Source organism: Scyliorhinus canicula, chromosome 2 (genome assembly GCF_902713615.1).
Source record: "Scyliorhinus canicula chromosome 2, sScyCan1.1, whole genome shotgun sequence".
NCBI lineage: Eukaryota > Metazoa > Chordata > Chondrichthyes > Carcharhiniformes > Scyliorhinidae > Scyliorhinus > Scyliorhinus canicula.
Window position 1 is genome coordinate 51,682,278 of NC_052147.1, and position 235,335 is coordinate 51,917,612.

Below are 235,335 nucleotides of genomic sequence, written 5' to 3' on the forward strand. Positions count from 1 at the left end.
GTGGAGATTGCACATTCTCCCCATGTTTGCATTGGTCTCACCCCCACAACCCAAAAAGATGTGCAGGGTAGGTGGATTGGCCATGCTAAATTGCTCCTTAATTGGAAAAAAAAGAATTGGTGACTCTAAATTTAAGAAAAAGAAAAAAAGTGGAAATTAATATTACTCAAAAATAGTGCTGGAGAAATTAATGAGACAAAGTCAATAAATCTGATAGGGCCTGATGATCTACATCCCATGTGATAGTAATTGGCTGGCTAGCCAATTGATGGATCTCTGTGTCTATTCGGAACCCTGGATATGCGAAAGTTATTTGAAACTTTATTGGTCAGCTTTTTTGTGTCAACTGGTGGCTCAATTTCAGTACAAAATTAAGAGAAAGTTCCAACTAGCCCTGCAGCAAGCTAATCAGATCAATTGTCTTTCGCAAATACAGTATTGAATTCAAAATATAATTTTATTTCTTGGTAATTTCTTCGAATCAAGGTGCACAGTACAAATGATTTAAAACAAAAGAAAATGGCAATTTTGCAAAGTAAGCAGAATAGGTTTCAGAAAATAGGTTAAAGTGATTCCGGAATGGATTTCCCATCCCGACAACGGATCTTTTAAGGAGATTACTATCTTAAAGTTTTGTCGTCCGCTTTACAACTGTGATTGATTTTAACTAATTTATAATTCATTCAATTCGGCCAAACTGTCTGTCTGTCAACTTGAGAGATAAAGGATTTGATATAATTTTCCATAACATTGTTTGAGCGAATCACATTTCCCACCACGACTTGGCACTATGGGCTGGCTTGTCGTTACCATGGAAACTGAACTGGGATCTCAGCCCAGCTCTTTAACACAAAGGGTCTTTCTTCTATTTGACCTTGTAGACTCTAGCAGTTTGCTCAACTTGCAAAATCTGAAAATTATGTCTTATCTGATCAATTCCCAGCCACTCAGCTTTTCTCACTTTCATGGTTAATATATTGATTTACTTAATTACTCTTCAGGATTTAAGGATTTTTCCAACCAGGATTTCTTTATTCAACCTTATAGCTAACTCAAAAGTTGATTTCTATCTCCAGTAATAAAGGAGGTGGCCATGGAAAAAGACATGCATTGGTTGTCATCTTCCTAAATTCTATAGGTTCTCAAACAGTCGCAGCAGATTGGAAGGTGGCAAAAGAGGGAGGGAGGAAACAGAATTACAAACCAGTTAGCCTAGCAGCAGTAGTAGGAAAAATGTTTGAGTCTATTATAAAGATATGATGGCAGGACACTTGGAAAATATCAATGGGATTAGACAAAGTCAACATAATATATGAGAAACCTATTGGAGGTTTCTGAGGACATAACTAATAGAATAATTTTAGTGAGGGGAAACAAAAGGAGCCCACACCAAGTTGTAGAGAAAAGCAAAACTTATTTAATACGATAACTATTATGTACAGTTCCGATAGTTCCCTACTGGGTCATCTTTAGTCAGTGCCTGACTGGCCAACACATGAACTGTGTTAAAGGTCCCCCACCCACTTATCAGGGGAGCTCATATTCTGCATGCTCCACGGGGTAGTGATCATCCCTACCCCATGAGACTGTCCAGGTTATAACAAATAGATAGTGGATGTTATGTATTAGGATTTTCAGAAAGCTTTTAACAAAATCCCACTTAAGAGGTTAAAATACAAGCGCACGGGATTGGGGGTAATATATTGACATGGATTGAGAATCGGTTAGGAGGCACGAAACAGAGTAGGAATAAATGGATAGTTTTCAAAGCGATAGGCAGTGACTAGTGGGGTGTGCTTGGGCCCCAGCTATTCACAATAAAAATCAATGATTTGGATGAGGGAGCCAAAAGTAATATTGCCAGGTTTGTCGATGACACAAAACTTGGTCAGAATGTGAGTGGCGACAAGGGGAATATTAAGAGAATTCAAAGTGTTTTAGACAAGTTGAGTGAGTGGACAAACACAAGGAAGATGGATAAATGTGAAGCTGTACACTTCAGATGGAGAAACAGAATGGGATAAATGTGAAGCTATACACTTCAGATGGAGAAACAGAATGGGATAAATGTGAAGCTGTACACTTCAGATGGAGAAACAGAATGGCAAAGTATTATTTAAATAGCGGTAGATTGGGAAATGTTGACGTAAAAGGGAATCTGGGTACACCAATCACTGAAAGGAAGCATGTAGTTACAGCAAGAAGTTAGGAAGGCAAATGGTATGTTTGCCCTCATTGCAAGAGGACTTGAGTACAGGAGCAAGGGTGTCTTACTGCAGCTGTAAAGGGCCTTGATGAGACCACATTTGGAGTATTGTGTGCGGTTTTGGTCTCCTTATCGAAGAAAGGATATACATACCATAGAGGTAGTCCAGCAAAGGTTCACCAGACCAATTCCTGTGAAGCCAGGAGTGTAGTATGAAGAGAGATTGACTCGACTGGGCCTGTATTAACTGGAATTTAGAAGATTGAGAGGGGATCTAATTAAAATGTATAAAATTCCACCTATCGGGTCACAGTTTTTCTGTGGCGTCGGTTTTTCAGTTTTTTCAGCTTCAGTGGAATCCCCGATACTCACCACTCCAATGCTCCATCATCCGAATCTGCTCCCCAGAGTCAAGGCCGCGAATCCCCGAGGTAAGTTACGTTATTTACTCACCGTTCCGATGCTCCACCATCTGAATCTGCTCCCCAGAGACAGAGCCGGGAATCCCCGAAGTAAGTTACATTTACTCACCACTCCGATGCTCCACCTTCCTAGACTGCTCCCTGGGGACTCGGCCGCAAATCCCTGAGGCAAGTTATTTATTTACTCACTGCTCCGGCCTTCGAGACTGCTCCCTGGAATCTACTTCTCACTACTGCCCTCTGTTCGATGCTATATGACACTCTCAGTTGACCTGCGATTACCTCCTCAGTTGTGGAGAGCGAGCAAACTTCTCCCAGAATCCTCAGTTACGTCTCACTGTATGGCCCTCATACCTTCCTTGGCAACCCATGACCCCACCTCATCCCCTTGGCCCTTTATAGCTGCCAATTTAGTGCCAATCCATGTACCTCAATCACAACCCTTTGCCTTTACACTCCATGCTAACTCACCCAGTATTCAACACGGACAGACCTCAGGAGCCATGGTGAGATTGATTAAAATGTCTATTGCAGGCCACTAAATTTTTAAAATCTTATTGATAACAGTTAAATCCCTTCAAGTACTTCATCCCCATAAAAACAAATTTCATTCTCTTATAAAACAAACCTTTCCTTTAAGTACTCAATCCTTTATGAAAACATGCATTTGTAATCATAACCCACATCAAAGACAGCTAATTTCTTTCTAACCACTTGAAGCTGTCAATCAAACTGTGAATTTACAGCCCCTCGCCTCCTTAATATGATAATGGTAGGCTGTGGAAACAGTCAAGCAGCACTAATCCTTCTGTCAACGAACAGTGAACTAGCAAGCACCATCTTTTTTCAATTGCATACAAGCTGGAATTTTTTAAATCTAAAGAACTTGGGGATTTAAATGACTTGACAACTTGACAGTCCCACAGAGCGTATCCACTTTTTGCACACATTTTGTCTACCCTTAACAATCCCAAAGGGGCTACCTGACGTCTCCCAATGGACACTTTACCACTCCAAATAACTCTGGCAGCTTTATACCATTTCCTCAAATGTGTAAAGAGCACAAGCTGTGCTTTTGAAATCCCAGTAACGAAAATTGGATCTGTTTGAAGGCAGCTGCAATTTAACATGTGCAGTTGCCGTGATGAACCATGGATGTGGAAAGTACAACCTGCCAATTCCCCCCCCCCCCCACAACACCCCCCCCACCCCCTCGGCTCCCACACCTGGTGAAAATGGATGCAAAGTTCAGGGGTGTGACTTCTGGAATTGGGGCTTTCGTTCTATTTTGGCTGCAGCGTGGAGCCCTTCTCTGACAAACTTCAGGCCAATGTGTCGGCATTAGATCAGTGCCAGAGAAGAGAAGGAAATTTTTGCAACATTTTAGCCAACATTAATCCCACTCAAAAGGAGGGATTTTTCACACAACCCACCATGTGTTTCACAAAGACAACCTGCCATTTGCCGGTGGTGGGATCTCCTGCTCCTGCCGTTGTCACTGGGGTTTCCCCCTAAAACTCCGAGGAGTCCCCGTGGTCCTCGTGACTCACTGGTCTCCTTCGTTTCTGTGCCGGGTAAGGATCCTCCACTGGCCTTCGGCGTATAACGGCTCGGCGCCTGTCTTTTCCAATGTAAACGCCTGAGGGGAGGTTCGCCCCTTTCCATCGGCGGCAGGGGTGCAGCTGCGGCATCATCCATTGTGTCCATGTCCGAGTCCGATATCCTCACCAGTGGTGTCAGGGGGGCGTGAATAGTTTGTTGTGGAGGACTCATATGACGCAGGTCATGTCCTGGCCTTGACTGTTCCTGCTACCCATGTGGGGCCATTGGCATAATTTCTGACCCATACCTTTTCTCCTGTGTTGAACTGCCTTTCTCTGAGAGTATTGTCGTGGCCCCTGCATTGGGCCTTTTGGTATTGCTCTACTCTTCTGCCTAGATTTGGGTATAGTAGACTCAATCTGGTTCGGAGTTGTCTGCCCATGAGTAGCTCCACCGGTGCTATTCCCGTTTTGGTGTGTGGGGTTGTCCTGTCGTAAAATAGCCAGCACGACTGTTTGGTGTCTAATGATGCTGCTGACTGTTTTTTCAACCAGACGTTTAGGGTCTGGACGGCTCTCTCCGCCAACCCATTTGATGCCGCGTGGCATGGTGCCGTCCTGATGTGCCGAATGCCATTTGACTTCATGAATTTTGTGAAGTCCTGAAAACCGATCCATTATCTGAAACTAATACCTTCGGGATACATACCATGTTTTGCAAACGAGGTGTGAAGTTTTTCTATGGTAGCTGTTGAATTTGCAGAGTTCATTTTGGAGACATCCAGCCATTTGGAATGGGTGTCTACTATTACAAAAAACATTGAACCCATAAACGGGCCTGCAAAATCGACATCAAGTTGCGATCATGGTCTTTTAAAAAATGATCTTTTATCTCAATTCTGTGTGTGGAAACTTCCAGTGTACAAATTTGCGAGACCACTTTTGGACAGTAAACAGTGACTAAAACTCATAAATAATCTATTTCCTGTGAAGTGTTTTGAGATGTCCCGTGATTGTGAAAAAGCACAATATTAAGAATAAAATAATTCTATTTAAACTAAAATACTTATACTATTTTCTGCAAAATGTTGCTTGGATATGGAGGTGATGGAAGTCTTGACAATTTAACTTCAATTTTTATCCTTTCTCTTGACTTCTGGGTAGACTCTGCTTCGATTTGGTGCCACACTGTTAGCACCCTCCCGTCTTCATCCAAGTGATCATTCTACATATATCAGCAATGATAATGACTATTTGTAGATATGCATCGACAATCGGGTTCTCACCCTACATCCAAATATGCAGTATGATTAGCTTTAGTACTTCTACTGCTGCCCAAGCTGAGCTCTGGTAAAGTGGCAATATCAATGATTGATCCTGGCCATTACTTCAATCAACAAGGACTCAGCTACTCACACAAGTGTTAGAACAAGTGTTAGCCCCAAAATTCCTAGGTCTTACTCTTCCAGCATAACTCTAATGGAATGGGATTCACAGACTATCAGTAGAAGGAAGGGACCATCCTGTTGTGATATATCTTTAAAAATATGTATCTACGTACATCATTAGAAGGGAAATTATACATGTGATTCAGTCCCCCTCTCTGGGTGGGATTTTCCAGCCATTCCAGTCAATGGGATCTTCCGGTCCCGCCGATGGTGGGTTTCCCAGCGGTGAAGGGTGTGAACAATAGGAAACCCCGTTGACAGCAATAGGATGGGAAGATCCCACCGTTTACCAATGGCGGGCCTTCTCTGCTGCCGCAGCATAGGCTGGGAAGATGTTGAAAATCTCACCCTCTGTATGCAGTGAGCAGACAGCAGCTCAGACATGTATCCAAGTTCTAATAATGAAAGATGGCTATCATCTATCACGGACCCTTAATAAATGAACCTATGAATAATGAATTAACCAATCCTCGATGAGTGGTTGTTGCCTTGATGTTTGTGTAGCAAATTATTTTGTACGAACATGACAGATCTCATCAAAGTTTTCCACATCGGGATATTTACATAAAGTAAAGGGATGGATGCCTTGGGAATGCAAATGCAATATTAAAAAGCTGCATGGGGCTGAAGTCAGCAGTACTAGCTTACAAATCAATTAACAAGTAACAATTGACCTTTATGAGATGATCAATATCATTGTGCTACCTGTAGTGTTGTGGAGTTGGTCATGGTCTGGAATAGTCTTGTGAGACTAAACTTTATGCCATCCCTTTGATCCAGTTAACATCATCCTGCCAACATCCTGGTCATTTAGAGCTGGGACCAACAGGAAATTAATGGGCAAAAGTGCTCCATTCTCACAGGTTTTCAGTGAGCAGATGGAATGTCTGCCAGCCCAATGGAAACTTCTTGAGTTTCATTTTGCTCACAGATATTCCAGTTTGGGTTTTGCCAGGACTACTGGGCTCCAGACCCCATTACGACTTTGGTCTAAACGTGGACAAAATAATTGAATTCTGGATGTCAGGAAAAGAGTGACTGCCCATGATGTCAGTGCAGTATTTGATCGAGTGTGGCATCAAGGAGCCCATATACATGAAGTCAACAGGGAATAAGGGGAAAAACTCTCCACTGGTTGAAGTGGTATGTGGCACAAAAGAAAATGCTTGTGATTTATTGAAGAACAATCATTTAATCTCAGGGCATCACTACAAGAGTTCTTCAAGGTTTCCTAGACCCAATCATCTTCAACTGTTTCATCAATGACCTTCTCTTCATCATAAGGTTAGAATCGGGATGTTCACTGAACATTATATAGCCTTCATCTCCATTCATAGTTCCTCAGATACTGAAGCAGTCTATGCCTGCATGTAACAACATCTGGACAACATCCAGGCTTGGGTTGATTTGTGACAAGTGATATTCATGCCACTAAGGTGCGAGGCACTGACCTAGTCAACAAGAGAACATCTAACCTCCTCTGCTTGGCATCCAATGGCAATATCATCACCATGTTCCTCTCCATTACTATCCTAGACCAGATCATCGAATGGAAACTCTATTTATATTTAAATAGAGTTTAAATAAATAAACATTAAAAAAATAAAACAACCACTCACTAAATGTTGGAAAGACCAATGAACTGATCATTGCTTTAAGGAAGCGTAGTATGACATATCTCTCCCACCCACCCCCCCCCCCCCCCACCCCCCAGTCTACATCAATAGCTCCAAAGTGGAGATGGTAGATAGCTTTAAGTTCCTGGGGGCCACCATCACCAACAGTCTGTCCACTTACGTTGATGCAACTGTCAAGAAATCCCAACAACGCCTCTACTTCCTATGGTAGCTAAAGAAATTCGACATGTCTGCATCGACTCTCACAAACTTCTATAGATGTGCCATAGAGAGCATCCTATCTGGCTGCATTAGTTTGTATGGCAACTGTTCGGCCCAAGATCGCAAGAAACTGCAGTGTGCTGAACTCAGCCCAACGCATCACACAAGCTTGCCACCCCCACATTGATTCTGTCTACACCTCCCACTGCCTCAGGAAGGCAGACAGCATTGTCACACCCAGGCTTTGCCCTCTTCCAGACCCTTCCATCAGGCAGAAGATACAGAAGTCTGATGATCCACACATCCGACTTAGGAACAGCTTCTTCCCCACAGCTCCTAGACTCCTCAACGACTCTCCCTTGGACTGATCTATTCCCTATAAGAACACTATTCACAATGTCTGTGCTGCTCTTGTTTGGCCCTTGTTCCACACTGTAACCAATCACTATTTGTTGATGAACCATTTGTCCATGTACTCTGTCGATTATTCTTTTGTCTACCATGTACGTATTGTGTACGTTCCCTTGGCTGCAGAAAAATACTTTTCACTGTACTTCAGTACATGTGACAATAAATATCAATCATCATCAACTGAACGTAACCAGCAACATAAATACTGTACAAGAGTGTCCCTCTTCAATGAAGTGCAGGATCCTCCAGACCTCGCTTGCAGCTACTTATCTGAGAGCGTGGACCATCACTTTAGGTCCCCAGAGGTATCACACGCTGCCCAGTATCTGCTCCCGCCCATCGGGTCAGTTGTTTTCTGCTGAGTTTTTAATCAGGTGACTGGTAAAATTTACCATTCCCCACACTTCAGAAGGTCAGACACTGTCTGCCTGTAATGGTTCCAACTGTTTCTATCACATGGAAAGGTAGAGAAAATGGGAAGTTCTTTCACCTACCTGCGCACAATCTTGCCTCTACAAAGCCCCATGGTGTCTAGTGGCGGCACAATTGTAGACTGGAAGAGATAAGGTTTTGATCAAACAATCAATTTTACATCAGCTGTTGAAATAATATCTCAAACATTTATTGCATTATATTTGAGTACTTCCCAAAGAATCCAAACCTCTTATTGTTATTTATCCTGTTCGTCGCTATCCAGCTAATTATTAATCCATTTTCATTTTTGTGTTCTCTGCCCCAAGAACAAAGAGATTGAGAGTATGCGAAATGCACACTGGTTTGAAAGTTCTTTTAAAAAATTAACTGGACAAGAATTGCAGGAATATATTGTCATACATTATGTTTCATTTGGTAAGACTTTTACTAACCCTTATGTTAAAGGAGTTTGAGTTTTAACAGTCAATAGCAGTATCAGCTTTGTCACCTATCAAAGGCAACATAGAAATAACCCAGGTGCTAAGCCAGTCTGAATTTTGTATTATGTATCTAGGATACGTGCAATCAGCTATGAAATGTCTAAAAGGACAACAAATAGCAACGCATCGCACAATATAGAAAGGTAGTATTATCCAAACAATGGGCTGGAGGGACCAGTTAAGTCGAAAGGGAAAGTGAGGAGTATGGAGTGCTCATAATCTTTTACCAGCAGTCGGGAATGCAGAGGATGTCCCACCCCTGCCGCCCAGAAGCTGCTTGGGCCACGTAAGTGGCCTTTGCATAGTCTCCTCCCACTTCAGTTTACCAGTGGCCTGGGGTCTCTGCTGTGTGTGGAGAATGCCTGATAAATCCTGGTGTCCTTCCTATGAGCTCATGGTGGGGGGTGGGGGGGGGGTGGGGGGGGGGGGGGGTGGGGGGGAGCAATCATTGGGCTCTCTGTGGCCTGCAGAGGAGTCCAACAGTGGCAACATCTGTCCTCATGGCTAACTCCTCCCCAAACCCTCCCCCCACCACAACCACCCCCTCCCCCTGCTCTCACCAACCCCTAACTAATTAAGCCCTAAATCCTGCAACTAACTTGCCACATACTGAAGTGTGCCTGCGATAGGGGAGAACACACAAAGAGCCGAGGTGGGATTGCCCCCAGTTTTTAGTCCTATCATCGTGGCCTTTGCTGCACAGACTAAATTTCAGCCAGTACATACACCTAATTTAACCTACAGCCTTTAAACTGCTCGCATGAATTGGAGTTTATCCTAGATCTCGGCCCAGCCATATTGGTGCACCTTAGAACAGCATAGATTGGAAAATTCTACATGATTCCTTTACAGCCAAGAACTCTGAATTGCCCATTTCCCCATGAATCACTGTGGCTAGGCATACAGAGTATTGGGGCACAGGAAAATTCACCCTTCTTGAGTAATACATAGACTCGGAGATATCACAAGATGAAGTACAGAGCAAGAAGAGTGGGAGGGCAAGAAGTGATGAACTATCATCTCTTCATGAAATCTACCTTGGGTTTGGAACCCAGCAACGCAGATTTCAGACAACCCGTCTTAAGAACTATAGACATTCCTCATTTCATAGATTATCATAGATCATAGAATTTACAGTGCAGAAGGAGGCCATTCAGCCCATCGAGTCTGCACCGGCTCTTGGATAGAGCACCCTACCCAAGGTCAACACCTCCACCCTATCCCCATATCCCAGTAACCCCATCCAACACGAAGGGCAATTTTGGACACTAAGGGCAATTTATCATGGCCAATCCACCTGACCTGCACATTTTTGGACTGTGGGAGGAAACCGGAGCACCCGGAGGAAACCCACGCACACACGGGGAGGATGTGCAGACTCCGCACAGACAGTGACCCAAGCCTGAATCGAACCTGGGACCCTGGAGCTGTGAAGCATTTGTGTTATCCACAATGCTACCGTGCTGCCCATTCCAATTTAATTGGGTTCTCCAACCCATCCGCTTTAACCTACAGAAATCCTGGGAAAACAACTAAAGTTAGGGTGCACAAGCATTGACACACTTCCCTCTCTCATGAAGATGGGAGACAATTCACGGCAGTAGGTACTAACCAGAGGACACCAGGCCCAATGGAATCAATTGAAAATTAGAGTTAAAAGTCATATTGTCAGTGGGTGACCATTATCACCAAGTAACCATTTTTTGTTCTGCATGGTGGCTAAAATTCAGAAAACAACAGAACTGAGGCATAGTGACTGTCTCCAGGTTACGGGCATTTGCCTGCATCAAATACTGCCAACTGACAGTACCAACAAGGTGCTGAGGGCATGGAATCGCTCTCATTGCTGGTACATGGTTGGGTTGACATGTGGCACCCCAAAGCAATGGGAATGCAATCAACCTTGCAGCATGAGGAATCTTACAAACCTTGCAAAATCGACTGCTCGCTCCACCTGATACTCTCCGGCAAACACAATGAAATGAAGTAATCCCTTAGAGAGCCTCAGTAACCTCCTTCATGCAACAGTGGATTGCAAACTATGAAATGTTCCATATGTCTCCAGCACGAGCTCATAAGGAATCTGACACTTAGACATTTCTAGCCACTGTCACCTTTGCAGTAACAGGCAATGCACTTCACAGCAAGCCCTGGAATTAGAGTTGCGGCTGAAACCGTTGGTAGATCTGTGAGGACCTCCTTCGGTGAAGCGCTGACATCTCATATATTGTTCATTGCTGAGGTTCAGGTGAGGGAATTGTTCCCTGAACACACAGGATGGCTGTGACCTTGTGCTGAGCCAATTTCCCCTCCCTCTTCCAACAGCTTATCCTGCTCTGTGACTTGGATCATTGTAGCAGTTATACGCAGTTCGAAGAGGAAGGCCTACTTGTACACCCTTGGAAGCAACTGATCTGTGGAGAAGCCTTGATGTCAGCAAAAAGAACTTCAGTACCTGTCACATCAAACATTTGAAACAATGAAAAGTACTAAAAACATGTTGAATTGTCGCAACAGCCAGACAAAATCAAACCAGAACGAATCGGTAAATGGCTGATGATCCCATTAAATCATTCTGGTTAGGGAGGCCCTTCCGGCTGACGAACATAGCCAGCTGTGCAAGCTTAAGAGAGAGGGAATTGGCTGGAGCATCTTCACAATGCCAGAGCTGGTGTCAAATCAATGTTGCACCATGATTGACGTTAATCTGCCTGCTCTGGGTACTTCCAGTGCATGCTAACTCCATGCCCTTAAAGCCTTTACTACAAAAGTCTCTGGCCTGCTTTACTTCAGAAGTATGTGCTCACACTCAAAAAACTGTTGCCACTGAGCCCATTGAGCTCAGTGTTGCTTATTTTATAATGCAAGTACACGATTAACTAAACATTGAGGAACCTGAGCACAACTAAGACTTCTATTTTGCCGTGTCCCAGGAGAATCTGAGGCGGAATTATCCGACCCCCCGCAGGATCAGAGAATCGCCCGGGACCGGCGTTAATCCCGCCCCGCTGTGTCCCGAATTCTCCGCCACCCGGGAATCGGCGGGGGCGGGAATCATGCCGCGCTGGTCAGCGGGGCCCCCTGCAGCGATTTTCCGGCCCGCAATGGGCCGAAGTCCCGCCGCTGCCAGGCCTTTCCCGCCAGTGGGAATCAAAGCATGTCTGGTACCAGCGGGATTGGCGGTGCGGGCGGGCCTGTGCCGTGGGGGCACTCTTTTTCTTCCGCCCTTCCATGGCCTTCACCATGGCGGGGGTGGAAGAAACCCCCTCCCTGCGCATGCACCGGTATGACATCAGCAGCCGCTGACACACCGGCGCATGCGCGGACCTCCGACGGCCGGCGAAGGCCTTTCGGCCACGGCTGGTGGGGCTCTAAAGGCCGTTCCCGCCGGCTGGCGAAGCGGGAGCCACTCCGGCGCGGGCCTAGCCCCTAAAGGTGCGGAGAAGTCCGTACCTTTGTGGAGGCCCGACGCCGAAGTGGTTCTCGCCACTCCACAATGCCGGGACCCCCCGTCCTGCCGGGTAGGGGAGAATCCCGGCCCTGTTTTCCAATTAAATAAGTAAATATTGATTAATTGGAACTGATGGTTGACAGAGAAACAACTTTTTTTATCTTGGATGATCGCAATCTAAAAATCAGGAAAGAGATGAATAAATGAACTTTGTGTATGACAGAATTAAATCCTTGTCCAGGATCGCAAGATGCGTATATAGCACAAAGATGATAAAACAAAAGTATCCAGTCGTTGAGGTGCCTGTTAGGTGTAAGATTATCTGTGTGAAGTATATGCTGCAAAAACTCTAATAAAGCTATTCGTCAGCCTTCAAGATTCCCAGTGAGCACAACTTTACCCTGATGCTTGTGAAAGTTCTGTGTTCTCAAGGCAAAAATAAGTGTTTAATATTGCATTATTACTCAATTCACTGGTATTTTTCATTGTTACTGCATTTTCAACATGTTAATGAAGCTGATCTTCTACTTGTCATGATATGCAAACATGCAACCAATGAACACTCAGAATAGGACACAACCAATGGGCAGTCAGGACACTCAGAGGTGACATCACCACAATGGGGCATGGCACAAACGCTATAAAAGGGATGAGGCATTCACACCCTGTCTCTTTCCACAGACAGACATCTAGAGAGTTAGACAGGGTTGATCAGCAGCATCACACCCCAGCATGTGGCTTAGAGCAAGCTGGTACAGTTAGACTGAGTTACTACAGTTAGATTAGCAGAGAGTCGAACTCATAGTTCAATAAACACGTTAAACTCATTTCAGAGTCTGGAGCTTTCTTTAGTTAAGACTGCATCAAGTAGCAGCCTGTGTTATCCGAAGCAGCATAACACACTACTTACTGTGAGTCCATGCTGACACCCGATACACCCTGCTTTTTCTTGTTGCCGTTCTTCTTCCGTTTTCCAATTAAAGGATATACCCTGAGATGTTTGTTAAAAAAGAAAATTATCCGGCAGTTTATGGTTTGTCGGATCAATATTTCTTATTAGGCCAACTCTTCTACTCAAAACATAATAATAATAATCTTTATTGTCATGAGTAGGCTTACATTCACACTGCAATGAAGTTACTGTGAAAAAGCCCCTAGTCGTCACACTTCGGCGCCTGTTCGGGTACACAGAGGGAGAATTCAGAATGTCCAATTCACCTAACAAGCACGTCTTTTGAGACTTGTGGGAAGAAACCGGAGCACCCGGAGGAAACCCGCGCAGACACCGGGAGAACGTGCAGACTCTGCACAGACAGTGACCCAAGCAGGAGTCGAACTTGGGACCCGGCGTTGTGAAGCAACAGTGTTAACCACTGTGCTACCGTGATAGCATAACCAATGGGGCGTTCCAATAATACCGCACACAGGCATTTTAAATATAAATATATTTAATATGATTTAATATAAATTATTATAAGAAACATCAAACATCATTAACATTTCCAAATTCTTCCAAGAGAAAATGGTCAAAAGAATGTTAGTCTGATATGGATTTTGATAAAGTCCCTCGTGACACTTTTATCTAAAGTTGAAGCTTATGGAATTGAATACAAATTATTGACCTAGTTGGGTAACGGGGCGGAGACAAGAGAGTAGGGATATTGGGCAGGTAGCCCAATTGGCAGGATGAGACAAGTGGTTTTCTGCAAGGATATGTAGTGGGCCTCAAAGGTTCCCGCATTTATTAACAACTTAGGTGGTAGGATAGACTGCCACATGCCCAAATTTGACAATGACATAAAAATAGGTGGCATTGATAGAAACTAAAATGGAAAGAGTATGCTCTAAATGATGAAACGACAGAAATAGTGGAGGTCCAAAGAGAGTGAGATGTAGATCAAGCGTGAAGTCAGGGATTTGGCTCACATGGGAATTTCTGGTAAGTTTATCTTGAGTTTAAATTTAGATTAAGAGTCAGCCTCCAACATAGGACTTTCACACTTCAAGCCATTTAAGTAGCCTTCTTAAACACTAGTTTCTTGATAGTGACGGTTGTCTAGCAATTAGTTGAATGCGATTGCCTGAATAGCTGTTAATTATTGTAGCAGGAAGCTGAGCTAACATTGCAACTTGGGTGTGAGTCATCAGTTCACTATAAAAGCAGACATGCTTGCAAACCGAACTGAGCAAGAGATGCAACGTATACCAACTGAAAAATCAGGAAGTTAGTGCGGGGCTAAAGAGGTTTTCCTTTTCTCATATTCCAATAGCTCGTGAAGACTTCTTCCTTTTTCTCCCTGCTAGAAGAGTGTAACTTTCTATAACTTTAGCTGTTAAAATTAATAACAAATTGACTGATTAAATAAGGTTAGACAGACATTGCAGGGATGGTGTTAAGCTATGACTGTAACGTGTGGGAATCTGTGGAATACACTCGATCCATACAACCATGTCTCCAGTAATTGTCTGAAGCGTACACAACTTTAGCTCAGCGTTCCAGGAGTCTGAGTTTCAGATATCGTAGGATATCAGGGAGGGGGAGGGCCACAGCCCTTAGATTTAGAAGAACTTTAGAGTTAGTCAATAGTCAGGGATAGGAGGGTGTGAGTACGAGCCAGGCAGGTTTGGGGAACCTGCATGTAGTGATGAAGGAGCCTCAGCCCCTGACTCTGTCCAACAGGTATGAAGTGCTTGCTATGTGTTAGATGAAGAAACTGACCAGGCTACCATGGTGCAAGAAGATGCCACTCAAATGGGGAGACCAGTGTCCACGCAAATTATGTAACTAGCATTGCGGACAGGGCTTTAAACTAATATTATGGGGAGGGTGGGTGAAGGGAATAGTGGGAGGACAGGAAGGGACAGAGAGTTTAACATTAATTGTGCATCACCACATAAGGCAACAAATAGCAATAAAATGAAATGAAAGATTCTTTATCAGAATGCAGAAGGCATCTGCAATCTTTTTTCATATGGCTGTAGGAGCAGAGACTCATCACAGTTTTAATGTTAAGGCGGAGCTAATGTTAGCGTTGTCGGTTGGAAATTCTTCTTTAGTTGATATATGTGTTGGTCTTATTTGGCCCTGTGAATTTGTGATATAAAATGCTAAAAAGCTCGATAAAAATATTTTCAAAACAAATTATGAGGGTAACATCCTGGAGTTAGTTACACTTGATCTCCAGTCCTAACTGGACTGGTTAGGGAAGTTAACTTTAAAGCTGTGATGATAGTTTCTGCTCCAAATGCCACATGAAAAAAGAAAGATTTGCAAATGCCTTGTGCATTCAGATGAAGAATCTTTCATTTAATTTTATTGTTATTAGTTGCCTTATGTGCTGGTGCACGATTAATGTTAGAGTCTCTGTCCCTTCCTGTCTTACCATTTTTCCCTTTATCCACCCTGTGGTGAAGACAGTTGGGCTGGAGTGAGTGATATGGGTGTGCTGGGCCGGTATTTAAACATAGCGCCAGGATCTTTGAAACCGTCAGCTGAGATTGGACGGAACAATCAGCTGCCAACCCACCAGGAGAGTCAGAGGGGAACTTCTCTGAGCATAATTAATGTGATTCCAAGCATAGAATCTGGTATGGGATCCTGTCATTCTGTCAGTGGCACAGGCGCCGCTAGAGAATACGATCCGAACTATTCTCCAGGTTTCATCAGTATTATGGAGTTAGAAATCTTCAATTAGTGTCCATATGGGGTTTAGTAGAGTCGTGTGGTGAGTTAGGAGGTCTTGAAGGTCTCTATGGATGAGGAGGTCTCAATTGCTGCTGATCCGAGTTATTTCTCTTTGTATTGCTGCATCCCACCAACTGGAGCGAAAGGCGATATTTGAGAGGGGCTGGTGACCACTGAAGTAGATTTACATAGAACATAGAACAGTACAGCACAGAACAGGCCCTTCGGCCCTCGATGTTGTGCCGAGCCATGATCACCCTACTCAAACCCACATATCCACCCTATACCCGTAACCCAATAACCCCCCTCAACCTTACTTTTTAGGACACTACGGGCAATTTAGCATGGCCAATCCACCTAACCCGCACATCTTTGGACTGTGGGAGGAAACCGGAGCACCCGGAGGAAACCCACGCAGGCACGGGGAGGACGTGCAGACTCCACACAGACAGTGACCCAGCCGGGAATCGAACCTGGGACCCTGGAGCTGTGAAGCATTTATGCTAACCACCATGCTACCATGCTCTAACCACCATGCTACCATGCTTGGTATGATCTCAACATTCCAGAGATTATCCTTATTAATAAGTGAAGCTGTGTGTCAATGTGTTTAGTGTGACAACTTGAGACCCATGTGGCTGCACAGTACTCAGCTGTAGAGAAGACCAGAGCTACGGCAGAAATAAGAAGGATGGTGGTTTTTTTCACCACAGATTGTGCCAACGAGCTTGTGGATAGTTAACTTATGTTTTAGTCCTTTTAGCAGCCTTTTGAGATGGTGATGGTAAGTTAAGGAGCGGTCAAGTGTCATTCCAAGAGAGGTGGCAGTTGGGAGATGCTACATTTTCTTTCTCCACAGAAGGTAACATTTTGGGTACTGCGTTTGATTTTCAGTGAACTTCATATGTGAATGCAGAGACAGTGGACTTGGTTGGGGTTGGATGCAGTTTCCACTTGTAGAAATATTCAGTCAGTTTTGACAGGTCAGAGTTTAGAGTGGCTTGCACCTGCTGGAAAGGTTTTGCCTGAGTTGTCAAGGCAACATCATCGGTGTAAATACATTCTCGTAATGATATACTGGGCATGTGACTTATATAGATGTTAAAGAGTATTGGTTCCAGGCCTCTGTTTTTCAGTGTTCCTGGGGTGCTGACCTTGTCTCGTAGGCACACCTTCCTCCTTCTGTTACTCAGAAATGTCCACAGTGGCCAGAATAATATGGTACATGGCATCAACAGCATCAGTCCATGTCTCCACACAACATCCTAACGGAATGCTAGCCCTTATACCTAGAGGACCAGAATACAAGTGGGTAGAAGTGTAGTAGCAGCTATGTAAACCCTGGTTAGATCACAGCTGGTGTCCTGAACACTCTGGGCACCATACTTTCTGAAGGATATATTGGCATTGGAGAGAGTGAGTGCAGATTTACCAGATGATACCTGGTCTCCAAGATGAAAATACATGGAGTGATTACACAAAATGGTCTTCTATTTTCTGGAATTTAGAAGGTTAAAGGTGTTTTGATCCCTGAGCTTTCAAGATATTAAGAGGAACAGATGGAGCGGATAAAGACAAGTTATTTCATTGGTTGTGGAATCCAGGATTAAGAGGCAAAGGCTAAAATACTTTGCCAGGCATTTCAGGAGTAAAATTAGAAACATTTCCACATTCAAAGGATGATAGAAGTTTGGAACTCTCTTCTGCAAACGACAATTGATTGTTTATTTTAAATCTGCAACAAATATAGATTTTTTTTGGTAAGACAAGGTGTTAAGGAATATGGGGGTAGGTTAGTATATGGAGTCAGGTTATGATCTAATTGAATGGTGAAACAAGCTTGAGTAGCTAAATGGCCTACTCTTGTTCCCGCATTACTATATTGCCAAGCAGTGCAGAGTGTCCTACAGAAGTAAGAAAAGGAGAAGGCCTTTATCCTTTATCCCCCCCACCCTTCAAGTTCCTATAAGTTCCTTTATCCCCCCCACCCTTCAAGAAAAATGCATAGCTGCTCACACATCTTGGACTTTCAATGTATCATGTTTCACTTATTTCTATAAAAAGAAAATTTCAACTTACATCCCTTGGATCGTGATATGTGTTGTAGGCATCATGGTAAGTTGTCCTCCAACGATCAATATTATTTCTCCCATACACATCCAATGGAACCAACTTTTGTGGTCCAATCGGCGGTGGGATACAGCATAAATTGGACTGAGCATTCATGTACGCTTGAGCATGATTTGATTCTTGTGCAGTTCTCAAATTTGGTTCTCTGCAATGTTTGTTAAACAGTCAGTTTTTGTTGCGCTAGCTTTTGCAGTTTCTTAGCATCTCGTATTCTGCAGAGTGCAGACTTTCCTTTTAAAACTTCTCAAATACATGTTCGAAAGACATCATATCAAATGATACATGCTTTAATATTCATTTTGTGAAATTCAAGCTGCTGGAGAATATTTCTTCATACAATTCAAAGTAGACTTTAAAACAATAACCTGGAAATCAATTCATTTATCTTCTCATGTGAACCTGTAGATTCTGATTTTGCATCAATATAATTTTGCATTCAGAATTTTCAAAAAAAGACATGTTCATAGAATAAAAATGAAGATGGGTGTTAATGGTTATCTCTATAGAACTAATTCACTTTATTGGTTTCTCATTCCCTACAGTCCTCATTGTGGCGTATTCTAATTACTTTTCTAGTAAACCTTGGTGTTAATTCACCACTGGAGGATTGGGGTCGGAAAAGGGTCTAATTTGCTCTTTTTGTTGCCAAAAGCAGTGATGTGGAATATCCCCCCCAACCCCCCCCCCCCCCCCCACCCCAACATATTTTGTGCAAATATTGCGATGGAGTTCTGTGCCACTTTGTCATGGAGAGCAACCAGCAGATCTCTGCACAAAAACATTAAGGAAGTTGTCAGACAATTCTCTGATCAGACCACCTTTTTTTCTGCATGAACGTTGCACTCATCATTAAGCACTGGAGAACAGAACATTTCACAGCACCATTATCAAACACTCCAATGTTACTTATCCTCTGGCTAGATCCTCAGTTGTGCTACAACAAAGGACTGATTCTCCTCTACTTGATGAGGCATTAGCCGGATCGGGCTTTTGTCCACCACTGTGATGATGCTGTAATCCTGGTCCAGTTACTATGCAAGGCTGCCCTATATCACCACAGAGATGGTTAGAGACTGAAAGGGGGTGAGAGAATGAAACTCAGGCCCAATAAGGAAGGTTTGTAGAGGCAGAGAGGCTACTACTATGCCACTTCCTCAATTGATTGCAACTTGCTACTACTAACACAGGAACAATTGCCACTTCCTCCTTCCAGTCACTAAGGTTGTCACATACACAGCTGGTAGGCAGGGAAATGGGGCAAATAGCTAAGTCCTTTCTCCCCAACAACATTTACATCTGGTAGACAGTGAGGTAGATGCTTGGCAGGTGGAGGATAATTGAATTTGGGACAGGAGCACAGAACTGACCTCATGGAACAATTTTGTCCTTTGTTTCCGTCCTGCCCAAGATGTCTTCAATCCAAACATAAGGACATAAGAACTAGGACCAGGATTAGGCAACTCAGCCCATTGAGCCTGCTCCATCATTCAGTACAATAATGGTTGATCTCATCTCGGCCTCAACTCCACTTTCCTGCCCGTTTTCAATAGCCCTTCGACCCATTAATCAGCATATAAGGGGCAGCACGGTAGCATTGTGGATAGCACAATTGCTTCACAGCTCCAGGGTCCCAGGTTTGATTCCAGCTTGGGTCACTGTCTGTGCGGAGTCTGCACATCCTCCCCGTGTGTGCGTGGGTTTCCTCCGGGTGCTCCGATTTCCTCCCACAGTCCAAAGATGTGCAGGTTAGGTAGATTGGCCATGATAAATTGCCCTTAGTGTCCAAAATTGCCGTTAGTGTTGGGTGGGGTTACTGGGTTATGGGGATAGGATGGAGGTGTTGATCTTGGGTAGGGTGCTCTTTCCAAGAGCCGGTGCAGACTCGATGGGCCGAATGGCCTCCTTCTGCACTGTAAATTCTATGAAATTCTATGATCTATGATATCTCCTCCTTAAATTTACTCAATGTCCCAGCATCTACTGCGCTCTGGAATCAACCTAGTGAACCTCCTCTGAGCTGCCCTTAATACAATTACAACCCTCCTCAAATAAGGGGACCAAAACTGGAATACGTAATACTCCAGGTGTGATCTCACCAATACCTTGTATAGTTGCCAACTTGTATTTCTGTAGTCATAAATACCAAAATTCCATTTGCCTTCCTTATTACCTGCTGAACATGCATATTAGTTTTCTGCGATTCATGCATGAGGGCACTCAGATCCCTCTGCACTGAAGCACTCTGAAGCTTCTCTCCATTTACATAATGAGTTGTCTTTTATTTTTCTGACCAGAATGGATAAACTCACACTTATCAATGTTAAACTCCATCTGCCAAATTTTGCCCCACTCAACTAACCTATCCATATCCATTTGTAAATGTATTATTTCCTCATTGCAACTTACTATCCCATCTATTTTAGTGTCATCTCAATGGTTAGCACTGCTGCCTCACAGCGCCAGGGACCCGTGTTCATTTCCGACCATGGGTGACTGTGGGGTTTGTACATTCTCTCCGTGTCTGCGTAGGTTTCCTCCAGGTGCTCTGGTTCTCTCCCACAGTCCAAAGACTGGTTAGGTGAATCGGCCATGCTAAAATTGTCCTTTAGCATTCAAAAGGTTAAGTGGGGTTACCTGGGTTACGGGGATAGGGTGGGGGCAAGGCTTAGGTGAGGCGCACTTTTGGCGGGTTGGTGCAGGCCCGATGGGCCAAACAGCCTCCTTCTGCACTGTAGTGATTCTAGTAATTCTACGATCTGCAAATTTGGCTATAGTATCTTCTATCCCTGTATCCAAGTCATTAATATAGATTGTAAATAGCTGGGCCCGAAGACCAAACCCTGTGCCACCACACTAGTTATATCTTGCCAACCAGAAAAGACCCATTTATCCCACTCTCTGCCTTCTGTCATTTACCCAGTCCTCTATCCAAGCTAATAAATTACCCCTAACTCCATGTGATCTTACCTTGTGTATTAACTTTCGTGCGGCACCTTATCAAATACCTTCTGGAGGTCGAGATATACTACATCTACAGGATCCCCATTATCCACTTGGCTTGTTACATCTTAAAAGAACTATAGCAAATTGGTCAAACATGATATACCCTTCATAAAGTCATGCTGATTCTGATGCATTGCATTTTGACTTTCCAAATGTCTTCTTATTACTTCCTTAATAATGGGTTCCAACAATTTCCCAAAGACAGATGTTAAACTAACTGGTCTATAGTTTCCTACTTTCTACCTCCCTCCCTTTTCGAATACAGATGTTACATATACATTTTTCCAATCCACTGGAACCTTTCCCACAGTCAGGGAGTTTTGGAACATTATAACCATTGGATCTACTATCTCCATTCTTTTAAGACTCTAGGATGTAGACCATCAAGCCCTGGCCCTCTGCCTTCAATCCCAATTGATTGTTCAGTACTTTTTACCTATTGATGATGATTGTGCTAAGTTCCTCCCTTTCTATTACCTCTGCATTTCCTGTAACTTTTGGAATGGTACTGGTGACCTCCACTGTGAAAACTGGGTCAAAATATTGATTTAGGACTTCTGGTGGTGGCCATGAGCTGAGCAGCTGCTCTCTCTTGGGAATTTCTTACCATGTCCTTTTAACACAAAAATACCACCAAATCCTCCCAGCCTCACCCCTAATTAATACGCAACTGACCAAAATGCCGTCGAACCAGCAAAACAGCAGGAGTCGAGAAACAAAGAGCCCAAACTCAGAACAAGGCGAAACAGAATCTGGCCCTATCGCTGATGGAACAACTGATGGAGTTTCTATCCACAGAGCTCCAGAAACACAGAGATTCAATAAAAGAGGACCTTAGGTTGGCCGCACTGGCCCCCATAAAGGAAGCAATAGACAGCAAAGCGGAAACTGGAGACCCAGGAAGCGATGGTTCGAGGCCTGGAGAAATTGGTCACTGACCAGGTTGAGCAGACTGCCTCACTCAAAGCCAAGGTAGCAAGGTTGGCAATGACCCAGAAAGCGTTTAAGAGGAAAGTTGACGACCAGGAGAACAGGTCCCCTGGACAGAACCTGAGAATTGTCGGGCTACCAGAAGGCACAGGGGGCAGGGACCTGACGGAATATGTCTCAAGGATGCTCGGGAAACTGGTCGGAGAGGAAAGCTTTGCCAAACCCCCAGAGGTGGACCAGGCCCCACAGGTTGCTCCAACAAAACCCAAGTCAGGAGATCCACCATGGACGATAATCCAGACACAGAGAGAAAGGGGGCGGCGTGTGGCACAGTGGTTAGTACTGGGGCTACGGCGCTGAGGGCCTGGGTTCAAATCCCAGCCCTGGATCACTGTCCGTGTGTAGTTTGCACATTCCCCCCGTGTCTGCGTGGGTTTTGCCCCACAACACAAAGATATGCAGGTTAGGTTGATTGGCCAAACTAAATTGCCCCTTAATTGGAAACAAAAAAATAATTGGGTACTCTAAATTTATTTCAAAAAAAGACATGGGGAGAATGTGCAAACTCCACATGGTAGAGACCTGGGTCCAGGATTAAACCTGGTTCTTCAGCACCGTGAGGCAGCAGTGCTAACCACTGCATCATCTTCCGCCAAGTTAGCAGTTACTAACCAGCCAATTAACTTACGGTTTTCATTTGATGTTATTCTTTGCTTTTCCCACTCTGTTTGTGATGAGCTCCTCCCCCGCACTCCCTTCCCTTCTCCTGTTGTTTAAACACTCCGGGTCTGCTTCTCTCCACTCTGTTTCTCACTCTGAAGCTGCTCTCCCCCCCCCCCCGTTGTTTTAACTGGCCGGATCCACCTCTCTCCGTGCTGTTTCTCACTCTGCGTCTGCTCTTCCTTCCCCTGCTGTTTTAACCCGCTGGGTCTGCCTCTCTCCATGCTGTCTCTCGCCCGCAGTAAAATCTACTGCACCAATTTTCCATTTCCATGCGACCATCTTGGGCCTTGCTGGATGATGAGGTGATAAAATCATGTTATAGGTCGGCATTGTAGAAGACCTGGTCCATGGTTAATGTAGTGATATCACGATTGTATTGTAATACACTAACTGACCACTAGGAGTATCATTAGTATATAAGTGAATGTTAGAGTCAGGTGACCTCAGACTGACTAGAGAGCTGGGAGAGAGTGATAGTGGTTTCTGCATATTCATACTGTTGATCATCTGTTGTTATGTATATATTTGAACCACAGTTAATGTTAATAAATCGTTTATAGTGTTAGCTACAATGTTCTTGTAATAAATCAGGCCATCCGACAAGAACATTACAGATCCCTAAACCTCTCTAAATTTGCATTTTAGAGGTTATCAGACCATCAATCCAAGTTCCAAAAGTGGTACTGATCTAACACCTTCTGTCATTTTCAAAAGTCAAATGCAACCAAACAGACTTTTACATACTTTGGACAATGCAGATTTTTTTCAGGAATCTGGAAATCTACCAAAATAACATGAAACACTCACCCTGGAGGACACCCATTTACAATTGGGGGTCTGCAAATTTCCATATCTTCTTTTTTCATATTAACAGACTAAATGGAAATTTAGAAAATATGTTTTTACAAAGAAATGCTATATGAAGGACAGTTTCTGTATCTATCACAATTATTAATTCCTTTTTAAAATTTCTAAATATCAAAGCGTTTTTGTATGGTCTCCGGCTGATTTATCCCTGGTACATGCTATCCAATTCTATAGTAGGGATAGGAATAATCACCGATTATTCCAGCAAGTCTCTCCTGTTTCGGGATATGGCATATCAAGGTTCTCTTGTGCTTTTCCACACGATCCTCTGGATCAGCCTTCACACAGGAATACTGATTGCATAGAAACTGCAAAAGACACTTCATAGATTACGCAAGTCTTTCCTCCCAAACCGATAAACCCTGGAATTTTAATGTTAGGGCAACAGGTAATGGCGTTGTGATACATGCTTTGGCTCAACTCAACTGACAATTCTGTGTTGAATAATATCTTGAGAAATACCACTATTCAATGAAGGATTGGATCTCCCCAAGCAAAGCTTCCCCCCCCCCCCCCCCCCACCTCCATCCGTGGCACTACCTCCCTGGCACTGGCCAGTGACACTGCACCTTGGCATGGACAGGAAACCAGAAGGCAGTGCCAGGAGGCAGTGCCTCTCCCCTTGGAGGATATACTCACCTGTGTGCCACCAGCAGGTTCACTTTGCCTGGTTCATATTTTTTTTTAAAAACAGTTGTACACCTCACCAACATCATCTGGGCAAGGGGAGAATCATTAATGTTGTGGGACAATATGGCGGGAAAGCCCGCTAATGATATGTTAATGTCTCAAAATGTTGTTCCCGCGGAAAAATCGGAAAATTAGATCTTGCCAGTGAGATTCCCATTTTCCAGCTGTTGCCGGATTTTGCGCTCACGTCACCATATGCGCTCGTGGTCAACATGGGCACCAAATCCCCCCGCACCATCTTTCTTTTACAATAATTTGTTACGAATCATCGATGATAAATTCACAGGATTAACATGGGGAGAGTTGGGAGCAGCGACTAGAAACAGTAAGCGATTGCTGAACCAGTCACACCTGATATTTGTCAACTGAATGAAGTTTCAGCACAGAAGTCTTCCCTTTCTTAAGTTGTTTGTTTCCTCTTCTGATGTAGCGTGGCCCCTTTAAGGGGTGAATCTTTGTGGCGGGCTATGGGGAGGCAGTGGCATTCTGGTATTATCACTGGACTAGTAATCCAGAGACCCAGGGTAATGCTCTGGGGACACGGGTTTGAAACCCACCAGGGCAGATGGTAGAATTTGAATTTTAAAAAATCTGGAATTAAATGTCTAAGGATGACCATGAAACCATTGTTGATTGTTGTAAAAATCCATTTGTTCACTAATGTCCTTTAGGGAAGGAAATCTGTCATCCTTACATAGTCTAGCCTACATGACTCCAGACCCACAACAATGTGGTTGACTCTTAAATGCCCTCAGGGATGGGCAATAAATGCTGGCCCGGCCAGCAACGCCAAGAACGAATAAAGAGACCAGCTCGGTGCCAATCGCACAGGGGCGTGCGAACCGCGACCAATGGAGAGAAACACGGTGACCTTGGAGAGGGTCAAGGGCAGTTTGGACCCCAGAGCCACAGAGTTAATGCGTCATTGCTCTGTGCCTATTGTTAAGAAGTCCCTTTGCTGTTACTGGGAGTCTCCAGCGTATCGTCTCGAGACACCACATCTTCATAAAGTTCTTATAATATGATTGTTACTTTGTGCTTATAACATAGCGTGCTGATTACTAAAATATCAAAATTAATTAATAACAAAAAATTGGTCCACCCATTTCCACCATTTTTTAAGAACAGCTGCCAAGTCCAAAGATCCTAAAGTCAATTAAATCAGGTGCACTCAATATTGAGCCCTAACATGATTTGAGTTACTTATAAATTGATCTTTACTGCATAAAATAATGAAATATCATACCTCAACTGAATATTGCAATTTCTGGCTTGTTGGAGGATAACCCTCAATTTATCTAGTTTAGCTTGATTGAGGTGATATAATAATCCTATTGTGATGTCAGACAGACATAAATTATAATTGGTGGCATGACTGGGGAGTTACATTTAAAAATGTAATTGCAAGTTTTTTATATTGAATGCGAAAGTCTTCACATCAATGCCATCTTTATGAAAAGCTTATTTTTAAGGAAAGAAGATCAAAAGTATTGTTTCACGATGCCATGAGATAAAGTTGGCAGAACAACACATAAAAAGCTGGGCCAGAAACATAGAATTTACAGTGCAGAATGAGGCCATTCGGCCCATCGAGCCTGGACAGGCCCTTGGAAAGATCACCCTACTTAATGCCTCGCATCCACCCTAACCCCATAACCCAGTAACCCCATCTGACCTTTTTGGACACTAAGGGCAATTTAGCATGGGCAATCCACCTAACTCGCACATCTTTGAGAAAACCGGAGCACCCGGAGGAAACTCAGGCAGACATGGGGAGAGTGTGGAGACTCCCCACAGACAGTGACCCAAGCGGGAATCGAACCTGGGACCCTGGAGCTGTGAAGCAACAGTGCTAACCACTGTGCTACCATGCCGCCACCTTTCAGCCATTCACACATGTGGGATCTTCTGATTCTGACGACGGCGAACTCCCCACCGCAGGTTTCCTGCCGATGGGGGGGCAGGGCCGGCTCAAGGTACCGGCAACTCGGGCTGTCGCCCGGGGCGCCATGTGCTAGGGGGCGCCACCAAGGAGTGATGCCTTTGGTTGGAAGGTAGCGAGGGAGCTTAAATATTCATGATTTTTTTTCTCTCTCTCCCTTATGCAGCTACTGGGTTTGTCTCTGAATTGATGTTGAAATGTGGAGGAATTGCGTTAATGAATGCATGCCTGCACACGTGGAAACAGAGACCGGGTAAAGAAATAACTCTTAAGCTTTGTTTCTTTAAAATCTACCACTCAACTAACTGTTCCCATGGAAAACAGCACAGGAATATATTATGTTTTTAGCAATTGCCAGATTTAATTCTAGACTCCCATCAATACAAAATGCAACCTGTGATCTCCGTCGCCCCCTCCCACCCAAAGAGAAACTCTCAGTGAGGCTTGTCTCCCGGTGGTAAACATTTTATTTAACTGGTGTTTTTTAAATTTAAAAAGTAATTGAGCACCAAAGTAAAATAGAAATGTTTTAGGCGGTGACCAGTCAAGTGTCCATGTTTTCGTGTTATCATGTCATAAAGTTTGACCATCCCAAATCATTCTGGGAGGGGTTAATGACTGAACTACGGAAATTATAATCGAACAGTTTGTCAATGTGTTTTTTTTTAACCAGTTCTCCTTTGACAGCCTGGTGCTGACTAAAAGCAATGTCTTTCGAAGTTCAAAGCATGTTTAGAAGTGAGGGAATACAGGAATGGGTTGAATTAAAATTGTGCGTTTTAAATTTGCAACGAATCGTTTTCTTCCTTTGTTTTAACACAAGTCAGTGACATGTCACTACACCTTGTATCATCACAGTTCCATCTCAACATTAATATAGACACAGATGTTTGGAACTTCTTTGTGCAAAGCACCAGTTTGGTTGATGAATTGACATCGTGCTGAGAGGAAAGAAGAGGACACGTTTGCTTCGGCGTCAGGGTGTTGGAATGTTGTCCATTTAGCACTTGAGGGAAACGTGTTTTCTCTCTCCCCAGGCGATCGGTAAAAATACTTCTGTACCACGACAAAAACAGGCACTATGACTAAATGTTCAAGCGGGGACTGACCAGAGTGGATTAAATTCGTAATCATATTTTTTCTCTCATGTATTATTTGACATTCCACATCTGTCCACACCTTCCCACATTATCTGCCTCTGTCTTTTATAGACAGCGAGGCTAGCTTTAATTGGGATATATGTGCATTTATAACAAAATACGTTTTTAGTGTATTTTCAAAGTTAGTGTGTTTGCCAAAGTTGGCTGTCCATCATGAAACCTCGATAGAACAATTTTATCATTACAATCCATTTTCAGGCTTTTAGAAATAAACGTGTTACTGATCCGTACAATTCTGTATCCAAAATCATTACATCACGTTTCATAGCTTACTTTTCTGCTGCATATGTTGAGGTAACTTGCACTGCGTTGTTAAACATTTTCAGATCTTGTTTGAACAAAAAGCCCAAACTTTTAAAAATTACTGCACGGCTCAAATGGCGAATATGGCAATTTGCTGAATTGCGTTGGCAAATTCGGATATAGAAGCAATTAAAACAACAAGAATCTTGTCCTTGAGCGGTAAGTTATTTGCTATGATCACTGATTTATCATCGTGATTATACTTGTAAGGGCGCCGAAGTTCAGCTTACCCGGGGCGCCAGCAACCCTAGGGCCGGCGCTGATGGGGGGTTGGGGTGGGGGGGGTCGATTCAATGGGAAATCCCATTGATAGTGGCGGGACCAGAAAGTCCCGCTGTCGGCCAACAGCGGCGTCTCCCATCGGTGAGAAAAATTCCGCGGGGAATGAGGAAAATCTCCCCCCACCCACATTTGCGTTACTGTGTTGCATATTTGTAACTAAAATTAGAAATGGTTTGAGAGCATATTTTTCAGAAATAATGGGCGGGATTCTCCCATACCCGGCGGGGCGGGGAGTCCCGGCAGGACGGAATGGCGTGTACCGCTCCGGCATCGGCCCGCCCCAAAGGTGCGGAATCCTCTGCACCTTCAGGGGCTAGGCCGGCGCAGGAGTGGTTTGAGCCACGCTGGCCGGCGTGGAAGGCCTTTGGTGCCACGCCAACCAGGGTCGAAGGGACTCTGCTGGCCGGCGCGGGTCTGCGCATGCTCGGGAGCGTCAGCGGCTGCTGACGTCATCCCCGTGCATGCGCAGGGGGGGGTTCACCTACACGTCGGCCATCGTGGAGGCTGACACGGCCGGCGCGTAGGAAACGAGTGAGAATTGAGCTGGGTGGGAGATTTCTGACAAAGATACAAGATGCTGCTTTGTCCATTGTAACTCAGTGTTGAAGGTCACAGCTATAGTGTAAACATGTTAGTATAATTACTGCAATTATGTGTATGAATATTGATTGGGTAACTGTATTAAAGTTGCAAATCATGTTAATTTGTGATTGGTAAATGCAATTGAACTATTATCTGTATAACAGTTTAGGAATTATGTATTGTAGTTGATCGGTGAGCTTGTACGCCATCTTGTATGGGTCTAACTCCCCTGTATATGCTTGAATAAAGGGGTGAACAAAGAAGCCTGTGTCTTGTCTGGCTTCTATGGCATTGAAGGGTACTGGATCAACTCCCTTTCAGTGTGGCACTGTGAGCAAGATTAACCCTTACTTTCCCCTTTCAGTAACTCATGACTATTTGTGGTTTGTCCAGCCTCCTCCTTCGTCCATTGTTCTTGACTCTATTTTTTAACCCCTTCACTTTGTATTCAGGCAACAGCCTAGTCAATTTGTGTCACTTTTTCCTGTAACGCCTCAATATCCTTTCTATAGTGTGGATCCCAGTAGAGAGCATGGTACTCTAACAGACTATTCTATACATCTCAACTTTTATATTGTAGATCTTGTGATAAGACCTAAAATTTAATTAGCTTTTCTTTAACGAGGCTTCCTAACCTGAGGTGCTACCTTTAAAGCTCTGTGAATTTGTGCCCCTAATTCTATCAGTTCTTCCACAGACACTGGGCCTATTTTTAAAGTATTATTACCCTTATTTAATTAGGCTCCGCCCTTGAGTGGTCCAATCCTCTCTTTAGCTAATCTTATACTTTGAGAATGCTGATGAATGGGCAGCGCGGTGGCGCAGTGGTTAGCACTGCTGCTTCACAGCGCTAAGTTCCCAGGTTTGACCCCAGCTCTGGGTCACTGTCCCTGTGGAGTTTGCACATTCTCCCCGTGTTTGCGTGGGTTTCACCCCCACAACCCAAAGATGTGCAGGATAGGTTGATTGGCCACGCTAAATTGCCCCTTAATTTGAAAAATGAATTGGGCACTCTAGATTTATAAACAAAAAAAGAAAATGCTGATGAAATCCATAACATTTTGCTCTTAAATTACTGCAATGCTGTTTGCTATGAAAAAATATCAATAAGTAAGGGCAGCACGGTAGCATGGTGGTTAGCATAAATGCTTCACAGCTCCAGGGACCCAGGTTCGATTCCCGGCTGGGTCACTGTCTGTGCGGAGTCTGCACGTCCTCCCCGTGTGTGCGTGGGTTTCCTCCGGGTGCTCCGGTTTCCTCCCACAGTCCAAAGATGTGCGGGTTAGGTGGATTGGCCATGCTAAATTGCCCGTAGTGTCCTAATAAAGTAAGGTTACGGGAGGGTTGTTGGGTTACGGGTATAGGGTGGCTACGTGGGTTTGAGTAGGGTGATCATGGCTCGGCACAACATCGAGGGCCGAAGGGCCTGTTCTGTGCTGTACTGTTCTATGTTCTATGTTCTAATATGAAGAAATATATGAAAAATTGAGGACTTGATTTCAGTTGCCCATGGGAGTGAGGCCAGGTGTGAGCACACCTCGAAAGTCAGTTCCCGTCTCTTGGCAGTGCCCCTCACTACTAACCCGGTGCCAAGCTTGCTGTTGGCCAATTAGGGTAACTGCATTTAAAGGTAGCTCCACATCAGTGATGTGAACACAGCACAGGGTCAGGACCCTGTAATAACCTAGATGTTGGATTCCCAACCCCAGATTGAAAATCAGGGATCTAACCCTTGGAGACCTTGGACAAGAGCCGTTCAGTGCTGGTCTCCACAAACGGGGACCAGACAGAATGGCACTCATGGGGATCTCCTAGCGGATCGGAGGGTGCTTGCTCTCTGGGCAGGGTGGCACTGTTGGTGCCAACCTGGCACCATGGCTGCGCCACTTATGTGAAAGCCAGACACTGCCAAGGTGCCCAGGTGGCAGTGCCAGGCTGGCATTGCCAAGCTGGTAGTCTTCACGTGAAGGGGATTGGGCCTGGGGGTGACCCTCATGGGTGCAGGGGGCCATGGATCCCCTTATAGGTGGGTTGGGGTTTGGGACAGGGTTCAGGGATCGCGTTGGTACCCTGATCTCTTCCTGCACTGAGGAATTCCAGCGAGCAGCGCTCATCAGTGCAGAACACGGGACTAAGTGCGACCTTGGCCACGCGTTCCCCGCTGAGGCCCCTGATGTACAAGAATGGCCGTTCGATAGCGTGGTGTTTCTCTGTGCTCCGAGCGCCGGGAAACACCCAGCTAATTTCATGCACAATGGAACTCTGTTCCCATTCGGGTAGATCGTGCCCAGAAAGTGGAATTAGGCTGGAAACCTTTCCCTTTCTAGGTGGCACTGACACAATGGGCTGAATGGTTTCCTCTGAGTTATACACTCTCGATGTTTCTATTTCTCCATGGAGCACCGACTTTTATGTATCTCTTTTTCACATTACAAGAATATATTAATTCTCCATTATGAATTTCAGATTTGAAGATTTCGTACTGCCGATTATTGACTGACTTACTGACTTATGGGATTTGAAAAAAAAGGGATGCCCTCCTATTATCATGAACGGGAAGGGTCCAAATAGTAAAAATGAATGCCCCTCCAAGATTCTTGTTTGTATTTCAAAGTCTTCCAATTTTTCTACCAAAGTCATTTTTTGGTAGGATTGATAAGCTGGTCTCGACCTTTGCTGGGGCAGGTAAGACCTGTAGCCACCGAAGTTGGCCATTCCCTCAATACAAAATGGAGGAACGCAGAGCTTGCAGGTTAAAATGGACAAAGTTTGCAGCACGAGCAGGCTGCACCAAGCCAATGTGTATTCTGTCTGCTAAGAGAGCAGACAGCACCGAAACAAACATTCTGCATACTGAAAGAGACAATCTCCGGGATAGTTAACATAGTAATGGAACGATCCCAGGGACAATGGACACAAATAGGGAAGTGATTGCAACAGTGTATGGGAAACCAGACACTCCAGCACAGGCGGGGTTCGAAAACAAAGCACCTGAAGGCCCGCCCAGTAACCGAGGGACAGCCTCAGTATTGGGGGGATTCAAACAAATCGATTGGGAAGAGACCCAATCGATTCCCAGGAGGTAAAGGGGTCCGCCCAAAAGGGCGCGAAGCCCTAGGACCTATAAAAGACAAGTCCCAAACTTAGTTTGTTCTTCTTGACCAGCCCTCCGCTCTTGACCAGCCCTCTCGACCAGCCTTTTACCGAAGAAGACCTTGACCGAGAGAGAGGAGAGGTTTGGGACAGCAGCCGCCAGCAAGTAAGTGTCTCACAACGATCGCTACCAGAGATAGACATTCCTGACCCCTTTTTAACCCGTACCAACCTGAAGTCTGCGGACCAGTGCAGAGCAAGAGGCCTTGTCCCCTGATCCGGCAGTTCCCTTTAAGATAAGTATTGGTTTATTTAGTGGTAGGAATAGTTTAATCATCTTAGCGTGTGCATGGGTAGTATTATAATTGTATTATAATAAACTCATTTGTTTGAACTTACTAATTGGTGTATGGTTTATTGCTTTGAACTTGACCTTGAAACTTGTGGCGGTATCTTAACGATACCTGGCGACTCCAGAGCTAAGTAACGAAACAGAGCCAAATCGAGTGTTAAGCACACTCACCCAGAATGAGCAACAGACCCTTTGGGTTCGGAGGGCGTTTCGACAGAGAGATAAACAGTCCTGGGAGTTGGCCTTCCCTAATCTGATGAATCACTACTGGTTGGCGAATATTCGGACTAGGGTCGTGGACGATGGGTCGGTTTGGGGGCAGATGGAGTAGGCTTCCTGTATAGGTTCTGGTTTGAGAGCACTTGGGACTGCTCCTCTTCCGTTTATGCCAGCCAAGTCCTTCACAAGCCCAGTGGTTACAGCTTCTCTGAGAGTATGGAACCAATTTAGACAGCATTTTAAGCTGGAATTTATGACACTAATGATGCCGATCTGTGAGGACGATAGATTTATACTGATGGGAATTGACTCTTCATGGAGGGTCTGGAAACAGGAGGAAGTATAGAGGTTTAGGGATTTATTCATGTAGGGTTGGTTTTCGGGGCTGGAGGAACTGATGGAGAAGTTCCAGCTTCCGGAGGGAACGAGTTCAGATATCTACAGGTACGGAACTTTGTTCAGAAGGAACTCTCCACATTTCCTTGGTTGCTGCCCCTCTCTCTGCTGGATAAGACAGTGCCTTTGGATGAGATGGGGAAGGGAGGATTTCTGATATTTATGGGCAGTTGATGGAGAGGGCGAGGACTTCGCCGGAGGAGATCAAGGAAAATGCAAGGAAGAGTTGGATTGCGCATTTGAGAGAGGGAGATGTGAAGTGAGGCTTGACACAGGGTAAGTTCTACCTCTTTGTGTGCAAGACTGAGTTGATTCAGTTTGATGCACTTGAGTGGGTTCTTTCTAGGGGTGGAAGATAGATGCAAGCGTTGTTCAATTAGGCTGGGAAATGACTTGCATATGTTGTGGTCCTGCCCAAAGTTGATGAAAATCTGGGCTTCCCTTTTTGAAACTTTGTTGGAGATTTTGGAGTAACGGTGGTGTCATGCCCTTGCGTGGTGATATATGGGGTAACAATGAGCTGGAGCTGCAGGAGGGGAAGAAGGCTGACGTCTTGGCCTTTGCCTCTCTGATAGTCCAGAGAGTGTTCTGCTTGGGTAATGGGCTCGCCGAAGGCAACAACTTATTTGGGGGACATACCAGTGTTTTTGCAATTGGAAAAAAAATCAAGTAGGGTCAGAGGAGGGGTTCTATTTGAGGGAGGTTGTTTATTTCCTTCTTTAAGAATTGTTGGTTGTCAGAAAGTGGGGGTGGGGTGGATGGGGGAAGGCGGGTGTTGAATAAAAGAGGGAAATATGAGATTGATTGGTGGGGATATTTTTGTAAAAATTGTATAAAGTTGATTGTCTTTTGTATGTTGTTAAATGAAAACTTTCTTGAATGAAAACATTTTTCAAAACAACACCCATTAATCATACTGTGGGCGGCACGGTAGCACAGTGGCTAGCATTGTTGCTTTACAGTACCAGGGTTCAGTTTCGATTCCCGGCTTGGGTCACTGTCTGTGCAGAATCTGCATGTTTTCTCCATGTCTGCATGGGTTTCCTCCGGGTGATCCAGCTTCTCCCCACAAGTCCCAAAAGATGTGCTTGTTAGGTGAATTGGGCATTCTGAATTCTCCCTCAGAGTACCCAAACAGGTGCCGGAGTGTGTGGCATCTGGGGGATTTTCACAATAACTTAACTGCAGTGTTAATGTAAACCTACTTCTGACACAAATAGAGATTGTAATATAATGTGGTCACAGGAAATTAGCAATAGGCAATTCACCATCTGAACTCTACTATCTGGCTGATTAGTGCTGGTTTATTGCCTGGTTATTGTTTTATGCTATCGTTTGTAATATAGTTTGTCTCCCTTGTAAAGGTGTAAAGTTGGTAACTTACTTGTGTTGTTGCCTCTTTCTTGTTCTGTGTAATCACTCTTGCTTTGTCTTTTTGTACAAAGGAACTGTTATGAAACTAAAATATACGGCTGATTAGAGTTCAACTCTCAATGATATCTTGGTGGATCTGGTATGTCGGTTGTGAAAGTCCATTGTAAATAGATAAAAGCAAATTACTGAGGATGCTGGAATCTCAAACAAAAACAGACAATACTGGACAATCTCAGCAGGCCTGACAGCATAAAAGCAAATTGCTGCGGATGCTGGAATCTGAAATGAAAGAGAAAATGCTGGAAACTCTCACCAGGTCTGGCAGCATCTGTAAGGAGAGAAAAGAGCTAACATTTTGAGTCCGATAACTCTTTGTCAAAGCTAACAGACAGAGAAAGTGGGACATATTTATACTGTGGAGTGAGAATGAAAGGTGAGTCATAGCCACAGAAACCCAGGGAAACCGGGTACTAATGGCCACGGAAACCAAGGGGAAAGAATACTAATGGCAGTCCCCAGAGAGAACAAAAGATGTGAAAGGTCAACCAGCAGAGAAACTAACATCAGAGGATGAACTGTAGATGTGGGGGGAGGGGAACATTACATTAGAGCATTACATTACAGCGCAGTACAGGCTCTTCAGCCCTCGAAGTTGCACCAACCTGTGAAACAATCTAAAGCCCATCTACACTATTCCCTTATCATCCATATGTTTATCCAATAAACATTTAAATGCCTTAATGTTGGCAAGTCCACTACTGTTGCAGGCAGGGTATTCCACGCCCTTATTACTCTCTGAGTAAGGAACCTACCTCTGACATCTGTCCTATATCTATCTCCCCTCAATTTAAAGCTATGTCCCCTCATGCTGGACATCACCATCCGAGGAAAAAGGCTCTCACTGTCCACCCTATCTAATCTTCTGATCATCTTGTATGCCTCAATTAAGTCACCTCTTAACTTTCTTCTCTCTAATGAAAACAGCCTCAAGTCCCTCAGCCTTTCCTCATAAGATCTTCCCTCCATACCAGGCAACATCCTGGTAAATTTCCTCTGCACCCTTTCCAATGCTTCCACATCCTTCCTATAATGTGGCAACCAGAACTGCATGCAATACTCCAAATGCGGCCACACCAGAGTTTTGTACAGCTGCAACACGACCTCATGGCTCCGAAACTCAATCTCTCTACCAATAAAAGCAAACACACTGTACGCCTTCTTAACAACCCTATCAACCTGGGTGGCAACTTTCAGGGATCCATGTACATGGACACCGAGATCTCTCTGCTCATCCACACCACCGAGAATCGTACCATTAGCCCAGTACGCTGTATTCCTGTTACTTCTTCCAAAATGAATCACCTCACACTTTTCTGCATTAAACTCCATTTGCCACCTCTCAGCCCAGCTCTGCACCTTATCTATGTCCCTCTGTAACCTGCAACATCCTTCCGCATGTCCACAACTCCACCGACTTTAGTGTCATCTGCAAATTTACTCATCCATCCTTCTCTGCCTTCCTCCAGGTCATTTATAAAAATGACAATCAGCAGTGGCCCCAAAACAGATCCTTGTGGTACACCGCTAGTAACTGAACTCCAGACTGAACATGTCCCATCAACCACCACCCTCTGTCTTCTTACAGTTAGCCAATTCCTGATCCAAACCGCTAAATCACCGTCAATCCCATGCCTCCATATTTTCTGTAAAAGCCTACTATGGGGAAACTTATCAAACGCTTTACTGAAATCCATACACACCACATCACCTGCTTGACCCTTGTCCACATGTTTGGTCACCTTTTCAAAGAACTCAATAAGGTTTGTGAGGCATGACCTACCCTTCAGAAAACCGTGTTGACTATCCCTAATCAAATTATTCCTTTCTAGATGATTATAAATCCTATCTCTTATAATCCTTTCCAAGGCTTTGCCCACAACTGAAGTAACGCTCACAGGTCTATAGTTATCGGGGTTGTCTCTACTCCCCTTCTTGAACAAGGGGACAACATTTGCTATCCTCCAGTCTTCTGGCACTATTCCTGTAGACAATGCCAACATAAAGATCAAAGCCAAAGGATCTGCAATCTCCTCCCTAGCTTCCCAGAGAATGCTAGGATAAATCCAATCTAGCCCAGGGGACTTATCTATTTTCACACATTCCAGAATTGCTAACACCTCCTCCTTATGAACCTCAATCCCTAGTCTCGTCTAGTAGCCTGTAACTCAGTATTCTCCTCGACAACATTGTATTTTTCCTGTGTGAATACTGACGAAAAATATTCATTTAGCACCTCTCCTATCTCCCCGGACTCCACGCACAACTCACTACTACTGTCCTTGACTGGCCCTACTCTTACCCTAGTCATTCTTTTATTCCTGACATACCTACTGAAAGCTTTAGGGTTTTCCTTGATCCTACCTGCCATGTCCCCTCCTGGCTCTTCTTAGTTTTCTCTTTAGGTCCTTCCTGGCTAACTTGTAACTCTCAAGCGCCTAACTGAACCTTCACGTCTCATCTTTACATAAGCCTCCTTCTTCCTCTTGACAAGTGATTCAACTACTTTAGTAAACCACGGTTCCCTCGCTCGACCACTTCCTCCCTGCCTGACAGGTACATACTTATCAAGGACAAGCAGTAGCTGTTCCTTGAACAAACTCCACATTTCAATTGTGCCCATCCCCTGCAGTTTCCTTCCCCACCGTATGCATCCTAAGTCTTGCCTTATCGCATCATAATTGCCTTTCCCCCAGCTGTAACTCTTGCCCTGCGGTATATACCTATCCCTTTCCATCGCTAAAGTAAACGTAACCGAATCGTGGTCACTATCACCAAAGTGCTCACCTACCTCCAAATCTAACACCTGGCCTGGTTCATTACCCAGTAACAAATCCAATGTGGCCTCACCTCTTGTTGGCCTATCTACATACTGTGTCAGGAAACCCTCTTGCACACATTGGACAAAAACAGACCCATCTAAAGTACTATAGCTTTTCCAGTCAATATTTGGAAAGTTAAAGTCCCCCATAACAACTACCCTGTTACTTTCGCTCCTAACCAGAATCATCTTTGCAATCCTTTCCTCTACATCTCTGGAACTTTTCGGAGGCCTATAGAAAACTCCCAACAGGGTGACCTCTCCTATCCTGTTTCTAACCTCAGCCCATACTACCTCAGTAGACGAGTCCTCATCAAACATCCTTTCTGCCACCATAATACTGTTATTGACTAACAATGCCACACTTCACCCTCTTTTACCACCTTCCCTGAGCTTACTGAAACATCTGAACCCCGGAACCTGCAACAACCATTCCTGTCCCTGCTCTATCCATGTCTCCAAAATGGCCACAACATCGAAGTCCCAGGTACCAACCCATGCTGCAAGTTCACACACCTTATTCCGGATGCTCCTGGCGTTGAAGTAGGCACACTTCAAACCACCTTCCTGCCTGCGAGGGGTACACTCTCGCGACCTTGAAACCTTACTCATGACCTCACTACTCTCAACCTCCTGTACACTGGAGCTACAATTCAGGTTCCCATCCCCAAGCTGAATTAGTTTAAACTCTCCCCAGGATATTGGTACCCCTCTGGTTCAGGTGTAGACCACCCCGTTTGTAGAGGTCCCACCTACCCCAGAATGCGCCCCAATTATCCAGGTATCTGAATCCCTCCCTCCTGCACCACCCCTGTAGCCACGTGTTCAACTGCTCTCTCTCCCTATTCCTCGCCTTGCTAGAACGTGGCACGGGTACCAACCCAGAGATAATAACTCTGTTTGTTCTAGCTCTAAGATTCCACCCTAGCTCCCTGAATACCTGCCTTACATCCCCATCCCTTTTCCTACCTATGTCGTTAGGGGGAAGCAAAGAGGAGAAAGGTTAAGGAAAGGTGGATAAGATTGGGGGGGTGGGGGTTAAATATATATTAAGAAAGAAAGAAATGGTAAAAAAACAGTTTAAATGAAATGGGATGAAAACAAATGGGTCTAGGTGGGGAAGAGCTAATCATCTAAAGTTGTTGAATTCGATGTTCAGGCTGGAAGGCTGTAGCGTTCCTAACCGGAAGATGAGATGCTGTTCCTCCAGTTTGCATTGACCTTCACTGGAACATTGCAGCAGGCCAAGAAGAGACATGTGGGCATGGGAGCAGGGTCTTTTGTTAAAATGGCAAGCAAAAGGAAGGTCAGGGTCCTGAATGCGCACAGACTGAAGATGCTCAGGAAAGCGATCACCCAGTCTGCGTTTGGTCTCTTCGATATTGAGGATACCACATTGGGAGCAGCGAATGCGGTCAACAAAATTGGAAGAGATGCAAGTGAAAAGCGGCTTAACCTGGAATGAGAAGAATGAAGAGGCAAAGGGGTAGGTTACACCTTCTGTGATTGTATGGGAAGGTGCCATGGGTGATGGGAGAGGTACTGGGTATGGTGGAGGAGTGGACTAGATTGTTTCGGAAGGAACGGTCTCTGCGGAATGCTGACAGAGGGAGTGAAGGGAAGATGTGTTTGGTGGTGGCATCACACTGGAGTTGGTGAAAATGGCGGAGGATTATGCTTTGCATACAGAAGCTGGTGGGATGAAATGTGAGAACAAGAGGGACTCTATCCTTGTTCTGGGAGTGGAGGAGGCGAGGGTAGTGGCGGAGGAGATGGACCGCACACTGTTGAGAGCCCTGTCCACAACTGGACAGCATCTGTGGAGAGAAGGGAGCTACTCCAAACGTCAGCTTCCTCCTCTCTCCACAGATGCTGTCAGATCTGCTGAGATTGCCCAGTATTTATTGTCCGTTGTAAATAGTTTGTTTTTCAGAGTTAAGCTTTTCCATTAATGTTTCTAAAGATTTGGTACCAGTGGATCCTGATTTATAACTTCCGTGCAATCCCTGTGCTTGAACTGCACATAACAGATTAATGTTAAATGGGCGGTGTAATAGAGTACAGCTTGCTGCTGTAGCTATGATGCACAGTATGAAAGGCGGTAAGAGTCCACAACAACAGCGTGGTCATGTGTATTCTCATGTTATATTTTAGGTAGGCGGGGCCGGCTGGAGAGGCGGAGCCGGCCTGAGGGGTGGGGCCGAGCGGTGGGGGCGGTGCCGGACTGACGGGCGGGGGCGGGGGCGGGGGCGGGGCCGGTCGGAGGGGGCGGGCGCAATAACGTCACGCTTCGACATCACGTGGGTCCATTCAGTAAATAACGTGCGCGCGTCACCGGGTCAGAGTTTGCGCGGGAAGTTGTTTTCCTCCCACGGGTCTGCTCCGTGATCGGGATGACTAAGAGAGCCAGTCCTTTTGGTGACACGGCGCCGCTGCAGTGGAAAATCCATGTTACCCAGAAAGAGCTGAACGAGGGAGTCTTTGGGGAGAAATACAAGCGGGAGGTGTATGGTGAGTGACTGAGCGGCCTGGGACCAGGCCCCGGAGCCTGGGGGTCGGGCTGGCCTGTGCCAGGGTCCTGGGACCGCGGGCCGGAGGGGTGCGGGGCCGGCCAGGGGATGACCTGGTCGAGCTGCAGCCGCAATCCCCCTACCCCTCTCCCTGCCGCCAAAACCTGGTTCTGCGTCACGTACAATGCAGAATCGAGTTGAGGAGCTTTTGGTCAGCGTTGACCTGAAGGAGAGGCCTCTTGTCGCTGAGGAACCACAGAATCCCTACAGTGCATGAGGAGGCCATTCGGCCCATTGAGTCTGCACCGACCCTCAAACTGCATTCTGGCACCTGTTCGGGTACACTGAGGGAGCATTCAGAATGTCCATTTCACCTAACAGCACGTCTTTTGGGACTTGTGGGAGGAAACCAGAGCACCTGGAGGGAACCCACGCAGAATGTGTGGACTCCACACAGTGACCCATGCTGAAATCGAACCTAGGATCCTGGAGCTGTGAAGCAACAGTGCTAACCACTGCTACTTATTGTCCATGGCATATTTCACAGCAATTCCAGTTGCCCTATCGCTCCTGAGCTCCTTGACTTGCACTGACCAAGCAACATTTCAAGTTTAAAATTCTCATCCTATGTTTTAACTACTCCCTGGCCTCCTTCCTGATGTAATCCTGACCTCTTGTATTATAATTATATCCCTTTATATTGTATCCCTGTTATAATTGCTCCATCCTGGTGACTGTGTTGTCAGTTTCCTCAGTCCCCTGGCACTGAATTCCCTCCCTAAACCTCTCCGTCTTCACCTCACTTTCCTCCTTTAAGACTCCATTTAAAAGTCACACTTATTCCAGGGGTTTGGTTATCTGTGCCTAGGTTCTTGCTTTGACCTGTAAAGTGTGCTGGGATGATTTATACTAAAGTTGTTATACAAATGGAAGTTGTTGACTCTAACCCTGACCTGTTTTACAACAACCCATTGATTTCACAACACGTTCTGCCAGTTTTTGCAGCCTCTAGAAAGACGGTAGCCCTTAACCGTGGCCTATTACCGGGAGCAACCCGCACCTGTCCCCCTGTTGTATCCAAACCTGGGACCGGAAACCCCTTATTGGACTCGGGGCCTCCACCGGGTTTCCATGAAACCTCCTGCCTGAGTCCAACATTGGCACTGCGCACGCTCCAGCTCACACTGCCTCTCTGAATCCCAATGAGATGGGAATGAGTTAGTGAAGTGGGTGGATGGATGGTTGAGAGTTTTGGCAGCCCTTGCTGTCGTTAACTGGCCACTAAAGTGGGGTAACAACTTTCCTATGTGCCTGTCTATAGGCAGCTGATCTAGCTGGTATTAAACTAATTTTCTTACTGGAGGTGATGTGTTTGAAACACAAACGGCATTTTGTAGTGGACAGGGAATTTGCACAGGAGCTTGACATTCTGAAGGAGGGTATTTTTGTTGGTGCAGCAGGATGTAGGACCTGTGAACCAAGTAAGAAAGAGTCATTCAGCATGAAGAGACCCTGCTGAGCTGTGCATGTCTGTTTAATTTGATGTCAAATCATCTACACAAAGTGAGAAGTGAAATTAAGAAAGATAAATAGCAGTAAGGGGGAGAGCCTTCACACTGAAGTTGTTTGGCATCAATTTAAGACTTGTGCTGTTAAAGTTTCTTCTAGAACCTAACCTTTTCTGATGTATTTTGATGCTAAGTCTTTTGGTGAGATAACATTTGTGTGCAGCTCGTGGAGGAGTAGGTAGGGCATCTCTGCAGTCACTCCTGATTTGTGTTTTAATTGCATGTGTGGCTGCTAATTGGTTTATGCTTGGTGCTGTTGGCTTTGTTTTAACTACAAGATCTGGGCCATATAATTGGTTGTGAAAATAATGGTGAGGCTGATGATGCTCACTTGTGTTCTGTGCTCCACCAACTCGTGTGATAACAGTTGGGAGATTAAATGGAGATTTGTAAACTGACGTTAGATGGGCTGTTGATCAGCTCTATTTCGGCAACATGCCCCACAATGTTTTTAAACTTCTGTTTTCCTTGCCCATTTAGCAAATGTGCTAAAATAAATTCTGGGCCTTTTTTTGAGAAGCATGTGAATCAGTTAACTTATTGAACTGCAGTTTCCTGATGAAATTTGTTCTCCCTAGATACGGTACATATTTGAACCCAGGGTTTATTACGAAAACAAAATATATAACCATTTCCTATATCACACACTGGTAATTGAACATTTTGTTGGACTATTATATTAAAGGTCTATTGAGGGAGATGACCTCAGCTTGAGCCAGCTTGTGCTGTTTAGGCTGTACTGTGTCGATAGTGTCATTATGGCTGATAAGGAAGCCTATGGGGCCAATCACGTCCCTGTTCGTTGTGAAGCAACTTAGTCACTTAATTTCTCTGTAACCTTCCAATAAGTTAATTTCTGAAGTGCCCATCCTGTTTCCTTCTGAATTCACCATTGGCATCTGTTTCCAACGCACTCTGAAGAGGCCCTGGGTTCAAGTCATTACCACCTGCTGCATTTCTTCACCCCTGTCCGCATCTCTTGCCCAAAATCTTAATTAGTGTCCCCCAGTCTTTGTACTATCTGCTAATGGAAACAGTTTTTCTTACTACATCAAATCTTGTGTACCTACCTGATCTCTCCTCAATCACCTTTCTCTTGAGGAAAAACTCCAGCTTCTCCATATTAACCTTGTAGCTACATTCCCTGGCATCATTCTGGCAAGTTTCCTCTGCATTTCTCCAGGACCAACCTACCCATTGTGTTAATCAGAGGATGGTATCCAGTTTTGATTTTGACCTAACCAGAGTTTTGTATACATTCAGCATAATTTCCTTGCTTTCATACTCTTTAACGTGAGCAGGGATAATCTTTTTCTTTGGGGCTCCTTTTTATTTTAAATTTTCTTGAGGGCTAGGTTTGATTTTTCAAGGACTACTTGCAGGGGGAGCCTCCGCCTGAAGGATATTGAAGAACTTGGTGCTGTACAGGCCACAAAGAATCCAACAACAATTAAACTGTTTTCCTTCATATGTACCCCAGCCTGGAAGGATGGGCTCCTCTGGATCAACTGGATTCTCTGTTGTTCTACATCTTTTTAAAACGTGAACACATAACCGTTTTTAAAAAAAAACAATGCTTCTACATGGATAGAGATTGTGTACAGCAGAACCATAAAGAAAATCTTTATTTCCCCACTATTTTTCTCTCTTGCTTTTAAACTTTTTATTGGACACGAGAAGAAAATTGTTACAAGGATTAAAATTTTGTTTTGTTGCAGTGGCAGTTTATAAACCTGAAAACCAGGTTCAGACAGATTTTGGGTGTTGGCAAATCAGATGGGCAGCATAAATAAAACAAGCCGGAAGTGTGAAAAAGTGTTGCCTGTTGCCCATACCTGCCAATGTCCGTCTTCTCCCTTCCGCCTATGTTTCTTTTTTCTGAGATAGCTGCTGCCACTTAGGTGAGCTGGATCCATTGCCATCCTGGCCTCTGCTTGAGGTCAAGCTCCCAAGTCATTTTTTGTCTTGAAACAGGAGGTTCTTCTAACTGGAGAGGAGTGTGGAGAAAATGGGTTATTTATAAAAAAAAATTTAATGACTTGCATCCTCTGGGAGCTGCCAGAAACAGTCCCCTCCCCTTTTCCCCGCATCCCAACTTAAAACAAATACACCCAGTCACTTTCCTCTGGAGCAGCAGCATGGGGAGGAGCAAATCTTTGATTGGAGGAGCGGTCCCTCACATTGTCTGACTGTTTAACAAAATATTCTCTCCCACTCTTTCTTTCTTGGTCTCATACCTGCATTGTGTTCAGCCCTATTACCATGGACTCGTAATGTCAACTAGTGTTGTATGGGGGTGACCTTTCTTGATGATTTTTTTTTTTTTTGCCCCATCCTTTTCACAGGCTACTGTGACATTCTGAGGGAGAATTTGCTTGTCTGCCTGCTGCTCTTGTGTACTTTTGAAACATTGCCTCTATTTATGAAGCCCAAGATCTCGTATGCTTGGCTAGCTACTGTCCTGCGACCTTCAAAGATCAGTACCTGAGCCCCATGAAGGTCTCTGTCCCTGAACACTGACACTTCCACCATCTGTCAAAATACATCATCTTTTGCTTCTCTGCAAACATGTCCTGTCAGTCAGCTGGTATTGTCCTAAGATTTGATGGATTGACAAATTTGATGGATTGACGTTTTACTGTATTTCAGTATCCCTTTTAAAAAGTGGTCCAGCAGTGATGCTTGATCTACCATACTCCAGTATTTACCAGAATGTGCTGCTATCTATCAGAATGCAAGAAGTTGGCCATTTGGCCCCTCAGGCCTGCCATACCAGTCAGTAAGATCCTTGCTGATTTGATGTGACTTTCACTTCCTATCCCGATAATCCTTCACTCGTGTCAATCTGTCTAACTAGGTCTTGAAAATAGTCAATGGCCCAGCCTTCACTTTTGCTGGGGAAAGAGAATTCCAAAGACCAACAGCCCTCAACAAAATTCCTCCTTATTTCCATTATGAATAGGAGGTCCCTTAACTTTTGAACTGTGTGATATAGATATAGATATAGATATAGAACAGTACAGCACAGAACAGGCCCTTTGGCCCTCGATGTTGTGCTGAGCAATGATCACCCTACTCAAACCCACGTATCCACCCTATACCTGTAACCCAACAACCCCCCCCCCAGCCTTACTTTTTAGGACACTACGGGCAATTTTAGCATGGCCAATCCACGTAACCCGCACATCTTTGGACTGTGGGAGGAAACCGGAGCACCCGGAGGAAACCCACGCACACGGGGAGGACGTGCAGACTCCTATCTGGTGCCACATTCCTCCCAAGGGGGAAACCAGTTCTACCCTGTTTGTGCCCTTAGAATCTTGTGACTCCTGGCTAGTATTGGGCCAACCTGCTTGATCTTTCCTCCTAAGACTGTCTTCATCTCCAGAATCAGCCTAGTGAATTCTCAGAACAGCTTCAGACCATGCGCACTATTCTAGGTATGGTCTCACTAATGCCCTGTACAATTGTAGACTGACTTCCATTCCATTTGCAATCCTCTTGCCATGTTTGGTCTGATTCTAGCTTAATAAGAATCTTTATTGTCACAAGTAGGCCTACATTAACACTGCAATGAAGTTACTGTGAAAAGCCCCATGTCGCACATTCCAGTGCCTGTTCGAGTACACTGAGGGAGAATTCAGAATGTCCAATTCACCTAACAGTGTGTTTTCTGGGACTTGTAAGAGGAAAGCGGAGCAACCGGATGAAACCCGTGCAAACTCTATACAAACAGTGGCCCAAGCCAGGAATTGAACCTGGGACCCTGGTGCTGTGAATCAGCAGTGCTAACCACTGTTAGCATGCCACTTAAAACTCTTTTGACATGTATTGATACTGGTTTCATTGTCTATTGCCCTCTTCTGTGAAACGGTTCACCTACCCTTTTCAGCCTTTTTGGGGTGATGTACTCAGCCAACAACTGAAAACTCCCTCCCTCAAAAGACCATCCATTGTCATTTTCCTGTTGCATTCTATCCCTCCCTCATCCCATTGTGGTTGACCCTCTTTTTCAGGGGTCCTAATCTAGATGCTAATGGTGAAATGCAATGAGCTAATGTAAACCTTGTAGTAATATGATCTCTTTACTCAAGTGTTTCCCATCGATACAAAGTCCACTTCATTCCCAGCACCAGATCCAGCAGTGCCTCCTTCCCAGTTGCACTGAACTTGCTGGTCAAGGACATTCTCCTGAACACATTGAGATTCCTCTCCTGCCTTCTCTAACATTATCGGATAAAATAATTTATTTCTCTGCAGATTTGCTCCTCAACCTCTGTTTAACTATTTGGATGCCTGTAGGGTACTCCTGGAAACACTTCTCCACCTGGAAACACTTCTCCACTCTTTAACCAGATGGGCTTTGTCCTTGCCCACTTGAGTAAATCCTCTTTCTAATCCTACAATGCCTTTTTTAAAGAATCTGCATGGTAGAGGTTGCAGGCTTGAAGGTGCTGCTTGAAAGGACTGCAGTGCATCTTGTAGATGACACACAATGCTGCCACAGTTCACTGGACGAAGGGAGTGAATAACTAAGATGGTAGGTGGGCTGCTTTGTCCCAGATGCTATTGAGCTTCAATTGAAGTGTATTTCATCACACTTGAGTCATGCCATTGAAGATGATGAACAGGCTTTGGGGAATCAAGAGGTGCAGAATTCATGCCTCCTGAACTGCTTTAGTATCTCTGCACTTTGTGGCTGGTCCAGTTCAGTTTCTGGTCAGTGGTGACCTCTGGATGCATTGAGATTATTTATATTCCTCATTAGTCTGTGCCTATCGAACACTTATTCCTTCCCCAAATACTAACTAGCATTCACTCCTTTATGCACCTTGATCCTCTTTTCAACACCTCCCCAATCAGTAGTGAACCTCCGTAGGACACGGGTTGCACCTCAACGGGATTGGGACCAGTCTCTTTTGAAATGGGTGCCTTCTGCTTCTGATCGAGTGTGGGTGCAGTCTACAGACCTGCTAATAGTGGAAGGGAGGTGGGAGGAAGAAATATGCAGGCAAATTGGGAATGGAGTTTAAAAAAAGACATGGAGAGCAATGTCTCTGCTATGAAAATTCAAGCTGGACTAGATTACTACAGTTGGTAATGAATGTACTACTTTTGAATCATTCTAAACTGGTTTTCTCATACATAATCAACATTATTTTTTCAGAAAAAACTAAAAGCTTGCTGTTTAATGGTGCACAAGCTTTTATGGGATACATGTGGACTGGCAATTCCGAAGAGAATTGTACACCGGTTCCCATGTCCAAACCTATTGAAGATAACTGCCTAAAAGTACCAGAAGATCTTTGTAATGGATGTGAAGGACGTGTGTTACTCCATGGGCAAACCTTTCTTGGACATAATGGACAACTTGTGAAGGGCTCACTAGCTTCATACAGATGTAAGCTTATTGACTTTAAATTTAACCTATATTTAGTTTAAAGTTTGTTTGCAGTCTATTCATTTATTATTAAACAAATATATGAAATGATAAATATCACAGAGATGTGGGAGTGACTGTTTTTGACCAAGTGTGGCATCAATGAGCCCTCTAGACTGGAGTCAATGGGAATCTGCAGGGGGATGACTGCACTGGCTCGAGTCATACCTTGCTCAAAGGAAGATAGTTGTGGTTGTTGGAAGCCACTCCTAGAGCAGTTCCTTGGTCTTGTCCAAGGCCCAGCCATCTTCAGATGCTTCATCACTGACCTTCCCTCCATCATAAAGTCAGAAGTAGGGATGTTCAAATGTTCAGTACTTTTCATGACTCTCCTGCAGTCTGACCACATGCAGCAAGACCTAGACAATGTTCAGGCTTTAGTGCAAGAGTGTCAAAATTACATCGGCGCCTAGTGCTAGGCAATAACATTTCCAAGAAGAATCTAACCGTCTCCTATTCAATGATTACCATCACTGAATCCACCAGTCAACATCCTCAATGTTATCATTGACCAGTAACTGAACTCTGCCAGTCATATAAATACAGTGGGCCATTCTTATAGCCTAAAGCTTGGAATTCAGAGGCGAGTAACTTGCCGCTGAATCCCCAATGCCTGTCTACCATCTACAAGGCACAGACAGGATTGTGATGGAATACTCTTCAATTGCCTGGGTGAGTGCAGCTCCAACAACATTCAAAACGTTTGACACCATTCCAGGAGAAAGCAGTCCACCTGATTGGCATCCCATCCTCAACCTTCAATATTTATTCCTTCCATCACTGAAGCATAGTGGCAATAGTCTACATCTACAAGATGTGCTACAACAGATCACCAAGCTTCCTTCAACAGCATCATCCAAACTGGTGTCCCCTGCCACCTAAAGGAACAGGGTAGCAGGTGATGGGAAGTCCACCATCTGCAAGCCATGTACCATTTTGAACTGGAACTGTTATCGCCATTCCTTTACTGTCACTGGGTCAAAATCCTGAAACTCCCTAACACCAACTAGTGTACCTCGGACTGAATTGGTTCAATAAATGGGGGTTCGCCATCTTGGGCTGAGTTCAAGTTCTTTTAAAAAATAATTTTTAAAGTTTCATTGAGGTTTCTAGCTAGTAAATTAAAATATCATAATTTTGCCTAAAGCTCATTTTCATGACTGGATGCATTCAATGACCATGTCCACTCGTGTGAGCTCCTTAAACTTTTAGCACTGTATCCAGATCCTTGGGGCTAGTCAGCTGGCAATGACGGTTATGGTTCTTTGACCCAAATGCCTTTATGGGATCTGTAAGTTGGACTACTCCTGACCCCTAGAGGAAAAAGGACTTTTTTATTGCTGTCAACTTCCTTGCCAAAACCACCACCTCCTTCAAGGGCACCTGGGATGGACATTAAATGCTGACTGATCCAGCAAAAGAATTTGGAGGTCTAATTTATATACAAGAGTTTGTAGAAGGTTGTTGTAAGGCGCGGAGTAGTTGCCTAGTAGGTTTTACTCCGGCTTGTTGGGATTCATGAGCTCAATCTAATTGGATGAAACTCATTCTTTTTCCATGGTGATCGTAACATTTTTAACCATTTAGCTGCCAGAATGGCACACATGATTTAAAATTTACCTTTTTCCATATTGGTAAAAATGACACATAACTTTCCTTAAATGTAACTTGACAAATTCAACACCTCTAGAAATGTTACAGTATTTCATTTCATTTTAAATACCTAATTTCAAAGCAGACAATTTGGAAATTACACAATTGCAGTTAACATTACTGTCACTAGATAATATCTACTGTCCAGTTCTCTCTCTCTTCCGCCGTGCCCCTTCTCCAATTTTGAGGTGTATAAAATTGAGGGATGTAGATCAATGGCTGGGAACAGGAAATTTGAGAGAAAGCTTTTTCACCCAAAGGGTGGTTGGAATCTAGAACTTAAGGGTGGTAGAGGCAGGAACCCTCAACATTTAAGAAGCATTTAGATGAGCACTTGAAATGCTATAGCATACAAGGCTACAGACTGGACCAAGCGCTGGAAAATGGGGTGAGAATAGATAGGTGTTTGATGTCCCGCACAGACACTATGGGCTGAAGAGCCTTTTTGCTGTGCTGTAAAAATGTGACTTTAAATTTGAGTAAAAGCGGGCTGCTACATAACAATCATGCAAATATCAGATGTTACTATTTCAGACTTTCTGTACCTGAATATTGGAGTAGAGTAATAATGTGAAATGGATAATTCCTCTTCATTATGCTCAACAAACCAACTTTTTTTCCTATGCTACAAATAGTGATTAATTGATATGTTGCTGGAACTACAAATTGATTTACCGTAAGGCACCTTTAGCAATAATGGCTACATTTCATAGCAATGTGTAAATCTCCACGAAGAACATTTTTTTGTGAAGTGGGCAAAGCAGTAATGCAGCTTGGACCCAATCAAAAGTATTTGCCCCTGAGATTTCTTCCCCCAAAGGAGTAACTACAAAGCAGTTCTTGTACACTGGCTTTAAATTGAAATTTAATGTAATGACTCTGTATTGGCATAGATGTGATGTTTGTTTTGGGTTGGATACTGTCACCAAGAGACTGTTTGATTCTGGTTTGTGCTCCTGAAAGAGCTGACCACTGGGTGGAGTTTGTGAGGATTGATTTTGCTGATGGGTTTTTTATACAGTAGCCTAGTAAGCCTGCTACTAAATGGGGACATGACAAAGCTTCCCATGTATGTTGCATCTGATGCTCTGTTTCTGCCAACATGCAAGCCATGCCATAGTAAAAGTTAAAATCCACCTTGGTTGAGCTTTCATTTGAATCTGTTGTAGCTTGGTCTAACATGCTCATTTCTATTTGCCACAGCACCAATCAAGCCAGCAACTATGAACTGTTTTATCTGTTTGAAACCGTCAAATTTCAAGAAACCTTGCTCACTATGTGATCACTTAATATGCCAACATTGCAGCAAAGTGTGTGATCGCTGTGCAAGGGTTTGCTGTTCACTGTGCTCATTTGATGAGTAAGTAATCTGATGCTTTGATCACTTTACTTTTGTGGTTTGCATTCTTTCAACTTAAAGCTCTTGATGTGAAACCAGCAATTTTGACATTTCTCTTGTTGAACCATGTAGATTTCTAAATGTTCTTTTAACCTCTAAGTGCTGATGACAAGGTATCCTGCTTCCACTTGCAATAATGCATGTGACGTAGCTGTTACTGACCTCCACTTGTACTGGGGAAGTTTTTATTTGTTACTTGCATAACGGTCAAGATTAGGAAGGTGTGAAAGCACTGAATTCCAACCAGCAACCAAACTTCTCAGTTCTACTAGGACAGCTATAATGGTCACCATTGTATTAGAATTGGTTCTCGCCTAACTGTTGGAGCGTGCCTCCTTGAAGTTTGAATCTGGCGAAGGACAGGAGGTAAAGCCAAAATGCATTGTTGAATCATCCCATATGGATATGCCCTTCTCCTGATTTTTAAACTAGAACGTCTACCACAAATGGGCCATTTGTCCCAAAGCCCTTGCAGTTGCTGGGTTTCTGAACCATTTATTCTAATCACTTGTTTTCCCCATACTCACCAATCCCATATTCAAACAACTTTAATGCCCCTCTGCATCAGTTACTTAATTTTGAAATGTCGATCTTTCATTTGGAGTAAGAGAACTGCTTCAGAATTTTGCATTGATCACCAAATACTGTATATTCTGCTTTTGCCTTTCTCAACTAGTGCATATACTGTCTTGTGGGTAAATGTTACAGCTTATTGCTCTTTGTATACACTGCATCCTTATTGAGTGGTGGTGATTTAGTTGGATTGCTCTCACAATCAGACATTGCAAGTATCGAATAACAATTTGGGCTGCCTGTAATTTGTTTCTTATACTTTTTTTTCAGTTATAATGAAGCCTATGATCAGGTGTTCTGCTTTGGCTGCTTCCCATGAAAAGGATATTGAAGTTTGAACTGTCTCGAACTTGTATTAAATTGATCACTTTCATATACACAGTGATGCATTGTAATATACTGTTTTTTAATTGTGTATTTGTATAAATAAAACTTTTTGTATAACTTTTTGTAATACTGTATTACACTTGAAAATGCACATGCATTATCCTCGCGTAGACTAAATTTGCAACACACAGTCTGACCCATTCTATAATTTGTTGACAGTCTGCTCAAGTTCTTCAGTGCCCTAAAAATGTACTATGTCAATCTAACCAGAACCACTCGTACCTGACCAGGAACCCAGCTACTGATCATATCAAATCTCGTGACAGTGCTGGACCTCCATACCAGGAGGGCCACATGTGCTAGGTTGCCAAATGGTGATTTGCTGTATTCCATGGGAGCTATAATTCTATTAAACATCTGAGAACCTGTTTGGCCTCTGCTCTTGCACCAATGGCATGTAGTGATTGGGAATTCTTTGCAAGCCCCCAACCCACCATGCCTGGGTCCTGGCCTGAATTCTTGCTTTTGCAGTTATTGGGTGGGGATAATTTCTGGGACCATATTGCATTTTGGACAGCTTGAGCAAATTCTGTATCTGGCTCACATTACTTTCTTTGGGAGTAACTGGAGAAGGAATAAATCAAAAAATGCAGATGTCAATTATGTGAAAAATGGAAAAGCTTTTTATTGTGCCTTATGTTCTGACTATACTACAAAAATCATGGATTCTGAAGCATTATTGTAGTTGTAAAGGAAATTGTTGGAAGTTGGTTATAGTTGGCAAGATCCCACAACAAACGTCTTGAGGAATAATAGACACTAGGAGAAATCCTTTCCTCTAGCTAGCATCATGGGATCTTTATGTTCAGCTGAACAGATGGGTTAAAAGTTTGAAACCTTGTCTGGAAGATGATGATTGCTTGTTGTATATTCTAATGTGCTTGAGACCTAAAGAATGTGCTTGAGCCCCTATACTGACTGACTAGGATGCTACTAGCTGAAAGAAACCACCACTTGGAAGACTGCTTGCTGTAAATTGGTTTTGCTATTGACTGATGCTTATTACACTGGTAATTATTTTCTTTGCACTTGGAACCTCTGCCTTTCCTACTGCCACAACTGATGAGTACATTTTGTCATAGCAGTCATGAGCAAACTGATTCCTGTTTATGCCTACCCTCCTAACTCTGCATACTAATTTTTTCCTCCATCTTTAACTAGCTTTCTCATAAATGCATTGTTGCTTCCTCTTTGGACTATACACCTGTCCTGCCACTAGAGTGTACTGCTGAGCTGTACAGCAAGCACTTGGCCATTTCACCATGGAAACGTTTTTAATATGGGTTTTTTTTCCTTTATGTAGGTGTTGCTGAGTAGGCTGACAGTTATTGCCCATGTCAATTGCCCTTGAGGTGGTGGTGAGTTGTTGCTTTGAACCACCAAGTCCATTTGAGTTTGCTCACATCTAATAAGTCAAAAATGCTTACATAATTCCTTCATAATTGGGGCTGCCCCAAACTATTTCATAGTGCTCCAATTTACTAAGATTTTAGATACTTGGAGTTTCTGCATACTAGGTGGGTTAATTAGATTCCATGTATAACAACTCTTTTTGTAAGGTTAGGGATACTTGCATCCATTTACCAAATCTTAATGCAGTTTTGTCATCCGTATTTAAATATCCAAGGGTGTGGATTCCAAAGCAAGTCTAGAATCTTGTAATGGTTACGGATATTTAGGATAAAACCTGCACAAATTGGCCAAAGCTCAAGAATAACCACCATCTTGGCCATTTACTGTTGTATGGGGAGGGGGAAAGAATAATCTGAAGTTTAATTTCTTTAATGAGACTAACCAGAACACTAGACTAACCAGGGCAGTAGTACTCTGGTCCTTTTTTATGTTCTTTTGATTTGATCATTCTGTATTCCTATCCAACATTACTACTTGTGCCTTCAGCTGTCAAAAAGCTTAGTTCAAATTTAATCTTAACCATCAACCTATAATAAATCTCTGGGATTGTTCACCCAATAGTTCAAAGTCCATATTGGTAATATTTTTAAACTTAACCCCATTTCTGGTAAACTGTTGCTTAATACCCTGTTGGACTTTGGGTAGATCTGCAACTTTGTCCCAAATACGCACTGCAATTTGGCCGTATCCACATTCGTGCTCCCAAACCAAATTGCAACAACATTCCTCCCAGGTATCTCCATACTTCCTATTCTAGCCCCTCCATGGCGCATCTATGTTCACTCACAGACGATGCCTGTTTGCTGCTTTTCTCCTAAGTTTTCTTGTTGCTGTAGTTGATGGAAATCCATGAAGCTATTATTCTCTCTCTTCTCCACTAATTTCAAATGCGTTTAGGAAATAGTCTGTCTCAAACTGGTTTTCCTTTCATTATCTTGCAAGAGCAAAATAGTCATCCTCCAGCTGCAGCCACTTGATTTGAAGGGCTAAAAACAATTCCTTTTTGCAGAACGAATTTCAATAAAAGCTTTCATTATTTAATCTTAACCCCTTTAAATGCCCTACACACCAGAAAGCAATTTAAACTCCTAAAATTAGATCTCCAGTCTTGAAAGGGTAAAATCACCTAGTTTTGATTCAGCACAAAGGAGCATACTGTTTCTCAATATTTTGAATCCGTAATTGGACGTCCCCATAATTTTAGTTTTTTTTTTAATTACCAAAGGTCCAATGTCGATTTATGAACCACACCATTTTGATGTCAATAAGGGAATATTTTTTGAAGGGATCAGAAGCGCATACACAACTCTGCAGAAAAAGTTAATTGTCGTATGCTGTTTCGCACGGTGGCACTGGTTAACACTGCTGCCTCACAGCTCCAGGGGCCAGGGTTCTATTCCAGCTTCAGGTGACTGTGTGGAGTTTGCACTGTCTCCCTGTGTGTGAGTTTCCTCGGTGGCGCAGGGATCAGCGCTGCTGCCTCGTGGCGCCACGGTCCCATGTTCGATTCCGGCTCTGGGTCACTGTGGAATTTGCACATCCCCATATTTGCGTGGGTTTTGCCTCCACAACCCAAAGATGTGTAGGGTAGGTTTATTGCCCCTTAATTGGAAAAAATGAATTGGGAACTCTAAATTTTATTTTTTTTAAATCCAAATAACATCCTTGCTGTTCTTTTTAAAATGGTTTTCATCATACAGTAGATGCTCTGGATAACCTAGAGGGGGAATTATTTTATTCCAGCTTTGTTTTTAAAGTTTTTTAAAAATCAGAAGTTATAACTGTTTCATGTAATCGGGGCTGTTGTTCAGATTCCTAGACATGCACACAAAAAAACATTTCCCTAGCACTGTCCGGCCATTGTGTGAAGCAGGACCAAAGCGTCTGATCATCTCCATCACCTATCCCAACATATTTCAAAATTGTGTAGAATGATCTTCCTGCAAAGTACAGTGGTGCATCTTTTATTTTGTTCAAGGCAAGATAGAAATACAAGTTGTTGACCTGAATAAAGGTTTTGAAATTTGTCCTCCAGCTTAGCTATTTTAACATGGGAGTCTCAAGGGGAAATGTTTACACAGAAGTATTCATTTGGAGTATGTAGCCCATGTCAATTTTTTAACTTTCTAGGCAGGGTCTTAATTATTGTTCAGAAAGAAAGCTTTTTGATTTGCATTACCAGCAGGAATATCCTTTCAGCATGTATCTGATGTAACACTAATACTGTTGCCAAAGTGTTCAATACAAAAGATTTCTGGTCACTTCTGCATTCCAGTTCTTTTGCCATCCTTGACTGCGTGAAGGTTGAACACTTATCCAAATGAATCCTATGGATGCATCTTTTTAACTTAAATACATCTTTTATATTTTGGCATGTTTTCACAATCTCCTTTCTAAAAGCTGTTCTGCTATGTATCATGGCTGTCTGAGATAGTGGGCAAAGCTTCCCTTCCCTGCACATAGGCCACATAGAAATTCATAATGGACCCAAATTCCTGATCAAGATAGGAATACTGTTACATTGCAAGGCTCTGTAGAGAGTTCAGAACATTGCTCTCCAATGAAACCTTTGGACATGATGCAATGAATCAATTGCTAAAAGTGCTGGAAGATTTGTTTTCAACTATTGATGTGTAATGACTTTAAGGCAATAAATCCTTTGAACCTGAAAAATAAGTAACAGCTGCAATAGACCTAGTAATTTCTTGTCACAACAATAAACTAAAATTGCAAGAAGATATTTACATCAAGCTGAACATCGTTTCAACTTTCAAAATAAAACAAGGCCCCCTTTATAAGGATATTCTGCTTTAAATGGGTTTGATTTTGAAACAACAAGAGTTCAGTATACTGTTCTAAAGAAAGGTATGTATTTTAAACCTGAACTGGATTTATCAGCTAATTGGCTACATTCAATGAATTATAGTTCTGTTATTATTGACATATTTTCTTTCAAATGTTTGTGGTATAAAGTAGGTGGCTGACACTTTCCTTTATATCTGGCCTTAAAATGCAAAACAATACTTCTATAAACTTCTGTTCCCCTATAAATCTGTCACTATGAAGCAGGCTATTGTGTTGATACAGATGTAAACCTTTTGGTGAACAATTCACATGACAGTTCAATAATTGCTCTTTGCAGTTTAGCTTCAAGTTTGCTGGAGTTATAAGAGAAAAGGACGTTTGTTCCTTTTTAAAAAACACACCCTTTATAAAAGTCACGGATTTTTCAAATTAGGATTTGCAATCTGTTGCTTCAGGGTTCAGGCTGTCCACATCTACCCAGGGCAGATGCAGTGACAGCTGACACATGTTCCCACTTCTGCAGAACAAAGAATAATTCAATCTGTCAGTCATTCACAACTGCTTCTATGCAAGTCTGCACCCATGAAATATTTGTCTCTGGCTGGGAAGGAAAACATGGCTGGTCCTCGCTATTGTCCCTGCGGCAGTTTTGTTCCAGTATAAACTTAGCATGTGGTAGGTACAAGGGCCCTGACCCTTTGGCCAAAGTGGGCCTGTGCATCACTCAATTACAGAAGGGTACTGAAGAGTTTCAGATTAGCCAGTTGGAACCACTGCTCTCCCATGCCTGATAACTGCATCCCATCAATAAAGACAGTGTTACAGTCCCAGTTGATATAACAGGGACAGGAAGATCCCAGAATGGAACCCTGGTTCAAAAGACTAACTACTTTTTTTCATTAAATGTGGAGGAACAGAGACACAGGACCGCTAATTAAAACATTTATTAAACAAAAAGTTGGATTATGATACAACTCCTTTATTTGCTCCTTTAGTTTAACAATTACACGCAGGTTTTAAAATGAACACTGATTACAAAGTACAATTTAGACTACAATAGTCTCATGAACAAACAAGATAACTGGTCAAACACACGCACTCTGCTCTGAACCCAAGTTAGTGTCGTGGCTTTCTCCTCGGTATAACCTTCCCCCCATCCCTGAAGATTATTGTCACTTTTGTTTCCAAATTCCACTCCCAAAAACATGCTTTAAAATCTCATAATAATGCTTCCTCTTAGAGGTTTGCATTCCAAACCCCAGTCCAGGATTTCCAAATGATATTTTAAACAAAATGTTTACTCCATTTTAAAAATGAGTCCGGTCCAGAATTTTAGGATTTCTTTGTCTTGACTACTGTACCAACTGTTCACAATTGCTTTAACTCTCAATTCCCAGGCTATATTGAAATGACATCAAACATTTAACTTACCTCTGAAGCCTGCTGACCCACTTTAAATCAATCCAGTTACTTCAACTGTCTCTTTAACTCTGAACACTTTGTTTACTCTTTTTTGAATTCTTCTGAACAATACTTTGGTCTCAGTTCTCTTACATTCAGTCGTCTTAAACATTCTTTCTGTTCCAATTCCCAGGTTATCTGGACTGAATCTTTTTCCTCAGGAAGCCTACATCTTTGCAACTCCCTGGTCCTGTCCAGCTCCTCCTGGCAAAGGTGAGAGATGTTCACTCCCCAGTGTCCTGTCTCCAACTGCAATATATCCAGCTGAAACTAAAACTTTTTTTTTTAAATTTAGAGTACCCAATTCGTTTTTTTTCCAATTAAGGGGCAATCCATCCAGCCTGCACATCTTTGGGTTGTGGGGGCGAAACCCACACAAACACGGGGAGAATGTGCAAACTCCACACCGACAGTGATCCAGAGCCGGGATTGAATCTGAGACCTCAGTGCCATGAGGCAGCAGTGCTAAGCACTGCACCACCATGATGCCCTAGCTAACATTTTTAACCTTACAGGGGTGCCAGTAAGCCATGCCCACATACCTCTGCTGGTCTTATTTATTCTTCACACCACAGCCCTCTCTAAGCACATTAGAAACACAGTTGAAACTTAACCAACCCCCACACATACAAACACCTTTGTCCAGCACAAATCTAACTATATGGTTTACCTTCCCAGGCACAGTAACATTAAATTAAACCCACTTAAACCAATAACTTATTTCTGATGTTTACCAATACAAATATAAATTCCTTAAGACTGTCTTTGTTTTCCTAACAACTGGTATTTTATGTACAGCTATATATGCAATTGGCTCATGAAAAGAGACTGCCTATCATGCACCACAGAATATTTTCAGCTAAAATAGAATATGGAGGTTAATTAATTGTTGCCTACAAAATGGTTGCACATCTGATTCTCAATTAGATTATGTAAGCTTGATAAGCTTCAAAACATTTGTTTGGAGAAAAGTAAGACAATTAATTCCAAAAATAGACGGAGTTTGTTTGTGGTTCAACATTATTAAATTATTAACGTGAGCACAGGTGGCTTTGTGGCTATGTTGTGGGTATTATTCCTACTATTGAGTTCCAGGTTTGAATTATAGTGGGAAATGAATATAGATCCTTATGTGAGATGAATTCTCAAACTTCTAAACCTGCTGTTCGATGCCAATTGCAGACTGGAGGGCTGTATGTGACCAGATGGTGAAATGCTGTTGTGGGCACAGCTCTCCAGATTCAGATTTAGGGTTTCTTTATGTCCAAGTTCCAAAGCTATCATGGGGATGGTGTAATGCTTTCCCACCTCCCTTCCCAAAAAAAATGAAGACACGCTGTAAATATACAACTGAAATGTGGTTCTATAATAACATGCAATTGAATACTGGCTTTAGAATTTATGCATTTTGAATGTGATTGCAACCATTAGCAATGATTAATGTGTAAGATCTCATATACTATTAGTCAGCAGGATTTAATGTGTAGTTTTCAGTTTACTGTGACAAATGTACAGAAACATGACCCAAGAACCTTTGGCATTGGTACAGTTTGAAACAGGTGCAAAATGGACTCAAATGGAAATGTGTTGTTTACACCCAGTTTTGCACTTTGTCGGGAGCATAGAATTCCTGGAAATCATAAAGAGTAGGGAGAACCATAGCAAAGTGTTAGAGTACAGATAAAAGTTGTTACAGCCGTAGGTAGGTGCACAAGGCATTTAGTTGATTGGTAGCATTTGGAAGCATGAATGGGGGAAAAGAACTTAAAATGTTACAGGCACAATAAAGGCATCGGAAATCCAAGTCAGTAGTCTGAATCTTCAGTCAAGTATTGGATTAGCCAGTCCCCAATCCTATTTAATGACAGCTGAAATGGAGATGGTGCTGAATGAGGTGTTTGCAATAAGGGTTTACCCTCGTGTTTGCGTCATAGCGACATCTGTAAAAATCTGCATGATAGTGTGCCTGTAAAAGTGCAACTTTCCATTATAGTCACTGGATGTGGCAGCCTTTTGCTGCACGTCTGCTCCAGGTATCATACAAACATGCACCACAAAAGGAGTTTAATTGATCTATCGTACCTGGTTCGACTATCCAATTAGTCTCATTCCTCTGCTCTTTCCTTCTAGACCTACAATTTTCTCCCCTTCAATCATTTATCCAATACCTTTTTCAAAGTAACCTTTCAGTCCATCTTCGCTGCCTTTTATGCAGCGCTTTCCGGGTCACAACCTGTTGCACAAAACAATATCTCTTCATCTCACAACATCTCACTCTTTTGTTAACTAAATCAAATCGGTCTTAAATTGTACATTGACTGATGTGTAGGCACTGACGGGTTGGGATGGTGGGGAAGAGACGCAAAATGCTGCTTGTGCAGCCCAGCCTAAAATTAAAAGTGGTTAAAATACACTTACCTTGCATTGCTGTGTCCTTCTCACAAACTTTGATGCCATTCTGAGTAATTGCACATGGCCATTTCATAGGCATGTTCCACATGTCAGAAAAGAACATGTAGTTAAAAAACTAACATGCAAATGTATTCCGCAAGGTTTCCCTGCATTAATAAAGTAGGTTCTACATCAGCCTCTCGTGCCTCAGCTAAGAGATTATTTGTAAGCCTTCTTCACAAGGCTGTTCAGTCAGAAAGAACATCCCAGTTAGGCCCAGTCCAATCCTTGGCCAAGCAAGGAGCATTAAAAATGAAATGTGGGAAGTACTAGGGCCAACTGCAATGTCCCTACTGTTGTGTTATTTACTCTGGGATAACACAGGCTGCAACTCGATGCAGCTTTGACCAAAAGATACTCCAGACTTTGAAGTAAGTTCAATGTGATTTATTGAACCATTAGCACAGTTCTCTATGAGTTCGTCTCTCCTGCTAATTTTGCTATAACTTAGTCTAACAAACTAGTCTGCTCTAAGCCACGAGGTGGGTGTGATGCTTCTGATCTGCCCCATCCTACTCTCTAAGTGAAAGAGCATGTGTGCCCTGTCCTTTTATATGGGTTGTGTAATGCCCCCTTGTGGTACTGTCACCTCTGGGTGTCTTGACTGCCCATTGGTCGTGTCCTATTCTATGCATTCATTACCTGTATGTCTGCATGTCATGACGTCTCTGGTGCTCCCTCTAGTGTTTACTTAGTCGTAGTGTATTTACATTAACCCCTTGTGTATTTACAGTGATGCATATCACCACACCTACTATTCAAAATGTTATGAATTAACTCAGTAGAGATCAGAGTTTGAGCCTGGCATTTCCCTTGCCTACATAGCTTAATACAGTAGATACAAGAGCTATCAGGATATATCTTACATAAGAGTTAATAGAGAAGCCTTCTAAAAGTATGTAGCATCATAGGTCTATTAGAGTCAGATATGGTTGTTGGTATGTAACATTGTTTCTCAGACCAACCAGATGATGACTTTATAACTATGCCATCTAAGCAGAAAATGGCATACAGCAGTAGCACAAGGCTTATCCTAGCCAACGATTGGGTCTGGTGCAGGGAAGGAAAAATGGGACGAAATTAGAGGGGCAATTTAATGGTAGAAATACATGTTAGACATAGAGTATTATTGGGCTTATGAATTTGACCCCTGAAATGATGGAAATGTGTATATATATATATATATATGTGTATACATATGTGTATGTGTGTGTATGTGTATAAATATATACATGTATGTGTTTGCTCTATTTAAATGCAAATTTGTTTTACTGTAAGGGAAATATGGGTAAACACAAAAAAAGAGAGTGCAATACTTTTACTATAAAGAAAGCACACTAATGAAATATATGGTCAAGTGCTTAAAAGGAATACAGTACAAAGGAGTGATGTATGGTTGCTTGAGTTGAATCCTTCCACATACTCAGGGTCAGCATAAAATGATTTGAACTTCACTACAAATAACATCTGGCTGCTGAACAGATGTCACCTCCTCGTAGCTCAAGAGAATATGGTCTGTCTGTCATACCACCTGGACTTGAATTAAGAGCCAAACGGTGATGGCTAAACTGCCACATGGTACAGGTTAATCTGTTACTTACAAAAGTAAGTTTCATGCATTTATTTACAGCAAAGAAAAATGACAAAAAAGATTCAATTAATGAAAGCTCGAATGAAGAAAAAGGTATTTAACCCATGCAAGAATTTAACACACGGGGGCTTTCAAAGAATCAGTTTTGTATGAAAATGTACACAAAAGATCACTGTACCTTGGCATTTAAGTATTATATAATATTGCACAGGATATATGGCACAGAAACAGGCCATTCGGCACAAGTCCTTGCTGACATTTATACTTCATTTGAATCTATTGTAGTAGCTCTCTATTCACTTGGCCTTCATTTGCCTTGTCTAGCTTCCCCCTAAGTGCATCTGTACTATTTACGTCAGTGAGTTCCATCTCCCACCAATCTTTGGGTAAAGAAGTTTCTCCTGAATTTCTTATTGGATTTCTTGGTGACCATCTCAGATTGACGGCCCCTAGTTCTGCTTTTCTCCTCCAGTGAAAACATTCTCTCTGTATCAACTCAAATCAAAACTGATTAACCACTCGTTTTTTTTAAAAGAGACCCAGCCTGTCGCTGCTTTCCTGATATGTACATCCAGGCATTTCTGATATCATCTTTCTCCATTTTCTCTGCAGCCTCTCCAGTGCCTCTATATGCTTTTTATATTATGGTGACCTGCATGCAGTAAAAGTAAGTAAAGTTGCCAGAGTCCCAGATGACCATAGGTTGCTTTCTCGGGGGAGCTGGCTGGTGGTGATTTAACCTAAGGATCACCACACCTTAGGCAAGGAGCAAGGTCGAGAAGATGGGCCTTCATAAATAACTTCAGCCAGGAGTCTTCCGGTGGAGGCCATGGAGTGAGTGGTCGCATACAGGGCAGCTCCTGCTTGACGGCATAGAAGAGGGGTTTGGTGCAGGGGCGGAGAATCCAATTTCACGCCGAAATCAGGCCCAGCGCCAGTCCGGTGATTCTCCGGGACCAGAGAATCAGCATGTTTGCGGAGTAGTCTGAGGCAGCTGGGAGGCCATTGCCAGAGGCTCGCCCAGTGATCCTCCGCTCCGGACCGGCCAAGTTCCCCATGGCATGGTTCTAACCATCTATCGCCAATCGGGAAGCTCAGACCACGGCCTGGTGGGGGATCAGACACCAGGGTGGGGGAGGGGGGCCTTATGGGTGGCCAGGGGACAGATCGGGGCATTCGGATCTTCAGGCGCACATTCTTCATCTGCCTCCGCAGTCCAAGTCCACTTTGGCGTTCGGCGTGGCCGCTGGAGGCCGCCACCGTGCGCATGCACGGACTCAAAATTGGAAGTCGGCATGGGGACATAGTCCCATTTTGGGAGAATCCAGCCCGAGCCTTTTACCTGAAATTGGGTGTAATTTCATCTTTGTCGATTTTGCCTAAGGAAAAGTGTAGCTGATGGGCAGAGAAGTTCCCCAGGGAGTGGATGTCTGCTGGTTACCAAACCGGCAGGAGGTCAAAGACCTGGCCAAGGAGTGGGAAGAGACCTGTGGCATAGCAGTCAGTGGAAGGGTGGCAGTGGGGGAAGGGCCAGTGCAAGTAGCAAAGCCCCAGATGGAACAGTTGATGGCCTTCATCAAGGAAGAGTTCTGCCAGCAGAGGAAGGAGATGCAGGAGGATCGATCGAAGGGGCTAAGGCACCTCCGAAGGGATCGATGGAGAGGGTGGAGAAATGCTTGGAGGCATAAGGATCGCAGATCCGAGAGATGGAGAGGGTGATCTCAGAACACAGCGACTGGGTGGTGACATTAGCTTAGGAGACCTTTGTAAGACATTGAGAGCAAAGGTGTAGGAACATGAATACAGGTCGAGGAGGCGGAATCTGTGAATAGTTGAGCTGGCTGAAGGAGTAGAAGGTACGAGTGCCATAAGGTACATTTTGAGGTTTGCTGGTGGCGGTGGGGCTGCTGGACAAGGCCCCTGAGGTGGCTAGAGCACACGGGTCTCTGAGGCAGAAGCCAAGAACTGAGGAACCGCCACAGGTGGTGATCATGAACTCCACAAGTTTGTGAAGACGAGAAGATCTTGCAGTGGGCCAGGGAGAAGCGGAACTGCGAATGGGAGTGGAACACGGTCCGAAAATACCGGGACATTGGAGTGAACTGGCAAAACACAGAGCCAAGGCGGTGTAGAAGACAGCAGACCGGGTTTGGGGTGTTCTACCCGGCAAAACTATGGGTGGCTTATGAAGGCCGGGAATATTATTTTGATACCCAGAAGCAGCCAATGACGTTATCAAAGAGCACAAACTGGGGGAGAACTGAATAATTTTGGGTGACGAAGGTGCTGGCACTCTGGAGTAATGCTGGTGAATGGCAGTGAGGTGGGGGAGAAAGCTGAGAGAGGTGGCCGTAGGGGGCGGGTGGGGAAGGGAGTACAATGCGATGCGGCAAGGTTGGAGAAGAAACATTATCGGGGCGGAGAAAACAGCCATCTTGGATGGGCCAGGTACAGGGCGAGATTAACAGGGGTGGCGCTGAATGGGGAGGATGGCAGATGTTAAAGGGGAATGGAGGCATAAGCCTCCAGTAAGGCTGATAACATAGACAAGTTCAACTCCCCATTGCTAAAATAATTTCTGCTTGTGGGCTAGATCAGGGAAAAACACCCAGGCCCCCAAAAACGACTATTTCATTCAAAAAGTCTGTGGGAAAAACCCCACCAAACTTGCCCAAAATGACACTTAAATTTTTGGGGGTGAATCACGCCCTTGATCTTCAAGTTTGGAATCCCTTGTGAGGGAGACAGAGTTTTAATGACATCTGGGTGAGTTTATGAGAAAACCATGGGATCAGTATTGGCCACATGTTCCATTTATTGTATAGTTTGGTGTGTTTGCCTGTTAATTCACATGTACTTCATGTTAATTCTGTACGTTAAGAGTAAAAGATAATATTGTAAATTGTTTTACTTTTCTGACTTTTGTTCACAAACCTTGAAATCTTGTGGTTTTATTCACTTTAATAAATATCTGGGATTTCAAACTTTGTCTACGTTGAACAAAATGCTACTGCTCTCAAACCACATCATACCAAACATGGAGTCAGGTGCAGCGTCATACCACCTATCTATTTTGTCCAGACCCTTCACGATTCTGAATAAAGTCTCCTCTCAACCTGGTCTTCTCCAAGGAAAACAGTCCCAACTTCTCCAATCTATCATCATTTTTATTTATTCAATTAAAGGGGCAATTTAGCATGAACCAATCCATCTACCCTGCACATCTTTGGCTTGTGGGGGTGAGACCCATGTAGACACGGGGAGAATGTGAAAACTCCACATAGATAGTGACCCGGGGCCCGTATCGCACCGGGTCCTCAGCGCCGTGAGGAAGCAGTGCTAACCACTGCTTCACCGTGCCACCCCCAATCTATCTTTATAACTTAAGTTCCTCATGACTAGAATTTGTCTCATGAATGTTTCTGCACACTCTCCAATGCCTTCACATCTTTTCTAAAGTGCAACACCCTGAACGAGAACAATACTCCAGCTGAGGCTGGACTATAAATTCAACGTGATCTCCTTACTCTTGTACTCAATGCCCCTATTAATAAAGCCTACTACTGCATGCTTTATTAACTGCTCTTCCAACCTGTCCTGCAACCTTCAATTGCTTATCCACATATACACTCAGGCCCTTCCTGCACGCTCTTTAGATGTTTATTTTGTAGTATCTCCCCATGTTCTTCCTACCAAAATTAATCACTTCACATTTCTCCGCATTGAACTTCATCTGCCGCTTGTCTGCCCATTCCACCAACTAGTCCATGTCCTTTTGAAGCTCTACATTACCCTCCTCACAGTTCACAATGCTTTCAAGCTTCATATCATCCACTTTTAAAGTCACAGTATTCATGGGGCTGGTCCGGTTAATGGTAACTCCCAGGATATTGATGGTGGGGCATGCAGTCATGGCAATGCCTTTGAATGTCACAGGAAGATGTTTAGATTCTCTCTTGTTGGAGATGGTCACTGCCTGCCACTTCTGCAGTGTGGATGTTATTTGCCAGTTTAAAGCCTAAGCCGGACCATTGGCCAGATCTTGCTATACGTGGATACAGCCGACTTCAGCACCTGAGAGTTATGAGTTGTGCAGAACACTGTGCAATCAATAGACAATATCTCCACTTCCAACGTTATGATGGAAGGTCATTAATGGAGATGATTGGGCCTAGGACTCTACACTGCAGCAAGGTCCTTGGGTTGAGATGTTTAGCCCCCAACAATCACCTTCCTTCATGCTAGGCAGCACGACTAAATTGCGGGTTTTTTCTCTCTCCCCCCCCCCCCCCCCCCCCAACACCTCCCCCACCAGCGATTCCCATTGATTTTCATTTTACTTGAGCACATTGATGCCCCACCTGGTCAAACGCTGCCTTCTTGTCAAAGGCATCCACTCTTATTTCACCTCTGGATTCAGCCAATTTGTGCATGTTTGACCAAGACTGTAATCAGGTCTGAACATCTGTGAACAGGTTATTGCTGCACAAGTGCCGCTTGATAACAACACCTTCTAACACTTTTATGATGATTGAGAGTAGCCTGATGGGATGGTAATTGGCTGGATTGTTGAGTGGGTGCCAGCATAGCTGCTGTACTGCAACAGCTCAGCTGGAGGCACAGCTACTTCTGGAGCACAAATCTTTATTACTGCTGCCAATATGTTGGCCCAAAGCCTTTGCTATATCCAGTGCCTTCAGCCATTTCCTGATATTACATGAAGTGAATTGAATTGGATGGTCTGGTATCTGATGCTGGGGACACTTAAGAGGAGACCAAGGTCGACCATCCGCTTGGCACTTTTGGCCGAAGATGTTTGCAAATGCTTCAGCCTCGACTTTTGCACTGTTACACTTGGCTCCCCTATCACTGAGGATGGACTGTTTGTGGATTCTCTTCCTCTAGTTGATTTAATTGTCCATCACCAGTCATTTGGATGTGACAGGACTACAGAGTTTTGATCCATTGGTTGTGTGATTGCCAAGATGTCCAGTGTGAGTTGCTGGATCTGTTTGAAATCTATTGTGGTGCCAAACAACACAACGGAGGGCATCAGTGTCAAGAAGAGACTTTGTCACCACAAAGATTGTGTGGTGGTCACTCCGACCAATACTACCTTGGACAGGTGCACCTGACAGGTAGACTGATGAGGGGAAGGTTAAGAAGGTTCTTCCCTCACTCCTGCTGCAGGCCCAGTATGGCAGATATGTCCTTCAGAATAGGGCCTGCTTCACATCAGCAGCGGTGCTACCCAGCCACTTTTGGTGATGGGCATTCTGTTCATTTGCTGCCCTCAGTGCTTCTTTGAAGAGATCTTCAACCCTCAGCTGGTTGTTGGAAATCAGCACAGGGTTTCCTTGTCCACATTTTACCTGATGCCATGAGTCTTCATAGGATCCTGAATCAATGTTGAGAACTACCAGGGAAACTTCCTCTTTTACTACATGCTACTGTGTTGGCATTTATGGTGGGTCAGTCATGCCGGCGAGACATATCATCCAGGACTGGTGATGCTAGAGCCTGGGACAGTGTCTGTAAGGTATGACTTGATGGGCATGCCTATGTCAGGCTGTTGTTTGACCCATTTGTGGGACAGCTCCCAATTTTGGCACAGGTTCCCAGATGTTAATGAGGAGGCTTTTGCAGCGTTGACAGGGCAGGATGCGCCTTTGTTGTTTCCAATGCCTGGGTCGATGTAGGGAGATTATCCGATTTTTTTCCTTCTTTCTTTCCTATCATTTGAAATTTTGAACACAGCACCAAGACCCTTTGCAATTCATATTGGTGATTTTCTCCAATTGGGCCAAACCAGGCAGGTCGTTACAATTAAAACGTATATTATGGATTTTACCTGGAAATAGAATGGTCAGTGTGCAATCAAACAGCACAAAGCTCTATCAAGTACTACAAAGTGCTTAATCTGTTCCTCCCTGTTACATCATTAGCCAATTTGTTTGTTCCTTAATTCAGATACCATTTAGCAACTTTAGCCATCATGGCGCTCTAATTTTCAAGGTCTTTAATAACCAATATTTTAGATAGACACTCAGTAAAGGAAGTAGGTCATTTGGCCCTTCGACCCTGCTCCACCATTCAATATGGTCATCGCTGATCCTCTATCTCAACCCAACACTCGCCCACTCTGTCCCCATATCCCTCGATGCCTTTAGTCCTAAAATCTATTTCCTTCTTAAATATATTCAGTGACTTGACCTCCATGGCCTTCTGCGGTAGAGAAGTCCACAGGTTCACCACTCTTAAATGAAGAAATTGCTCCTAATTTCAGTCCGAAAAGGCCTACCCCATATCCGGAGACTGTGACCCCTTGTCCTAGACCTCACATTATCACTGCATCCAGTCTGTGCCAGCCCTGTCAGAATTTTATACGTTTCAATGAGATCCCTTCTCATTCTTCTAAACACCAGTAAATACAGGCCCAGACAGCCTAATCTCTCCTCATACAACTGTCCTGTCATCCCAGCCATCTTGGCATTGTTCTCAAATCTTGTCAGTCAGCTTCTTAAGCAGTGTATTTTCTCCTTTGTTTCCCTCTTGCTGTACTGCCCTCAATCTTTAGCAGTCATTACCGGGTGTTCCAGTTTCTCGCTCCCAAATGCGGGCCCACGGAATTTTAGTTTTCGTTTGGTGATATTTGTAAAATGGGTAGTACCCCAGAGATTATTTACATTTTTTTGCTGACAGAAACATTGCAGTATTCTTAAAAATAACTACATTAAATGTTCTGAGAGATCTTAGTGGATAATTAGCTGGACAGTGATCCTGAGCGTATTTGACCTGCACAAATAACTAATTTTAAAATAGAAAGGAATAATCAATGTATAACACCCAATGAAAACAGACGTCAGATGTTATATATATTTTATTTGTTCATTTTTGAAGGAAAATGGTACAACATACAGGTAAAAATACTACAGTACAGTGTACGAAATTGTGGTAACTGCTTTTCTTTATCAACAAGTAGTTACCTTGGACCCAAATGTCAAGATGAAAACAGGAAATACTGAGTGTTTTTAATCGAACATTCATTCCACAAGTACAATACGGACTGCTAGCTCAATCCTCCAGATTCCACATCGCTATGTCAACGGAGCTAGAGTGGAGGCAAGCAGCCTTGAGGGAACGTGACTGATGACTGAACAGTCTTTACAGTTTGAACACAGTAAGACAAGACAGTTTTCTGCTCCATTTAGGGCAAAATATAGTAACAAACTAAAAAGGGAAACAATATTCCTCACATTCAATGACAAACATTAATTTACTAAATGCGGCATTGGCAGAATTGATTTAATTAAAAACACTGATAAATAACACTCGCAAAATGTAACATCCAGAGATGCCCAGCAAGTGACAAAGAAATGGCAGGACATAAGAACAAAACAATATGTGAAGTAAATTTCAGTCAATACAGTGTTTTAAAAAAAAAACAAGTTGCATCCGTCTGTAGCAGACTTCAAGAGATGGATCGTGTTCTAGGTTCCAAATTTTTTCCCTCACAAACTACAGAAAAGTTCCTGCTGATGTTGTGCCCCACTGAGGCCGCTTGATGTTTACACATTGTAGAGGTAAACAAATTGTAAGAGAAGTTCTGTTTCGACTCCAGTCCACTTTTCACCATTATAGGACATTGGACCATCCATTATACTTACTGAATTTGCTGTAACTCAAGAGGTTGGCTTATTGCACTAGCTATTAGATTAGTCAGGTCTCACGTACATCTTACCAGCAGAACCAGGCAGGATCATTAACTGAATTTATACAGGCAAGAAAATATCTTCCAAGGAATCAATTAGAGTGGGCATCTTACTGAAACAGAATTTCAAATCTACTTGGAAAGTTGGGTAACTTCAATGCAGGCCATAAATATATAGAGATAATAACGGCGAGTTCAGTTCAAAGTATCAATCTCCACTCTCCTGTCAATCAAAACGATGCCAATGTATCGCAAACGCATGCTCTCATGATTGGCTATTTCAAAACTAGGTCAATGCATAGGAATCGCTATTTCAGTTTTTAAAAGTAGCTAATTTTCCATCATTATATTACAAATGAAGGAAAGATTGTGTTGAAAAAGGAAATGTTTCTTTCCAAATTACTTACAAATCAACCAGTTAATGCTGATAAACTCTCATACACGTACACATTTCCGATTGGAAGTCCTTCAAATCCAATCTGATTTTTAAAAATCATTTCTTTTTTAAGGCAGTCGTCTTCAGTCCCTCCCACTGGCTGAGTAAGAAAACTGGGGAAAATGTGGTCTTCTTTCATTGTCTATGGATTCCATACTGCCATCTGTTCAAAACAAGAGCCTCGTCAGTACTGCAAGCAAGTGTTACATTTTTAAAAGTCTTAAACGCATCTGAAATAATTTAATCAGAATGATCAGCAGATAACCTTGGAGATTAGAGCAACCCAAGGAAATAATCACATTGCATCTATTTCCATATTGTAATCGATCGGTACAATTATTAAACGAAAGTTGAAAAACATTCTAATAATAATAATCTTAATCTTTATGGTCACAAGTAGGCTTACATTAACACTGCAATGAAGTTACTGTGAAAAGTCCCTAATCGCCACATTCCGGCGCTTGTTCAGAAGGAGAATTCAGAATGTCCAATTCACCTAACATCACGTCTTTTGTGGGAGGAAACCGGAGCACCCGGAGGAAACCCATGCATCACAGCGAGAACGGGCAGCCTCTACATGGACAATGGCCGAAGCCGGAATCGAACCAAGGATCCTGGAGCGATGAAGCAACAGGGCTAACCATTGTGCTACCGTGCCGCTCTACTTTGTCCTTTCATCCTCTCAAGCTCAAAATTGTACCAAAAACTGCAATGTGGATACCTCGATCAGGTGGAGTGATTGTTATTATTTGTGCTGTAAATTCTTCATCAAAATATCTTGTGTCCATTTCGGATGTTACCTGAGGCTTAAATGGTGGAGTAAGCTGTTGAATATACAAAACAGAACTATTTTACTGTGCTCACATCATTTTTTAAAAAGCAAGCCAATACACAAACGTCAGTTAATAGTGGAATAAAAAGTGTCAATTTGGTTATGCACCAGAGCCTCAGAACGTGGGGTTATTAAACCCAAAATTGATTACCTGTCTTTAATGCTTTCCAAAGCAAGGGATGTTAGTGCTCAGGAATGGAACGCCTTCCACTTCAAAAGCTAGCACCAGCACTGAGTATTCCTTGCTCAAGCATCGCACATCTATATCTGCAGTAAAATGCCTTTCACTTTACACCAATGTATCTCAGCCCTCACCCTAGTGCTCTGCTGCGTCAATGTGATTTAGAGCGGTATTCTAGCCCTGCTTGCTGTTTTAGTTTTATAGCACCGTTACAAAGTACCTGCTCACCTGCCCAGCCTCCCAAATCAAATCTTTCCTGAACAACACAAAGCAGAAAGAAGTGGCAAATAACAAGAAGAAACATCCCAAAGGAGGACAGAAAAACAATAGAATTAAACAGAATTGTGTTGTAGGGCATTGGTAGGATAATGGTCTACATCTGTCATTTCTACATATAAACCAGGCTCAAATTCTGAATGTGCTGTTGAGGGATCTGTCAACTGCAAATTAAGCCCCTCCTCAAATGGATTTTGTTCATTAAATCATGCACCTTTTTCCTATAGGATAAAGTGAATTCCTAAGTTATTTGAAAGATGTTTTCATCACCTTTTTCTGATAGACATCTTGCCACTCGATTCCAGCAAAGAATTTGTCTTGCATGATTTCCTTTGCATCATCATAGCCACCACCCAACCTAGTGAGGAATATAACAACAACTTGCAATCACATAGCACCTTTAACATAGAAAGATGTCACAATGCACTACATAGTGGCTCAAGGAAACAAAATTACTCCGAGCCAAACAGTCTCTCATTAAGAATTTGCATGCCCACATGCATGAAATCAGAGCTGATGTTAGACAAAAACATTATTTAGCCTGATGTAAACTGAACTCATTCAGTTGGAAATTTGATCTAGCAGGCTAAAGTATCATGGATTCAACTTTGACATCATCCAACACATTGGTGAAACCATAATTACATTGATATGTTCAGATCACATCACTTCCTGAAATAGAATTACTTCTTTTGAAATGCAATAACTGTGGACAAACATATTAGCAATATTGCCCTGCACCAGCATAGAGATAATTGACTAATTAATCTTCTTTTTGTATCAAATAATTGCAGAAGGATCATCCAATTGCAAATCTTTAAAAGGTGCCATTGATGCCATGAGGACAAAAGAGTGCAAGAAAGAGGGAGACCGAGGGTGGAGCCCGAAGGATAAAAGAGCGTGAGAAAGAGCGAAACCGAGAGTGGAGCTGGAAGATAAAAAGGAACAGCGAGGAACAGCGAGACTGAGAGTGGAGTTTGGAGTTCCGGAGGTGACGTCAGGTTTCAAAAGTGACGTGGGGAAAATGGAAGCAGCTGATTGAGTATAGTAAGAAGTCTTACAACACCAGGTTAAAGTCCAACAGGTTTATTTGGAATCACAAGCTTTCGGAGCGTAGCTCCTTCATCAGGTGATGGTTGGCTAAGTATTTACTACTTTTATCGCTTATAATCATAGATATCATAGAATTTACAGTGCAGAAGGAGGCCATTCGGCCCATCGAGTCTGCACCGGCTCTTGGAAAGAGCACTCTACCCAGGTCCACACCTCCACTAAGGTCCACCTAACACTAAGGACAATTTTGGACACTAAGGGCAATTTATCATGGCCAATCCACCTAACATGCACATCTTTTGGATTGTGGGAGGAAACCGGAGCACCCGGAGGAAACCCACGCACACACGGGGAGGATGTGCAGACTCCACACTGACAGTGACCCAAGCCGGGAATCGAACCTGGGACCCTGGAGCTGTGAAGCAATTGTGCTAACCACAATGCTACCGTACTGCCCATAGTTTGTATGGTCTACATGTTGTGGTCTATAGTTTGTAAGAGCTATATTCTGTAGTAACAAGGACAAGTGAAGAAGGGCCCTGGAGGAATTTATATTATTTGATTTTAAGTATCTTCCAAAAGATTGAATTTAAAGGGGTAAGTCATGGCAGGAGAGCACAAAGCCGTGGTGTGCTCTTCCTGTGGGAAGTCGGGAACATTTCCAGTGCCTGGGGATGGCCAGCATGTGTGTCGGAAGTGTCTCAAACTGGAAGCCTAGGTTTCGGAGCTGGAGCGTTGGCTGGTGACACGGTGGACCACCCACAAGGTCTACATGTGGATAGCACATATAGAGAGGCAGTCACACTACAGTCTAAGACTCCACAGGCAAGAGGAGAATGGGTGACCACAAGGCAGAGTAAGAGGATTAGGCAGACAATGTAGGAATCTCCTGTTGCTATTCTGCTGCAAAACCGATGTACCGCTTTGCATACTTTCAGGGGAATGGCCTCTGAGGAAAACAGCAGCAGCCAAATTTATTGCACCCTGGTTGGCTCGTCTGCACGGAAATGGAGGAAAATGTGTGGGAATGAAATAGTTATTGGAGATTCAATTGCAAGGGGAATAAAAAGATAGGCGTTTCTGTGACTGCAAATGAGACTTCAGGATATTATGTTGCCTCCCTGGTGTTGGGGCCAAGGATGTCTCAGAGCTGCTACAGGATATTCTGGAGCAGGAGTGTGAACAGCCAATGGTCACAGTACACATTGATACCAATGGCATAGGTCAAGTCAAAAAAGAATGAGGGCCTAAAAGCGGAATATAGGGTAGTGGGAAGTAAGTTGAAAAGTAGGACCTCAAAAGATAGTTTTCTCAGGATTACTAACAGTGCCACGTGCTAGTCAGAGCAGGTATAACGGGATACATCAGTTGAATATATGGCTGAAGAGATGGTGCAAGGGGGAAGGTTTCAGGCATAAATTTACGTGGGAGTGTGAACTGGGAGGAGAATGCAGCGATGCTGCAGTGCAATTTGGACAAATTGAGTGAGTGGACAATGCATGGCAGATGCAGGATGTGGATAAATGTGTGGTTGTCCACTTTGGTAGCACAAAGAGGAAGGCAGATTATATGGATAGCTATAGATTGAGAGAGGGGAATGTGCAACAGGACCTCAGTGTCCTTGTGCATCTGTCACTTAAAGTAAGCATGCAGGTGCAGCAAACAGTGAAGTTGGGAAATGGTATGTTGGCCTTCATAGCGAGCCGATTTGAGTACAGGAGCAGGGATGTCCTGCTGCATTTATACAGGGCCTTGGTGAGGCCACACCTGGAATATTGTGCGCAGTTTTGATCTTCTTATCTGAGGAAGGATGTTCTTGCTCGAGAGAGAATGCAGCGAAGGTTGACCAGACTCATTCCTGGGAAGGCAGAACTGACGTACAAAGAGTGATTGAGTCAGTTATGATTATATTCTCTGGCGTTTAGAAGAATGAGGGAAGATCTCATGGAAACCTGATGTTACACCCTACCCAGATCCTATTGACTGGGGACAACTGGTTACCCCATGACTCCTGCTGAATATGAACTCCCCTGATGAGGGGGGGGGGGGGGGGGGGGGGGGGGGTAGAAACGGGACAATCACTAGTAGTTGCAGCTGTATAAATAGAGCTGGCCAGTGTGGTACCGGCTAGAGAAGGATGTAGTGGTGAGCTACTGCTGCTGTGTACATACTGTTGTAAATAAAGTTATTTTCTGTTTGACTCTACAAATTCGTGCTGGATTCTTCGCAAACCTCACAAAACCTATCAAATTTTAACAGGACTAGACAGCATTGATGCAGGAAGGATGTTGGTGTATCCAGAACCAGGGGTCACAATCCAAGGAAACGGGGTAAACCATTTAGGACTGAGATGAGGAGAACTTTCTTCACCCAGAGTGGTGAGCCTGTGGAATTCGCTACCATAGAAAGCAATTGAGGCTAATACATTGTATGTTTTCAAGAAGATTAGCTACAGCTCTTGGGGCTAAAGGAATCAAGAGGATATGGAAGGAAAGTGGGTACAAGTTACTGAGTTGGATGAACAGCCATGATCATACTGAATGGCGGAGCAGGCTCAAAAGGCCTCCCCCGTGCCAATTTTCTCTGTTTCTATGACGATCCATCTGAACAGACATACTGGATTTCAGTTTAACAGCCCATGTCTCAAGCACAGCACTTCTCAGAACATAGCACCCTTCAGTACAATGGAGTGCTCAGGTCTTGGTGTACAGGTTGACCTCGCAATCTGCTGACCCAAAGGGGAAGTACTGCCAAGCAAGCCAAGTGGACACAGGTATTTTAACTAATTTTCTGAGGTGGTTTTGCTATATATCCACAAGAGCAGAGAAAACTATTCAATAATTTCCAAAACCAATCCAAACTTGACATCACCGGGTGAATCACTCGACCATGTAGAACGCTCGAGATAACACAACCAGGGAATGTGTGTGTACAACAGTAACAAGATGCTACTGTGGGTGAATTAAAGCCACCAGCCAAGATTCACCAATCTTCTTGGCCGTGGAGCGGTGGAAATCATGGAGGAACCAAGAACAAAAAGAATGCTGAAATACGTTGATATTTTAAAATATTTATCAAACTGTACTAGTTTGTCATATTTTTACCTCAGCCTGATTAACCACTTAGTCCATATGTGTACCTACATGAAGTACGTTCTTACTGAAAGATATTTAGTTTGTGAAAGGCATGTGTAAAGCAGAATACTGGACTGATCAATAACAGCACAAATAATTCACAACATTTAACAGTTGCTTAGTGTTACATATTTAAGTGAAGACCGATCTGGAATTCTTTGCAAAGGAAATGAAAGAGAAATAATTTGAATCATCCTAATTTTACACTCAAAATATTTAGCTGGTGACACGGTTTAATTCCCACCAAATTTCAGAGGTAAATCAATGAAGAGTCTTCAGATGAAAAGTATTAGTATATATTTTTCAGAAGAACTTGCAATTTTTTTTAGCACCACCACAATCTTTAAGATGTCCCAAGGAATTCAAGTGTACTCACTTGCAACATAGGAAAACACGGCAGTCAATTAAGCATTCCAGGTCCGACAAACAGCAATGACATAATTGACCAGATCATCTGTTTTGATTGCATTCACAGAATCCCTGCACCGCAGAAGGAGGCCATTCGGCCCATCGAGTCTGCACCTACCCTCCAAATGCGCATCTTACCTAGGCCTACTACCCCGCCCTATCCAACAAGCCCACACATTGATCAAGGCCAATCCACCTAAACTGCACATCTTTGGACTATGGGAGGAAACTTGAGCACCCGGAGGAAACCCACACAGACACGGGGTGTAAGTGCAAACTCCACACAGTCAGTCAGCCAAGGCCGGAATTGAACACGGGTGCCTAGCGCTGCGAGGCAGCAGTGCTAACCACTATGCCACCGTGCCGTCAATTGTTTGAAGAATAAAAATATGGCCAGAATGCCAGAACAGCCATGCACTTATTTGAGTAGTGCAATGGGATTCTTTATGTCCACCTAAGCTGTAAATGAAACCTCAGTTTAATTAGTATTTTTCTTCTCCGGAAAAGCCTAGTTACATGTTAAAATGGCAAAGAGAATATTCGTATCTGGTAGAGGAAGTTTGTACAAATATAAATCAGCGGTGACAGTTTGAAAGTGTGTGCCCGACAAATTTCTTGACTGAAATAAAAAACTTGACTGCATCAGGTTTCCGCCTCTGACAGCGTATAGGTATTGTTCAGACTTGCAGGCATTGCTGGTGGGATTGCATCTAATTACATGCCTGTCACAGAAAACCAACACACACCTTTGTTTCGGATCTTTCTTCAACAGCCCAGAAAGAAGAGATTTGGCTTCTGGTGACAAAGTGCGGGGAAATCGGATCTCCTCCATGAGAATGAGCTCAAACAACTTTTCATGGTCCTGATTGTAGAATGGAAGACGGCCACACATCATTTCATACATCACAACTCCAAGACCCCACCAGTCCACAGCTCGCCCATAGTCATTATCCTCCAAAACCTGGAACAGAAGGACATGGAGGCGTGGTATAAATTATAGAGCTAAATGTGATTAGTTGTAAGATTATCTGAAAGATTGAACATTGCTGTAAGTGTGCAATCCTATATGATTTTCAGCTCTCATAAGGATTACCCACCTTCAGGCACAATCCTTATGACCAGGAAGGAAGAACAATCCAGTGAACAGTTAGGTATTTCACCAGCTACAAGTGCATTTGTTGTTGGTAACTAGACAAACAATCTGCAGTGGTTCTGCAATCACTGGCAAGCTTTATACCATGACTTATAAACAAATAAATATGCAATACCTTCATTCGTGTCCAGAAAACCTATTTGATCAAAAATTATGATCCATGATTGTTATCCCCAAAAATGTGATTATTCATTTAACACATTCAAATTAAGTAAATTACACCCTCTCATGTTACAAATCCCCCCCCCCCCAATTCTTTTCAAGACCGAGGCAAGAAGTGGAAAGGAAATAGCGAGAATGGACCAAGGATGTGGAGGTCAAAGCTAAGCTTAGGACTTTCGAAGGTAGGAATAAAAGCAATGGCAGTGTGGAGGGACATATTGTCCAAAGGATCTGCTGCCGGATGAGGAAGGTTGGCCAGAATCAGAGATGTGAGCTGAGAAAAAAAAACTGGAGAACATAAAGGCCCTATAGTGTAGGAAGAATATCAAACGCAATTGAAAAAGTCACAGCTTGAATGTTAACAGTGGCGCAGAATCACACTTCTGAAGAGTGATTTAAGAAATTAGGAGTTATGTCACCAAACCTGAAAAGACTAAACATAACCATTACAGCTTAGTGTCAATCTAATATTTGGAGTAATTGCAATATTAAATTATCAAAACCAGAACTTCCAATTATTCATTCAGCTGTGGGTGGTGTTGTATTACTTTTTTTTAAACTCCTGGAACATCTTGATAGGGGTAGGTGTTCATGAGGTACATTTCATCTTGATGGGGTAGGTGTTCATGAGGTACATTTCATCTTGATGGGGTAGGTGTTCATGAGGTACATTTCATCTTGATAGGGTAGGTGTTCACGTGGTACATTTAATGATAATATTTATTAGTGTCACAAGTAGGCTTACATTAACACTGCAATGAGGTTACTGTGAAAATCCCATAGTCGCCACACTCCGGCGCCTGTTCAGGTACATAGAGGGAGAATTCGGAATGTCAAATTCATCTAGCAAGCATGTCTTTCGGGACTTGTGGGAGGAAACCGGAGCACCCGGATGAAACCCACGCAGACACGGGGAAAAATGTGCAGACTCCCTCTGCAGACAGTGACCCAAGCGGGAATCGAACCTGGGACCCTGGCGCTGCGAACCGACAGTGCTAACCACTGTGCTACCGTGTCGCCCGGTTTATAAACTGTCTCTTATGCAGAAAGATTTTCCAAGGTGTTTCACAGAGTCAAGAAGGAAACAAACACAGAGAAAAGGAGGAATTACAAGGGTGAATAAAACCTTGGTCAAAGCCTTCGTGGAGAAGAGGTAGGTGGAAGGGTTTTGGGAAGAAATTCCAGTAGGTAACAAAAAGCAACTGACTCCATCAATATGAATGATGAGGAAAAGTGTGAGCGTGGTGTGTGATAAAAGGCTGGTATCAGAGTAAGGGAGAATTTTTAAGTCAAGACATTGGAGAACCAGGCATCAATTTAGGTCAGATCGTGGATGGTGATGGACACGTAGACATTGGCAGCACAGATTTCCATGTGTTGGAGCTCATGAAGGATAATGGAAGTTGGCAATGTTGGCGTAAACAGGCCTGGAGGTGATGAAGGTCATTATTAAAATAAAGTGAAGAAAACTTAAATTATGATTTTAAAATAAAAATATACAATAATCTTTATCTAAAAAGATGTACACTTAACTGGAATATCTGAAACAATGCTCTGAAAGGTTACACCATAAATACTGATCTTGTAATTACAAATATAATGCACTCCAGAAACAAATCCTTCCCCACTCCACTATCAATTCGCGAGGGTCTAAAACTATAATGGTCTGGATTCTGGGGTAGGAATGATAGACAAACTGTCAGCATTTACTGTCATTATTCCTCAGTTTTACAGGAAGTAACTTTGAGGTCCGCACATGTGCAGTTAAGCTTGTAAATGCAGAGGTTTTTGTTCATACTACCCAATATGGGTGTTGTGGAAATCCACCCTTCCCCCAAGTCTGCAATCAATTATGAATCAACAAACTGACAAAAACTTTCCCTTTTACGCAATTAGTCTCATCGTAAAAACACTTCAACAAATTACACCTTGCTGAATGAATGCCATACTAAATTCATAGTTACGTTAGCGTCTTATCATAATCCTGTCTGGACCAATCATTTATTTTGATCTCTGTAAAATTTTAATTAAAAAAAGTGAGAAAAATAGTGCATTTTATTTTCTGGTTTGCAATCTGTCTGTCAAAATCCTTCAATGTGATTGGCAGCTTACTCTGCGTGCTGACATCACTGTTGCTGAACACCTGAAGATCCCCATTGACTTGATTCAAATTCAAAGTGACATCAGGAAAAGGGAAATCCATGGCACAAAGAGATCATCAGATCTCTGTGCGTAGTTCTGTTTGAGAGCCGTGGTGAGTGCCATCACTTCACTACTGATCACAAGATTCAGGCCAACCGTTAATTTCTTCATTCTTGGGATGTTGGCATCGCTAGTTAGACCAGAATTTTTGCCTATCCCTAATTGCCCTCCAGAAAGTGGTGAGCTGTCTCCTCGAACCCCTGCAGCCCACGTGGTGCAGGCCCACCCATCGTGCTGAATCTATTTCATAAAACGCAAGACTTAACCAGTTTAACGTAAAGATCACTTCAACTTCCAGCATAATTAATGGCAGAACCTTTCTGATTAATACTCATTAGCTCACTGATTTAACAACTCACGTTCAGAATTTTATTTTTTAAATGGTGTAATTTATTTTACCGCAACTACTACGGATTCCGCATAAAATTCAGAAACATTTCTTGGCGTTGGGGTCTTCTGAAATTACCTTAATACATTTACGGGATGATTTATCGATTTCCTTATCTGCATTACTAGCTGGTGTGACTACTCATTTTTAATTCTTAATAAGGTTTGTGGAGAAATGTAAAACTCATCTCATCTGAGCAGGTATTATGTTACTTACACACAGGTCTATTTACAGCAGCTCCTGCCTGTATGATTCAAACCAAGTGACAGCTGGTTGTACAGCTGTCCCATATATGTATAGGAGGAACACAGCTGCTTGCCAGCCATAATTCCAGGAGCTACACTCATCAACTCTTTTAAGAGTAATCAGAATGTATTTTACTGTTCAGAAGGGACACCCTAGACCCAAAATTCCTGAGGATCTCATCAACAAAACCTGAAAATTAAAAAAGACACAAACCCGCAAATGACTTTATGATTAATTAAATGCATCTTAATTAGGAATAACCTGACCCTCCCCCCTCTTCAGGTGCTTGTAATAAAATGCACTGCAAGTCAATATTGCAAGTTCCACAGCTGTCATTTCAAATCCCCACACAGAGTTCCTGATCCATATCATACTAACGATCCTTTACTGGCAGTAACAGCCATTAAGCTGTATTGCATTGGTCCAGCATACACAAGTATATTAGTCAGAGTAAATCCTGCCTGCGGCGCAGTTACTGACTGCCTCACAATAGTGGGAAGCAAGTACAGAAATTTAGCATCTAAGCAGCATTATCAATCTACCAAACATATTGAAAAAGGCCAGAGAGGCAAATGATTAAAACTCGTTTCTGCAACGTTAATCATTTGTAAAAACTGCCTAAATACAGTAAAAGGTCTCAAACTCCAGTTTTAAAAATAAACAGCAGCTTTGTTTTCAATTATAATCAGCAGCATCTTCCTCAGGGTTCCAGAAAGGGACTCCGCTGGTTTGCTTGAAGCTTCCTTCAGGTGCTGAGAGTAAACGGGAACATGCAATAACACCATAAGAACATAAGAACATAAGAACTAGGAGCAGGAGTAGGCCATCAGGCCCCTCGAGCCTGCTCCGCCATTCAATGAGATCATGGCTGATCTTTTGTGGACTCAGCTCCACTTTCCGGCCCGAACACCATAACCCTTAATCCCTTTATTCTTCAAAAAACTATCTATCTTTACCTTAAAAACATGTAATGAAGGAGCCTCAACTGCTTCACTGGGCAAGGAATTCCATAGATTCACAACCCTTTGGGTGAAGAAGTTCCTCCTAAACTCAGTCCTAAATCTACTTCCCCTTATTTTGAGGCTATGCCCCCTAGTTCTGCTGTCACCCGCCAGTGGAAACAACCTGCCCGCATCTATCCTATCTATTCCCTTCATAATTTTAAATGTTTCTATAAGATCCCCCCTCATCCTTCTAAATTCCAACGAGTACAGTCCCAGTCTACTCAACCTCTCCTCATAATCCAACCCCTTCAGCTCTGGGATTAACCTAGTGAATCTCCTCTGCACACCCTCCAGCGCCAGTACGTCCTTTCTCAAGTAAGGAGACCAAAACTGAACACAATACTCCAGGTGTGGCCGCACTAACACCTTATACAATTGCAACATAACCTCCCTAGTCTTAAACTCCATCCCTCTAGCAATGAAGGACAAAATTCCATTTGCCTTCTTAATCACCTGTTGCACTTGTAAACCAACCTTCTGTGACTCATGCACTAGCACACCCAAGTCTCTCTGAACAGCGGCATGCTTTAATATTTTATCGTTTAAATAATAATCCCGTTTGCTGTTATTCCTACCAAAATGGATAACCTCACATTTGTCAACATTGTATTCCATCTGCCAGACCCGAGCCCATTCACTTAACCTATCCAAATCCCTCTGCAGACTTCCAGTATCCTCTGCACTTTTCGCTTTACCACTCATCTTAGTGTCATCTGCAAACTTGGACACATTGCCCTTGGTCCCCAACTCCAAATCATCAATGTAAATTGTGAACAATTGTGGGCCCAACACGGATCCCTGAGGGACACCACTAGCTACTGATTGCCAACCAGAGAAACACCCATTTATCCCAACTCTTTGCTTTCTATTAATTAACCAATCCTCTATCCATGCTACTACTTTACCCTTAATGCCATGCATCTTTATCTTATGCAGCAACCTTTTGTGTGGCACCATGATTTAGTTTTATAGGTTTCCTTCAGTTTTGTTAAAATTGAACTGCATTTTTCAATTTCTTTCTTACGTGTGCCTCCTTAAAACAATGGGGCATGGCAGATTTATTCTATGAAAGTCACAGGTCTAAAACGTTAACTCTGTTTCTCTTTCCACAGATGCTGCCTGACCTGCTGAGAATTCCGAGCATTTTCAGTTTTTTATTTCAGATTTCCAGCATCTGCAGTATTTTACTTTCCATGGAAAATCTCTGTTTATCTTCATTGCTGTTTCTCTGTTGGTGACATTGTGTCATCTTTAAGGATCAATTAAAAAAAGGTCACCGAGGTACATTCTCTCTGCAGACTTCACTCCTAGATAACTTTCAGTCTATAACATGGTCAGGATTAGAACAATATATTCAGGGTTTGAGCTCCTTACGTGGAGAATCTAGATGTTGGCCGAGCCATAAGAAAAGAAATCACCTAGTGAGGTTCAGACACTACTTATAATATCGCACACCAATGGCCAGATTTTATTATTTCATGGAAGTGTCTGAGGTAAAGCCAGCATTGATTACTTCCATCTAATTACCCGTGGCTTTCGTGGGCCACTGCAGTGCATCTGATGCTGCTGGGAAAGGAGTGCCAGGATTTTAACCGAGTGACAATGAAGGGTCATCAATATAGTTCCAGGTCGGAATGTTATGTGGCTTGGAAGAGAACTTGCAAGTGGTGATGTTCCTTGACCTTCACGGCGGTGGAGGTCATGGGCGGAATTCTCCGCTCCCGGGAAACATCGGGAGGGCCGTCGTGAACTCGGCCGAGTTACACGACGGCCTCGGAGGCCGCTCCTCGCCCCCTATTCTCCCCTCCCGGCGGGGCTAGGAGCGACGCTCCGTAAATCTCGGCCACAGGGGCGTCGCGCCGAGAATGAAGCGGCCGGCGCGCCTAATGACGTCAGCTGCGCATGCGCAGGTTGGCCGGCTCCAACCCGCGCATGGGCGGCTGACGTCATGACGCTGACGGCACGAACCCGCACATGCGCGGTGGCCGTCTTTCCCCTCAGCCGCCCTGCAAGACGTGGCGGCTTGATCTTGCGGGGCGGCGGAGGGGAAATAGTGTGTCCGATTTGGACGCCGGCCCGACGATTGGTGGGCACCAATCGCGGGCCTGTCCCCTCCCGAGCACAGTCGTGGTGCTCTTTCCTTTCTAGGCCACCTACAAGCCCCAAACGGGCTTATCACTCCCGTTTCACGACGGCAGCGACCAGGTGTGTTTGCCGCCGTCGTGAAACAGCCGTGAACGGCAGGCCGCTCGGCCCATCTGGGTCGGAAAATCGCCGGTCGCCGTGAAAAACGGCGAACGCAGGATCTTCCGAACCCGAGGGGGGGGGGGGAATCGAGGGCGGGCGTGAATTTTGTCAGGGGGCCCTCCCGCCATTCGCGGAGAATCGCGCCCCATATATTCGGAAAGTGCTGTGGAAGCAGCAAATTGGTGCGGTGCATCTTTTAAATGGTACACACTGCAGCCACTGTGTGCCGGTTGTGGAGTGGGAGAATGTTTAAGGTTGCGGATGGGATGCCAAATAAGCAGGTTATATAAGCTAGACAGTTGGTCTGTGATGCCAGCAGCGCGGGTTCAATTCCCATACCAGCTTACTTAAACAGGCACCGGAATGTGGCGACTAGGGGCTTTTCACAATAACTTCATACTTGTGACAATAAATGGTTATTATTATAATACTTTGTTCTGGATGGTGTTCAATTTATTGAGTGTCGTTGGAGCTGTACTCATCCAAGCCAGTGTAGAGTATTCCATTATAATCCTGACTTGTACATGGTGGAAAGGCTTTGGGGAGTCAGATGGAGAGTTATTCACTGCAGAATTTCCAGCATCTGACCTGCTCTTGTAGCCACAGTATTTATATGGCTGGACTGGGACATACTTGAAGACAGTTGTGTTAGGACAGTACCCTGAGGAATCCCTGCAGCGATGGCTCGTGAATGGGAGTGAGGTGGGGGAGGGGCCACGGTCATTGGAACCTGTATGGGGGGTGCAAAGTAGGGGGGTTTGGCTGAGGTTACGAAGGGAGGGGGTTTGTGTTTATTTTGCTGGGAGGTGTAAATGGTGGGAAAATGGGGACGATACTGGGAGAAGTGGTTGAGAGGTAATGGCTGGGCGGGGTGGGGGGGGGGGGTAGATGGCTGACAGTGCCGAGGGTAGGGTTGGGTCCTGCCAGTCTGGAGTAGAGGTTATGACTGATAGGCGAGGCGGTTGTGGGGGGTTTCATAGAACATAGAACAGTACAGCACAGAACAGGCCCTTCGGCCCTCAATGTTGTGCCGAGCCATGATCACCCTACTCAAACTCACGTATCCACCCTATACCCGTAACCCAACAACCCCCCCCTTAACCTTACTTTTATTAGGACACTACGGGCAATTTAGCATGGCCAATCCACCTAACCCGCACATCTTTGGACTGTGGGAGGAAACCGGAGCACCCGGAGGAAACCCACGCACACAGGGGGAGGACGTGCAGGCTCCACACAGACAGTGACCCAGCCGGGAATCGAACCTGGGACCCTGGAGCTGTGAAGCATTTATGCTAACCACCATGCTACCCTGCTGCCCCTAAATTGAGTGTCTTCATACTATCTTCATAGACCTCCGTGTAAGGGCTTGGGGGGGGGGGGGGGAGGGGCATTTGAAGAGTTTGAAAGCCGGCATGGTGCTTTTGCAAGAGGCCCATCTGAGAGTGAAGGACCAGGTGAGGATTCGGAAGGCTGAGTGAGTCAGGTGTTCCACTCAGCCTTTGATAGTAGGGCCGGGGGGGGGGGGGGGGGGGGGGGGGGTCCACGATATCGGTGGGTAAGAGTGAGGGTTCAGATGGAGATGGTGGTGCCTGACCAGGGGGGCAGGAACGTTATAGTTATGGGTATTTTAGAGAGGAGGTTGGTGGTGCTGCTTAGCATGTATGCCCCGAACTGGGATGACGTAGGGATTATGAAAAAACTATTGGCTGCCATGCCAGATTTGGAATCACATTAGTTAATACTTGGGGACGACACAGGACTGGAATACAGCGCTGAATCCGAAGGTGGGCAGGTCTTTTTGCCCAAAACGTTTTTTTACGGGGGTGGAACAGTTGATTTTGTCATTTGTGTGGGCAGGTAAGGTGGCAAAGATTAGAAGTGCTTCAGAGTGGGAGACGGTCAGGGGGTCTGGCCCTTCCAAACCCGAGAAGGTGTTGGGCTGGATTAGGGAGCTGGGGGCTTTGTGGATGAGGATGGAGGCATGCTCTTGTAAGGGGTCGGGGCACCGCTCCTGTTTGACCCAGAGAAATATCCAGGGACTCTGGTGGTGGTGACCACGTTGAAAATTTGGAGGCAATTTTGGCAGCACTTCAGGTTAGGGGCGGGAGCGAAGTTGATGCTGATATGAGGGAACCATGGATGGGTTTGAGCCATGAGGTTGGTTGCTAGGTTTTGCTCTGGTGCGAACAGTGATGGAAATGAAGGACCTATTTCTAGAAGGCAGTATGCGAGCTTGGAGGCGTTGGGGGAGAAGTTTGAGATCCCGCGGGCTCACGTTTTCAGGTATATACAGGTGCGGAATTTCGTAAAAAAAGTTTTCCTGACTTTTCAACTGGCACCACCCTCCTCTTTGTTGGAGGGGGTGCTCTCAGTGTTCGAGCTGGCGGGGTGGGTCATCTCGGTGAACTATAGGAGGATTTTGAAGAAGAATATGGCACTTCGAGGGGATTAAAGCCAAGTGGGAGGAGGAGCTGTGGAGGGTGAATGCCTCAACCTCAAGTGCGAGTCTGGGGTTGGTACAGCTAAAGGTAGTACATAGAGCACACCTGACAAAGTCGAGGCTGAGCCGGTTGCTTGAAGGACTGGAGGATACTGGTGAACGGTGTGGGAGAGGCCCGGCCAATCACGCGCATGTGTTCTCGTCCTGCCCCAAGTTTGAGAAATTTTGGAGGTCACAGACCATAGAATTTACAATGCCGAAGGAGGCCATTTGGCCCATCGAGTCTGCACAGCCCATGGAAAGATCACCCTATCTAAGCCAACACCTCCAGCCTATCCCCGTACCCTATTAACCCCATCTATCCTTTTTGGACACTAATGGCAATTGATCATGGCCAATCCACCTAACCAGCACATCTTTCGAAACTGGAACGCCTGGAGGAAACCCACGCAGGCATGGGGAGAACGTGCAGACTCTGCGCAGCCAGTGACTCATGCCGGGAATCCAAACCTGGGACCCTGGAGCTGTGAAGCAACTGTGCTACCGTGCTGTCATTCTTCAGCACCATGTCGGCAGTCTTGCAAGTGGATTTAGAGCCCATCTCCCTGGGGGCCAATTTGGACTTGCCGGAGCTGCAGACGGGAACGGAGACACGTGTTTTAGCCTTCGCCTCGCTCACAGGCGGGTCCTGTTGGAGTGGAGGTCAGTCGCTCCACCCTGTGCCTCGGTGTGGTTGGGGGATCTAATGGAGCTTTGGTATCTGGAAAAAGGTGAAATTTGCTTTGAGGGGGGCGAGTGAGGGGTTCCATAAGAGATGGGGTTTTTTTGTGCTGCATTTCACAGAGCTGGGCCGGGATTCTCCCCTACCCGGTGGGGCGGGTGGTCCCGGCATGTCGGAGTGGTGTGAACCACTCCGGCGTCAGGCCGCCCCAAAGGTGCGGAGAATTCCGCACCTTTAGGGGCCAAGCCCTCACATTGAGGGGCTAAGGCCTGCGCCGGAGTGGTTCCCACTCCGCCGGCTGGCGTGAATGGCCTTTGGCGCCACGCCAGCCAGGGCCGAAAGGACTTCGCCGGCCGGCGTAAGTCCGCGCATGCGCCGGAGCGCCAGCGGCTGCTGACGTCGTACTGGCGCATGCACAGGAGAGGGGATCTCTTCCGCCTCCACCATGGTGAAGACCATGGCGAAGGCGGAAGAAAAAGAGTGCCCCCACGGCACAGGCCTGCCCGCCGATCGGTGGGCCCCGATCGCGGGCCAGGCCACCGTGGGGGCCCCCCCCGGAAGGCCCGACCCAGCGGGGGGTCGGAGAATCCTGCCCCCGGTTACCGTCAGCTGTTAAGGGGAGGGCTAGGTAGGGGGTTTGGTTGAGGTTACGGAGGGAGGGAGGGTGTGTGGTTGTGTTTATTTTGCCATGTTGTGTGTTTTAAAATGTTAAAATAACAAATGCTGCCTTGATGCCCAGGGCAGTTGGCATACCTCACTTCTATTAATTGTCATTCATTATTGTTCCTGTGTTATGGAATGACCTCCATATAATAGTTCTCCCCTTTTCTTTAATATTACTGGTTGCTCTGTGCTCTGTTGTGGTTTCCATGCACAGTTACAGAGCAGGCTCCATTCACTTACTTTCTAAAACCTGCTCCCTTAATCCAACAGCGCATTCATTTGTTGGTTCTTTGAGTATCAAACATTTAAATTCAGAAATCGAGCTAACAGAGGGCAAGCAAGTTATACATGTGTGTGTAAAATTGCTCTCAGAACTGCAATGAGGGGCTGGAGACAGTAATTCACCCAGCCAGATAATTGTACGAAACAAGAATCCTTGAAAAAAAACCTAAGAAGGGCAGTCAGTCAAATCGTCATCATCAAATTTCACCATCATGAGCTTCACTATTGCGAGACCGCAAGATCCTTCCATCAACAGAACCAGCAGCTTTAGCTTGCAAGTCACCTCTTCCCTCTGTGGTTCATTCCATCGAAGCACCTACTGAAGTTATCAAGATTAAACCTTAAACGCACAGACCTTTTCTCTCTTTCTTCTCTGATTGAGCAGAGTAACCCAGTCCTTACCTGATATCCACACATATGGGGCTGGTTTGGCACAGTGGGCTAAACAGCTGCCTTGTAATGCAGAACAATGCCAGCAGCGTGGGTTCAATTCCCGTACCGGCCTCCCTGAACAGGCGCCGGAACGTGGCGACTAAGGGCTTTTCACAGTAACTTCATTGAAGCCTACTTATGACAATAAACAATTATTATATTATTATTGTATTACACGCACACACTTCCAACAGGGATTACTGGATAGTGATCAGTAGTGGCAACCTCTCTAATAAAAGCAACTGGGATCAGAGCTATTCCTCGGTTAAGTCGCAAACCTGGGACCTGCTATGGGCAAACACAAGGGGGGAGGGTAGTAGTTTTCAAGTGGGGTGGGGCTCTGGAAGGATTCCTGGCTTTTCAGGTTTTACACATTTCATGGAGGCACCATCAATAAAAGTAACTCTAATTAATCACAGACTGCTGTTAAATAACTCAGCTGCAAAAATAAAGGAAGTTCGATGGTATCCGCAGAATGCCCACACCACATCCCCATTTGTGAATATTACGCTGAAACAATGAGAAAAGCCAAAGTCTGTTAAAATGGGTAGCCCTAGAATATCACAAGGACAATGCGTGACAGCTGTTTAACACAATTTACAAGAGAAACCAAGGCAGTTCTAAACATTGAAGCCTTTGATAACCAGGAGCTCACATTTCCAAGATGCTACCATCCCCTGAACCAAATTCCATCATGCAGCTAAAAACAACTATACAACAACTGTGTAAACAGAAGCAACTATTTTACATTCCAGTGCCCAAGTTAAAAGATGACATTAAAGCAAAGGGAGCATCTACTTTTTCATTGAAAGAGCATCATTCCTGGGCCAGCAACCGGAAAATTTAAACTCCGTTAGTTTGCGGTTTCAAATTATAAATCAGCACTTGGGCACATTCTTCCAAACTGGAGTGATGAATCAAATTGGACTTGTTTAAACTTTCTTAGCTTCAAGCACCCCCAGCTTCTTTCTTTATGTTGTTCCTCTGCTCACCTCCAGCTTTTATTAATGGCATTATTTACAATTTATGAAACAATAGTCCACACTACTTGGACTTTCGGAAGTGGGGGAAGGAATGTTTAGTTTCATTATCTGTACAATCACATTTCATAAATTCCCATTAATCATTTCCGATTTCTTTTCATTAGTCTCCAAACACGGTTATAGAATATACCTGCAGCTGTGGTCTTTAGAGTCTTCATTCTAAGAATATAATATTTAAAATCAGACTTCACCATTGATTAAAATTTAGTACCAATTTCTTCCATTTTGCTGCTGGGCAGATTATTGCAAGACAATTTATCTGGGTTGCAAAAAAAAAACTGACCATTTGTTAATGACACCCTAAATTTATCTGCAAACGCTTCTCACTTGAGTCGCAGAAACGGGTTTTCCATCTTAAGGCACTGATGTTTGAACTGCAGCTGAAAGTGGAATTGTTGAAGTTTCCTACCTCATGTCACAGGGATTAACAGAAACTGAGGTACAGCAAGTTCCTCACAGACATATTGTTTGAAACAACTGCTCAAAACATGAGAATTCTCAAAACAAACCCAGAGACTGGCGACGGGGTAGGGATTTAAGCGTGGTAAAATTTTTAAAATAATAATTCACTTAAGGTTCCGAAGTTACTGAAGTGATACTTCTGTGTTACAGACATGCAAATGAAAGAAACCAATGCTTCACGGTGTGGTATTTTCAAAAGGAACTAAGCGTCTAGCAACAAAATCTCGTGGTTAAAAAAAATGAGGAAGTATGAAAGATGAGGAAATATTTTTAAATTAACAAGGTAACAAGCTGCCAGTCACAAAAACAGTTAATAATGAACAGATATTGCCATAAACGTCAATCCAGATATTTCAGTTTGGAGATCTAACTTAGTCAATTTACCAATTAAATCAATTTAACACATTAACTACAAATAAATCTTTCAACTGTCTTATGTGGCTTTGCTCAAAATTTATCCTACTGCTAGCTCTAATAATATGAGCTGGGCTAATGGAAAGAATTTGCATTTACATAGTATATTTCATGGCAACCAGACATCCCAAAGCATTTCCCAGCCAATTAAGTACTTTTGGAAGTTAGTCACTGTTGAAAATGCAGTTGTCAATTTAGCACATCAAAGCTCTACCAACAGCCGTGACATACATGACCGTATAATATATCTTTTTTAAAAACTGATGCTGGTTCAGAGATAAATAATTGACAAAACATTGGGATATTCCCCTGCTCGTCTTTGAATAATGTCATAGGGTCTTTCATCTCCATCTGAGAGAGCAGATGGGCCTGGGTCTAGCGTCTCTGAAGAATACAGTACTTCTGGCATTGCAGCATTCTCTTAGTACTGTACTGAAATAAGTCTGAATTAGGGATTGTTTCCAGTAATTTTAGATCCACAGGACGAAATTGTGCAGACAACTTCAGCTCTGACGTGACATCCTCACTCAGGCAGCCTGAGGGTGGTTAGTGCATTGGAATACTGTGAGACCGCCATCCCTCACTTTGGTGAAACACAAGTATTCACATAGCAAAAAAAATATGATCAGTAACATTTAAAAAACAAACCTCTGGTGCAAGGTATTCAGGAGTTCCACAGAATGTTCGCATAGTTGCTCCATCCTTGATACCTTCTTTGCAAAGCCCAAAGTCAGTTATCTTAATGTGGCCATCATTGTCCAGCATAAGGTTTTCCAACTAAATAAAATTAAGCAACAGCAACATTTAGCAGAAAGTAAACGGGTCATTATTTTACTCATACTAGTAAACACATTTTCACAAATAGAGGGAACCATCTGGACACATTCTTCAACAATTTCATGACCAGAATTATTTTGAGTGACTCAGTATCTATCTCCTCGTGGGAAACCTTGATGTTTCATTTCACAAAGAGAGATATTTATCACATCATTCTTGTGTATTTTCTGATTATCAGTTTACTGGAGTCAGAAGCAATGCACTCATATCATTATGCCTTTCCTACCTTAAGGTCTCTGTACACTACATTTTTCTCGGAATGGAGATAATGCAAAGCAGAGACAATCTCTGCTCCATAGAAACGGGCACGGTCCTCAGAAAAAACACGTTCTCTTGATAAGTGAAAGAATAGCTGAAATAAAAAAAGCACAAGAAGTTACTTAAAATATTTATCACGGCACTCGCATTTCAATTAGAAGTTAATCACTCGCAGCAGGCCCAGTGAGCAACTAGAGTCCAATGCCCCCAGCTGTGCCACATTAGCTCATTTCAGCCAGGACGGTGGCAGAGAGGTTACAACAGACTTCAACACCACCGGATTAAGAAGCAAGAGAAAAACAAAGATTCCCACTCCTGAACATCTTCCAGTCACTCCAGTTGGAAGCATTGTTTAGCACTTATGCCAGCCCGATGATCAAACAACTGTGCCTCTCACCACATAAGGACTTAAACTGTACCCAGAAAGGACTTAATTTCCTAGAAAAAAAACTGGATAAGGGCAGTCAATTGGAACAGAAATAAAAGTTTCAGCTGCCATTGATCAATTAACGTTCCCATACCTCGCCTCCATTTGCGTAATCCATAACAAAGCACAAACGGTCATTTGTCTGAAACGAATACTTCAGTGCCTTTAAAGATAAAAAGTATAACTTAATCAGAAACTTTATTTAATAGGACTAAGTATTAAGTCTAAAAGTGCCTTCATTAAGTAACTCGGTGAGGGGCGGCACGGTGACGCAGTGGTTAGCACTGCTGCCTCACGGCACCGAGGACCCCGGTTTGATCCCGGCCCTGGGTCACTGTCCGTGTGGAGTTTGCACACTTCTCCCCGTGTCTGCGTAGGTCTCATCCTCACAATCCAAAGATGCGCAGAGTAGGTGGATTGGCCGCACAGAATTGCCCCTGAATTGGAAACATTTTTTGAAAAGTAACTAAGTGGGGATGTGATTTTTCTTAGCTCGGCAATCTCTCGCAGCACATCTGATTCGAATGGAAACATGCCGGGGGATATTAGATCTCTGTCGTAGCCAGGCATGGATTACTGAATGACATTCACTTCAAGCAAGCTTTTAGCTTTGTTAGAGACAAGAAATTGCCTAACCACCACCCTAAGTCTCAGTTAAACTGTTATGTAGCAAAAATATTAAACCAATTAAAGGATTTTGATTTCAAAAAAGATTTTTCGCCTAGGGTCTATTTGCTCATAGATCAGCCAGAAAGGAACTTCTTAGTCTGCACAATACACAATTTATATAGTTCAGAAATGAGGGATGTCAAAATATCTGACACTGCAAATATTAATTTTGCAAATATTGTGCAAGATACTAGATGCAACTTGTAAACATTTAAAATACCCTAATTTTGCAAATATTGTGCAAGATACTAGATGCAACTTGTAAACATTTAAAATAATACTCACACAGTTGCACAACCAATGCAAAAGTTTCCCAACAAAACAATTTAAAAACAGAATGTTGCTGGCAACGTACTGCTGTGCTGAATACCTGATTTATAATCGGAGTAACCTTGATAATAAGGTGAATGGAATCTGATTACTTGATCTTTAGTTTCATTATCATGATTGCATGAATTTATTTGCAAATATGTTCTGCATCATGATTTCAGCATAGTCCAACTAAACATGCTGCCTTTTTTAAAAAATGAATGTTATGCGGTCTTTCTCGGAACACAAAATAAAGTGAGATAGATTTTGGAAATAGGGTCCAAAAAATCAATTTAGGCTTTGTAATAATTATGCTCCATTCTGAGATTGGTCACATTGTGTTCTTGTGGCCAGATCAGATAAAAAGGTCAATTCCTTTCACCAAATCCAGGTGGGACATTAAGTCTCTTGTGAGATGCTCCACCTCAAATCCTAGCGTACATAGAACATACAGTGCAGGAGGCCATTCGGCCCATCGAGTCTGCATCTACCCAATTATGCCCTCAATTCCCCCCCCCCCCAACCTTTTGGGACATTTGGACTGTGGGAAGAAACTGGAGCACCCGGAGGAAACCCACGCAGACACGGGGAGAACGTACAAACTTCGCACAGTGACCCAGCGGGGAATAAAACCTGGGACCCTGGCACTGTGAAGCCACAGTGCTAGCCACTTGTGCTACCGTGCTGCCCCAAAGGTACTTCAGGCCCTTTCTGCAAATTCTCCCAGGACAAGTGTGCAGCAAGACTGCATTGTCACGTCAAACAAACCTTGATGGTAGAAAAGCCTCAAATTGAATTCCGAATCAAAAGAAAAGTGCACTTCAAAAGCCAAATAATAAACTATGCTCTTTTCAAAACCTTATTGGAATAATTTGCTTCAAGGGTATCCCAAATATGAACGAAGAGACTGTTCACATTAAAAATAGCGTAGTGTAATTTTTCAAAACTGCATAATGTCACAAATTGGGTGCATTGAGTGAATGGAGGTGCTGTGACAAAGAATGGGTAATTGACATTTACCAAGTCTTTTGAATGAACACTTACAGTTAAGAATGGGTGCCTAGAATTTTGTAACACCCTGTTTTCTGTCACAGTGTGTGCTACTTCATCCTGCATAAAAGATACAAGTGTTACAGATTTAGAAAGTCAATATAGAAATAATAGACATGACATTCAATTCAAATTACAGACGCTGAATGAATAAATGGCTTTCTATAGAAAAAAGATTTTGCTGAAAAGTCAAAAGCTTTTAAGGCATTTTGCAACAGCGTGGCAATTAACCTTTGAAGGGTTACCTTTGCTACAATTACTTCTTTCTTAAGGATCTTCATGGCGTAATAAAGTCCAGAGGCTTTTTCTTTTACTAAAATCACTTTTCCAAATGTGCCTTTTCCAAGCAGTTTTAGGTATTCAAAATTATGCATAGTCTGTAACACACCAAACAATAACCACAAACTGACTAGAAGGAAAACAAACATAGTCCCAATGCACTCATACAATTTCAGGGTCATAGTACAGTTGCTGTGGAAGGATTTACTTTACAAAATATTAAATGGGTCGTACTCTAAATAATTTGATTTAGTGATTGGCTTCACAGGTCGGCGCAACATTGAGGGCCGAAGGGCCTGTACTGCGCTGTAATGTTTTATATTCAGGACGGCATATGAAAGGGTTCATTAGATATCAGTGGATTTCACAGGGAGATACATAAGCCTGCGCTGACTGACAGTGATTTCGGATCGTAGCTGCGAAGCACCCAACATGTTTTGGGATTTCTTTGCACCCGAATATGCTGACATGTATTTTAATCATTATTAATGTATTCCCGATGATGTTGCTCCTGATTTAATAGTTAATGGTCAGGTTCACAAGCAGAAGCTCTGCTGTCCTAGAGTTACACTACTTTGCTTGAAAGAGCTGCAGTGATAAAATGTAACATTTTAAGGCTTTGTTAATGCAACATCAAACATTTTGAAATTCAGTTCACAATTGAACTGCACTGGGTGGAAAACAAACTCAAGATGGTGGGAGTAATTTTCAATTGTGTCCATTATACCAAACTTTCCCAGCCGCGGAACCTATCTGACTTCCCATGACGGAACCCCAAGAAACATTCTTATTATGTTGAAGAGTTAAATCAGGAGCTGAGTTTCATGAGTGCCGTGGTGAGACACAGAAACTATGCTACTCACTGCTTTTTTGGGTGATTTAGTCTTATCTAATTTGAATATGTACATTATTTCTGTTATTTTATTCTGCAAGTTATTCCACTTCACGATGCACAGTGCTGCACATCTATGGTACAGTATTTCAACTTGTTCATTACCTTTTCCGGGCAAGAAATGTCCAAAGGAACCCAACTCCAGCTTTAACATTGATTCCTATGGGAACCAATGATTCACTTAAAGTTGTTTCAATTAAAGTCATGATGACCAGGAACGGAACCACAACATTACTTCCGATGGAAGACGGATCAGCAATAAACAGTTTTCACAATAATCCACTGGCTAAATGATGCAATTATACCGTACCATGTTTATTTGGGGGAAAACATTATAAATGTGGACACAGGATAATAGGAAAAAGTGATGACAAAAAATAACAATAGATGTCACTGCAGGAAGTCACGGGGTGTGTACAGTAAATAAATTTAGATGCAAGATTCTTGATATAAATCCTACATGCACACACATTTTGCATTATGAGGGTATCATGAGGCAGGGAAATGGAGCAAAGTCCTTCAGTGACAAACTTGCTTTCGAAGAGGAAGGAGTAATATTGGAAGTATTTATGCAAGTGTGAATGCCTAGCTGAGTGCTGGGAAAGAATGGGATGTTAGAGGGACAGAGGGAAAAACATGCTGTGGAAAACATTTTTTAAAAATTGTTCATTCAAGAGGTGTGGGTTTTGCTGGAACAGTCGGCATTTATTGCCCATCTCTAATTGCCCTTCAGAAGATGGTGGTAAGCTGCCTTCTTGAACTGTTGCAGCCCATGTGGTGCATTTATAACCATAAATGGTTGTCAGGCACTTGTGCAGTGCAAATGTTACTGACCACTCAACAGCCCAAGCTCAATGGTAGGACAGAAGTTCCAGGATTTTGATCCAGCGACAGTGAAGAAGCAGGGATATAATTCCAACTCAGGATGCTGTGGAGGGGAGCTGACCGGTTGTGGTACTTTCCACGTGTTGCTGCCCTTGTCCTTCTGAGTTGTAGAGGTCGCAGGTCTGAAAAGTGCTGATAGAAGAGGCTTGGTAAGTTGCAGCAGTGCATCTTATAAACGGCACACACTGATGCCACTGCGCCGGTAGTCGAGGGAGAGAATATTTAAGGTGGTAAATTGGATGGCAACTAAGCCATTGGATGATACCATACTTCTTGAGTTTATTGGAGCCACACTCATCCAGGCAGGCTGGCAGTATTCCATTGCATTCCTGACTTGTACATTGTGGACAGGCTTTAGGGAATCAGGTGATGAACTCCTCCCCACAGAATTCCCAGCCTCCAATCTGTTTTTGCAGCCACGGTATTTATATGGTTGGTTCAGCTCAGTTTCTGCTCATTGGATGATGATGGTGGGGTTTATCCGATTGGAATGCAAATGGCGACATGGGGAGATTGCTAAATTCTCCCTTGTTGGAGATGGTTATTGTACGCAAACTTTACGAGACACTTAACAGTCCAAACTCAATGTTGTCCAGATTTTGCTCCATGTGGATATGGACTGTTTCAGTATTTGAGAAGATGTGAATGGTGTTGAACACTGTGCAATCCCCAGTCAACACCTCTACTTCTGACCGTATGATGGAGAGATGGTCATTGATGAAGCAACTATGAAGATGTTTGGGCCTGGGACACAACCCTGAGAAACTCCTGCAGCGATGCCCTGCAGACTGATATACGATTTCCGCCAACAACCTCAACCACATTTCTCTGTGCTAGTTATGACTGTAACCAGTCATAACTTTTGGAGCCATGTGCCCCTGGCAGAACCTAAACTGGGCATGGGGGAGCAGGTTACTGCTGAGTAAGTGCTACTTGATAGCCCTGTATGAAACCTTCCCTGCATTTGTCGATTGAGAATAGACTGACGGAGCAATACTTGGCTAGATTGAATTTGTTTTGCGTTTTGTGGACAGGATGTAGCTGGACAATTTTTCACATTATCGGACAGATGCCAGCATTGTAGCTGTATTGAAACAGCTTGGCTAGAGGCACAGCTTGTTCTGGAGCACACGTCTTCAGTACTGTTGTTGGGCTGTTGTCAGCACCGTGGCCCATTGATGTTGCCTCCAGGTGTTTTTAACCGTTCCTTGCTATTGGAACGATTGAATTGGCTGAAGGCTAGCATCTGGGATGCTGGGAACCTCCGGAGCCGGCTGAGATTAATCATTCACCGGCTCTCTTGGATGATGATGGTTGCAAACGTCTATTGCACGAACATGCTGCGCTTCTCCCGTCATGGAGGGTGGGGATGTTTATGGAGCCTCCTCCTCTGGTTAGTTGTTCAGCCTTCCGCCACCATTCACAACTGGATGTGTCCGTTCTTCAGAGCTCAGATCTGTTCCATTGGTTATGCTCGCACGTTGCTCGCACTCGTGCTTGCTGTTTTGACTGCTCAGAATGCCTACAGTAAAGATGTAAAGGCATTGAAGAGGGGGTGGCAAGGATTCATGAGAATGCTTCTACGAGTAAGGAACTTCAGTTACGTGGGTAGATTGGATAAGCTGGGGAGCTCTCCTTGGAGGACAGAAGATTAGGAGGAGATTTGTTGGAAATGTTTAAAATGATGGGGTTCTGGTCAGAGCAGATTGGGACACGGACACACTGTTCTCACTGGCGGAAGGATCGAGAATCAGAGGATAAAATTTAAGATAATTGGCAAAATAAAAACCCAGCAATCAAGCCATGGAGAAAATAGTTGGTGGTTAGGATCTGGAACGCACTGCCTAATGAGAATGTCGTGAGGGGAGATTCAATCCTTGCTTTCAAAAAGGAATTGCATAAGCTTTACAGTGAGAGAGGGACGAGGCAAGGGGAGTGGGACCAAGCGAGCTGTAGGTACAGATAGCCAGCTTGGACAAGACAGGCCAAATGTGCTGCAGCCATTCTACGATTCTAATCCTACGTTGTCGCTTCACTGGGTTGACACCGCATCTTTTAACGTATGCTTTGTGCTGCTCCAGGCATGCTCCTATATGACTCACTGAACATGAGTGATTCCCTGTTTCAATAGCAACTGTAGAGTGAGGAATATGCTGGCCCTTGAGGTTACAGATTGTGGGGGGAGTACAGTTCTGCGGCTGTTGATGGCCAACGGCAATTCATGGATGCCCAGTTTTGAGCTGCTGGATCTGGTGTGAATTTATCCCATTTAGCATCGTGGCTGTGCCACACAACACGATAGAGGATATCCTTAGTGTGAAGACAGGACTTCCACAAGGACTATGCAATGGTCCCCCCCTACCAATACGGTCATGGACACTTGCATCCGTGACGGGTAGATTTGGTACGGGTGAATTCGATGATGTTGGTGTTTTCCTCTTGATGGTTCTCTTACCACCTGCCCGCAGGCACCATTTGCCAGGGATGTTCTTCATGGATCAGCTAGCCTCGTCAGTAGTGGTGCTATTGAGCCACTCAGTGACTATGTGGTACAAGAGGAAAAGATGGAGGAAAGAATATCAGTTTTAGTACATTTAGTGGTCCTGGCCTGCCAAACACGGACGAGATAGGGGGAAGTTCAAAAATCTTAAGTTGGACAATTATAATGCTCAAGTGTGAAACCTAAAAAAAATGTAAGAATGAATTAAATGCAGCAATATAAAAATCTAGGACTATTCTGAATGAACTAAGATAGGCTGATTATCATCCATAATTATGTTGTAAAATACGACAATGAAGGACAGATCTGTATAAACATATATGTATGATTATGGGACAATGGGGAAGGAGTCGATTGCTGACATTTGCATAGTGCATGTGCCTAAACAAAACAAGCACTATAAACGGGACCCTAGGACTTGGACATTCAAAGAAACTACCAGAATAGAAGCAGGACTGGAAATAAAAAAGTGAATTGCACTTTCAACCCAGATCTAAAACTTCACGCCTCGGAGTTGAAAACCCCCCCCCCCCCCCCCCCCCCCCTCCGCAGAAGATAGAGGATACCGGAAGTGGTGCTAATACCACAAACAACCAAGAAGGAGCTAAAGACAAGTGATCATGGAGATGTGGCGAAATTGAGATGAACAGGACTGACACAAAAAAAAACACAAAGGCAGGAATGGGAAAAAAGAAGCACCAGAATGGGAACAAGATAAAGACTAAAGCAAATAGAAACACGTGGCATCTGATGATGTGATTCTAAGGAAGGACAAGATGAACAAAATGGATCCAAAGCCTCTTCCAGCTTTTCCATTTTTTTTTTTTTTGCTGAATCCAGCAGAACAAGCTTCTATTTGGGATCTCAAACCTTCCATAGGAGACTGGTAGATTACACTCCATCATCTTCATTTCAATTTTGGCCAGGGTGGGAGAGGGGGAATGGACTGAAAAAAATTATTGAAATTTTCCAGTCTGTCAAGAATGTTCATGATTAAACAACCATAATAGGTTTGTTCGTGGGGCAACACGGTAGCACAGTGGCTAGCACTGTGGCTTTACAGCACCAGGGTCCCAGGTTTGATTCCCCGCTGGGTCACTGTCTGTGTGGAGTCTGCACATTCTCCCCGTGTCTGCGTGGGTTTCCTCCGGGTACTCCAGTTTCCTCCCACAGCCCAAAGACGTGCAGGGTAGGTAGATTGGCCGTGGTAAATTGCCCTTAGTGACCAAAAATCGTAGGAGGGGTTATTGGGTTACAGGGATAGGGTGGAAGTGAGAACTTAAGTGGGTCTGTGCAGACTCAAGGGACGAATGGCCTCCTTCTGCACTGTATGTTCTAAAAAAAAATTAACTCTAATAAGTGGAAAAGGTTTTGTGGCGATCTACCATTGGGCAAAATTGCATTACTTTGTAAATTTGCTAGCTAATGAATCCACAGAACCCCTACAGTGCAAAAGGAGGCCAATCGGCCCATTGAGTCTGCACCAATGCCCCCCCCCCAAAAAAAAACCCTGCCATTGATCATGGCCAAACCATCTAACCAGCACATCTTTGGAATTTAACTTAGGCAACCAACCACAAATTAAACCTGGTCACCATAATAGAAAGTCTGACTGATCAACATGATTTATGTTGATTATAATTAATCCTATAATCCAGTGCAATATCAAGGAAGTTGTCTTTTGGTTGAGACATTAAAGTTTGAGGTACCGTGTGCCCCCTCGGGTATTTTGAAGAAAAGCAGGGAAAGTTCTTTCCAGAGTTTCAGTTCATATTTTCAGTTGTCTGTCAGTCTGGTGCTGCTGTTTGTGGGACCTTGCTGTGTGTTAATTGGGTGTCGTATTTGCTTCAACAGTAACTACACTTCCAAATTTATATTCATCAACTGCATGGCGCTTTGAAGCATTCGGAGGCTGTGAAAGATGCCATATAAATTCAAAGCTTTCTTTAACTTATGAACTCTTAACTAGCAAAATACCAACCATCTGCCCACTCGCCTCGCATACCTTCATAAAGGAAATAGAAGCCTATAAGTTAATTAGTGATAGCATTATCGTGTTCAATGCATTTAGATGACATTTTTTGGTCCATTTCAATTGAGTTGTTAAAATTATATACAGTGGGATATCATGTTAATGCTTCGAGTAACTATTAGCAATAAGCAACAACTGCAATTTTTAATCTCTAGGGTATTTCTCCAAAATATCAAAAATAAATATTCTAAATATTGGAAGTTGTTACTTATTAGATGCTTGCATCAATGCAATTAAGGTATCCTACCACTTTGTGTTTTGGTCTAGTGTGAGAAATGTCCATGCCGTCTGTCCATGAATTATCATTCGGGGACTCTGAATGGTAGTCCATGATCTCCTCCTCTTGCTTAAGACTATCTGTGACTGTTTGGATGGCTTTTGTCCATTCTTCCCTGCAAGATTGTAACTAAAAATAAATCATTCTAAACCTTACCCTGGCACACATCGGACCAAACAAGATAAATTACAGATGAAATATCCCAAAATCTCCAATGCATTTAATCATCATGTGTTATCTTTTAAAAAGTTAAGAACTTTAAAATTTGTAACAGACTGTATTTTGATTAAACTGCTCATCACAAAGTTTCATCTTCTATTTCAGATAAAAGAATCAGTAGCAGTTTAGCTACTGTTTAGCCAACTGCTTGCCTTTCCCCCAGTAGAAAATTGTTTTTAAAATCTGAAGTTACTCTACTTTCTACATTAATGCTGCAACATAAACCTGGTTACAAAAAGATCCCCAACAGTTCCAGGTCAATAGAAATGGGTACATGTTTTTCTGCCATTGCCATTAATGTGAGATGAGGTTTACAGCCACAAGGAAAGGAGGCAGTGGCGAAGTGGTATTGTCACTGGACTAGCAATCCAGAGGCCCGATGTAATGCTCTGCGGACCCGGGTTCAAATTCCACCACGGCAGATTATGACATTTGGAAAAAATCTGGAAATGAAAGTCTAATGATGACTATGAAACCATTGTCAATTATTGTAAAAGCCCAGTTGGTTGACTAAGGTCCTTTAAGGAAGGGAATCTGCCATCCTTACCTGGTCTGGCCTACATGTGACTCCTGACGCACAGCAATGTGCTTGACTCTTAGAAAATGCCCTCTGAAATGGACTAACACGCCACTCAGCTCAAGGGCATTTAGGGATGGGCTGTGAATGCTGGCCCAGCCAGCAATGCCCAAATTCCATGAACGAATGAAAAAAAGACTGCGGACTGTATATATTTGAAGAATAAAGGGATTAAGGGTTATGGTGTTCGGGCCGGAAAGTGGAGCTGAGTCCACAAAAGATCAGCCATAATCTCATTGAATGGCGGAGCAGGCTCGAGGGGCCAGATGGCCTACTCCTGCTCCTAGTTCTTATGTTCAAATATCCCCTTCCAGGACAAAAGAAAATCTAGGCTCACACAACAATTCAATACCAGGGGTGTCATATTTCAGATGGGACATTAAACTGAGGCCTGTCTGCCTACTCAGGTGGATCAAAAATATCTCACAGTACTATCACTGGCCAATCGACATCACAAACATAAATTATTCGATGATTGTCGCATTGCTGTTGTGGAAGTCTGTTGTATGCAAATGTATATGCCTCATTAGAATAGTGACTACACTTCAAATGTAGTTAATTGGGTGTAAAGCAGTTAGAGGCATCCAGTGGCTGTCTTTCTTCTTTCAATGGGTCATAGAACCAACGTCACAAAAATCACCAGCATTAAAACTAAAAATAGATCAAATCCAAGGGGAAACAATGTTTATTCGCTGACACACTGCTTAACTCCAGTTTTCCTTTATTATTAAGGCTGTTCCCCATTACACTTTTTTTTATACTTTCTTGTTTTCCACTATTCTGTTTTCTTGCTTCCTTTCATTTTCTTTTCCTATTCAAATAATGACGTCTTTATATTTTCTTCCGTCTCCAAAACGGCGTGTCAGTTTCAACATGAAATGCTTTCCCAAACCGGTAAATGGCTACTAAACAGATTCAGGGAAGGCACCTATGTCTTCTTCCTTGGTGGTTGGGAACCATTACGTTGAATACTGAGCTCAGCCCCTTTTCCTTTATCTTACTCGGTGGCTACATGCCCATGTTTCAAAGAGTGCTGCTTGTTGGGGATTTTGCCACAAATGTCACTAACAGCAACAGTTACTGGGGGAACAAACAAAAACATCGAGTCGCCCTCTTGCAACATAAAGGATTAAAGTATCAGCCTTTGGGTTCAGTTTGCAACTCGTTTGATTTTTCACTTTTCTCCTCGTGTACATTTTAAATACCTACACTGCATTGTTAATAGGACATATAAAACTCTAAACCTGCAAACTGAACATTTCAACAATGCAGCAGAGGACAAAAGCTCAAAGTTAAATAGTAGAAGTTAATGATTAGAAAATTTGCAAGTGGTATTGATTCAAAGAAATTACAGCACAGCAGGTGGCCATTCAGCCCATCAGACTCATACAGGTGCTGGCATTTCAAGGGGACTAATTTCACATTCGAGCCCTTTTTCCTGTATTCTTTTATATTTTATTTTTACCAAAAACTTCTCTTTTAATTGGGTTAGTCTCTACCTTAATACGTCACGCAGTAAAGTTTGTGATTTTCTAATAAACATGTGAAAAGATATTCTTCTAACTGTCCCCATTATTCCTCTAGTCACAGTTCTCTCATAACCAAATTACTATTTACCCTTTCAAAAACTTGTATTAGATCCCCGTAAACCTTTCTGTTCCAGTAAAAATTTTGTTAATTTTTCAACTCCTTCATAATCTTATTGCTGTGTAACTGAAATTCATATGCAGTTGCATGAAGTCCTTTGATTTAAAACCATACAAGGATGAACAGAACGGTGGCACAGTGATTAGCACTGCTGCCTCTCAGCGGCAGGGACCCGGGTTCAATTCCGGCCTTGGGTGACTGTGTGTGTGTGGAGTTTGCACGTTCTCTTCGTGTCTGCGTGGGTTTCCTCCGGGTGCTCCGGTTTCCTCCCACAGCCCAAAGATGTGCAGGTTAGGTGGATTGGCCAAGCTAATAATGCCCCTTAATGTCCAACAATGTGCAGGTTAGGTTACGGGGATAGGGCAGGGTGGATGGGGGAGTGGACATCTTTCAGAGGGTCAGTGCAGACTTGATGGATTGAATGGCCTTCTTCTTGGAATCCTGAAGTGATTCTATGGTTCTTTGAATTACACATATTCTTGACAGATACCAACAATGTACGAATAACCATACTAGACTTCTGCCTTCTTTAGAAATACTTCAGTAGTCAAATAATTCTGAAGAATGAAGTAATGCATTTATAGAATCCCAGAAGGAGGTCATTCAACCCCGAGTCTGCCCCAACCCTCTGAAATGAGCACCCTGCCTCGGACCACTCCCCCATCCTAACCCTTAATCCCACCAAACCAGCGCATCCCTGGACACTTCATGGCCAATCCACTTAACCGGCACATCTTTGGACTGTGGGAGGAAACCGGAGCACCCGGAGGAAACCCACGCAGACACGGGGAGACAGTGCAAACTCCACACAGACAGTGACCAAAGGCTGGAATCTAACCCGGGTCCCTGGCACTGGGAGGCGGTAACGCTGACCACTGTGCCACCCTGGACATGCATTAATAATTCATTTGCTTGTGTTAATATATTTGTGCTGCAATGTGCAGCCGTATTGAGCAGTATTGTCCTGATAAACACACATCCTTTACTAAGACAAACCGTTCCTCTGGGGTATCAACATGAAATGTTCTTTCAATTACTGTTGTCCACTGGAGACAGCGAATGATAAACGTGTTCGATTTTGGTCGCTCGGTCTTCATCAGTTGACATTCTAACAGAAAGATAAAATTAGCATGAAAGTGATATTTCTAAATATTATACTTTCACTTGACCTCAATTGCGAAGCATCATTAATAAATACAACTCTGATAATACGCCTCTCATTTCCTATCTCCAACTCCAAATTTTAACCACACTTTGAAAGGGACAGAAAGTTTAACCAAATGTTCCCCTCGTGTGGGCCCTGAGGAGTGGGGAACATCGGGAAATGCAGCATCAATCAATAGCTGATTTTTTTTGAAAACGTTAGAGTACCCAATTCATTTTTTCCAATTAAGGGGCAATTTTAGCGTGACCAATCCAACTACCTTTCACATCTTTGGGTTGTGGGGCGAAACCCATGCAAACACGGGAAGAATGTGCAAACTCCACACTGACAGTGGCCCAGAGCCGGGATTTGAACCTGGGACCTTGGTGCCGTGTGGTTGCAGTGGTAACCATGGCGGCACCGTGCTGCCCTATCAATGGGTAAATCTGATCTGATCAATTTAACAGCAGTACTGGTAGGCACAAAAACAAAAATACCCTCAGGCATGTGCAATGGCATTCGATATGGCAGCATGGTGGCACAGTGGTTAGCACTGCTGCTTCACAGAGCCAGGGACCCAGGTTTGATTCCGGCCTTGGCTGACTGTCTATGTGGAGTTTGCACGTCCTCCGTGTATCTGCGTGGGTTTCTCCCGGTGCTCCGGTTTCCTCCCACAGTCCAAAGATGCGAAGGTTAGAGGATTAGCCATGTAAATTGCCCTTTTGTGTCCAAAGATGTGGAGTTCTGGCATCGGGTAGGGGAGTGGCCCAGGTGGAGTGCTCTTTCAGAGGGTCGGTGCAGATTTGATGGGCCAAATGGCCTCCTTCTGCACTGTAGGGATTCTACGAATACAGAGAAACCTTGCAAATAAAGAGGAAAAGGAAAAAAATGAAAGTTGCTGGAGTTTAAAATAAACCTCAACAACCTGTAGGTAGAATAACTTTTGGGTGCCAATAATTTTATTACAGAAATAAAGGTTAAAGGGATAATATGGAATGAAATAAATTAACTGGAAAAAAACAGAAGACTGCAATGGGAGATATTAAATGACACAATGGGTACGGCCAAGTCTTTAAAAAAATCTACACTTAAAAGGAGCAAAAGGCTTGAAAACGTCAAGTTCCATGATCAAAAAAAAATCTAAAACTCGAGATATTCAATAAAGTTATATCTGGCGTTGTAGAAGGAAACCAGAAGAAATAGCAGAATATTAGCAATTAAACATTAGATGCTGTAACCACATTTTCAAAAACAAATTCACACAGGAAATATCAAAGCATCGGAAGGTGAAAAACATTACTCAGCCCTGTTTGAAAAAGCAAGCAGCCATCCGGCCTAACTGCAGATGGTTAACCTCACATCAGACTAAGAAAGCGGGGAGAAACCATTCAGACTAATATTGCTGTCATATTTCAGGCTGAAAGAAAAACACGCAAAGTCACAGATTTAACAAATAGGTGCAAGTAGGCCATTCAGCCCTTTGAGCCTGCACCACCATTCAATATGATCATAGCTGATCGTGCAAATTCAGTATCCCCCTCCCGCTTTCCCTCCATACCCCTTGATCCCTTTAGCCGCAAGGGCCACGCCCAGCTCCCTCTGGAATATATCCAACGAACTGGCCCCAACAGCTTTCTGTGGTAGAGAATTCTACAAGTTCACAACTCTCTGAGAGACAAAGTTCTTCCTTATCTCAGTCCTGAATGGCTTACCCCTTATTCTTAGGCTGTGACTCCTAGTTCTGGACATCCCCAACATCGGGAACATTCCTCTCACATCTAGCCTGTCCAATCCCATCAGGATTTTAAATGTTTCTATGCGGTCCCCCCTCATTTTCTAAACGCCTGCGAGTACAAGCCCAGTCGATCCAGTCTTTCTTCATACGTCAGTCCTGCCATCCCGGGAATTAGTCTGGTGAACCTTCGCTGGACAATAACAAGAATGTTCTTCCTCAGACTAGAAGACCAAAACAATACTCAAGGTATGGCCTCACTAAGGCCCTGTGTAGCTGCAGCAAGACATCCCTACTCCGATACTCAAATCCTCTTGCTATGAAGGCCCGCATGCCATTAGCTTTCCTCACCACCTGCTGTACCTACATGCAAACCTTCAGTGAATGTTTCACCATGACACCCAGGTCTCGTTGCACTTCCCCTTTTCCTAAACTGCCACCATTCAGATAATAATCTGCCTTCCTGTTTTTGCCATCAAGCGGATAACCTCACATTTACCCACATTGTATTGCATTTGCCAAGTATTTGCCGACTCAGCCAGCCTGTCCCAAGTCATCCTGCAGTCTCTTTACATCCTCCTCCCAGCACACACACTGCACTCACTAATCTGCCATGTCGGCTAACTTACAATCAGGGTACTATCTGACCTCCACTGACCTTCATCCATGTGCAACATGCGAGAATGTGCAACCCAAATGCAGTTGATTACCATTATGACATCCCTCCCGTACCAAATTAAATACGTCATCTTGTTTTCTGTTTTCCTTCTTTGTTGTCTGAACCTGTTTCATTATCCTAAACAGCTTCCCAAATAATGATGTGAATTCTCAAAACCCAACAATAACATTCAAGTCAAACTACCTTCACAGCATTCCAAATTTGAGTATGGCATTTACTAGTCAGTCAAATTTTCCTTCATCACCTGCTGCTTGGTAAATGTAGCTGAGATACGATCGCTGATCTCAAACTTCCTGATCAACACAGATGTCAATCAACTCTAGCATCTCTGACCATATTTTTCATCCAAATAGGGACCCATGAGTTGCTTCATATATGGCCACATATGACAGCAAGACCTCCTTCCAGTCTTTGCCCTCATCCTGAGCAATCCTCACCCCATTTCTCCAAAGATTGTCTTTTTTGTTCCACGTTCCCATTTGCCTGTGCCCAAGTAGGAATCACACTGTGATTCACTATATTCTGTAAATGCCTATGAAATAAGCTCTGACCTACTGTTTGACTGGTAAACTGGTAAACAATTTGACATCCATGATATGTTTTGACAAACTACTGCTCCATATCTTTCTCCATCCTGGCCCCCCATACTATGTTTGAAGGTTCTGCTTGGTATCAACCAATCCCAATGATCCTCATGCACAGGCGTTACCAGTCCAGGCCTAAGCTTTTGAGGCATTCGAGAACACTATTCCCAGATGTTTACAGTTCATTTTGTATAGGGATATACACCTTGACTGGATAATTCAAGTTTCTAGCTTGAGTTCTGTCTGATGTCGTTCAATTCTGGATCTTTGACCCTCTTTTAACCTCTCTGGTTGTTATTGCTCTGGGTTTAGCATGAACTGTCACAAACTGCATGAACGATTCAGCTTCCTTCCCTAGTGAGGATGTGTGTGTTTTTCCTCCCTCAGTACTTGTGACAACAGGTCAGCGATGTTCAGCTTTTCGGCAATGTTAACAACCTTGTACATGTGCTACTGGAGTCTCAAAACCCACCTTTGATTCTGGCACATGTTTACTATCTGGCAGAATAAAATGATCTCTAAGGCTTGAGATCCGTCACAAACTCAAACTCAATGGCAAACAGATATGCATGGAATCTTCCACATGTCCACACCAATCTTAGGGCCTCTTTCTCGGGTTGAAAATATCTCCCTCTCCACATCAGTCAGAGACCTGCTCACTTAGGCAATGATTCTCAAGCCTCCAGCATGCATTTGCACCAGCACTGATCCTAATCCTACTAGACTATGTGGTGAACAATGGGTGAACAACGTACAATTTTTAAATTGAATTTTTATGTCTGCGTTTTTAATTCTGGATCTTTGATCGAAAGACGGTAGAGTGGTTCCAGTTTCACTTTGTTTTTTTGATGAGCCTTGGTGCGAAGAAGTCTGGATGGACCTGTAGCTGAAAGGTCAGTCTTTTGGGTCTGTTTACATGTATATATTTTTTAATGAGGTTTTACCGCACCTGAAGTTAAAGAGATGGGCTTTCCTTTTTGTCATTTGCTTATGTAAACATGCGGGCTAATGTTTGGGGTTTGATGGGAGGATGGGATCGTTGTTATTGATATGGGGATTGGCATATTTGTTGCTGATTATTGTTTATTGTTGGTGGGTGCAAATTTGGGAGAAAATGTGAAAAAGGAGGAGAGTAAAAATATCTTTAAAAAAAAGAGATGGGCTGAAAGTTTAGTGACCTGGAAAACACAAAGTAGAAAAAAAGCCGAGTGACAGGGCTGAAGTGACACAAAGACAGAGACCGACACGGGATAATTCAGTCAGTGCTTGTCAGAGTGTGAAGACAGGGATATTCAGCTCTCTAAGAAATATTACACGGCCACTAGGAGATGAGTTTAGGGAACTCATGTATTCACTCTGTAGTTGAAGCAACAGTGTGTTCAGAGTGTGGTCTTGGGCGTCTTATGGAGAGACACAAGTTGGGTGACAAGCATGAAGTGAATGGTCAAGAATTCACTGGAAGAAAACTGTTTGAGCATGTACCAGTCCCAAGCAAGGAGCTTGTGTGTCAAAAGAATGGTGACTCTTCGATGGTATGTATATAAAGATATTTCTGGGCAAAGGAATATTGGGAAATTGAACCATTTTCTTGAGTTTGTATCGAGATCTATCGACTTTTTGTCTGGTGTGGTTCATTCTTCTTGTTCTAATAAATCGCAAATTGTGTGTGTTAAACATTCATCAGCAGACGCTTGTGAATTTGTTCAGTAACTTTCCTCCATAGTTTCTAACAAAGAAAGTTAGGATCTATCAAGCTCGGTTTCACTCTGGGATCTGACTTGTCCAGTATTAGCAGGAGCAAGGATCATAACAACTGGCGTCTGCTTTGGCTTTTGCATTTGGGGCATATTATACTTAAAGAACCTGTCGAGCTGCCTTTCAAAATCTTTGAGGGCAGCATTCTGTTCTTCATCTAACCTGAACTGTTTATTCTTTCTGGTCAATTTCCTCAATGGATCAGCCAGTGAAATGAAGTTTGGGATATACTTTGCACCATAGTTCATATGTTCCAGGAAACCTCTCACTTTTCTGGCATTTTGTGGTTCACTTCAATTTGATCTTTGGCTGGATTGATTGAGCTTTTGCCCCATGAACATTAACTAGTTGTCATGCCCAGAAAGCACTTGTCTATATTTACCCCAAGACCTGCTGACAACAATCAGCCGATACAAATCTCAGCCTCTTATATGTTCCTCTCTACTGGCTCCATGAATAATGATATACAAAGAACAAAACAGCATAGGAACAGGACCTTCGGCCCTCAAAGCCTGTACTGGTCATGATACCAACCTTTGCCAAAACCCACAGCACTTCCTTGTGCCATATCCCTCTGTACCCATCCTATCTATAGGTTTGTCAAAATGCCGTTTCAACACCATTAATGTATCTGCTTCCACAACCTCCCTTGGCAACGCGTTCCAGGTACTCACCAACCTCTGCGTAAAAAACCTGCCTCATACGTCTCCTCTAAACTTTGCCCCACAGACATTAAACCTATGTCCCCTGGTGACTGACCCCTCCACCTCGGGTGTCTGCCCATCCACTCTATCCATGCCCTTCATAATCTTGTAGACCTCATCAGGTCAGCCATCAACCTCTGTCTTGCGAATGAAAACAGATAGAGTCTATTCAGCCTCTCCACATAGCTAACACCCTCTAGATCAGGCAGCATCCTGGTAAACCTTCTCTGCACCCTCTCCAAAGACTCCACATCCTTCTGGTAGTGTGGCAACCAGAATTGTGTGCAATTTTCGAAGTGCGGCCTTACCAAGGTTCTATACAACTGCAGTATGACTTGCCAGTTTTTAAACTCGATGCCCCATCCAATGAAGGCAAGCATTCCGCATGCTTTCTTGACTACCGTGTCCACTTGCGTTGCCACCTTCAAAGATCTGCACGCCCAGATCTCCCTGGCTTTCTATATTTCGAAGAGTTTTGCCATTTATGGTATATTTCCCCTCTATGTTAGACCAACCAAAATGCATTACCTCACATTTGTCCGGACTAAACTCCATTTGCCATTGCTCTGCCCAAGTCTCCAACCTATGTTCTGCTGTATCCTCTGACAATCCTCAACACGATCTGCCACTCCACCAACCCTGGTGTCATCCAATCACTTACTAATCTGCTAATTTTTCTCCAAATCATTTATTTACACTACAAACAACAGAGGCCCCAGCACAGATCCCTGCGGAACACCACTAGTCACAACCTTCCATTCAGAAAAACACCCTTCTACTGCTACCCTTTGCCATCTGTGACCGAGCCACTTACCACCTCACCTCTAATCCTGTGTGACTTCACCTTTTGTACCAGTTTGCCATGAGGCACCTTGTCAAAGACTTTACTGAAGTCCATGTAAACAACATACACTGCCCTCCCATCATCAATCATCTTTGTCATCTCAATGCTCGATCAAGTTAGTGAGGCACAACCTCCCCTTCATAAAGCCATGCTGACTATCGCTTACGAGTCCATTTGTTTCCAAATGGGTATAAATCCTGTCCTTGAGAAGTCTCTCCAATAATTTACCTATAACTGACATGAGGCTCACCGGCCTATAGTTTCCAGGATTATCCCCGCTACCTTTCTTAAACAGTGGTACCACATTAGCTATTTTCCAGTCCTCTGTAATCTCACCTGTAGCCAATGAGGATAAAAAGATGTCATCAAGGCCTCAGCAATTTCCTCTCTTGCTTCCCTCAGTATTCTGGGATAAATCCCATCCGGCCCAGGAGACTTATCTACCTTAATATATTTTAAAAGATCCATTACCTCCTCCTTTTCGATGTTAACCTGATCCAGACTGTCCACACACCCTACGCAAGAATCATATTCCACAAAGTCCCTTTCCTTGGTGAACACCATGCAAAGTACTAATTTAGTAACTCGCCCATTTTCTCTGGCTCAACACATAGATTCTGTCCTTAAGTGGTCCAATCTTTTCCAATCATCTGTGATATTGGCTGTTGCTGGGATCCCTCATGTCATCTTATGGCAGTGGTAGGTAATCTGCAGCCCAGGAGCATCATGCAGCCCATCAGGGCTCTGAGTGAGGTCTGTGGGACATGTTGTTGGCCGTTGCCTGTGCACAGAGTTGCCACATTCTGCTGGTTTCCATCCACGCAGCTTTTTTCTGGCCGGTATAACTGAAGTGATCACATAAAGCACGGGCAAGTGAAGTGAGACAAGTAATTTTTTTTTTTTAAATTACATTTAGAGTACCCAATTATTTTTTTCCAATTAAGGGGCAATTTAGCGTGCCCAATCCACCTAACCTGCACATATTTGGGTTGTGGGGGTGAAACCCACGCAGGCACGGGGAAGTGAGACACATACGGAGTGCACACAACATTGAATGTGAGAGCCGTGTGCTTCCTCTGCAAGAAACGCAAATATTTTTGTTTTTACCACATGAAGGTGGTGACAGTTCTATTAATATACGACACACTTTCTATAACATTTGAAATATTCAGCTTGCACTAAGTGTAATCAATCTTATTCAAGAATCATTGTTAGTGAACAAACCCGATTTCAATCTTGCAGCCCGCTGATTTGAAGGAGGGTCACTCATTAGCCTCGGTTCCCCATCACTAGTTATGGGTTTCTTGTTGACAAATCTTTGGTGACACATTGATGCCAAATAGCAATCTCTTGTATCAAAAGTCCACAATGAGTGAAAAAAGTTGGAATTTTCCACAATCAGAATAAAACAACAGCTGGTGGTATCCCCATTTAAAGTCTAATTTGGAAGATAGCTTGCTTGTCGGCAACTCTTGTAACACTGGTCTACAGTGAGAATTGGGTGACTTTTTTTTTACTACCGCTTCATTCACCTATTGCACATCAACACGGAGTCTAATGTTACCATTTGGTTTCGACAACGACAAAAGGGCTGATCCACTGTGTTGGTCCGTCAACTGGCTCGATGATGTCTTGCTCGATCAGTTCCTTGACCTTTGCTTCAACCGTTCCTCTCAGACAAAAATATGTTCTGTTTCCAGGCTGAGCTTTAGGCAATGGTTAATCTCACTTGGCGGTTGTGCAACTTCCCATTTCCTTGAAGTACTAAACACCCTCACTAAGCTTCGTATAGGATTTCACAGAATTCACTTGATGTGCAGCTTCCACGAGATTTTAGATCTGCTTTTTGACACATTTGAGACGTCTTCTTGGTCTTCAGTTCCTCCCACAGTGCTCTGTTGATGACAATCGCTGTCACAGCCTGAATTTACAATAATGCTCACTTCAACAACCACCGGAACTAACTCAGGGTTGCTCCCACTGACAACAGAAAACACATATCCATGATTGTTATCCACGTCCTCACTCTGCATCTTCTTCAACTTATCTCGTACTTGTGCTACTTTCGTCTTTCCTTTACGAGGTTTGCCAGCTTTCTTTCAGTTCAGCTTTGCTTCTGCACTTCTTGGCACAATAGTCCTTGCCGCCACATTTTCTACAGATCTTCCCCAGGGTAAAGCAGCAGGAATCAGTTCCACAGTGCCCATATTGGAACCTCTGAACCACCCACCGAAACACTCTCAGCATTTTTCTGCTTACATTTGCACATGCCTGGATTCTGTTGTGCTCCTTGGTTAATCTCAATTTTTATCATGCCAGCAGCATGGATGGGACCCAGTTTCATACTGTGAAATTGTCCATCCACGACTTCCAATGTGGCTGATATTTTCAAAATGTCTTCCAGCATAGTTACCTCCTTTTTCCAGTAGCTTGTGCCCAACTTACCAAGCTTGCACTATTGGACCACCTGGTCCATTATTTAGTTATTCAAATTTGATGCTAAATAATTACATCCATCCAATGCCTGTCTCAAACGGGGTCGCAAATTTGGTTTTGGCTTCCCCTACTTTCTGGCTCAACTGAAACAGGGCGGAACGGCGGCGCAGTGGTTAGCACTGCTACCTCATGGCGCCAGGGACCCGGGTTCGATCCCAGCCCTGGGTCACAGTCCATGTGGCGTTTGCACAATCTCCCTCTGTCTGCGTGGGCCTCTCCCCCACAACCCAAAGATGTGCAGATAGGTGGATCGGTCACGCTAAATTGCCCCTTAATGGAAAAGAAAATGAACTTGAAATTTATTTTTAAAAGCTGACAGAAACATGCCTTTGGAATGTGACATTTGGCATCACCACATAAACCTGCAAAGATTTCATTGCACGGTCATAGTCTGGTTTAGCACTGTGGCTGGTTTAGCACAGTGGGCTAAATAGCTGGCTTGCAATGCAGAACAATGCCAGCAGCGTGGGTTCAATTCCCGTCCCAGCCTCCCCGAACAGGCACCAGAATGAGGCGACTAGGGGCTTTTCACAGTAACTTCATTGAAGCCTACTCGTGACAATAAGCCATTTATAATAATAATAATAATTATTATTAGTCCACCTTCTCTCCCGCATCCCTTGCCATCGCAACGCACTGAAGAACAATAAGGCCCATTGCTGTGCTTTCTGCGCCACGCCCAAAAACAGACTGTAACTGTCAGCACAGGCTTCAAACTCCTCCAGGCCACAGTTTCCAGTTCACGCTGACAGTCCCCTGCCAGATCAGATGGTTCAATTCTCCATCAGCAGACATGATCCGCAGCAGCAAAGGCCATGACACAACCCTAAATATCTCTGCATTTCTCCTCGCCGCCATTGCCGCATCTCAGGCTGAAGGAACAAAGTTCAAAGTCATGTTGGCTAACTTCTGACAATGCACCATCTGACCTTGGCTAACCTTCATCAGTACACAACGTGTGACACAGTACAACCCAAGTAGCCAAAGGCATCTGGTTAGCATTATGGCAATAACTGCACATTTGAAAAAATATGATCGAATTAAAGACAGTCAACACAGATTTGTAAATGATGCGTCATGCTCGATTATTTCCACGGAATTCTTTGAAAAATTAGAGTATAAAGAAAGAATGAACTGAATTTGGATTTTCAAGAACTAATTGACAAAATGCCACCTAAGGGACTTGTTGCATTAATTAAAGTCAAAGATATTCAAAGATCCAGGAAAGGCTGAAGGATAGAAAGCAGAGGCTGCGACGAAATGAATGCTCTTGGGACTGCCAAGAGGTGTAGGGGCTTGCCCATGGATGTACGTTGGAACCTCCCTTGTTCTCTCGATAAACAAATGACTTGCACAACAGCAGTAATGATGTTCAATTTTGCACATCTCAAACTGTGGGAAAAAATGCAGGAGGTTGCAAGATGAGTCAGGCAGATTAAGGAAGTTGGCAGATGTGCGCCGCATGCAATTCAACATCCATGGGTAGAAGCAGTACATTTTCAAAGTGAGTATGGAGGCAGAGTGCATTCATATTCCAAATAATCAAATTAATCAACAAGGGGGAGGAACAGAGAGATCCAGGAGTGTAGATACACAAGTTTTTTTAAAGCAGAAAAATCCATATAAAAGTCTATTAAAAGTACAACATTGGAGCATTAAACATAAAGCAAAGAGGTGACATGCACCTTGAGGCAATTTTTAGGGTGCTGTTCATGGGAATGTCAGACTTGGGACAGGATTTTTAAAATGCTTACAGCACAGGAGGCATTTTGGGTTGTCAAGTCTGTGTTGGCCCCTCTGAAAGAGCAACTCATCTCATCCGAGTCCCCTGCCCTTTCTCCATAAGCCCTTTTCATTTTCTTTCCAGGTAATTATCCAATTCTCTTTCGTAGACTTTGATTGGACCTGCGTCTACCAAACTTGAAGGCAACGTAATCCAAATCCTAACCACTCAACTGTGTGAAAGTATTTTTCCTCATGGTGCTGTTGCTTCTTTTTCCAACCACCTAAAATCAGTGTGCTCTGGTTCTTGATCATTCCACCAATAGGAACTGTCTCTCCCCATCTTGGACTCTCGGGCCAAATCATAATTTTGAACAACTCCATCAATTCTCCCCTCAACCTCCTCTTCAAGGAAAACAGTCCCACCTTCTCCAATCTATCTAAATGAAGTTAGTCATTCCCGGAACCATTCTCTACCGCCTTCCCATCCGGAACTGGAGATAATGAGCTCTAACTTGTGTGGAGTATCGGTTATGATCAATTTGCCACTCTGCTCCTGTTTACTGGCATTAAAATCCAGTGACCTCCCAACTCAGGCCAGGTGAGAAAATTGTAGTGCAGCGGGTTCCTGAGGCCTCAGGTCGAGTGCAGGAGAATCGAGGGAAAGGAGGACATTTCCCCCCACCTTTGTTTTTTCACAGCATCAGCTATCGTAAAGTAGATACATTTAGTGGTAAACTTTGAGTTGCCAGGGAGAAGGCAAGTAGGTAGGAACGTTGGAGAGGTGCATTCAGTGGGAGAGGGGGGGATGGTCAGCGGGTAGGTAGGAGAGGGAAGAGGAATTGCAGTAGAGTGGCTGGTGTGGGGACCAGGTGGTCATTTGGGGGAGCTGGTCGGGTGGTCAGTTGCCGGATGCTCAGGAAGTTTTGGGGGGGGGGGGGGGGGGGGGGGGGGGGGTAGTCAATACTATAGTTACCCAGGCGTTGGAAGTACTTTCATTTCCTGGGTAACCATTAGTGGAAGACAGTTGGAACCATTCAAAGATAGCAATTTAAATCAGAGTATCAGATGGCAGGCCAATTGCATAAAAGGAATTTTTAATTTTCTAGGCAATTGCTATGCAATCCTTTCATGCGCACATCTATGGGATACACACTCACATACACAGCACCTCCCCCTGGGAGATCAATACGCCACAGAACCATAGAATCCCTACAGTGCCGAAGGAGGCCATTCAACCCATCGGGTCTGCACCAAAACTCTGAAAAAGCCTAGGCCCATTCTCCCACCCTATCCCTGTAACCTCACCTAACCTGAAATCCCTAGATACGAAGGGGCAATCATAACATGGCCAATCCACCTAACCTGCAGATCTTTGGACTGTGGGAGGAAACCGGTGCTCCCAGGGGGAACCCACGCATACACCGTTTCACAACAAAAACAATTGGCAGACCTCCCTGGTCTAGCTGCAAGTATCCCTCCTCAGCTGTTGTCAGCATGCTTGACGCAACTCTAATGGGTGTTTCAGATCCGTCCTCCATCAGATATGAGAGTACTGCCCTGACACCAAAAGGCGAGGCGTCACATGATAGAATGAGCTGTCTTATCTGATCAAAGTGAGCCGGCAAATTAGATGATTGCAGAAACGCTTTCAAGTCCTTGAAAGCCCTCGTCTTGTGTTGGCCTCTACTTTCATTTGGTCACTTTGTGGAGCAACAGATACAATGGCACCAACACTGCTGAAAGGTCTGGCAGAAAATTCCCAGATATTCCACCTTCTGTGCCTGGAAGATGCTTTTCTACACTTCAGACACAGACCTGCCTCGGAAAATCTCTGCAACACGTGATCCAAGTTATTGATGTGCGCCTCCCAAGTTTTCCCTGCGATCAGGATAACGTCCAAATAAACTGCCACACGGGGAATCCCCTGCAACAGATTGTTCAATGGCCTTGGGCAAATTGGAAACGCACCAAAAACCAGACGGTTGTATTTGAACAAACCCTTGTGGGTGTTGAATGTGACAGTGTTTTGAGTCCTCCTTTAACAAGAGCTGCTGGCAAGCTTGACTCATGTCAAGTTTGGGGAACATCTTGTCCCCCCCCCCCCCCATCAGAGTTGAAAACAGATCTTCTACCCCAGCAACGGGTAAGTGTCCAGCTTGGAAACCTGATTAATGGAAGTTTGTAACCCCTACATCTATGCACAGTACCATCACGTTTAAAAACTGGCACAATTAAAACTGCCCAACGTGAGAACTGAATGGGTTCAATGGTTCCTAGCCTTTGCAGCCACTCTAACACTTCCGCCACTTTCTCTTTCATGGTGCAGGGGACTGTCCTGGGCTTGAAAACGCAAGGAGTACCCTGAGGATCAATGGAAAATTTGGATTGGATTGGATTGGATTTGTTTGTCACGTGTAACGAGGTACAGTGAAAAGTATTTTTCTGCGAGCAGCTCAACAGATCATTAAGTACATGGAAGAAAATGGAATAAAATAAAATACATAATAGGGCAACACAACATATACAATGTAACTACATAAGCACTGGCATCGGATGGAGCATACAGGATGTATTGTTAATGAGGTCAGTCCATAAGAGGGTCATTTAGGAGTCTGTTGACAGTGGGGAAGAAGCTGTTTTTGAGTCTGTTTGTGTGTGTTCTCAGACTTCTGTATCTCCTGCCCGATGGAAGAAGTTAACTGCAGTGTCCCGCAATGTACACAGTTTGTCTCTGAAAACCACAGGATATTGCTGAATGACTTTTTCTGTCACTTTTGTGTGTTTTATCTCACTCCAGTTATACAGAATTTTCCTGAACCAGCCACGTCAGAGTAGACTAGATCAGTGCCCTTTTACTACCAGGAGCCGTGCTCTTGCTTCTTGACTGTTATGCACAATGTCCACCTGAAATGTTCCAAGTAATGGTACAGACTCACCAGTGTAAGATAGAAGGTTGATCCCTGCCTGAGTAAGAGCAAGCGCCTTCTTATAGCCTCAAATCCTGCTGAAGGTCTCCTCATTGATGACAGATGCAGAGTCCCCTTGGCCACCACTCGATTATGTTGCTGTCCATTGATCTCCACTGTAGAATAAATAGGCTCTGTGTGCACCTCACTTACATTGAACATGTGGTAGCTGCACACCTCTTCATTCTCTGTGCTTTCCAGGTAATGCGTAGCAGACTGTGGCTTCTTTGAATCTGAAATTCCCTGCCCAAACTTTGACTTGCTCTTAAGCACACCTGCACGTTTTAGCCAAATGTCCCTTCTTGCTGCAATTGTGGCACAAAGTATCGCTGTGCCTCCACACCTGAAACGTTCCACTGCATTTACCTTTCTGTTTGCTAGCTCTTTCCTTACTTCGTGCACTGCACCTGCCTGTGCACCACTATGTGCCTTTTGAATATTCTTTGCATTGCTGGCAGCCATCTCCATGCCTCAGAAAGTTTTAGAGCCTTCTTGAAAGTTAGCGATGCTTCCCCCCCAACAAACAGTATGTGGTTTTCATTACTGTCACAGACCAAATCGGTCTCTGAGCGTATCCTCTAACACTGCCCCAAACTCTTGTGCTCAGAGTCGACGCAGTTCAGCAGCAAAAGCAGCTGCAGACTGTCCTGCCTTCTGAACATAACTATGGAACTTAAAAAATGTTGGACAATTACTGAGGGCTTAGGATGATGATTATTCTGAACAAGTGCAATTAACTCTGCACACAAAATGCCCCCCAGTTTCCGTGGCGTTGCTAAATTCCTCATCAGCTTGTAACTCTTTGCCCCACACACACTTAGGAGAACTGAGCACTTTTTAGCCTCATCTGCAATTCCATTTGCCAGGAAAAAATGTCCCAACCTTTCCACATACTCAGTCCAGTCCTCTTGCCCCTCCACAAACTCACTGATAGTCCTCAACATAGGCAGTGCCGCAAACCACCTTGCAAGCTAACTACTTACTGTCCAAAACTTTGTGCCATCAGGATGGGTCACATCTGAACCAGAGGGGCACCAATATCCTGGGAGGGAAATTTGCTACAGCTCTTCGGGAGGGTTTAAACTAATTTGGCAGGGGTAGGAAACTGATTTGTAGTCCAGGAGATAGTGTTGCTGGAATTCAGGAAGTTGAGGGTAGTGCAGTACTGAGGAAGGTACCAAAGTCACAAAAGTGGACCTGCAGGTATGAAGGTGGTTTGAAATGTGTCTACTTCAATGCGAGGAGCATCAGGAATAAGGTTGGTGAGCATGGATTGATACCTGGGACTACGATGTTGTGGCCGTTATGGAGACGTGGATAGAATAGGGGCAGGAATGGTTGTTGGAGGTGCCGGGGTTTAGATGTTTCAGTAAGATTTAGGAAGGTGGTAAAAGAGGTGGAGGAGTAGCATTGTTAATCAAGGATAATATAATGGTTGCATAAAGGCAGTTTCAGGAGGATCTGTCTGAGGTAGTGTGGGCTGAAGTTAGAAATAGGAAAGGAGTGGTCACTTTGTTAGGAGTTTTCTATAGGCCCCCAAACAGTAACAGAGATGTGGAGGAGAAGATTGCAATGCAGATTTTGGATAGGTGCGGTAATCACAGGGTAGTTGTCATGGGTGACTTTAACTTTCCAAATATTGATTGGAGCCACGATAATTCGAATAGCTTGGATGGGGCTGTTTTTATTCAGTGTGTGCAGGAGGGTTTCCTCACACAATATGTGGATAAACCGACAAGAGGCGGGGCCACATTGGATTTGGTACTGGGTAATGAACCAGGCCAAGTGTTAGATTTGGTGTGGGAGAGCAGTTTGGAGATAGTGACCACAATTCGGTGACTTTCACTGTAGCAATGGAGAGGGATGGGAACATACGGCAGGGCAAGTTTTATAACTGGGGGAAGGGTAATTACGATGCGATTAGGCAAGAATTGGGGAGCATAAGATGGAAACAGGAACTGTCAGGGATAGGCACAATTGAGATGTGGAGCTTGTTCAAGGAGCAAATACTGTGTGTCCTTGATATGTATGTCCCTGTCAGGCAGGGAGGAAATGGTCGAGTGAGGGAACCATGGTTCACAAAAGAAGTTGAATGTCTTGTCAAGAGGAAGAAGGGGGCTTATGCAAGAATGAGAAAACAAGGTTCAGTTAGGGCACTTGAGGGATACAAGATAGCTAGGAAGGAGCTCAAGAAGGGGCTTAGGAGAGCTAAGAGGGGGCATGAGAAGTCGTTGGTGGGTAGGATCATGAAAACCCCAAGGCTTTTTACACTTATGTGAGGAATAAAAGAATGACCAAGGTGAAGTTAGGGCAGGTCAAGGACAGTAGTGGGGACGTGTGCATGGAGTCTGAAGATACAGGAGAGGCCCTAAATGAATAATTTTCTTCAGTGTTCACAAAGGAGAGGAGCCATGTTGTTGAGGAGGATAGTGCGAAACAGGCTGGTAGGCTGGAGGAGGTAGATATTCGGAAGGAAGATGTGTTAGAAACTTTGAGAAGCCTGAGGATAGATAAGTCCGCTGACCTGATGGTATATATCCCAGGATTCTTTGAGAGGTGAAGGATGAGATTGCAGAGCATTTGGCTTTGATCTTTATGTCCTCACTGTCTACAGGAATAGTGCCAGAAGATTGGAGAGAGGCGAATATTGTACCCTTGTTCAAGAAAGGGAATGGGTATAACCTGAGAATTTTAGGCCAGTTAGTCTCACACGGTCACAGTTAAATTATTGGAAAGGGTCCTGAGAGATAGGATTTATGATCATTTACAGCTTAATCCAGGATAGTCAGCACGGATTTGTAAGGGGTAAGTCTTGCCTCACAAGTTTGATTGTATTCTTTGGCACATAGATGAAGGTAGAGCAGTTGATGTCGTATACATGGATTTTAGTAAGGCGTTTGATAATGTGCCCCATGGTCGGCTCATGCAGAAAGTAAGGAGGCATGGCATAGAGGGAAATTTGGCCGTTTGGATCAGTAACTGGCTATTACATAGAAGACAGAGGGTGGTGGTAGATGGTAAATTTTCATCCTGGAGCCCAGTCACCAGCTGTGTACCACAGGGATCAGTGCAGGGTCTCTGCTATTTGTGATTTTTATCAATGACTTGGAAGATGGAGTTGAAGGTTGGGTTAGTAAATTTGCTGATGACACCAAGATTGGTGGAGTAGTGGATAATGTGGAGGGCTGTTGTAGGCTGCAAAGATACATTGATAAGATGCAGAGCTGGGCTGAAATGTGGCAGATGGAGTTTAACCCTGATAAGTGTGAGGTGATTCATTTTGGTAGGCCAAATTTGAATGCGGATTACAGGGTTAACGGCAGGGTTCTGAAGAATGTGGAGGAGCAGAGAGATCTCAGAGTTCATGTCCATAGATCTCTGAAAGTTGCCACCCAAGTGGATAAAGCCGTGAAGAAAGCCTATAGTGTGTTAGCATTTATTAACAGGGGTATTCAGTTTAAGAGCTGTGAGGTTATGCTGCAGCTGTACAAGACCTTGGTTAGACCACATTTGGAGTATTGTGTACCGTTCGGGTCACCTCATTATAGGAAGGATGTGGAAGCTTTGGAAAGTTTGCAAAGGAGATTTACCAGGATGCTGCCTGGACTGGAGGGTAGGTCTTATGAGGAAAGGTTGAGGGAGCTAGGGCTTTTCTCATTGGAGCGAAGGAGGATGAGAGGTGACTTAATTGAGGTGTATAAGATGATGAGAGGGATAGATAGAGTGGACGTTCAGCGACTTTTTCCTCGGGGGGATGTAGCTATTACAAGGGGGCATAACTATAACTATAAGGTTCATGGTGGAAGATATAGGAGGGATGTCAAAGGTAGGTTCTTTACTCAGAGAGTGGTTGGGGTGTGGAACGCACTCCCAGCTATGGTAGTGGAGTCGGACACGTTAGGAACTTTCAAGTGGTTATTGGATAGGCATAGGAGTGCACTAGAACAGTGCTCTTCAAAGTCGGGGGCGCAACCCGCGGGTGGGTCGCGGGCGGGTGTCGGGAGGGTCGCGGAGCCATTGTCCGCGGCGCTCCCGATCACGCAAATCCCCGCGTAGCAGCCGGCTTTTCATAACACCGACTGCAAGCAGCCGCGACCATATTTTAAAAAGAATTTGGCCGCATTGCACATGATGATCGGCACGCATGCACATTCCGCAAATGTGTTTTTAAAAAATTGGTCGCATTGCGCATGCGCGTCGATAATCGGGCACGCATGCGCAGTGCAGCCGCTTTTTTTTTTTACCGGTTGCAGCTTTTTGTTTCACAAGTTCTGTAGTAGTTTTTATTCATTTATTTTATTCATTTGATTTTTTTTTTATTTATTTTATTCATTTTATTTGTTTTACAAGTTCGGGGGGGGGGGGGTTTATTCATTTTTTTCATTTATTTTACTCATTTTATTTTTTTTACAAGCTTGGGGCAGGGGTTTATTTGATAAAACTTTACAGGAAAAAAATTCGGAACTTTGGACAGATGGATACTCCATACTTTCCGACACAGGAAGGCTTCACCTTCATCCACCAGGTTCCATTGGAGGAGCGTCTACGAGGGCCAAAGGGACCCAAAACCATTTCCTCCATTTTTGGCAGCAGCAAACAAGGTAAGAGAAAATGGTGGGTCGCGCAGGTCGGCCGGGTTGGGTCCTGAAGGTTGGCCGGTTGGTAAAAGTGGGCCCCCGGAAAAAAAGTTTGAAGAACACTGCACTAGAATGATTGGGAGTAGGTTGATTTGATCTTAATTTCAGACTAGTTCGGCACAACATCGTGGGCCGAAGGGCCAGTATTGTGCTGTACAGTTATATGTTTTATCACGTTATACCTCGAAGTGCTTTCTTGTCCTTTTTAATCGTCACCAGAAAGATGTAGTAACGTGACTACAAGGTAGAGACAACCGGTGCTTGACTAAGGCAGATAATGAACGTTTGGAAAGGAACAAATTGCCTGTCTATACGAGAGTTAACAGTGTGAATCAGGGGTTCTCAAACTGTAGTCCTCGGAACCCAGGATGTCGGTGAGAAGATGGGTGCGTTTTTGAAAACTGAAATATGCTGCAGAGCTATTGTCCAATCAGTTGTTGGCTATTGGACGAGCCTGGATAGAGGAGTGATCAGAAGAGAGGGACTCAGAGCGGGCACTGGAGAATTGGGGGCGGGGGGTTCAATGCAGGCCTTGGGGCAAAGGCGAGAGAGATAGCGATAAAAGAGATGAGGAGAGATGAGGAGAGAGATGAGGAGAGAAAAAAAAACAGAGCGAGAGAGACGAGGAGAGAGAGAGAGAGACGAGAAAAGAGAGAGGGAGAGAGAGAGAGACGAGAAGAGAGAGAGGGAGAGAGAGAGACGAGAAAGAGAGAGAGGGAGAGAGGAGACGAGACGAGAGGAGAGACGAGGAGAGAGAGGAAGAGAGAGGCGAGGAGATGAGAGAGACGAGAGAGAGAGAGAGAGGAGAGAGGAGAGAGAGAGAGAGAGACGAGGAGAGAGAGAGAGAGAGAGAGAGGGAGAGAGAGAGAGAGACGAGGAGAGAGACGGGGAGAGAGAGACGAGGAGAGAGAGAGAGAGAGAGAGAGAGAGAGAGAGACAAGGAGAGTATGTGTGTACCGTTCGGGTCACCTCATTATAGAAGGTGGAAGCTTTGGAAAGTTTGCAAAGGAGATTTACCAGGATGCTGCCTGGACTGGAGGTAGGTCTTATGAGGAAAGGTTGAGGGAGCTAGGGCTTTTCTCATTGGAGCGAAGGAGGATGAGAGATGACTTAATTGAGGTGTATAGATGATGAAGGGATAGATAGAGTGGATGTCAGTGACTTTTCCTCGGGGATGTAGCTATTACAAGGGGCATAACTATAACTATAAGGTTCATGGTGGAGATATAGGAGGGATGTCAAAGGTAGGTTCTTTACTCAGAGTGGTTGGCACGTGGGATGCACTCCCAGCTATGGTAGTGGAGTCGGACACTTTAGGAACTTTCAAGTGGTTATTGGATAGGCATAGGATGCACTAGAACAGTGTTCTTCAAAGTCGGGGGCGCAACACGCGGGTGGGTCGGGGCGGGTGTCGGGAGGGTCGCTGAGCCATTGTCCGCAGCCCTCCCGATCGCGCAAACCGCGTAGCAGCCGGCTTTTTCATAACACCGGCTGCAAGCAGCGCGCCCATATTTTAAAAAAAATTTGGCCGCATTGCTCATGATGATCGGCACGCATGCACATTCCGCAAACGCGTTTGTAAAAAATTGGTCTCATTGTGCATGCGCGTCGATAATCGGGCACGCATGCGCAGTGCAGCCGCTTTTTTTTTTAAACGGTTGCAGCTTTTTGTTTCACAAGTTCTGTAGTAGTTTTATTCATTTATTTATTCATTTGATTTTTTTTTCATTTATTTATTCATATTATTTGTTTACAAAGTTCGGGGGTTATTCGTTTTTTTCATTTATTTTACTCATTTTATTTTTTTACAAGCTTGGGACAGGGGTTATTTGATAAAACTTTACAGGTAAAAATTCAGAACTTTTGACAGATGGATACTCCAACTTCCGACACAGGAAGGCTTCACATCATCCAACAGGCTCCATTGGATGAGCGTGTACGAGGGCCAAAGGGACCCAAAACCATTTCCTCCATTTTGCAGCAGCAAACAAGGCAAGAGAAAATGGTGGGTCACAAGGTCGGCCGGGTTGGGTCTGAAGGTTGGCCGGTGGTTAAAATGGGCCCCCGGAAAAAAAAGTTTGAAGAACACTGCACTAGAATGATTGGGAGTAGGTTGATTTGATCTTAGTTTCAGACTAGTTCGGCAACAACATGTGGGCCGAGGGCCTGTACTGTGCTGTACGGTTCTATGTTTTATCACATTACACCTCAAAGGCTTTCTTGTCCTTTTTAATCCTCGTCACCAGAAAGATGTAGTAACGTGACTACAAGGTAGAGACAACCGGTGCTTGACTAAGGCAGATAATGAACGTTTGGAAAGGAACAAATTGCCTGTCTATACGAGAGTTAACAGTGTGAATCAGGGGTTCTCAAACTGTAGTCCTCGGAACCCAGGATGTCGGTGACAAGATGGGTGCGTTTTTGAAACTGAAATATACTGCAGAGCTATTGTCCAATCAGTTGTTGGTATGGACGAGCCTGGATAGAGGAGTGATCAGAAGAGAGGGACTCAGAGCAGGCATGGAGAATTGGGGGCGGGGGTTCAATGCAGGCCTTGGGGGGGCAAAAAGCGAGAGAGAGAGATAGCGATAAGAGAGATGAGGAGAGAGAGGAGAGAGATGAGGAGAGAGAAAAAAAAACAGAGAGCGAGAGAGAGAGAGAGAGACGCGAGAGAGAGGAGGAGAGAGAGCGGAGAGAGAGAGAGAGAGAGGAGAGAGAGAGAGAGACGAGAAAAGAGAGAGGGAGAGAGGAGACGAGAAGGAAGAGAGAGGACGGGGAGAGAGAGAGAGAGAGAGAGAGACGAAGAGAGAGAGAGACGAGGAGAGAGAGACGGGGAGAGAGAGACGGGGAGAGAGACGACGAGAGAAGAGAGAGAGTGAGAGAGAGGGAGAGAGAGAGAGAGAGAGAGAGAGAGAGAGAGAGAGAGAGAGAGAGAGAGACTTATGCTGAATCACCCTCCACTGCTGCCTCCACCCTCAATTCAAAATCTTTTTTGCCCTAAGATTGTGATCTATCAGCTGTTTGCTACTCTCGCTAGCCCATGAGAACTAACTTCTTCTAGAATTACCCTTTGCCCTTACTGAATTCACTTCTTTAGTTCTCTACTATCTCCCTTCAGACACTCTCTTAGCTCAACTTGTCCACGGGGTCTTACTCTCTCGATCAGATTTCCTACTGTTGACCACTGAACTTCCCTTCTGTCATAATATCCACTCGTGTATATAATGAGATGCAGACAGGCAGTGATTAACATACAGGATAACCAATGAACACACACGACACAGAACAACCAATCACCAGACAGGACACCACCACTATAAAGCCCACAGGGCATTAAGACTCTCCCTCTCACAGGACACACGATTGAGATAGTTAAGAGTGCACAAGCCAGTGAGCATCTTCTCCATGTGGTAGAGAGCGAGTCTGGTCAAGCCAGTAGGAGGTTATCAGTTAGATTAATAGAGTGTCAACCCACAGCAGATTATGTACAGCAATCAGCAAGTTCAATAAAAGAGTGTTGGACCATCTCCTGTGTCGGAAGCCTGTTTCTAGTTTCACTGCATCCAGTTGCAGTCAACGTTGAACTAACTCACTTAACACATCATGCAAAAATCTGTCCACCGCAAAACTCATCCAAAATCAGTCGTCAGTTTCTAAAATGATACACAGCTCCACCTCCTCCACCAGTCTTGACCTTTTCTCTGGCTCCAAACTGGTCAACTGCTCATCTACACATAGTATTGGAGAAGCAGAATTTCTTCCAATTAACCATTGGGAAGAGAGAAATCATTGTCTTCGGTCTTTATCATAAACTCCATTCTCCTGCTCTTCATTTCTTCCTCGCTGGCAGCTGTCCTGAGGCTGAACCAGACTATTCACGATCTTCAGGACATATGACCCGAGATGAGTTCCTCACCTCGCATCCACACCATCGCTAAAATTGCATATTTGCACCTCGACACATCACCCGACTCGAACCTCGCCTCAGCTTATCGGCTTCTGAAGCCCTCATCCATACCTTTGCGACCTCTAAACTTAATTACTCCAACGCATTTCTGACCGTCTCCCACATTTCCCTCCACAAACCGGAGGTCATTCAAAACTCTGCTGCCCAAGTTCCAACTCAATCCATGGCCTCAGCTCTCCCCATCTCTGTAATCTACTTCAGCCCTCACACTCCCTGAGATCTTTGTGCTCTGCAAATTCTCAGCTCAGATCTTCCGGTCTCCAATAATTGGCGAGAACCACACAGACTTGGGCACTTTGTTCTCTACTTAGAACATAGAACATAGAACGATACAGCACAGTACAGGCCTTCGGCCCTCGATGTTGCACCGACATGGAAAAAAAAAACTAAAGGCCATCTAACCTACACTATGCCCTTATCATCCATATGCTTATCCAATAAACTTTTAAATGCCCTCAATGTTGGCGAGTTCACTACTGTTGCAGGTAGGCATTCCACGGCCTCACCACTCTTTGCGTAAAAAACCCACCTCTGACCTCTGTCCTATATCTATTACCCTCAATTTAAGGCTATGTCCCTCGTGCTAGCCACCTCCATCTGCGGGAGAAGGCTCTCGCTGTCCACCCTATCTAACCTCTGATCATTTTGTATGCCTCTATTAAGTCACCTCATAACCTTTTCTCTCTAACGAAAACAACCTCAAGTCCATCAGCCTTTCCTCATAAGATTTTCCCTCCATACCAGGCAACATCCTGGTAATATCCTCTGCACCCGTTCCAAAGCTTCCACGTCCTTCCTATAGTGAGGCGACCAGAACTGTACGCAATACACCAAATGCGCCGTACTAGAGTTTTGTACAACTGCAACATGACCTCATGGCTCCGGAACTCAATCCCTCTACCAATAAAGGCCAACACACCATAGGCCTTCTTCACAACCCTATCAACCTGGGTGGCAACTTTCAGGGATCTATGTACAGGACACCGAGATCCCTCTGCTCATCCACACTACCAAGAATTTTACCATTAGCCAAATATTCCGCATTCCTGTTATTCTTTCCAAAGTGAATCACCTCACACTTCTCCACATTAAGCTCCATTTGCCACCTCTCAGCCAGCTCTGCAGCTTATCTATGTCCGTCTGTAACCTGCACATCCTTCCGCACTGTCTACAACTCCACCGACTTTAGTGTCGTCTGCAAATTTACTCACCCATCCTTCTGCGCCCTCTCTAGGTCATTTATAAAATGACAAACAGCAACGGCCCCAGAACAGATCCTTGTGGTACGCCACTCGTAACTGAACTCCATTCTGAACATTTCCCATCAACTACCACTCTCTGTCTTCTTTCAACTAGCCAATTTCTGATCCACATCTCTAATCACCCTCAATCCCCCTCCGTATTTTCTGCAATAGGACCGTGGGGAACCTTATCAAACGCTTTACTGAAATCCATATACACCACATCAACTGCTCTACCCTCGTCTACCTGTTCAGTCACCTTCTCAAAGAACTCGATAAGGTTTGTGAGGCATGACCTACCCTTCAAAACCATGCTGACTATCCCTAATCATATTATTCCTATCTAGATGATTATAATCGTATCTTTTATAATCCTCTCCAAGACTTTACCCACCACAGACGTTAGGCTCACCGGCCTATAGTTAGGGGTTATCTCTACTCCCCTTCTTGAACAAAGGGACCACATTTGCTATCCTCCAGTCCTCTGGCACTATTCCTGTAGCCAATGATGACCTAAAAATCAAAGCCAAAGGCTCAGCAATCTCTTCCCTGGCTTCCCAGAGAATCCTAGGATAAATCCCATCAGGCCCCGGGGACTTATCTATTTTCCTTGTCCAGAATTGCCAACACTTCTTCCCTACGCACTCAATGCCATCTATTCTAATAGCCTGGGTCTCAGCATTCTCCTCCACAATATTATCTTTTTCTTGAGTGATACTGATGAAAAGTATTCATTAGTATCTCGCTTATCTCCTCAGCCTCCACACACAACTTCCCACCACTGTCCTTGACTGGCCCTGCTCTTACCCTAGTCATTCTTTTATTCCTGACATACCTATAGAAAGCTTTTGGGTTTTCCTTGATCCTACCTGCCAAAGACTTCTCATGTCCCTCCTTGCTCGTCTCAGCTCTCTCTTTAGATCCTTCCTCGCTTCCTTGTAACTATCAAGCGCCCCAACTGAAACTTCATGCCTCATCTTCACATAGGCCTCCTTCTTCCTCTTAACAAGAGATTCCACTTCTTTGGTAAACCACGGTTCCCTCGCTCGACCCCTTCCTCCCTGCCTGACTGGTACTACTTATCAAGAACATGCAATAGATGTTCCTTGAACAAGCTCCACATATCCAGTGTGCCCAACCCTTGCAGCCTACTTCTCCAACCTACACATCCTAAGTCATGTCTAATGGCATCATAATTGCCCTTCCCCCTGACTTTGGCATGGATTCACTTTGGAGTTTTTCTTCACAGGTATAGAACCAGCAAAACGCTAAGTAAATCAGCTCGAATATCAAAGCATGACAGAACCCAGAGCAATTTTTATGCTCCAGCCCCGCATCCGACGATTGACCACTGCACCTGAAACACCCAGACACTCCACTCCACCCAATCCTCCCACTATTCCCCCCCCCCCCCCCCCCCCCCCCCCCCCCCCGCCCCGATCCCCTAACTATTCCCCTCACACAACCGCTCTGCAATAAAGTGATCGCCACTCCATGGAAGTTCTCCATTCAGCGTTGCGATTTTAACCACTTCACCATTGACGGCTGTGTCTTCGGAGGCCCAAGTTCTGGAAATCCCCCTCACCCACCCGTCACTTCACTTCATGCCTTCCCTGTTTTACGATGCTCTTCGAACCCTACCTCTGTAACTTTTGGCCATCTAGTTGAACACTTCCTTGTGACTCAAAGTCAAATTTTACTCCATAATGCTTCTGTAAAGCACCTAGAGAAATTGTATTATACAAGTGTAGTTGTTATTTATGAAAATGAGGGGCATGAGTATGGAGCAGTGGTGCCATTTGTTTTTCCTGTCCAACATGTAGGACTCTGAATGCTAACATTTGAGACATGTCATTGTGCACCTTGGCCACACTGAGGTCAATGGGAGGTGGACATTTCCCCTCAAGGAAAGAGGGGGAAAACCTGATTTTAAACAGCGCGTGGCATCTGGCCGAATGATGATTGTAAATAGGGTCTATTGCCGGGGGAAGTCTGGAAAACAAATAAGGACTGTAAAAGCAAATTCTACAAAACTGAAAAAGATCCAAGCAAAACAAATGAAGAATGACATTAAAATGAGCATTCATTAAAATAAGGTGAAATATGTCTTTCCGTTTACTTATGAACTATAAGCAGAGTTGACAGAAGTAAAGAAAGTAAGATTGATATCATATTTAAACCACAAAAATCAATCTCTTTCCTTGCATGCAGATTTGCAGTTCGCTGATGTGGCACTCTATAGATGCAAACAAGATAAATAAGAATTCTCTCTACTAATAGCCACTACAAATCAAAAGTGTCACACAGGAAGCCTTTGTCATATGGAACAAAATGCTGCTTAATTACGCAGTTCTATCATTACAGACACATTATTAGATCATAGATGAACTTTGAGCCTTTTGGAGAACAAAAACCACCACAATACTGCATGAACACCAATGTTCAAACTCAAAACAGCATCCAATGCGTGATTATTTTGCTGCACCCTGGCAGTGAAGTGCAACCAGATTTTTCTAGTATTTTCACCACTGTAACAATCAGAACGAAACACACAAGGTTGCAAACAGTAACGAGTTACGCCATTCAAGGCAATGATTTTCAAACTCTTCCACGAGGTGTCCCATGCAAACACTACCATGCTCCCGGGAATCTTTCTATTTTTTTAACATAACCAAAAGGCCCACGTCACAGGTATACACGGCCCCTTACGCAGTCATTTGATTTTCCCAGACTGTCTAAAGTGGTGCTATGCGCACAAGGGTTTACTTCCATGTTTTTTTCCATCCTGGTAACTTTTAAATCCAGAACCGTCTTTCACAGAGTTGGGTTTTTTTTTCCCAGCAATTCTCCCTCTAGCAAAAGCTAAGCAAATCTTCCAACATCATTTCAAACCCTCACAAAATTAGTCTTTTCAATTAGAGTGCAAGCTCCCAACTGCATGGGGAACCATCGAGGCTTTTGACCTCCAGCTGCTCCCTCTTTCCCGGATCCCGGCAGATGACCTCTCGGAGAGGTTCAGGATTATCTTCGAAATCTTTCCATCTCAAAGCCCATCTCGATGGCAACATGAATCTCATGGGCCCTGTATCCAGGTAGAAATGTTGACGAGTTACACTCCAGACCCTAACTCTCAAGTAACTGGACAGTTCAAAGCGTAAACGTTTACAACCAACATTCTCAGCACCATCCTGGGACTTGAGATCAGCAGTAAACTTAGATGCTGCTGCCACTCTCTTCAATTGTGAATACCTTGAACCTTCTTTCCAGCAAAACAATCCAGGCCTTTATTCTTAATGGCCATGTCAGCCCGCCTGTTGTCAGGCAGGCTTCAAAACAGGTCACATTTACCTTCAATTTAACTTAAATTAACGCCAAAGTCCCAAAACACAACAATCTTAGAAGCCTCATAATATTGTAAGCCATCAGAAGTACCTATAGCCCCTGTAGTAAACAAGATCAGGCCCTGCAACACAGTCATGCATATTTTCAGATTGTTGCAACTGGTAAATGGAATACCCTTTTAAACAAAATTTAGATCAGGAGATAAAACTTGCCTTTCAAGGTTGCAAACTAATACAAACAAATTTAAGAAGTATTTAGATGGGCACTTGCAATGTCAGGGCGTACAAAGTTATGGGCCAAGTGCTGGAAAATGGGATTAGGATACTTAGGTGGTTATTTTGGACCGGTGCAGACACAATGGGCCGAAAGGCATTTCCTGTGCTGCAGACCTCTAAGACTCTAAATTGACCTGTGGGCAGCTTCATGTAGTATTGTGTTTTTGTACGAATATTGCAGCTTTTAAAAAAAACTTTACATTTTTCATTTTTAAAATCCGCTTTTTAAATGAGGTTGATTCTTGAATTCTGGCAGAAAGGACATCCCAGAATTAAACAATAGGTCATACGTACGTGCTACAGAGAAGTTATTCAAAGGTGTCTCTAGTTGGTCTACATCTTGTGGCCTCTCTTTATAACCAATAAACGTACCATCAGTCTTCAACAAAAAATACCTGGGCCTCCATGTTTTTATGTATTCTCCTGTAAATACAGAAAAATAGAAATGTCAAAATCATAATGAACAGCAAAGAGATCCTAGCGCAAAGAACATGCTCAAAACATGCAATCTTTGAATCTCCATGGATCAACTTGTACAGAACTTGGGAGATATTTAAAAATTCTATGTACAATGTCCTCAATTCCACAGCTTAAGAGGTACTGAGAAGGGCCTTCCATAATCTTCTCTGGCAACCCCACTATATATAGTAAGGTCAGAGAAGTCCTGTGATTCAAATAGCATTGGTTGCCTGGGTGCACAGCTGGATCACTCTTCACAAAGGGACTGGAAATTCCGATCAAAGGACCTTTGTGATCATAACTATTAAATAAAATATTATTCTTTGAGGGTCCAGTCTGGAATAGTGGTCTGTGCATCAATCCATCTTTCAATGAAGTACAACTAATTTCTATACAGTTAGTTTCAAAATAATTCTGGATCAACTGCTTAATTTTAGCATTCCGCAATGCAGTAGGTTTTGGAAAATAAATCTTTCAAACTCATCATGAATCGTGCAAACATCCTACCAAATAAGTCAGGTTTATTTTAAATGGTGAACTAATAGGGGCCAATGCCACTGTAGAATTTGTACCATTAACTATGGCACCAGATTTATCACCAACATAGATTCATAGAAACCCTACAGTGCAGAAGGAGACGTTTCAGCCCATTGAACCATCGACCCTCCGAAAGAGCACCCTACTTAGGGCCACTTCCCCCACCCTATTCCTATAGCCCCACCTAACCTATGGACACCAAGGAGCAATTTGGCATGCCCAATCCACCTTGTAATGATATGTAGAATATAATTTGTATATAATTTAATAACCGAACTGTAAGTAAAGATAGGTGCCGTATGCATAGACAGATTCTAGCATCCGACCACTAGGTGGCATGACAACAGGAGAAAGTTACTGGAACACGATGTGTGCAGCAGAACATGGATAGCAGGGGTAGAGTCCAGTCGCATATCGAGTAGCTCCTTAGTTAATAGTAATTAATACTAGTTCATCATAATTATTTGTATTTAGCCATTGATTCCAACTGTACTTATCGTTTAACATCGTAGAAACCTTTAGTATTCAGTAAATAGTTTTGTTTTCTAACAAAGCCGTATGTTCTCTAATTGATTTAATCATAAAGACATCGCCATCCGTGAACATAGAGAACATTACACACCTAACCTGCACATCCTTGAACTATGGGAGGAAACTGGAACACCCAGAGGAAACTCATGCAGACAAGGGGAAATGTGCAGACTCCACAGATACCCAAGACTTGAATTGAAATGGGGCCCCTGGTGCTGTAGGCAGCAGTGCTCACAACAAAAATAACATCTAATATAACCATATAAAAATGGTCAGTCACTAGATTTCATAATAGGTCAACTGCTGCAGAGAATGCAAATCCCAATGGTACATTTAAACTCCTCCCCCCACCCATCCATGTCCCTCCATACTTCAAAAAAAGATTGATCCTCTCTCCTAAATCACAAGGGCAGGCAAGTGATATTCCAAGTCCCTGCCATCGTCAAGCTCTGGTTGGGCATGATAAAAGTACTCATATGCATTCTGTACATGAGCGCCCTTTTCTCTCCACAGATGCTGTCAGACTTGCTGAGATTGTCCATGTGGTAAACCACTGATACTGTATTATATATATTGTGGTAAACCACTGTTACTGTATTGTATATATTGTTTGTTGTCTCTGCTGGCTCCGCCTGGGGTCCTCCCCTCAGGCTCTGTATAAAGGTGGCCGACCTCTGGCCCTGCCCCAGTTCGGGATCAGTTGCCAGCAGGTTCTCGTTTAGCTTATTAAAGCCAGTTTCGTTCCATAACTCGTCTTTGTTATCATTGATGGCACATCAATTTAATAAGCTAAATGCTTAAGATGGATGCATCACTAAAGCCTGATCGCCTGGAACTGGACCCCCAAGCAGCCGGCGCCACTAAGACACTCGAGCACTGGCTAAGCTGCTTCGAAGCTTACCTCGAATCTGCAGCCGACGCCGTCACCGACATCCACAAACTTAAGAGTCCTCAACACCCGGGTAAGCCCGCAGGTTTTCCTCCTTTCAGAGACGCTGCCTCATACGCGGAAGCGATAACGCTGCTGAAGGGGCAGTATGTAAAGGCAGTAAATGAGGTGTACGCTAGGCACCTCCTTGCCACGAGGCGTCAACGCCCTGGAGAATCGCAGGCCGAATTCCTGCGCGCCTTGTGGGTACTCGGCCAGAACTGTAGTTGTCAGGCGGTATCAGCTGTCCAGCACATGGAGCTGCTGATCAGGGACTCCTATGTATCTGGCATAAAATCCAACTACATCTGCCAGCGCCTGCTAGAATGGGGTACACTCGGCCTCCAAGAGACAGTGCAGCTCTTGAATTCACTGGAAGTGGCCTTCCATAACATGGATGCCTTCACCTCCGACCACGCGGCAACGCACCCGACCCGGGTGCGTTGCAAGCCTGTGCCGCACATCAATCCGCCAACTCCGGAGGCCCGATATGCTACTTCTGTGGCCAGGGTAAGCACCCCAGACAACGCTGCTCAGCACGGATCTGCGACGGGTGCGGAAAGAAGGGCCATTTCGCCAAAGTCCGCCAGGCCCGACCTGTTCCAAAAGTTTCCAGACCCAGCAGCAGCAGCGCTGCATGTTGCCAGTCAGGACTGCCCCCATCTACCACGCCACCCGCCATGTGCGACCCATGGGGACCACCATCTTGGAATCACCCCATCGTCTCCCGGAACTCCTGCTCACCCAGTCGTACGCTGGTCTCCGCTACTCTCGACCAGCCCACCCACCTTCTGAAGCTCGCCTCCATCACCCTCGACCAGTCTCGACCTCATCACCTCATTAAATCCATGATGACCGTCTGGATCAACGGGCACGAGACGACCTGCCTCTTCGACTCTGGGAGCACTGACGGCTTCATCCACCCAGATACAGTTAATGTGCTGCTCCCTCCGAATTTTACCCGTGACCCAGAAAATCTCCCTGGCTTCCGGATCACATTCTGTGGATATCCGCGGGCACTGTGTCGCAACCCTTTCGGTACAGGGCATAGAGTATGCTAATTTCAAGCTCCATGTCCTCCCTCATCTCTGCCCTATTACTGGGTCTTGATTTTCAGTGCCCCCTCCGAAGCTTTACCTTGAAGTTCGGTGGACCCCCTCACTGTCTGTAGCCTCGCGACCCTTAAGGTCACTCCACCCTCGCTCTTCGCTAACCTCACCCCGGACTGTAAGCCCGTCATCACTAGGAGCAGACGATAAAGGCCTTGTCACGGGCACTGTATCAGGTCAGACGTCCAGCGACTCCCGCGGGAAGGGATCATAGAGGCCAGTACCAGCCCATGGAGAGACCAAGTGGTGGTCGTCAAGACTGGGGAGAAACACCGGATGGCCATCGACTACAGTAAGACGATCAACCGGTACACACAGCTCGAAGCGTACCCCCTCCCCCGCACATCTGATATGGTCAATCAGATTGCACAGAATCGAGTCTTCTCCACTGTTGACTTGAAGTCCGCGCACCACCAGCTCCCTATCCGCCCGGAGGACCGCCAATACACTGCCTTCGAGGCAGATAGCCGCCTCTACCACTTCCTCGGGGTCTCCTTCGGCGCCACCAATGGGGTCTCGGTCTTCCAACGAGAGATGGTTGACCAGTATGGGCTGCGGGCCACGTTCCCTTATCTGGATAATGTCACCATCTGCGGCCATGACCAGCAGGACCATGACGCTAACCTCCAACATTTCCTCCACACCGCTAAACTCCTTAACCTCACATACAATAAGGAGAAATACATTTTCCGCACAACCCGCCTAGTCATCCTTGGCTACGTGGTGGAAAACGGGGTCCTAGGGCCCGTCCCCAACCGCATGCGCCCCCTCCTGGAACTTCCCCCTCCCCCACTGCCCCACAGCCCTGAAGAGATGCCTGGGGTTCTCCTCCTATTATGCCCAGTAGGTCCCCAATTATGCGGACAAGGCCCACCCACTCATTAAATCTACCATTTTTTCCCCCTGACGGCTGAGGCCCGCCTGGCCTTCAACTGCATCAAGGCAGACATTGCCAAAGCCGCAATGCACGCTGTGGATGAGTTCATCCCGTTCCAGGTGGAGAGCGATGCATCTGACTTTGCCCTGGACGTTACCCTCAACCAGACGGGCAAGCCCGTGGCTTTCTTCTCCCGTACCCTCCAGGCCTCCGATAATTGACACTCCTCCGTCGAAAAGGAAGCCCAAGCCATTGTGGAAGCTGTGCGGCATTGGAAGCATTACGTGGCCAGCAGGCGATTTACTCTCCTCACTGACCAACGGTGTGTTGCCTTCATGTTTAATAACACACAGCGGGGCAAGATCAAGAATGACAAGATCCTGAGGTGGAGGATTGAACTCTCCACCTACAATTATGATATCTTGTATCAACCTGGGAAGCTCAATGAGCCCCCAGATGCCCTATACCGCGGTACATGTGCCAGCGCACAAGTAGACCGACGTCGGGCCCTCCACAATGTTCTGCGCAGAGTGCAAACCGCACTTCTATCGGTCAGACAGAGCGCATCTGGTAAAGGCTTCCGCCCCTTTGAGCGCCTTAGCACAGACTTCAAATGGCCCCTCCCCTCCACTGACCGTAATGTGCATTTTCCCAACATTATTGACGAGTACTCACGTTTCCCTTTTGCCATTCCATGCCCTGACATGACCTCTGCCACTGTCACATGGCCTACAAAGTCTCTTCACCTTATTCAGTTTCCCCACCTACATCCATTGCGATTGGGGTTCCTCTTTCATGAGTGACGTGTTGCGTCAGTTCCTGGTTAGCAAGGGCATCGCCTCAAGCAGGGCGACCAACTATAACCCCCGGGGAAATGGACAGGTGGAGAGGGAGAACACGATGGTCTGGAAGGCCGTCCTTCTTACCCTACGGTCTAGAAGTCTCCCAGTCTACCGCTGGCAGGAGGTCCTTCCCGATGCTCTCCACTCCATCTGGTCGCTCCTGTGCACTGCCACCAATGTGAACGAATGTTTGTCTTCCCCGGGAATCTACCTCAGGGGTCTCGCTCCCGTCCTGGCTGACAGTCCCAGGGCCCGTCCTCCTCTGGAAACATGCAAGGAGTCATAATTCGGATCCCCTGACCAAAAGGGTTCTTCTCCTCCATGCCAACCCACAATATGCCTACGTGGCACACCATGACGGACGGCAGGACACAGTCTCCCTTCGGGATTTGGAACCCACAGGTTCCCCAGTGACCATCATCACCACCTCCAACCCGACAGCGTCTTCCTCTACCGCTACTCGGCTACTTTGGAATTTGGCACCCGCAGGCCCCCCAGCGACCATCACCACCACCCCCGCCCCTACACCGTTTCCCTCTCCACTGACTCAACTATTGGATGAAGAAGACGACGACACGCTCCCGGACACACAGGTCTCGACACCAGTGCCCACACCACAGCCGGGACTGAGGCATTCACAGCAGAAGGTCAAAGCCCCCCCCGACAGACTCGATCTTTAAGTCCACTTAAGTTCACCCCCGCCGGACTCTTTTTGTTTTAAAACAGGGGGTGAATGTGGTAAACCACTGTTACTGTATTATATATAGTGGTAAACCACTGTTACTGTATTATATATATTGTGGTAAACCACTGTTACTGTGTTATATATATTGTGGTAAACCACTGTTACTGTATTATATATATTGTGGTAAACCACTGTTACTGTATTATATATATTGTGGTAAACCACTGTTACTGTATTATATATATTGTTTGTTGTCTCTGCTGGCTCCTCCCCTCAGGCTCTGTATAAAGGTGGCCGATCTCTGGCCCTGCTCCAGTTTGGGATCAGTTGCCAGCAGGGTCTCATTTAGCTTATGAAAGCCACAGTTTTGTTCCACAACTCGTCTTTGTTATAATTGATAGCACATCAGTCCAGTATTTTCTGTTCTTGTTTCAGATTCTAGTATCTGCAGTAATTTGTTTTTATATTATAAAAGTACAGGCCTGTGGTGACTCACTATCGTTTTCCCTTCCTTTTCAGGAAGTGAATGGCCTCCAGATGGTACCTGGTCATGTGGGAGTTTATGGATGTAATGCCACATTCTATCCACTCTGTGGCACAGCATATTAGAATATCAATGCACTCCATAGATGCCATCTCACATCACTTCATACTGACTACCAATTTGATTATTTTAAAAATTAAGTTTAGACTGTGCCAAATCAAATCGTAGCAAGCTACAATTCCACAACATTGCGCAATACGGGCGTTCAAAATTAAGGCATATTGGTGGGGTAGAAAGAGCTTTTACCAGCATCTGATTGTGCTAAATCTTAATTGGGCATCTTAATTTACAAGCAGCACTGTCTATACATTATTCTTTCTATCACAGCCAGATGTTCCACCACTGTAAAAGTGAAGGATGTGCATCAGCAACAGACACTGGTTGATACCAATTTGTCTACTGAACCTATTTATTCTCAGGATGTGGGTGTCACTGACAACGCCGGTATTCATTATCTATCCCTCATGGCCTAGCAAGCCACTCCAGTTGTTATGAAGACCCTCCATCTTCTCAGGTCCATGTCAGCGGGCAATAAGACATCAACAATGTTGGTGTGAGAGACTGGAGTCGCGCACAGGTCAGACTGGGCAAGGACAGCAGGTTTCCTATCTTAAAAATGGACATTAGGGGGCCCCTGGGTTTTTGATGACCATTCACCTGATTTCTGGTCATTTTTATTGATATCAGCAATTTAAAATCGGTAAATCTTTTTTTTTTTTTAAAAGGCAGACTTCAAATTCTCAACTGTCATTATGGAATTTGAACCCGTGTTTAACGTCCAGTAGCACAGATTATGCACCGCCATATCCTTATTATTTAGAGGACGTACCAGGGGAAGGCAAAGCATTTCCTCTCGGGAAAGTTGTGTGGATACGGAGTGATCTGGCAACAGTCCCACTCAAATGCCAACAGCTGGCACTGGCATCAGTTTGGGAATGGTTATGAGCCTACCTTCCTTCAGTTGGTTCAATCAACTGTCCATGGGCAGGGCAAAGTGGTTGAAAACAGACAAAAAATAAATTAGGTACAGAAAAACGCACCGCTGGAAAAGAAATACAAATCGATGCATCCTTGGAAACTAAAAATATCACGCGAATAGATTTGCACAATTTGTTTTCTGTGTTTTTCAGGTATTGATTTTTCAAATGTGCAGTTAATACTGTAGCTAAGCACTGGGAAATTTTGTAATGCGGCTAAAAATAAATAACTTTTAGACATTGATTTTACTCGAGATTGGACCATGTTTTTTTAAGTACATAATCCTGTGTCAGATGACAAATTTACAACAACCATGTATTAATTTAATTATCATACATCAAGTGTTTAAGCCTACAAAGGTACATCAAGAACAAATTCCAGGATAAAAGCAAAAAATGCAGGAAATGCACAGGTTACTCATCATCTGCACAGAGAAATGACACGTCAACATTTCAGGAGTGTAATAACTCAGTTTGATCTTTCAAACTGACCGGAAACAAGAATCGGGTAAACATTCAACAAGGTTTTGAAGTTTTTGAAGCGTAATCCGATCCTTGATGTCATAAAAAGAATAAGATATCACACAACTTGCTGATAAGGATGAAGGTAGCTATAGAAAGATAAGACTTGCATTTATCACGACTACCGGATGACCCAATGTGCTCGGCAGCCAATTAAGTACTTTTTTGAACTGTAGTCACTGCTGTAATACAGTAGACAATTTTTGAGCACGGTCGCACAAATAACAAATGTGTTAGTGAACCGAAAATCTTCTACTTTAGCAGTTAAATATTGCTCTTCCTCAAAATAGTACCATGGGATCTTTTATGTCCATCGGAGAAGCAGGATTTAACCATCGCTCCATGACATTTAATGGTATTACCATTACGGAGTCCCCCCTCTATCAACATCCTGGGGGGGTTACCATTAACCAGAAACTGAACTGGATTAGCCATTAAATGTTGTAGCTACAAGAGGAGGTCAGAGGCTGGGAATCCTACGGTGAGTAACTCGCCTCCTGACTCCCCAAAGCCTGTCCACCATCTACAAGGCACAAGTCAGGAGTGTGATGGAATACTCTCCACTTGCCTGGATGAGTGCAGCTCCAACAACACAAATGATCAACGCCATCCAAGACAATGCAGCCTGCTTGATCAGCACCCTACCTACCACCTTCAACATTCACTCCCTCTACCACTGGTGCACATTGGCAGCAGTGTGTACCATCTACATAATGCACTCAAGCAACTTGCCAAGCATCCTTTGACAGCACCTTCCAAACCCGTCCCTCTACTTCCTAAAGGACAGGGGCAGCACCACCTGCAAATCCCCCTCCAAGTCACACACCAGCCTGGCATGGAATTATATTGCAGTTCCTTCAACGTCACTGGGTATTCCGGAACTCCCATTCTAACAGCACTGTGGGAGTACCTACACCACATGGACTGCTGCGGTACAAGAAGCTGGCTCACCACCACCTTCTCGAGGTGCTGACTTTAGCAGTTAAATATTGCTCTTCCTCAAAATAGTACCATGGGATCTTTTATGTCCATCGGAGAAGCAGGATTTAACCATCGCTCCATGACATTTAATGGTATTACCATTACGGAGTCCCCCCTCTATCAACATCCTGGGGGGGGTTACCATTAACCAGAAACTGAACTGGATTAGCCATTAAATGTTGTAGCTACAAGAGGAGGTCAGAGGCTGGGAATCCTACGGTGAGTAACTCGCCTCCTGACTCTCCAAAGCCTGTCCACCATCTACAAGGCACAAGTCAGGAGTGTGATGGAAAACTCTCCACTTGCCTGGATGAGTGCAGCTCCAACAACACAAATGATCAACGCCATCCAAGACAATGCAGCCTGCTTGATCAGCACCCTACCCACCACCTTCAACATTCACTCCCTCTACCACTGGTGCACATTGGCAGCAGTGTGTACCATCTACATAATGCACTCAAGCAACTCGCCAAGCATCCTTTGACAGCACCTTCCAAACCCGTCCCTCTACTTCCTAAAGGACAGGGGCAGCACCACCTGCAAATCCCCCTCCAAGTCACACACCAACCTGGCATGGAATTATATTGCAGTTCCTTCAACGTCACTGGGTATTCCGGAACTCCCATTCTAACAGCACTGTGGGAGTACCTACACCACATGGACTGCTGCGGTACAAGAAGCTGGCTCACCACCACCTTCTCGAGGTGCTGACTTTAGCAGTTAAATATTGCTCTTCCTCAAAATAGTACCATGGGATCTTTTATGTCCATCGGAGAAGCAGGATTTAACCATCGCTCCATGACATTTAATGGTATTACCATTACGGAGTCCCCCCTCTATCAACATCCTGGGGGGGGTTACCATTAACCAGAAACTGAACTGGATTAGCCAATGCTAACAAATGCTGACCAAAGAATGAATAAGAGACATAGCCTCAGTTTAATATCTCTTATCTGTAGCGAGTGGTGGCACCATGAAAAAGGGCAGCCCATGCTCAATACAACACTAGACTGCCAACCTACATTCCACACTCAAGTCTTTGGTCAGGATTGAAATCCATAAACTTCTAACTCAGAGAGCAGAGTCATACCACCAAATCACGGATGACACTGTTCATGAGTATTGCCAAAGAGAACAATAGCTAACTTCAGACGACAGGTGTCAAGTTGGGTTAAAAATACACGGCAATTGTTCCAGGTGGCACTTTACATCTTTCAGATATGCAATAGGATAAGAAATCTATTTTTTGAAGATGATTCCCAGTGGAATAAACCCAGGCAGCTCTGAAGTCTGAATTATGTATATTGTGTACAGAGAAATCCAATACCAGATTTATATTTTAAGTGGTACAGGTGACAAGCCAATGGACATGGTCAACAGCCTCAAAAGAAATTCCCTTTTGGTACAGGATTATAACAACCTCTCTAATTCTTGTAATGTGATCATATCATCGCTGGTACTTAAAGCCTTTACCTGCGTTTATGTAGGAGATTTGAGTGAGAAATAGGGACTATAAATTTCAAGGCGTTGGCTGCTTTTGTTAGCCTACATGGGCCTCCATTAACTTCAGGAGCCCATTCTCGGTCTTACTAGTTAAATTGAAATCTCCAATTGCAATAGTTGGCCCCTTAGCAGTACCACCCAAATGTTCTCTCATTCCACTGCTCCAAATCAAGGTTTTCATCCTGACCTGGGAGTGTATAGCATACCTCTAGTAAAAGTTTACTTCTGTTCCCATCTATAAATGCTGCCATAAGCAATTCTTTGTCAGCCATTTCTTTTTTATGTCCCCTCTCACCTGAGCCTTAATATTCTAGTACAAGACTTCCGGTGGCGCCCTCGAGGAGTCAGTTCGCAGGTCGGATCGCTCCCGCCCGCGATGGGCAGACTGACCTTTTTTAACGGACTTTTTTGGGACCTGGCAGCCTGAATCGGTGGAGGAGTCGATAGGGAAGAGGCTTCCCTTCTGGGGTATGGGCAGCTGGACTAGAAGTGGTTGAGTGGAGCGGCAAGGATTAAAGCGGGAGCAGCGGGAACCCCAGACCGGGCCGCCAAGCATGGCGGACAGCGGGGACCAGGGAGCGGAGGCTCACTGGCCAAGGGAGGAACAGATGGAGTTCTTCAAGAACTGCTTCGCCGAGCTGAGGAGGGACACGCTGGACCCGATGAGAGCGGTGATGGACCGAATGGTCGAGACACAGGAGGTCCAAGGGAAGGCGCTCAGGGAGGTCGAGGCGAAGCTCTCCAGTCAGGCGGGCATGGTAACGGAGCTGGAGCACGAGGTGGAGGAGCTGAACGCCCGACAGAGGAGGATGCAGGAGCAGCTTGAAGAGCTGGGGAACAGAGCCAGGAGGCAGAATTTAAGGATCATTGGCCTCCCCGAGGGCTGCGAGGGGTCGGATGTGGGCGCATACGTGATGGGTATGCTTGAGGCGTTGATGGGACCGGAGGCCTTCCCTCAACCCCTGGAGTTGGATGGGGCACATAGAGCCCCTGCAAGGAAGCCCAGGATGGGCGACCGACCGAGGGCCTTGGTGGTCCGCTTTCATCGACTTGCTGACAGGGAACGTGTGCTGCGATGGACCAAGGCGGAGAGGAGCAGCAGATGGGAGAACTGTGAGGGTTAAAAACTGCGCATTTACCAGGACTTGGGAACGGAGCTGGCCAAGAGGCGTGCAGGATTCATCAAGGTAAAGGCAGCCCTCTACAAAAAGGAGGTGAGGTTTGGAATGCTGTATCCTGCAAAGCTCTGGGTTACGTTTGAGGAACTCCACTACTACTTTGAGACACCAGAACAGGTTTGGACTTTTATTAAAGATAAGAAACTGGACTTGAACTAATGGGCACTTAGTTCTTTCAGTGCTGTTCAGTGGCAGCGGTCTGTTAACCTAATTTGCTCTGATTAGGTGTGGACTTTTATTAAAAGAAGAAGCTGGACTTGAACTAAAGGACTCTGGGCTCTCAGAGCTTTTGTGTGGCGGCGGTTTGTTAAACTATCCTGTACTGCAATGTTTTATCCAAGATTGTTTTCAGCCTGGACAGAGAGTGGGAGCTGGAGGGCGCACTGTTTAGGGTGTTTTGGGGGGATTGCAACAAGGGGGGGCAACAAGGGGGGGGGGGGCCGGCAAAGGGGGCCCTGCACTTGGTACCTTTTGGCAGGAGATCGGGGCTTCTGATAGGGGGATGGGCTAGGGGCTGGTTAAGGGAGTTGAAAGGGCACGGTGGGATACAATTAGGTTAATAGGTCCCTGGTGTGTGGGGGGAGGGCCCGAGCGCTCGGACGGGAGACAGGCAGGCGTCAAGGGCAGGGGTCAGCGTAGCTAGCGTAGGCCAGGGGGCACCAGGGAGAGTAGGAGGTGGGGCGGGGCAGGCTAGGGCCAAACGCAGGGCTGACCTGGCAGGTCAGGCCTTGGGGGGCAGGGGAGGCGGGGTGTGGGGGGAAAGAGGGTTAGGGCCACGTTAGTTTAGTTGAACACGTGTGGCATGGGAAAACAGAGCTGGCAGAGGAAGTGCCTTATTAACATGTTTACTCTTTCCCACTGTTCGTTTTCACTATGTTAAGGCTCTGTGCACAGGGCCATTTTTCGCTCTGTAAATGTTACAAAATTGTGTTAAATAAAAAACTCAAAAAAAAAAAATATTATAGTACAACTTTACACATTTTATATGCATGTAACAAAGTTGAGACATCACACTATATTTATAAAAAATATATAAATTTATTTATACATTATTTATCTACCCATATCACTAATTTCTAACTTTTTAAAAAGTGGACACAGACTTTTAAAATGACAGTTTGAAAAAAGTCACGCAAAGGAACTTTCTGGCAGTAACACAGAAGCTGATGCCTTGTCATCTTTGAAGAGGTGAGGGCAGCTCGGTGGCACAGTGGTAGCACTGCAGTCTCACGGCACCGAGGTCCCAGGTTCGATCCCGGCTCTGGGTCACTGTCCGTGAGGAATTTGCACATTCTCCCCATGTTTGCGTGGGTTTCGCCCCCACAACCCAAAGATGTGCACGGTAGGTGGATTAAACACGCTAAATTGCCCCTTAATTGGAAAAAATGAATTGGGTACTTTAAAAAAAATGTTTTAATCTTTGAAGAGGAAACAACTCTGAGTTGCAGAAACTAAATTCAAAGGGAATTATACAAATGCAATCTACATCTCCTAAACCAGGCCTTGCCAAATGACCCTGTGAGCTGCAGAAACCAAATTCAAAGGGAATTATACAAAGGCAATCTACATCTCTTAAGCCAGGCTTTGCCAACAGGAACTACTAGTCTGCTAGGACAAAGGACCACGTAACCTCCTTTCAAATTCTTAATGGTTGAAACATTAACCATCTCAAGAATCCGGACAAAGGAATATACGGTTCCATTTACCAGCAGCAGCTCAGTACAAGGGCTGGGTCCAGGTGAATGCCTGGCCACCATCTACATGGCTGAAACTTACCATTGCCTACAAGACAAATATCATCTCTATGTGCTTATCCCATCAAGGAAACCACCTCTGCTGGCAAAGCGAATTATCCAACACCAATCTTTAGCCTGCCGACCTCTTGTGAAGAAATACATCATTGGACTATGCTTCTGTATTCTTTATTCGGCGGTCTTTGCCCTGTGAATCTTTCTTTCTCCATCTCTTTCCCCCCACCCCTTTTGTTGTAAATGAAAAAGGAGACTATGTTGCAGCCCATCTATTGGGCTCGAGTGTGTGAATAAACTCCTCGGAGTTTAACCTACTTTGAGTTTGCTGTGGGACTATTAATGAAAATTGGACCACACCAAAATGGAGGGGTTGGGAAACACACCACCACTTATAAAGGGGGGGAAATCAAGAATCAAAACCTTTTTGTTAATGTATGGGTGGCAAGTGGAGAATTCAGGATGGTTTAAATTAAACCCCTTCCTGTCCCTAATGCATAAACACACACACACACCACATTTTTAAAATATATATGTATAAAATGAAATTTCTTTTGAAAGTCCCTCCGAAACAATGTTTTTTAAAATAAATTTAGAATACCCAATTATTTTTTTCCCAATTAAGGGGCAATTTAGTGTGGCCAATCCACATAGCCTGCATATCTTTGGGTTGTGGGGGTGAAACCCACAAAGCCACTTGGAGGACATGCATACCCCACACGGACAGTGACCCGGGGCTGGGATAGAACCTGGGACCTCGGCACGTGAGGCAGCAGTGCTAACCACTGCAACACCGTGCTGCCCATCCTAAACAGTGTATATCTGTCTAGGCATATATTGCATTGAGTGGAATTATCCTTATGGAATGATAAGTATTTGGGGAGGAGAGGAAACGAAACAAAGAATTAAAATAATACAAACATTATTTTGATGCTTTACTCTAAAATGAAAGGAGCACGTGGATGCTGCATTGATCTAAACTACTTGCAAAACATAGCCATGCTTTCTCAGAACAGAGCTGCTGGTGGGATCTTTGCACTGTTTCATGGGGATGGGGAGAGTATGTTAAGTCTCCAGCTCAATTCAACCTGCCTTTGGGCAGACATCTGCCTCCTATCAGCTGATCAGCAGAGCAGAAGCATCTGCGCTGTAGAAAGGCACACACTTTCCCTCACCTATTCTCTGCCAATAGAGCTGCAGCTGTGGCGGTGAAAGGCAAAGAAAGAGGAAAGAACTGATGTAGAAAAACAAACTTCAGAAACTCCCTCTCCACTAATAAAAGGAGCAGGAAAAAAAAAAGCAAAAAGGAGAGTTGCTGAAAAGTCATTCAGCTTAATTTGTCCAGAATCGGTGCTAAAAACAAAAATCTTCCTCCTCCTGGAGGACAGTCTCATCAGGATTGATGAAAGTAGTGTGACACGGCTTCGCCAGGTGGAACTATTTAACAACAAATCATCTGCTAAAGACAATTTTAAAATATTAACATTTGGCAAACAAATCCAAATATGTAATCAGATAGATCGGAATGAAGCACAGATTTTCCCCAAGTCCTTTGTCATGGAAAGGCGTCTTACACACCAGAAACACATATTGGAAAATTCACAAATTTGTAATGCGCGCTCACAGTGTGTGAAAGCTCATATCTACACTCAAATTTTTAACAACGTTACTTACTACCAATAGCCAGAATAGAATGTTCCAAACCAAGAAACCTATCACTGTGGAATGCATTCAAACATCTTGCGTTGTGAACAAGGATGAAATAGAATTTCCTTCAACTGATGGAACTAGTAATATATATATATTTTTTTAATAGTTTATTAATGGAGAACAAAATTAATTTCCGACACAAAACTGTCACATTATCATTGGTGTCTCCTGCAAACTGAGGCTAAAGAAAAAATAAACAAACTTCACTGTCTGCACTATAGCAGAAATTACGGGCGCAATCCAGCATCCAAGCTGTGCCTGAAAAGCAGCTTGCCATGGCGCAGCGTGGACAATAAAAGCAGGGAGAACACTCTCTGGGATGTACATGGGTCGCAACGCCTCACGAGATCTAACGCAATCTTGTGAGACGTTGTGATGTAAATCCCACCCAACGTGGGCAGAATCACCTTTTAGCAAATCTGCAAATTCGAGCGCGACATCTAGTCTCACTTTAGCATGCAGATTCCCAAGGTGTTGGGATCTATCCCCTTCGACTCGAGCAAGCGGCTTTCAGCTCTGGTCACCATAAACGGGGACCAGACGGAACGGCACCCAGGGGATTTGAGGCTCCCAGTGCATGCCCTTTGGGCAGGGTGGCACACTGGCACTGCTGGTGCTACCTGGATTCCAGCCTGGCACTGCCAATGTGCCCAGATAGCGCTGCCAGCTGACAGGGGTACTGCGAAGTGTTGTTGAAAATACAGAAAAATGTGTCATTTGAAACATGGAAGTATGGCAATATCTGGTCTGAGAGAAACAAGAGAGGATACAGAGAAAGATCCCATAAAGGGTTAATTGCAGCTGCAAAGAGCAGGATTATAAAATGCAGATTCTTTCTCTCAAGCAGGCTTAGCAAACACAACAGATTCTTGTATTGAGCTAAAAACAATCGTTTACACCTTCATTGAAAGTAACTATCTTAGGAAGCATCTGGAAAAGCATAGGTGAGAGTTTCAATTGAATTAAGTTACGAATGTTTAAAACAGGCAGGTCTTTCAAGTCATAACCAAGTGAAATTTTAGCATACAGCTAAAAGCAAAGGTTTCACACCTTCATTGAAATTAACTCTCTTAGTAAACAGCTGGAAAGGAAAGGACGAGGTTCAATTGAATTTGCTAACAATTCTAAGTGTGAAATTTTGCCAATATCAGGTAGAAAATTGGAGACAACCTGTCTACGAGAAACATAGTTTAAAGTCAAAATCAAAGGCAAAGTTATGAGCTGGGGACAATTGGAAAATTAAACTATTGACATGACAAGAATTAAAAGTAACACCTATTGAAACCAAAGCATTTTGAATATCACAAAGGAACTTTGAACATCACAAAGGACAATGTAATCAGATCTGAGAGGTGAGGTTATGCTCAAAATGAATACTTAGTTGTATTAGAATGTTTAGATCAAAGATACTTTTTAACAATCAAAGTGAAATAAGTTAATTTACAATAAGGTCATAAAAACTGAATAACTGTGAGAAAGAGAATATAAACGCAGAGACCAGAAGAAGAACTCAGAGAGAGGAGAGAAACATATTCAGTTTTCACAGCTCGGTCATGGGAAAGATGAGACAAGCAGCCGAGCTTAAACAGCTATACATCTAAGGAAGACTAGAATTTAAACAGGAATCAGAGTCAGCTGAGAGATGGTTAGCAGAGCTTTTATAGCTCAATACATGGGATGGACAAGACACTGCAACCAAGCTAACCAGCAAATACATCTCAAGAAGACCAGACTTTAAAGAAGATTGATTGTCAAGGTGGGCCTGAAGGTCCTTTCAACCAACCAGCAGGATCCAGAAGCAAGATCTTTTTACCTTTCTGTAAAGAAAGTGTTTGCAGCTTTTAAAAGAAAAAATATAATAATAAAATAACTTAATTTAACCTGAAATAGTGGTTATTCCTAAAGTCTATTTTACTTACTTAGCAATGCAGGACCCAGGACATCGATGCTACTAAGTGGTAAGTACATGAAATCTTCGGTGAAGGTATGGGTTATACCTGGGGATAACTTAAAAATATAGTTTGACCTGAATAGCATCCACTGAAGCCTGCATCGGAGTCAGGGAGTGAGAATCTCTGTTCACCATTTAGAATGTCGGCCCTTTTTGGTATGGGGGAATTCTAAGAATAGTGGTGAGTTTTCAAAAACAGAGGGTACCAGGCTGGCACTGCTGGGCGACACGCTGGCATTTTCCATGCGGCAGAAATCAGTCTGGGGGTGCCCTGCGGTGTTGGGGTGGTGCAGGGGGTCCTTCCATAGTGCATTGGGGTTTGGGAAGAGGCCAGTGGTCTCAGAGACGCCATTTAAAAATGGCATCCCAATCTCTCTCTACACTGAGGAGTTCCTGCAATCAGAGCTCCTCGGTGTAGAAAACGAGGCAATGTGCGGCCTTGGCCGCGTGTTCCCTGCTGAGGCCCCTTATTTAACGCGAGTGGCGTTTTCTAGCCATGCGTTCCTTGGCGCTGCAAATGTCGGGAAACACGCGACTAAACGTGCTCGCTATGGGACTTTGTTCCTATTTAGTTGAATCGCCGTACATTTAATGTGTGCAACAGTGATACATGTTTTCAAAATTAAAATAGCAACACACCTATAATCTGACGAAGAAAAGTAGCACTGGGTTATTAGCACTGAGGGACAGTATCACACACAGCTAATACAAGATGGAATGGAGAATTACCTTAACGTCCTTGAAAAGAATGGCCTGAATGATCATTATTCAACTATTAAGTTCAGCCAGTTATAACAAGGCAAGGCTTATGTACAACTTTTCCGTGTTTGTTTGTTGTAAAGTGGGCAAAGGGAATGAACAGCTTAAAATAACCGGATTTGAAATTTACAGGATTAGCCTACTCTCGGCTGTCAAATCATTTTGATTTGATAGCCAACTATTGGGGAATCCATAACAAACGGCCATTAGATTTCCCATAAAGGCAATGCTATGCCCTTGCTTTGCCTTTCACATCAGAGAGGTTCTGGACAAAACCGGAAATATTACTGCAACAAACAACAAAAAATGTTTCCCCATGCACAAGAAAAAAGGTTAACCAGTTGAGCAACTGACATACCACAATAACTGAAAAATATATTCCAAACAATCACAAGAACAACATGTAAGGCCCAAGCCTGAAAAGAGATATACTTTCCAATAATTTAAAATCACTCGAATCGTATAGATACATCAAACATAATTTTTTTTTTTAATTTAGATTAGCCAATTATTTTTTTCCGATTAAGGGGCAATTTAGCGTGGCCAATCCACCTACTTTGCACATTTTTGGGTTGTGGGGGCGAAACCCACGCAGACACGGGGAGAACGTGCAAACTCCACACGGACAGTGACCCAGAGCCAGGATCGAACCTGGGACCTCAGCGCCGTGAGGCGGTTGTGCTAACCACTAGGCCACCGTGCTGCCCCACATCAAACATAATAATGTCCTTGTAGCACTACCCTCACTTGCAAAAAACACACGGGTATCGTTAGCCAGAAGGACTGGAGGATTTTGTTTCGGAGAAAGGCAAATTCCTGTTAAAAACATCTACTTATAGAATCATAGAATCTATGGCATGGAGACAGGCCCTTCGGCCCAAACTGGTCCATGCCAACCAAAACGTCCATCTAAGCTAACCCCATTTGCCTACATTTGGCCCATTTCCCTCTAAACCTTTCCTATCCATGTATCTGTCCAAATGTCTTTTAAATGTTGTCAATGTCCCTGCCTCAACCACTTCCTCCGGCAGCTCATTCCATATGCCTACCAGCCTCTGTGTAAAAACAATTTGCTCCTCAGGTTCCCATTATTCTTTCCTCTTAACTTAAACCTATGCCCTCTCGTTCGCAGTTCCACAACCTTGGGAAAAAGACTGAGCACATTCAACCTATCCATGCCTCCCATCACCTTATACACCTCTAGAAGATCAACCCTCAGTCTCCTACGCTCCAAAGAAAAAAGTCCTAGTCTGACCAATCTCTCCCTATAACTCAAGTCTCTTAAGTCCTGGCAACAACCATGTAAATCTCTTCTGCATGATCACAATGACTCGATGCTAATTCAGAAATTGGCCAGACACAAAAATGTATATATAAATGATGATAACTCTCACTTTTTAACACTGCAAAATGTATTTCAGCTCTGAAGCAAATGCTTTTTAAAAAATCTTGAAGTTACCACAGAAGATGTCTAATGGTTCAGTTCTGCTGCTGTCATTTCTCATTATGACACACACCAAGGAAGGGCTTCATTTTGGGAAGGTATTGCGAATCGTCACCAGAGTCACCAATAATGTTGCTCTTTTTTAATGAGTAGAATAACATCCCACCAATCGGCACCAATAATGTTGCCAAATTAACTAGATATGGCAGTTATTAATGATAATAGTGCTTTTCAGCTATCAAATGATACCATCACAAGGCTTTACCGGATATTGATCAAAGACCAAACAGTTAGTCAGTTCAAGTTCAAAGATCGTTTATTTGTACACTAGGATTACTTCGACATGCAACATAAAACACACAAGTTAAACTACACCTAACAACTACAATAACCTATACTTAACTTCAGGGCAACCGGCTCTTTGCAGATGAACAAGGCCTTTGTTCAGATCTTGCGTGACTGGGTGGAAGAATTGGCTTCGTTTCTGCTGGGCTCATCCGTCTGGTAGCGATCGTTGATCTTGAACTGGTCTTCTGGCCGTAATGCTACACTTGGTTTTAGGCGTAGGCCGGGGCCAAGAGAGACCGTGTCTCTTTTTATCCCTCTGGGATTACACGCTCTTTGGGGCGGTCCTTAGCTTTGGACCCAATAATTCAACAGGCTTCGATCATTGCCTTCGATTTTGGCCAATAAAGGGGCGGGTGCCTTGATAGCTGGGCATGTCCTGAGCGGTCATTGACCTTGGCTGTTTGGGCTTTCTTAGCAAAGGGAGTGGCGCCGATTAGTCTGTATCGGTTACCTGAGTACAGTCATTTTGTTCTGGGGAAATGGGCCATTAGAATGCCAACAAGTGGGGGTTTCGATCGTGTCTAGCTATCTGGGTTGCAAATACACACACAAGCTCAGAGTGTGTCTGAGTCCTGGGTCGGCCATAATTCCCATGGTCCTTTGCAGGTGGCCATCCGAGATGGCAACAAAGGTCTGCACTACAATATGATTCATGCATATCAACTGCTTTGAAACAATTTATTTGTTAATTAGTTATAATGCAGTACCCGCACATTTAGACAGTAAGGGAATGGAACGACATGCACAGCAAAATGCATTGTTTCAATGTGCAGAACACCAGGTTTATTATTGTTAGCAGAGACATTTCCTCGTTTATTTTTTTTAAACCAGCTTCTTTCTAAGGAATACTCCAGGAAGACTAGAAAATGCTATTTGTGAGCAACACCTGGTTCCGGATACAAAAATCCCTTTCGCGACCCTTGTGACAACAGTCACATCATGAAAAGGCAAAAAAGAAATAAGAAACACAAAGTGGAATACAAACTAAAAGATAGAGGGGTGGAAAGGTAAAGTAAAGAATGTTATGATCTCCATAGAGACCGATAACGTTAAAAAAAGACATTCAAACTTCCAGTCGATTGCTTGCATTACCAGATTTCGCATTTTAATTATTTTAACATTAACGGGCTAAAAGTACCATTGACCAAATACTATTTTTGTAGACACCTTGTACTTTAAACTACAGAACAAAGCTTTCTCCTTTTACTTTTGACACAACCGAAAAACCCACGTCACTGGTCTATTTTAGACTGTCCCTTAAGTTGTCATTCAGTTTTATCAGAACCAGTGCAAGTGATCGCAAGTGATTGTTTAGCCCAAGGGTTTACTTATGTTCCTTGCTTTCCCCTGCCTGATAACTGTGTTATACAGTGAGGCTCTCTCCCCTCCCCGCCCCGCCCCGCACCCCCCCCCCCCCCCCCTCTCCCCGGGACGTTCTTCCCCCAGCCTATGCGAGGCAAATCTTCCAGCCTCATTTTAACTCTGAACTATGCATTAATTCAGTCTTTTCAATCTGAACCATAGAGGCCGTCAGCCTCTAGATACTCCCTCTCTCCTGGATCCTGGCAGACTAACCGCATATGTGAGTTTTCAGGGATATCACAGGACCCCATTCTCTCTCTATCTCTACGACAACGTGAATCATATTGGGCTATGTGTCCAGGTAGAGTTGCTGATTTACTATCCTTGAATCTCTAACTCTGGTTTATCTTGGAGGCACAACTGTTTACAACACAACGTTCTCAATACCTTCCTGGGACTTTAAGACTAGCAGTCTAACCATTGTAAACACAAATGCCGCTGCAATTGTCTACAAGTGAGAACACCTTGCACTTTCCACCCAGCAAGATCACCTGGGTGTTCCTTTAATAGCCATGTCACCCAGGCCGGATTTTAGCCATAAGTCAGAATAGGTCACATGACTCCATTAATTTTACCCTAACTTAAAGAGGCAGTTCCAAACATAAAAATCTTATAAACTTCATATTTATGGGCGGCACGGTAGCACAATGGTTAGCATTGTTGCTTAACAGTGTCAGGGACCCGAGTTCAATTGGCGGCCTTTGTCACTGCCAGTGCGGAGTCTGCACGTTCTCCCTGTGTTTGTGTGGATTTCCTCTGGGTGCTCCAGTTTCCTCCCACAAGTCCCGAAAGACGCGCTTGTTAGGTGAACTGGACATTCTGAATTTTCCTTCGGTGTACCCGAACAGGCGCCGGAGTGCGGCGATGAGAGGATTTTCACAGTAACTTCATTGCAGTGTTAATGTGACACTAACAAAGATGATTATTATTTAATACCTCTCCCCATGAAAAGTCCTCACCGAAGTGCTGAGTTTTCAAAAGTTCGTTATAACATTTTACACATTTTAACAACCGGCTTACTACGTACAGTACAAGTAACATTTTCCCATTAACTAATCCATCTTGGCAGCTTGATGTTCAACCTGTCTCACCTAAATACATGTAACCGTTATGTCCATATTTTAAAGTTACTCCGCATATATATGAGAACATGTTTTGTTGCTCATGGGTTTTCCTTTGATTGTGCGTTGTAGTAAATTACCTTGCTCAGAATGATTACATTTCAGTGTTTCCATGCTCCCGGTTAAACTATTTTATCCTTGGTCTGGTTGTTAACATTGCCAAGAACAATATTGCTCACTTTTGGTTAACCCTTTAGGCCTTTGAATACCATCAGGTGTAAACTGTAGATCCGGAAGATATTCTCTGCCATAATGCTTTCCACCCTCTGGATTCAGTATTTTGTTTAGTTCCTCCTTAAAACTGGATCTTGCATTATCATCAGCGTGTTGACTGTTCAAATGTAGTCTTTGGATCACCCTTACCTTTCAAAGCTTTGGTTCTTTCACACCCAAATTTTAAAAAACATCTCAGCTAGCCCTCTCAAATCATTTTTTTTTACCCTTTTAGCTCAGCATGACAGTTCTCCTTCGCTGTTTTGAGAATCGCCGCAGTTACAGTGACGTTCCCAAAGATTTTCTTCTGGAATTAGCTCTTGCATTTTTGTCCGTTCTTTCTGGTTTTCGTCTTCCGACTCAGCACGGGCTTTACCCAATTTCTTCTGAGCAAGAGTCATGGCTTATTCATTTGGAACTTTTATTTTGCACTCCAAAACTTTATTACTTTCTTTAAACTCCACAACATTAGTTCCAACCACGTCCTTGTGTTTTAAAGCACTGTCTCTCTTGGTTCCTCTCATGGCCTGAAATGCTGCCTTTTTAACACCTGTCACTCAGGATCTGCAGGCAGGTTAAACGCAGGCGGGCTCCATTCATTTGTCGTTAGTTGTAACTCTTTGTTGTCAGGCTGCAGTTTCAACGTCTCTTTAATCTCCAAAGTCTGAGCTTTTGATTCTCTGGATGCATCTTTCGTCAAAATAATACTTTCTACAGCAGGATTACACACAATCCTGGATTTCTTTAGTATGCTGTCAGTTTCAATGGACTTGCCTGCCATCCTGGGAAATGGCACACATTATCTCCCGGTACAAAATCAACATTAACAGGCAACTTCGACATCACTCCAACAATAACAGACTCAATTGACGAAAGCAATTTAAAATCACAATGGAACAGGGGAGCAATTTCCACCAATACACTGCATCAATACACTTTTAGCGGACTTCCTGGCGAGAAATTGACATCTTTTGCGAATATCACAGATTGATCCCCCCCCAAAAAACTTGTTGGGTAACCATCTTTTTTGGACAATAACAGAGTTATTTCATCCTCAAATATAAAACTCGCATAATCTTTTTTTATGTTCCAATTCACACCCAATGTATATACATTAGACATATCAATTTGTTACAGGATTCAATCACTACGACAGCATTTTCTAAAGAATTTTTAAAAAGCTACCAACTTAACTTCCAACCTCCAGCAGTCTGTCTTCACATATCTTGGCTGAAATGTTCCGTCCACATTTGCAACTGGGATTTTCTGGTGCCTCTGAAAGTCAATGGAGTTTTGGCTGGAATGCCAAATTTTCCATTCTTGCTTGCAACGGGTCACGCCATGGACGAGATCGGCGATTCCCACCCTGTGTCTTATGGCAAAAGCAACGTGCTAATTTCCTGCGCCAGCCATCAAACGCCTATCTATTCTTTTTTTTTAAGTTTAGAGTACCGTTTTGTTTTCCACTTAAGGGGCAATTTAGTGTGGCCAATCCACCTACCAGGCACATTTTTGGGTTGTGGGGGTGATACCCAAGCAGACACGGGAAAAATGTGCAAGCTCCACATGGACAGTGACCCGGGGGCCAGGATTGAACCCGGGTCTTCAGTGCCGTGAGGCAGCAGTGCTAACCACTGTGCCACCGTACGCCTATCTATTCGAATCCCATTTTCCAGCACTCAGTCCGTAGCCTTGTATGCCAAGGTGTTTGAAGTGCTCAATCTAAATGCTTCTTAAATGTTGTGAGGTGTGGCACAGTGGAAAGCACTGCTGCCTCATGGCACCGAGGACCTGGGTAGGTGAACTGGCTGTGCTAAATTGCCCCTTAATTGGTAAAAAAAAGAATTCCATATTCAAATTTTTAAAAATTAAAGTTGTGAGGGTTCCTGCCACCACCACGCTTTCAGGCAGCAAGTTCCAGATTCCCACCACCGTCTGGGTAAAAATGTTTTTCCTCAAATCCCCTCCAAATTTCCTGCCCCTTATTTTAAATCTATGCCCTCTAGTCATTGACCCCTCTACTAAGGGGAATAGCTTCTTCCTATTTATGTCCCTCATAATTTTATACACCTTAATCAGGTTTCCCCTCAGCCTTCTCTGCTCCAAGAAAAACAACCCCAGCCTAACCAGCCTCTCTTCAATCGCTGAAATGCTCCAACCCAGGCAACGTCCTGGTGAATCTCCTCTGCCACTGCAAAGATATGTGCACGGGGCGCGGGTCGGGAGGGGGGGGGGTGGTGTCATTCGATTTACCGAGACTCATGATGAAGAATAAACAGGCAATGAGCCAAGGACCTGCCTTTGGGAAGAGCACAAATAAATGAATCACTATGTTCAGAATGATAAGAACATGCTTTGTTTGGCATATACTGTACTTAATTGGTAATACAGAGGAAACTTAATCGCGAAAATAATTCCTGTTTATCTAAGTTTTCTGCATACAATTTTTCCAGAGAAGTCATTAGCTCCCCATTAATCAAGAATTGGTGCCGTCAGGGTTTAGTTGACTGACTGCAGAGATAGTTGCGTAGATTGGTGTAGGTTACATCTTCACTCGCTCCATTCACTGAGTGAGCACCGAGGGAACTTTCACAATATTAGAGAAGGTACAAAAACAAAAACTTTCACAAAATAGTGCTATATAAACACAAAATGTTCCTTGGGATCAAGCTCCAGAAGCAGAAAAGATTGGGAAAATTTGGCCTTTCGGCTCATTCCAAGCTAATCCAGGAGTGTTTCTGAACTTGTATCAGTTTCGTGACCAACTGTCTGAGGCACCGAACTGCACTGGTTAGATGGACAGCATGTTAGATATCAGTGCAGCATTCAATCCAATATTCTCATTGGTACACCCTGTCCAACAATTCACTGCTAATATTGGGAAGCATACATTTGGATTATCATTCTGCAAAGTACATTTTGTTATAAATGTTTATCTGATCTGACAGTACTGTCAATTCTTGAGTCATAGAGTTGTGATTCAAGTCCTACGCCATGACTTCACCAGAGCAAGGCAATGCCAAGTGACTGCTGTTTTATCAAAGGCCTCACACTTTAAGCTGAAGCTTTAAACTGATGCCCATCTTCTCGTTTAGGTAACATAAAAAATAAACGTCATGGAATTCACCTGATGTGCTGACAACCAACATTCATCCTGAACTATCACAGCCAGCACGTAAATTATTCATTTTTAAAAATTTATTTGCAGGATGTGGGCATCGCTAGTTAGGTCAGCATTTACTGCCCGTTTCTAGTTGCCCTTCAGAAGGTGGTGGCGAGTTGCTTTCTTGAACTGCTGCAGTCCAGTTCAGTTTCTGATCTATGGTAAACCCCAGGATGTTGGTTGTGGGGGATTCAGCGATGGTAATGCCATTGAATGTCAAGGGACAGTGGTTAGATCCTCTCTTCTAGGAGATGGTCATTGCCTGGTTCTTGTGTGGCGCAAACGTAACTTGCTACTTGTCAGCCCAAGCCTGGATATTGTCCAGGTCTTGCTGCGTTTGGACATGGACTGCTTCATTATCTGCGGAGTCACAAATGGTGCTGAACATTGTGCAGTCATCCGCAAACATCCCAACTTCTGACCTTATGATGGAAGGTAGGCCACTGATGAAGCAGCTGAAGATAGTTGGGCCGAGGACAGTACCCTGAGGAACTCCCGCAGTGATGGCCTGGTGCTGAGATGATTCATCTCCAACCACCACAACCATCTTCCTCTGTGCCAGGTATGACTCCAATCAGCGGAGAGTGTTCCCCCTGATTCCCATCGACTCCCGTTTAGCTAGGAGTTCCTGATGTCATACTCGTTCAAATGCTGCCTTGATGACAAGGGCAGTCACTCTCACCACCTCCGGCATTGAGCTCTTTAGTCCATGTTTGATCCAAGGTTGTAATGAGGTCAGGAGTTGAGTGACCCTGGCGGAACCCAAACTGAGCGTCCGTGAGCAGTTATTGCTGAGTAAGTGCCGCTTGATAACTCTGTTGATGACTCCTTCCATCACTTTGTTGATGATGGACAGTTAACGGATAGGGCGCTAAATTGACTGGATTGGATTGGTCCTGTTTCTTGTATACAGGACACACCTGGGCAATTTTCCACATAGCCGGGTAGATACCAGTGTTGTAGCTGTACTGGAACAGCTTGGCTAGTGGTGCGACCAGTTCTGGAGCATTGATCTTCAGTGCTATAGTCGCGATATTGTCAGGGCCCATAGCCGTTGCAGTATCCAATGCCTTCAACTATTTCTTGATATCACGTGGAGTCATGACTGACATCTGTGATGCTGCAGACCTCCGGAGGAGACCGAGATGGATCATCCCACTCGACATTCTGCCTGTAGTTTGTTGCAAATGCCTCAACCTTGTCTTGTGCACAAATGTGCTGGGCTTCCTCTATCCTTGAGGATGGGGATATTTGTGGAACCTCCTTCTCTCGTGCGTTGTTTAATTGCTCACCACCAGTCATGGCTGGATGTGGCAAGACTAGAGCTAAGATCTGATGCTTTCGTTGTGCAATCGCTTAGCTCTGTCTATTACTTGCTGGTTATGCTGTTTGGCAGACAGGTCGTCCTGTGTTGTAGCTTCATCAGGTTGAAACCTCATTTTTAGGTATGCCTGGTGCTGCTCCTAGCATGCTCTCCTGCACTCTTCATTGAACCAGGATTGATCCCCTGGCTTGATGGTTATGACAGAATGGGGGCTATGCCGGGCCATGAGGTTGCAAATTGCAGTAGAATACAATTCTGCTGCTGCTGATGGCCCACAGCACCTCATGGATGCCCAATCTTGAGTTGCTAAGTCTATTCACCACTTGCTATGCACACTTCAGTGTTACACTTTTAAAAATAATTCAAGGGCGGCACGGTGGCACAGTGTTAGCAATGCTGCCTCACGGCTCTGAGGATCCGGGTTCGATCCTGGCCCCGGGTCACTGTCCGTGTGGAGTTTGCACATTCTCCTAGTGTCTGTGTAGGAACAAAAAAGAATTGGGTAATTTAAAGTATTACGAAAAACAAAAAACTAAAATAATTCGTTAACGTGTTTTGAGATATCAAAAGGATGACAAAAGGAACTATATAACTTCAAGCTCTTTGTTTCTTGCTTCCCGGAAGCCAGATAACAGTAAATGGCTACAGTTTGGGAAAAGTCTTTGTCCACATGCCTATCAAAATATATTCCACATAATAGGACACCAATAACTATACATTACTTGTTTCACTGGATGAATAACAGGACACCAATAACTATAAATTACTTCTTTCACTGGACTTCAATCTCACTCGGCGAAATAGTAAGCTATTTCTACATTCTTCTATCCACAGCAGATTTCTTCAGAAATCTACCACACATCCTTTTCAACATATTTTCTCACAAACACAATTCTTCACAGGGATTCTTGCACTGGTTTGGTTTCCTGTAAAGTACATCTTGGCCATACAACTCCTTTTGTGTAAGCTTTGCTGAAATGTCTTGATACCAGCTTCAGCTTCAATATTGTGTACTGAAATAGTCTTCTTTATCACGTGACAAATCATTGGATCAATAGTAATATGATATTATTTGCTTTTGAGTCAGCAGCCATAAACATTTCTGTGCAGATCAGTGGTGATGTCGTGCTTATCTTAATGCTATACTCAGATGGAATTGTAAAAGCTATCACACTCAAAAAAGCACAGGTATTTTGTGTGAAATAGTGGGAAATTTACAGAAGGACAAAAGCTTCTTCTATGATTCCTCCAACATTAGAACAGAACGTATCAGAAGCGGAGAGTACTGGCAGCTTGCATAATTTAAGTTGCGTTAAATGTTCAGACTTATTTTCAATCTGCTCATTCTACTTCACAATTACCTAGATCACAGATACAACTGTGGCAATAATAAAACAAGCACAAAATGACATTCAACATACAATAGTGACAAAGCAGATCACACACACAAATATTGAATTAATCTCAAGATTTGAGTTTTGTTTGTCAGAAAGGTTGGTTTTCAAAACGATAGGACTTCTGCACAACATCCAATACAGCCGGAGGCCAATACAATTTAATAAATTAACACAAAACAATATTTGAAGCTATAATCCAAGATTAAGCGCCGCACACTTGTCACTTTTCGCAATTAACTGTTTCCTTTCATCACGTCACATTGAGTTCCAGCTGATTTCAACAGACACGAGTGAATGGCAAAATACATTTACAGCAGACTTAAATATTGCAAACATAAATACTATATTTGCTGCCGTGCACCTGCATTGTTTTCAATCTTCTAATAGGTGTGCAATAGAAGCCTAACAACACAGGCACTGCTTAATACAAAAACAATTTAAAAAGTTAATCAGCTGCAGATGGCTACGACAAAATGAAGTCTCTTTGGTCTCGACTCTCCCCCCACTTCATGAAGTGTAAAAACCAACAGGTGCTGCATCTCTTCAAAAATCATTGGTAGCTGTATTGTGCTCTTGGAACATTTGCAAGGAACAAGAGGAAATACCTTTCAAGGGGATGTTAACGTACAAAAGGATATAAATAGACCAGCTTAACTGTACCAGCCAGATAAACACCATGGCTCCACGTGTTGGACTGGAATGGGTAGTCTGCAACAACTGGCTCCAAAAGCCTCTTCTCACTACAGATAATGCACAAGTCAGGTGTGTGATAAAATATTCACACACAGTAGCAAATAAAATATAAAATAACTCTCCGCGTGCATACAAAGGTTGTCCAGAAGCGAATCTTGATGCAGTACTACACTGCGAATGGAGATTGCACAACTGGGAGCTTTCAAGCAAAATTCCATATGGGTAAATGACAGGGGGAAGGATGGATTTATGCAATAGTGTGCCACGTAAATAAGACTACACAGAAAATTTCAATCACGCTTTTAGCAGTTACTAACAATGCTTTAACTTTGCCCTAAAATATAGTCGAATGCATTTAGCAGAATAACCTGATGATTTATCCCATTCTCAACACATTAACATCACTGAAAAGTTTGGAATGAGACACTTCTGATGATCATATTGTCTTTAAAGTTTAAATTTTTTTTTCAAACAGATGGAATCTAAGTGAACAATATCATTTCCTTTTACGATATGTTCCCCAAAATTTCATGCGCACGATTAGTATTGTCTCGTGACAGAACGCCATGAATGTGACCAGCAACGGTTGGTCAATGTGGCAACAAAATCAAAATAACAATTCTGCTGGTCAGCATATAGTTTGATTAAAGACACTTTAAACGCTATGAATTTCTGCAAATGCTGGGTGTGGCACCAATGTAACAACTGGTATTTTATGATAAGCATTTATTCTCTAAATCACAGAACGCACATTCTCCATCGGCTTCATATTGTCATGTTAATCACTCTGGTGTCATAACAGCTGTCTTATGGTTTGATTGCAGGCTGGATCTTGGAGGAGCAGAGATAGAGGTTGGTCAGGAATGGCAGACTGATGACAGCAACAGCACAACAGTGATGCAGGACTGTACATATGACCACCTGTTATAACCCCCACGAGACCCATAGGGACATGTCGATCGATCTGCCCATGGGGCCCGTGGAAGATGAGCTCCCCCTGCTGAGAGGCGGAGTCCCAACAGCGGGGCTCGTTAATTCTCCGAGATAAAAGCCAGCGCAGAAGGGAGTCGGCATCTTCGGATGATCCCGGCTGGGACTAGGGGTGTACTTTCTTACTGTGAGCACAAAATACACTATTGGAACTTACTTTTGCGGGACACCTCATGAATTACCAAACCACCTCACCTTAGACATTGACGGTGCACATGAAGGGAGGGATGACAAACAAGACACATTAATCAATAGCTTTAAGCAATCTGTAACGAGGAGGTAAATGGAATCACATTGATTTGAGAGCATTTGATACCAAATTCATTGACAAACATTTTGAAATGTACAGTTTTCTATGGTACTTCCATACAGAAAAGTGATCTTTTAGTTCCCTGCAATTATTTCTGCAATTCATTTTGTACATGTAGAATCAAATATGGTCACACACCAAACTGGGGGAAGAAATCCATCTCACCCAGTTTACACCTAAAAACAGGATGGTAGCAGATCCAGGATCGCGTGGAGCACAGAACTATCAATATGCTGCCCACCTTTTATGAGGTGGACGTTGGGGAGGGTTCTGGATTTAGAAAAGCCGAATTTGATAAATTATTATTGGGCTGCAAATATTGTGATGGCAAGGAAATGGGTTGTGGAGGAGAGGTTGGTTTGGGGACAGGTGGAGGCAGCATCATGAAGAGGACGTGCTTGAGGGCTTTGTTGTTGGCGCCACTGCCATTCCCGCTGACCAGGTATTCCGTTAATCCAGCGGTGATGTCGGTTTTGAGGGTGTGGGGACAGTGTAGGCAGCACTTGGGGTTGGCGGGCATGTCAGTGTGGGTGCTTATTTGTGATACCCATAGGTTCGTGCCGGCGAACATGTATTGGCTTTTGCCTCCCTGATAGCCCAGAGACTGATTTTGTTATGTTGGAGTGACTCGGAGCCGCTGAAAGCAAGGGTGTGGGTGAGCGACCTGGCTGAAGTCCTGTGGTTGGAGAAGGTCAAGTTCGCTTTGCGGGGTCAGTAGAAGGGTTCATCTGGAAACCGTTCATCGATTTCTTCAAGGAGGACTGAGGGGTCAGCGATGGAGACAGGACATGGCTGGGGGTCGGGGTCGGCTGTAGGATTGGGGCTGTTTTTTGGGTCGAGTTGTTCTTCTGATGCTCTTTGGTTGTTCTTTTGATATTTTGTATATTTCTATTTTTGTTGAAAACCGTTGAACAAAAATATATTTTTTAACACACATACTGCCCACCCATTCCAATGTTTGGATGTCACTTGATTTGATGGCTAGGGTGCCCACTGGAAACAGGTGGGCACCTGATGAATATCAGGGTCAAATAATGCCAATGCTCAACTCTGCCTCTGCCCGAGTTACTATCACTGACTCTTGAGCCTGCTTTAATCCACAAACCATGGGTGGTGCAAGTTGGAAAGCAGCATTTTCCCCACGGACAACAGGAAGCAGATTGGGTTCTGGGATTCATAAACATTCCTAGTTTCTCACAGTTCATGGTATCACTGTTCCCATGTTACCCTTGTGCTCCTTCAGACTGCCTTCACAAATTGCAAGGGCTGCCGCTCCATTCATTGGCAAGCAACGCGTGACCACAAACAGTGCAACATGCAGATCCGTGCCCATTCTCCTGGCAGCTGTCATGCCATTTTTTATTACGGTAATCTTTTATTTCACATCACCCCACCTGCCACTCTTTTTCCTTGCACAGCCAGCGAAGGGTTGGTTGCTTTGGGAGCACAGCTTTCTCCTGCAATCTTGAGGCATTATTCCTCTCAGGAACTCAAACTGCACTAAAATCCAATCCAATGGTCAACTATAAAGTCTTTGTTATGCAGACAATTGAAGTCCTTGAGCAAACATTACAGTGCAAGGTCTAGTTGCACCCTGCAATGCAGTTCCAAATGAATGCACTGCATGATAGTGGCTTTTCTCAAAGCTGCATGACTTGTTTCGTGAAAGAGGTAACACGTGAAGGCGTGATTGGAAGAGGGCCTTCAACGTGGTGATGGAAAGGACATTGATGGAAGAAGATGGTGAAGTAATGCGAGGATTCAACACTTACTTGCGAGGGAGCGAGCGAAAGAGAGGGAGGGAGGACACGAGACAGGCAGAATTAAGCAGAAACTGAAAATGGAGGGAAGATGTCCAAACGCCCCACTGTTCACAGCCTTCAGCCAGGTTTTCACCAATAACTGCAAATCATATTGTTAGTGGTCTTGTCAATGGTGTCAAGATTTGTTTGGAGGCACGACCACCTCCTGCTTGCATTGTGCATCAACCTCTCTTGTAAGAAGAGTGGAAGTGGATTAGTCTGTGCCTTGTCAAAGATTTTTCACATTTTGCGGCCATCTAGTATAACGTCCATGTGTGGTCAAGATGAGGAAATAGTTGCAATATTGGAAGCACGTTCCGAGTGTGGGGGTGCACACAGAAATGTGATGATATGTCCAATTGTGACTAAAAGAAAGAGAGGCAAGGGTAATGGAGAAGGGAAGAATTGGTAGCATTGGATTCAAATAGGGAGATGCAGGCCTGTGCAGAGAGCACCAGAAATGTGAATGGCAGTCTTAATCTGCAAGGTGCGATTTGATCAACTAATTTTTTTCTTGCACTTCACGGCAGATAGTTCCTTGGAACAATATTTGGTGTAATTTACTTGCTGTACCAACTCAATATCTGTTGCTCATTGGAAGGGGAGCATGTCCACTGATCGCTGCCACTGCAGAAAGATTGGAGGGTCTTGGCCATTGTACCTTCTATTTATTGTCTTGTTGCGCACAACCGATTTGTTTGAGTGTGTCAGTCCTTACATATTTTTTGCGTTATCGAGTAGACATGGCAACTTAATAGGATCCTACTTGTACTTGACCTGCAGGGGCTGTTTAGCACAGGGCTAAATCGCTGGCTTTGAAAGCAAACCAAGGCAGGCCAGCAGCACGGTTCAATTCCCGTATCAGCCTCCCCGAACAGGCACTGGAATGTGGCGACTAGGGGCTTTTCACAGTAACTTCATTTGAAGCCTACTTGTGACAATAAGCAATTTTCATTTTCATTTTTTCATTTCATGGGAACTTCCAGATGGCTCTGCCCACACAGCTTTAGAAGGAACATTTTCTCCTGGCTGAAGGCAGGCTTCTTACTGCCCCAGAAAATTGCCATTTACTGTCTCTCCGTGAAAGATATCCATCCCCTTTAAGGAGCTGCAGGTTGTATTTAAGCAGAAGCCGCTCCTCCCAATAAGCAAGTTGTTTATCAGCATCATGATCGGCTTGCCAGTTGCATCTGAATTAGGCGCAACCACAGAAATGGCACAGGCCCCTCACCGTCCATGTGAAGCAAATGGGAGTGGTTTCCTCATACAGGCCACACACAGAACTCGACACTCCTATGTGCTAGTTTAATTTTACTGCACATCAAAATACCGCAGATTGTGTGTGCAGATTAACAGGAGGCCGATGATGTAACTTGGCATTTTGACTATGAAATTAAGACGGCAAAAGGTGTAAACTGAAATATCACCTTAATGTTGCTGTCCTGTGGTGAATATGACAACATCACGGAATACAGGGAGCACTTTACAAGTGATTACAAGCTGGATCTTCATACTCTACTAGAACCGAACAGCAGCACAGGTCAAAATTTCTGTCATTCCCAATTAAAAAGTCTTACAACACCAGGTTAAAGTCCAATAGGTTTGTTTCAAATCACTAGCTTTCTCAGGTGAAAGAGGTAGGTTCCAGAAACATATATAAATATATATATATATATATATATATAGACAAAGTCAAAGATGCAAGGCGAGCATATTCAAGTAGTTAAGTCTTTACAGATCCAGATAGAGGGATAATCTTAGGTTAAAGAGGTGTGAATTGGTACATTGGCGAGACCATGCAGACGCTGTGACAACGTATGAACGGACATTGCGCGACAATCGGCAGGCAGGAATGTTCACTTCCAGTCGGAGAACACTTCAGCAGTCAAGGGCATTCAGCCTCTGATCTTCGGGTAAGCGTTCTCCAAGGCAGCCTACAGGATGCGCGACAACGCAGAATCAACGAGCAGAAACTTACAGCCAAGTTCCGCAAACATGAGTACGGCCTCAACTGGGACCTTGGATTCATGTTGCATTACATGCATTCCCCCCCGCCCCCCCCGCCTCCTCCATCTGGCGTGGGCTTGCAAAATCCTACCAACTGTCCTGGCTCGAGACAATTCACACCTCTTTATCCTGGGATTACCCCTATCTGTGGATCTGTAAAGACTTAATTACCTGAGAATGCTGGCATTCAAAGTATCGTCTTGCATCTATGTTTCTGGAACCTACCTCTTCATTCACCTGAGGAAGGAGCAGTGCTCCGAAAGCTTGAAACAAATCTGTTGGACTTTAACCTGGTGTTACTGTGCTCACCCCAGCCCAACGCCAGCATCTCCACATCATGATTACCAATTAAGGGTCATGTGTGATGGCCTTAATAATCAAATATCATCTTCCACTCACTGCCCAGTGTCATACATAAAGACTGTAACTTAAGCAAGGGATCAGATGGCCATTAATATGCCCGTGGATGTTGCACTACTCAAAACATTGATCTTGCCACTTGTCCTCTACCAGCTACATCACGAGCATGTAAATTAGAGGTGACAAAATGGCTCCATTTCAGTAGATCCCAATTAATGGCAGCAGAACTGGACCAGGTGCATAGGCAATCGACATGAAATAAAAGTTTGCAACCAAATTAGAAATCTATTTTAAATCTGAGTTACAGAGAAACACATCAGAAGGCAAATCAGTTCCCTCAAAATCATCTGATAAAAATAAATAATTCAATGGGCTGGATTTCACATCCACAAAATCGGGCAAACGGAAAATATTGCGTGCCGATGTCGGGTCGGCAATACAACGTCATCACGCCACTCTCCAAAGTCACGGAAGGCAAGTGGACGCAGAAATCAAGCAGCCTTTATGAGTGCGGTACTTAACAAGCTAGCGGGTTTGCTAATGACCCAATTGTCTGAAATTGTTTTGTCGAATGCTGCATTTCTCGGGCATTGCTGCAAAAACGTTTAGGAGTGTTCTACAGCAGTTATTACGAGGTAGCACAAAGGTGGAAATGAAGGCCTACCAACGAGACCATGGCTGAAATGTAGCAGCAGCCTCTGCTGATGAAGATGACAGCACAGCCATGTTTTTTTTTAAACAATGCAGTTTTGTGCTTTATTGAGCCTTCAATAAAACATAAAAGGGCATTCAGAGAGCAAAGGCCATTCGGCTTGTAGCTGTGACCGAATTCCTGTTTGCGACATTGCAAGTCTGTCGCATGACATCCCTGCCTACAGTCCCCATTGGGTGCAGAATCCCCCCCTTTTCACATCTATTCGGCCGCCTCCCCACTGGAGGGCCGCTAATTAGCTATCCAACACTTGATTCGACGAGCTGAATGCTGGGGGTGGCAGCAAGCGCACCACTCGCTTTCCATTTTTCCTTCCTCAAACTGTTGACAAAATTCAAACAAAAACATGGAGTTAGATTTTATGAGATTGTTCCATTCATCATCTCTTCACAAAAGGCCTCCAACTGCAGCCACAAGTCTTGGGAGCTCCACACAGATACGTTTCACGCATGGGTACGAGTACAAGTACAACTTCTAATTTTTCTGAAAAAGTCTTATGGTCCCAGTCCAATACTTTCACAGGACCTTCCAACAAAGAACAGGACATGAAGTCTCAATTTCAATTAGGCAAGGCACTGCTGCCTCACGGCGCCGAGGACCCGGGTTCGATCCCAGCCCCGGGTCACTGTCCGTGTTGAGTGTGCACATTCTCCCCGTGTCTGCGTGGGTCTCACCCCCGCAACCCAAAGATGTGCAGGTTAGTTGGATTGGCCATGGTAAATCGCCCCTCAATTTGGAAAAAAATTTTTTTAAAGGTAAATAAAGGATAAACATGAGAACAAAACTGTGAGAAACATTAAAGGAATGTTTTATCATTTAACTCCGCATCTCATTGAATGGAGAGACTATTCTGCTGGAAACTAAATGTCCATAAAGTAACAGGTGCTGGTAAAGTTAGAAAAAAATATAAAAATGATAAACTGAAAACACTGCTACAACTACTATGGTGTTCATCAGCTAGAAACCAATCAAACCCGGTGCTGTCTCGCCAGAATAGATTGTCTAATATCACAAGCTGCTACTTTAAAGCAAGCATCCGAGAACGTGCAATAATACATCAGCCAAGCTCTGAAAAAAAGTTAATTCATCTTTATTTGCCGACTGCTGCATTTCTGTTAATGCACCAAGCTGATGTATTGCCAATGCCACACCCTTTCCCCCCCATTAACAGAATAGATAGCCTTCAAACTTGTTGCAGCTTTGTTCAAACTGGGGATTTCGGTTTATGAAGATGTGGAAAAGAAAATCTCAAATGAGAGCCACTGTGTTTTTTTTCCCCCCGCTGTATGCTAAATAAAGAACATGTGTTTACTGAGGACCTCTGTTTTGTTTGGCTATTGAGAGATTATAGGACTGCTTCTTTGTTGATTTTCTACGGTCACTCTCTGGATCCATTCTCTAACTTTGCCTCCAGCGTACAGCTGCGGACTGTTCTGCTGTGCCTTGCATCTCAATGAAGCTCCTCAGACTGCAGTCAGGAGTGCACCCCAATGGAGAGGTCAAGCCTGAGTCAGCAGACTGTCTGCACTAGACTAGCGCTCCACAGCTTAGCGATGCTCTGCATCTTTCATTGCCCATATAAGGCAGCTCATCATTAAAACCACCTATTCACAATAAGGCAAATCCACTTGCTGTTTTCGTATGCGCTTCAGCCCTATGAATTTTGCATTAATGGACTTACAACAGACTGCATTAGGATGACTGACACTGCCGTTAACAGGTTGATGAGAAATGCCAGTGTCTCAAGTGCCACTACAGCCTTTTTTAAGCTGAATCTTATTCTCACGCTCACACATTACATACTGCACCTGCTTAATTATCATACCCCAACGCATATATTGGTACCCCAAGTTCTGAATTTACAATTAAAAGGAGATGACAATGTAACTCTGGACTTACTTTGTTGCAAAAACTATTCAGCTTGCTTGCCTTAAGCCTGGTGGTGAGAAATAATTAAAAATACTCCTGAACTTGTGTCAATAAACCACCCAATTAATCCCATCAGAATAGAACATAATACGGTGATAATTTTACGTGCTGCACTTGGTGAGCATGCAGAGGCGCAAAACTGGCATCAAATAGCTGTGTGCCTGAACACTGCTGTCAGAAAATGCTAATTTCTTTAAATTGGATTCAAAATAAAAAGCTTTCACTGTGGAGTGAATTTCTCATGCTCATTTTTTAAATATAATTTTCTATTTTCTAACATATTCAATTGGAGTATTTTGTTCCTGATTGGGAGATATTTCTCAACTTTTTCTTCCCCCACACCAACATACCATCCCACAGCCAAGAAGATGTTCTTCAACTGGTTATTAGAAAGTGCACAGGAGTGGGGTGTTGGGATAGGCTCTCACCAATCTCACTCACTTACTCCAACTTGTCTCCATTTACAGCCTCATCAGATTGCCTGACTGAGCTCAGTATCTTACTGCACAGGAAATGCTTGTATCCTACCATAACATAGCACAGCGCACTGTCAGGGCAGCACGGTAGCATTGTGGATAGCACAATCGCTTCACAGCTCCAGGGTCCCAGGTTCAATTCCGGCTTAGGTCGCTGTCTAGTGGAGTCTGCACATCCTCCCCGTGTGTGCGTGGGTTTCCTCCGTGTGCTCCGGTTTCCTCCCACAGTCCAAAGATGTGCAAGTTAGGTGGATTTGCCATGATAAATTGCCCTTAGTGTCCAAAATTGCCCTTAGTGTTCAAAATTGCCCAGTGTTGAGTCGTGTACTGGGTTATGGGGATAGGGTGGAGGTGTTGACCTTGGGTAGGATGCTCTTTCCAAGAGCCAGTGCAGACTCGATGGGCCGAATGGCCTCCTTCTGCACTGTAAATTCTATGTCATGCTGAGGAGTTGAGATTAATTATACAGAAACATTGCAGATTCAGAAATCTATTTAGCCTTTCCTGAAAACCTCGACTCGCATCTCCCCAAAACAAGTATTGCACGCACCTCCCCAAAACAAGTATTGCACAACCTTGTATGAGATAATGAAAATAACATTAAGAATTTACTGACTCATAAGAACGCAAGAAAAACCAAAGAGGAGGCTATTTAGACTCTTGTTCAGAGAGAGCATGGCTCATGTATGATCCAAGCCCATATACATAGTTTAAAGAACAGTGCCGAGAAATATTGATCTAACTGGTCAAATTCACATTTTAAGTATATGTAAAATATGGCAACTTAGATGGGAGTAACTGGTGAGGAATTATGATCCTTTACTATAAATACACCTTAAAATACAATAGTTATGTCACTCCTGTGGCTAAAGAGCTAAAAGGCAAACTGCTTAAGAAACCATTGTCCTTGTACTGTTAAATGCATGGGATTGTACAAATCATTGAAGCAACTTGTTACATTGAAATGAAAAATATATTTAGCAATTTACACAGGGAAAAAAAATGAGTTACTTCTACTCCGAGCATCAATGAAACACGGGCAGAAGCAGTGAGCTGGATTAGACGGGATGCAGTGATGATCCCATTGTCATATCAAACACAACCCTTGGTCCTCCTGTCAGACATGGCCCCCACTCAAATCTGGACTTCCTTCTCACAGTCAGGCTGACAGACCTGGTTTAACCCAATTGTTGCTAAATTTGGAAGTAAAACATGCTAGTGTGGTCATTTCCATTCTGAAACTCTCACCCTCTCAATGTGAAAGCATAAATCTAACAAACAACTACAGAAGTTCTGGCCTGGAAAATAACGTTCTTACCTGCAGCCACAATATAGAGGAAAAGGCTCCGACACCAGGAATCTTTTGCAGGAATACTGAAAATGCCATATTGTATTTTCTACTTAATATGTAGCAGGATGATTGTGGTGGATTCAGTCCAAAACGTGGAGTGTGAGGCAAATCTCAAAACATGCCCTCGGTCAGATCGGAGAGGGGCAAATCTAATAGCTTTGTCAACGGCTGTCAAATCTGCTATCGGTTTCCTCACCGTGCAGTGAAGTAGATTATCCTTTTGTTTCACCCACCCCCCCCCCCCCCCCCCCCACATTCTCTTCTACAGTTAAACACCTTGTTAATTCCTTCAGAAGTGCAAACGTGATCTTTACAGGTACTTCCTGATCAGCGGATTTAACAATTGCGCTTAGTGAATTCATGCATTATGACGGTGTGATTATGAAAATGGATTAACCCCTGTTAAGCATAAACAGTGCGATTAGACCAACGTTTAAGTAACGAGCAGGATAGATAAAGGGGAACAAGTAGATGTAATATACTTGGATTTCCAAAAAGCATTTGCTAAGGTACCACACAAAAGGCTATTTAACATAAGAAATAGGAGAAGTAGGCCAATCGACCCCACAAGCCTGCTCAGCCATTCAATATGATCATGGCTGATCTATACGAGTTGAGTTACACATTCCCCATGTAACCCGGATAACCTTTGATTCCCTTGCCGATTAAGAATCTATCTATCAATGCCTTAGAAATATTCAGTGACCCACGTCTATTGCCTTCTGAGGCAGAGAACTCCAAGGAGGCAAAACCCTGCAGGAGAAATGAAATATATATATATATATATAAAAAGTGATGCTAACTGGGTCGTGAACCGGGTTCACCATTATCTATGCACACATCATAGAATAGAATCATAGAATAGTTACAGCACAGAAGGAGGTCATTTGGCCCATTTTATCTGTGCCAGCTCTTGAATGGACAATGCACCTTCCTTTATCCAGTAGCCCTGCAAATTTTCTGTCATCAGACAACGACAGAAGTATCTTTTGAAAGCTACAATGGAATCTACCTCTAACACATTCTCGGGCAATGCATACCATCTACTCAGTGTAAAAAAGATTTTCTTCATGCCGCAATTGCTTCTTTATCCAGTCACATTGGATTGGTGTCCTCTTTGTTTTCCCAACTTTCCAAGAAAGGGAACAGTTCCCCCCATTCTGACCCCTCATCGTTTTGAATGCCTCTATCAAATCTCTTCTTGACTTTCTGCTCTCCAAGGAGAACAGCCCCAGCTTCTACAATGTAACTACATAACTGAAGTTCCTCATCCCCGGAACTATTCTCCTAGATCTTTTCTGCATCCTCTCGAATGCCTTCACATCCTTCCTGCAATAAACCAGTTGAGACCAAAATAGCATTTTATACAGTTTGTCATTACTCTTCGCTCCTGTACTGCAGGCCCTTACTTATAAAATTCTGGATCCTACATGCTTCAGTAACCTGCCTTGCCACATTCAATGATTTGTGCACAGATACCCCAAGGCCCCCCTGATCCTGAACTCCCTTTAGAATTGTACCCCAGCTACAGTACTTTCTAGGCCATCGTGTTTTTCACACTTTTGTGTTGTAATGAGCATCAAAAATGGGAAAGTAAGAGAATGACAGCTCCATGGAATATCACTGGGTGCTACTGGTCCAAGGACAACAAAGTGAAAGCTGTACTGTAATGATCACATTCCTTTTCCTTTTTAGCCTAAATGAACAATTAATATTAAAAATAAAGAATATCCCTACAGCATTCAAAGCACACTGCCTTGAATATATCTGGACATATGTAAAGTATGAATGGTTGCATTTTCATAATCTGTACACATGAGTATTGCAGATAATTTGTTGCACTAATATTAGTGATTAGTAATTCCAGGGCCACCCACACTACGTTCCATGGGACAGTTCAGTCTAGGAGGGACGCTGAGAAGACAATCACTATGCTTTGCAAAGCTAATGTAATTACTACAAAAATGAAAGTGTGAGATTTCAGATACAAGATGAGTAATAGTTCAATGTGAAAGCGCTAAAACCTAAGCTTTCAAGCCATCCTGATCCAAGTGTGAATGTTAAAAAATGCTTCTGCATTTTTAAAACAGGGCATATATTTCAACTTGAAACATTGAAACTTACAACACAGAAGGAGATTAATTCAGCCCAACAGGTCTCAATCGAAAAGCAAGCCACGGGCCAATGTTACAGCATCGGAATCAATAGTTCAATACTAACCTTGATTAAAAAAAGAGTTTGGGCAAAACTGCATGTATTTTCTTAATCAATTCCGGTTTCCTATTTTAACATGTCACAAGGCGGCTTACATTAACACTGCAATGGAGTTACTGTGAAAATCCCCCAGTCGCCACATTCGGGTACACAGAAGGAGAATTCAGAATGTCCAAATTACCTAACAGCACGTCTTTCGGGACTTGTGGGAGGAAACCGGAGCACCCAAAGGAAACCCACGCAGACACGGAGATGAATGTACAGACAGACAGACAGTGACCCAAGCCGGGAATTGAAACTGGCACCTTAGCGCTGTGAAGCAACAGTGCTAACCGCTGTGCTACCGTGCCGCCCCATTGGGTTATATGATTTTACCATTTTTTAATTCAAACATATTCAAACTAGAACAGTTCAGTAGAAAACTGGATTCTTGATGAATACCATGTGTTGGAATCCCAGATTAGTGTTAGTCAAACGTACAGGCCCTCACTGATTAAGCTTTTAAAATCCAGGATTTTCTCATCGCTGCAGACAAGCGCATTTTGTAGCAAAGGTGATGCAGAGGAGAAAAAAAAACCAAACAAGCACATTGAACATTGCTTTACATTTCCAGTCCAAAACATCTGGTAACTGCAGTAAGCAAGCATCAAAAATATATATATATTTTTAATTCCACATGAACACTTCAAGATCCAACGGTTGTGCATGCCAAAGATGCCATGAGCAACCTCAAAAATGGTCATCTACATAGAACTATGGCTTCTGTCCAAACAATCCCTGGGTTCTGGTTGAAGACAATAAAATTTAAAGCACTGGAACTCACTTGCAGGGTTCGGTTCTACATCTTAAATTGTAAATGGCCTGCCTCACGGCACCGAGGTCCCAGATTCTATCCAGGCTCTGGGTCACTGTCCGTGTCGAGTTTGCATATTCTCCCTGTGTTTGCGTGGGTTTCACCCCCACAACCCAAAGATGTGCAGGATAGGTGAATTGGCCAGGCTAAATTGTCCCCTAATTGGAAGAAATGAATTGGGTCCTCTAAATTTAAAACAAAAAAATGTAAATGGCTCACATACAAATCTCTCCAGCTATTCTTTAGCGTCTTTACAATTGTTTTTGTTGTCTTAAGAAATTTTCAGTAAAGTTCTAATAACAGCATGTGGTGGTGGTAGGCCTATTACTTCATGTATCAAAAACTTAACCTGGTCTCCAAGGAAGCTTTATTATTCTGTTTTTTAATTGCTAAAGCATTTCGTTTCATTCTTAGGATCTGGGCTTTACTGGGATGTCTGACATTTATTGCCCAAGCCTTGTTGCCCGGATAGAACCAAGTGGCTAGCTGGACAGCTTCACAAGGCAGTTACGTCAAAGAACTAGAGTTATGTATAGGCCAAACTGGTTAAGGACAACAGGTTTCCATGTGAGTTGGACATTTACCACAATCTGGTATTTCAAGGAATTTTTTATTTAAAAAAAAAATTGAATTCAAATTCTGAAACTGCCACAGTGAAAGTTGAACTCATGTTCGATATTAATCCAGGCCACTGGGTTACCAGACCAGTAACATTACCACTACAATACCGTACCTCAGTATATACTTCCATTATAAGTCATGCAGACTTGGCAATTTTGTTTCCCAACAACACAACCTTTGCCCACAATTACTTTATTCACCCAATTTGAAACAGGCAGTCAAGGCAACAACTTTGCACTGTTGCATAAATTTATCAATATTCTAAATGCCAGAGAAAGTTTTTCCGTTCCCACTATCAAAAATATTTGTTCACGTTATTCCCTCTTCACCAAAATTGTACATAGAAATGTTTTACTTCCCAATGTCAGAAGCAGTTGTAAAACGAGCTGACTCTCCACACTCAAGAAACTACACAGCAGGCTTACGAAAGCCTGTAGACAGCTGACAGTAATGGCTATCAGCATTGAAGTTGCAGCCAAATCCCAACATCTGCTCCAATACAATTTACTTTTTACATGACATTTAGCAAACATAAAATGAATTACACATTAACAGTATTATTTTCTCTGTTCAGCATTTAAATAATGTTCAACACCCCCCAGCATCAACTGCATCCTAAAGAATTCCTCCTGACATACTACTTGGAAATGAACACATAATTAGGTATTAAATGCCGTACTCTCATTCTGAAACTTAGCTTGGATAAAACTGCCTGTGGTAAAGCTTACAATACTAATTCAGTCTGGGCTACCAGATTATCAAATCTGTACTCCACTAAGAGGCGTATTCTGTCATGCGTTACCAAACCTTGTGAAACGAGAGCAAGCTTTTGCATCTGGCTTACAATAATTCAATGAAAGCCTGGCACACTGGCAGCTAGACAGACCCCCTGCATGTATAGAAGATCCGGTGGGCACTTAGCCATAATTGCTGGACAATGTTCCTGCTCCACTTTCTCAGCTGCAGCCTACGCAATACAATTTCTTCAATCAAACTAACGGGGAAAGTTGAACATTCTGAACAAAAGCACCAATTGTGCCATCTAAACAAGTTGGGTTTTATTCTCTTTGTTTAAAGCTGCCTTGGAACACCTTTTCAATAGCAACGGCCTCATCATGTCATACCCATAAATGGCCTCACAGTATGATTTGAACATTTCGAATTGTTGACTGAAAAAAGCACAAATAGTAACTTGGGTACAACTAAAGAGCAGTTCTACGCCTTAGGCTAAACATTCCACTTACACAGCCCAAGCATTCTCACCATCAACAACATAAACACACCACATGGAATAGCGTGGCAAAAAGTGCCGCGTTTATCTCCCAAGCACTAGCTCTTAATTTCATATATTCAAATGGAGCAGCTGGTCAAAAGTAAAGTTTTTGCTCAATTATCCGACTTTGGCATCAGCAACTTGGCTGGATAAGTGAATAACCAGCAGAAAAATATTAAGTGTCTGAATGTTTGGGTTTAAAGCAGATAAAGAGAATGGCCTGGAATATCCTCTTGCATGGGTTTTTTCTTTAAATAAAACTCTTTTCAGTCAATGTACAGCAACATTAAAACTTTTGCTTTGTAACACTGCATGAAGCATGCAAGAAAATATTAAGCAGAAAACAGGTTGACAAGAGAAATAGTGCATCAGGAGCAAAACTGCACAAAAACAAAAGGGAGGAAAGACTTCAAAATGTCCTAAAGTCTTTTGTTTAAGATAGAAGGGAAAAACAGTAAACATCTGATTATAGCAGTTAGATTCCTTTATACATTACAATACATGAGTCTCCCAACAATACTTTTACACATGCACGACTGGACTAAATCCTCAAACCTCCTCCCTGAATGATGCTTTCAGGGAGCATACGCAGCCATGGACGTCCACTGGATTGGCTCATGCTTATGTTTGGCAAAGTACTGCCTTGCTTTGCCGTTGCCTTCTGCAGTATGGCTGACCAGAAAATCCTCCCTCACTTTCCACACCATCAGGCACACTGGAAGGATTTGCAGGCTGACAATCAATATGTTTGGCCATGCTAGGAACACACCTCCCGTGGTCATCAAGTCCTGAAGTGGGACTTGATCCAGAGCTTCTTGCCCAGATATAGGAACACTACCACTGTGCCACAAGACCACCCCACCCCACCCCAACCTTCAATTAGAGCTGAATTGTGGAAGACTGAATACAATAGTGCAATTTGGCAGCTCAGTAGCCATTGGAGGTGCTTCCACGCATTGGAACAGAAACTGGTCAGAAACAGCATTCCATATTAATCAAAGTTCAAGGTTAATTTCGCTATCGCTAATTCTTCAGACATCAGTTATCAACTTTTACTTCCCTAAAGTTTTGAATTAATCATCCATAAGTTATATGATCAACCTTGGACGGTCAACCTTGTATGTGAACAGGGCAGCAGGGTGGCGCAGTGGGTTAGCCCTGCAGCCTCACGGCGCCGAGGTCCCAGGTTCGATCCCGGCTCTGGGTCACTGTCCGTGTGGAGGTTGCACATTCTCTCCGTGTTTGCATGGGTTTCGCCCCACAACCCAAAAATGTGCAGGGTAGGTGGATTGGCCACGCTAAATTGCCCCTTAATTAGAAAAAATTAATTGGGTACACTAAATTTTTTCTTTTTTAAACTTGTATGTGAACTTCAGTTAATCCAGAACTCTGTAGCCAATTTTTGCCAACAAAAGACGTGCAGGTTAGGTGGATTGGCCATGCTAAATTGTTCCTCGAGTCCAAAGATGTGCAGGTTAGGTGGGGTTATGAGGATAGGATAGGAGAGTGGGCCTAGGTCTTTCAGAGGGTTGGTGCAGAGTCGATGGGTTGAATGGCCTCCTTCTGCAATGGACTATGTGCATCCATCATGATGTCCTCCATATACATAAGCATAAAGATCAAGTTCTTCCAGTTTTCTTGGTGACCTTTTCCCAGCCATGTCACAGTACAACCTCTGCTCTACCAACCCTGGATTATTTGTTCCCCACTCCCACATCTCCACTAAACTTTCAGCCGCAAAGCTCTGCTCTATGGAACTTTCTCCTAAAATCATTTTGTCTTTTTTTTAATAATTTTTATTCAAATTTTCACATTTTCAGAAAAAAGAAAACAATAACATTAAATTCTAAGAACAAAAATACAAAAGAGAAACAATAAATTAACGCCCGTCATTGGCAAAAAACAGATATTCAACCCAAAACAAAAACAAAGAGACAACCCCCCTCCCCCACCGGGTTGCTGCTGCTGTTGACCTTTTGTTTTTACCGTTCTGCCAGGAGATCTAGGAATGGTTGCCATCTCCTGAAAAACCCCAGCACTGACCCCCTTAGGGCAAATTTCACCCTGTCCAATTTAATAAACCCCGCCATATCGTTGACCCAGGCCTCCACGCTTGGGGGCCTCGCATCCTTCCACTGAAGAAGAATCCTCCGCCGGGCTACTAGGGACGCAAAGGCCAGAACACCGGCCTCTTTCGCCTCCTGCACTCCCGGCTCCACTACAACCCCAAATATTGCGAGTCCCCAGCCTGGATTGACCCTGGATCCTACCACCCTCGATACCGTCCTTGCTACACCCTTCCAAAATTCCCCCAGCGCTGGGCATGCCCAGAACATGTGGACATGGTTTGCTGGGCTCCCTAAGCACCTAATACACCCGCCCTCGGTCCCAAAAAACCGGCTCATCCTTGTCCCGGTCATATGAGCCCTATGCAGTACCTTAAACTGTATGAGGCTAAGCCTCGCACACAAAGAGGAAGAGTTCACCCTTTCTAGGGCATCCGCCCACGTCCCCTCCTCAATCTCCTCACCCAGCTCCTCCTCCCATTTATCTTTCAGCTCCTCCACCGAGGCCTCGTCTACCTCCTGCATCACCTGGTACACTTCCGAGATCCTCCCCTCTCCAACCCACACCCCCGAGAGCACCCTGTCCTGGACCCCACGCGGCGGCAGCAGGGGGAACCCCGCCACCTGCCGCCTGACAAACGCCCTTATTTGCATGTACCTAAAGGTGTTCCCCGGGGGGAGCTTGAACTTCCCTTCCAGCTCACCCAGGCTCGCAAACTTCCCGTCTATGAACAGGTTCCCCAGCCTCGTGACACCTGCCCTGTGCCAACTCAGGAACCCGCCATCAATTCTCCATCATTTTGTCTTCTCATTCTTCTTCAAACATTTCTTCAGTTCCAATCCTTCCCAACTCCTGCAAGGAACATTCCTCTCTCCCTTGTAAAATACTCGAAAATGCTTTCCCTCATGGGAGGTGCTATATTAACCCGCAGCCCAGAGCACAGTTTCTTCACCGCTCCTGGGTCCCAGGTTCGATTCCTGGCTTGGGTCACTGTCTGTGTGGAGTTTGCACGTTCTCCCAGTGTCTGCGTGGGTTTCCTCCAGGTGCTCTGGTTTCCTCCCACAGTCCAAAGATGTACGGGTTATGTTGATTGGCCATTCTAAATTGCTCTTACTATCCAAAAAGGTGGGGTGCTGTTACGGGGTTACGGGGATGGGGTGAAGGTGTGGGGTGCTCTTTCCAAGGGCCGGTGCAGATTTGATGGGCCGAACGGCCTCCTTCTGCACTGTAAATTCTATGATAATATACCCAGTGTTAAGAGATTACTGCAGCTTTCCTTCGAGTAATGCATACTGCTGGGCTATAATATGCTGATGGAAGTTGAATCACGAATCAAGGTTTAGGCATATTATTTGAGAGGTGTTGTACCCATCCTGAAAAATAAGAGATCTTAGTGTATGTTTTGGCTCAGTGCAGTCTGGAGAATGAACTCAAGCACATCACCACATGATGCATTAGATGGCACACTGGGGCATCCATACCAGTTGCCAGTTGTACAAAGTAATGTACTATGATTACATTATAACTCATATTTTGATTCTACTTAGATCAGGAGTGCACTAACGTACTTCATATCGCAATGTTTTGACACTGAATCCACTTATAAACCATATAGCCACTTTGGCAAATTTGGTGTAAAAAGTGCTTTGAGGGACAGGTCATCAGCAAAACTAATAACCTCTTATCAAGCAGCAAAACAAATTAGCAATCGAGCACTTCACCACTTCAACAAATGGGTCAGAATTCTCCGGTCGTTGTGATTCACTTTTCCTGCTGGCAGCTCACCTCCTCTCGCGCGCGGGTTTCAATGGGGACTCCCATTGACAAGCGGCGTGTGTAGAGATTCCGCCACGAATGGCCGCCACCAAGAAATACAGGGATGGGGGACCGGAGAATCCAGCCCATGCTGTTTTGTTAAAACATCTGAGGTTATGGATAAAACCGAAGTGAAATCAATAAAACTGTATAGTACGACATTCTTCTGTTAATCGGAGCCAGAGAAACTCAATCAGGTGCTCTATTGCCTTTTCAACAGTGTGTCAAATGATACAAGCAGCACCCGTGGCCATTATTGTTCCGAAAATACTAGTTATGGGAGTGAATAGCAAGAAGGTTATAGCCGCAAACTTGAGCTAACATACATGCCATTTCTCCATAGGATATTTAATTAGTATTTCAGTGGAATGTCCCATTGTGTCATTTAGCTGAAAATAATCCGGTGGAAGTGTTTTCAAAAAGAAAAAAGTAGTTTTTTAAAAATATTTTAAAACGTGAAAAAAGGAACAAACAAAGGAATTGTAAAAGCTAAGCAAGGATGGAGATAGAGGAAGCAATTTCTAACATCACCTGGGATTTACAAATTTCAAATGCAAAAACTTAAAATGCTGCTGTCAAAGATATATTCTGCAATTATCCATTATTCCTCACTAACAAGATATAGATGTTTAATCATCTTGAGAAATATATTTTTTCTACTTTGTGCAATGTGTTAGCTACTCTTGTGCACTGATATCTGAATGAATAATAGAGTGCATCACAAAGGTGAGACACGTTATAGATTATCCTTCACCTCTTGCTCTAATCCATACTCATGTGGATTTCAATCACTGTCCAGTAAATTGTGTAAGCATAATGTAGAGGATTAACAGAAAACAAAAACCTGCATTACTAACTTAACTAACAGTCGGTCTTTGGATGACTGGGGTCTAGTGGGACATCAACCAAATGGATCCACCCAGTGGCATACACATCAAACAGAACAGCTTTGTGTTAAGATATTATTTTGGATATTAAAATACTACATTTTGTAAATATAGCTCATTTTGAGGCAAGATAATAGATTGTGTGTCTAGATTATGGGCGGGATTCTCCCATTCGGCGGCAGAGTGTCCACGCCGTTGGAAACTCCGTCGCGTTTCACGATGGCGTGAATGGGATGTTGGGAGTATCGATTCTGGCAGGGAGCCAGCACAGCGTTGGAGCGGTTCACACTACTCCAGCCTCCCATTCTGCCGCAAACTGTGCGCCGCGGGATCCGTATGTGCGCAGGAGCGCCGGTGCCAACCTGCGCATGTGCGGTGGCCCCCCTCAACGCGCCAGCCCCGACGCAACATGGCGCGAGAGTTCAGGGGCACGGAAGAAAATAGGCCCGGGGAGCGAGAGGCCGGCCCGCCGATTGGTGGGCCACGATCGCGGACCAGGCCCCATCAGAAGGACCCCACCCTGGGTCGGAACCCCCCCCCCCCCCGACCCTGCACGCAGAGTTCCCGGCGGCTGCGACCAGGTGTGGGCGGCCCCGGCAGGACTGTGCCTTTTTAGAGCGGCCGCTCGGCCCATCCGGGCCGGCGAATCGGCGGACCGGCCACGGCGGCGGCCCGCGACCAGCGCCAACACGCCAGCACCAATTCTCCGCAGAGTGTGCCGGCGTCGGGGCAGCATGGCCCCGTTGCGGGGATTCTCCGGCCTGGTCCCGGGCTGGGAGAATCCCGCCCTATATTCCAGTTTTAGGGATGAGAGATCCTGAGCGTTAGCAGTTTTGACTCAGAAAGGGAAAGAAAAACTCCCATATTTCCGACATGTTATAATACAGAACATACAGGAGGTACAGGAGGGCATGGATTAAACAGCACATTAGAAAACAATGTTTTCTTTAGCCCTTGAATTAGTTATGTGATTCTCCATCATGTTTACTGTGCCACAATGCTCATTTGATCGATTTGTAACCATGGTGTACTTCCAAGTGCGAATATTGTACTAAAACTAAAATTACACCAAATAGCTGTCCCTATAAAAAGTACCACAAGCAACAAATTCAAAATTTTAGTTGCTTTTTAAAACTCACAACAGTAACAGAGTTGAAATACACGACAAAAGCAACTTATATTTAAGTCACATCCTTTCCTTTCCAATAAAGGGGCAATTTAGTGTGGCCAATCCACCTACCCTGCACATCTTTGGAATACAATGGGAGGGATCTTCTGGCTGTTCACACTAGGAGGATCTTCTGGTCCCATCGATGATGCACCCCCGCCCCGGGTTTCCCAGCAGCTTAGGGAGGATTCAATGGGAAATCCCACCGGCGGCAGCAAGGCCGCAAGATTCCGCTGCCGGCCAACGGCGCGTCACCTCCCGCCGCCGGGAAGCACACCGCAGGGAAGACAGCGAGTCGCACATGTCCGCTTAAAACTTCCCAGTATTTAACCACAGGAAATAATGTGGACTAGGGCATCAAAATGGAAATGAGGAAGGTATCTTGATAAATGGAGGGCCAAAAGATGAATAGCTGCAGTTCGAAAACACAGTTGTTGAAGTTGCATTGGGGAGAAGTTTTCGAAAGGAACAGATGCAGGAGGAAGTAGGATTAGAAGGCGGATGCAGTTGGTGAGAGATACAAGGAAGCAGTCAGAGATGGTTGTGTTTGTGGTTGTGATCATGTGAGAGGAGAGGCAGCAGCGGGTGACAAGGTTGGGAGGGTGGCTGTGAATATAGTAGCAGAGTTTACATTCTGACAGGATGACAACCATAGGATTCATATGAGTTAAGAAATCTTTAAGAGAAAGCAAAGACAGGCTTGAATTTGCACAGCACCTTTCAGGACCTCAGGATGTCCCAGCACACTAAATGTTATGGCATGATATAATTAATCGTGCTTGAACATGTTAATAATTATAATTATCTTTATTGTCACAAGTAGGCTTACATGAACACTGCAATGAAGTTACTGTGAAAATCCCCTAGTCGCCACATTCCAGCGCCTTTTCAGGGACACAGAGGGAGAATTCAGAATGTCCAAATTACCCAGCAGCACGTCTTTCGGAACCGGAGGACCCGGAGGTAACCCCACGCAGACACGGAGAGAACGTGCAGACTCCGCATAGGCAGTGACCCAATCCGGGAATCGAACCTGGGACCCAGGCGTTGTGAAGCCACTGTGCTAACCAGTAATTTTACAGTATAATTACAGCTGTGGACTATTAAATACTGAGTTCAACTCAGATATTTTTTATTCAAAGCTTCTCATACCAAAAAAAAAAATCAGTATCTACTCCATTTTCCAGTTTGTTCTTTAAAAATCTGCTTTTGCAAGCCTGAAAATCATGCTGAAAGTTAAAAATTAAAAGTACAAAGTAAACTATTCACAACTACAGTGATTTGGTTGCTTGGAAAGAATGGAAGGAATGCCAGATTTTGTCAGAATGGGCATCTCCATCAAACTATATCCCACACCCTCAGTACGAAAGGATTCGGTGCCATAACGTTCTGGAGGTGCAAGCTATTGCACATTGTCAAGGGCAGCCAGGATATGATGTGAACGGTGGGACCAACAGTATATTTTCTTAACTGATGAAATTTAGGGATTAAGAAATAAACAGTGGAAGAACTGAGCAGAAAGGGAAATTGGGAGTTAAATCAGGTCCGGAAAGAGAAATAAAGAAACGGGAAACAAAGACTGGATTAAGAGAGGGAACAAAAGAGAGACAAAAGGAAAAGTTACAACAAAATAAAAAGAGCATAAATTTTAAATGTCACATTTTTAAAATCTCTAACAACAATTTACTACTTGCAGGAAGGAGACTGAACGGTTTACACTCCCCTCCCCCTCCCCCCCTGTCAGGCCAGATAGACTGATTAGCATTTAAAAATCATAGTTTTGTTAAGAAGGTACTTGACACTGTTCAATTAAAACAAGGTTAACAGCCAATCTAGCAGGTTCTTAAAAAATAGAGGGCAGGCAGGGGTAAAATGCTGTTTGCATGGACCAAACAGTGGAGTGGCAGAAGTTAAACAATAAGTTCTGGAGATTCTCAACTCATGGCACAACACTTTATCTTCTGAACTTGCTGCTCGATTTGCTCATTAATAAGGGCATGTTCGGTCAATGCGGCATTATTTTTCCAGCACGATTTGGGCCAACGGCTGCCAAAGGAAAATGAAAAACTGACGAAAAATTGTCTTTTTAAAAAGTCAAAGAAAGGAAATAGGTGGTGCGGCACGGCGGCGCAGTGGTTAGCACTGCAGTCTCATGGTGCCGAGGTCCCAGGTTCGATCCCAGCCCCGGGTCACTGTCCGTGTGGAGTTTGCACGTTCTCCCAGTGTCTGTGTGGGTCTCACCCCCACAACCCAAAGATGTGAGGGGTAGGCGGATTGGCCACGCTAATTTGACCCTTAATAGGCATTTTTTTTTCCAAAGAGAATTAAAATGTCAACTATAGTTTTAATACGAAAGTAACTGAATCGAATCCAATGAGAAATTTGTGATTAAATGTTAACGTTTGAGATCCACAAAAATCTACTATAATTGAGACATAACAGAACTACGTTTCGGCAGTGTGCAAAGCATATAAAAACTAACTTCTCAAAATGAAATGTCCTCCAAGATATTCTTTATTAAAAAAAGTCTAGCAACATCTGCTGATCACTAAATGAGCTGTTAACTATAGATCATTAAAATGTTTTGAATATTTGTTAATGAATGATCTGAAAATATGCGGTTTTCCTTTGGTCCCTTAGCTTTGAGTTCTTGGAAGTTATCCAAAGGATTTTAGGAAAATTAATATTTAAAGGAACAATAGTAGCACATTAATTTCACAGTCCATTCCTATTACTCCTCTTCAGGTTGATAATTCATAAAATATAGAACAAACATCAGCACATGAAAATTCAACTCAACAAGAGCAGTTCCTCTTTTTATTAAATACTTGTGTCCATTTATTAAACAGCGATCCTCTTTATACTTTAACATCAAGCTTTTTCGACCAAAGATCAAAGTATTGCAGATGCTGGAAATCTTAAAGACAAGAAAAAAATAGAGAAACGCAGAGCAGCATCTGTTGAGGGGAACAGTCACATTGTGTGTCCAGCCCTCTTTAGAACAGAAGATATTAGAAAAAGCGGAACAGAACAATGGAAAGGTGGGAGGGGAGAAAAAGGGAAGCAGAAGCTCACATAACACCCACACAAAAATAAATAGAACCATGTGTTGAACGGTTAGGGAGAAAATGGAAGAGACCACGGGTGAAGTAGATCCTCATCTTTCTACCAGTCACTTTGCAGCCTTCTGGGTTCAATACTAACTTTAACAAGTTCAGAGCTTTATTGGTTCTGTTTAGTAGAAAGCTGTCACTTCCTGCAGCATTTAGCATCCGAGCATTTAGATTCATAGAATTCCTACAGTGCAGAAGCATGCCATCGGCCTATCGAGTCTGCACCAATCCTCCGAAAGGGCGTGCTACCTAAACCCTAGCCCCCACCCTGTCTTCAGTACCCAACTTAATCTTTGAACACGAAGAGGAAACTTAGCGTGGCCAATCCACCTAACCTGCACATCTTTGGACTGTGGGAATAAATTGGAGCACCCGAAGGAAACCCACATAGACACTGGGAGAATGTGCAAACTCCACGCAGACACTCACGCAGGGTCAGAATTGAGCCTGGGTCCCTGGCGTGTGAGGCAGCAGTGCTAGCCACTGTGGCGCTGCAACCTGATGGGGTGACAGGGCCAAAAGACAAAGAGAAAGTGAGACCGAGACACACACACACACACAGAGAGACAGAGCGAGAGCGCGAGCGAGCATGTGGTGAACGTGTAACCACTATAATTCACACTGTACATTACTGTGTCCCTGTGGGCTCCATCTGTGAGCCGTTGCGCGGCTCTGCCCACAGGGGGAGATGAGGAGCATGTACAGGGCTCCGCCCCCATCAGGAAGTATAAGTGCTGCGGTCCTGCGAGTCCACCCTCAGTTCAGCATAGTCGCAGGCAGGCTCAGTTGTAAGCCGATTAAAGCCACTCTTTGAGAGAGAGAGCGAGAGAGAGAGCGAGAGAGAGAGAGCGAGAGCGAGAGAGAGCGAGAGAGAGAGAGCGAGAGAGAGAGAGAGAGCGAGAGAGAGAGCGAGAGAGAGAGCGAGAGGAGAGAGAGAGAGAGAGAGCGGTAGCAGACGAGAGAGAGAGAGCGAGAGAGAGAGAGAGAGAGAGAGGAGAGAGAGAGAGAGAGAGAGGGAGAGAGGAAGAGAGCGAGAGCAAGAGAGAGAGAGCGAGAGCAAGAGAGAGAGAGCGAGAGAGAGAGCAAGAGCGAGCGAGGCCGAGAGAGAGCGAGAGCAAGAGCGAGCGAAGCCGAGAGCGAGAGCGAGAGTGAGCGTGCGAGGGCGGGCGAGACACCGAGAGCGGACGGGACAGCAAGAGCGAGCGGGCGGGACAGCGAGAGCGAGCGAGAGCGGGCGGGACAGCGAGAGCGAGCGAGAGCGGGCGGGACAGCGAGAGCGAGCGAGAGTGGGCGGGACAGGGAGAGCGACCGAGAGCGGGCGAGAGACCGAGAGCGAGACACCGAGAGCGAGCGAGTGCGGGCGAGACACCGAGAGCGGGCGAGACACCGAGAGCGGGCGAGACACCGAGAGCGGGCGAGACACCGAGAGCGGGCGAGACACCGAGAGCGGGCGAGACACCGAGAGCGGGCGAGACACCGAGAGCGGGCGAGACACCGAGAGCGGGCGAGACACCGAGAGCGGGCGAGACACCGAGAGCGGGCGAGACACCGAGAGCGGGCGAGACACCGAGAGCGGGCGAGACACCGAGAGCGGGCGAGACACCGAGAGCGAGCGAGACACCGAGAGCGGGCGAGACACCGAGAGCGGGCGAGACACCGAGAGCGAGCGAGAGACCGAGAGCGAGCGAGAGAGAGACCGAGAGCGGGCGAGACACCGAGAGCGAGCGAGAGACCGAGAGCGAGCGAGTGCGGGCGAGACACCGAGAGCGAGCGAGACACCGAGAGCGGGCGAGACACCGAGAGCGAGCGAGAGACCGAGAGCGAGCGAGAGAGAGACCGAGAGCGGGCGAGACACCGAGAGCGAGCGAGTGCGGGCGAGACACCGAGAGCGAGCGAGACACCGAGAGCGGGCGAGACACCGAGAGCGAGCGAGTGCGGGCGAGACACCGAGAGCGAGCGAGACACCGAGAGCGGGCGAGACACCGAGAGCGAGCGAGAGACCGAGAGCGAGCGAGAGAGAGACCGAGAGCGGGCGAGACACCGAGAGCGAGCGAGTGCGGGCGAGACACCGAGAGCGAGCGAGCGAGCGCGGCGAGACACCGAGAGCAAGCGAGAGCGGGCGAGACACCGAGAGCGGGCGAGACACCGAGAGCGGGCGAGACACCGAGAGCGGGCAAGACACCGAGAGCGGGCAAGACACCGAGAGCGGGCGAGACTATCCTGACTATGGGGGTGCAACCCTGTCCAATGGTGGCGATCTTTGGGGTCTCCGATGTGCCGGAACTGCAGACAGGAAAAGGGGCGGGTGTCCTTTGCTTCGTTGGTGGCTCGGAGACGTATCCTATGGGGTGGGAAGATGACGGTACTGCCAAAAGCTTTGGCGTGGCTGGGCAATTTTATGGAAAGTGCGTCTCGAGAAGGTCAAATACACCTTGACAGCGTCGATTGAGGGGTTCCATCGAAGATGTGGTTTGTTTGTTTATATGAGAGGTCGTCTTGGTTTCTAGGGGAGCGGACAGTAGGGGTGAGAGTTTTTGTACGGTATTTGTTTATGGAATTTTCTCAGGGTTCACGACTTTTATGTTCTTTGTATGAAATGTTAAAAACGTTTTTTACATAATTTCCAAACACAAAATAAGGTCTGCCAAACTTTACAGCAGTTCCAGCTTCCAGCACTGCATCATTAGAATCATGCACAGGTATTGGAAGCTGTCATTAGAAGTGTGTAGCGTTATGGAAACTTGGAAGGGTTCATTGTTGAAGCACTCGTTGTCCTGAAGAATCAAAAGAATTGTTGGTAAAAGCACGTCCACAGATCAAAGTAATTGGTTCTAGCTAGACAACATTCTGCGCATATTTAAGGCGTGAGACATGAGAAAAATGTGCTTCTAAACTGTGGTGGCTGATCTTACCTTGCCAAGGAATAACACAAGGAAATATTTATGAGGGTTGCAAAACTTTTACAGATGTCATTTTAGCTTCATAAAATGACTTCTCTTCTCGTCTGAATCACTATCGCTCCAGTCCTCCGATGACCTGTGTCTGATGCAGTGCTCGTTCTATTCTACATATTTCCCTTTGATGGCATCACCCAAAAACACATCAGGTTCCACAATACCTAGATGCACCGTACCACCATTTCTTTTACCCCTCATTGTAGCTGTGTTGTCAGACTGTGTCGCCCGACATTTAATCCCCAATAAAGTCAGTTAAACCAAACTAAAGACGGGAAAACAAAGCAATTGGCTTCAGACTCCACCATAAACGTGGTAGATCAATGATTCCACATTAGTGCCCGATCACCGCTTCAGGCCGAACCAAACTGTTCACAACCTCAGCATTCTATTCGACCTGAGCAGAGCTTCTGGCCTGATATTTAAGACAATCTACTTCTACATCCAAAATATCACCGTACTCAACCTCACCAAAGTACTTTTCTGTACCTTCAGTCGTTAAGTATTGAATGCTCTGCTACCGGTCTTCTACTCTTCCATATCGTATAAACTTACTCACATCCAAACTTCTGCTGCTTGTCGCACAACCCATCATCTATGTGCTCGCTGATCTACATAGGCTCCCAGTCTATAGTTTACATCTATCCTTCAACCATCTGGACACTAATCATAGAATTTATAGTGCAGAAGGAGGCCATTCAGCCCATCGAGTCTGCACGAACTCTTGGAAAGAGCACCCTACCCAAGGTCAACAACTCCACCCTATCCCAGTAACCCCACCCAACACTAAGGGCAATTTTGGACTCTAAGGGCAATTCATCATGGCCAATCCACCTAACCTGCACATCTTTGGACTGTGGGAGGAAACCGGAGCACCCGGAGGAAACCCACGCACACACGGGGAGGATGTGCTGACTCCGCACAGACAGTGACCCAAGCCGGAATCGAACCTGGGACCCTGGAGCTGTGAAGCGATTGTGCTATCCACAATGCTACCGTGCTGCCCTAAATACGATCCCCAAATCTTTTTGCCTTTGCTACTCCTTTCGGTCTCGCTATTAAAACCTACCTCTTCTTGATCAATCTTCCTAACGTCTTTTCCTCGGTTTCAACTCATAATGGCAATTTTCAAGTGACAATGCTCCTATCAAGTGCCTTGGATTATGTTGTTACAATAAAGATGTCACATAAATGCAAGATATTGTTGTAGTTTGAGACTTTTATTACCGAGTAGCTTTCTTTCTCTCTTCAGAACACAAGAGGCATCCAATAGTCAAAGGTTTTCCTTTGGAATGGTAAATGTTATGAAAAACATTTCACTGGAGTACTCCCGGAAGCGGCCATGGAGTACTCCCGGAAGCGGCCATGGAGTACTCCCGGAAGCGGCCATGGAGTACTCCCGGAAGCGGCCATGGAGTGAGTGGTCGCACATTTGGTGGCTCCCACTCGTGGCGGTTTTTTCGGACCTTTTCCCCGGCTAACAAGCAGATGCGAGGCGGAATACAGGTGAAGGAGAGTGAGAGAAAAAGATTTACCCTCTGGGGTATGGAACTGAGGGCCAGCAGTGGTCGAAAGAGAGGGAATAGTTATTGGAGCTGGTGCGGCACCTGCGACGCTGGTGGAGATGGCGGAGGGGCAGGGGTGGCCCTGCCAGCTTAGTGGTCGATAGAGCAGCTGCTAAGCTTCTTGAACGAGAAGTTCGACCAGCAATGGAACCAGAGTCTGGAGGACCTGGCCCCGGGCGGTGGATTTGATTAAGGCGGTGGTCGACCGCGTTGAGACGAGGCTGGAGGCCCAGGGTCGGGTGATCCGAGAGATGGAGGAGGTGGTGGGGTAACACTGGGAGCAGTTTGGCTCGATGGAAACGGAGATGGGGCTGATGCGCGATCAGCAGAAGCGGCTCCTGGAGAAGGTTGAACTCAGAGAACTGGTCACGAGGGCAGAATATAAGATCGTTGGGCTGCGGAGGGGAGTGAAGGAGCCGATGCTGGTGCGTATGTAGGGAGGATGCTGGGGATGTTGCTTGGAGAGGGCGCGTTTGCACGGCCGTTGGAGGTGGATCGAGCGCACAGGGTGCAAATGAGGAAGCCCCAGGGGAGAGACGCGCCGAGGGTGATGGTAGTGCGGCTACACCGGTTCCTGGACAAGGAGCAGATTATGAGGTGGGCCAGGCAGATAAGGCGCTGCACCTGGGAGGGCAGTGAAATTCGAATATACCAGGACCTGGGTACAGAGTTGGCCAAGAGGACGGCAAGTTTCAACAAAGTCAAGGCAGCCTTCTACAAGAAGGGGGTGAATTTTGGTCTTTTGTACCCGGCACGTCTGTGGGTGACCTACGAAGGCCAGGAATTGTACCTTGGATCGGCGGAGAAGGTGGTAGAATTGAGACAGTGTATCGGCAGAGAAGGTGGTAGAATTGAGACAGTGGATCGGCGGAGGAGGTGGTAGAATTGAGACAATGGATCGGCAGAAGAGGTGGTAGAATTGAGACAGTGGATCGGCGGAGGAGGTGGTAGAATTGAGACAATGGACTGGCAGGAGAAGGTGGTGGACCTTGAACTTTTCGTTGCTATGTTAACTTATGTTCAGGTAAGCTCGGGGCCATTTTATTTTCAGCTTCAGGTTTGTTTTTTGTTCTTTCTTTTTTTTTATAAATTTAGAGTACCCAATTCATTTTTTCCAATTAAGGGGCAATTTAGTGCGGTCAATCCACCTAGCCTGCACATCTTTGGGTTGTGGGGGTGAAACCCACGCAGACATGGGGAGAATGTGCAAACTCCAGTCGGACAGTGACCCAGGGCCGGGATTCAACCCCGGGTCCTCAACGGTACAGTCCCAGTGCTAACCACTGCGCCACATGCCGCCCCTTTAGTTCTTTGTTAGGGGATGGGGAGATGGTCTCTTTGTTTGGGTTTGGGGAGGGGTTGCTTTTCGTTTGTTTGCACTAATGTTTGAGCGGAGGGGGAGGGGGGTAGGATGCTCGGTGCCACGGGCAGGGGCTGCCAGGCTAGCTGGGCGGGCTAGTTCATGGAAGTGCAATGGGGGGGGGGGGGGGGGGGGGTGACAGGAAGGTCAGTGGGATGATGGCGGGTGGGGGGTGGGGGGAGGGACTGCTGACAGGGATAGGGCTTGTAAAATGTAAGGGGAGGAGGATCAATGGCGGTGGACGCCCGAGGGTGGGCCTGGGGCTGTGCGGACGCAGGAGGATGGCCCACCCAGTGGAATTCTACAAGAAGTTCCCGGGGGTGTTGGGAGCACTGTTGGTAAGGGCCTTCAATGAAGCAAAGACACTGGGATTGCTCCCCCGGACGTTGTCACAGGCATCAATCGCCCTAATTTTAAAGTGGGATAAGGACCCATGGGAAAACTGTGGGTTATATAGACCGATCTCTCTGTTAAATGTGGATACCAACTGTTGGCGAAGATCCTGGCCACAAGGATCAAGCATTGCGTCCCAGGGGTAATTGGGGAGGACCAGACGGGGTTCATTGACGGGCGGCATTTGGCGACCAACATTAGGAGGTTGCTTAATGTAATCTTGATGCCTCCAGAGCAGCGCGAGGTTGAGGTGGTGGTGGCCATGGACTCAGAGATGGCCTTTGATCGAGTGGAGTGCGAATACTTGTGGGAGGTCTTGGGGCAGTTTGGGTTGGGATTTGTGGACTGGGTCGGTTGCTGTACCAGGCACCGGTGGCGAGTATGTAGACGAATCAGGTGAGATCGGACTACTTCAGGTTACACCAGGGGGCGCGGCAGGGATGTCCACTTTCCCCCACTGTTGTTTGCCTTGGCTAGAGCAGTTGGCATTGGCACTGAGAGCACAGAGGGTCTGGCAGAGGGTAGTACGGGGGTGGGGGTGTTGGGAGAGACACAGGGCCTCGCTCTATGCAGACGATCTGCTGCTGTACATATTGGACCCACTGGAGGGAATTGGAAGGATTATGGGGATATTAGAGGAAGTCGGCCGGTTTTTGGGATACAAATTGAATATGGGTAAGAATGAGGTCCTTGCGATCCAGGCGAGGGGGCAGGAGAAGAGATTGGGTGAGATGCCGTTCAAGGTGGTGGGAGGGAACTTTCGATATTTGGGTATCCAGTGGCGCAGGGGTGGGAGCAGCTGCATAAACTAAATTTGAGTCAGATGGTAGATTAGATGAGGTGGATTTTCAGAGGTGGGATGCGCTCCTGTTGTCATTGGCAGGGCGGGTACAGACAGTTAAAATGACAGTCCTCCCAAGGTTTTTGGTTGTTTCCCAGGGTCTCCCAAGACATTCTTCAAAAAGGTGAATACAGCGATCTCGGCATTTGTTTGGGCGGGAGAAACCCCGCGAGTTAAAAAGGTGCTGCTGAGCGGGGGCGCTGAGCGGGGGTGCTGGGGGGGCGGGGTCAGGAAGTGGGTTGTGGGGGAGGGGTCGGTATGGGAGCAGGTGGAGGCGACATCATGTGAGGACACATGTTTTGAGACATTATTGACTGTACTTCTGCTGTTTTCGCCAGCTCAGTACTCCGTAAGCCCAGTAGCAGTGGCAGCCCTGAGGGTGTGGGGACAGTGGAGGCAGCATATGGAATTAGAAGGGGCATCGTGAGGGTGGCAATATGTGATAACCACCGGTTCCCTCCGGAAGAGGCTGGACGGGGGTTTTCAGAGGTGGCAGGGATCAAGAGATTTGGGGATCTATTTATTGATGAGGGTTTCCGGAGCATGGAGGAGGAGTTTGAGTTGTCAGGGGGGGAATGGGTTCCGGTACATGCAGTACAATGAGGGACTTTGTGCAGAGGCAGGTTTTGACCTTCCCGCACCTGCCGGATAAGGTGGTGTCGAGAACAGAAGTAGGAGAGGGGAAGGTCTCAGTGATCTATAAGGAGCTGATGGAGTGGGAGGGGGCCCCGATAGGGGAGGTGAAGAGAAAGTGGGAAGAGGAGCTGGATGGGGAGTTGGAGGCCAAGTTATGGGAGGAGGCCCTGAGAAGAGTTAATGCATCCTCGTCGTGCGCCAGGCTCAGCCTGATACAGTTTAAGGTGGTCCACAGGGCGGACATGACTGTGGCCCAGATGAGCAGGTTTTTTGAGGAGGTGGAGGATAGGTGTGAGCGTTGTGCGGGGGGGGGCCAACGAACCATGTCCATATGTATTGGGCATGTTCAAGGCTGAGGAATTTCTGGCAGGGGGTTTTCTGACATCATGTCGGAGGTATTACAAATGAGGGTGGTGCCGAGTCCAGAGGTGGTGATCTTCGGTGTATCGTAAGACCCAGAGACCAGGGGGCGGGAGAGGCCGACATCCTGGCATTTGCCACCCTAGTGGCCCAGAGACAGATCATACTAGGGCGGAGGGACTCAGAGCCCCCGAAGTCAGGGGTGTGGATTAACGACATGGCGGGATTTCTCAGGCTCAAGAAAATTAAATTTGCCTTGAGAAGTTAGATGCATGGGGGTTTAGTCGGAGGTGGCAGCTGTTCATCGACTTCTTTGAGAAAAATTAAGCTGTTAGCAGGAGGAGGTGGGGGGGGGGATGCATGGGAGGTGGTTGGGCAAGGTGGCATTGTTTGTGTAAGCCATGTTGGCTGGGGTTTGTGTCCAGGGGGTAGATGTCTGTAGTAATATCTGGGACAACCCCAGGGGGGTTGTTGAGAATATTATTGTGGTTTTGTTTTTACTGAGATTTGATGGTTAAAATTGTTAAAATTATAAATGCCTCAATAAAATATTTTCTGAAAAAAAAGTTCACTATAAGCAATAAAAATATTTATAAAAACAAACAAATCTGGAAAATCAAGGTTATGAATTTTTGCATCAAATATTGATCCAGAATTAAACAAAACGTCACCATGAACACTCAAAAATCTATTCTTCCAAATATTTTGATACGAGATCTTTTCGTTTATTTTGTTTAGCCAGATAAAGAATCCGACTTATAATCTTTATTATTGTCACAAGTAGGCTTACATTAATACTGCAATAAAGGTAATGTGAAGCTACTGTTACTTATCATGACATTTACAAGTTACAGATTGTAATCGAAATTAATTTCAACGGAAGTATCAAGGAAAGCATTATGCTAAATGGGGCACTAAATTAATCAAAACCGCATTGAGATAAAGTTTTTTTTATAAATTGTCCCAGGTATTACTACAGACATCTCCCGCCCAACATATTAAACACACCTCTAAGAATGGAGTGCTGCTTTTTGAATGTGTTATCTGTGATTAGTAGATGCAACCGATGTACAAATTCGGCTACTGTTGTAGCCACCTGGGGTGGCCACGTCCCGATTACAAAATGGACACTTGCAAAGAATGAAGGGAAAAATGGACAATGCTGAGAAAGCAAGCAGGTGCAAGGTTTGTTTGTTGATTGGAGTTTGCAGCTCCCAGACAAGACCGATACTGCAAAACCATTAGCATACTAATGAGCCATCTCCGGGGACAAAAGAGAAACATTTAGGTAAACGATACCAAAGCAGACACCCCGGCGCCAGAGGAGACTAGAACAAAGCAGGCCAACAGCCACCTAGGGCCCGCCCAGCAATCAGGGCAGCCACCCCTTTATTGGAGGAAATCGATACCAATGATCAGGATACGGTCCAATTAATTGGGACCAAGTTCAAGGACCACCCAAAAGCACGCGAAGCCCCTTTTGGGTATAAGAAGAAGCCCCCAAGAGAGAATCGTTCTTCTTGGCCTTGGCTCTCAGCGGCGAGAGGCCTGCCTAGCAGCTGCACCAAAACAAGTAAGTCCAAAGTCAACGCACGCTACGAGATAGACGCTCCTAGCTACTATTCCGTACCAGCTCGACCCCAGCAACCTCAGAACCGGACAACGGCCATTGTTCCTCTGACTGAGTGGGCGCCCGAAGCTAAGTATAGGCTTTAGTAGCAGTGATAGTTTAGTTGGTAGAGTTTGTGCATGAGTATAATTGACTGTGTGTGTAAATAAATGTGCATTGATTTCGACCTTACTAACTGGTGTATCGAGTCTTTGATCAGTATTCGGTTTTGAACCTTGTGGCGGTATCGAAAGATACCTGCCGACTCTTGAGCAAACGTAATTAGAATTAAGGAAGGCGACCATATTAACCGCCATAAACAGAGCCAATTAAAGAGAGAACACAATGAGCAACACTGCAATGTCAGAAGTAATGCGCCATACCAACAAACAGTTACAGATTTTAAATATTACATACAACATTTAGAACCTTTTTCAAAAAAAATATATACCGTGGTAAAATAATATGTGCAGTAGCCCATTATCCTATCTTGTAAGCATTCCTGTTGTGCAACATTACATCCTTCAACGTACACAGCAATTGGTAGAAGGACATCTTCCTGGTGTAGCTAGTTCCAATTACAGCATTTCATCTATATTTTATTCCCACACAATCCCTTCTTGTATGTAACTAATCAGCAATATTTTATTGCAAGATCTCATGACAAACTAGACACTGGATTCTGCTGCGATTGAAGAGCCTGTAGAATCAATCAGATCAATTTGGAGAAAAGTGTAATGGAAATGCCAGAGTGGTGAAAAAAAATGTTCATCATTCAAAAGGCATGCATGGCAGGAAGTGGAGAGTAAACCACACCCATTATTGCCCTGAAGCTCAATTGCAGTGTTTTTGCTAAAGTTGCTAGCTCCTGTTGACCAGACTGCACCATCAGTTCCATCACATCATATTAGACTTGAATAAACACTGGACATGGGAATTATTGAAAGATAGTGTTTTGCATGATCCAATAATTTAGTGACAATAACATAGCACCATTGCAGCAAATGCTATAATCAAGATGCAATTTTTAAATTCCAGTTCTGCATTTTAAAATAGTCATATTTGTTACTTTTTTTCCACTGGACATAGGCGACAACGCAGTTCAGGAAGAGCTCCTTTCCCAAAACCTAATGAAGCCCAACCCGCATTATCGGGTCAAATAGCAATAAGCAATTGCAAAAAAGCATCTAATAATGAAAGAGCTGCTCCCGCGTAAGCAGTTGCAGAGTGCAAGGTTTTCCAATTCTGTACACTTAAATCATTAGTCTTTGACAACAGTGAGTGAAACATCTTTTCGAACACGTGTAAAGAAATTAAGTGTCTTGTGCACTTTTACTGGGATCCATGACAAAAAAAATCTCACCTCGCTTGTGAAGCCACCCCTCTTTCACTATTGTACCTTCAGTCATAGCGGCACGAAAGGTTCAAGCAGCAGCAGCAGAACTTCACACCAAACTATAACACTTCTGTTCTTCACAGCAACCTGCATTAAGCAGAATAAACACACACAGATCAGTAGCTGAGAATTGTATCAGTAAGTGGGTTTGGGGTTTTGCAATAGGGCGGGTAGGAGAGCTCATCCACACTTTGGTGGTTTCCAAGCCAGCGAGACTGATCTATTTTTTTTATGAATGGCAAGGACGGCAACGCCTCTTAGTGCAGCCTCGGCAGCGAGCATCCTGCTCCCTCCCTGCCCGCCGCTCACCCCCACGGGGCGAGCGCCTCCCCGGCTCCTGGGGGCGGCCGAGGTGGAAGGGAGCCCAGCCCGTGTGCTGACCGATCTCCCAACCCCGGGCAACTCTTCACCCTCCCCCCTGACAGGCAGCTGGAAACGGGCCTAGAGCTGGGCCAGGCCTGGGACCGCTGTCAGTGTAAAGTTAGCCCCGAGGTGTTCCTTACCTGCAGCTGGGCCGACCTCTCCCCATGCTGTGCCCTGACTTTGAGCTGCGGGGCATGAATGCAAAGGACGGCGTTGAGCTGCTGAGGCGCAAGGCGGCTGCACCGCTTCCTCCTTGTGTGAGAATCGGTGACGTTAGCCTGGCCTGGGCTCCCCGGCACGTCAGTCCGGGGGCTACACACCAGCCCAGCCCTACATTACTAACTAGCACTGACACAAAGTTAACTAGCAGTGACACTCCGTTAACTAGCAGGATCCGCAGCAAACAAATTAACCACTGCAACAATTAGCTGCAGTGACCAAAGTCACCCACTAACTACCAGCACCAAAACAAAGTAACTATTACAACCGTCAGTAAACAGCTTACTGACACTCGCTAAGTTACTCCTGGAATCAACTATACATTTGAATACTGCTGGAAGTGATCCGAATATAAACAGCCCCCGAAACTACACAAAACAAACTCTCTGGGAACAGCATAAAGTCAAACTATTGTGATGGGCAGTGAACAGTCACACTTTCCATTGGCGGCTGGGTTGGTAACCAGAAGACATCGGTTTAAGATCATTTTTTAAAATATTCGTTCAGGGGATGTGGGCAAACGCTTACTGGATCAGCATTTATTGCCCATCCCTAATTGTCCTCGCACTGAGTGCCCACCCATTTCAGAGTCAACCACATTGCTGTGGGTCTGGAGTCACTTGTAGGTCAGACCAGGTTAAGGTCAGTGTGAATTTCATAGATTTAATAGAATTTACAGTGCAGAAGGAGGCCATTCGGCCCATCAAGTCTGCACCGGCTCTTGGAAAGAGCACCCTACCCAAGGTCAATACCTCCACCCTATCCCCATAATCCCACCCAACACTAAGGGCAATTTTGGACACAAAGGGCAATTTATCATGGCCAATCCACTTAACCTGCACATCTTTGGCCTGTGGGAGGAAACCGGAGCACCCGGAGGAAACCCACGCAGACATGGGGAGGATGTGCAGACTCCGCACAGACAGTGACCCAAGCCGGAATCGAACCTGGGACCCTGGAGCTGTGAAGCAATTGTGCTATCCACAATGCAACCATGCTGCCCACAGCTGTGGGGTTGCACATTCTCCCAGTGTCAACATGTCTTTCCTCCCAACAGTCCAAAGATGTACGGATTAGGTGGATTGGCCATGCTACATTGCCTCTTAGTGTCCAAAAAAGGTTGGGTGAGGTTGTGGGGAGGGCCTGGTGCTCCTTTGGCGGATAGGCGCAGATTCTGTATTGTAAGGGATTCTATGATTCCAGATTTCCTTCCCAAAAGGGCGTTAGTGAATCTGAGGGTTTTTACGACAATTGACAATGGTTTCATGATCATCGTTAGTCTTTTTCTGAATTCTCCCTCGTGGACCCGACAGGCGCTTTAGTGTGGCGACTGGAGGATTTTCACAGTACTTCATTGCAGTGTTAATGTAAGCCTACTTGTGACACTAATAAAGATTATTATTAATCCAAATTTCACCATTATTTATTATTATTATTATTATTAATCCAGATACGTGGATAATTGGATCACATTCTGGGGAAGGTGGGACCTGTACAGACTGGACGGTTTGCACCTGAACCAGAGGGGCACCAATATCCTGGGAGGGAAATTTGCTACGGCTCTTCGGGGGGGGTTTAAACTAATTTGTCAGGGGGATGGGAAAACGAGCTGTAGTCCAGAAGTCAGTGTTGAGAGTAGTGAGGTACTGAGGAGGGTATCAGGGTCGCAGGAGTGCACCGGCAGACAGAAAGGTGGGTTGAAGTGTGTCTACTTAAATGCAAGGAGCATCCGGAATAAGGTAGATGAACTTGGAGCGTGAATTGGTACTTGGGACTACGATGTTGTGGCCAATACAGAGACATGGTTAGAACAGGGACAGGAATGGTTGTTGGAAGTTCCGGGGTATAGATGTTTCAGTAAGAGGAGGGAAGGTGGTAAAAGAGGTGGAGGAGTAGCATTGTTAATCAAGGATAGTTTAACGGCTGCAGAAAGGCAGTTCGAAGGGGATCTGCCTACTGAGGTAATATGGGCCGAAGTTAGAAATAGGAAAGGAGCGGTCACATTGTTAGGAGTTTTCTATAGGTCCCCAAATAGTAATAGAGACGTGGAGGAAGAAATTGCAAAACAGATTATGGATAGGTGTGGAGGTCTCAGGGTAGTTGTCATGGGTGACTTTAAGTTTCCAAATATTGATTGGAACCTCTACAGGTCGAACAGTTCGGATGGGGCAGTTTTTGTAGTGTGTGCAGGAGGGTTTCCTGACACAATATGTGGATAGGCCGACAAGAGTGGGGGGCCACATTGGATTTAGTACTGGGTAATGAACCGGGCCAAGTGTTAAATTTGTTTGTGGGAGAGCACTTTGGAGATAGTGACCGCAATTCGGTGTCTTTTGCTATTGCAATGGAGGGCCATACGGCAGGGCAAGGTTTATAATTGGGGGAGGGGTAATTATGATGCGATTAGGCAAGAATTAGGGAGCATAAGATGGGAACAGAAACTGTCAGGGAAAGGCACAAATGAAAAGTGGCGCTTGTTCAAGGAACAAATACTGCATGTCCTTGATAGGTATGTCCCTGTCAGGCAGGGAGGAAATGGCCGTGTGAGGGAAACATGGTTCACAAAAGAGGTTGAATGTCTTGTCAAGAGGAAGAAGGAAGTGTATGTAAGGATAGGAAAACAAGGTTCAGTTGGGTCGTTTGAGGGTTACAAGGTAGCAAGGAATGAGCTTAAAAAAAAGGGCTTAGGAGAGCTAGGAGGGGGCATGAGAAGTCCTTGGCGGGTTAGATCAAGGAAAACCCCAAGACTTTTTACTCTTATGTGAGAAATAAAAGAATGACCAGGATGAGGGTAGGGCCGGTCAAGGACAGCAGTGGGAACTAGTGCATGGAGTCAGAAGAAATAGGAGAGTTGAATGAATACTTTTCTTCAGTGTTCACCAAGGAGAGGGGCCATGTTTTTGAGGATGAGAGAGTGATACAGGCGGGTAGGCTGGAGGAGGTAGATGTTCTGAGGAAGGATGTATTAGCAATTTTGAAAAACCTGAGGGTCAACAAGTCTCCTGGGCCAGATGGGATATATCCAAGGATTCTTTGGGAGGCAAGGGATGAGATTGCAGAGCCTTTGGCTTTGATCTTTGGGTCCTCACTGTCCACGGGGATAGTGCCAGAGGACTGGAGAGTGGAGAATGTTGTTCCTCTGTTCAAGAAAGGGAATAGGAATGACCCTGGTAATTATAGGCCAGTTAGTCTTACTTCGGTGATCGATAAGTTAATGGAAAAGGTCCTGAAGGATAGGATTTATGACCACTTGGAAAGATGCAGCTTAATCTGGGATAGTCAACATGGATTCGGGAAGGGTAAGTCTTGCCTCACAAATTTGATTCAATTCTTTGAGGAGGTAACTAAGTGTGTAGATGAAGGTAGAGCAGTTGATGTCGTATACATGCATTTTAGTAAGGCATTTGATAGGGTTCCCCATGGTCGGCTCATGAAGAAAGTAAGGAGGTGTAGGATAGAGGGAAATTTGGCCAATTGGATAAGTAACTGGCTACCACATAGAAGACAGAGGGTGGTGGTGGAGGGAAAATTTTCAGACTGGAGACCAGTTACCAGCGGTGTACCACAGGATCAGTGCTGGGTCCTCTGCTATTTGTGATTTTTATCAATGACTTGGAGGAGGGGGCTAAAGGGTGGGTCAGTAAATTTGCTGATGACACCAAGATTGGTGGAGTCGTGGATGAGGTGGAGGGCTGTTGTAGGCTGCAAAAAGACATTGATAGGATGCAGAGCTGGGCCGAAAAATGGCAGATGGAGTTTAACCCTGATAAGTGCGAGGTGATTCATTTTGGTAGGAAAATTTTGAATGTGGATTACAGGGTCAATGGCAGGGTTCTGAGGAATGTGGAGAAATAGAGAGATCTTGGGGTTCATGTCCACAGATCTCTGAAGGTTGCCACTCAAGTGGATAGAGCCGTGAAGAAGGCTTATAGTGTGTTAGCGTTTATTAACAGGGGGCTTGAGTTTAAGAGCCGCGGGGTTATGCTGCAACTATGTATGACCCTGGTGAGACCACATTTGGAGTAGTGTGTGCCGTTCTGGTCACCTCATTATAGGAAGGATGTGGAAGCATTGGAAAGGGTGCAAAGGAGATTTACCAGGATGCTGCCTGGTTTGCAGGATAGATCTTATGAGGAAAGGTTGAGAGAGCTAGGGCTTTTCTCTTTGGAGTGGAGGAGGATGAGAGGCGACTTAATAGAGGTTTATAAGATGGTGAGGGGGATAGAATGGACATTCAGAGACTATTTCCTTGGGTGGATGTAGCTGTTACAAGGGGGCATAACTATAAGGTTCAGTGTGAGAGATATAGGAATGATATCTGAGGTAGGTTCTTTAATCAGAGAGTAGTTAGGGTGTGGAATGGACTGCCTGCTGTGATAGTGGCGTCGGACACTTTAGGAACTTTCAAGCGGTTATTGGATAGACACATGGAGCACACCAGAATGACAGGGAGTGGGATAGCTTGATCTTGGTTTCAGACAACATCGAGGGCCGAAGGGCCTGTTCTGTGCTGTACTGTTCTATGTTCTATGTTCACCATTTGCTGTGGTGGGATTTGAAACCAGATCCCCAAAACATTACCCAAAGTCTCTGGATTATTAGTCCAGCTACAATGCCATTGCACCACCACTGTCCCATGAAATAATTAATGAAGAATCAGTTATTATCTGAAAGCACTGCTGGTCATAGCAGATTCAATCATCAACTTCAAAATGGAATTGGATATCTGTTCAAAAGACAAACATTGCAGGCCGAAGGGTAAGAAATTGGGTCCCATCTTCAAGGAGCCAGCATAAGATGATAAAGCAAACGGCCCCCTTTGTCCTGTGAGATTCTGAAACCATCCTTCCTTCCATCATAAGTCAGAAGTGGGAATGGTCATCGCTGGCTGCACGATGTTCAGCACCATTCATGTCTCCTCAGGTACTGAAGTAGTTCATGCCCGAACGCAAAAAGTCCTGGATAATAGCTAGGCTTGGCCCGACAAGTAACAAGCAAGCTGAACAGGCAGTAACCATCTCCAACAAGAGAGAATCAAATAACATTCAATGGCATTACCATCACTGAATCTCACACTGTCAACATCCTGGGAGTTACCATTGACCAGAAACTGAACTGGACTAGCCATTAAATATCGTGGCTACAAGAGGAGGTCAGAGGCTCGGAATTCTGTGCTGAGTAACTCACCTCCTGTCTCACCAAAGCCTGTCCACCATCTACAAGGCACAAGTCAGGAGTGTGATGGAATACTCTCCACTTACCTGGATAAATGCAGCTCCAACAACACTCAAGAAGCTCACCACCATCCAGGACAAAGCAGCCCGCTGATTGATGCCCCTTCCACAAACATTCACTCCCTCCACCACTGACGCACGGTGGCAACAGTGTGTACCATCTACAAAATGCACTGCAGGAACTCACCAAGGCTTTATAAGCAGCACCTTCCAAACACACAATCACTACCATCTAGAAAAACAAAGGCAGCAGACACATGGGAGCACCACCTTCTGGAAGTTCCCCTTAAAGCTACACACTATCTTGACTTGGAACTACATCACCGTTCCTTCACTGTCATGGGTCAAAATCCTAGAGTTCCCTGCTTAACAGCACTGCGAGTGTTCAAGAAGGCAGCGACACATCACCTTCTCAAAGGCAATTAGGGATGGCCAATAAATGCTGGCTTCACGAACCATATGCACATCCCATGAATAAATGTTTAAAAACACACCAAACAAAGAATTCCCTAAATAAAAATATGAAATCCTGATTTTACTGCCTGTAACTACTGGGATTGGTGAGTAAGGATATCAGGCTGGAATTGTAAAGGGCTTTTCTGAGACTGCAGCTGTAGTACCTGTGTACAGTTTTGGTCTGTGTACAGTTTTGGGGTTTGTACCTAAGCAAAGATGTACATGCCTTAGAGGGGGTGAGTGAAGGTTCCCTAGAGGAAAGGTTTGCCCTGTGAGCAGAGATTGAGCAAAATGAGAATGAGTAGAATGGACCTATACTCTGGAGTCGAGAAGAAGGGGAAATTACAATATTCTCCAAGAACTTGGAGAGTAGATGCTGAGAGGCTGTTTTCTGTAACTGAGGAAACTAGAAGGCGTAATCTCAGGATAAAAAGTCAGTCAATTAGGGCAGAGGTGGTGTGGCACAGCGGTTAGCACTGCTGTCTCACAGCGCCAGGAACTGGGTTCAATTCTGGCCTTGGGTGATTGTCTGTGTGGAGTTTGCACGTTCTTCCCGTGTTTCCTCTGGGTGCTCTGGTTTCCTCATACAGTCCAAAGATGTTCAGGTTAGAAATAGGTTGGGGGAGTGGGCCAAGGTAGGGTGCTCTTTCAGACCTGATAGGTCAAAATGGCCTCCTTCTGCACTGTAGCAATTCTCTGGTTCTATGAGGAGAATTTTTATTTTCTCAGAGGATTGTAAACATTTGGCATTCTCTAGCCTCGAGAGTTATGCATGTTCAGTCATTGCATACATTCAAGGCGGAGGTGAATATATTTCCAGGCTCTGTCTAAGGGAATCAAGAGTCTGAGGGTCTGGCAGGAAGGTGGAGGTGAAGTGAAAGATTAGTTATAATCTTATTGCATGGTAGAGCAGGCTTGAGAGGGCATATGATCCGATTTATTATGTTCTTATAGCCACTGAATTAATTACTGGGATTGACACTGAACAAAGTAACAGCTGGGCCTTCCACAAAACCGTTTAGTCACTGGTTTAGCATTAAAGAAAGTAACTGCTGTGACTGCCACTAGACCAAATAACTACTGGCACTGACCACTGCGACCACCACCAAACCAAGTAACTACTGAGATGACTACAGAACTGCTACCAAATGAATTAATTTCTTGGAACAAGTACAAGAATCATCACTTTTCAGAAGCAGATATTTTTTTACAAATTCCAATTAAGGGGCAATTTCACTTGGCCAATCCATGTAACCTGCACATCTTTTGGCGCGGGTGTAAGACCCACGCAGACACTGGGAGAATGTGCAAACTCCACATGGACGGTGACCCGGGGCCAGGATCGAACCCAGGTCCTCGGCGCTGGCAGGCAGCAGTGCTAACCACTGCGCCATCGTGCTGGAACTCAGACCATCACTGGAAGCCAGGCCCTAAATAAGTGGCCCAAGTTACTTACTCATTAGAAAGCAGTGCAACTCCTGCCAACCATGATTTGCACTTAAATATTTGCATGGGTAGCTAAACTCGGAAACAAGGGCGGCATTGTGGAAGGACAGCTGTGCAAAGTTTGGGGGGGAGGGGGGATGGCTATGGAGCAGCATGGCAGGCTTGGGGCAAGGAGGAGGATGAAGTTGAAAAGTAGAAGGCAGAGGGAAGGCTGAGAGGAAGGAAGTGGGCCCCAGTAAGGCTGCATGAAACGCTCATAAACATGGGGCTCAACGGGCTACCACATTGTTTACTGTGTTATGACCAGCCCCAGATGAGGTTCCCCAAAGGTTATTGATCCGGATGACACCCCACCATTTGTAATGTTTCTTTGACTGTATTGTCTGGAGAGAGTTAGCCGGACCTTTCTCCACTGTCGCTGCCAGAATCAAAACTGAAATCAAACTCAAACCGTTTCTACCTGTGATGCACCCAAATTGTCAGAAACCCAGGTGAGGAGGGATGACTGGCTCCGTATCTTCATTCAAACAACTGTCTGCTGGTAGCAACAAGGTTCAATCGAACAAGGTCCCCTTTCCATCGGCCACCTTTTCCAGATCCAATAGTCATGTTTAAAACAGGAGTCAATTTAATCAGCCTTTGTTAAGAGAGAGTAAGTTTAATAACTAGTAAAAAGGTAATGAGAAATGGTAATACGTTCATACAGTTTCGAAGTGAGAATTGAGTCCAATAGTGAGTAAATGAAAATAAAAAGTTATATGGAACAGCCTTTGACTTGAGAGGAATAGATGATGAAGCATGCGGCCATTTTGAATTGATTCTAGTATAGTTGACCTTTGCAGGCAATTAGTTGATTCTTCGATTCAGGTATTCTGGGGTTTGGTAGAGACATTTCAGTTCTTTTTCCAGCTGCGATCCTTTACCTGGCTGATTGACTTCCACAGTCAGAGAGCATTTTTAGATATTCCTGCAAAAGGTGGCTATTTCCTGTTCCCTGCAAAAGATGGTTATTTCCTATTTTCAGGGGCGCTGTTCTGGTGTTGTTCACACACCTTCAGTTTGGAAAACTTCCAGCTGCTTTTAATTGTTTTGTGAAAAATAAGACTTTATTTTTAAAGTACCTAAAATAAGATTACAGACATTTCAAAATGGCCACCACAAAGTGAAATGATATTCAGGTTTTCTGCACACATCATGTTGCACTCTTTTTTTTTAAATAAATCTTTTTATATTTCCCATATTTATAAGCAGTTGTTTCTATACACATCACATTTTTGTCGCCCGCGCTAATTTCCTTTATTATGCAGAGATGTTTAGTTTGTCCTTCGTTCAACTGACCCTATATGCATTTTGTTGCCCTCTGGATCGGTCTATGGTTCCTCCCCCTTCCCCGTTGCCCCCCCCCCCCCCCCCCCCCCCCCCCCACTTGGCTTTGGCTGTGCTTTTCTTTTATTTTCCGGACAGAGTGGAGAGAGAAAAAAAAAGAAAAAGGGGGGAGTAGCCCCCCGCCTCATCTCTCGTGGTTTCCCCGCCTTCCTTCCGCCCCCCCCGGTTTGCGCAGTTTTTTGGTACCTCATCTATCTTGGTGTGTTTTTTTAAAAATCCTATTAGGTTACTCCTTGTTGCTGGCCTCGAACAGGTTTTGGTACAGCCCAACATACTGACCCCAAAGTATCAAGGAAGCCTTCCTCTGACCCTCGGATGGCGTACTTAACCTTCTCCAGGTGGAGAAATTCCGAGAGGTCAGCGAGCCAGTCTGTAACTGTGGGTGGTGCTGCCGATCGCCAGCCGAGCTGGATTCTCCTGTGTGCGATTAGGGAAGCGAAAGCGAGGGCGTTGGCCCCCTTCCCCATGTGTATCTCTGGCTGCTCCGATACCCCGAAAATTGCCACTATTGGGCATGGGTTCGCCCTCACCCCCACAGCCTTGTACATTGCCCCGGAGAAGGCTGCCCAGAACCCAGCAAGCTTGGGGCAAGCCCAGAACATGTGGGTGTGGTTGGCCGGGCCCCTCTGGCACCGCTCACATTTGTCCTCCACCTCCGGGAAGAACCTGCTCATTCAGGTTCTGGTCAGGTGCGCTCTGTGCACAACTTTGAGCTGCAGTAGGCTGAGCCTTGCGCAGGAGGAGGTGGAGCTCACCCTGCTCAGTGCTTCGCTCCAGAGTCCCCATCCTACCTCTGTCCCCAGTTCGTCCTCCCATTTGTGTCTGATCTTGTCCAGTGGAGTCTGGGCTCTGTCCAGTAGCTGTCCGGATATTTTCCCACGTAGCCCCCCCTTCTCGTTGCTTGTGCCTATCGGGTCCTCTAGTAGTGTGGTTTCTGGGGCCCCGGGGTACCCTACCGTTTCTTTGCGGAGGAAGTGTTTTATTTGGAGGTGTCTCATTTCCATCCTTTTGCTAACCTCCACTTCCTCGTCAGTTCGTCTAGTGTCGCCAGTCTGTGCCCGACGTAGAAGTCCCCGACCGTCAATGTGCCCCCGTCCCGCATGGATCCAGCATGGATGGGGGGAATCTGTGATTGCCACATATGGGGGCATTTTGGCTATCCCGAAGTGTTGTCTCAGCTGGGTCCACGTTCTCAGCGTGGATCATGTTGCACACTTGAGCTGTGTCAATACAGTCAAAGAAGCATTACAGATATTGGGCGAAATTCTCCGACCCCCAGCAGGGTCGGAGAATCGCCTGGGGCCGCCGTAAATCCTGCCCCCGCCATGGCAGAGATTCTCCGCCACCCGGGAATTGGCGGGGGCGGGAATCTCGCCACTCCGATCGGCGAGGCCCCTGCGGCGATTCTCCGGCCCGCGATGGGCCGAAGTCCCGCCGCTGGGAGGCCTCTCCCGCCGCCGAGGTTTGAACCACCTCTGGAACGGCGGGATCGCCGGCACGACCGGGCCCCTGGGATCCTGGGGGGGGCGCGGGGCGATCGGACCCCAGGTGGTGCCCCCACGGTGGCCAGGCCCGCGATCGGGGCCCCCTTATCAGGGGCCGGGCCAGTGCCCTGGGGGCACTCTTTCTCCTCCGCCGCCGCCACGGCCTCTGCCATGGCGGAAGCGGAAGAGAAACCCACAGCGCGCCTGCGCCGGTAGTGGCGTCGCGGCAGCTGGCCGCTGACGTCACCGCCAGCGCATGTGCAAACCGGCAAAAGCCTTTCGGCCAGCTCCGCTGCCGGGCGGCAGGCCTGAAAGGCCGCTGGCGCTGGTTTTTGCGGCAGTCGGCGTGGTGCCAACCGCTCTGGCGCGGGCCTAGCCCCCAAATAATAAATGAATTACCGGCACAATTGAGGTTAATGGCATAATCGCGTAGCCATTACCGAGACGCGGTACAAGGAGATCAAAGCTGGGAACTAAATATGCAGGGGTATGTGACTTTCTGTAAGGACAGGCAGGAAGGAAAGGGTGGTGGGGTGGTTTTGTTAGTAGAAGATGGAATAAGTATGATAACAGGAATTGATCTTGGATCAGAAGATGCAGAATGTACAATCCATGTGGGTGGAGGTAAGGAATAACAAGGGGAAGGAGACAATTGTGGGAGTAGTCTATAGGCCCCCAAACAGTAGCTCTACTGTAGGATGGATAATAAATCAGGAGATAATAAGGGCATGTAAATAAGGTAGTATATTCATCATAAATGACTTTAATATTCATGTGGATTGGAAAAATTAGATAGGCAGAGGTAGCCATGAGGAAGAATTCATACAAGTGTATTCAGGAGAGTCTATTGGAACAATATGTTGTGGATCCAAACAGGGATCAAGCTATTTTGGATGTGGTAATGTGTAATAAAGCAGTTTCAATAAATAATCAGTAAAAGATCCCCGAGGAAGCAATGACCATAACATGATAGAATTTAGCATTCAGTTTGAGAATGAGAAACTTGGGTCAGAAACAAATGTGCTAAACTTAAATAAGGGTAATTATAAAGGAATGAAAGCAAAGTTGACTGGTGTGGACTGGGAAAGGGGTTTAGCAGAACAGATTGTTGGTCAGCAATGGCAGATCTTTATGAAAATATTTCATGACTCACAACAAAGTTACATCCCAATGATGAAGAAGAATTCTAGGAAGCGACAAATCAACAATAGTTAACCAAGCAATTTCAGGTTAATATCAAACCGAAAGAAAAACAACATATAATGTGGCAAAGATTAGTGATAAACCAGAGGATTGGGAAAGTTTTAAAAAATAACAAATGATGACCAAAAAAAATAAAGAGGGAGAAGATACATTATGAGTGTAAGGTAACAAGTAACATAAAAATAGATAGCAAGAGCTTCTTTACATGTATAAAAAGAGAGAGGCCAAAGTGAACATAGGCCCCTCAGAGAATGAAACTGGGGAAATAATAACGGGGAATCAGGAAATGGCAGAGTAATTAAATATATACTTTGGATCAGTTTTCACAGTATAAGAAACTGATAGCATTCCAAAAATACTAAATAGTCAATGGGCAAAAGGCAAGGGAGGAAATAAATACAAAAACTATCACTAGAGAAAAAGAGCTATGTTATTTAAAAAGGGAAGGAGACAAGAAAACAGCTAACTATAGGCCAGGTAGCTTAACATCCGTCACTGGAAAAATGTTAAAGTCTATTATAAAGGATATAAAAGCAGAGCATTTAGAAATACATAATAAAATCAAGCACAGTCAGCATGGCTCCATGAAGGGAAAATGATGTCTGACAAATTGATTAGAATTATTGAGCTGGTAATGAGCAGGATGGATAAGGGGGAACAAACTTGGATTTCTGAAAAGCATTCAGTAAGGTACCACACAAAAGGCTATTTAATAAGATAAGAGCCCATGGTATCGGGGCTAGTATATTAGCATGGATAGATGGTTGGCTAACTAATAGAATAGTTGGAATAAGAGGGCCATTTTCAGGATGGCAACCTGCAGCTAGTGGAGCGCTACAGTAATCAGTGCTGGGGCCACAATTATTTACAATATATATTATGACTTGGATAAGCGAAGTTAATGTACTATTGCCAGGTTTGTGGATGACACTAAAAGAGGTGGAAAGGCAAGTTGTGAGAATGAAACAAAGGGCGGGATTCTCCCGTACCTGGCAGGGCGGGGGGTCCCGGCGGGACGGAGTGGCGCAAACCACTCCGGTGTCGGGCCGCCCCAAAGGTGCGGATTCCACCGCACCTTCAGGGGCTAGGCCGGCGCCGGAGTGGTTTGCGACCCGCCGGCCGGGGTGGAAGGCCTTTGGTGCTGCACCAGCCGGGGGCAGCAGGCGCTGGTTCACGCATGCGCGGGAGCGTCAGCGACTGCTGACGTCATCCCCGCGCATGCTCAGGGGGGGTTCACCTTCGTGCCGGCCATGGCGGAGGCATACACGGCCGGCGCGTAGGAAAAGAGTGCCCCCAAGGCACAGGCCCGCCCGCAGATCGGTGGGCCCTGATCGTGGGCCAGGCCACCGTGGGGGCACCCCCTGAGGCCAGATTGCCTCGTGTCCCCCCCAGGACCCCGGAGCACGCCCGTGCCGCCAGGTCCCGCCGGTAAGAGACCTAGTCCAATTTACGCTGGTGGGACCTGCATAGAACGAGCGGGACTTCGGCCTATCGCGATTCCCGCCCCCGCCAAATCTCCGGCGCTGGAGAATTCGGCAGCCGGCGGGGGCGGGATTCACGCCGCCTCCCAGCGATTCTCCAACCCGGCGGGGGGTCGGAGAATCCCGCCCAAAGAGTCTACAGAGGGATATGGACAGGTTAAATGAGTAGACAAAAACTTGGCAAGTGGAATATAATGTAGGACAATGTAAAGTTATGCACTCTGATAGGATGAATAAAAGAGCTGAATATTGCAGAAAGACTGCAGAAATCTGCAGGATAGAGGGATTTGGGGATGCCCGTGCATAAATCACAAAAGGCTGCATGCGGGGAGTGGATTTTTTCCTATGATGTAAGGTTGAATATCATCAATATTTGATGGTAGGGCAGCACGGTGGCCGAGTAGTTAGCACAACCGCCTCACGGCGCTGAGGTCCCAGGTTCGATCCCGGCTCTGGGTCACTGTCTGTGTGGAGTTTGCACATTCTCCCCGTGTCTGCGTGGGTTTCGCCCCCACAACCCAAAAATGTGCAGAGTAGGTGGATTGGCCACGCTAAATTGCCCCTTAATTGGAAAAAATAATTGGCTAATCTAAATTTTTATTTTTTTAAAATAAATAAATAAATCAATCAATATTTGATGGTGGCACAGTTGTTAGCACTGCTGCCTCACAGCACGAGGGACCCAAGTTCAATTCCGATGTTGGGAGACTGTCTGTGCGACGTTTCACATGCTCTCCATGTCTGCATGGGTTTCTGTTTTTTTCCGGGTGCTCCAGTTTCCTCCCACAGTCCAAAGGTGTGCAGATTAGGTGGATTGGCCATGCCAAATTTCCCCTTAGTGTCCAAAGTTTAGTTGGGGTAATGGGGTTACGGGGCGGGGGCAGGAGAGTGGACCTTGGTAGGGTTCTCTTTCGGAGTATCAGTGCAGACATGATGGGCCAAATGGCCTCCGTCTGCACTGTCGGGATTCTATGATTCTATAATATTTGTATGAAATTGCAGATAGGATGATCATTTCCTCTTTGAAATCCAATACTTACAAACACTGGACTTTATCAGATGGTTATGTTTTAAACTGTCTCCTTTACTTTAAGTTACGGTAAAATGGAATAGTTTGGAGATGGGGAGACATCCCTATGGCAGTGTTTAGAACTGGTCCACACAAATGTGGACCAGGTATAACGGCAACTGGGGCGTGGGGGGTTCTCCCCCAAAGTAGTCAGGCTCTGGGTAGAGCGGTGCCCTGATACCCCTGCTGGCATGCTGGCACCTTGGCACGGCCACCCAGGACCATGGCAGTGCCACCCTGATACTGCCAGTGTACCTGGGTGACACTGCAAGGCTGACAGTGGCACTGCCAAGGTGGCAGTGCCAAGGTGCCCAAGTGCCAGGTTGCCCGTGCCAGGGATCAGACCTGGGGGTACCCTGCCCTTAAGAGGTGGGGTGAGGGGTGTCTCAAGGACCCCTTAAGAGGTAAGTTGGGACAGGGGGAATCCGAGTCTGTGGTGGGATCCCTGAAGGGGCTCAAATTCTGGGTGCCCCAATCCGCGTGTCAGTTCCTTACACTGACAAGCTCAGCATGTCAGTGTAGGAATTGGGATAAGTGCGGCCTCGGCCAGACTTACTTTTTTAGGCCTAAAAAAACTCAGTAGAGTCCCATTAGATAGCAGTGTCATTCTTGGTGCTGCAGGTGCCGAGAAACAACCCGCAAGGCGCGCCCAAAAGGGGACTCTGTTTTTTGCACGTTAAATCGCGTGCATGAAATCTTGTGCAATTCTTTGCATTGGTCACTGAGAATTTCATATGTATTTTAAAAAGTTATTGGTTTTAATGGCGATCGAAGCACAATTAAGAGCCAATAACAGCAACAACTTGTATTTAGTTAGCACGTGTAACGCAGAAAGTGGACGCTCAAGGCGACGAATAGTGACAGAAGGATGAAGTGAAGACAGCTATTAAGTGGACTTTTCAAAGAATGTCTTAAAGGAGGAGGAGAAGCTGGAAAGGCTTCAGCTGGTGAAAATTTCAGCTTAATCGAGATTGGATGTCGAAAAGCAATCTGACAATACAGAGGCATTGGAGCGATTGGGAGAAATGCTCGAAAGTAAAGTTGAGAGTTTTAAGCATACATATTGAAGCTGATCCCTCATCTGTGGATGATTTTGCTGAGGAGCATCATGTAGATGAGAAAGAAATGGATCATAACTTGATCCTTGGAGAATTCTTGAGATAACAGTGTTGATAGGGAGAGATGCTTTGGCTACAATCAGATAGGCAGGAATGGATTTACATTAATAAAGTTCCATTAAGCTGTACACAGGAAAACAGGCATTGGAGGAATATCCTGCATTTGACTGTATCAAAGATTGCAGAAAAGATGAAAAATGATAATACAGTAGTCTCAAATACAGAAAATCTAATTTGTGTATTTAATAGTGCTACTTTTGTGCAATGGTGTGGGTCAAATCTGATTAGAGAGATTCATACAGGAGTTTCAGGAAAGGTCGGCATGTATTTGAGAGCTGACAATATGTTCAAGCATTTTGGAGAGAAAAAGGGAGGCTGGAGATGGAATGATAAGTTTTCAACAAAAGTAGGTCCAAGTGTGGGAGAGGGAACCATTTACAATGAGGGTCACAGAGGAAAATTGGGCAGCAAGCAGTTTATTTGAGGGTGGCACAGTGGTTAGCGCTGCTGCCTCACAGCTCCAGGGTGCCGGGTTTAATTCCAGTCTCGGGTGACTGTGTGGAGTTTGCACTTTCTCCCCGTGTCTGCGTGGGTTTCGTCTGGGTGCTCCGGTTTCCTCCCACAGTACAAAGATGTGCAGGTTGGGTGGATTGGCCATCCTAAATTGCCCCTTCATGTCCAAAAAAGTTAGGTGGGTTACTGGGTTACGGGATTAGGGTGGATGCGTGGACTTCCAAGGGCCGGCGCAGACTCGATGGGCTGAATGGCCTCCTTCCGCACTGTAAATTCTATGATTCTATGATTTGGAATGGGATCGAGGGAGTAGGAGCTGGCTCCAAGGTTGACTTGAGCTTGGAGGGCATGGGTGAAGATTGGTGAGAAACTAGAAAGAGACATGAGTTGTGTTAGGCTGTGAGGGGACATTTGACTTGAAAGGAAATTTTGAGGGAAGGTTGAACCCATGGCTGTGAGTCAAGTTTTTCGCAAATGATAGCAACAAAGAATACATGAGCTCCTCACAGCTGCTTTTGGAGATGAAGGTCAATGCAGAGGGGTCAAGGAGATAGATGGCAGTGGAGAAATGAAGCCTGGAGTTACCTTTGTCCTCCAGGTTGATCCTGGAGTCCTGACACAGGAGAGGGAGGCTCCATTGTCCTTGATGTGGTCCAGCCAGATCTGTAATGGGTAGTTCATGAAATGAAATGAATGAAAATCGCTTATTGTCACAAGTAGGCTTCAAATGAAGTTACTGTGAAAAGCCCCTAGTCGCCACATTCCGACGCCTGTTCGGGGAGGCTGGTACGGAAACCAGTCATTGTAGACAGAGATAAAATATAAGGGGATCTGGTATTTGCCACTCACAGGAGATTTGTGTATAACTGTTGAAGATGTTGAAGGCTTGAAAAGAATCACCGAGGTAAGGCTCGAACATTATTGTACATAACAGCACAAGGCACATGTAGGAACGAAGGGACATCTTGGTTGTTATGGATGGGTTAGATTTTCTACCCATTCATAGTCAATGGATGACAAATCTAGCTATCCAAATGGAATAGTGTGGTTGTGCTTTACATCTGTATTCTTTATATAAAACAAGAAGACCCAAGTGATCCTGTGGGCACATGCAAAGAACGATCTTCACAATATCATCCATACTTGCAATAAACAATTACAGTAAGTAGACAGTAATGTGACTGAAGAAACACATGGTGAAGCACATGGCATTGGTGCTGATGGCTGATGAGGTTGTTGCAGATATGGTGTCGTTCCAGAATCCATTGACTCACTGACCATCTCGAGTTGTTACAAGTAACAGAGGATCTCGGAACAACTGCTCCAAATTGAACAGCTCGACAGACAATAATAGAAGCATCACTGACAGATAACATCAATCTTGCTGTGTTCATGCTTTGGGGTCTAAAGCTTTGAGAAGCAATAATGGCCTGGCCTACTTCATGTCAAGAGTTACAGATTTCCTCAAGAGAGAGATTCACAGAACTCATGGATACCCAGTAGTTCTATAGTCAGAAATCAACGGGAATTATGAAATGAAATGCAGTCGTGTCAAACACGCTGAAGTACTGAAGCATGTCAAGTGACCTTCACTGATACTCGAAAACAGTGACCACAATGTCTCCAGAAAAGGAGATGCATGACACAAATATCAAGTTTAGATGAAGATACAGGCTATGAGACTTTTCTTAATCCCGTGCAACTTTCCAGATACCTGAGCAGCCACCCACCAGTTCACCTCTTCAGAATCACACGTTTGTTACAGTGCAGAAGGAGGCCATTTAGCACTGTGTCTGCACTGACTCTCCAAATGAGCATTTCACTGAGTGGCATTTTCCTGCCTTACCCTACACATTCTTCCTTTTCAGGTAACAGTCTAATTTCCCTTTGAATACCTCGACTGAACCTACCTCCATCACATGGATGGGCAGCACGGTAGCATTGGGGATAGCACAATTGCTTCACATCTCCAGGGTCCCAGGTTCGATTCCGGCTTGGGTCACTGTCTGTGCGGAGTCTGCACATCCTCCCTGTGTGTGGGTGGGTTTCCTCCGAGTGCTCCGGTTTCCTCCCACAGTCCAAAGATGTGCAGGTTAGGTGGATTGGCCATGATAAATTGCCCTTAGTGTCCAAAATTGCCCTTAGTGTTGGGTGGTGTTACTGGGTTATGGGGATAGGGTGGAGGTGTTGACCTTGGGTAGGGTGCTCTTTCCAGGAGCCGGTGCAGACTCGATGGGCCGAATGGCCTCCTTCTGCACTGTAAATTCTATGATAATCTATGATCAGGCAGTGCATTGCAAACCATGACCACTTGCTGTGAAAAAGTTTTAAATTATGGGGATAAAAACACAAGAGGTGTACAGATGTTTACGACTCCCAAGGGTTTGGGAAAACAGAAAAACACATTGACCCAGACTCAAACACTGGAAGTTAATTTACTTTTAATAGCTTGGAACCTTCATTCCTTGATTGTTTAAAAACGCGGTGGCACAGTGGTTAACACTTCTACCTCACGGCGCCGCGGTCCCAGGTTCAATCCCAGCTCTGGGTCGCTGGCTATGTGGAGTTTGCACATTCTCCCCGTGTTTGCGTGGGTTTTGCCCCCACAACCCAAAGGTGTGCAGGATTGGTGGATTGGTCACGCTAAATTGCCCGTTAATTGGAACAAATGAATTAAAAGAAAAATGAAAGCAAGTTGTTCAATGGTAAAGATAAAATAAGTTTTGCAATTTTCAACAAATATAAAAGGCTGAAGCAACGAGCAGTTCCACAACTGTACATATTCCACAGAGTGGTAATTAGGTCAGTGTATTAATTCAATAATCCAACCCTCTGGTAGTGGCTGATTTGCTCCTGGTAGTGGCATTGCATTAATGTTCTCTTGTGGTTCAATGGCTGGCAGGCTCTTCTCATCCATGCCTACGATGAGACTTCAACCCTCTGATTGTGGAATAACTAAGCATCTGAAGCATTGCGTTCTTAGCTAAATGCCATTCAATGAGGGGCCTCATCCACCCATGTTCCGAGTTGTTTCTGTTCTGTACGAGGTGTGAGTTACAAAAGGGCATCCTTATTCTTGATTACGAACATTGCTCACATCTCTGAGGAAACAAACATTCTTCCTTCTCACCCCTTGAAAGGGCTATGTTGTGTTTGATGACCTCAGTATGAAACCATCACCTATAACATTGCAAAAGGTGTATCAGTGTATATTATTTTAATACAGGGTTCACATACCTTTTCTAAGTTGATGCATCTGCTGTGGGATTCTGGGCAGACACATGAATGATAGCACGGACACAAGTCATGACGCCATGTATCTTGAAGAAAACACAAAGCAGGAAAACATTATCTGCCTCTGTAGATTAGTTATTATGGCTGAACTATCGAGGATGAAAGAGAGTTTCAGTTACCTCCTCATCAAATTGTTACATTGAAAAGCAGTTGAATACAGTAACCCTTTGTGATTTATTTTCTTTATTTCTGGGACTTGAGCATTGCTGGCAAGGCCAGCATTTGTTGCCCATCCCTAATTGCCCTTACTAGTAGATAGTAGTGAGCCACAGTCTTAAACTGCTGTAATCCATCTGGTGTAGGTACTCCAGATGGATTTTGACAAACGGGGACCTGGTGAAGAGAATTCGCTGGGGTGCACAGGTAAGGACAGCCCCTGGGGGGGGGGGGTCGTGCCAGGGCAATACCCTGGCACTGCCACTGACATTGTGTGGGCACTGCCCCCTGCTGCTTCTCCAGGGGGCACTGCTGGGGGTGGTATTTCTCCATGTCCCTGAGGCAGACCAATTTCCTTCTTTTTATAATGTTTTGAACTTTTGAAGGCTGATGTTGCTGGTGGGGTGAGCTCTGATGTTGTGGAATGTGTCTTCAGGATTTTTTTTGATCAAGCGTCTAAAGATATGGCGGGGCGAGTGGCATTGGAGCCGGTGGGGTACACTTTTCCCAACTGAGTTGACACTTAGTGAAAAAAATGGTACATTCTGTCTACAGTGTTGTTAGAGGGCTCCAGGATTTGACCCAGTCAGGAATCGCACCAACTTGGAGGGGTAACCTGGATGTGTTCCCATGGGTCTGCTGCCCTTGTTCTTCTAGGTGACAGTGATTATGGGTTTGGAAAGTGCTATTGAAAGAATGCCTGAAAGGATCCTGTGGCATCAAAGTTCAGCATAGTCGTGGGGCTGGATTCTTTGTTTTTGGGACTATATCCCCACGCCGTCGTATAAACTGGGCCACATATTCCTAGCCCTACAGGGGGCGAGCAAGGGAACCAACATAAATCTAGCAGCTTTTGCTGCAGATACAGGCCCCCCGCACCTCCGGCTCGGAGACCACGCATACGCACAGCGGCGGCCTCCAGCGCTGTGCCATGCTCCATGCTCCATGGTGGACTCAGGCGACGGAGCTGGACCCTGAACATAGTGTCCCTGATCGGCCAATCCCCCGACCCCCCCGCCCAAACATTGCCCGGCCGCGTATCAGGCCCGCTCTGCCCTCCGATCGGCCCGCCCCAGACCAAGGTGGCCGTGGACTGAGTCCACAGCCGCCACGCTAGTGCCCCGACCGGCAGGACCATGTTAGATCCTCGCCGTCGGGACTTTGGCTGGTGGGGGGCGGAGAATGGCGGGCCTCCAGCAATGGACGCAGGTCGGTGATATGCGGCGCGGCGTACTCTCCGAGTAAGCTGCTTTTCGGGGCCCGGAGAATCGGAGAAACGGCGCTGGTCCTGATTTTGTGTGCCGAAATGGATTCTCCGCCCTGGCGCCGGCCGCGATTTTGGCGTTGGGGTACGGAGAATCCAGCCCGTGGCCTTCACTGCCATTGGAGAACTCCTCCTGCTGGAGGAAGAGAGAATTGGTATGGCTGCTGGATCTGTCCTCTGTGCCATGCAGAAATCTCTTTTGCTTCGCACATGTTGTAAAAATAAGGCCTACCTCAGCTGTAGCAAGGCTTATGAAAGTCATTTGGACTGATTTTGAAGGTCTTTGGTGAGTTGGTGCTTCTATTCAGAGAAGGCAGAGAATCTGTTCAGTTGTCCACAACAACTCTTCAAGAGGTAAGGGGGCCATGACTGCACTGCCTCTGCCACACAACAGCAGAACATCAAAAGGGTTGATGGGTAAGTGGGTTGATAAGGTGGAAAACACGAGATTCCTTGTAACACTATTGCAGCTTGCACCTTATGCTAAAAAGCAGGATGAGGGTGAGGTGACAGTTGGTAAAGGGCATCAGGCAGGAACATATTGTTATCCCGAATGTTCCTGGTGGCACTGGATGCAATGGAGTTCTGTTGCAACTGGCCACGTGACGAGGAGCACCGTCCGCTCCTTGGGGATCGGGTGATGGAGGCATGCCTATCCTCCAGAAGTTCTGCTCTCCTCCCTTCTTTTGTATGACGTTCTTGCAGGACACATTGGCAGTGAGTGTGCTGACTGTGTTTATATATGGTGTGCCTGCCATAGCCAAAAAGCTGCGATATGCTGGGAGGCTGCAAGAGGTGGTTGTAAGGCTCATTTCATGACAAAGTGTGTAAGGGAGAGGTTAGGAATCTTAACGTAGGCTTCAGTTCTGACTGCTCAAGACTGTCAACAGGTGAGTGATAACCGTGTGGTGCATTGATCTGTATGAGAGGTTGGTAGTGTGTGGATAGGAGATATCCTGTAAACCAGGGTCCCAAGTTCGATTCACGGCTTGGGTCACTGTCTGTATACATGTCTCTAGTGTACATGTTTTCCCTGTATCTGCGTGGGTTTCCTCCGAGTGCTCTGGTTTCTTCCCACAAGTCCGGAAAGACATGCTGTCAGGTAATTTGGATATTCTGAATTCTCCCTCTGTGTGCCCGAACAGGCGATAAGGGGCTTTTCACAGTACCTTCATTGCAGTGTTAATGTCAGCCTACTTCTGACAATAAAGATTATTATTATTATTATTAAAGATGCTTTTGTTGGCTTTGACCACCCATTTGAAGTTATTAAACTTTTTGCAGCACAGCGGCTATTTTCTCGGCCAAACTCCTTCGATTAACCTCCCTGGCCACCTGCTCCCATTCACTTTAGGGTTCCTTCAAAGCCTCCATGTCTCTCACTGCCTTTTCTCCTGTTGACCTCTCCTGATTCTATGAACCTGGGAATCTTCTCTCTGTCCAGATGCTCCATGCGGATTATTTCGTCTTGCAACTTATTGCAATAGTGGTAGTCAGCAGCAGCTCCCTGTTGAGTTAGACAAGCTTCCGTTCAAGAGGGGCAATATGCCTTTAAGAACTGGAGCATGTGCTAGACCTGCATGCTGTTTGGAGCCCTGTTGAGTGTGCAGCCAGCCAGCAGCGTGCATCTTACTCAGCTGCACACAACAATCAGGCAAATGAGGAGGCAGCATGAAGTTGGTGTGCTGCTTGCTTCAACGGGACTGGGCGTGGGAGGATCAGGAATCGCGACGCCCACTTCCGAAGCTGGCCACAGATAAATGTTTAGCCCTTGCTTTGTTCAAACCAGTCTTGCATAACTATTTCCAAAAAATAATTTTTTGCTAAATAGAACTGCAGAATTTAGCTCAGCAGATTGCAGAAAAAACAGAATATTCTTACATTGCTGCTAGGTTCTGTAATGCAAAGTAGAGTTATTATTAGTCAGAGGATAATTGGTTTATTTGTCACAAACACGTAATTATCCCAGAAGTCACATGACTGTTAGCCTATTGAAGGTCTTTGAAATTTTGGCCTTGCAAACAGCTAGGTGCGAGATCAGCAGAGTACGTTTAATTGCATAAAGTAAAAAACAGAGTAAATCAAACAGCCCTTGGGTGAATCATGGTGTACATGCCTATTGTGTTGATTCCTTGAGATTAATTTGAGCAACCACTGCTAAGCAACAGTCACTGCATAAGCTTATACTGGGCAAGTGTGAAGTAATGCACCATTAGTTGGTTCTATTCTGTGTAACCACATTATTTTAAAACAAAATGAATAATGCACTCACCTTGTAAAGGGTATTGAAATACATATTTTAAAACACCAGAAAATAGATAATATAATAATAGTAATCTTTTATAATAATCCTAATTATTGTCACAAGTTGGCTTACATTAACTCTGCAATGAAGTTACTCTGAAAATCCCCTAGTCACCACATTCCGCCGCCTGTTCGGGTACACAGAATTCAGAATGTCCAATTCACCTAATAGCACGTCTTTCGGGACTTGTGGGAGGAAACTGGAGCTCCCGGAGGAAACCCACGCAGACACGGGGAGGATGTGCAGACTCCGCACGGACAGTGACCCAAGCTGGGAATCGAACCTGGGATCTGGTGCTGTGAAGCCAACAGTGCTAACCACTGTTCTACAATAAACATATGAAATATCATTTAAGAAGAACTAGTAAACCAATATCTAATACATGCGATGACAACTTTGTTACCATTCTCAGCAATTTAGGTAATTCTAACTACTTAATCATACAGCCCAATTTCTTTGTTGATTTAAACTTTATCTATCATAAGAATATACATGAGTCTTGAAGTGTTGGCTAGTGTAGGCTTGAGAGATGAACAGACACTTCCAACACTGATGAAGGTTCAACTCTACTTCTAACTAACTAACACACGATGGCTGTGGGTCTAAATGATGCTAACTTAAACTAGAGACCTAAGCCTTGTCCGAACCAGTTGATTCTCTCAGCACGTGTTGTAAGTCTGTGCTGGGCTGGATGAGTTCTTGTTACACTCAGAGGCAGCACCCAGAATGAGCGGGAACCGTGGTGCCCTCTGCCTTTATAGTGTGTGTATTCTAACTGGTGATTGGCTGCGGTGTTTGTACATGTTGATTGGTCCCTGTGTGTGTCCATCAGTGTGTGTCTGCACCATGATATACTGGTGTATATTATGACAAGTCTAACCTGAAATAAGTCCCATCACAATTTGACATTTGAAATGCATACAAACACCAATATACGTGAGCTAATACATCCAAGAGATCAAGAACCTGTTATGATCCCTGTAGGTACCAATAACTTTAAGAAAAGTGAAAAAAATAACTTGAACATCCAGTGATAGCTAAAAAGATGACTCAACAAGATTTCAAATTTGAAGATTTTAACTGTAACAACCAGATTAAATGTACTATTGGCTAAACACTATGGATGCAATTCTCCGGAAAAATTTCTAAGTGTGGTAGCGAGCGGGAATTGCCATGAACTTCCCAATGCTCGGCCCAGCATTAATTCAACATTAATTTGTCCACTTACCGAGGCCTTACGGGCTTCTTGTCGCAAATTAAGGCTCACCAGCTGATTCGCCGGCATCCCCCCCGGCTAACAAGGTCGAGCAGCACCTAAGCTGCACTTGCTCAGTAACCCAAACCAGGTCGCAATAGCTGAGGAGACTAGCACCTGTTTCCCACCATGTTTTCTAAAACTGGGATGTTTGCCCAGTAATGATAACAATGAGTCTACTCTGCAACATGGATAGTCAGTTTGAACACTGACTTCCGTATCAGATCTTTTCCCATGCACCCAGCATTTTCTGTTGTCATGGCTAATATATGGTTTTTAATAGTATAATGTCACTAAATTATTTCTTCCCAAAAAGTATGTTTCTATCAGCCGTGCAGCTAGAGGCCTCAGCAATCTATGGGGTAATGGGTGGTCATTGGGGCAGACGGGCAGGGACAGAGGTTGCCCCCATGTACACATGATCCACGGCTTGGCATGGTGGTGCGGCGAGCAGTTGCCCCCCCCAGTCCGGCCCCCAGTGCACCCCCCACCCTCCCATGCGGCCCATCCCTGCGGAGGCCCCCCACCTCGAGCCGAGAGTTCCCCACCCCCCCACCGAGCACTGGCATGGCAAGCCCAGCACCTTTGGGCTCTTCGCCTGTGAGCAAAGATGGCTACTCATCACCTTGGCTCCCCACAGAAGCCGTTCCACCAGGTTCATGTTTTTCAAAAGGAGTACTAATTGGCTGCAGCGTGAGCACTCGCTGGGAAGGCCGTTGTATAAGGGGCGGTTCTCGTTAATTGTATGGAAATACTGCTTGAGTGGTGATAATTGGTTACTCACCATGCTACGGCGAGATCCCAATTTCACCTCTCTGAGTGGGCCAGTTGTATCACAAACTGTTTGGCGCCTGGCAAGGATCTCGTTTTTGGCCTCTCCCGCTATTCACCGGCCTCGTTCCACTTGACTGAGAGTGCAACGATGCCAGAGAATCGCAGAGCGGAGAATCGGTGCCATTGGCGCCGGGTGGTGGGCGCGGTGCCAGCCGGGGCTGCTCTATGTGCCCCCCCCCCCCCCCCCCCCCCGCCCCGCCGATTCCCGGCTCATGATCGGCCGAGCGCCGTCCCCAAAAACCCAAGTCCTGCCGGCGCCATTCTAACCTGCTCTCAGCCGACTGGACATTGGCGTGCAAGGGTCCACGGGCGGCCTGTTGGGGGGGGGGGAGGGGTGGATCGACCCCGGGGGGGGCCTCCGTTGTGGCCTAGCCCGCGATCTGGGCCCACTGACCGGCGGGCCGGCCTCTCGGGCTGGGGGCCTCCTTTCCGCATTGCCGCCGGTACCACTGCGTATGCGTGGACCCCGCGGTGCCCAGTTGATGCCGGGATCAGCAGCTGGAGCGGTGTGGGCCATTCCGGTCCCGTGCTGGCTCCCTATAGGGGCCAGAATTGCTGATCCTGAGGCCATGTTGACGCCGTTGGGAAACTTAGCCTCAGGATCACAGAATCCCACCCCATATACTTTAAACTACCAAACAGAACTTTCTCCTTTTACTTTTAACACAACTAAAAAACCAACATCAGAAGTACACTTTACACTATCCTTTACGCACTCACTCAAATTTCCCAGACTCAATCCAAAGTGATCCACAGTTCCTGGGGTTTATTTTTGAGAGTTCCTTTCCTTTTCCAGCCTGGTAACTTTTAACCACAGAACTGTTTCCCACAGCGAGGGTCGTTCCTGGTGATTCTTCCTGAAGCACAAGGTAGGGTATTCTTCCAACATTGTATCAAGTCCTCATGAATTTAGTCTTTTCAAACTGAGTACAAACTCCCAGCTGCACTCCTGTGTGGGGAACTATAGACACTTTCAGCCTCCAGGTGCTCCCACGTTTCTGGATCCTGACAGATTAATTTGCCTCTGTGTTTTCAGGGATATGTTAGAAAACCTTCCGAGCTCAAAGTCCATATCTATGGTAATATGAATCACATTGGCCTTGCATCCAGGTAGAAATGTTGATTGGCTATCTTTGAGACCTTAATTCTCTTTTATCTTGGAGGTAAATGGACAGTTTAAAGTCTAACTGTTTGCAGCGCAGCATTCTCAACACCTTCACGGAGATGAGCAGTCTAACCACTGTAAACACACATCTGCTGTCATTGTCACCAAGTGTGATCACTTTACACCTTCTCCCCAGCAAAACAATCTGGGCTTTCCTTTAATTTTTAAAAGCCCCCTCAACCAGGGTGTTGTCAGGCAGACTTTGAACAGGGTCATATAACCCACTTTGTTTTACCATAAATTAAAGGCAGAGTCCCAAAACAAAAAATCTTATAAAACTAATAACAGTAACAAAACCAATCACAAATAGGTAATTCACTTGAAATATCCAAGTCACACAAGTATCAGGTAATAACCATCTCTAACAAGGAAGGATGCACTGCAGCAACTCAATGAGATTCCATCAACAGCACCTTCCAAATCTGTGACCTCTATCACCGAGAAGGACAGGGAAGCAGGTGCATGGGGAAACCACCACCTGAAGGTTCCCCTCCAGGGCACACACCATCCTGACTTGGAAATATATCGCCATCCCTCCACAGTTGCCAGAACTCCCTCCCTAACAGTACTGTGGGCACCTACACCACATGGACTGTTCAAGAAGACAGCTCACCACCACCTTTTCAATGACATTAAGTGATATGGTGACAAAGGTTAACCTAGCTAGTCGGGACCTGTGAAAGAATAAATTAAAACAAAAAAATTACCTCAGTTGTCAATAGGTGCCCCAAGGTCAACTTTGAAATCTAGCATCTTCTGTATCTGATCCAATGACTCAAATCATTTTCTAAATTTAATTTCAAAAATATGTCTTCAATGTACTTCTTCCAGCAGTGTAACGGAATGTGCATATCATTAAGTTTCTCATCACAACTGATGACTTCAATATATGGAAATTATATTTAGTTGAGCATTATACCAGTAGAATAATAAAATGGCCTGGTTGAGTTGTTATGACCTGAGGAAAAGTCAATCCACTTGGAATCGTACTTGAAGTTTGATGTGACCATCAATTCACTCGGAACACGATTGGAAGTAAACTGTGGTTTTAATAGTCTTACAACTGAGCGTGCCTGCGACCAGAAGAACTGAGGGCAGGCTCACACGGCTGCAGCACTTTATACTTCCGGTAGTGGGAGGGGCCATGGGCGGAGCCATGGGCGGAGCCGAGGGTGGAGCCCTGTACAAGCTCCTCATCTCCCCCTATGGGCAGAGCCGCGCAACGGCTCACATACAGAGCCCACAAGGACACAATACTGTACAATACAATACAGTGTGAATTACATACCAAATACCAAGAACATTCCAGCCTGCAAAGTTCTCTGACCGAACGACTAAACTTTGGCAAGTCTCAGATTTACTTATCACAACTAGCCAATTGTCGGTACCCTTTGGCACAGTAGCATAGTGGTTAGCACTGTTGCTTCACAGGGCCAGGGCCCCAGGTTTGATTCCTGCTTGGGCCACTGTCTGTGCGGAGTCTGCATGTTCTTCCTGTGTCTGCGTGAGTTTCCTCCGGGTGCTCCAGTTTCCTCCCTCCAGTCCTGAAAGACGTGCTGTTAGGTAATATGGACATTCTGAATTCTCCCTCAGTGTACCCGAACAGACGGAATGTGGCGACGGGGGGCTTTTCACAGTACCTTCATTGCAGTGTTAATGTAAGCCTACTTGTGACAATAAAGATTATTATTATTATTACTGCAGTTGAGATCAGCTACCTCAGCAGAGACCCGGAATTGAACTTTTGACCTCTCTGGTTAACATGGGTCAGCTACCCATTAGTTAAATGTATTAAATTTAGGAAACCCTTTTGCTGAATGTATTTGACATTGTCTTATCGAGTTTAAGGTCAGTGGTGTGAGCAGGTTTTACAACAATAGAGACAATGGGGGAAATTACACTTTATAGCAACGCTGTAGCAATGCCAACTGGGATAGGGAAGCAGAACATCAGTTGAACACCCCCCTGAATTACTGCATTCCTTTAGTACTGTGATGGAGTATCAGTCTATATGGAAATATACCCCGGAAGGTATAGAGTAAAGGGTTAACTCTAATAATAGCGGCTGAGCGTGTGCGTAAGAAGCTATGTCATGGTGATATTATTCACTGAAGGAAGATGTGTCTGAAGCATCTTAGAGAATAGTTCCAGCTATTTCTCAGTCTTACTTAACCTTTGTAAATAGTTAGTATGTAAATACAGACCGTTGTCTCCGGTGAGATCGTTTCTAGAGTAAGAAACCGACAAATCCCGAGAGAAATCCGCAATAATGGGATAACAGAGGATTGAAAGCCACAGCTTTCTCACCTAAAAGTGTAAATGCTATCAACTGAGCTGATGCGACACATGTTGGGGGGGGGTTTGGGGGAACGCCTTCTTGGTGGGAGGTCGGGGGTGGGGGGGGCGTATGCCTTCTTGGTGGGAGGTCAGTTCTACCCTACCTTTGTAGACTCCTGAACACAACATAAGTTTGGTACAGACTGAAACATGGGCCTCATTACAACTCATAACATCAAATGGAATTGAGGAAGAAAATATATTTTTATCTTTTAAAGAGAGCTGCCATTCATTCCTTTGAAAAACACAGAAAAGGGAACTTTGTGTATTAATCTACCATTTACTTCTAATTCTGGGAAAGCTAACTACATTTCATTCCTCTTAGTACTAACGAACCATTGTGTTAACTTCCCTAGCCTTGTGCCATTATGTTTTTAAAAAGTGAATGGATTTTGTCGTTATCTTTAGGTTTCAATACATACATTAAGTTGATATACTTCAGGTAATTATATTTGTCCCTGTCAAGCTATATTCAGTCTTCTGATGTAGTGACTAATAACAGAAATATATATGTGATCCCATTTAGAATCATTTTTTAAAATAATTATTTTTGCCATTCTTCCAGTCTCATTAAATCTAACACCACAACCTGGTGATGCAGCACGACAACCTGGTGATGCAGCACGACAATCTGGTGATGCAGCACGACAATCTGGTGATGCAGCACGACAACCTGGTGATGCAGCACGACAACCTGGTGATGCAGCGCGACAACCTGGTGATGTAACACCATAACCTGGTGATATAGCTCCATCGTTAGAGAGAAGGTTAAGAGGTGACTTAATTGAGGCATAACAAGATGATCAGAGGATTAGATAGGGTGGACAGTGAGAGCCTTTTTCCTCGGATGGTGATGTCTAGCACGAGGGGACATAGCTTTAAATTGAGGGGAGATAGATATAGGACAGATGTCAGAGGTCGGTTCTTTACTCAGAGAGTAGTAAGGGCGTGGAATGCCCTGCCTGCAACAGTAGTGGACTCGCCAACACTAAACGCATTCAAATGGTCATTGGATAGACATATGGACGATAAGGGAATAGTGTAGATGGGCTTTAGAGGGGTTTCACGGTCGGCGCAACATCAAAGGCCGAAGGGCCTGTACTGCGCTGTAATGTTCTATGTTCTAATGTTCTATAACCTGGTCATGTAACACCATAACCTGGTGACGTAGCACCATAACCTGGAACCTGGTGATGTAGAACTACAACCCAGTGATGTAACACCATAACCTGATGATGTAGCAGCATAACCTGGTGATGTAGCAGCATAACCTGGTGATGTAGCAGCATAACCTGGTGATCACTAAGAACTATAAAAGTATGCAAAAGGGGTAAGACAGCAGGGAAAAAGATAGGAGGCGCTATTCTCCAGAAAGATTTCCAAGTGTTGTAGTGAGTGGGAATTGCCACGTGCTTCCCGGTGCTCGGCCCAGCGAGGCCGACAACGCTATTCAACATTAATTGGTCCACTTAACAAGGCTTCACAGGCTTCTTGCCTCAAATGAAGGCTCGCCAGTTGATTCGCCAGCACCGTGCTCGCCAGCCCCCTGCCAACAAGGTTGAGCAGCACTTAAGCTGCATTTGCTCAGCCAATCCCAGCCAGATCGCAACAATGGCACTCAAGAGACCAGCCCCAAGATTCGGGGATGCTGAACTGGGGAGGCTGCTAGACACAGTGGAGGCCAGCAGGGATGTCCTGTTCCCCCGAGGGTCCAGGAGAGCCACACGGCAGCCCGAGCTGCCTGGGACGTGGTGGCGGCGGCAGTGAGCTCAGGGATTGTGACCAGGAGGGCTGGTGTCCAGTGCAGGAAGAAGATCAATGATCTATACTGGGCAGCACGAGTGAGCAGACACCAACATCCCCCCCCCCCCCCCCCCCACCGAGACATTTCCATCCCCATGGGAGCATCTAAACCCACCTCCCCCTTTAACCCTCCCAAACCCCTCTGCCTTCAAACCCCCAACCTTTCCTTCACACCCCCTCCCCTCCAACCACTGTGAACTATGCATGTGGCTAATGATGTCCTCTCTGTGTCTCCTCAGGAATAGCTCTCCGGGAGAGGGCCCAGACTGCAGTGGCGTACTGGACATAAGAATCCTCTCCACCTTCGAAGACTGGGCCCTGGAGGTGACTGGTGTGACTGACGACAGAGCGGTCACCAATGCGGAGGCTGGCTGACGCCGCAGAGGTGAAGAACCAGTGGGCCCCAGCTAGAGGACCTGTCAAACGTGAGTTGTTATTGCCTTACTGATTGGCTCATCCCTCCCACTAACCACGGGTGGAATTCCCCGCAGGGTCGGGGAATCGCCCGGGGCCTTCGTAAATCCCGCCCCTGCCGTGGCCGGAATTCTCCGCCACCTGGGAATCGGCGGAGGCGGGAATCACGTCGCGCTGGTCGGCGGGCCCCTCGCGCCGGTCGGCGGGCCCCCCGGGGCGATTCGCCAGCCCGTGATGGGCCGAAGTCCCGCCGCTGTCAGGCCTCTCCCGGCGATGTGGTTTAAACCACCTCTGGTGCCGGCGGGAGCAGGCGGTGCGAGCGGGCCCCGGGGTCCTGGGGGGGGGGGGGGGGGGGGGGGGGGGGGCCACGGTGGCCTGGCCCGCGATCGGGGCCCACCGATCGGCGGGCGGGACTGTGCCGTGGGGGGCACTCTTTTTCTTCCGCCGCCGCCATGGCCTCCACCATGGGGGAGGCGCTAGAGACCCCCTCCACCGCGCATGCGCCGGTGGTGACGTCAGCGGCCACTGATGCTCCGGCGCATGCGCGGACTCACGCCGGCCTTTCGGCCAGCCCCGACGCCGGTCGGCGTGGAGCCAAAGGCCGTTGGCGCCAGTCGGCGGAGCGGGAACCACTCCGGCGCGGGCCTAGCCCCCAAAGGTGCGGAGAATTCCGCACCTTTGGGGAGGCCCGACGCCGGAGTGGTTGGCGCCACTCCGCTACACCGGGACCCCCCACGCCCCGCCCCGCCGGGTAGGGGAGAATACCGCCCCACATGTCCATTCTCCTGCAGGTCTTCCATCCAATGGCACTGGCCCATCCCGGGCGGCCCCCTCTCCAGCCTCCCAGGAGACCACCTTGGATGAGAGCTCCCAACATGCCACCATATTAGTCGTGGCACAGTTGTCATCCCCACCCTCTACCAGCGCAGATACACGCCCCTTGGTGGGAAATGTTAATTGTCAGGCGTCTGGGGCACAAACTGGTGAGCACCGCTCTGCTGATGATGCACATCTGGTGGAGGTAGGAGCCCCCAGGCATGACTGCAGTCGGAGGTCTGCTGGATCCCAGAACCCAACTGGGTCCCAGCCTGATGCTGAGCCTGTGGAACAGGGTTACCCAGAGTGGAGACATTAGGGAGCGTTTGGGATATTTAGAGGGAGGACTGCATCGAAGACCATGGGACGAGGTAAGCAGCTGGCTGCCTCCACGTCAGATGTGCATCCTGAGGACAAACCAGACGTAGTTATAGAGCTAGGAGGGCAAAGCACATCAAGGTCCCTGAGGGCACCGAGTGAGGGGGTGGAGGGGTAGGTAGGGGGTGAGGGGGGTGGGTGTGGGGGAAGGGGCAGCACCATTGGGAGGGTGGAAGTTGTCAAACACAATAAACAACACTCCAGCAGATCCATAGCCAATTGGAGGAGTCCCAGCGGCTATGGCAGCAATGGGTGGCACCGAGGCTAACACTGCTAGGGTGGTGACCGCAGTGGGGAGCCTTGTGCACGGCGTCGGCATCATGAGTGAAGGTGTCCAAGGCAGTTGGTGATGGCCATGGCTGAGGGTCTCGACAGAATGTCCGACTCTCTGGGGATGTGACCCATTACTAGGCCAGCCTTGATGATGTTCTGCGGGACATGTCCTGCTCACAGATGTGAATAGGCGAGGCGTAGTGGAGCTTGTCACCGTTACAGGTGGGCATTGCTGAGGCGTCACAGAGCATGTCCTAGTCATGGTGAGCATCGCCGAGAGCGTCAACACGATGCTGCAGACCATGGGGAAGTACCAGGGCTGGCAAAGCCAGATGACGCAGGGGCAGCTGGGGCTCAAACCAGCTGTCCTTCCATCCCAAGGTGAACCACAGGGAGGAGGGGGCACTGGGTGCCAACCCGGCCTGTCCCATGGAGTGGGGATAGTGGCCATCAGCTCCTCCGAGTTCCATCACTCTGATGAGGCTGCGCCTCGCAGCCAGCACACGGGACAGGGTGGCACAGCTGTGCATGTGCTGCTGACTGGTGAGCCAGGGCCCTCCGACCTCAGAGACCGCAGAGGATGCCCGCCAGGGGCATTGGAGGCCACGTGATGAGGTAAGCAGCGGGCTGCCTCCACCTCAGATGGGGACACACTTAGACATAGTGGTAGAGCTAGGAGGGCAAAGCACATCAAGGCCACTGAGGGCACCGTGAGAGGGGGTGGAGGGATAGGTATGGGTTGAGGAGGGTGGGTGTGGGGGAGGGGGCAGCACCATCGGGAGGGTAGGAATTGTCGAACACAATAAACACCTTTGTGAACAACCAGTATGATGCCTCTGTCACTTTCTTCTGCAAGGCCGACCTCCGAACCCTTGCTCCATCTCTCCAAGCATCTCCCCCTTCCTGTGGCACTCACCCTCCCTCCAGCCATGCACATGTCCCCGGAGCTGTGCCCCATCCCCGGGTGTTCGGATGTTGGCTGCTGCATGTGTGGTGTTGCCACCTGCAGTGTTCAAACACAGTGTCCAGGGAATGCTAGGCAATGACTCCCACAGGCTACATGGCCCACCCACCCACGGGATCTATTTGGTTTGTGTGAAGTGCTCACTTAAACATGATTGCACCGGGCCGCGATAGCGATAGCCCTCAGCCGCGCGGTCAGAGGCCTCGGCAGTCGGTGGGGCAGTCAGGCAGGGACAGGGGTTGTCCCAGGAACGGGTACACATGATCCAGGTTGGCATTTGGTGCCGTGCTTGGTTGCCCCCCCTCAGCGCCCCTCCATCCTCCCATGGCGGCCCACCCCTGCAGAGGGTTCCCCCACCCGCAGCATAGGTTACCCTACCCACTGCCAAGCACTGGGGTCGCAAACCCAGTGCCCCTGGGCTCTATGCCTGTGAGCAAAGGTGGCTACTCACCTCCTCGACTCCCCACAGAAGCCCTTCAGCCAAGGTTCACGTTTTACAAAAGGAGTACTAATTGGCGCCAGCGTGACCACTTGCTGAGGAGGCCGCTGAATGACGGGAAGCCATTGGATATGGGGTGGCTCTCGTTAATTGTATAGAAATTGGGCTGAAGTGGTGATAATTGGTTTCTCGCCACGCTACGATGAGATCCCGATGTCGCCTATGGGAGTGGGCCGGTTTGGCTCCTGGCGCGGTTCTCGTTTTTGGCCTCTCCAGCTATTCACCGGCCTCGTTTCGCTTGAGCAAGAGTGTAACAAGGCCAGAGAATCGCACCCTGAGAAATGTTTCGGTTGAATCGTGCCCCTGATCTCGGGTCTCTGCTAATTCCACTCTTAATCCAGCAGTTAAGCAGCTTAGAAACTCAGCCTAAGCTAACTTGCCTCCAGTTTTCTCTACAACATTCCCACCAACCACCCATCATCCTACCATAATGAAGTATAAATCAAATCCTACTATTTCAAGAAGATATTTAATATCGTACCATTATGCTATTGCGGGCAAGTATCATTTTAATTAACGATTAGTTGGATTTTACAAGTGCAGAAGTAACAGAATAATGAACATCACACAGCAATGTTGTAACATATTTATGAACTAAGAGTTGTATAAATACCAGGCCGTATACACATAAAATGGATCTGATAATTGAACAAATATTTATCCTGTCACGACATCATCAAAATATTTAATGTAATGAGAAACTTAATATGAAATTAGCGCAAAATATTCTCCTCATGCTAAACATTTCTTGTGTCAAAACATTGTTAAGCTAATAGGCTAATAATACAGTCCAAGTACCTTGCCAATCTGGTGATGTATATTGACAACTTCCTATTATATAAAAATTATAAAATAAAAAGCCCAAGTCTGACACAATGCCAACCAGACCTCCAGAGCTCCTGCAGAAGATTTATTTTGCTGCTTTTTACCATCCCCGCAAAAATATTACTGCAGATAAATATCTGGATGTTGCAGTTCAGTCAGTCTCAGGCCTTGTTGATCCATGCATTGTTGTATATTGGTTAAAGTAAAAACAGAATGAGTTTAGGATGACTCGTCTATTGAGTTTCCCATCCCCCATCAACACCACCCCCCTCCCCAAACACACACACATACACACACTTCCCTACTGAAGTGACTCAGCATAACTTCCTGGTTGCAGAATAATATATTGACGAGGTTAGCAATCAGGACATGACATGCACAGAGATGTGCTTTTATCTATGTTAGGAATCAACACTGTGTTAACAAGCTATAGTATTTTAGTATTACAGTTAAATAACACAAAACTCTGTGGGGACATTTTACAATTGCATACCAAAGACAACTAGAAATCCTCACATTGTCATATATTATGATTGCTAATGTGCTACAAGATAAAATTTTACCCATGTTACCATTCATTATTTGAGAGCTACAAGTAAGGACAATCTATATTCATTTCTCCATCTCTGGCATAGGAGTGATAGGATAATACCCATTATGGAGACAGGTTGATTTAAAAAACTCACCACTATTCTTAGAATTCCCCCTATACCAAAAAGGGTCGATATTCTAAATGGTGATCAGGGATTCTCACTCACTGACTCATATGCAGGCTTCAGTGGATGCTATTCGGGTCAAACTATATTTTCAAGTTATCCCCCGGTATAACCCATACCTTCACCGAAGATTTTATCTACTTACCACTTAGTAGCAGCGATGTCCTGGGTCCTGCATTGCTAAGTAAGTAATGTAGACTTTAGGAATAACCACTTTTTCAGGTTAAGTTAAATTATTTTATTATATTTTTCTTTTAAAAGCTGCAAACACTTTCTTTACAGAAAGGTAAAAAGATCTTGCTTCTGGATCCTTCTGGTTGGTTGAAGGGACCTTCAAGGCCCACCTTGACAATCCATCTTCTTTAAAGTCTGGTCTTCTTGACATGTGTTCGCTGGTTAGTTCTGTTGCTGTGTCTTGTCCATCCCATGTATTGAGCTATAAGAGCTGGCTTTGCTAGCTATCTCTCAGCTGACTCTGACTCCTGTTTAAATTCTAGTCTTCCTTAGATGTATAGCTGTTTAAACTCGGCTGCTTGTCTTGTCTTTCCCATGACCGAGCTGTGAGAGCTAAACATGCTTCTCTCCTCTCTCTGAGTTCTCCCCTTCTCTCCTGTTCCTGGTCTGCTTCTGCTCCCTGGGTTTATATTCTCTTTCTACCAATTATTAAGTTTTTAGAGCCTTATTGTAAATTAACTTATTTCACTTTGATTGTTAAAAAGTATCTTTGATGTAAACATTCTAATACAACTAAGTATTCATTTTGGGCATGGCCTCACCTCTCAGATCTGATTCCATTGTCCTTTGTGATGTTCAAAGTTCCTTTGTTTTCAATAGGTGTTACTTTTAATTTCTGTCTTTCGAATAGTTTAATTTTCCAATTGTCCCCAGCTCATAACTTTGCCTTTGATTTTGACTTTAAATTATGTTTCTCATAGACAGGTTGTCTCCAATTTTCTTTTCATTGACTTGATATTAGTAGAATTTCACACTTAGAATTGACACCAAATCCATCCTTTCCAGCTGTTTACTAAGAGAGTTAATTTCAATGAAGGTGTGAAACCTTTGCTTTTAACTGTATGCTAAAATTTCACTTGGTTATGACTTGAAAGATCTGCCTGTTTTAACATTCATCACTTAATTCAATTGAAACCTTCATCCATGCTTTTCCAGATGCTTCCTAAGATATTTACTTTCAATGAAGGTGTGAACCATTGTTTTAGCTTACTACAAGAATCCTATGTGTTTGATAAGTCTGTTTGTGAAAAAGAATCTGCATTTTATAATCCTGCTCTTTGCAGCTGCTATTAACCCTTTATGGGATCTTTCTCTGTATCCTCCCAGATTTCTCTCAGACCAGATTTGCCAGACTTCCATGTTTCAAATGACACATTTTTCTCTATTGTCAAGAACAAGGTCTAAATAGCTTGCAATAACATTTAGGTTTTATCCCATACAAAAATACCCAAAAGTACAATTTGAATGTGCAGATGTAGCCCATTGATAGTTGCATTGCTGGGTACAATTTTAATGCCAATGAAGAGGCAATTTAGCGCAGCCAATCCACCTACCCTGCACATCGTTTTGTGTTGTGGGGGTGAGACCCATGCAGGCACGGAGAAATGAATGTTAAAGGTGATGTGGACAGTCTGATACACTGTAATTCCTGCTACTCTAAAGGAACAGGAACTCGGTGCCCGTTCTATTCTCCGTCGTACGCAAACATTCTCCTGCGGCTGACGCCTTTGCGGTGCATCCGTTGCCTGCCTCCTGACTTCACTCCCTCCTGCTCCCCACTCTCCATCCTCCTCGTCACTTCCTCCTGTTCTCTTTGCCTCTCCCACCTACATGTTTCCACAAATCCTGTTAACTTCCATTGATATTGCTCAAGGGTTATCCAAGAAGAATGTAGTTTTAGATGTTTATCACCATCCTGCCGCAGTCTAAACATAATAAAACATAACAAACATACAGCAAATTCACCGAAGCAAGCCATCACATAACTGGCCTAAGGATCTATCATCGGCCCCCAGCATTGTCTCTTCCAGAACCTGTCCTTTGGCGACAACATCCCAAAACATGGGGCAGAATTCTCTGGCCTCTTAGCCGCATGTTTCTCGGTGGCGGGAGGCAGTGCGTCATTCGCTAGCGGAAGGATTCGTTGCTCAATGAGAATTCCCATTGAAGCCACCCACGCCACCAGGAAATCCTACAGAGAATCCCACTGCCAGCGAACGGCTGGATAATTGTGGCCATGATGTTCAGTTCCATATTTAGGGCATAATTCTGCCATCCTGCCCGACGCGGGTTTGGTAAGGGTGGGTGTGGAGAATCTCACAGGAACCAAAAAGTCAGAAACCCACCGGAATAAAATCACATTGCAATTCTCGTCATGGTGGGTGATGGCAGGTTAATGACAGGTTGGTCTTCCCACTGGCTGAAGGCGTGAACGCTATTTGCATCTCCTGAATTCTCATTAAAACAGTTGCCCACCAGGATCCCATCAGACCTTTCACTCTTGCGTCATGCGGGAAATTATGTTAATTGCCAAAGAGTGGTGTGCACAAGGCAGTCCTCAGTTAGCAAGAGATATCGAGGTGAGTGCAACAAACTTGCTGCCTTCCGTGCCGCATTACCCCTGATGTGTTGTTCACCATTCTGCCAAGGCAAACCTGTTCCAGCCTCCAGTTCCATGTCGAGTTGATCTTCACGGGCGGCACGGTGGCACAGTGGGTATCGCTGCTGTCTACGGCGCTGAGGGCCTGGGTTCGATCCTGGCCCCAGGTCACTGCCTGTGTGGAGTTTGCACATTCTCCCCGTGTCTGCGTGGGTTTCACCCCTACAACCCAAAGAGGTGCAGGGTAGGTGGATTGGCCGCACTGAATTTCCCCTTAATTGGAAAATAAATTGTGCATTCTAAAATTTAAAAAAATGATCTTCATGGCCAGCACTCTGCCAGAGCCACCCGCGACTTTAAACCCAAAATGGAGAGTTCCGCCCATACACCTTGGTGCACCTTATTACCAACTCTCGCAATCTATCTAATACTTTTACGTTTTAAACTTCCTTATCCAACATCAGCCCTTCATATATTTTTTTTATTCGCTTAAAGGATGTGGGCGTTGCTGGTTAAGCCAGCATTTATTGCCCATCCCAAGCTGCCGTTCAGAAGGTGGTGATGAATTGCCTTCTTGAACTGCTGCAGCCATAATTTCCTCCAATTAAACAGTAAGAAGTTTGAAGGCATTGTTTCTGACTTCCCTCTCAGGCTGAACCAGATTGTTTGCCTCCAAGATTTCCCTTTTGATTCAGAGTTGAGCTTCAAATTCCACGTCCTCTCCAACATCACAACAGCTTCCTTTCACATCTGTAACATCGCTCAACTCCACCCCACCTCTTCAATTTGCTGCTCAAACTCTCATCTGTTCTTTTGTTACGTCCAGGTTCAACTATTCTGATGCTCACTTAGCTGGCCTCCAGGCTTCCACTGTCTATAAGCTTGAACCCATCCAAAACTCTTGCTTGTATCGCAATCTGTGCTATGTCTTGATCACTTGTACTCACTGACCATTATTGTCTCCCAGTCCACCAATGCCCCAAATTTAAAATACTCATCATCATCAGCCAATTCCTTGAAGAACTCATTCCTCCCTGGTTCTGAAACCAACGCTGGTCCTACAGAACTATGAGAAACTATATTTCTCCAACATTTGCATCTGTTGCCCCATTTCCTTCGTCCACCATGGTTGACCATGGCCCAGATTTTCGCTTCCAAGTCGGGTGCGGTGACACAGGAGAATCACAAGCTCCACAAACCTGAAACTTAAAATTGGCTGCCCAAACTTTTAATTTTTGGTCTTGTGGGTGAGTAGGTTGGAATAAGCGTTGAGGCGGGTGACCACGGAAGCAGTGAGTGATTGGAGGCAGGCCCAGCAAGGTTTAGATGGCTCAGGAGCAGATAAAGAGCAGGTCCTCAGAACGGACCATTGGAGAGGTAGGTTATCAGTGGTGAAGTCCCTGTGCCTCAGAGGAGACGTCATTGCCTTGTTAGGTGAGTGGCAAAGCTGGAAATGTTGCCCAGCTGTTAGCAGACAAAGGAATTGTTGGCCCGTCATGGGCTTTCCCTGTGGCAGAATTGGCATTGTTGCTGCCTGTTCAAAGTGTGCTCTACTGAATCACACAGCACAGACCCTGTGGTAGCAGGAATGGAACCAACACTCCACCATTAAAAATCACTCCCTCATTACAGAACCCACAGCCCACCCACCTGGCTGCAACCTGCCCTGCCAACATTGGGCACTCCTCAACTGTTTCCGCATTGGCCAAGGCTTCTGTGCAGCAAATTGGCGCAAATGGGGACTTGCAGGGAACCCAGCTTCAGCTGTGGTGTACCCCATTCAGTGACTCACAACATTGAAGACTTCCCCCTGACAAAATTCAATGGAGGAGTCAGGGAGCTCCATTTAGCCACTATGGAAGTTACTGGCTGGCTTGATGGTTACTGCACAAGCTAAAATAAAACACCCTCTAAGCAAAGACATTTCTCCTCATCCCAGTCCTAAATTGCCTACACTGCATCCTGAGACTGTGACCTCTTGTTCTCGACACCCACCCAGGGGAAACAACATCCCTGTATCTAGTCTGTCCAGCTCTGTCAGAATTCTAAACGTTTCAATTAAATCCCCTCTTGTTCTTCTAAACTCCAGTAAATACTGGCCTAGGCTACCCAATCACTCCTGATGCAACAATCCTGCCATCCCAGGAAGCAGTCTGGTGAACCTTCACTGCACTTCCTCTATGGCAAGTACATATTTTCTTGGATAAGGAGAACAAAATTGCAGACAATACTCCAGGTGTTGTCTCACCAAAGCCCTCACCACATCCTTGCTCCTGTACTCAAATCTTCTTGCAATGAAGTACAACATAGAACTTAGTGCAGAAGGAGGCGATTCAGCCCATCGAATCTGCACCCACATTAGCCCTCACTTCCACCCTATCCCCCTAACCCCTCGTTACCTTTTTGGACACTAAGGGCAATTTAGCATGGCCAATCCACCTAACCTGCACGTTTTTGGACTGTGGGAGGAAACCGGAGTGCCCAGAAGAAACCTGCGCAGACACGGGGAGAACGTGCAGACTCCCCACAGACAGTGACCCAGCAGAGAATCAAACCTGGGACCCTGGCGCTGTGAAGCCACAGTGCTAACCACTATGCTACCATGCTGCCCCAACATACCATTTGCCTTCCTGACTGCTTGCTGCGCCTGCATGCTTGCTTTCAATGACAAGTGCAAGGACACCCAGTTCTCTTTGTACATCAACATTTCCCAATCTATCACCGTTTAAATTCTGTTTTTCCGACTACAGTGGCTACATCACACTTATCCACGTTATATTGCATCTGCCATGTATTTTCCCACTTGCTCAACTTGTCTAAATCATCTTGAAGCCTCTGTCCCTCCCCCTCACAATTTATAACTCCACTTAATTTTGTGCCATCAGCAAACTTGGAAATATTACATTTTATTCCTTGATCCACATTTTTGATATATATTGTGAACAGCAGGGGCACAAGCACTGGTCCCTGTGGTACCCCACTGACCACCGCTTTCCATTCTGTTTCTACTGTCTGTTTCTGATCTGCTGACCAATTTTCTGTCCATGCCAATATAATACCCCCAGTTACATGCTCTTTATTTTCACATACTAACCTCTTCAGAAGCACTTTAAAAAAAAAATTATACTACCCAATTATTTTTTTCCAATTAAGGGGCAATTTAGCATGGCCAATCCACCTACACTGCACATCTTTGGGTTGTCCATGCAGACACGGAGAGAATGTTGGCCTTCTTCTGCACTGTAAATTCTATGATTCTATGAATGTGCAAACTCCACACGGACAGAGACCCAGGGCCGGGACCGAACCCAGGCCCTCAGCGCCATAGGCAGCAGTGCTAACCACTGCGCCGCTGTGCCCATGCATGGGTTTCCTCTGGGTGCTCCGGTTTCCTCCCACAGTCCAAAGATGTGCAGGTTAGGTGGATTGGCCATGCTAAATTGCCCTTAGTGTCCAAAGAAGGTTAGATGAGGTTCCGGGGATAGGGTGGAGGTATAGGCTTAGGTAGGGTGCTCTTTCCAAGGGTCGGTGCAGACTTGATGGGCCGAATGGCCTCCTTCTGCACTGTAAATTCTATGATTCTATGATATGTACTGCCCCTTAAGTGGCATTTACCAAAACTTTCTGAAAATCCAAATACACAACATCCACTCATAGATAACCAAAACATTCCAGTAGGTTTGTTAAATCTATGTTGACTTTGTCTAATCCCATTGATATTTTCTAAGTCTACTGTTATCACATCCTTTATAATAGACTCCAGTTCCCTATTAATGATGTTTGGCTAACCAATCTGTAATTCCCCATTTTCTCCCTCTTTTTTAAAAAGTGGGGTTACATTTGCCACTCTCCAATCTGCTGGGACTGTTTCACAATCTGCAGAAATTTGGAAGATGTCAGCCAACACATCCATTATTGTCATGACCATCCCCTTTAGTAACCTGGAATGTAGATTATCAGGCTCTGGGGATTTATCGGTTTTCAGTTTCTCCAGTAGTAATTTCTCCAGCACTTTTTAAAAACTAATTCTGATTTCCTTCAATTCCTCTTTCTCACTAGACCCTTGATTATTTAGCATTTCTAGCAAGTTATTTGTGTCTTTTTCTGTAAAGTCAGAACTTAAACAGTTGTTTAACAGCTGTGTTGTTTCCTTGTTCCCTATTAAAAAATTCTGCTGGATTGGACTGTAAAATGGGCTTTCATTTGTCTTCACTAATCATTTTTCTTTTTCCATACTTATAAAAGCTTTTACAGTCCACTTTTGTGTTCCTTGGAAGTTTACTCATACTCTTTATCAATTTCTTGGTGCTCTTTTGCTGAATTTTAAATTTTTCCCAATCCTTAGGCTTGCTACTTTTTCTGGCAATTATATATGATTCCTCTTTTGATCTAATACTAGCCTTAATTTATTTTGTTAATCATGGTTGGGCCACTTTGCCAGTTGTATTTTTGGCAAATAGGAATGTAAACTTACTGTAATGCATGCTTTCTTTCCTTAAATATTAGCCATTGCCTATCCTCTGAAATGCCTTTCAATGAACATGCCTTGC

General features: G+C 44.9%; 2 protein-coding genes across 5 annotated transcripts; one reads left to right on the forward strand and one right to left on the reverse strand.

The window, feature by feature from the left end:
* The first annotated feature begins 39,132 nt into the window (after positions 1 to 39,132).
* Positions 39,133 to 50,428, forward strand: siva1 (SIVA1, apoptosis-inducing factor). The gene is made up of 4 exons (XM_038778110.1): positions 39,133 to 39,351; positions 46,086 to 46,319; positions 49,215 to 49,371; positions 50,254 to 50,428. The coding sequence occupies exons 1-4, from the start codon at positions 39,234 to 39,236 to the stop codon at positions 50,300 to 50,302; spliced, it is 558 nt and encodes a 185-aa protein (XP_038634038.1). The 5' UTR covers positions 39,133 to 39,233; the 3' UTR covers positions 50,303 to 50,428.
* A 16,525-nt stretch (positions 50,429 to 66,953) lies between these two features.
* On the reverse strand, positions 66,954 to 193,663 carry akt1 (v-akt murine thymoma viral oncogene homolog 1). Of its 4 annotated transcripts, XM_038778075.1 has the most exons (14): positions 193,405 to 193,658; positions 192,869 to 192,988; positions 129,228 to 129,356; positions 101,839 to 101,950; positions 98,370 to 98,514; positions 91,780 to 91,911; positions 91,529 to 91,594; positions 89,601 to 89,669; positions 89,048 to 89,173; positions 88,633 to 88,761; positions 74,869 to 75,083; positions 69,798 to 69,885; positions 68,960 to 69,062; positions 66,954 to 68,401 (listed from the first exon to the last, which is right to left on the reverse strand). In XM_038778075.1, the coding sequence occupies exons 2-14, from the start codon at positions 192,912 to 192,914 to the stop codon at positions 68,322 to 68,324; spliced, it is 1,440 nt and encodes a 479-aa protein (XP_038634003.1). In that variant the 5' UTR covers positions 192,915 to 192,988; positions 193,405 to 193,658; the 3' UTR covers positions 66,954 to 68,321. The 4 variants fall into 4 exon arrangements, with proteins under 4 accessions (XP_038634003.1, XP_038634010.1, XP_038634018.1 ...); XM_038778082.1 differs by lacking the exon at positions 98,370 to 98,514 and having other exon boundaries at positions 101,880 to 101,950; positions 193,405 to 193,663; XM_038778090.1 differs by lacking the exons at positions 192,869 to 192,988; positions 193,405 to 193,658 and having other exon boundaries at positions 101,844 to 101,950; positions 129,228 to 129,357.
* Between the last annotated feature and the right edge of the window lie 41,672 nt (positions 193,664 to 235,335).

Coding starts and splice junctions, on each gene's coding strand:
- akt1 (XM_038778075.1), bottom strand. CDS start 192,914: ATGACTGAAGGTACAATAGTGAAAGAGGGGTGGCTTCACAAGCGAG. Junction 91,595..91,779: donor AAGAAGTAATTGTAGCAAAG/GTAACCCTTCAA, acceptor TCTTTTATGCAG/GATGAAGTAGCACACACTGT. Junction 68,402..68,959: donor AATCACTCCACCTGATCGAG/GTATCCACATTG, acceptor TGTTTTGAACAG/ATGGCAGTATGGAATCCATA.
- siva1 (XM_038778110.1), top strand. CDS start 39,234: ATGACTAAGAGAGCCAGTCCTTTTGGTGACACGGCGCCGCTGCAGTGG. Junction 39,352..46,085: donor ATACAAGCGGGAGGTGTATG/GTGAGTGACTGA, acceptor TTATTTTTTCAG/AAAAAACTAAAAGCTTGCTG. Junction 49,372..50,253: donor TCACTGTGCTCATTTGATGA/GTAAGTAATCTG, acceptor CTTTTTTTTCAG/TTATAATGAAGCCTATGATC.